Source organism: Perca flavescens, chromosome 1, assembly GCF_004354835.1.
Source record: "Perca flavescens isolate YP-PL-M2 chromosome 1, PFLA_1.0, whole genome shotgun sequence".
Lineage (NCBI taxonomy): Eukaryota > Metazoa > Chordata > Actinopteri > Perciformes > Percidae > Perca > Perca flavescens.
The window spans coordinates 15,386,897-15,675,254 of record NC_041331.1 but is presented as its reverse complement, the minus strand read 5'-3'; the positions used below and the strand labels follow the sequence as shown (position 1 = coordinate 15,675,254).

At 40.2% G+C, this 288,358-nt stretch overlaps 5 protein-coding genes and 1 pseudogene across 9 annotated transcripts; all 6 read left to right on the top strand.

Annotated features, from left to right (window-relative positions):
* The first annotated feature begins 15,904 nt into the window (after window positions 1-15,904).
* Window positions 15,905-81,797, top strand: map2k5 (mitogen-activated protein kinase kinase 5). Of its 2 annotated transcripts, none has more exons than XM_028583387.1 (22): window positions 15,905-16,359; window positions 16,559-16,607; window positions 19,683-19,750; window positions 24,850-24,919; window positions 25,683-25,723; window positions 27,329-27,396; window positions 27,530-27,578; window positions 28,889-28,953; window positions 37,251-37,290; window positions 37,409-37,477; window positions 38,214-38,295; window positions 42,189-42,250; window positions 46,556-46,604; window positions 46,713-46,786; window positions 47,982-48,032; window positions 48,155-48,226; window positions 49,651-49,680; window positions 54,614-54,640; window positions 54,985-55,017; window positions 62,612-62,673; window positions 64,394-64,439; window positions 81,088-81,797. In XM_028583387.1, the coding sequence occupies exons 1-22, from the start codon at window positions 16,261-16,263 to the stop codon at window positions 81,196-81,198; spliced, it is 1,317 nt and encodes a 438-aa protein (XP_028439188.1). In that variant the 5' UTR covers window positions 15,905-16,260; the 3' UTR covers window positions 81,199-81,797. The 2 variants fall into 2 exon arrangements, with proteins under 2 accessions (XP_028439188.1, XP_028439196.1); XM_028583395.1 differs by lacking the exon at window positions 81,088-81,797 and adding an exon at window positions 64,692-64,793.
* Window positions 81,798-94,255: 12,458 nt separating this feature from the next.
* On the top strand, window positions 94,256-101,745 carry skor1a (SKI family transcriptional corepressor 1a). The gene is made up of 8 exons (XM_028601423.1): window positions 94,256-96,013; window positions 96,575-96,665; window positions 96,763-96,834; window positions 97,012-97,074; window positions 98,804-98,878; window positions 99,061-99,135; window positions 99,788-99,853; window positions 101,376-101,745. The coding sequence occupies exons 1-8, from the start codon at window positions 94,256-94,258 to the stop codon at window positions 101,471-101,473; spliced, it is 2,298 nt and encodes a 765-aa protein (XP_028457224.1). The 3' UTR covers window positions 101,474-101,745.
* Window positions 101,746-112,081: 10,336 nt separating this feature from the next.
* Window positions 112,082-175,921, top strand: LOC114563220 (E3 SUMO-protein ligase PIAS1-like; annotated as a pseudogene).
* A 5,714-nt stretch (window positions 175,922-181,635) lies between these two features.
* Window positions 181,636-183,159, top strand: rxfp3.3a1 (relaxin family peptide receptor 3.3a1). The gene has a single exon (XM_028590195.1). It carries the CDS (start codon window positions 181,648-181,650, stop codon window positions 182,626-182,628), a length of 981 nt encoding a protein of 326 aa, XP_028445996.1. The 5' UTR covers window positions 181,636-181,647; the 3' UTR covers window positions 182,629-183,159.
* A 6,122-nt stretch (window positions 183,160-189,281) lies between these two features.
* LOC114563406 (mortality factor 4-like protein 1) lies at window positions 189,282-200,092 on the top strand. Of its 2 annotated transcripts, XM_028590300.1 has the most exons (13): window positions 189,282-189,411; window positions 189,879-189,925; window positions 190,032-190,099; window positions 190,250-190,336; window positions 190,596-190,676; window positions 190,871-190,896; window positions 191,898-191,986; window positions 193,097-193,198; window positions 193,685-193,773; window positions 194,864-194,866; window positions 195,082-195,254; window positions 197,002-197,086; window positions 199,525-200,092. In XM_028590300.1, the coding sequence occupies exons 1-13, from the start codon at window positions 189,372-189,374 to the stop codon at window positions 199,607-199,609; spliced, it is 975 nt and encodes a 324-aa protein (XP_028446101.1). In that variant the 5' UTR covers window positions 189,282-189,371; the 3' UTR covers window positions 199,610-200,092. The 2 variants fall into 2 exon arrangements, with proteins under 2 accessions (XP_028446101.1, XP_028446118.1); XM_028590317.1 differs by lacking the exon at window positions 194,864-194,866.
* A 1,348-nt stretch (window positions 200,093-201,440) lies between these two features.
* Window positions 201,441-251,224, top strand: uacab (uveal autoantigen with coiled-coil domains and ankyrin repeats b). 3 transcript variants are annotated; one of them, XM_028576586.1, is made up of 19 exons: window positions 201,441-201,659; window positions 229,216-229,346; window positions 233,881-233,969; window positions 235,142-235,206; window positions 236,654-236,711; window positions 237,433-237,503; window positions 237,823-237,929; window positions 238,858-239,039; window positions 239,665-239,702; window positions 240,536-240,592; window positions 240,842-240,949; window positions 241,526-241,558; window positions 242,708-242,800; window positions 243,359-243,389; window positions 243,502-243,551; window positions 244,041-246,755; window positions 246,992-247,144; window positions 248,903-248,968; window positions 249,823-251,224. In XM_028576586.1, exons 1-19 carry the CDS (start codon window positions 201,612-201,614, stop codon window positions 249,892-249,894), a joined length of 4,167 nt encoding a protein of 1,388 aa, XP_028432387.1. In that variant the 5' UTR covers window positions 201,441-201,611; the 3' UTR covers window positions 249,895-251,224. The 3 variants fall into 3 exon arrangements, with proteins under 3 accessions (XP_028432387.1, XP_028432401.1, XP_028432392.1); XM_028576591.1 differs by lacking the exon at window positions 201,441-201,659 and adding an exon at window positions 227,713-228,436; XM_028576600.1 differs by lacking the exon at window positions 240,536-240,592.
* Window positions 251,225-288,358: the final 37,134 nt, after the last annotated feature.

The window sequence follows — 288,358 nt, the reverse complement described above, 5'->3', positions numbered from 1 at the left end:
TGCACTGATCAACTATACTGAGGCCGTTGGGTGTTACAGTAGGTGACTTTCCCCACCTGGATATATCCTGCCAGTCCAAGGAACAAACCTTTATTGCCAAACTCCTACTACGTCTTTCAAATGTATTCTATATAGCCTAAAAATCTAGATGCACCCTAGAGGCAGCAAATTTGCAGCCAGGGTCAACATCTTGATGTGGGTCTGGCTTGCAGGCCATATTCTATATTCTTCTGTGCAGATTACTATGAAGTTTACTAGAAACATTTACTGTGTTTATTTTGCTGGTGAAATGACCTTTACTTTATTCAGCGGGCCTTCTACTTGCTCCAAGGTTCTAACAATAAATAATGAATCAGTATGTTTTTTTGTTCTGTCCACCTCTCTAATATAGTGTAATTAATATTTCAACCTCTAGGGGTCGCTAGTGGGCTTTAGACTTTAGTGTTTAACCTCTTAATGAGAACAATTATCAAACCGTTTTCATTCACTTAAAACAGGCTGCCAGGGTCATTGTTTTTACTTTAATTTGGATGACGTGTGTGTGTGTGTGTGTGTGTGTGTGTGTGTGTGTGTGTGTGTGTGTGTGTGTGTGTGTGTGTGTGTGTGAAGTAGTGATCAGCTGAGATGAATTGGGTTTTGTGTCTACTATATTTAATTTCTTGGTTATGCAGCTGTGCCTCCCAGTTCTTTAAACCAGCTGGTTCACTGCACAGGGCCACAACAAGGTGAGTTGTTTGCAGTTTACTCAGTGTACAACAGAGGTCACTAGAAACAGCTCTTGCATGAAGTTGGCACATCCTCTCCATCAGAGCTGGTGTTTCACACTGCTGTGGACTAAAGTTTCCCAAAAAAATGCTGTAGTTGTGAAAGTCTTTCTTTAAGCTACTATTAACAAACAGCTTGTATCTTATTTCCACCCCCATCTGATTCAGCAAACCTGCAAGCACAGGCGTGCTTTATTTATGCTGGTGGATTGTATGCATGACAGTTTTGCTGAGGGGAAAAAAAAAAGTTCCTCCTCCCCGTCTTCCCCATGTGTCCCCCATTGATTTTGGCGCTGCTTTGATGTGACTCTGCACCAGAAGTGTCACTTAGATGAATCACTGTTAGTCCAAGCTGGCATTGCTCGGTACTGACAGAAGGGAGAATTCCACACGGATCAAATAAATACAGATGTGAAGTAATTAGTTGTATTCCCAAGGAGCCTATTGTGGGCATGTTAAAGATGCCAGGGATCAGCTGGCTTTCCCACTAGCAGCTTTTATCAATTTAAACAGGAACGGAAACTAGGTGGGTCATAACCCATGTGGCTCTGCATGAGTCACATGTCCAACCTGGAAATTAGACAAGGTAAATTGTCTGCAATGCTTGAAAATTTAAATAGGAGCTGACTTTTGTGATTAAAAAAAAAACCTGGCCTCTTCTTTCACAGAAACTTACCAATTTGGGAAATTAAGCAAATACTTAATACTCAAATTCCAAGGTACTGTATATGTATCAATAAAGTTCACGCACCACTTCTATATTGCTATGCTGGCTTTATATTGTTTGTAGCCATGACCAGGAATTCTTCGATGACAGCTTTTTTTTTGCATTACTCGTTTTGTTTTTGTGCTATTTAATAATTAATTTCTTTTTTCATTAAACCTTGATTCAACCAACCTTAGAGCAAATTCTTATTTACAGTGTCATCCTGCGTGGCGAAACGAGTCGTGATTGGTGGAACTGACAGAAAGGAGAAACAGTAAAAAGCAGCACATCACACAAAAGGAAGGCACAGAAACACACGGACTGCACCTACTGCATTTTTCTTAAATTTCACATGAAACACACTCATCAATGTTTTTTTCAAACAGACAGCCCCCCCCCTTAAAAGAATTAAGCAAAGTACAGTATGCTGATGGTCATGTTTAAAAAGAGTTTACAACAAATGCTGTTGCTTTGGTGCATTGAAACATTCAGAGATGTACATCAGGTTAGAGGCCTCCAACAAGTTATGTAAAACACGCTTTGATCTTCACTCTGACCCAAAAACACATTAGAAAAATAACGCTGCTTTTAGTGCATCATCTTATGACAAAAGGAGTGTACGTTTGCCAAATAATACTGCCATTACGATTAATGCCACTTCCTTGTGAAATTGAAGCCCCACTTTTTTCTCTCTCGCAATTATAGGCCCCTTCAGGAGGGGACGTATTTATGCCCAGCAGTTAGCAATGCATTGATTTAATACGTTTCTAATCAGGACATACAGCTTCAGGGCCTAAAATGTTAATTTTTCCTGCTGCTTACAAAGTAGCCTTTGATTTTCTGTCACGGCAGTAATTACAGTGTTTTGCCACAAGATAGGGAGAGAGCTTTGTCTCCTCTAATTATGAGGTAATCATTGCTGTAGTGCCAGCATGTTGTTTTCACCTTTTTGTTAATACTATTTTAATTTTATTTTTGCAGCTTCCGGCTGTTACCTTCCCTTTTCATTCACACTGTGACACTGTTAACGCTGTGTGTGTGTGTGTGTCTGTGTGTATATTTGGAGTGTAGTAGCCTAGTGACTGTAATTGTTGTGGTATGGGTGCTGTTAATTACTGGAGTAAACGGTTGAATCACGGCCAGGGCCCTTTGTGGTTGCAGAGTGGCGGGCAGCAGCAGAGAGAGACAGAGGGCTGGAAAATTGTTTTTACCATCTGGGGACCGAGGGAGAGAGAAGGGGAAGCAGAAAGGAGAAAAGGGGGAACAGTGGCAGACAGAAAGGCCCAATTGGTGGTCAGAGCCTAAGGGTCCGGTGGTCCATATGGAAGGAAACACTTTGCCTTGCGCTTTATTGCACACCTTGCTGTTTTAATCAATGGCAAGCCTGTTCACAGAGCCTAGAGCAGCAGTAGTTGTTTCTCATTGTCTCACTGCTACATCCACTTTTCCTGCTCCACTACACCCCAACACTTCTTACCACATCTCTGAAGAGCTGTGCAGCACTTTCCGGCCTCTCTCGAAACAGGAGAAAGTGGATGTGCTGCGGTGAAAACGTTTGCACTGTGTGCAAGGTAAAAAGCTTCTATTTTGTAATGATGATTTGATACGCTTTTGGTTCCTGCCCGCGCTGTTCTAATATCCCAGCAAAGCAGGGATGAGAATGTAGATGCCTGCTGTGTTAGGAGTCGATTCTTAAAATGGAGGGCACCATTCCATCTGAATTCCATTTGAGTGTTGAAAGTAATGGGATTATGCTACAAAAGGCGTGTTAACATTGAGACGCTGGGACGTGTGCTAATAGCACCATAAAAGTGCCAGCCAGCAGTCGTCTGACTCCCTCGTAACCCCAGCCTGGTTGGAGGCAGTTCTGGTAATCAACCCCCCCCAGACCTAGCGCCATGTTAAGGAGTGGGGATTTAGGCCTCAGTTATGTGGGAGGTTTGATTTCATCACAGAACCTTTGCATTAATATTCCATTAAATTAGACACATTTTGTAAAGAACAAACAAAACAGGTTGAGCTACCTGTTTGAAATGGAAGACCCACAGTTTTAATTTCATTTCATTGGCAACATCTTAGATAAGTAGTAACAGAGCAGCAATCAGACAGTGGAGCGCTACACCGTATGTCTTGCATCTGATGGTACATAATGACTATAAAGGACAAAACTATTCAAATTTCAATTCATGTTGTTTGCAATGATCCACGGCAACTCACATATGTGAGCATACATTCGGTCACACAACATTTGAATGCAGAAAGGCCATGACTGAATGACTTATTTAGTGACATGTCCTTAAATCTGATTTCTCCAACTCTACCTCTTTTCTCCAGATGGGGCGTTGACTGTACTTCACCTGACGCTGTCTTGGGCTGACTTTATGGACTCATGAGAGACCTCATCATGTAAGTAACTCTGAAAACAACAGATGACCGAAATAACACACGATTTCTGTTTAATAAAAACAGAAATCGTACACATTTCCACTGTAGCCACAAAGTCAAAGTAAGCAAGGCAAAGTCATTTTTTGAAATGTGGATTATTGAGGCAATGCGTGGAAGAGGATATGCAAAAAAATAAAATAAACTAATTTCATCACAAAATAACTATTGTAAAACTATGGACTGGAGATTAATTAATACATATTTGATGCTGGTACTATTGTAAGTATCTTTCAGAAGCAAGTAGACGTAAAAGTGATTACCCAGTGATTAAACCATTGGCTAATCTGCTTTTAGTTAAATAATGACTGATTTTAACTGTGGGATCCATGTCCAAGTTTTAATCCGGCACCAGTGCTGGTAGTAAACTTTCGTCCCAGCTCACTGCTGATGTTTTGAAGCTTAATAAAGTTCACAGTTGAGTTTTATCAGCAGTAACGTAGAAGGACATTTTTTGAATTGAAATATGTTGCCCAAAACAAACCTTATCATCCCTAAAAAAAACATGTACTGCACTGTGATTGGTTGGCACGGTGCACTAAACAGGGTGCTCAACAGAAACAGAATTCAGCTTAATGTCTACATAATGTCTACTTTCCAGAAGTCAGACTGCAACAGTCTGGACTGTCTCTCCTCCATGTAAACTGACACTGTTACTGCTGTTTGGCTCGTTGTATTACAGCCTTTGCCCTCACTTGGATTTGTGATTAAATTTAGCAAAGTGCTGCCGATAGCCGAATTGTCCAGCCACTCTCAATTACCGTCTAGGGAGGGTACCTGAGAAAGCTTAACGCAGCAATTAACAACTTAATTAAGTGCCACAGCCATTGTGGCACTTCTGGAGCCATGCAACAAGGGGAGTATTGATTGCAGGGGATTGCCAGTTGGTCCCCAATTGATCGCCCAATTGATTGGCTTGGATAGGCATTCCTCAATGACTCAGGAGTTGGGATGTGCGTGCGTGCGTGTGTGTGTGTGTGTGTGTGTGTGTGTGTGTGTGTGTGTGTGTGTGTGTGTGTGTGTGATTTGTCTCAGAGGAAGTAGCCGTCACGTCGCTGTGTGACACACTGATAATGACCTGCCTGGCTGGCTGCATAGCCCTCTCCCAATCCCCCTGGGTGTGACACACATGTCTGGTGTCAATCATTCGCTCTCTCTCTCTCTCTCTCTCTCTCTCTCTCTCTCTTTCTCTTGCTCTCTCTCTCTGTCTTTCACATACACACACACGCAGATACACACACATACACACACACACAAACATGCAACACACACACACACACACACACACACACACACACACAGGCCCCAGGACTGCGCTTGAATCCTAATTAACATCTGCAGTCAATCCATTCTAAATACACCTGACAGGGATGCAGTAAAAACACGCACGCACACAATATATTGTAAGTACTGACAATGTATTAAACTGACACTTCAACACTAGAAACACAAATACACTTCCATTAAATTTTAATGTTTTTACATTACATCTTCAGTTATTTCTTATGGGATGTCTTGACTTACATTGGTCAGATCTTATGTTTATTATTTTTTTTGTATATGATTACAAGTAGGTCACAATTTCCTCAGGCACAGAAGCTCTTTTAGAAAAACATTGGACATAAATGGGGACATGAGGACAGATACAATGACAACACACACACACACACACACACACACACACACACACACACACACACACACATACACACACACAAACACACAAACACTGGTCCAGTGCTCCCTGGGTCCCTGGGGAGCAGTTAGGATGCAGGGCAGGGCTGGATGTAGGAGGAGAGTAAAGTGGTGGTAAGACGTCAAATAAACTGTCATCTCTTATTGTGTCAATGAAGTAATTCCCTTTTAAAGGCTTGACCTTTCACCCTGGAGGAGTTCGGCCAATTGCACAGGGTGCTGGAGGAGTCATGAGGTGATAACAAATGACTCAACTGAGGGGGGAGGGTGCTACGACGGACTCACCCTGGAGTCCCACAACAACACCAGGTAAAGGATGTGGCCAAATCAATTACAAACAGCCCCACACTCTCAGACTCAATTGTTTATCTCCGTACCGGTATTTCTTTTTTCTTTTCTTTAATTTGCGATAAACTACAGATTATTAAATTAAAATCTGAATATTTTATATAAATGCTATTTTTAATTCTATGGTCTTAATGAACAACAGCTGCCTTTCAATTTAACTGCATTTCCCCACGTTAGTAGTTCCTTATTTCACCACTAGGGGGTCATGTTACAGTAAATGGACAGGCTTGCACAGGACTATTGAGCTATGATCAAATATTTTTTTGGCAAATACATTTTCAAATTCCTGGATGGTCATACAGTGCTACATTTTCAAGTCATGTAATGACACTTGATTGTCAGGAAAAATGATGGCTCTTTGTGTGTGTGTGTGTGTGTGTGTGTGTGTGTGTGTGTGTGTGTGTGTCAGAGTGCTTGACAGGCTGAGCTCTCCCTGCGCCTGCTGTGGTTCTGAGGTGGTCAACTTATGACCTGTAATTACATTGCTACTTTGCTCACACATCTCACCGGAGCAGGTTGGTCTCAGACACTTCAATTACTTCACTTCAATACCTCTTTGCTCTCAAATGCCCAGCAAAATCATAAAGATAGTCCAGGGAATGGACTGATTCAAATTTGACTGCATGTGCCATGGCCCATTTAGCAAATAGAAAGCCAAAACAGAATAGATCAAATTAGATTAAACCAATTTTTTTCTCCTTCTTGACCCAATTTGAATATTTAAAAACAGCCATTAATTCAGGGGGAAAAAATAAAACCTGAACCCTTGTGTATCCATAGACAGGCTTATAAACTCTTGTACCCATTTCAGTATGCAGACATTAAAAAACGTAAACAACGGAAGTTTAAGAAAACAGCATAGCAAGGCCAACAACAATGCCCAGCACTTATTCTTTGAAAATGGTCTGCATTAATATGCAATATTCTTTGAAAATGGTCTGCATTAATTTGCATTCAAACTTGTAAAATAGAGAGGAGCAAAAGATCTATTTATTGGGGCATATTTGAAGGTTGGGTCCAGGTCGAATATGTTTGCCCTTGTAAACGGAGCCTCAGCTGCAGGATTGCAGTTTTTAATGAAAAAGTGGGGGCCGCCACATCCAGGTAAGACCCCTGGAGGTTGTATTTCCAGGGCTTTGTTATATCCCACAATGAAGCCGTATGGACACACACTCAGACACACAAAAACACACACGCGCATACAGATTTAAGCAGACGATCATAGCTAGGGTAGTGGCTGATAATGCACACATGTCCTTGTAAAAAGCAAATGTTGGACGTATCTTTAATAATCTGAAAGAATCTCAAACAGGCATTAGATATTATAATGTCTCAAAACTTCCATCAAGTATATGAGAAAACATCTGAGGTTATTACTGTAAATGTCCGCAACATGCAACTTTGGAAATGGAAGAATATCTTTATTTTGGTAATAATGTAAAACAAGCAGCCTGACATTTTCACAGAGTTCTTTGAGGGCATATTGTGGGGTTCAAGGCCAGACTTGTTTCAAAATGTGATAATTTCCTCCCCCGAATAACGCTTTTTGTCTTTTTTTCTCATTTGTACCTGGTTTTGTATCAGTCAGCCTTTGATAAAGCAAAGTGATCACACTAGAATTTATAACTATTGTCTAGAACAATAAACGGTTTTGTTAAAGAGCATGACCCAAAATAAACACTTTTTAGTTGGACTTGTGTTTAGGCAGAGACGTATGCTAGAATATACCTTTAAATGGCATTTAAAACAGTCCAGTCTTTTTTCTTTCTTGTTACCTTTATATTGATATCTGAGTTAGTTTGTATTTAAAGTGACACGTTGATCCCGATACTTGACAACAATTTAATCATTAATGGGATGACGGATCTGATTATGTTGGAGATGGTTGACATAGCAACAGGATAGCTAAAGGCTTATACTTAATGTATATCATCAGCAGTATCCAATGGGCATCTTTCAAGAGGGCTCATAAGTCAGCTGTGGTGTCCCAGAAACATTCACCAACATTGCACTACGCACTTCATTCTTCACAGACACCATGGCTTAATGTTAGCCAACAACATGTCACCCAATCATTTTCAATCACAACGTCAATCTCAAAATAGGAAAGCTGACCATCCCGGGTTGAAATAGTTTTCTCAGCAGTTCACAAAACACTGAATTTAGACACTGAGAGGACAACTGACCCGATCAGAAATTCCAAAACTGCAAATTATTGACAAGTTTAATAGTTGTGTGCTCTCTCTTGTGTTTTTATAATGAATGCAAATTTGCACCCTTGTGTCCAACCAGCTATTTATTATGTACCTTGCTGGACACACAAATGTGGATCTCATCACAACAGAAAGATTGTATACGTTATATACGGGATGAGTATTTTTACATTGTTATATTGATACTTTTACTTACTAAACAAAAACAATGTATAGACTCATACAAAAAGAATCCCTCTAAATCATCACTTATGACTCACTAGTGTGTGTGGCAGTGTCTGTATCTGCAGAGACCCTGCCCTCTGCCTGTATCTTCTCTTTTTTATTTTCATTTTGCTGTGTTTGGGACGTTTCTGGGCGTTTCTCTGTACCTCACCCACCTCCAGCTGTCACTCCTTGACCTCTTCTCCCCCGGGGCTCTGTTCTGCCCTGGCTCACCCTGTAATGGGTGTTGTCTGAGTCGGAAGCTCGGGAATTAATTAATTCTCCTATCTGAATACAAATACAATAGTTGTAGTATATAGTTAGTTGTGTTTACAAACCCCAAAAGGACAAATCCTACTCATTCTGTCTTTATATGTTAGTAAATGATGTAAAACATTTTTCACAGCTGCACAAGAATGATCATCTAAAGGGACAGCTGACACATGCAGCTTCAAAGAGTCCACTCAGCAGTTGAGAACCCACCATATGTCAGATTTTTTTACATTATGTGCAAAGCCTGATGAATAGACAAATTGTTGTGGGCTTTTCCCATTTACGATTAAAAACTAAAAAATGTGGCATTTTACAGTATTTATTGTTTTACAGTATTTTTATTTTCTTTTGATGTAGGCCACATGTCATTAGTGAGATTTAACGAATCAGCAGGTCTTGTTAGTGTACAGGGTATACAGTAGTTAGTGCTGAGCAGACCCTTTTTAACAGTTTAATGCTTCTCGCTTATAATGCAGAGGTGTAATTTACTGTTTACTCATGTCAGAGCTTTTGATAACTCGCAAATATTACAATCTGTGTTTTGAAGTCTGCCGAGACAAGTGCATCACTTCATGCCGACAGTATTGCTTAAATACTCTGTTCTGCAGATGCTACAGAGGGAATTGGAACCATAAAAACGCTGTGCAGCCACTATTGGTTATTGTGAGCAGAAGGTCAGACAACAGGCAGAAGGATAACGATTTTAGTGTGTTGGCAGCATAGACTTTATAAAATAGGTTGGCAGGCAGGAGAATCTCCTCTGACAGGAAGGACCAACACACACCAAGCCCACTACAACTTTCCACTGACTCACCGCTGTATCAGCTATGTTGTCTGCCATAAATTAGACCAAAGGTAGGTATAGGTGCTAATTGCCTACTTGATTAACCACAACCTGTAAATAATGTGCTATCCATGCCACATACTGATCACAATAACATAATGCTGTGAAATTGTATTGATTCTAGGAAGAAACCTTTTTCTCTCCAGGGAGGTCAGAGGTCAGGTTAGTGACAGCACAGTTTTCTCGCAGCTGCTAGGAAGTGCTTTGATGGACACTGAATGACGGATGCTTTTTTGGTAACTGGAAATTAAGCAAATAAAGAGGATGTACAGTTTATATGAGGTTAGTGAATGAAATCAATTAAGATAGATTACTTTGAATACCCTAAGCCTTAAAGAAATATTGCCAGGTTTTAAGGAATATGCCAATATCAACATTTTGTGTCATGTATTACACTTCAATAATATACAAATTATTTGATATTGAAACTCAAAAATAATTAAATAAATCCACTGTGCTTTTGTGGGTGCAATGTCTAATGTCTCCACACAATATCCAAACATTAAGTAATTCAGCATCAGCGGGAACACTTTTTTCACATTGTAATTCCCAACTGCAGCGTAAAAATGCAACATTTAAAAACAAGTATTAATAGAAAATAAAGGCACAAAAGAAATAAAGTACGAAACAATTAAGTTATTTCTTTCATTATATTATTTATTTTCATTATTACTTTCACTATTCAGATCATTGTGTTGGGCTTTATATGACATGTGAGCACTGACCATGATGAGTTCTTTCACACACCAAAGGTCAGAGGCATCACTTACAGAAAGAGAAGGACCCCCCCCCAAACACTCACTAAGTCATTTACCTCATTCCCTATCAATTATTGACATGCAGTTGTCAGTTGAAAAGCCAGCCAGACTTTCCGTTGATCTGTTTGATGAATATTTCAGCTGACAAACAGGCTACCTGACACTCTGCACCAAATCAATGTGTGGTTAGCGAGAGGTCGCTTATCTTGGCCACAGTCATGCACACGTGCATGCATATGTATATACAGTTACGGTGTTGTTGTTGTTGTAGTTGTTGTTGTTGATACTATTCTGTTCTTAATGTTTTACTTAATTTTTATTTGCATTGATTTCCCACTGGGCTGTGTGCTTGTCATTTCAGATGGAAATATTGTACTTTTTACTCCACCACATGTATCTAAGATTATACAAACAAAACCATCAAGATCATTTAAAATACAATTAAGTGTTATATAGATACATCTACCCAACAGTTGTAGTTACCTCCACCAGCTATCACATTAAAATCAGTAATCTGATGTAATAAAGGCAGGTGGAGTCTGTCTGTGTGTCTCGCAAATGTGGTGACCCGCGTGTGCGTACGATATCATACATCAGCACGCTGATGTACGGAAGTAAACATGGAGGCGATCCTGTAGCATCGTTCAAGATACTTTTATGTGAATAAACTAGGGCTGCCCCCCTATGTTCAATAGTAATAAACTGTTGGAGACCACTGAATGAATAAAAATGCATCATCAATTAATTGTTGTATTTTGTTAGTAAAATCAGAATCTACAACGTAACAAGTAACATCTCTCAGGTAAATGTAGTAGTACAATGTTTTCCTCTGAAGTAAAAGTACAAAGTAAGTCAGTAGTATAGAGTTGGGTTGCTTATTACTGTAAGTGCTCTGGGGGCCTTCTGTAAGTTATTTCAGGGTATAATGGTTCTCGAGAATACAGGACGCCAAGCATTCAGCCCGTTCCTAACAGGCACGTTTCCTAACGGGCACTACACTAGTTATAATTTAATACCATATATAACACTCTACTTTTACTTAAGTAAGTTTTTGAATGCAGGACTTTTACATGGTAAGGTAGCTGTGGGCTGGCGTGCCTTGTTTTCGCATTTGTTTGTTTTAACAAAGGCCTTTAAGTGTCCTGAATAATGTGCCAAAATCTATTTAGGCATTTATTTATGTACATTAGAATACAAAACAGGAGAAACAAGAAGGTCTCAACCAGCCCCATTTGTGAGCTCTAGGCTCCACATGTCCCTCTATGATTCGATCACAGAGTTCCCTACATAAGGGGAAAATTCAAAATGTTTCAGAAATGCTGGAATTTGAGATTACATCATCCAGCAATTGGTCTGTCTGCCCAGAAAGATACAATGCACAAGGCAAAACCAAATTTTAAATCCAATATTTCCACAGACTTCACCAGCCACTGCCGCAGCCTGCACAGCGGCCTTAACATACGTTTCTTCACTGTGGGCAAAAATGTTATCATCCAATGCAGAAAGCAGACATCTGTGAGATCGAGAAAATACCTTTGACGATGCAACGAGCTGCTGGAAGAAGTAAATAAAATAGCATTTAGACTTTCCACCAATAGGTGGGGGAGATGCATCATGGGAATCATCAGTACAGTTGGAATCTAAAATTGGCAAAGCAAAGTGAAATATTTTATGGCTTTAAGCATATTTGTTTTCACTGTATCATGTGAAAAACAACACCATGTAGTCACATCTTGCATTCAATAAAGTCACTTGACCACAGCATGAAAGAGGAGCCAATAGAGCTCTGGTGAACTGGTGATGTGTTATTTATGTCAGGCTCAGTTCAAAAGCAGCCTCTATGGAGAAGACACACCCCATAAATTCTTCTATGGCCCCTATGAGCAGGTCAGGAAGGCACCAATATTTCCTCTTTATTAGAAACAACAGAAACAACATGCAGCCATAAAAGGGACCTCAGAGATGAATCTGAAACACGAGGAATGGCAGTGAAAGCATGCTGCTCCGAGAGCTGAGAGGTAGTCACACAATCCATTTCTTCCAGTCTGCCTTGTCCATATATTGGTGCGTTTCCTCATAACTCTCACACCAGTGACTCACAGACTCGCCATGCTTCATCACAGGTCAACTTGGAGATGAACTTTAAAAGAAGGTGTAACAAATGACCGCAGCCTCTCAGGCAATTCATATCTGCTGAAGTGCCATAACCCTCTACATATCCTGACCTCAATTTGGAGTCTGCGTGTTGAAGGCCCATCTGAGGGAGATGGTATCGATCTGAGCCGGGACTCTGGCAGCATCAATAAACAACAGGCTTCAGGCTTCAAGGCTGAGGAGACACATCTCTATTTTAGCTGGAGGGTTCGCATCTGGATACCTGAGTTGGGACGTGGCCCTGGACAGATGGTGGGACAGGTTTTTTTTTCTCGCTGAACTTACAGCTGGTCCTGCTCCTTTACGAGACCAAAGCCAGCCATATTTTCACTTCTTGGTTATATCAAAGTAAATAAGGCCTTAAACCACCACAAGCTCACATATATATTTTATTTTGAATAATTGCTGTTAACGTTAGGGACATAGTAAATAGAAAGCTACCAATTAACAGTCGATATTTGCGAGAATGATCGATGCTTAACCAGCAGACAAATTGTATTTCAAGATCTTCAATATAAGCATTACAGTGAAGGAGGACAATGCTGACTTTGGCTCATTAATCAATAAACACAACAAGGCAACCAATACATTTGACATAGACTAATGAAATAATAATCATCATTAGATGAGGAAGAAGAAGAAGCAAATGCATGCTACATTTGTACACTGAGTTGCACACAAAAAACAGCCATGAATGAAAAAAATATGTACAAAAATATAGTAAGTAATTCACAATCTTGCTAGACAAAAACTTGCTTTTCCATGAGAAAGTTAAATAAGTGTGCCTCATACATTCAGAGTCAAACTGAGATCACTTTGCACTAAGCAGCTTGTCAGTAGCAAGAAAAGAGGTACGGGGCAAGAGAGGAGGTCTGATAAAATGCCTTTTAATTACCAGACAGTGAATGCTTTTCCATCCTCCCAGCTAAGAAAGTTTGAAATAATGTGGATTGCTGACTGGGCTTCATCCTAGTTGCCCCTAAAGCAGAAGGACCTAACGTCAAGTCCTGGGAGTGTATGTTTGACAAAGTGCCATATAGATCCTCTGCTTTTCATCAGAGGTCAATGCAGGTGAAGGCATTAATTGGACCGCTTAATAGCCCGGCTTTGTTTTCCCTTTTACTCTCCTGTAACAATTAGGCACAGTAATAATTTCAGCCATTACATGGAAATCAATGGGTCTTTGACCCATCTGTTGGTACAGGTGTAAGAGATTACAATAGATAAGTGGAGAGCAGGTTGATACAATGAACTTCTAACCTTTGTGTGTGTTAGCGTGTGTGTTTGTGTTTGACAATTGACAATAGACAGAAAAGCAGATTGATAGATAAATAGATAGATAGATATATAGATAGATAGATATATATTTAGATAGATTAGATAGATAGATAGATAGATAGATAGATAGATAGATAGATAGATAGATAGATAGATAGATAGATAGATAGATATGGAAAGTGCATTTCTCAAGTACTATGCTTAAAAACAGTTTTGTACTTGTACTTCACTTGAGTATTACCATTTAATGCTACTTTATAGTTATAGAGGGAAATATTGTATTTTTTTACTCCACTACATTTATCTGACAACTTTAGTAACTAGTTACTTTTCAGGTTAGGATTAATATTGCATTTTATAAATTAAACTACCCAACAGCACAATAAGTAATTAAGATTAGGCTACACCTTGAAAAATGGCTTACATGTTAATGCTTCACTACAAATAATCCAATTATATAATACATATAATAAATATAACATCTGAAAGGGATGATTCTGCATTTCCTTATTTTGATGCTTTAATTCTTATGATACTTTTAATATTACTGTACTGTACTTTTACTTAAGTAACATTTTGAATGTAGCACTTTTAATTTTAGCCTAGATAGATGGTTGATTCTGTATTTTCCCTTTCCCTTTTGAATGCTGCCCTTACCTTTTAAATGAGATGGTAACAACTGATAAATAAGTTCATCCTTAGGACAACCTGAGGTGGAGACTTTTGTTTTAGCAGCCAGTGAAACCCAACCTACTGCGATGGCTGGCACAGCGCACGTCTCATTGATATTATTTTCAAGTGCCACATGTCCAGCCAGACCTAAGCCATGGGGACACAGAACAAGCTTTAACAAATTCTTATTATTACACAGAACCCCAGTTAACAAAGTTAGGTTAATTTACAGCAGAACGCTGTAAATTAACCTAACTTTATTTTGCATAGGGATCAATCTCTTGTACTTGGAACTGCAATCACAGTTCTTTGGTGAGCGGGCAGGGAGACTGATGCAGCTCCTTAATCATAAGGCCGTAATCAAGAACGGTTTTAAATGCCCCTTTGCTTTTACATTCCTATTGGAATGCCTATTGGAAACTGTTAAATACTAATGCTGTGTTGATGTAAAGTGAAAGACGTAAAAACCTCTTTAAACCCCATGGTCATGAGGTCATATACTCCTCTGTACACCTTCTACTTTTTTAAATTAGTTTATCTCAGGTGTATTGTTAATATAATTCAGGAGCCTTGTCAGTTTTTCATCTTTACAGCTGTGGAAGTGAGGACCATTAATTCAATATTCAAATATACACTGAAGATTTGCAACACTGATCTAAGGTCAATTACAAAATAATATTTACCTATTAGATACCCATTCATCTATCGTATGCTGAAAACTGTACTCTCAAACTTGATCTCCCATCAAAGTAGTCCAAGGTAACAATAACCTCTTTTGATGAAGCTTTCAGTGATTTCAATTCAGTGTAAAAGGCTGAGCTGTACACACACATAGTGTGTCACCCAGTGTTGACATACTACTTTCTTTGCTTTTCAGTCAAAGTCGTTTCAGTCCAAATCACAGTTATAACAAGGATACCATCTTGGTTTTGACACAAAAACTACGACACACAAATGTATTTCAAATCACATTATTCACAAACCAATACTCACAATATATTCACATTTCAATTGGTAAACATTAGAACATTTTTGAAATAAAGTTGTATTATGTTATGTTATTTTTATTTATTTTTTAGGCATATTGGCTGTTGGTGAAACTTATTCATGCATGATTGGAAACCTAGACCATTTTTCATTTTGTAGGAGAAGCAGGAGCACAGACTGTCAGGAAGATAGGCCTAATGATTTTTTTATGTGTGCTTACATATTATGCAAATATGTGACAGTGAAATTTCTTAAGCTTTTTTTTACCATCGAGTGGGCAACAACCTACATTGGTTGCATAAGTAATACAATATTTGTAGTAGGCCTACTACTGGACCTCTTACTTGAGTAAAAGTAGCAATAACACAGTATAAAAGTACTCCGTTACAAGTAGCCACCGGATTTTAATGAATGATGTAGTAATGTGTAGGCATCACTAATGTTCAAGCTGGTAAAGGTCGAGCTCATTTTACTACTGTATATCAGGGCTCTTACTTGACAGTAAAAATAGCAATATTTTTGAGTGGATACAGGGACGGAGGTCTTTTATTTTGAAACTCCCTGAGCGGATGTTGATTCGGAAATGCTGTTGTGTTTTCCTTGAAACTAGCTTCATGGCTTTAAATCTCAGATAACAGTGTAAAACTTTGCCTCAGAGAGGAGACGAATACACATTTACAGCTAAAGCTAAACCTTTCATGCGGTTATGACGTGACCAGTTACTGAGCTCCACGGGTAACGTTTTTAAATACCCGTATCACTTGAGAAAAGTGTCTGGACTGAGCAGAATGCTAGCATGTGTCGTTAGCAAACCACTGCAGGAAATTAGCTCGTTAGCATAGACATACAGCCAGCCCAAATGTTATCATGAGACTTAAGTGTTCCTCTTTATGCTCGTACTCGATTTAAATAACACTGCGCAATGGACACCGAGGCAATAGTGATCCGTATAAAAACGCCATTAGGGGACATGGACTCGGCCGTTGACTGTCCATCTCTTCTGAACTTCAATGACTTACTGGTGAGTCTTCACAATGCTAGAGAGCTAGCTAACTGTCATTTAAAACTGATCTTACGTTACAGTGAGACGACATGCACACTGTTTGAATTTGACACGTTCGGTTTCTGTAAACGTGTGCGTGTCATTGATACACTAAACATTTACAACATGTTACAACATTATTGTCCCTGTTATTATTCACTCTGACAAACATTTTCAGGTTGCAATCAGAGATGTCATGCCTGAAGCCACTGTCACGGCCTTTGAATGTGAGTGTCTGTTTCATACTTGTATTACTTTGTTTCTGAAACAGGGACTCTACAACCGCAGCAAGGTCTATAATGCATCACAGCACTTTTTCAACTCCTGATAAAAGTAAACAGTAGGCCTACTGTGAACCCTCTAAGTGACCTAAAGTATACTTTGTTTCTCATTGGTAACAATATGTTGTACAACAAAACCGTATACCTATAATATACTAGCTGACATGCTGTTACTGACAACTAGGGCTGCAACTAACAATTATTTTCTTTATTGATTATTCTGCCGATTATTTTGATTATTTTGATTAATCGTTTGGTCTATAAAATGTCAGAAAAAGTGAAAAATCCCAGTTACTTAAATTCAAAGGAGATGTCTTTTACATGTCTTATAAAGGCATATTTAAAAGGCTGAACACAGCATTTTCTTCCCGTTTATTGCATAAAAAATTACTAATGACTAATCGATTATCAAAATACTTGCCTATTATTTTGCTGTCGCTCAACTATTGCAGCTCTACTGACAATCTCCCCCAACTGCTGTATGGGAGCCCTTTATTTGTACAGCACCTTTCATACAAGAAATGCAGCACAAAACGAAATGCTTAAAGTGGCTATATGTAACTTTCAGTTTTTGTTGATTCTAGCTGCCACTTCTGACAAAAGCGGTAGTGTTTTTACCACACCTTCTGTCGTAAAGGTATTTTCTTTAAGATTTTAAGGTTCTGCTCTGACAGAAAAGCAGACATATACAATAAAGAATACGTTACAGATGCATTGTTGCATTTCAAGTGTTGCATACGGTAACTTAGCTGACTTTGGATGTTTCGTGAGCTAAACTTGATATTACTTTCACTGTCTCACGAGCCAAAGCAACTAACAACATAATAATAATAATAATAATAATAACTTAGATTTATACAGCACGTTTCATGAAACCATAGAAAGCTTTACACAAGTACAGGGGGAGAAAGGAAAAGCAAATATTAGACCAACAAAAATTCAAAAAAACGGGCGCTTAATGGAAGGGGGATGTAATTTAATTCAGGCTACTGATGTACAACCACATTGCGCATTGTAAAGTTATTTTATGAATGAAATACACATATATCATACCTCAGGGCCAACTCGGGTCGGTTTTGAATATTTACAATCCTGTAATTGTCTCCATCTGTTGAAAGCCCAACCGTCGTCTGTCACTTTGCCTTTTAGCTTTTAGTTGCTCTTTGTTTAATTTCCTTCTTTTCTGTGATGGCCCTGCCCCAGTATTAGCCATAACTACAACAGATAACTTCTAAAATAAAAGTAAAATACAATTAGGCCTATATAAAACATCTCCTGCTACTCTTTACCTAGCTGGATACACTAACACATGCTTTTCTATAGGGTTGGGCATCATTTCGATTTTAATAATTCTGATTCCAATTACTATTCTTCCATTCGATTCTGGTTCTTATCGATTCTCAATTTCAAATCTTTGAGGAGTGGAGTTGAAACAGGTCACATGCTTATATCACAAATAAGAGGATTTATTTTATATGTTTTATTTTTATCCGATGGTGATTTACAGTTTTACTGGATTTTTTTCAACGTAAAATATGGCCACACTAGCGTGCCACTTACTGTGCTCCATGGCTGCAACACAATGAGCCCCTGGCCGCTACGAACACCAAAACTGTTGCATGTTCAATTTGGAACCGATGATCAGATTTAAAACCAAATCTTTCAAACGATTCCAATAAAGAACCGATTCAACTGGAATTGTAATCTCGATGCCCAATCTTACTTTTCTGGTGTTACGCCAAAATCTGTGACCCGTCAGAGTGTGTGCTCTGTAGCGCCATCTTTGTGACTTTGCCGGAAAAATCAGACCCAGGCAAAGGCATTAATGAAAACTCGTTTGCTGTTACAGGTCATTTATGATCATCAGATGGAAAAATTCAGACTTTGACTTCAACTTTAACAATGAAGAAAATTACATGTCATAAAATGAGCATAAAAACATGGAATTAATGTAAAATATAAACAGGGATAGATACCATAATTATTCTAAAATAAGTTATTATAAAATAATATAATTATAATGTCCTTCATTTTGCACTTAATTAAGGTATTATTTGTTTAGATGTACTGTATATGACTACTGTATGTGGAGAGGGCAGGAAAAAGCATGAATCAGTTAAGTGCATCCTGCTTATTGATGTGTATCAAAATATTAGGAATGCTGCTATTTTATAGATTAATTTATAGCCTAATAAACAAGATGAAACTATTTATTTTATTTTCTTGCTCTTTATTCTTCTGAAAATATACAACAACATTTTTCTATATAATTGTGATCCATGAAATACTTTTTTAGCAGCATTAATGCTAAATAGCTTGTAGTGATGCTTATGTAAACATGTGGTGGATAAAACAGGTGATTATAATAGTAGTTTGTGCTTGGCTTTTGGGTTATTCTAATATGAGTTTCTGACAAAAGTAACAACTCATTTTGTATTTTTTTGTAATTTCAGGCCAAAAAATAGAAATTGTAAAGCTCTGCTTATTAATGGCAAAAATATTATTGCTTTTCTTTGTAAATTACCTTATATATTGCATGCAGTGGTAATTGTGTTTCTTATGAAACTATGTAAAATACAAATTGCACGTCATCACAGTTATTGGCAAGTTTTGAAAGTACATCAATTATTGTATCCCTTTGCATTTATGACACCCAAAATGTTGCAACAGCATTGTTGTTTTTCTTATTTCTTTTGTTTCTCAAAGTGATATGTATAGTTTAAAAATGAGTGACGTAAGATGACTTGGTTTTACGGTTTTCATAATATTATTAAAGTTACAGATTGCTGTGTATTTGCTACAGCACACATACAGTAGGCTAATCTTATCTCTTACCTCTAAATTAATCCAGTTTTATAAAGAAAATTGATTTTTATTAATCTTTCTAATTTAAATTGTATTAATTGCGTATATAAAATATTTGATTTAGTGTTGCCTATTATATTGAAAGCTGTGTATATATTATTATTTTGTTTAAAAAGTTTTACAGTGCAAATTATAAGATGCTTCTGTGTTTTTTAGATGAAGACGAGGTGGGTGACAGAATCACTGTAAGAAGTGATGAAGAACTCAAAGCCATGTTGTCATATGTGAGTATATAAATTAATTTGTAATTTTTCCATCATGTCACACATCCATCCCACAAATTGCATAACAGAATTGTGTTTTTGGTTGTAGTTATGTTGTAGCAGTTTTCGCAGGGGCTATTTCTTCATTAGAAAGCAGTTCTAATGAAAACTGTACGCTTAAGGTCAGACCACACTGTTTCTGTCCTGACCATTTCTGAGGTAGGAGGAACAAATTATTGTAGCGGTGTGTGGGCACCTAGTGCTCTATAGTACCTCATTTGTACAGAGATTGGCCCAAAAAAACCAACTTAATATTAAATACAGTGGCTTCGGAAAGTATTTAGACCTCTTCGCTTTTGCACACTTTAGTGTTGTAGATGCAATTTTATATGGATAAAATTGCCATTTGTGCCCGTTAATTTATACTCAATAACCCATAATGACGAAGTAAATATATTTTTAGTAGGGCTGTCAATCGATTAAAATATTTAATTGCGATTAATCACATGATTTTCCATAGTTAACTCGCAGTTATTCACAAATTAGTCGCACCTTTTTTTATCTGTTCTAAATGTACTTTAAAAAGGGATATATTTTTTTAACGTTTTTAATGCTCTTATCAACATGGGAGCGGACAAATATGCTTGCTTTATGCAAATGTTATATATCATTGCAGCAATCTAAGACAATGATAAATACTCTAGAATATTCTCCAGAATAACTTTAAGGTACAGTATGCTAAAAAAATATGCTGAGAGAGAGACTTGTCCCAAAGCCACTGCTGCGTTGTCTAGGCGGTATGCTTCAGGTTATTGTTCTGCTGAAAGGTGAACCGTTGCACCAGTCTGAGCTCGTGTGCACTCTGGAGCTGGTTTTCTTCAACAAGCTTTTTGTATTTGGCTGCATTCATCCTTAATTCTGAGCAGTCTCCCTGTCCCTGGCGCTGAGAATCACTCCTATACCATGCATCACCGTATGAATGGTATTGGCCAGGTGATGAGCATCGCTTGGTGTTCGCCGGACATAGTGCTTGGAGAGTCCTTTAAATGCCTTTTTGGGAAACTCCAAGCGGGCTGCCATATTATGCCTTTTACTCAAGAGTGGCTTCCGTCTTGCCGCTCTAACATCACAGGCCTGATTGATGGAATGCTGCTGTGATGGTCATTCTTCCGGTTTGGTTTTCCCATCTATGCAGAGGACTTCCAAAGCTCTCTTACAGTGACCGTTGGGTTCTTGGTCACCTACTTGCCCGGCTGCTCAGTTTGGCCGGAGGGCCAACTCTAGGAAGAGTCCTGGTGGTTCCAAATTTCTTCCATTTTACGACTATTGAGGCCACTGTGCTCCTGTTAACACTCAGGGCTTTAGAAATGGTTTAATGCCATTGCCCTGAACAATGCCTTGCCACGTTTCTATTGTGATGGTCTATAGAGAGTTCCTTGGACTTCATGGCCTGGTTTTTGTCCTGACATGCAGTGAATCGTGGGACCTTATACAGGTGTGTGCCTTTCTAAACCATGTCTAATCATTTCAATTTGCCAATCAAGTTCTAGACACATCTTAGAGTTGGTACTCGCTCCAAAGCTAATCGCCGTCACTCTTTCACTCGCTCTACCACACACTCCCCACGCACGCACGCACACGCACATGCCAGCCCTGCTCTTCCCCTACTGGCAATTTCCAACGCTCAAGTCTTCACTTCTTGTTTCCACTGCAACGCGGTGACCTTGTTTCCACTGCAACGCGGTGACCTATAAAGACTCATATAGCCTCATCCAGTTGTATTTAGCCCCAGGTGAAAAAACAGCTTATTGGTAGTTCTTAGCAACGCACGCACGCACGCACGCACGCACGCACGCACGCACGCACACACACAGCTCCCCCACCTAGTGCTGTACATTTTCATATTCCACCATACTTACTGTTCATGCCACGGACAGTAAGAGTAATGGCGTGTAATGGGTTTCTCTACGAGGTACACTGAAAGCTAAATGAACTGTCAATTTTTATTATTTATTATTCAGTACTTAAAGTTTTGCCTCATTAAAGAGCGAGGCCCCCTGGGCTGCAGAATTGTTCAAAATCTACTTTCATCTGTGGATGTCTTTTACCCCCCATCAGCTCACAATGATGCTGCTGGAGCCAAAGGCACAATTTACACTCCTTGTTTTTTGCCCATTTTTATCATGCATTCACTTGTGGTTGCTTTTTAATCATTAAGTAGCAAAGGGTAGCAGGGTGATTAGACAAAAAGAGACAGCTGTTGTTCCGATGAGCGTTGTGAAACAGGGATGGAACAAGTATTGACCTCAGCCAGCTTTATTATTCACAAATCCGGCTGACATGTTTTTAAGTTCTTTCACGATTTTGCCTTGCTGTGCTATGTGTCCTGTTGGATGGGAGTGGCTCTCGAGAAAATCACAGTATTTGAGGATTTATGTACCAATTAGGTTTCAGGGATTTCCTGTCATGGGTGTTTTGGGATTACCATTTACCACCATTGTTATGTGTATTGTATGCTAAAAGTGCATCTTAATATTCATTTAACAACCTTATTTGGAAGTAAAATGACGCTGCTACAGTAGATTGTGATGGTGAAGTTCTGTTGTTTTGCTCTTTCAGAAAATTTATAAATGCATAATTTAAGCCTAATAGTTTTTAAAGAAAAGACAATTGGACTTTTATACTAATTTGATACACGATCAGACAAATATCAGTTATAATCGCTGATATAACTAAATAGCAGAGAAGCAATTTCAAAACACAACAAGCTACAATTGGAGCCATCAGTGTCCCTGGTAGTACATTTTTGTATGTGATATCAGTTATTTTTATCAAATATTTTCTATCAATGTATTTGATATTTATCATGTTCATCTGTATCTGTACATGTGCATTTATTTAGCAAAACAGGCTACAATAAACATTGTATTATATCATTTTGTAATGCATAATGGCAGCTTATTGTCCCAACACTACTGTGTTCTTTATTCGAATGATGTGACATGTCGTTACTGCGTATTAAATTACGACCCTGACATGCATCACAAAATGTAGTATCTACAACACGGCACTGCTTCGTCCACAGATTTCAAAAGCCACAATTTTTTGGCAAACAAATCCAGGAGCCCCTGATGGCTTTCTACTCCTCGTGGGACAGGCAGGTGCACAAAAAACCTGCTGATCACCTGGAAAATACTGGGCTCACTAAAATATAATTTACACTAGCCGAGTACTTTAAATGTCTTATACAAGGGTTATGCATTTCAGCAGACATTTATGCAAAGGATTTTTTTTATTTTTTATGGTTGTTTGCTGTGGTTTTCATTTGGCCTCCGTAGAGACCAGAGTGAAATTTTGCCTCAGTGTTGTTAATTCCAGGTGAGCAGACAGCCATTATGTGAAATTAATAGGAATTACGCATGTTAGGTGAAAGGTGGGATAATTCATTAGAGTCTCTCATGGTTGCCTCGTGTGTGCAAGTGTTTCTTTGTGTGTGGATGTTTGTGATAATTAATTGATACATTTACAGCTGGACTTTTAAATATATTGTCACTACATACTGTTTTTTTCTTATTCAATATCTCTGCTTTAACATTGCCTTGAGAAAAATTCATACTCCTCGTTGCTGAGCAAAATTAATGCTCAAATTCAGCACTTAATTAACATCTGTCTGCAGAGGGCATTTATTGTGAAAAGTATCCCCCATCACTGAGAACATTGATTGCTACATGCTCCTGTGAGACCCACTAGTCTTTCAGGCATCTCTAATCATTGTTCGACACCTTGAAAGACAGGCGCCCCTGTTCAAAGTTAAAGACTGGCCTGTGTCAGGTGCTAAAAAAAACATGTGACCTCATCCGTTCCTCGCTCAGCTCCCCCTGGAGGTAGTGGCTCTAATTCCACCATTCTTACTCCCATTTCCCCTTAGTCTGCTAATGATGATGAGGCCCGCTCTCGCTCTCCCACTTGTCCCTTAAGGCTGAGCGATAGTATTTGGGATCGGACACTGTTTAGTTATTGGCCAACAATGGAGAATGTCTTTTAATAACAAACCTACTACAGATTAGGTGGTAATTGCAGCCTTAATCAATAAGCTAGCTGAGCGGAAAATTAAAGGTGCGTGAAGTCCAACCCCCCCCACACACACACACACACACACCCTCAACACACACAACATGTTTTTTGGTATTAGGCCCCAATGTTCAGATGTGGCCTAGTGAAAACGCTGGAGGGCGAAAGCAGAGGGCTAGGAGTGAGAGGGATCTGACAGTGATAAATAGTCCTTTTAATAACAGCTGTGCCACTTGGGTAGCCATTCTGATCCATTCCCATCCAAGCTGGTCCCATCGTCCTCCCTCCCTCCCTCTCTCCCTCACAATGAGAGAGCAAATTTAAATATCGCAGTGATGACTTAGTAGTTCATACTGGATTGTAAATAAAACACAATGAACACATGTACATGTGGACTACATTAAGGCATCTTCTAAAGTGTCTTACTGTGTCTTTGGTAGGTTCTTGCTGTTCATTGTTGTTGGTTTAAAGGCTCAAAAAGGAGGGCATATTAACATGAAACACACACACACACACGCACACACGCACACACACTTTAGTTTAACAGATGGTTTGGTAAACTAAAACATCAATTATTGCATTGCCTTGGCAAGCATCTGAGAGGCTCCAGAGAGAGGGAGAGAGAGAGAGAGAGTGTGTGTGTGTGTGTGTCTGTGTCTGTCTGTGTGTCTGTCTGTGTTAGTCCTATAGGATATGAGTGTTTGGTGAGCTGTTGACCTGGAGGAGAAAAGGGTTAATGCTACACTCCTTCAGAACAAGCCCACAGGGCATTGGTCCTCATCAGCAACAGATTTCAGCACAGCATGCTCACATTTTTGGGAACACTGGATTATTTCTGATGCAATTTACATAAACATTTGTGTGTGTGTAAACATGTAATATTCCAAAAATTGTCAGTGCAGTGCATAGTAAAAATGCATATTTACCAAGGCTTTTCTTAATCAGATTTTTTAAATAATCCTTTATTAACGAACAAGTTCCTGTACGTGTAATAATCACTTTAAATCACTATTGTTCTCAACTATTTGTGACCATCTTTTTCCCTTTAGTACTTCAACACAATGAATGAACAACGCATGAATGGACTTCTGCCTGACCCTCTACAGATTTTTCCACGAGGTACGAGTGACATGTTATAGCTTATCATGGATTGGCAATGCTGAAAGGCTCAATAAAACTTTTGTAATTAATGTGTTGACAATGAATTAACGAGCCATATTTAAATATATAAAAATATTCACACTTTCCTAGTTGTAAACTATTAAACTGAAAAATCTTTGTGTTAGTAAATCCCTTGTGCTGTGTTCAAACATAAGAAAAAGGGAGCATTTGGTGGCTTGAAGTAACAATGCAGCCTCTGGAAAACTGAGCTACAAATTCAGTAGCTCAGTTTGTTATTGTGTTGACCGTAATTTATACATCTACATTTCTTTTGCTCTAAGGACATTGAAACTGCAAGCTTGTATTCAGGCTAAGCCTTGCCCATAGCTTAGGCGTTGTGTAGTTTCTTCCTAAACTGTTTTTTAATATGAGTGCTTTTTTTAATATCTTCATATAGTTTGCTCACCACTCAAAGTCATACACAATCGCTAACAGGCCCCAAGGGCAAAGTTTATTGTGTCTCCCTCTTTTTACTCTGTATCTGGCAATCTTTCTTTCCCTGTCTTTTATCTTGCTGTGTGATTCTGTTTTTACTTCCTACCTACCACCAGCTGTCTCAAGAGCCCAACATCTAAATCACTCTCTTGTCTACAACTAATTTCAGAGTAACCCTCATTTCATTTCATCTTTTTTTCTTTACAAAGAACTGATTTTTTTTTTTTCAGCACATTTGTAAATGGCCCAGTGATGTGTTCTACAATATAGTCAATTACTGTTTCAGCCGGCAAGACTCCAGGGATCCGGAACATACATGGCCTGAAGGTACCTATCTCAATAATTGTTTCAGCTGCCTTACACCGAGAACAAGGGGAGAGGAGGGAGGGAATGAAGTTGAGGCAAATGGATTGGTAACGCTGTGTTCCACTTATTGAAATGTCAATTGAAGTCAAGGCTCTCCTTTTCTTTCACTCATTCTCTTGCTACTCTCGTCTATGTTTATGTATGGGGATGGCTGTCTGTGGCTTCGGCGGGGCTTGTCTCTCTCTCTCTTCTCCTATCTACTTGTATTCTCGGTTCTAATGCCGTGATTCCACTCCAGAGTCTTATGATCCACTCATTCCATATGATAAGGATATTAGCATTGGTTAGAGCAAAAAACCAAGTCAATAAAAATATGTTATTGTTCAACCCCCCCCCCCTCCCCCCGCCATTTACAAATGGCCTTCCACAGACCTTCCCATTTTATGTTTAGGCATATGTTGCTATTGAAACTCATTGCTAATTACCTTGGGTTAAATGATTTGACACCTCCTCCATCTCTCCAGATGATCCATATTATATTCATCTCCATTTCAATAAGAAAATCGACCCCCCCCTCTCCAAATACTGAAAGTGCTTTATTTAATGTATCCTCTAAGGAGTTTTGGTAACAACTACTGAACTATGTCAGTTATATTTAAGGTCAAGGGTCTGTTTTGATAAGATGATGTTTTCCAAAAACCTTAAGTCCTTTGGTAATCTTTCCCCCTCTTTTCTCCTGTTTTAATATCAAAGTAATTGGCAGAGGGAAGTCTTGTGCGCTTTTTAAATTAGGTCTTTCTGGGCACTAATTAAAGAGAGAATCCCTGTGCTTTAGTGGACCCAACACACCGGCCTTTTGACCTCAATTAAATGAGTTATTTTTAGTATACCCTTTACAGGGTCATGTCTCTTCTTTTGTGTACAATATCTGGGTTGAGTACAGAGGTCAGTGGAGGAAACATAGATGCAGCTGAATACAGGTAAAGAAACAATGTCCCTAGTGAGGCATGACATTTTATAATGTCTTAACTTTATTTTCAGAGCACCCTGGTAGAAGAATGGTTACAACACATGGTACATATAATAACGTCCCCGGTTCGATTCCACCTTTGCTGACTGTCGTACCCCTCTCTCTCTTTCTCTCTCTCACTCTACCCCTGTTTCCAGTCTGCCTCTACACACTGTTATCTGTCCAGTGAAAGCTTAAATGCCAAAAGATACAACTTATTTTCCTGAAGCCTCTGTCCAAATCTGTTTTATCGCTCTCATTCTCTTCAGTTTTAAGCCATATTACTGTACTTTCATGCAAATATATTTCTCTTCTCTCCTCCATGTTCCCTTGTGCTGTCTGTCATCCTCTCCCCTCCTCTATGTGGACATCTCTTTCTTTCTCCTTTGCCTGCCTCCCTTCTCTCCTATGAAAGCCAATTAACCTCTAGGCTGAACGGAGAGCGTGTGTTGTGTTCTTGTTCATTAGGGTGTCTGGCCATATGTCTGTCTGTCTGCCTGTCTTTTGGTGTGTGTGTGTGTGTGTGGGTGGGGGTGGTGTTTGGATGGATGTGGGGGGGTGAGGGGGTATGTGGTGTGTCCTTTCACATTTTTGTGAATGTGTTTCCACACCTTCAGGTTAATACAAGACCTAACCCAGCCAATGACTGCACACATGGTGTCCCAGACTCTATGGCCAACAACAGGTGAGCTTGCTGGGGCATGAGGAGCATGTTGCACGGTCTGGAATGAACGATATTGGAACCATCGGTTGGTTGATAAATGAGTAGCAAGATGTCTGTGATACATGTGTCAACTGTGCTGTGTTCCTTCCTCCAGCTTAAAAAAATCATCTGCTGAGCTGAAGAGGATCCTGACAAATGGGCAGGTGAGCCTGTGTACCACAGTTACCTCACTGCTCCTGCTCTCACACCTAGTTTCCACTCACTAGAAACACATTGTCTGGTTGGCTCCTCTATTGTTTTTCTGTGATGCCAACTATGGTGTTGTTATACGGAGTGTGCATTTGGTTATTGTCTCTTCACTGTACCGCACTGGGAGCAGTGGGTCTAAGATCAAACACACGCACACACAGGCATTTCATGGAGAAAATTAAGCCAGTGCCCCCTCAATGCAGCATGGACTGGGAAAATAATTGATTACAGATCACTGGGCATTGTAAATTCTGGCCATTTTGGATGCAAAGATAAAGAATGATTTTCCCTCCTAGAATATCTTTTTATATATTTTGTGTAGGGTATTTTCAGGTCGCTAGCATTTAGCAATTTCCTTTTATATCGATAGGACATATAACATGAAATAATTTTTTAGTTTTAGAAATGCTTTAAATGTATTTAGTCAAAAGTTGGAACTAATCTATTTATGTAGATATACTTGTGTGACTCAGCTTGTTTTTTTTCTCCAATTAGGGTAATAACAGAAGGAATTCAAACTGTTCAAATACATTATTTCTTGCTCTAAAACTCAAGACCAGGACCTGCACTACATAATAATTTATGAAAATGTAATCATGAATGTATAAAGACTGACCACTTAAGTTATAAAATATTCCACACTTAAGGAAGTTGTTTAGTCTTTACATTCTGTAACACTTAATTTAAAGTGTGTCATTTTAATTTATAACTGCTGAACTGGAGGAGATGTTTTTCTCTGTCTTCATTTTTATAATTTCCCACACAATATCATCAGACAGGCTGTGCATTACTATACCCCACCTTTCAGGAATTGAACAGATATAATTTTATCTTCTTCAATGCTGAGTAGTTGGTGTTCTATAACTAAATCAAAACTACACAATAATTTGAGTGCTCTGAATTTCATTGACCTACAGGAACATTTTGACTGGAAATTTTAAAATGGGCGAGAGGAGGAATCATTAAACTCTCCATCAGTTACTCCCCCACTCACCCAAGCACAATGTATTTTTATAAATTGGACAGCAAATGTTGTATTGATCTCCTCTTCTCCTTCTGTCCCTCTGTTTTCTCTCCCTATGTTGCTGAACTTGGAGTGACCTGAATGCTTGTCTTGTTTATAGCCTCCAGTGACAATGTCATCCCCTGTTCCTCTCTTTCACTCTCTCTCCCTCACCTGTGTAGTTACACTTATCATCCACTGGTTGCATGTCTTCTCATGTTATAACATCTAAGTACCATTATTGTACACTTGTGTCTTCAGATAAATGCCCAAGATATCCACTATCAAGAGCAACTTGGCCATGGAAACGGAGGCACAGTTTACAAGTAAGTGTTCTCACATCGAGGCACCTCCATTACAAGGCCACAGCACAATAACGTAGAGTTACACTGAAGAGATTCCTGGCGCAGCAAGTGAGATGGTCTGAATGATTTATACAGGGATGTTGATGCCTCTATACAGTGCATATATTTAGGAAAAATGTCTCCAATTAGTTGCCAGTTTTAGACTGATGAGTGTGATACAATTCTTGCCTTTTTGTATTTTTTCTGCTCAGTTTTTATGAGAAACTCTTAACTCTGCAATAGGGTTCTGTGAAGGGTTCTCCATTCTTCACCACCTTTCCTCCATTCCTTCATCCGTCCATTTATCTCTGAGCGTTTGTTGTGACATCTATCAGGCTGGTTTCTGTCTTTACCTTCATTTATTTATTCTGGTTTGAAGGTTGCAAACATATATGATATTGATTTGGGGCTGTAAGGTATGACAGCAATTGACTTAATCTGTCTATAGTTCCACACGTTACCTGCCACAATAGGAGAGCTCCATCTCCTTTGACTAGACAAATGTATTACAGCCCTGCTAATGTTATGACAAGGTTGGCATTTGTGTTGCTCCCTCTATCTTTCTTTTCCCCACCTTGTGTTTCCTCCTTCCCATCAATGTTTAGCTATTGAGCTGTTTTATTGAGATTGAAGTATTGATCACTGCTCAGACTAACCTTGACTTGACAGAGTGGTCTGCTTCACACAGTCCCCAGCAAACCCAGTAAATGTCCCATTGAGCAATTGTAACTTTCACCCCTTTTCTTTCCAGCCACCCTTTACTGTTTTATGACTACAAAATAGTTTAATTAAGAGCCAATCTTTCAAAGTTGTAGGAGAATAAGATTGCTGAACAGTTTGGCACCAAAATGGTTACACTGCAGTGGGGAAGGCCAATATTGCAAGCCCAACAACTTCTCAGTCAATTTAGTCCTGCAAAAAATCCATATGCTTTGGTGCTGAAATTTTCATGGTTGGAAGGAGAAAAAAAAAAAAACATACAGATAAAAAAGAAAAAAAAACAGCCTGGCTGTTAGTGCTAGTTTGGTGTTGTAGATTGTTTTATTTCATGACCATTTTAGATAAGATATACCTCACTTAGTTAGTTAGCTTTTTTATTCATACTACTCATTCTCAGTAGGTTCTAAGTATGTGGTGTGTTCACACTGAAATATACTGTGTTCACACAATATACTCAAAATAGTCAGTATGTACTAAAACACTGATTTTGAGTGTGCTAATGATGGACACTATAGACCTTTTTAACCGCAGACACTTTTACTTGTCATAGCTGGAAAAGCACAGGTGAATTTTCTTAAGGTTGACTAGTTCTGTTCTGTTGATCTTGGTATTACACATAAATAAATAAATAAATAAGAACGCTGATATTGTTATTTAGCTACTACCCATCTCTCATAAGCTCATGCACTTAAATGTATTTACATATTGAAAATAATAAAACTATCAAATCTGAGATTAATCATCATTAATCTCAGTCATATCATTAACGACCATGCTTGGATCATTACAACATTATCAATTATGTATGTATTACATCTCTGACCGCTCCCCTACCAACAGTGGCCCCTGCTCATAAAGCACAGTCTGTCCAATTTAGGAGGTACTTTATTTGCTCCTTCATTGTTCCAGAAATGTCATAATTAAAGGGGCGCTATGCAGATTTGGCCATTTCTTCACTGTTTCCCTATAGAGCTCCCCCTATGACTCCTCACTCGGTCAGTCTGCCGTTTCCTCTTTCTCTGTTCCTCCGACAATGCATTCCTAGCTTTCTGCTTCTTTTTTGCCGGCTCAGCCATAACGATAGTGTGAAAAACTCCATTGCTACCTTGTTCTTGCTAGCCGGTTCCTGAATGGGCGTATGTGTGCAGTGCCGTGAAGCAATTTGTTACATTGCAAGACCTGATATCACGCGATACTTCCTGACGCTGAGACGACAACCATTCAACTCGAAAAAAGTCATATAACCATTCCATTGACGCCGAAGCTGTTCAGTTAACGTAAATTAAGTTTAAAAAAAAAAACAACTGCATAGTTCCCCTTTAAGGTCAACATTTCCCCAAACTGATGAGGACATTTAGGGTGCTGGCCTTTCCTTGTATGCATCAACAAATGCTTTTTCAGGAACTCCAAGGCTGCCTGTAAGTCATTGTCCAAGCTTCTCATGAGTCCACACCCTACAACTGGACTTTTTCTTCCCAAACTACCCCAGCTGCATCCTTCCTGTCCTGCCCACCCCCCCTCTGCTGAGTCAGCCGTAGCTTAGTAAGCACCAACTGGGTTCTGGGCAGCATCTTCCTTTGCAAAAGTTTTGAAGAAGATGCACTCTCACTCCATGTACCCAATCTCCAACATGACACTGGAGAGGCTGGCTCAACGATAAAAGCTAAAACCCTTCTGAAGAGAGTCCTCACTCGGGCATTGCCAGATAACCAGTATTACTCAACCCTGTCCAGCAGCATCACCTGCTATTAGTTCCAGTTCAAGAACAGAACAGTTGTCAGCTCCGCTACACCATCAACCCAAGTGTCTCATGCATTTAATTGCTAATACAGCAATATAGTTACTGTAATTGTAGACCACAGCTTAGATCTGCCCCACGGTCACCCTGGACTTTGCAGGCCTGACTAATGTTGATAAGGTACTTCAACTTCAATCACATTTTGCTGTGAAAAAATGAATGTAACATTAAAGGCATCAGACATCAGCTCCTATAAATGTTCGTTAGATACAATGTTAATTGCATAGTTAAAGAATGGCGACGTGATGACCTCTATGTAGTGTTGTACTCAGTTTGGCTGGATTTTTCACTTCCTTCAGTAAATTAACTCATTTTAAGACAGTAAGTCTGGGTAATACAGTAAGTTTATTAAAATAAGTTCATAAAAATAATCATCCAGTCTGTCTTCACAAAAGCTTTTTCATTGGGATTTTCTTAAGGTTCTAGACAGGGTACTGAGATTATCCAATCAGTTGCAAAAAGAGAAGACAACATGAATAGTTTAGGTTGAAAAGAGTCCCTATAATCCACTGTGAATTCTGTAAAGAGACAAAAGAATAAGGGTAAACAACGAGTGCATTTAATCATGTGGATACAACCCTAAAGATTCCTCAAATATGCTGATCTGCTTTAAATGCTACGTTTAGAGGTAGACAAAGTTTTACATTTTGCTTATCTAATGGGTCAGGCTGTTCCATTATTGTTTTTCTTTCCTTTTTTGTAAAACACTTTGAGAATTAATGTTTTACCACATTTTGCTGTGTTAAGCAGGAAATTAGCCATTATTTAAAATGCATACTCACCAAGGGCCAACACAGGTTTCCTGCGGAAACCAATTCTCTGTCCTCTTTAGCCTCTACCCTTTGGTCCAGATTGTATTAGGCTTATCACGTGTGAAAGCACTACCAAAGGCCTACCTTTTAACCTCTTAGCCCATTTATGACCCAGAGCCATTTAGACTCAATTGGATGTTACCAACACCTCAGGTCTCCATAGCCACACGCTGACCTAGCCATCCATCAACGTCTGCCTTTGTATTTTAGTACACACTCTCTCAGAGGTCCATCTTGTCCAGCAATCTAACTGACTCTACGGCTTATAAATACAATAACAAGGACACACAGGCTATTTTTGTGACTCATTTGATTCTATAGTGCAATTAAAACAGGCCCATTTGCCTGACTGTGACTGTGGTGGCATCTACTTAGACACCCACAGCTGTCACTTTACTCTTCCAGCCCATTTTCTCCATTGATTTAGTTTTTCGCCTCATTGATTAGACTTTATATTGAAGGAACAAACCTCTTTGGTTAATTGGTGGTAACCTAGTATCTTGTATTCAGATAGATTCCAGATTGTGTCTAGAACCAGTTGAGTGGGATTACAGTTTAAACAGGGCATCAGTGCAGCCTAGGTTTTGTCTTTGGTGCAAATATACAAAGAACAAACTTCTGCTGTAACATTTATTGCCTATAGGGGCTGCACTGCATACAGTTTAAGCAGCTCTTACTGTCCTATCTGGAGTGCCTATCAACCCACAAACCGTGAAATAAGACAACGCAGTCAGTTTTTCTTTTTGCTGCCGAGATCAGAAAACATGGGATTCAACAAGCCATTCAGATTTTGCTCCCCTTCCTATGTCCTATGCAGGCTCATTAGAAAATAATGCCCCCCATCGGAGTATCTCTACCCACGGCTTAAGAACTAACTTTGCTAAGGTGCACCACATTTTTTAAGCACACCAATCAGAGCAGACTTGGCATTTCGGGAACGAGGCTTAAAGAGTCAGGCGCTAAAACAGAGCGTTGAACACAGAAGGTGAGTACATGTAGGGCTGTGCAATTAATCAAATTTTGTCCCAATTTCGAATTTTGGCTCCTAACTATCACAAAAACAATGTAATTGATAAAACGATTATTTTGCACATTACGTTTTGCAAGTAAACTCTTAATTTGTCTTGTTTTCTTAATGCATGTCTGACTTTGAACGTCTGTGTTTAGGCTTCTTGTAGTTTGGCTTATTTGAAGCTAATGTACTTGCACTTACTTCTTGCTGTCCGGAGTTTGTACCTTCAAGGTTGAAAGCACTTAATTGGAAGTAGCTTTGGATAAAAGCGTCAGCTAAATGATATGAAATGTAATGTAGTGTAATGACATGTACACCTCCCGAAGGCTAAACTCACTCAGCCAATAGTCAGCCAGGTCCTGTTTGGGGTATCTGGTGGCATTTAAAAATCAGCACAATTGAAGATGGCGGCTGGTGAGAAGCAGTGTTTGATGAGCAAGCAGGGGAGAGCTAATTCTGTTGTCACTGTTTTTTAAGTTCAATAAATGCAACATCTTTCCTAAAGTCAGTGAGTAATCATGTTAAAGGAACACGCCGACTTATTTGGAATTTAGCTTATTCACCGTAACCCCCAGAGTAAGACAAGTTGATACATACCCTTCTCATCTCCGTGTGTGCTGTAACGCTGTCTGACGGTTCCAGCATTAGCTTAGCCCAGCACAGATCCTGCAGGTAACTGGTTCCAACTAGCCTACTGCTCCAAATTGTGACAAAAGTGACAAAATAACACCAACATGTTCCTATTTACATGTTGTGATTTGTATAGTCACAGTGTGTACAAAAACAACGTAACATGAGACACAGCCGTCTTCTAACAGTAAACAAACCGGGAACTATATTTTCAGACAGGCTTGCTGTGAGTATATCACTCCGCCCAAGTACTATATTCTTCCGCCTGAGAATATAGTTCCCGGTTTGTTTACAGTTAGAAGACGGCTGTGTCTCATGTTACGTTGTTTTTTGTACACGCTGTGACTCTATAAATCACAACATGTAAATAGGAACATGTTGGCGTTATTTTGTCACTTATTCGGAGGAGTAGGCTAGTTGGAACCAGTTACCTGCAGGATCTGTGCTGGGCTAAGCTAATGCTGGAGCCGTCAGACAGCGTTACAGCACGCACGGAGATGAGAAGGGTATGTATCGACTTGTCTAACTCTAGGGGTTACGGTGAATAAGCTAAATTCCCAATAAGTCTGCGTGTTCCTTTAAATAATCCTTATTTTAGTATTGACCAAAAATAATTGTGATTATGATTTTTTTCAATAATGAAGCAGCCCTAAATACAGGTATTTTTAGACAAACAGTAGGAGAAATATAATGTGTTCTTTGAACATTAAAGCATGTAAACATGTTCTAGTAGAAACCCAAAATACAAGTACGAACCTGAAAAATAGCAGGAAATGTCTCCTTTCAAGGAATATTTTCTTTCACTTTTTTTGCATGGTAGGAGAGAAAACAAACCTTTCAACTTTATTTGAGCTTCTCAGCCTTGCAGCTTCTAATGTGCTGGCTATTTAGCAACCCTTTTTAGTGTATATTTTGTGTGTATGTGCACGTCTGTCTGTGAATGTCTGTGTTTAAGCTTCTGTCTTCTCTGTGTCAGTTAGGACGCCCGTTATAGCCGTATCAGGTGAGAGAGTCAGGGAGAGAGAAAGGCGGCCCGTCCTCCATGTGGCAGTGTAAAAGTACCACGTTAGCCCTGATCCAGGAGGCCAGTCTCTCTAACCCACAGCCCCAACTAGACTAGAGAGGCCCTATGAATACTGCATGATGGAGCTTTTATTACAGAGTGAGCTGGAGTGTAAATAAGATCCAGGCGATGAGGCACGTTTACTGGGGTCAGATCAGGGGAAGTGGCGGGGGTAGCTATGTAACCTTGTCCCCCATGTCTCCCGCTGTCACAAGCCTGTCACTGTAACTCATATAGGGATGTTTGGCCCTGAAGTGGTCAAGGACAGTCTGAGAATAAAGCTTTAACCAAGCAGTAGTCACACCATATCTCCAGCCGTTAAAACTTTCTTTACCCTTGTATATCTTAGTTAGACATATATTTAATTATAACAGTATGAAAATGAAATGCTGCTTCGTGAGCATGCAGTAATATTATTGGGATATTTCCCTTCAATCCTATGTAAAGCATATTTAAGACACCACCCTGTGAAAAAGTACTGTATATGGATGGCTTTAATGTCTGCTTACCTTGATCTAAGTCTGGCCAAAATGAATCGCAGACATCAGAAAAACAGAAAAGTAAAACAGCATTAGCTTTAATAAACCGATGTGATACTTTGCATGAAGCTACATACATACAAAAATTGTATGCACATAAACACTCAGATGACACTTGTGCACATGGTGTCCCACGTACACATTCTCGTTTGTTTAAGTAGTGGGTGCATTCAGCCAAGGGCTGGCTATGTCTTTCAGCATGTCTAGACTTCTCATTGAGAACTACAAGTTGTTTAGCATGACGACGACTTGGTTAAATCTCTTTTCAAGCTGCCTTACACACACACACACACACACACACACACACACAACCTGCCCAGCCAGTCTTTAACATGTCTACCCCTGCGATCTTGTCTCAATTAACATCTTCATCTTAATTAAGAGGCAGCACTCATGCTTAACTGATATTGATTGTAGCTTAAAGGAAGACCACCACAATGGAAATAAGGCCATCAGCCTTGTGTGCAAAGAGCTCTTTTCCAAGAAAGATTAAACTTAAGATCAAAACCACTCACTAACACATATCAAAAGGAAATAATGTCTTCTTAAGTCAGAAGGTGGTTTGTTCTAATAACTAAAAACTAAGTTTGTATCTTTTGTTATTCCATATTTTTATCTTTAATGCATAAATGTGTAAGAGCTACCTTATTCTTTTCATAATCTCTGAAAAGTCTATAGTTTGTTTTTGACTTCAGTAGAGATGAGACTGTTAATCGGCAATGTGTAAACTACAGCTCACATACAGCATGGCATAGCTACAGCCAAAGACCAGTGTTTGTTCTAACTGTGGGTAAATACCTGACATGGCACTAATAGGTGGCGTTAATTAAAGGCCTGGGCCAGTTTTGAGTTGTCTAGCCGAAAGAGCAATATGATACTCCAATCCAAGACGCATTAATCACACCTTGCGCCATACACATTCTCTCTGGAAGACCCACTAATAGATGAGAAACCAGGTATCACATTTACTAAGCCTACTTGCAAGCTAACTGTGACGTACACGGCTCCACATTCCCATTACCTAACAGCTGTTGGACAGTATTTGTCCTTGAGGATTGTATGTTGAGAGGGACTGAGGTGTTGTCACTGGTGCCGTAAACTAATCTTCAAGGGCTGTAACTAAAGCCGATGTTTGGCATTAAGGAGTTTGATAATTAAATCATTACGGGGCTAGTTTGTGGCTGCTGCTTTACTTGCAACTCAAAACTCTGTCTGGAACAATGAACGATAAGGCTGACTGGATCTGGTTTTGGGTGGTGTCCTCTAACTTTTGAGAGAAATGACAGAGACATATTGCCATGCTAATTTAGACTATACTTTTACTCAGAAACTACAAGACCTGTGGAGTTTGTATTGCAATGTAATTGATGTCCTTTCATTAACCATCATTAGAACTTGATTACCAAGTTTAGTACATTATCAGTCCATTACATTAACAATTTGTGATCGCTCTGATACAATAATAATTAATTAACCATATCAGAACATTACATCTTTTTTCGGGGCAGAGTGAAAGGGATTTTCGTTGAAGGGAATTTTAATGGGACCCTAGCTTAATGGAGAAAATATACATTATGATCAGTGCTCCTCACTTGGAAGAAAGCTTAAAAAAAAGCACCACCCTGGAAATGTTACCATTTAAATGAACTCAAGCAACTGCTTTCTACAGTTTTGTTTTACATTATCTTCTGTTTTGTCCCTCTAGAGCGTACCATCTTCTGGGCAATCGGGTTTTAGCTGTCAAGGTGAGAACTCTTTCCATGTTAATGAGAGCTGCTCTTTAATAAGTGATCCCCAATCTAGTCTACCACATCAGGACATCAACAGATCTTGTGTTTATTTTTTGCACATGTTTGATTACAGGTCATTCCCCTGGATATCACAGTGGAATTACAGAAGCAAATCATGTCAGAATTAGAAATTCTATACAAGGTTAGTTTTGACTCAACGATTTCTCTTTTCTCCACTGAATGTGGCTGTCCTATCAAATCTACATTGTTAATAAACCACGAGTCTAACTAATGAAGCGCCATTTATTGCCTTTGGTCTTACAATGTAAGCCAGGGATCAGTGATACATGGAAACACACGCAACATACACGTGGACTAGGCATGTGAGTTTACTGATCACCATCTGTGAATTTCTTTCCATGCATAAGAGGAGTTTTTTTCTATTGCCCCTAAAATGCGTAAATCCACACACTGAGCATAGAAACTCACTTAAAATGATATGCATTGTGTGTGTTCTTAACATTGAACATGAAGAAAGAAGTTGGGGTTACCCTAAAACAGAGGAAAGATCAATTAATCTGTGTTTAGTATATTGATGCGTTTCTTCCTGGCCTTATTAAGCTTACCTAGCCCTCTTCCCATGCTATGTGTGAAATTAAATCATAAATGAAATTATTTATTTCAACCAAAACTGTTGATGGACTTCAAATTGATGCTGTTGAGTACCGGCTACAATCATTTAAGCATAAATGATCATGAGAAACTTTACATTTGTACAATGTAGTGCCGCTGTTGCACTTTTACACTCATTCCTAATCACATAATCAATGTTTTGCTAAAATTCATAATGAGGATAATGTATAAACATACTTTTGTATCACAGATCAGTATTTTTGCATGCTCTTTTATGATCACATTCTCTCTTCTCTTGATTGCAGTGTGATTCACCCTACATCATCACCTTCTTCAGTGCCTTTTTTGTAGAGAACAGGATATCCATATGCACAGAATTTATGGACGGTGAGTGAGTGTCTTGGTGGCCCAAGCCAGTAGATCACATGTTTTTCTTTGCTAGCCACAGCTGTGTAGAAGAGACGTTGGGGATCTGTACTCTGTCTCTCTCTACTGTGTATCCATTTACACTTCTGCAGATCAAAAGAACATCTCGCTGTGATCTGCTTAGCATGCCTGTGTGCTAAAAGCTACAAGGGTGTGATCAGTCTTGACTTAAGTGCATTTGTAAGTGCGTTTGTACTTACGTGTCTAGATTGGTGTGAGATAGGGGACCGTCTATTTTTTTTAGGTGTGTGTTTGTCCAAATGTGTGTTAATGCAGCGATTCCCCTGTTTCGCACATTTACCGGCTTGTCAGCAAAGTCTGTCTAACCTCTCAGGACTCTTTACTTCATGAAACTTTTCTTTGATCAGTCATTTCTACTTGTACTTGATTATTGCAAACAGGAAATTATGGTGTGAAAATTTGACAGCAGAAGCAAACATCAATAAAAAGAATTTGTTGTCTTGTTTCTTGTTTAAATTATAACAAAGACTGAATTTTATTTAATATAACTGTGTAGATATGTTCACCGTTTCTATGTTTGTCATAGAGACGGTGAACATATCTACACAGTTAGTAACTGAGTTTAACAATATGGTAAAGGAGGCGAGGGCTTCTTACTTTGCTAACCTAATTTTGTCCATTAAACGCAACCCTAAATTCCTGTTTGACACCATCAACAGCATTGTCACTCATGCACCGCCTGTCTTTTCAAAAAAGGATTGCAGTGACTTTCTCTCTTTCTTTGTGGATACGATAAAGGATGTCAGGGCTAGGATCATCCCCTCTGTAACTCCCTATTCTGCTTATCCAACTCCGCCATTGATTTAGAACTGCTTGTCTCCTATTTCCCTGCAAGACCTCACTGATCTGATGGGCAGATGAAACCTTCTCCAAGCCATGTAGATATTTTACTTTTGCTTAAACATGTACTGGGGCCTATTGGTCCATGCCTGGTCTCTATTATAGCTCTCTGAAATCTGGTTGTGTCCCAGCTTTGTTTAAACATGCAGTTGTTCAGCCACTTCTGAAAAAAACCTAACCTGGATCTATTCACTTCAAAAAAGTATATCTAAGAATGCCTCCCATTTAAAAGAAAAAAGAAAAATTGCAGCCCAAAAGATCACTGCTAAATTGACTGCACATAACATTTTAGATAAATTCCAATCTGGTTTCCGTCAGAAGCATTCTATTAAAACATCTTTTCTCAGAGTGTCTACTGATAAAATGCTGTCTTCTGATGTAGGTCAATGCTCTGTTTTGGTGCTGTTGGACCTTTGCGCAGCTTTTGATACGGTGGATCACAGCATCCTGATTGAAAGGCTTAAGCAGTGGGTGGGTGTGTCTGGCAGCGCCCTGGACTGGTTCGCCATCTCTCAGATAGGAGTTTTTCTGTCTCACATGACCCCTACATGTCTGAAACTGCTGTCCTTTCCTGTGGTGTGCCTTAGGGTTCTGTGTTGGGTCCTATATTGTTTGCATTGCATATGCTAAAGGTATCTCATATCACTGTTATGCTGATGATAGCCAGTTGTACATCTCTTTTAAGCTTGAGGAAACTGACAAACTGACCTATTCACACCATCGTCTGACTGCCAGTAAGGACTGGATGGTAAACAACTTTCCACAGCTCAATACAAATTAGACTGAGGTCCTGATTCTTGCTTTAGATGACACATCTTCCAAAGTTGCTCAGTGTTTGGCCATCCTTTCTTCAGCTGTACAGTCTAATCTCAGAAATTTCAGTGTCAAATAATTGACCCGTAGGTCTGTCAACAAATATTCCAAATTTTAATATATATTCAAATAATAAAAAGAAACAGATATTCGAATATGAAAATGTATATTCAAATAATATAAGAGAGTTTGTGGACCTGGGCCGCCGCTGCTGCCTAAACGTTCAGCAGCCGGTCGGGAATAGGGAAGAGAATTCACATTGAGCGAGTGGGCATGTTAACGATGATCTATCGTGCGGCTGCCGGTACCGGAAGTAAACAAACAACAAAGTAAAAGAAGAAGATGGCACAAAGACGCAAACGTAAATCTTTAAATGCAGAGACAACGAGAACATATTGTCAGACAAATTCATGGAACAGCAGGAGACTTGGTTGTTTATGAACAGTTCCGTGACAGCGGTGTAATCAGCGGCCTGTCCTGTCTTCTGTATGCTTCAGAGAGGGAGGGAGAGAGGACTAACGTTACACAAGTAGTTATGTCTCCCATTGTATTGATTTGCCCTCTTATGGACATAATGCGCAAAAATAGATATTCAAATATATTCGAACCTCTGTTTTTTTTTTGTTTCTTTTTTAGAACAAATATTCAAATGTAATTTTTGGCCAATTTTGACAGCCCTATTGACCCGTACATTGCCGTACAAGGCTGTTGACCAGGTCCAGTAGGACCACTCCCATATTATTCTCTTTACACTGGCTTCCTATTAATTTCAAGATGTATTTAAAGGCAACTGTGTACATCTCTGACTAGGGTTGGTTACCGAAACCAGTCCTAAATGACCACTTTCTACCAGACCGAATAGCAAAGTGGATTTCGGTGCCTCATTTTGGTGTCACTTAAATGCCTGCGCTGCTCTCTGTTGCTCCGAAATGGACGTTAGAGGCAACAGAACCATCGCTGTATGTAACGCTAGTTAACACTACACTTGGCAGCAGGTAACATTAGCCTACCATTAGCTAATAGCTCTTTAACACAGTTAAAATGCTGACCACTCAACGGTCTAAGATGTGGCTGTATTTCCCTTGCAAGGTGATTCCAACACAACCGGTGTTGGAATTAGAGATGGCCCGATAACATTTTTTGCTTACCGATTCCGATACCTGAACTTGCGTATCGGCCGATACCGAGTACCGATCCGATACCAGTGTGTCATATATTTTATTATGTTTTAACAATTGTATACTACCATCCCTGTATGGATGTGATGAAAATCATGAAAATTTGACTGCGTTCCCCCAGCCTGCCTATGGTCCCCCAGTGGCTAGAAATGGCAATAGGTGTAAACCGAGCCCTGGGTATCCTGCTCTGCCTTTGAGAAAATTAAAACTCAGATGGACCGATCTGGAATCTTGCTCCTTATGAGGTTACCTCCCCCTTTCTCTGCTTTGCCCCCCCAGAGAATTTGGCCCACCCATGAGAGAGAGACATCATGGCAGCCAAACGAGCGAAGTGGCTGTTGGTCAAGGCCACACCCCCACCCTCCACCTTGCCCCCTCCCTCTCCTCCTCAATAGCTACAGACACAAAAATGGCACATACTAAGGAAAGCTCATTGTGGGACTGGCTCTAGTGGCTGTGATTCTGCACCAAGGCGGAATTTCGGGAAAGAGACTTCAGATACAGTATTAGGGGACCACTAATTTCTATATAAAAGCATCCAAAGAGCACCATCTCATGGGACTTTTAACTGCAATTGATTGGTGAAATAAGTTATTGTTATAAGTTATTGTTATTATATTTTAAATACATTATTTAAATTTGACCATATGGCCTTAGCAGTAAAGTTCTTTAATGTCAGTGCTGTTTATTTTTCTAACTGTAAAATATATTTAAATATTTATTTTGTGTAAATATCCAGTGTAAGAGGAACAACAGTTTTTTCTTGGCAAGGGTGCCAGTTTTGGCTGCAAAGCACTGCAGTCCTGTTTGACCCAATGTCCAGATAAAATTGCAAGCAGCAATTTTGTTGCCAGCTGTTTGGATAGGTGTTGCAATCTGCATTGCCAACATGAGTTTGGCTTTGAAATGTGCCAAAAAAGGCCATTAGGATAAAAGTTAAGAAATTGCATAAAATGTGTTAATACTAAATCACCCCCTGAATGAACAATTTGTCTTTTGCAGGTGGTTCTCTGGATGTGTTCAAAAGAATCCCAGAGCACGTGCTGGGGAGGATAGCAGTGGCAGTAAGTTTTCATGAAATACTCAAAATCTCCCTATTAGCAGTTTGAGTATTGTACTGAGTGAAATGCATTTGAATCAAGAGGTGTGTTCTGGAGTTTTTAGAAACTTTTATTTAAGTGTATCAGGTTACTTTATTTATACCCCTAGGTAAATTTGTTGTGGTAGTTAAAAAGTGCAGGGCATCCATGACACACCACAGACAACCTACAATGGGATAATAAATAAAACAGTTGAAATGCTCCAGTGCTAATCAAGATGCTAAAATATCTAACAAATACCAATTTAGAGTTTGACTATCCCATGTGTGCCTGGCAGTCACAGTTTTAAATGTGACCTGTTATTTGTTTGTCTGATACAGAACTGGTCTGAGGGAAAAATTCAATCATTTTATTAATGAAATAAAACAAAAGAGAACCACAGGTGTGATTTTTTCAATTAGCTTCTATTTGGTGAAAGGATGGACAAAGTCAGTGTTGCTTTCCCCTTATACTCCCCTCTCTGCCTTTTCTCTCCCCATTTCTACTCTCGGTTAAAACTAGCATTTTTATAGAAATGGCCTTGATGCAGATAAATGCATCTTTTTTCCAAACTCATTACCCTTCTCCTGTCTCCACCTCCTCTTTTCTGTCTTACCCCCGCCCCCTTTAACTTTGTCCGTAATCAAACAATGCTATTTAGTCAGTGTTAATTCTAATTCACAGCTTTCACTCCTTTCCACTGTCACACTTGTTAATTATCACAGAAGGAAAAGCACCCAAGAGGGTGTGAGTGAAGCAGCACACTACAGTTGTTGCACTCACAGCACCACCTTTTAAAGCAGCATGACTTCAGAGAGCTTTTGTGCTTTATTTATTTCAGAGGTTTTTGTATATCAGAGATGAATGACAGGAGCCTATAGGCTAAAATCAGCTCTCACATCTCATAAATGAAATAAGCAGTAATATACTGATATGTGTACATTTAAAAGCATTATTGAATGTATAGCAAAACCTTTAACTCACATCTGTCATCAGTCCCTTCAAACCAGCGTTTTTTCAGATAAAATAAAAACGGCTAAATTCATACCAATACATGACACTGGAGAAAAATATGTCCTCTCTAACTACAGACCCATTTCACTGCTTCCACAGTTCTCCAAAATACTGGAAAAAATATATTACATAAGACTGGACAACTTAATCACCATACATGACATACTGTATGAACAACAATATGGTTTTAGAGCTAACGGAACAACTTAATTTGCAATGATAGAATTTATAGAAAAAGTTACTAAGGTTATAGAAAACAAAGAATATGCAGTAGGGATATTTCTGAACCTAAAAAAAACATTCAACACTGTAGATCACAAGTTATTAATAAAAAAAACTACAAAGATATGGTATTAGAGACATCGCACTGGCATACTTATCCAGCTACCTCAAAACAGGGACCAATATGTTGAAATACTAAACCATATATCAAAACTGCTTCAGGTTACATGTGGGGTGCCCCAGGGTTCAGTGTTGGGGCCATTATTATCTATTTTGTACATTATTATTATTTTGTACGGCTGTGGCTCAGTGGTAGAGCGTTCGCCTGCCAATCGGAAGGTTGGTGGTTCGATCCCTGCATGTCGAAGTGTCCTTGGGCTGCGAGTGTAAATTTGTGTGAATGTCTAGCTGATGAGCAGGTGGCACCTTGTACGGCAGCCTCGGCCACAGTGTATGAATGTGTGAGTGGTGAATGGTTCCTGTACTATGTAAAAGTGCTTTGAGTAGTCATTAAGACTAGAAAAGCTATATATTTACATTTACATTAACAACGTATGTGTCAAAAATAATTTAAATGATTCTCTTTGCTGTTGACACAAATTTACTCTGCTGTGGAGACAACTTGAAACAGCTTTTGGATACTATGGAAAAGGAATTGAGCAGGATGAAGATCTGGTTTGATGAAAATAAGCTAACATTGAATTTAAGGAAAATAATATTTTTGGGAATCGATCAACCAACACAGAGAAGAAACTGGCATGAATGGCATAGAACTAGAAATAGTTTCTGAAATGAAATGTCAGACAACAAATTAAGTTGAAAACCTCACATAAATTATATCAAAGCCAAAATATCCAAATCAATAGCAATCCTGAATAAAGCTAAAGACTTTCTGAATCAAGCTTCCATGTATACGCTGTACTGCTACTTCATACTCCCATATATGACCTACTGTGTGGAGGTATTGGGTAACAAAAACAAATACACTTCCAATCTTCATCCTCCAAAAAAGACCTATACAAATTATACATAAAACCAACAAATCCATTATTTATTAAACTAAAAACACTAAAATTTAAAGATTTGATTGACTACAAAATAATTAAAATTATGTTCAGAGCAAATACTCACCAATTGCCAAATAATATCCAGAGGCTGTTTCAACTGAGAGAAAACACACAAAAATTGAGAGGAATCTGTGTCAAAAAAACACCAATAAGAACAAATATGTAACATCACTGCATTACAACAAAGGGTGTTAGTCTGTGGAACAACTGTGAAAATGAGCTAAAAAAAAAGTAACAATTTATCCAAATTTCTTGTGTGATTATTTATTTTTTGTGGACTGCTTAATGGTTATATGTCTGTCCAGAATATTTTGTTCTATCTAAAAGAGTTGATTTGTTCAAGCCAACTGAGTTAAACATTGACACTGATGGATGTGAATTGAATTTCTAATATGAATAATGAAAATAAAGAGGGGGTAGGACTAGAAAAGTTGCTATATAGTATAGGTTGCCAATGATCTTGTTTGTTTTTTTCTTTTTTATTGCTTATAAGTTTTACTTTTGCGTTTGTTAAATTGCCTAAATAAAAAAATAAACATTGGAAAATAAGTAATACTTAAACAAAAATATGATGATTATATGGCTGTTGTATAAATCAAGCCAGGAGGGTAGAGTCAAACAACGACCAACAACACACTGCACAAAAAAAAAGAAAGTGCCTCTCCTCTCATACCCATATACAAAAAATCTTGCTCTTGCATCCCAGTCATTTGTACCCATTACCCCTTTTAAGGAGAGGCAGCAAGGGGGCCTCCTTTGTTTGTGCCCAAACAAACTCAATGAATTTCTTTCATTGTGAAGGAGCAACGTCTCATTACCAAGGTTCTGCTTAATTGCATAGCTCCTAAGAGATAAATCACCATGTGAAGAAACATTTTCTCGGTTGCTTGTATCTGCAGTCTTATTATTTCATTAAAGCTTGTGACCACACCTGAGGACTGGAACAAAGATTGACTGGCAAATTGAAAGCTGTGCAACACATCTCTCCCTTTGCCACCACAGTCTGATACAAAGTCTGCACTAAGTTAGCTGACATACCTAAACTGTAGTCTATTGTACGACCCTTTTCTGTTATTAAGACTGAAAGTTAGCTAAATTCCTCTACTTGGGGCAGATTCTCCCCCTCAACTGGGTTGAGTGAGTAGGAGTAGTAATAAGTAGAGGAATTTTGTGTCAAGAGAATTATTGTCTCAAAATCAGAGAGCATCACAATCAGGTAGCCCATGGTCACAGTAAAAGGAACCAAAAGGACAACGTCATGCAAAAATGGCAGTAATGCTACCCTGAGATATCAAAACAGACACTCACTAGACACTCTCTAGACCTTGGCTGCTCCTGGATATCATCTTCATGCAACAATGAATAAAAATACAGTTGCACAAATGTTGGAATCTAATGCCAACAGTGTATGTAATTGACCTTTATTGTCCAGAATGCCACCACAGCTCTCACTCCAGAGCCCATTATGTCTTAGCACCGTGGAACACAGTTAGCAGTAAGCCGAATTCCAGATCTAAACAGCATATCAGAGTAGCACATTTCTCTGACGCCTCAATTATCCACAAGTCAGTAAGTATATAGATATTGGACAAAATCCAAACTGTTACTCTTTCTAAAAATTGGCCAGGGTCTCCTTTCCAGCCTACAGGTTTTCACAAGAAAGCTAATCTAATTAAGATAACCACTGCTAAATACTAATCTAAGGGCAACATCAATACAACATTCTAGAGACGTGAACTATGACAACGCAGCAGTATCCAAACCTTTTAGCATTTCGGGGAGAATCTTGTCCCATCCCCTTGCCTCTTCAGTGACACATGCCCAAAAAGCCAGGTTGTGAGGTGTAAACCTATAAAATTCAGTTTGTATTCAACTGGAGGCAACCACCACACATTAACCAAGACAATTAATTATTTAGCTACATGTCGTGGTTAAACATTGAATGATGTCGAAGTGAATCTATTTTTTCTTTCGTCTGTGTCTCTAGGTAGTCAAAGGCCTGACATATCTGTGGAGTCTGAAGATACTTCACAGAGGTGAGTAAGGTAGTGTGTGGGCTCTGTTATTAAAAAAAGAACAGAGTTGATAAAGAAACGCAGTAGTGTGCTGATGTTGCAGTTCTATCAAGCGGTTTGTCTCCACAGATGTCAAGCCTTCCAATATGCTGGTGAACACCCGAGGACAAGTCAAGCTCTGTGACTTTGGTGTCAGCACACAGGTACACTGATTTGTGTGTGTGTGTGTGTGTGTGTGTGTGTGTGTGTGTGTGTGTGTGTGTTTGTGTGTGTGTGTGTGTGTGTGTGTGTGTGTGTGTGTGTGTGTGTGTGTGTGTGTGTGTGTGTGTGTGTGTGTGTGTGTGTGTGTGTGTGTGTGTGTGTGTGTGTGTGTGTGTGTGTGTGTGTGTGTGTGTGTGTGTGTGTGTGTGTGTGTGTGTGTGTGTGTGTCAAACAATTGTCTATAGCAGCATCACCCCAGTCCTGTGCAATCTGTGTGTTAATGCACAGATCTGTGTGCATATGGTCAACGTTTCAATCACTGCATTCATTTTCAACTCAAACATCAGTGCTATCCCAAGGGTTTTCCTCTCACATTAACTTTCCCCCCCACCTCCATTGTTCTGCAGCCTCCAAAAAAATCACTTGTTATAATTATGACCCGCATACACAAAGGCAAAGCCTCATTGATATGTATTCAGTAGAAATGGGGAAAGCGTGGGTGACAGACAATAGCCTAGTCATTGCGTGTGTGGGGCAGTGTGTGTGTGTTTGCAAAGTAATCATCAGGGACAGACCGTCAACGTTTCCCAAAACATCAACCCTGAGGACTTTGTCTCCCTTTCCAACACTTACACATGCACACACACCATCCCTTCTGTGGCAAATTGTTACCCCCACTTCCTTGCAAGCTCCAAGGTGAATTTTACCCTGCATGTATAACACTAGCAGCATTGACTTGTCCTCTGTCTTTTTAAACTATATTTTTCAGTTGATCTCTCTTTCAGACATACACACTATCCCTCCCCCTCTCACACTGTAGGGCATTGTCATAAAAAAAAAAAAAAAAAAAAAAAAACGGCCATGAGGGAACAGACACTCATTATCACAGTCCTGTCATTGATGACATGTGCCATTGTATCCACGCCCACAGACTCACTAATGTCTCCTTGTCTTACTCCTATTCCCTAGTGTGAGGGCAGTACAAATATCAACATGACATGTCAATAGACACTTAAATGGTGTAAGTTAGGTCCAGCTCCTGTCTTTTTTTTTTATTCCTTAATATAGGACAATGAAGTAATGACTTAAAAGTTATTTACAAGGGTTAAGGTAGCTTATTACAGTCAGTTGAATAACGTATATTAATATACAGCATCATTATTTTCTTATCCACTATTAATTCTTTTTTTTTTGCAGTTGGTGAATTCTATAGCCAAAACGTATGTGGGAACTAACGCATACATGGCGGTGAGTGACCCCTTAACTTTAGTCTCATGTCAAATAATTTCAAAGTTGTACTAGGGAAGATATGAGTTAGCCTCTAACTTTGTCCTCACAGTTTTTGATTGATGTTTGTTTTTGCTCCATAGCCGGAAAGGATATCAGGAGAACAGTATGGTATCCATGCAGATGTCTGGAGTGTGGGAATCTCTTTCATGGAGGTGCGACAGTGTATAAAAGGCTTTACACTATAGCTGGCATTTGTACCCAGAATTGTGGGAAATGTATGTAGGGGACACTAAATCCTCGCAAAAGTGGTCCATTCATTTTTTTGCAATTACACAGTTGGATAAATAACAGTACTTTTTGATTATATAATATGTATTTAGGTTGGCTGTTGCTCATTAAGTAGCACAAGATGCATATGCGTGCATCAGTATTTCTGTCACAATAGATCGACTGACATCCTGCATTTTAAAATAACATTTTAATTTCAGTATAACATTCCCTGGCCTTTTGTCCTCCCACTGACACTATTGATTCTCCATCTGTTTCTGTCCACAGCTCTCTCTCTGCAGTATAACAAATGATTTGGGCTTCTGCCTCTCCTTTGTTTGTCAGTAATGCTTAATATTATACAATTATAACAACAATAGATGAGTTCAGAGAAGGAGCCACGTCAAAATTATTGACATGATCTCTGTGTGATAAACCACCACCACCACCCTCGGCCCTGCTCTCTTTATTTCTTGCTGTGGATGTGTCCATTAAGTTAAATTAAATGGCTTGCAGTCCCACTCAATTTGGATTGATCTTTAGCCTACTAGTTGGTCTATTTATGTTGAAGGAAAGATCGTGAGCATTTTGAAGTTTTTAATAACGTAATGTTGCCAATAAGCTGCCCTAGACCAAGATGAAAAATGACCACCCCAAGTGATTTGCCAAATGTCAGAGAGAGCTGTCACCCAACCCCCCCTGCCAAAATAACACAAGTACACACATTATATACAACCGTCCCACAGTCCTGTCCTTCTTCTCTTTATCCCTCTATTTTGTTCTCTGCAGGTGGTAATGGTGGGGGGGTTATTAGCTGATGTTGTTTGATGAAGTGTGACCAGCAGGTGGGCACTAAGCTTACCTCAAAGACAGAAAGTCTGAAGTTCTGCACACTTCAGTGGCTTCAACAGCATTTTCCTTCTGTCTTGAATTTCATGTCATTAAGACACTGGCAATGGAAAGGCATGTATAGATTAATGCATTGGTATACAGTATATACTGTATATACATGGGGTGGATGCATTATCATTACAGCCTGTGTAGTCTAATGGAGTCCAATCTATCAGCCATGCAAGCAATTTTACTTTTGTGAAGCACACAGTATCTGTTAGGAGGGTGGGTAAAACATTAGGTTCAGTCTGAAATATAAGATAGAATATAGGGTTGCTAAAATTGGCCATTATAAGCTGCACAAATGTAAGCATTATGGAGGGGCTGTTTGATTGGAACGTTTGTACAGGTATTACAGATATTTCCACTGGCCCAGTACTGACTCAGCCTTTTCCAGTATGTTTTTATTATTTCTAAAATCTCAAGAAGAATCTATGAATATCCTGTAGCACTAATTATTTCTTTCATCTTTACACAGTTGGCGCTAGGCATGTTCCCCTATCCACAGGTGAGTTATTTTTTTAATTTGTATTTTAGGCTATTTGTTTTTATCGATCTCCACCTAAAAATATCCTAACACTATTAGTTTACACTTGTTACAATGTCCTCAGTGGTTAAACTACTGTTTGTGCTGCATATTGCGTTTTATTTTTCAAATCAGATTTTCTTATAGAAAATATAGTATTCATTTTGTTTGATTTTAAAATGTTTGCTGTAACTATTACATGAGACACAAATCCTGTTTAAATGCCCTGAATAAGACTTGCATGCCTGTTGACCTGGAAATATAATTTTCTATCATCTACATTACTTTCTAGATTAGTTGTATTAATGTTGATATTCAACTTTAAATGTATAAATCTACTGTTTAGGTTCATTTTTTGCCCCCTCATTACACTAAGTTAAAATTCTGCCCAAATGTAATTGCTGACCTCCAAAGTGACTTCCCAATCCCATCAAGTCTTAATTAGCCCTTTAAGATGGGTTTATCTCACTAATCCCTAGCAGAGCAATCTAAATCTGGTTACCTCAGGTTACCTCCTGGCCGCTTGCCTCCACAAAATGTTATCTACATGAAGAGTTTGTTCCTAGAACTACATTCTGGTTGTATGAAAATAAGTATGAAAGTGTTAATTATATTAATGTTGTGGGTTTTAATTAGTTTTTAACACATGGACACTAGCTATACATTCTCACTTTTTGTTTGATTAACAAGGAAAATGAATCTTAACAGTGTTCTATGACATTTGATTTCTGTGTAATTTTCCTGCGGCCTCAATGTCCGCAACAATTGGACTGCTCCGTCAGTTAAAGGCAACGTCATTGCGGTTGATTAAAGAAGCAGAGTGTGATGTAACTGCACTATCAGCCCAGGGAATGTCTAATTGACTGCCTCCTTTCCTTATGCCAAAAATCCTTCCTGGAAAAAGGCAAAACCAATTTACTAAACGTTAGAGTTGGAAGTCATATGAGACTTAACATCTCAGCATCTATGCATTAAAATTAACTGAAATTTCTTTAAGGCCATAAGTGTTTTGGATGTTAATGTCAGTTACCTCCGTTTGAAGATGTTATTCTGTCAATGTTATCTATTATGTGCTGAGAGAAACCCAAATGTTTTTTTTACAAGAATTAATTCAGCACCTAGTTGCGTACTTCCACAGTGAACAGCCGTCTGTGAGACAGATTACACTTGTGATGTAGCTATTCACTTGCTTTCTGTGTTGATCATTAATTCTAGAGCCATCATGAAAATGATATCCAAACTTTTGTGCAAGGGAGCAAAGGTGTGTTTATATAGCACTTAAATTGTGTTATGATGTAAATGTCACACAACGATCAGTCTAACTAATGCTTTCATTATCATGTTAATTGTTAAGTGTATTTTTGCAACTGAATGGTATTTTAATCTATGCTTCATTGATATAATTTGGGGTAGACAAAATATTAGAAACACCTCTCAGTTTATAGTTTAAGCTTTCCACTGTCACGCAGCTTTCCTCATCTCAGTGTTAATTTTCCCCTAACTCCATATGGTACTGCAGACACTTCACCTGCAGGCTGTAGCAGAGCGGTGTGGCGAGAGCGCTCAGATCCAGCTCGTCAGGCGCAGCCAGCCAAAGTCCTCGGGCCTAAGCTGTCATTTTTGCAGACACTGGCACAGCTGTCTGTGCAAAACCCCCTGCTACACTTCACAGAGAACATTTTAGTACATACTGAGGGAGAAGTTGGAGAAGATGTAAGGGAGAGAGAGTTTGGAAGAGTATCATCTGAGTTTCCACTGTAGACTAGTGGAAGATATAGGAGGAGTTGCTATAGTTGAATTTGGCTTTGAGGCGTTCATGATTTGCACTTTTGAAAAGCCAATTTTAGCATTGTTTGGGCTCCTTTGTTTCCCCTTTACATTCTGAAGAAGGGTGTGTGCTTACCAGTTGCTTTCCTCTTCTGGTTAGTTGACGCATAATCCTTCATTCATTCTTGTGTGCTTGCACGCACAGTGAAATCATCACCTCATGTTTGTCATGATTAGAGATGGTCTCTTTAATTCCACTTCACCACATGTCGGGATTCATTTGCGTCCTTTGTCAGGAGTTAATGGAGTTTTTGCACGGCGTGCTCTGAAAGTCTTTGAAGACACCAGACCTGATGTGATGTGTATACAGCCGCCAGCACTATTGCTTCTGATTGATTTGTTTGCTCTATGGTTGTTTTTGTTTCTCTTTATTTTGTCATATTTTCTCAAATTTGAATGAATCTTTGGATGAAATGCCATGTCAGTTATGTGTGTGTATGTTTCAGGAGCTTCCATTACACATCGCTGCATCCATCAAACAGCATTTCCCTTTGTTACTTTGTTTTTTCCTCTCAAATGAAATGGAAAGAAAATGGTACTGTAGTATTATTATGAGTGTAAACATTTTCAGCACCCTATGCCAGCAAACTATTTTATACTTTAAAGAAGTTAAAACATTCAGTGTATTAGGCTTCCCTTTTAGGCTTTAGATTACTTTATAAGTGATGTGAATAAATATTGGCCCTTCCTTCTCAATCTTAAGTATGTAAAGCTACATCGGTCACTATTTATTACCATGATGATTATCGTCACCCAAACATTTTTTTTAAATAACGCACAATATCTGCATAAACTTGTATTAGGTTTCTCTATGCAGCTGATTCATACGTTATTTTCAAGATGTAATATTTTGACTTCATAGAGCTTGTTGATGATGCTAATTAATTTACCACTTAGTGAATCTAAGTTGAGCTGTGCTGAAGCTTTTGGCTAGCACTGAGATGTAGCACATCTCGGAGTGACTTATGGCCCTTTTAAGACAACGGCAACACTGCGCTTTGAAACCCATATTTCCAATGACTTGGGCCGCGCCAAATGCCTGCGTGGCTAATAGAAACGAGTCAGCCAGCAAGGCACGGAAGGCAAAATAGAGAAAAAATATATATATATATTTTGTGTGTCCGAATTCCCCAAACTGCACCCACAGCTCGACCCTCTGTGACTTTCCAGCTAGTCAGATGTGCGCTGAATACAGCGCTGAGCGCAGCTCAAATCACGTTGTGTCTGAAAGGGACTTAAGTGGTTGGTGACCTAACAGTCAAGAAGAAAAAAAGAAAGAAGGGACCTCTCAACATTTTCCCTCTTTTTCTAGTGATATCTCCATGGTGCCAGAGTGGGACTGCCCTTGCCCAAAAACCAAAACATGCATGTCAACCTTTGTTGACAGTTTTGATCAAAAAGAGATCCTTTTGTAGGAGTTTTCTTAATTCCTTACCTTTTGAAGAAATATCTTTGAAATCTCTAAGCAGGGAAACAGCCGTCTGATCTTTTAGAAGTGTTTATTGAGTTGCTCTTGAAAGAAACCAAAATCATTTCACATCTAAAAATTGTGACTACTTATTTTCCCATCAAGCCCACTGTGATATTTTCAAACAAAACAAAAAAAGCTTGATGTGGCTCACAAATAGTCATAAAGTCACTTGTAACAGAGAAGCTCAGCGAAACAAGAAGCTGATGTTCTACACAACTTCTGTTGTTATTTAGAGATACACACACATACAGTCATATACGCTTTCTTACACAGTCCTGGAGGACGTGGATTCCTTACCCACCTTCCTCAGCAAACACAACCTCCTTGTTTGTCAAGTTTCAATTGTTTGTTCTTCTTAGATCAAGTATCAAAAGAAAATCTGAAGAAATCCTTTTCTTACAGGATGAACATGCAGATAATATGTCTACCAGATAATTAGCGCATGGTGATGAGAGACTGTTAGATAGGGAGGTATTTTTAAAGCTCTCTTTTTGATATGTGGTCAAGCTACCTAGTACAAGAAGAATAAGTGCTCAATTATGCTTGAATAAGTTAGTCTCCCACTATCCAATTTCAACCCCTGGAGCAGCATGCAATTTTGTCCTAGTAATTATTTCTGAACAAATTAGTTTTCCATAGTTGCCTTTAATGTGTCTGAATCAGGCAAAACTGGATATAGAGGCAGTTTAGGAGTCTCTTGGTATTTGCAGAGTGTGAAAACCTGTATTTAATCGAGTGAATCAATAAGTGCTCTAATGCACTGTCAAAAGCCTGGAGAAATGAGCAATTTATTTACCAAAAAATCTTAAACATTTAGCTGAGCCTAGGTTTCAGGCCTTTTATCATTTGGTCTATATGATGAAGTTATAAGTTTGTGTTTTTTAAAAAATAAAACTGATTGTCCTGATGAATTAAGCCCTGGGGTTTTAAATAGGGAAATTAAATGCTTTCTATATTTTCACAACAGTGTCACATTATCTGAGAGGCTGTCTAGATCTTCCATATTAAAATAAAATTTAAATATTCTCATATTTTTAAAGACTCCTTTTATATGTTTTGATTGTGACTATAGAAAGTACATTTAGTAGGTTAAATAAGTATTAGATATCAGATGTCTTTCTCTATTTTGTCTGCCCTAAACACTAGTAATTGTGGGTTGTATTTTCCTGCACATTCAAAGATCTACTCTCAAATAACCTTTTTTTCCTGTAACCCTATTGCCATCATGTTTGAAGGTAGCTTGCCGTGTCTTGGCCTGTTTATTGTCAGTGTTGCACCTGTGAAATTGACACATTGAGCATGCTTATTACAAAGCTTGCTCATACTGTTTGTAACAGTTATCCCAGCACATCTAGATAACCTGGAGGGTATGAATAAAGTACTACTCTGAAAATTAGCATTAGTGGATCTTTTACCCCCATTCTCCACAAATGAGAACAAGGCCATTAACATTTGTGTGTTTTCATTATGTAAATGGTGTTAACGCATACTCACAAATTGCCAACAGGAAAGCAATAATTTTCTCCTAGTGATCATAATGTGTCCAAGTGCATCGTCTTGATTATGACACGCTAATTACATATTGCCTCGTCCCCTCTTCTCTGTCTTGCCCTACAGATTCAGAAAAACCAAGGATCTTTAATGGTAAGTTTTATTGCATTAGAATAAGAAGAAAGAAAATAGAGGTCTCCCACACTATAGTCTGCTACTCTCGGTTGGCTCTCTCATTGGAAAAAAAACACTCAAATTGCATTTTTGCAATGAAATATTTGATCATGCTTAAACTGCTGGTATTACATTAGGTGCCATTATGGAACAATAAAAACATGCAGGAGCTGAAGGACTGCTTTGCCTAAGCTCGCTGAATTTGATTAATCTAAGTAGATACTTTCTTTTTATCACACTATTGATTTTCTCTATTGCCAAGAAATTCCATGTAGGCTGATGTGGTTTTTTTTTTTCATCTCCTTGTGTCTCTCCTCTTCCAGCCTCTCCAGTTACTGCAATGCATCGTTGATGAGGTGAGTCGTCGTCTTATGTGCTTTTGCATCTAAAGTCAGTCCTAATGGCCCGGAAAGCTTATATTTTGTTTCCTAATGAAGCAAACCACTCAGGCGGCTTTGCTCCCCGCTCACTCAACCCTTCACCCTATGCAACTGCCTCAGGCAATACACATATGCACACACACATTACTGTAGAGGTTGGACCTGTCATGAGTGTGACACACACACACACAGACAGCAGCACCGTTTTGAATTCTGTGTACTACAGAGCCAATACCAAAGCATTTGTTTTAACCAGGAGTATTCTTATGATTGCACTGGGTGTTTGTTTTGTATATAAAAAGGCATAACACAAACACAAAACTAAAGAGAATGATAATGACACAGGAGCACTGTAGACCACAGTGACTATTTAGCCATCCATTAAGTAAGATTCCCCCTGCCCCCCGCCAAATATACACACAACATATAAACATACATGTGTATAAAAACAGTCAGACCACCACCTTCCAACAGTTTCACAGTTCCACACTTGCAGTTGATTTGCACACTATAAATAACGCAAACGTAGACAAATCTCATTACAAAAAATTTGACCGCAGTTTGACATTACAGAAGTTTTTATGGAATTAGGTTTAAGTGATCCGTATTTATGACCCTCTTTATAATGAGTTTACTTAGGGTAACATCTGATGCTCAAGTGCTCCCTCTCTTGTTCTTAACACACACACAGTTTATGCTTTCTTGATGTATGGACACACTATTTGATTGTGCCTGTGTACATGAATGTGTAAGCTTACACTGCCCGCATTTTTATCAAAAGCAGCAATCGCAACCTTTCCCTCCTCTCTTTTTTCCTGACGTACACTAATAGCAGAAATGCTACATCTCTCTAGCCTAAACCAGCCCCCCATCACCAGCTTATATCACACATTAAACATACAATGTCACTTGTCCTTAACTGCCTATAGATTTGGCCGTAATTAATAATTAAATGCTTTTGGTTGTAATGGATTGACCCGGGCTGAACTGTTCATTAGTCAGCTAGACAGAGGCATCACTCAAAACTATTTTTTTCTGTGCCTTGTCCTGTTCCTCCCCTTGAGGCGAGAGAACATTTATCCCTAGCGATCCAGCACTGCCTTACTGTCCCAGCTAATGCTGTGCTTTGGAGGAAGGGACGAGGATAAGCACTCTTTAGAAAGATAAAGTTGCTCAGAGAGAACATAAAGGTTGAGGACTGCACTAGAATCAAGAAGTTTACAGTTCAATGTGCAGTAGAATACCCAGAGAAGTGCTCTATCTTATTGTTCTCCGTTTGTTGCCAGTTCTAGACCTCATTGATATAACACACAATCTTTTTTTGTACAGCTGATGCTGGAGATTGTTTGACTATAATTATTCTTGATCTCAGCTCAGCATTTGACACAGTTATTGGATCGCCTTGAAAAGTGGGTTGGCATCGTTGATACTGATCTTTATCTGACCTGTGGTGTTCCCCAAGTCTCCTTTCTTGGCCTCCTGTTGTTCTGTGTATTCATTGTGCCACTGGGACATATCATACATACAAACAAAAATCATTACCATTGTTATGTGGATGAAATTTATTTCCCATTTTTATCTGGGGGAGCATCTCATCTCATGTCAGGTATTTTCTCTATCGGCCTGACCTCGAGAAGGTGATTCATTCTTTTATTTCATCTCTGTTAGCTTATTGTAATTTGTTGTATTCAGGGTTAAGGTGAAACACTATCTAACAACGTCAGCTGGTAAAAAACGTTGCTTTTAGACAAAGTCATATCAGCCCTGTTTTAGCCTCTCTTCGCTGGTTACCAGTAAGTTTTAGAATTGGTTTAAAGATGTCACTGATTAACTTTAAAGCACTTTGTGGTTTAGCTTCCATTTATATTGCTGACTGTTCATAAGTCCTGGCTTAAGCCTAAAGGTTTTGAAAAGTGCTGTGTAAATAAGGTGTATTATTATTATAGCACAACTTGTAGAATTTAGAGTCACCATGGACTTGCACTGATCCAATGGAGTAGTTCATTTACTGCTAAGGTATTTTTAATAGAGCTAGGCACACCTGACTTCAACATCATAACAGGTGTGATAAATTATACCTGACTCATTGACATTCAGTGTTGCCATTTAGTACTGTACATACTGTAGATGTGATCCACATACTTTTTTTGCTTTAGTTGTGATGCTTTGATATTGTGTGTGACTTATCCACTGGGGATTTGAAAGTTGCTTTAATGGCTGAATGAGTAATAGGCTCCTATGAGTGGATCATTAATATTACTGTAGCTAGAGGTATGTGTGTGGTGGGGGTGGAGTGTAACAGTCTGCCTCTTTTTTTTTTTTTTTCTTCTAACACACACACACACACACACAGTGAGCCATGGCTGGGAAAGGCTCAAACAACGATTTCAGTCTCATGAGGGGGCCAATCTGGAATCTTCTCCTTATGAGGTCATAAGGAGCAAGGTTACCTCCCCTTTCTCTGCTTTGCCCGCTCAGAGAATTTGGCCCACCCATGAGAGAGAGAGAGACATCATGGCTTTCAAATGAGAAAAATTGCAGGCCAAAACAGTGTTCCCTCATTTCAATTAATTTAACTATTCTCCATTTAAGTGCACGCAAGTGCACTTACACCATTAGAAATTATCCAGTCTTATTATCCATCTTTTTATATCTTAGTTGGCATTTATGTATAGCAGAGAAACATGCTCACCTTATTCAGCTTAGGTCTTGAACGAGAAGTTCTCTGTAGTTGTTCCCACCATCTGTCCACTGTCCACCCTCATTAATGTGCCTCTCTGCTCTATTTGTTGAATAGCAAGTGGCTCCACTAATAAAGAACTCCCACTTTATTTTCAAGCCTGTAATTACTGATCTAATTTTGCCTAATAATTGCTTCATGGCAATGACATGTATATTTACTTGTACCCTTGTACCCTCGTAGGGTGTGTTCTGTCTCATAGTGGAGCACATTGACAACCAGAGGAATAATTCACTCCGACTAGTCACTTTCATCAGCCTGCTTGTCTTTTGTGCCATCGCCTGCTGCCACATCAAAGCTGCAGCAGTGTTCCTCTCAGCTGGAGACATGAATACATGCATAAATGTGTGTTTGTGCCTGCAAAAAGGTGCATGTGCATGCAAATATGTGGGGAAAATGCAGTGAGAGATTTTGTTTCAGATTTAGCCTACACAACACATAATTTAGTTGTATAGTCAACACTTTGCACAAACTGTCGGTCCAATTGATCCTGTTTTTCTGCATTCGTGCATGCGTTTGTGTGTGTGTATACACACAAACCAAATTATTTGGTACTCCCTCTAAACGGAGTGTACACTCAGGCTTGTGGTGTGCATTGCTCAAGGGCATTTATTTGTGCATGCCTGTGTGTGTGTGTGTGTGTGTGTGTGTGTGTGTGTGTGTGTGTGTGTGTGTGTGTGCGTGTGTGTTTGTCTGTGTGTGTGTATGTGCATGTACTATGATATATTGCTCATCCAAGCGGCGGCAGCACTGTGAAGTGCAGTGAGATTAGAAGGGAACCCATTCCTTTGTTAATTTAAATGGGTTCATACATCATGCTTTGCGGGAGCCTGCCGATCAGAGCATTAAGGAATAGCGAGCACTGCCCAGAGGTGTTTTTAATGGCACAGCAGGGCTACAGATGTAAAAAGGTTTAATTCCCCGCATTTGAATAAATGCCTGGTATAAATGCCTGGTTGTGGACCCAGGCTTTATGATTTTTGTGCATATCTGAGTAGTTTGTGTATTTTAGTTCATATTTTTGTCATTGGATGGTACTGCTGTGCATATTTTAAATATTTCAGGACTTACACCCACTATTTACCTACTGGTCAACTTAGTTTTGATATTGTCTGATTGTACCTCTTGTATGAGGAAACATCTGTATTGTTTACATGCAGTGTGCAGCAATCGGTGTCACATATAGGAAGATTTTAGTAATTCGTAAGGAATGAGCCTGTGTATTTTTCACATTTACATACATATTTGAATGCTACAGTGTTTGTATAATACCATATCATACCTTTTTATATACAGTAATGTGTAACTTAAACCCCCGTCTATCATTAAAACTGCTTATTTTGTTTTATTTCTATTTTTTTGCGGAGAGGAAAATGCTAATCATGCTACTTTTAAACACACACTTTTATACTTAGCTCTCTTTTGGAGTTTACTGGCAATGAGACAACAAAAGAAAATAGAGATTTTAATTTGATACTGCTATTGCTTTGTAGTGGTCCACCTTTTTTTTTTCTCCAAGTATACGGAGGGTAAATATAAGCATAAATATCAACGACAGCTAAAGGTAGGGTAAGAAGCAGAGTGAGAGTAGTAAAATGGATGGATTAATGAGTTGAGGGGCAGTAGTAGAGGGTCAGCCTGGCCCAGCTGTTCTACATGACACGGTTCATAGACGCTCCATTGACAACATGTCACAAGCCTGACACATACACCTTACGCTTGTTCATTTTTGCAACAAGATAAAGTCTTAGTCCTGAGATGGAACATCCATGTGACATTTGGATTTCTTTTTTTAAATGCTGAAGGGGTTTCTGATCTGCTGTTAAATGAAATGAAATCAATTACTAATAGTAAAGTAGCCAGTTCATCCGTGAAACATTAGCTGATGGTATGATTTTGAGATGAAAACAAAGAAGAAAATATTTCTTTCATCACATAAAATACTATTAATAAAATAACCCCATCCAATAAGCTCTTGCATCTTAAGATCATGTCTCCTTCCCAGCTTAATACAGCAAAATCCAAACTAAAAACATTGGAACATGTTTAAAACGGGCATCATTGGAGAAAAATACACTCTTTCCCTAAAATAAATTGTTGCTTCGACACAGTGGGGCAGACTGCCCAAAAGAGTAGGAGAGTGTAAAACCACGATGTCGAAGGTCGGATTATTATTCAAGAAAAGTCTCATACATGACTCACCACCATTTAAAAATGTAGCTGAATGGCTTAACAAAGTTTATAACATCTTTTAATAACCCCAGTTTCTGTGTCCTGGTGCACCTTCAGGTATCTCTTGAGATTGGTAGGATTTTAAAGCCTATGACACCATGGCACACTTCTTTCCACAGTATTATACTTTAAGTAAAGTAGATCCAAACAACTGCTTTTTTGCTACTAAAGCGTGATTTATGGTTCTGCGCAGGCTCCACGCAGAGCTTTCGCCATAGCCTACGTAAGTGGCCTGAAGTTTATACTTGTGTGTTGGTGTGTGCGTCGAGCCAGCATGTGTGTATGTGTGTCTGTGGAGTGTGTGGTAGAGCAAGGAAGAAAGTGAGAGAGTGACGGCGATTGACCTCGGAGCGAGTAGCGACTCTAGAGTCGTAGTGAGAGAAACAACGTGTCTCCCCTGTGCTTTCTGACCAAGGTGGGAAGTCTTTCTAGCAGGAAAACTTAACCCTCTCCTTGATTTCATGTTGTCTATTCAATTGATCCATCCGTTTCCTATAGAGCTTATACGGTTAAACGTTTAACCCCAAAAGATTAGAAAGAGGTTCATGTTGCATACAAATAAAGTAACATTTAAAGATTCTGAATATTGTATGTAGATGAATCAGCTTTAATTGGAAAATTGTAAAGTTGAAATCCTGATGCTTTTATGGTTCACGAGTGTTAGAATGAAGAATGAATTTAAAAAGGACTAAGTTAACATTACAGCATGATTTTTTTAAGAATCCCACCTATAGCACATCAAACTCACTGTACAAAAGGTCTATATAGCCTTTATGGTGATGCCTCAGCAAAACTGTGCGAAAATGTTGCGTTTGAATAACAGCCTGGCTCGATTGTTCTCAATATGATACACTCACCATCACTATATGGAGCACATTCGGTGACATTTCTTTCAGGTCTGAATTTTAAGATGTGAGAAGCTAAAGCCCTAATATAGTAGGTATCTTCAGGCACAGGAGTTTTCCTGAATAACATGTGTGAAAGATGCCATAGATATTTATTTATTAACAAAAGCAAAACATAGTCTAAAAACCATGGCTGTGTGTCTGTTGTACCATCTCTAACTGTCTCACTATAGTATAAACTATACATACATACCTTTTTTAAGTTGCTGTGAAAAGTTTATTAATGTAATTAATATTCAAATGCAAAAGCTATCGATTCTTTGCGCAGCAACTCTGGTCTGGATTTTTATAGATCAAATATAGGCAAATATCCTAAATAAGTTCCAGCTCTTCCTTTTAGTGTGTCTGAGTGATATACAAGCCAAACCACATGCCTCCCACCCAAAATGGACTTGATGATTTTTTTTCTGTTCTAGCATTAGCACACAAGGCCACAGCAGTTTGCACAAACTGCCTTTTAAGAGTTGCAACAAGCTCCGGTTTCTGTGTTAGGACCAAGGACAGCGACAGTTAGGTCCACAGAGACAGGGGGGGTTGGAGGTTTGTGTTGTGGGGAAGGAGGGCTCGGGGGTGTAAATGCAGAGCTGCTAACAGGTTGATTTGCTTGATGTGCTCTTCAATGAGAAGTGAATCCTGGCTTAGTCAAAGAACATGCCATTCAACATTGGCCATTTACAAGAGACTTGTTAGAATCAGTCTAAGAATTAGTGCTTGCATTATTAACAATAACATAAATATTTTCATGTATAGCTGTTACAAATGTTTTTATGTTCTTTTAACATTAGGCTCTGTACAATGATGGTGGTAGAAATCCAAACCATAACAGCTTTAATATACAGCAATTTCTCTTAAATTTGCACTTTCACCTTTTGAATCACCATATTTGTTGATTGGTTGACCCATCGAGACTAATGCTGTGTCACCAAGCGGCCGTGTAGCCCTGAGGTCAGTGTTTGAACAATAAAGGTACTTAATTCTGAACTAAATCCAGGCTCTTCAAGGTTATACACTCTTTGAACATATGTTGTATCAGTAATTGTACCATTAGGGTTGATCTTATTTAACCCATGAACTTTTGGCACCTTGTCTTTTTTGAATAAGCACTAAAGCTTGAAACATCTTGCTGTATGCAGAACCAGCTACTTCCCCCCCACCACTTTGCAACTCTAAATAGTGTTGCTCTGTTTGCTGAATAGCATTTGGTGGCTAACATGTTAGCCATAACAACTTGGTTGTTGCTGTGTATCTGTCAATTTAGAAATGTTTCTCTGTCTCTTGTGGACAAAAATCAATTAACCTGTAAACCTTGATTACATAACGTTTTATTTTATCCAACTAATCGGGTTTCATGTTTGGCCTTTCTTGACATGTTGGTTTAGGTGCTTCTTTGTTATACTGTATAATGACCAAAACTGAGAAATGACTGACATCTACAGTATGATCTGTCTTTGTTTTGTTTATGTCCTTCTGATTTATGTGTTGTATTTTTGTCTGCTTTGTTTCACTGCTATTTTTGGGATAGTTAGGCTAATGCCTTTTTAAGTATTAAGGGTAGGCACACAAAGCTTATTAATCTATTTCTTCATTTAAGTCGTGCTGTAAATGTCAGGATCCTTCAGTCAGTGCAGGGAGTTATCATCATCCCACAATACATTGTTACTTGTTGTCTAAATTGTTGTGTTCTTCTTCACAGGATCCTCCAGTTCTTCCTGTTGGCCAGTTCAGTGAGAAGTTTGTTCACTTTATAACTCAGTGGTGAGTCAGTTACTTTTTAATACTAGGGGTGGGAATAACTGGATACCTTACGATACAATAACGAATACATGGCTCACGATACTGATAATATCACAATACAGCAATTCTGTGATAATCAATATATTGCTAGGCTATCCTATAATGATACATCATGATATCGGTCTAACTATGAATGCTAAATGCCTGTGAAAAGGTTAAGGGCAAGTTTTTTCTCTTTATTTACTGCAAGTCCAAACTGTGAAAACAGCACATTTCTGCAGCACAGGTTTTTCAGGCTGTAAATTATAACTATAGAGCAATCAGACTTTTGACTTAAACGTGGTTGGAGCATCTGTTATTTTCCTCAAACTGCTGTCCGCCATCCCGCCTTATTTTATTAATTAAAATATCAATATATGGCGACAGCTTATCGATTATCATATCGCACAAAGGACAACGATATATTACTGTATCGATATTTTGTCACAGCCCTATTTAATATGCTTTGTTTCTTATAGGTCAAATACAGAATTCTTTTTTTATTTGACACCTTCAGATTTGAAATGGAATTGTGTCTGATTTCCAGGGCTGTTAAATGCATAGTGCATACGTTTGTGATTCTAGTTTGTAATAGCTTAATATGTGTGGCACAGTCAGCCATTTGAGCCCCGCATAGCCAGACTGAACAATTGCAGAGAACATAGGCTGCATTTGACATAGATTAACCAAATTATGGTAGATGAATCAAAGGTATAATGGTAAAACAAGGGGATTAAAGTGCATTTGTCTGTGTTATAATGCGTTGTGGTTGTGGTAATGGATTTAGCTATGATATTTAGTGCTGCTGAATAAAAAGCCAAGGAATGATTGATTTATCTAATGCAACAGGACAAAGACAATGTTTACCCTGCGTTTGCCTCCGATTCATTAGCCTCTTGTAACCTTTACAGTGGCACAAACATCTACATTCACACCCAAACCACATGCAAGCTGTGTGTGTGTGTGTGTGTGTGTGTGTGTGTGTGTGTGTGTGTGTGTGTGTGTGTGTGTGTGTGTGTGTGTGTGTGTGTGTGTGTGTGTGTGTGTGTGTGTGTGTGTGTGTGTGTGTGTGTGTGTGTGTGTGTGTGTGTGTGTGTGTCTAGCTGGCTATACCATCTGTTGTTTATCCCCCATGCCTGCTTTATTTACTCAAACAGGGCACCTCTCTCCAGAACAGACTGAGGTACCAGCCCTGGCATTATCTTCTCCCAGGCTATTCTTAGAGGGTCATGGTCCATTCATTGTGAAACATAAACTAGTAACATGACTAACTGCAAGCAGGTCCCTGCACTAATTCCTCATAGTCCCCAATATACAGTACATACTATAGAGGACACTCACAGAAACACACACACAAATCCATTGTACCAGTGTGGTAAATGCTTCAATTTAAGTGTTCTGAATAATACTTAATATTAATTGAAATTCAAAATATTAATTAAATTATTCTGTTGAAATAAATGTTCCGTGCTGGTAGTGTGTATTGTCCATCATGCCCTCTCTTTCCGTTTCTATGCCAGGAAAGGTTTTGTTTCAGGTGCTCTTAAATATCTGTTTATAAATTAAAATCATGCCAGTTGAAATGAAAGCTGCCGTTGAAATGAAAGTTAGAACAAAAACGGCTTTGGCACATATACAAACACAGTTTAAATGGTGGCTGAATATAGACTGCTTGTATCTCTTTTTTTTTTTTTCTTTTCAGTATGCGGCGGCAACCCAAAGAGAGGCCTGCCCCTAATAACCTCATGGTAAGTTAAACCAAGACTTCCATTACAGTCCCAAGGACGACAAAATATAAGTTTTGAATAACTGTGTACAGACGGTGATCATATTCATGCATTCCAATCAAAATTCAATTAATAATAATTAATCATTTTATTATCTCTGTAGCTTTTGGAATATACAAATGTATTTTTTCACAATGATTGAGGTGTTTTGGGTCAAGGACCCTTAAAGTTGGGATTACTGTGTGGAAATTACAGTAATGAACTTTTTCATAGAAGATGTTGGAGAGAGGTCAGCGAGAAACCTTGGGGTAGGATTGAGACCTACTTCAGCAATAATTCGTTCATTTCACTGCATTGGAGCCACCCTAAATGAATCAGGACTAGCTGTTATAAAAAAGTCAAATCATTTTAGTTTACAAAAATAAGGTTTCACACACTAATAAAAAATTGAGCAAGGGGCAAAAGGAATTTCAAGTGTGTCTGCCTGTCTTTGTCCATGTAACGGTAAGAAAGTGTGCCCATGTCGATCATTTTAACATCTTACTGCACAGAAAATAATTCTCAAAATCCTAAACCTTTGCTGTCCCCAAATGAACCTTGTCTCATCTGCAAATATGATGATAAATGTAAATAACTACGTCAGTTTTCCAATTTATTATATATCACCGTTGCCTTTCTGTTACTTACATGCCCATTGTCACTGAAATATTAAAATGTCTAACCAGATAGGACATGACACCCATAGTCTTGATTGATTTTGATTGATCCATCCGTTTCCTATAGAGCTTATACAGTAGCAGCACAATGATTTTTAAACGTTTAAACCCAAAAGATTACATAGAGGTTCATGTTGCATACAAATCAAGTAACATTTAAAGATTCTGAATATTGTATGTAGCTGAATCAGCTTTAATTGGAAAATTGTAAAGTTGAAATCCTGATGCTTTTTTGGTTCATGAGTGTTAGAATGAAGAATGCATTTAAAAGAGGACTAAGTTAACATTACAGCATGATTTTTTTTTCAATGGCAGAATCCCACCTATAGCACATCAAACTCACTGTACAAAAGGTCTATATAGCCTTTTATGGTGATGCCTCAGCAAAACATGTTGCGTTTGAATAACAGCCTGGCTCGATTGTTCTCAATATGATACACTCACCATCACTATATGGAGCACATTCGGTGACATTTCTTTCAGGTCTGAATTTTAAGATGTGAGAAGCTAAAGCCCTAATATAGTAGGTATCTTCAGGCACAGGAGTTTTCCTGAATAACATGTGTGAAAGATGCCATAGATATTTATTTATTAACAAAAGCAAAACATAGTCTAAAAGCCATGGCTGTGTGTCTGTTGTACCATCTCTAACTGGCTCACTATAGTATAAACTATACATGTGTGTGCCTTTTTAAGTTGCTGTGAAAAGTTTGTTAATGTTGATTTTAACTCTGCTGAGACATACTATTTGAGAATAATGCGGCTGTGATTTAGCAAGTTAATTAATATTCATAAGCAAAAGCTATCGATTCTTTGCCCATCGACTCTGGTCTGGATTTTTATATACAGTATAAGGCAAATATCCTAACTAAGTTCCAGCTCTTCCTTTTAGTGTGTCTGAGTGATATACAAGCCAAACCACATGCCTCCCACCCAAAATGGATTTTTTTCTGTTCTAGCATTAGCACACAAGGCCACAGCAGTTTGCACAAACTGCCTTTTAAGAGTTACAACAAGCTCCGGTTTCTGTGTTAGGACCAAGGACAGCGACAGTTAGGTCCACAGAGACAGGGGGGGTTGGAGGTTTGTGTTGTGGGGAAGGAGGGCTGGGGGGTGTAAATGCAGAGCTGCTAACAGGTTGTATGTTCTCAGTCTCACACCAGAAAGGAGGAGTAAAAGGAAATGTTGTCTAGACACTCAGTGGGCATTCCTGCCTCCACACAGAAGTGGTTCTCTTAAGGGAGAGACTATGCCCTACTACTTTTCAAGTTCCACTTGTTGTGTTTGCAGTGCTGCTCTTTTTTTGTATGACTCTCTATCTTTTTCTGAACACAAATGCCACTGTTTGTGTTGAGTTAACTCCAATTATTAAGGACACATCTTTTGTTATACATCACTGTTATGTGACCCAGATACGCAGGTTCACAGCCTACGAAGTAAACCACGCCTCTTTATTATTATAAAACATTGTATTTTTTTGCCTAAAGGTCCCATGACATGGTGCTCTTTGGATGCTTTTATATAGACCTTAGTGGTCCCCTAATACTGTATCTGAAGTCTCTTTCCCGAAATTCAGCCTTGGTGCAGAATTACAGCCACTAGAGCCAGTCCCACAATGAGCTTTCCTTAGGATATGCCATTTCTGTGTCTGCAGCTATTGAAGAGGAGAGAGGGGGGGGCAAGGTGGAGGGAGGGAGGGGGGGGCAAGGGGGAGGGTGGGGGTGTGGCCTTGACCAACTGCCACTTTGCTCGTTTGAAAGCCATGATGTCTCTCTCTCTCTCTCTCATGGGTGGGCCAAATTCTCTGGGCGGGCAAAGCAGAGAAAGGGGAGGTAACCTTGCTCCTTATGACCTCATAAGGAGCATCTAGCCACTGGAGGACCATAGGCAGGCTGAGGTAACTCATATTAATGTTTAAAAACATTTTCATGCCATGGGACCTTTACTACTTGGTTTTCTAATCCTGTATATAGTTGTTCGGTAACACTTTACTTGAAGGTATCCACATAAGAGGGACATGACACAGTCATGACACATGAACCCTAACTGAATGACACTTACTAAATGGTTTATGACTTGTTTATAATGTTTATGACACGTTCATGACGGTGTCATGTCACTCTTATGTAGATACCTTCAAGTAAAGTGTAACCAATTGTTCTAGTGAAGAGAATTATGAGCTCTTTTTCTCAGTGTCTTCTTGTGGTTTCTTGTGTCCTCCATTACCTAGTTGCACAACCAAAGCTTCTTTCCAACACACAATAATGCATGGACATGGTTAACACCAAATACCAGATACCAACATTTATCAGACAATATTAGATCTACACCGATAAATATTCAATTTATCCACAATTAATCCAGGACGCTGGATCAACTGCACACTGCTTCTCCTCCTTTCTATGCTTCGGGTCATCGTAGCTCACATGGTGGCATTGTCATCACTCATTTTTCTCACTCTCCTCCTACTCTGTCCCACTTTCTTCACATACATTGTGTTCCCTGTGCTCTTTTTTTTTTTTTTTTTTTTTAAGTTTGTACAGCTCTCTCTATCTCTCTCTCTCTCTCTCTCTCTCTCTCTCTCTCTCTCTCTCTCTCTCTCCTACTTCCACTCTCTCTCCATCCCCCTCGTCTTTCCTTTACCTATATTTTTGTCCTCCTGTAGGCCTTTCATTTCTTTCTCTACCCACAATGAACAGAGATATAAGGTCATGGATGCCTGCTCTTGTGGCACCAGCCTGCTGATTGTCTCTCTCTTCTTCTTTTCCTCCTCCTCATTCCCTCTTTCCTCCCCACCTCTCACTCTACCTCCCCATTCCCCCCAGCATCCTGAGTACATTAAAACTCTTTACCTATTCTATCTGTATGTTAATGCACCTAGCCACAGCTCCCCTTCTCTTCCTCTCCCTCTGCTTTACAGATAGTGCACCCATTTGCTCTCAGTTTCTCATTTCTCCTGGAAGGTAATGTGGGAAATCACACAACAGTGTAGACACTGAGCAAATAATGTTGTTTTATGACCATACAAACTCTCCTAGTAGCTCTAGTTTGCTCATCAGGTTTCAGCATGTGGTTTCTCTAATCACTGGTATAGCTTTTATTGACGTCATTATTTTCACTGGAATTTTATCCTATTAGACGTTCTTTAAAGGGCTGCTGTTTGATTGCATGCCTGCTCTTGATGGGTTCCCCGAAGCTTGACACAGTGTGCTACAACTGCTTGTACTGGATGCTTTGCCCATGCTATTAATATTTTATCCTGTTCAGTTCAACTTTTTCTTATCACTTTACCTGACTAAATGAAGGAAAAACCTTTTTCTCTGGTTAATGCTACAGTATGTTCCCAACATGAATAAAGGGAGCGAACCAAGCAATGCCAATACAAAAGGGTAGTGCTAACGAGAAGAGCAATGATAACGATAACAGAAGTAACTTTAGAAGAAAGGTGCTATTGATATTAGTTAAGCAGCTATTAATCTATTAATACAAGAAATGCAGCTCAAAGTGCTTTACAATAAGGAAATCACATGCAGAGTGCTTCATATGAAAATAGACATTGAACATAAAAACTAAGAAATAATGCAAAATAAAATAAAAACCACTTGAAAATAATAGTGAAAATAAGATCAAAATATAACAATAATAAAACACTTGTGAATTTCTGCTAATTAATAAAATCCAAAATCAGTTTTGTACTTACGAATTGTTGCTCTTAAACACCCCAAACTCAGGCATGTTAGTCCTCTAAAATCAAGCCAGTTTCCAACTTAGTTTTAGGTACAATATTAAAGTGGCCCTGTGGATTTTTCTTTTTAACACACAAAAGTTATGTTCAAGATGCAATACTTTATTGCCATTTCAACAAGGAATGTCAATAGGAATTTGGTTGGAAGAGCTCACTCAAAACATAAACAAGAACCCCACCTCACATACAGGGACCACCTTAGGACATAAAAGTAAATTCATAATAATAAAGAATTAAAACAAACCTTTCCATGGGGATGCTATCTGTACCACAACTGTTTACATTCAGTGTTCACTTACCAAAACATTTGTGTCCTTGAGGCCTGAAAAACGGGTATAAAGACTTTCCTTTCTTATATAACATTTGCTTGTTTTGTTTTTGAATCATTTATTTCATGCTTTGTTTACAGCCTTTGTTGTCACATTACTGCATTTCTTTGCATGTGAAGCAGCAGAGCAGCTGGAACCAGCTGCAGGAATGTGTACACACATAAAAACATTGCTCCATAGCCCCGCTAGTGATCAAAAACTGCACCGGTTAAGTGTTATAGCTGAAGCAAAACTAAATAAAGTAAACCTAAATCCACCCTTTCCTTTTGTCCTTTTAACCACCTTCTTTTACACAAACAGTATTGTCTAAAAACATCCCACAGTTGAATTATTTATGATTGATTGGCACATATATTTATCATTACTGCCTCATCAAAGTTTTTCTAACTAATTTGGGCCGATTGAATGGACTTCCTTTGTGATATGTAGTTTTTTTAAAGGTCCCATGACATGATGCTCTTTGGATGCTTTTATATAGACCTTAGTGGTGGGCCAAATTCTCTGGGCGGGCAAAGCAGAGAAAGGGGAGGTAACCTTGCTCCTTATGACCTCATAAGGAGCAAGATTCCAGATCGGCCCATCTGAGCTTTCATTTTCTCAAAGGCAGAGCAGGATACCCAGGGCTCGGTTTACACCTATCACCATTTCTAGCCACTGGAGGACCATAGGCAGGCTGGGGGAACGCATATTAATGTTAAAAAACCTTATAAAATAAAATATTCATGCCATGGGACCTTTAACTTTAGAAAATAACCCATTACTGTGCTCTCCCTGTGAGATTACAGCGATGGACAGCATGTAACAAGTAAATCGGTGGCTTGTATTGTGATACCTTAACACTGATGGAAACGTTGAGTTGATCTGAGCCCAGATGATTTACACCATGACTGATAACATGTTTGTCATTTTGTTGGACACTAATTAATCAGGAAGAAATATCTACCTGCGTTCTGTCTGGCTGTATCAAGCTCAATACTTGTCAGTAAGAGATCTTTCTTCTTTTTCTTCCATTTCTTCCCAAGTCCCTTTATTTGGAAAGACTTGTGTGATGAGCAATCATAGTAGAGGAAAGTGTCTTTTTCTCCCCTTATACTAATGCATCTTTCATTGTGGACACCCTATCCTGTCATCATAAGCTAATGACGTTGGTTAGTTGAGGAGACTTTCCATTGGCCCGCTCCCAGGACGTTAGCTGCAGGTATTTGGTGATGACCCATCCTGTCTGAGGTTTCTTGCTTTTGGTTCCAAACAGAGTGTCTTTCTCCTCCCCCTTCTCCTTCAACACCAGGCCTCGTCTGTGTGCAGCACCTATTGGCTTATTTATTAAGCTTAAGGGCAAGAACACAGAAAAATATTGTAATTTATGTAACATTAGTTTGTGTGCTTGGTTGAGTGATGATCCCACACCCTTATATTCTTTGATTGTGATTTGTTGGACATTTCATTTTTCCCTCCCCCCTTGTTCATTGTCCCTCATTCCCCAGCCAGCAGCCTTCACACAGCCTTTTAGCACCCTTGTCAATGCAGCCCTCCTATTTTGCTTTTCTATTCATAGGCACACATGCACACATTTCATAGCCCCTTTTCAACCCCGGAGACACCAGATGAGCCCCTCGTTTTTTCACAAAGGAAACCCCTCCTGTGTCTGACTGTCCCAAAATCTGGTTCAGACTTTCTCACACACACACACATACACACACACAGAGTATCAAAAATGTTTGTTATTAACAATAAAACCTTGACTAATTAATATAAATCCATACTATATCATTCATAAACCAAATTGACAGCTCCTTCATTGAAATATTCTTATTGTTTAATTCATCATCTCAGACAACATGGATGTGACAATTTACCACAGGGATTAAATTATCTCTTATAAAATATAGTTTTTATAAAAGCAGAGACATCCTGCTGTCCCTTACTGACTGATGTAGTGACACCACATCGTTGAGACAGACATGTATGAGATGAGTTAGGCAGTGGACTGAAGGCCACAAGACAACACACATTGTGCTTTATATTTATGGACATCCACATAATATGATGCTCAACTGTATGTACTTCATTTTGGATCAAGAAAGTAGCGGATCAAGCCACTCATTAAGCCTTCTTTCCATTTTACGAGCTGCCTGAATTCTACAGCAGTGATCCAGCTCGTCTTTGTCTTGTCTTGGTGTTCATTTCTGTACATAATGTGGTTCTGTTAAAGAAGAGGTGATGTGCACATTTTTTATTTTATTTTGTTGTTATTTTACTGCAAAATTTCTGAGCAGAAAAATGGAATGATGTGCTATGTGTAGTTTGTTTGTGGGTGATGTCTTGCATGAGTTCCAGTTATCTAGTGTCTCAAGCTTTGGAAGCAGCTTCAATGTAGGAATAGGTGTTTACATCGCTACAAGTGCAGAAAGGACATGCATGCAAAAAGGGGTTCCTCTTGTCTCTTTTCAGACTTGTTCCAAATCACTCGTGTCTTGTGCTCCTGCTAAACTTAACTTGTGTCAGCACCTTCGCTGCCAAATGTTTTCACATTTCACCCATGGGTCTTTATTGACATGAACCCCATTTACACATACTGGGACTGCAGTATGGTACTGCTGCGCAACAGTTCGGTCACGTCATTTTGAATGAGAGCTGGAGTCAAAATTACACTGTACAAAAAAAAACACTCTGGCGTTTGGAGGAAATATGCCTTTTTGTCGATCCAATATCCTTGATTTGACACAAAACAGTTTGTGACTTGTGATATTGGGCTATGTAAGATGTATAATATATAATATATATATATATATATATATATATATATATATATATATATATATATATATATATATATAATTGATTTTATTTTCTTTCAGGTGTAAAAAGTAATTGCACAATACTGTATAATGTAGCTGAAACAACCTTGTGTCATTTTCTGGAAAGGTTAACAATTCATTTAATCATTGAAATGATTATTAGACAGGAATGGGTTGGTTTCTTGTAATATTCATTGACACCAAGAATGTCAGTAAGTTTAAGACACTTTTTAATTTCTCACCACTTCTTCCAATTTTCTCCCAGTCTACAATAACCTTACTCCACATATGTTACATTCCTGGTCACTGCTAACTATCTCTGTTGGTCTGGACTACCACATGTCTCTTCTAAAACACATATTTCCTTGGTGTAACATCTTCACATATTCACCCTGTTCTGCCCATGATCCCACTTCTCTCCATGACCAGCCAGTAGGATTTGTTAGTTCAGCGACATATTGCTACTCTTTTGTACACTTGGTTGGGGACTAAACTAGGCCATGAGAATGATGGTGCTCTTACTACTCTTGGTTCTCTTGTTTTATTGTATGTTTTTTCTACTTCCTTCCATTTCGGTGGCTAACATTTAGCGTTGTGGCTCATTGATAGGTGGCTATCTGGAGAAAGTCCTGCCTCACTATGCAAACAGTTTTAAAAGCAGCAGATATATTTGAAAGTAGCATTAGATGCTTGGCTCATTAATTTTAGGGCATTGTAACCTCCTAAGAGACGTTTCCCTACATTTCCTCTGCACGAAGATTGACCAAAGTGTACACACACACACACACACACACACACACACACACTGTTCATTTATACACACACCAACCAATGACAGGCAGTTTCCAGAGGGAGCCAGTGATTAGCATGTAAAGACCTAGTTATTCTATCTACCTCTTCACCCTTCTCTCTGTCACACACACACACACACACACACACACACACACACACACACACTGACAAACACACCATGTTTCTTCCAACACTATTCTAATGAGGTGATGACCAGTCTCTTGTAATAATTGCCTCAAACTCCTTTTAATTTCTTCTGAGCGTATTAATCATACATAGTTATTTAAAATCACATAAATTAATCTTAGATTAAACAGACCCTTCAAAGGCTTCAAACAATTAAAGAGTTAGGTAGAATTTCCCCTGGGTTTAGGCCATTTCTATTTGAGCAGTTGCAGGTGATTATCCCATTTTGATGGGGCCAGACGGTGATTAATGTAACTTTAAAATGAGTCCTTCCACTATCTCACCTCTGTCCACAAACCGCTACAGCAGAAAGTCAAAACACATTCAATGACCTGACTAAGAAGTAGTTATTCACTCTGTATTTATAACTCTTTTTACAGGTGTCATACTTAATTTAAGTTGCATGTCATTTTATTATAAGTGATATGTGCATATTTGTGACAGACAGATGTGTTCTTAATGTACTCAATATCAGGGTGTGTGCACCTTTGTTTGTGTCTGCATCAAAGTAAGACTTTTGAGGCAGCTTATGTCTAATATAATTGGGAGTTTGCAGATAACCGTCTAAAAGCATTTTTACAATGTGTTGTATGTTGGGTGGAGGGGTCGTGAGATAAACCTGAGTGGTTACGAGAAGATAAACAAATTAAAGAAGAAAAAAAACATTTCTGCAACACAAAATTATGTTCTGGGTATATCACTCTTTGGTTAGACTGCTCACAGCTTATAGATTGACAATAAAAGACCAGAAAGCCGTAGAGGTACCATGGAACTTGCTCCCTTTTCGTTCCAGATGTGTATTCAGAACACACACGTTGGAAGCTCTCATTGACACCTGCTGTGTAAAGATCAGCGCTCTGCTGTTCCAGAGCATTAAGGGCCCTATTTTAACGATCTAAGCACACAGCATGGCGCAGGTGCGTTTAGGGCGTGTCCAAATCCATGCATTGCTATTATCATGGCGGATTTGCACTGTAATATTTTTGTTTGTGTGTGTGTGTGTGTGTGTGTGTGTGTGTGTGTGTAACAAGCATAGTGTGTGCGCTGTGCATAAGCCTAGGCGCATTTTACTAATTTGCTGTTAAAATAACAATGAAATGCTGCACTATTGACTTTAGACCAGGTTTTTGTTGGTCAATGGCAAATTCACCTGAACACACCTCCCTGTAAGACCAGCACGCCCATGGGCGCAAAGATGGGCGCAGGTGCATTTGCTATTTAAACGACGCGGGCGGGAAATTGACAACTGCGTCGTTCTTAAACTAGCAAAGACACTTGCGTCGGGCATTGCGCTGCGCCGGGTGCAAGATAGGGCCCTAAATGTATCTGGAGTGAGTAGTCCTCGAAAATGCTTGATATTTGCGATGTGTCACTGGACAGTTATGGTGCATGAAATCGGAGTGTTCCCTCTACCTCATTAATGCAAAGAGTTTTATCTGTTGCTATTTTTAATTTGGGTTGTGAAATAAGTACAAAGGACAATTACGTTTAACTCTGACAAAACACCTGTGTTCAAAACCGTTCCCTATCACGGAAATAGTGCACTATATAGTGTTTTCACCATTTTGCTGTGGTTTCATTCACTACATAGTCCATTATAAAATACCCACAATGCACTCGATGTACCCTACATTTTACTCCCGTATACCACAATGCAACGCGGGCGTGTTTTCCCGGAGGAGAAGAAAAAGCAGAAGTCACAAAAGTAAAAATGAGCGGACTTTCGTTCCTAAACAGTGTAAATGTAACTTGCAACATACGTATATACAACCTTTTACTCTTCTACTGAGTGCTGTGTTTGTTTCAGGGACGTATTCAAAGTATTTTAGTTTTGGTTTGTTTACATGATGCTGGGCACGCCTGCCTCCGTCACATAAACAACGGGCGCATCTCCTGGCGAAAGTCACGCAACGATGTGTTTTCAGTGAGTGTCCAAAATCTTGTTTGGTCGTTCCCTATATAGTTCACTATTTAATACACACTATATATGGACTAGTGAGTGAGGGAATGAGGGAGCGGTTTCAAACACAGCTAATGTCTTGACAAAGTCCATTTATTAGCTGTTATGGAGCTTTATATCGTATAACATGATTGAAAGCAAATGGAATCGTAGATGCTTACATTTCCATATTTCTGAACACTGTAAGGACTTGTTTCAACTTCTTGTCCATGTTGGCTTAAAAGTTTAGATTCTTGACCTTGGAAACGGTACATCTGCCCGTCTTAAAAAATTGTCTCTTAAAGAGGAATATGTGGACAAAGACATTTACTCAGCTTTTTAGGGTCTCAATGAGAGCCTAACCAATAAATCAGACAGCCCGATAAGATTATCAGAGATATTTTGGCCAATAACTGACAAAAGACTAGAGGAAAGGTTTATCAAATATATGTTTTAAACCATCAAATAACAGATTTTTCTTGGTCGCCAATTCCTGAGGAAAATATCTGGCTCTTTAGCTACTATATGCTTCCCTATGTTCACCAACTGGTCGTTAACTTTTTGTCTGACATTTGGTGTTGGGCAGGTTATTATGATAAAAATACTGATTATAACTGCTTTAAGTAATTTAGAAACAATGCCACTATAAGAAACCACTCAATACATATATATAGTAGTTTAGGGAACACTTATCAAACATGTATTTTTATGTTCTGTGAAAAAACGGAATATCGTCTGAAATATCATTTATTTTCGGATTTTTAAATTATAAATACACATACATTCTCAAATATCGGTCTCAGTATTGGCCTCAAAAATGTTGTATAGACACTTGGTTGGAATGTAGTCACAATATAACATTTAAAACTGGAAGAAAGGTTTACACAGAAGTTTAAGTAACCAGGTGTCTTATGCACTCATGGATAAGACACATTTTATAACAAATTCTCATAATGCAAACATATTTTTCTGTCAGCCTAAACATTCACAAACATCTTTTACAATTATTTATCTGTGCTTTGCAGGGCTTTAAGTCATTAGCAAAAAAAGCAGTGAGCGTGAGATTGTGGTATGACGAGCCACACACCTTCATCCACCTTAAAGCAGATGTCTTTGGCCTGTCAGGGTTAATTTCTGGAACAGAGGTGGAGTGCTAGATTTTAAAAACATCACTCAGGATTTCCTTCTTTATTTCTGTATCACTCCCTTTCTACTGAGGCAAGGAAGAATGATTGATGAAATGGGTATTCAGCACATAGGGGCACCCAGGAGCGTCCACTCCACCCGTCTCATACTGACACACACACACACACACACACACACACACACACTGATATGAGAGTAATTAACCTCAGACTGTTCTAACCCCAGCTGCCCATTAGAAGGACAACAGGATTGATGGGGCTCCCCCCAGTCCTTCACAATCTCTACAGTTTGTGCAGGATTAGAGTACGCTGGAATGTGTTTTATTATAATACAAAACAACACCAGACTAAATGTGGTGATTGAATGATCACAGTCAAAAGTAACAATTGTGAGAAAATAAAGAATATACAGTAAGATTATAAATAGATTTCAGTAGATTATGTACAGGAATTGCGATACTATAAAAACTTCACCTATATTTTTTTATGAAAAAAATAAAAAAGCACAGTATAATATTTGTAAAAGATGGTTGTGAATCTTTAGGCTGACAGAAAAATATGTTTGTATTATTATAAAATGTGTCTAATCCATGAGTGCATTAGACACCTGGTTACTTAAACTTCCGTGTAAACCTTTCTTCCAATTTAAAATTTTATATTGTGACTATATTCCAACCAATACACAATTGTGAGGCCAATACTGAGACCAATATTTGAGAATTTATTTAACCAAATGTCAAACCCAGAGAAATCTGTTATTTTATTTTCAGACACGGCACGTTTCCTTTCGTCACCCGTCAGTGGCGTCAAATAACCTTTCAAAGTTGATGCTAATGCTTTGTGGGTAACATTATGAGGTTACAACATCGTTCAACACGCTAATAAAGTTATTTTTAGTATGACTGTTTCGACCACAGCTAACAGGATTGAGCTAACCCACGAATAACTTCACTAGTAACGTTAGCTGTATAGATAGACAATTAATCTAATGCTAATTTAGCCAGCTAGAACACCCCGGTCTGTCTGCCTCACTCCCCCGGCGCAGAGAGACTCAGTCGGGATGACAGCTGACAAGAGCCCCGGGACATATAGCTAGCTAGTTACCATTAGCCCCCAGTCAGCTATCAGCCAGCTACTTTCATTACAGCAACCGCCCGGCCAGAACTTATCTCCGGTGCCTAAACGGCAGTTTAATTAAACGTCGGGAAACAGACTATATCAGACCCAGCTCCGAGTCACAACAGCGGCCATCCATAGCGGTAGCTACATCTCTGTAGCGCTACCGGTGTATGTGCCGAAAATCTCCTCCCTGCCGAATTTCTCCCCCCTTCGCGTTTAGCTGTCTTTACGGTTAGCTAAATTAACCCGACAAAAGGTGGGTTAAGCACCAAAACGAAAAGTTAAGATTACTGAAAAGTGAATGGGAGATAATTCCGGGCAGCTGGGAGATGTTCTGCTGCTGCACAACAGGCATTGAACGTCCTGACTCGCCGTCGCTGAGATTTCCCCGACAATCCCCACACACACCCGTCTCTCAGCCTCGTTTAGTAGCTAGCTAGCGTTACAACAAACCCCGTCCGCCCCGGTGTTGAAACCATCCAAAAGGTGACATTGATATGTGAAATATTTTGTGTTTTAGCTGCTGTCTACTGTTAGCTTGCTGGCTCACTAGCTAACTGGTCAGCTACAAATAAAAATCTAATCAAGAAAAACGTAATTATGTTGGGGAAACTGCAGCTATTTTATTACAATAACATGAATAAACGTTACTAAACGTAACTGAATAAACTTGAATGGGTAAACTCGTCCGTGAACTGATGCATTCTAACCGGCAGCGAAGGGGTTTAAAACTAAAAACTCCCATAATTCCACGCAACTTCCCAACGTCATCAAAAGTCCAGTTTTCCCGTCCATTGTTTTGGTTGAGAGACCCCTAGCGGCAGAAAGTTACATATTGTACGTTTTAAAGCAGTTAAAATAAGTATTTTTATTATAATAATCTGCCCAACACCAAATGTCAGACAGACTACGTTAATGACCAGTTGGTGAACGTAGTGAAGCATTTAGTATCTCTAGAGACAGATATTTTCCTTAGGAGTTGGTGGCCAAGAAAAATCTGTTATTTGCTGGTTTAAAGCATATTTGATGAATCTGTACTGCTATTTCTTGTCACTTACTTGCAAATATGTCTCTGTTAATCTTATACCGGGCTGTCTGATTTATTGGTTGGGCTCTCATTGAGACCCTAAATAGCTTAGCAAAAGTCTTTGTGTGAGACATTTACTACGTTTACATGCACATAATATTCCGGGTTTTGCCCTTATTCCGAAAAAGACGATATTCCAATCTAAGCTGTTTACATGGCTAATGAAAGTGAATATTCCACTAATATTCCCGTTTGCATGTAGGACCGTGCAAACACAGCGTCGTCTTTTCATTCCTTCAACCAGCTTCTTGAAAAAGTCGGCGTAGTGATGTGTGCACATATCCAAAAAGCAACAAACGTTTCTCATTCTTATCGGGTCTGCAGCCTTGCAAACTGTTGGTTGGTTGGTTGGTTTGTGTACAGCAACCATAGCAACGCACAGAGCTGACCAAGCTTGCAATAAAAACCCAGATTGGGACGAATATTCCGAATGCGCTGAATACACGTCCAAAGAATGCCTCTAAAACCCGAATTATACCGGAATATCCTTGTCTTAATGTCTTAATCAGAAAATGCTATATTCGGAAAAAGGCCTTATTTGGAATATATGCTGTTTACATGACCTGTATAAAATTCGGAATATTGTCATATTTGGAATAATAGTGGAATATTGTATATATATATGTAAATGTACTCAATGTTTTAAGCCTGATTTTATCCCCGAGTTGGTCACCCCCGACTAATTTTAGAATCGGGCCAAATTTCTGGCAGATTGGTGCTCATCTGACGTGCATTTTTTGGGTGGTCACATTGACTGATGAATTGCTCAATCAACAATTTAGCTCGCGGACGATCAGATGGATTTCTTGCATGTCAGAAATTTTGGACGGCTGTCTGCATTTTGAGCAGTTCCATGGCCGCTTTAAAATGATCCGTTATAAATTGTCATGAGCTTTTTTTTTTAAATAGTATTACTGCAGTTGTATTTTACATGTGGCTAAAACTGTAGTCTTGACTGAGTGTGCTGTGATGTAAAACTGAACTTTGCTGCAGAACAGAGTCAGACAGATCATATTGTCTGCATCTTCCAGCCATCTACATTGCCATATTTTTCTTCTTACCTTCTGTTCATTGTACGGTACACAATGCGTTTAAGTCTTCTTTCAACACTGTTGAGGTCGCGGCCTTCTCGTCGAATAATCTTTATTGGAGATGCCACTGGACAAAACCATTCAGGGGATCCTTGTTAGCGTTGAGTGTGAGCACCGCTGTCAATTGATCCGTACAGTGTGAGCATAAAAGCCATGCAGAAAGGCAGATTAAAATGTGCAGTGTGAGTTAACACAACATACAAGAGTCGGGCCAGCTTAAGTTAGAACTGAACTCATATTAACAGTGACAGTCTCTTGTTGTTAAGGACAGATATCGTTGAAATCATTGTTGACAAGTTCATTTAAACTGGCCGGCCACAGCGTTGTTTATCTAATTGGACATCTAGACACCACGAATAAAATTCATTGTCAGCCCGAGTTGAAGTGTCTCATTTACAACCTCCTCACCTCTGACCCCTGTGGGACCTCTGGCTCTGGTCCCCCAGATGAGGCCACTGATTGGGACTGTTGTCATTGAGATATTACATGTGACATCTCTGTTTCAGTCCTGCAGCAGTAACAAGTTAACACTGCCAATCAACAGACACTGCTTTTGTGTTTTTGGGGGTTTTCAAGAGCTCATTTCTTGGTACTATTGATGGAAATCAGTCAAGATCAAAACTGTATGAAAAAGAATTTATCATGTTCAATAGCGTTTCGTAATTTATTTTTAAATAGTCGACAAAGAAGGTTTGCGTTACTGCCTGTTTTATTAAAAAGCTCATTTTACCACCCGTTATGACTCATGCAGATGATTAAACCGCAACGATATTTCTTAAAAATGCCCTGACAAGCCATTACTTAAACGTTAAGCTTTAAAAACCAAATCTGTTGGACATGAATATTTAAGGGGGTTTAATGATGTACCTGTTTAGTTTATTTGTATTTTATCATTATTTCTTTATTTGTGATTTAGAATAATTATACAAGAAGAACTAAACCAAACACTTCACATGAAGGTGCAATGATGTTTGCGGCTCCAATCTGTTTGATAATAAAACATTATATTGCAGAATCGGTATAAACGGATTTTTTTAATAGCTTCTAGAATATTTTTATTTTTATGAGAAAACTCATCACTTGTGTTTTTAAAGCCACTTCAGTCCTTTTTTTTTGCCGTGTATTACAATTATCCTGAAGGTCAAATATATCGAGTAAGTGGCAGCAGATATTTTTTATGCAGAAATGTTTATTGAAATATGAACTGTAATTGCAAATGGGAACGGAAAATATCTTTTAAAAGATAAATTCAAATTTGTTACTTTTCCAGCACAATTTGTGACTGAATCCAAAGACTTTTGAGTGAAGTGATAATGGTCAAATTTTGTCTTTAATGTATAATTTCTAATTTGGTTTGTCAGTGCAGTAAAGGCTAAATAAAAAAAAAAACACAGGCCATTGTCTGAATATCTTTCAGGAAAATAAATCCTACCTTATTAGTAAAACCCCAACAGATGAACTTTAATAGTCGACCCCATTTCATGCCATTTAATTCCATTTAAAAATGTGTCATACAAGTCTGCCTATTGAATTAATTTATTCACTAAATCATTTTTTTAATTCAGCTCATTATTGTTAATATTGTAAATTCAAGTTTTTCATATAAAACCTTCTTAAATGCACTAATTTAACCCTAAAGATATGCATCAAAATAAACCCAAAGTACAGTTTTTTTTTCTAAATGAAAATGATTTAACACTTCTGTCCTCCTTTATTTTTCAGGATCATTCCTTCATCATACAGTTTAACGATGGTAATGCAGAGGTGGTGTCGATGTGGGTTTGTCGCTGTCTGGAGGAGAGACGCGCCCAGCACGCTCAGGGACACGTCTGACGTCCTTGTGCTGTCCGCCCCCGATGGACCAGGACGTTTGATCCCAAACCTTGAACACTTTTCAAAGGCCTCAGGGTCAAGTATGTCCGTATGCACTGAACAAGTGACTCAGTCTACATGGAGCCAAATCACTAGATGTTACAAACTTTATGCGAGTAATTCTTAAGCAGCACTGTGAGGAGCTCACATCCTTTGAACTTTGCATCTTAATCTGCATCCAAGAAGTGCACAGAGGTCTGCGCTTTCTTTCGAACATGGGTCTCCATCCGCAGTTTGGTCCCCACATTTTTCAAGAGTATACAGAAACGCAGTGAGCACGTCAGTCTGGTGAATAGAGATAAACAAACCAGATTTAAAAGACCAGTGACAAGAAACAACTTCAAAGCATAAGACAAATTAAATGCATGGCAAAAGAATGCTCTTTTTCTGGGACAGCATCTCAAATAACCGTCTTGTGCTTTACTGTAGACAGCCCTCTAGTGAATGTTAAGGTTTTTGACTGTAAGTAACTGCCCATGTGTGTGCCTGTTTTCCCAGTGCTGTAATGTATTACCTCGGCAAACTTATGTTGTCACTGTAATAGCAAAACTCCCCCCAACCCCCCACAAAAAAAATTACCTGTTTTTCATTCCTGGAATAGAACATTTGATTGCAGTTATTCCCTAATCACGTGTGGTCGGGGTGTTACAGGAAGTGGATACAAAGCTCTGTCTCGGTCTTCAAGGGGTGTTCAGGTGTACAACAAGCCTGCGGTATCAAGGAGTTTGAAGCAGCTCTGCAGTGTTACTCTTAATTTTCCACTGGATGCGGAACGTAGGGATGCATCGATCTGATACTGATATGGAGTATCGGGGCGATACGGACTAAGATATCTGGATCCGAAATCGGTGACAATCGGTCTGATCTATTTACTTCAATTCTGTGTTTAAATAATATACACATTATATACTGTTTACAAAATTAGGAAAGCAATATTCAAGTCAAGCCTGATGTTGCCTTACACAAAAAATGATCGTATTCAGTTCCACACAGTGAGGTATACACTATATATACTTATTAATAAACACAGGTATTGGATTTATGCACGGTATCGGCCGATACTCTAGCCTAGGTATCGGTATTTGGACTGAAATAGTCGGATCGGTGCATTCCTAGTTCATAAGGGGAGAAAGAGATATATGGTTTTTGTTTCTTTTCTCTTCTTGTCCATAGTTTATACTTTATTCTTAATGGATTCTAAGAAAAACTAAACAGCTGCTGAATGAAAGTGGAGAACTGCTTTAACACAATTTCCTCTCCAACAGTTCGTTTTATCCACTTCCTAAGTAGTAAATTGTTACTTTAGCAAGATATGTCATGTACTATACAGAAAGTATGTTATTTTATTAGATTGCCAAACAAGATCAGTTGATATCTATAGAGGGAAAACATTAATGCAGAGCATTTAACACCAAAGACCCCCGACGACCCGAATGGTGAATTTACCTCTCGTGACTGAGGCTAACATATTGGGTTGTCAGCTATTGAAATGTGTAGAGCTCAAGTGCAATTAAATGCCATTTCTTCCACAAGGGCACAGTAAACGCAGCCTACAGTGACTAGATGTGTACAGTGTGAACATCACTGGAAACGAATGTAACGGCAGGACATCAGCGAAACCCAAAAGGCCCCAGTTTATTATACATGTGATGAGTCATTTCCTCAGTACGCTGTTCAAAGTGCTTTGTCCTCTGTAACGATGAGGAGAAACATGGATGCTTAATTTTAATCACTGGCCTTTTGACAGTAAATCAGCCGAAACAGAGAAGACATTTTGTTGTTTGTAGATCAATCAAACGTGCTCCATCGTCTCATTAATTATTTGGGAACTAAAGATTTCCTGTATTTTTTTACATGGACAAGCCCACAGTTGGTCTGTTTTTTTTTATCCCTTTGATTGTCAAGCATCTTATTTCCAGGATGGGCTATTCATTTAGTATTTTTGCTACAAAATGCTACAAAAGAAAATCTTAATTCAAGGTCAACTAGGAAGACCACAAGATGGATTTGAGAGTTTGGGCAAAAGCTAGTAAGTGGAGTGTGTTTGTCAGGCTACTGTTTCCCAGGTCTGTAGGATGGAATTTGGACACAGCACCACAATCCAGCGTTATTTAACGGGTTACGATGTGCCAGGGAAACTTCTGGTAGCGCCCTCTACTGGTTGTGCTCAAAACCTATCGAGGCAAGATTTCTCAGTGAATTAAAAAAAACGCTGATTATAACAATGTCCTTAATTCTGTGTCACAGCAGTTCAGATACAGTTTGTGATCAATCATTCCGAGACGCATTATTTGTGAACTGCACAACCAGCAGCATTTGCATGATCCTTCCCATACGGACACATTTTATTAGTGCCATTATTCCTGCATCAGAAACCTGAAATTGAGCCACAGCCTTTTAACTTTGATGTACATAAATATACTTTTACCTTAACTTTGGGAAGAACTTGTCCTTATCCTAAAGAAATTAAAATAAATATAATAATTGCCGAACTCAAAAGTTCCAGTAACGAAAATACATCAACATGGATTTTCCAACAGTTTCCAACGGCGCATTGAATCGAATATGTACTTTACATTATAACACATATATTGTTAATTATATTCATCTATTAAATTCTACCGTACTGTTAACACATCTGTGAGACATCCACCTTACATAATGTTGGCCTTAAATGTAACTGAAGCTATAAATACTTAGCAGTCTGGCAAAACTAGTAAATAAGTGTAAAATAAGAAGAGTGTGTAGTGGCCACTGGCTACTGATGAACACACTGCAAATTTTAAATGTATTCTTGCAACTCAAATGAAACCTAAAAAGAAAAATGGTTTCTTATTTCTGAACAGATGTTCTGTAAGCGCAAAAAAAAAGCTCAGACACGTCTTTTATAGTTTGGCAATGTACTTATTGACTGTGATTTTTATTTATGAATCTGCAGTATCAGTGGAAATATTTTTTTATTTTATTTTTTATAATTTTTAGCTTGTGACTTTTCAGCCCTGTTATTTTTTCCAGTTTTTGCCTAAACCACAACGCTATAAGTCAGTGATGGGACTCAGCAGAAATATTTGTGCTCTGGTATTACTGGCTGATTATGGCCTTTTCTGTAATTATCTGTGTTGGTACATATTCCAACCATAATGCACAAATAAAATAAAAAGTATTTAAACAATCATTTGGGTAAGTTTGACATTTTGTTGTTCACTTAACATTACTAATTATATTCAAGTCTGTTTGTTAGTCGTTGGTCATTTTATTTTGAAGGGAAACTGCTTTCACACTGACACAGTAATACACTGGCAACATACAGCCAGCTTGATGGTGTTTTCATTCAAATTACAACAACAAGACTTGGGACACCGTTAGGACATGGCCCCAAATCTTCACAGGACTCAAAGTGTACAGACAAATGATGGTTGCTTCATTAATAGTTTGACATTTGCATGTCTTACCGTAGTATGACCCAAACCTGTGATCACCTTGCTGTCCTAAGTTTAATTACAATCTGCATTTCATAATTAATCTTAGTCAACCTTTAATTAACTTCAGCCTTATTATTAATGTGTGCAGCTGGATTTTTTTTTTTTACTTCATGGGTTCTTGAAAGAGCTGCTAAGTAACGTGTGTCAAACTTTGCAAGGTTTGGTAAACAGTTCATATATCCAGGTGCAGATCAGCAGTTAAATACATTCCCGGCTTCATGGTTTGGCATCTCCACTTTAAAGGAATACGCCACCGTTGAAATAGTGCTTATCATGGTCTACCCTGGCTGTAGATAGGTGGGCCAATGCATTTTTTGTCTCAGTGCAAGTAATTAGGTTGTTTTTTTTTCTTTTGTTGGCTCACTTTTACTCACACCATGCTAACCGGCAACATATGATTCCATTGACTACGCTAAGCTAACTAGCGGCGGCGCTGCTGGCGTTGCTACCGGACTAAAACGATGCATGCACAAAAAATGCGTTGTCCCACCTATCTACAGCTAGGGGAGACCGTGATAAGCCCTATTTCAACAAACGGTGGCGTATCCCTTTAACATCCCATCAGCTCATCTCTTAGTATGAAACAAGCAATGATTAATTCAGAGAGGTCTTTTTTTTTTTAATGACTGCATTTTCTCAAATAATCTCTTTTGTCTTGAGCATCAAATACTAGTTGTGATCTCAAGAAAACAAGCTAATGTCAAGATCACAATCATTTTGTTGCTTCAATAAACAAATCTCATATGTACGCATGTCCTCTCTGGGCTTCCATAAGCACCCGCGTCCTTCAATGCTTCATTGTGTTAGTTACTGTGAGGTTGTACGATTATTAAGTTTCTGTATGAATGCAGCAAGACGTGTATTGACAGGCAGCCTGATTTAATACTGATGCAGCTGGGTGTAACCCTCAGGACCCTGACACACACCTAAGAAGGATGTGGCCAGGTCAGTGCTGTGTTGTATGTGCTATTCACTTTTTAAAAGGGGCCTTAGAAAGCAGAAGGACACTGTGTGATTTCAAAGCGTGTCTATACTTCTACATACAGTATATCATTATGAAGAAATTAATTCCCTGCCTTATTTGATCTTTACATGAAAGCTGGTTAAGAAAAATACTTTTGTGATCAAGGTTACCTTCACTGATCCTCCTGTTGTGACAGATACTTAAACTGCCATTTGAGCTCTTTCACACTGCAATGTAAGCCCTTATCGTTCTTCTGAGGCACACCAAAGGCAGTAATACAACAAATACGCGCTATGAGCCAGAATGCTCATCCTTGTATTTCTGTGTTTCTCCCATGGGCAGAGAACTGCCTCTATACAGTGTGAACTAAGCGCCACCAACATCCAACAAAAGTGTTTTATGTTTGGGAAAGTTTGTTAGAGGTTAATGTGTGCAGGGTCGACTATAGTGCACAATGCAGCATTTCTCCAAACCCTTCACTGAGACTCCAGCCAGGCAGGAAATCATTTCGCTTCTTTGTCACATTTACTGTTGTATCCTTTAAAACAACAACCTTGGACACCTGCTGCCGGATCAACAGGAGAATTGTCCTGAAGCATCAACCTAAAGGCTGCTGCATGCCGCCAATGAGAGGCTCTTTAAAATTGTGATAGCATTGCAGAGCCCCTCATGATGATGATGATGATGATGATGTCTGTCGAAGAGGGAATATTTTTGGATCTTTTTTTAAAACCGACAAACCTAAAGTCTCACTTTCCACCGCTGGCCAGGTGTGCTTGTTTCTGTTCAACTGCTACCACTGTACCATGAATTACTACTAAAAACCTGAACGTTCTCTGCATTTTTTAGTGTCCCGTTCTGTAAAAGATTCTTTACTATCAACAAAAACCTTTTAGATTGCTTTGGTGGTTTCCCGACAACAGAATAATATTGAGCCAAATTGGACTAAAAACACTTCTGGGAAGCTAACAAAATGCTAATGTCGTCATGCTCTCAGTCACTGTGATAACATTAAGATATCTAGCAGATATAATGTTTACTGCGGCGTGTTAGCACGTACAGCTCAGGTTAATGTGTTTAGTTTTGCAGGTATTTGGTCATAAACCACAGTTTTGGACAAAAAGTCTGGGAATTACGATTCATCCTGAGCAGGACATGAACGTCCGAGCCAAATTTCATGGCAATCCATCCAATAGTTGTTGAGACATTTCACTCAAGGCCTGAAATGTGAACCTCATTGTGGTGCTAGAGGAAACGTCACAGGACAACCAAAGTATTTAGGATACGTACATCATCTGGGGACCATGAATTTCTACACAAAGATTTGTGCCAATCCATCCAATAGTTGAGATATTTCAGTCTGGACCAGACAGGCTGACATTGCCTTCACTAGATCTGCGCAGCTAGCTTGGCTGAAAACATACTTGTTGCAAAACAAGTGTTTTGATCTACATGTTGTGGCCCTTTTTTGTCAGCAGATCATTTTTCAACAGCGGACTTCATCACACACTTAAACCATGCCAACGGTTCTAGGGATGGCAATGTCCGTCTTTTAGTTGGTCCACCAGTTTGGTCCGAATTTAAACATTCATCTAAATTGAAATATCTAATAACTTTTTCTATTATTGCACTACATGTTTGTACCTCGTCTTGTATCTTCTCCTGTGCCTGTATTGGATCTTGTTGTTTGCACCGTATGTTCATTGGTTTATTCTTTAGTTTTGCACCGGGGACCAGGGAATCCTTAAATTCCTCCGTTTACTCTACTGCACTGTATAAATGGATGTCAATAACAACAAGTCTCTCTTATCTCTTATCTTAACTGTTGGATGGACGGCCATGACATATTATTCAGGCATTCATGCCCCCCAATCCCAAAGATTTTGGTGGTTCCCACACCTTTCCTCCAGCACCACCAGCAGGTTCCCATTTGTGGTTCAGTGTGAAATGTTGCCCTGAAATTTGATCCTTATATTCATAATCTGTTTAATCTCTGGTGATCCCCTGACTGCTATCCCTTCACTGCAGCTCAGCAAGGGACAAAGAGCTCCTAAAAAGCTCCTAACTTGGACTGAAGAAGCATCATACTATCTTCAGTTAAAATGTGGACACAGAACAAGGAATGTAGACGTTGAACCCCATCTCTTATCTCTTACCCTGTAGTAGCTGGAGGAAAAATCACACCTCGTCCAGGATAGCAGTGCCCTGTCTCCACCTACATATGGACAGGTTAGTATTGTTTTAAGATATACTTTAAAAAAAAATACAAATCTTGCCTTAAATAGAGGCCCACATCTCATGTCTGAGGTGCAGATTATGGTGGGGGTGATTTATTAACATTCAGCATCTTTTTAGGCCACAATAAAAGAAACACATTTGATTTGGGTTTGTTTTTTTTCTCTTTGTACTGTTTAAAAAAAGTCAAGTTGTGTGTCCCAACTAGATTTATATACTTTAAAGTGGGCAAAATGCTCAGTTAGACCACATAAGTGTATGTAGTTTTTGCGGGTGGAGTATGGGTGGGGCATGCGTTGCCTCAGTATTTGTAAAATCCTTCGCTGAGGCATTAACATGCAGCTCTTAAAGGCTCGTTGAGAAGCTGACATGATAACTTGGTTGTTAACCTGTCGATCAGATCGACCTGCAGCCTGCTGGGAGCGGTGATGATGATCAGTCCGTGTCGTGACAGCTCTGGCCGCCACAACTGATGTCTGTTCCATGTAAATTGTGGCATCGGATGATCTACGGCTGTGCTTCGTGTGACCTATAGCAATAATATGTCTGGAATGAAAATGTGGCTGCTCCATGATCTCATCTGGCGGGCCTCTCTCCGGGATATTGACCGCGCTTTGTTTGGAGATGCGTCTTCATTTCTGCCAGTCCGGGACGTTCATATTCCCAAATTCCCACCGAGCTGCGTCACTGCTTTGTATCGGCCGATGACCTTTTTTTTTTTTTTTTTTTTTTTTTTTTTATTTCCAGAGCAGTCCGACTTGATTAGCACATCAGGCGGGACAATGAGTGGCCGCCCTGTACACAGCCATTAGCCAGATCCCTTTATCAATGTCCTGTAATTAAAATGTCACCCTTTAATTTTCGAGCCCTCGCTTTCCTCTCGGCGGAATCTTTCCTCCAATAAAAAGTGTAATCGAAATGCTCTTTTCAGTGGAAACAAAACAAAAAAGGATACGGAGAAAGCGTTTAGCGGAGAGGGATCAATAGGCCCTTTAGTCCAAGAGGAGGATTGATTGGTCTCTAAAATGGGATTTATAGGGGTCATGGTTTTATAGGGTGCTGATACAACTGTTAATTATAAAACATTTGGCCTCAATTGCTGCTGTTATTAAACCTGTCCTGATTGAAGCGGACTTGATTTATCTTTACAACATGCATGCGTTTAGGAAATAAACCTTTTTAACGAGATAAAAAAAAGAAAAAAACCCTACCTGCAGAAAAATATGATCATGTTTCTTTTGCAATCCCCACGCAGGCTTTCCACTCAAATCAATGATCGGTGGCATTAAAACACCCAAACCTGTTTTAACTGGTACGGACACACTTTTTTTTTTTTGTGATCTGACAGTCGTTTAAAAAAAAAAAGAGGTTTGAACTCAATCTGCTGAGAAGGCAATCGATCAATACATGAAATAACATAGCAGTTAGGAAGCACTATATCCGCACATAACCTATATTACTGTCATGTTTGCTGACTTTAATAATTATGATACAGCAAATGATTTGTGGAATAATAGGTAAAGCAGGGCAGTTTGTATCAAACATGGAGGTAGCTCAAAGTGCGTTGCATAAGGCAAAGAGATGCACGGGCACAACACATAAAACACTATAAAGGGGAAAAAAAATGTACTCAAAATAACAGTGGAGCAAGAGTAGCTTATAGCCTAATATATCCTAACATTTAAAAAAATAAATAAATACCCAAAGTATTAAGGACAGTAGGAGAACTTCACTTGATAGAGTTTAAACTGTCTCTGGACATGTAGAAGTCAAAAATGAGTAAAGCTACAAACCAAACCAAAGGCTTATTAAACATTATTTCTAAGAAAGCCGTGGCATCCAGTGGCGTGTTAAATAATCCATCAGCTCTGGGTTCACCTGCTGAGTTGGGACTCCTAATGACTTCAACCTGAAGCCCATTTCTGTTTCAGGTGAAAGGTTTGTTTAAACAATTGAGCGCATATCAATGAGGCCCGGGTCGTTTGTATCCAACAGTAATAATAAAGGGCTCGCCTAAAATTACCGCTGAAATGTCTAATTAAAAACTCCTCGCTGCTGATCCAGCCACGTCAGCTCACGTTTCCCCCGGAATAGGCAGCGACAATGGCTGCATTCAAGTCGGCGGTCTAAATAATTAAAAAGAGAGGAATAATTACAGTATAAAATTGTAATTATTGGCGGCTACTGCAGGGGAAGCCTCTTGATGGTGAAAGAGGAGAGGATGCGCTTAGGATCAGGTTCAGCATCAATATTGCAAGGAGGTAAAACTGGCCAGCTCCGGCTGCACACAGGCTGATGATGTTTCATACAAACTTCATACACACTCAATACACACATGACGCGTTTATCCGTTGTCGTGTCACTTAATTCATGATAAACTGTCCAAAAATGTACTTGTTTGCCATTTCTTTGGTTTATCTTGGCTGCCTTCTCTGACGCTGGGGAAGCAGCATGACATTCTAGTTTTCTGCAGATGAAGTGAAACCTATGCATGGCAGCTCGGTAGCAGTTTGAAGACAGGGCCGCTCGGAGACTTTCTGGGGTCCGCGGTGACATTTTTGCTCACTGCCCCCCCCTAAACACCCCCGCTGCCCAACGTCAAATACACTTAATATGTACTTTCTTTATTTAAGGATTTCTGCTAGCATTACTCTATATTTTTGTTATTGTCAAGAAATCCCACAAAAAAACAAAAACTAACATTGCTTTAGTCCCGTTTCTTTTCAATTCAATTCAATTTTATTTATAGTATCAAATCATATCAAGAGTTATCTCGAGACACTTTACAGATAGAGTAGGTCTAGACCACACTCTATAATTTTTCTTTTGATTAACCTGTCTGCGGCACTTAGCCTCGAGCCCATTGTTTCCTATTTAACACAAAAATATAGTTTCCTGAAAACAGCTGGGCACTGTAGTTTTTTTAGCAAATGTTACTCAAACAGGAGGAAATAGGGCATTTATTGTGGACTATTTTCAGCAGTGGATTAATACACAAGTATTTCTGGCAGCAGGACAGTGTCTGTGGAATTGACTCAAAATAAACTCGGTGGAACATGTGACTCATTTTTAGACAATACTTGTTAATAGCTTATATGCAGTGTTGTTGACAAAGTATAGAATATTACAAGCCTTACCCTCTCTTTTTGAGATACATTTTGGTGTACCTCGGAGTGAATATTGCCCTGTTAGAGCACACCTTGGACACAGGCGTGTAAAAGAATGAAGTCATACAAAAAAAATTTTGTCAACTCCAGTGCACTTTCCACACTAGGTTGTATTGAAAAAGCAAAATTTCTGTCATAGACCTTCAGCAGGAGTTCGGACATTACTGCGTGTGACATTGTCTCCTCATCTATGAAGATGCTGTTATATGTTGTCATATTGCCTGACTGAAACATTATACTATCAGTCGATAATATGAAACATTGCTTTTAACTGAAACATTGCTTTAACTGCTGACAGTGTACCTTAATGACGAATAAAATGGACAGTGAATGTGAAAATGGACAACAGTATAATCCGACCAGTACTGGATGATACCAAGAGTTAATGGATAATTAACTGATATTATCAGAAAGTGATTGATGGGTCCATAGACCTTTTTTTGACATAACACCACCTTGAACACATAATATAAACAAACATTGTTGATAACGATCCCTTAAATATGTTTGGGTTTTTTATGATTGTGATCAATAGGCTGTATGTATAAGTGGCCCATTTAACAATTGAAAAATTAAACCTGTCAGCGCTCTCTTGTATCTTTTGCATTTTGGTAATGGAACTTCTTATCTGCACTGACACGACGTAGCTGCAATAAGCTAATATCGCCCCAGGTGATTCATCAGTCTAGTTCTGACACTCAGTCACACGATGGAGAAGATTATTGATAAAGAATTTAGCATTTACAGTTATTATTATTTTTCAACTATAATCCAACCTCTGAAATACAACCTAGTCATACTGTAGGGGGGAAGCTTCAGGTAGGACCAGCCAGGAAAAGGGTTCTGTTGAAGGCATGGCTCTTTTTCCATTTATGATTCAACATATCAATGTTTGACTGGTTGTGCCTTTTCCTCCTTCCACTCACAGATTCCCTTTGTCTGTCTGTCTGTCTGTCTGTCTGTCTGTCTGTCTGTCCACCTGCTGTAGGTTTCGACACTTCTCTATGTAAGGGGACAGACGGGCAGGGGCGTAGCACAAAATTCTGGGCCCTGTAGAAAGGCATTTTCTATGGGCCCCTCCCCGTAACCACATTCTAGCATCTTTTTGGGCCCTCCTCACATGAGGCCCCCCCAGTCCGACGCCCCTGTGCAGACGGGACTTTAGCTTGGAGTCGGGTCTCAGGCATCATCGTCACGATTCCATCCATAAAACATCTGAAAATGACGAACAACAGACGTTTTTTTTCTTCTGTCCTTCATTTCTTTCTTCCTTTCTTCCTTCTTCTGATCGCTCAGGCCTCAGATTGATTTCCGTGGCCGGTGTGGAAGCCAAACAGATGGTCATGTGTAACTTGATAAATGAGCCCGGGCCTTTTGTCATTCTTGTTCCTCTCCAAAGTGCCACTCGCGAGCCTATGTTCTGTTGCTCTTTTATAAATGTAGAAACAAATATATATTCATAAACAGGGGTCTTTTAGGGCCAACATTCGGACTCAGCAGGGTCAATGGGGCGCGTGTTTCTGATCATGTTTGCGCGTCAGAGCTGAACAATTGTGAATTATCAAAACTGGTGTATGGCAGCTCGGCAAGCCTTGGAGAGAGAGAGAGAGAGAGAGAGAGAGAGAGAGAGAGAGAGAAAAAAAAAAAACGTTGCTATTACACATCAACAGCATGAGAGAGAGAGAGTGTGTGTGTGTGTGTGTGTGTGTGTGTGTGTGTGTGTGTGTGTGTGTGTGTGTGTGTGTGTGTGTGTGAGAGAGAGAGAGAGAGAGAGAGAGAGAGAGAGAGAGAGAGAGAGAGGTGTCCATGTGCTTCCTGTCTACACGCCATTCACCTCCCCGGGATCCAGCGGGATGGAGGTCCTGTCTGCTGCACTGAAATAAACTGAAAGAAAGAGTCCAGCTCAGAGTTTCTGCTGTCAGACCGCCTTGTCTGTAACATCGTCCCTCTCTGGACTCACCGGGCTTGCATTTTCATCAGTTTATTTATATTAATTATCTTCTTTCTTCTTCTTTTTTCATCCCTAACCCTGTTGGAGTGTGTTGTTTATTTAGGAGAGAAAGGTATGTATTTTTAATTACTAACAATTAAGATGGAAATCGTGATAATTTTGCAGTTTCTCTTTAAATTTCTTTGCAAAATGAGATTATAATTAAATGTCTAATGTCGGTTGACCAGTCCCTGTGTAACAGTTGTATTCATGTCGGTTGTTTAAAAGCCACTAAAGCCGCGGCGGGCTGTTTGCGTGTACTGTATGTTGGCGGCCTCCGCGGTGACGAGATGCAAAAAGTAAGTATGCGCAGGTGAACGTGAGATGGGCCTGCTTCAGCCTAATTCCGAGCAACTGTCTGAGGCTAATCTGCGCAGAAGCCTTTAATTATATATAGGGCTAGTCTTTCATTAACAATGCGAAAGACGCGCTTGTGGATCTGCATGCGCAATTGCCAGAAAAGCAGCTTATAGTTGTTCTTTTCCTCTCTGCTAAGCGCATTGGCGCAGCTCAGGCTGCATTTTCCTTCTGTCCTTATCCACGTATAAGGATCTTATGTTACTCTTAAGTAGTTGCCCAGTAAGTGACTGAGCCGATTTGGAGATAAGAGGAGCAGCAGATCCACCTCCGCGCAGGATCCACGATAACCTAAGAGAGGAGGCCAAATACACTGAGGAATCAACCGATACGAGAAATGATTAACAACACGTCTGATTGATTTCACTTTTCAATATAAACTCCTGCAAAAGCCGGACGTTAGTTATATGTGGTATTCTTTTAATATTAATATTGTCTATGATCTTTTATTATGATGATTATTATTATGCCCCATGAATGTCAACATTAAGAGGCCTACTACTGGTACAGCTAGCCTACTTAATAATAATAATAATAATTATAATTATAATTATAATAATAATTATTATTATTATTATTATTATTATGTCATATTTACCAGATTTTTTTGGGATAAAAACATGACACGTATCATTTCTATTTGACTCACATTTTGGACACTATTTTTCTGTCTTTAACATATTTAGTACCATTTTTTGACGAGTTAAATAATTTGAAGATGATGCACTTAAAGTATTGTGCTTCTGAATCGTGTCAAACAGCCCCATCCCTCCCCGCCCCCAGGCTCACTCCAGTGTTCTCTTTGATTGACAGGCTTCCAGGGATGGAGTCGATGCCCGGACAGCTTCGAGACGCGGGACGAGACGCCAGCTCCTCCCCGAGTTCAAAGCAGGACGCACCGAGCTTCTCCGGCCCCAGCTCCCTCAAACCAAACCAAGTGAGTGAGACTGCCCTGTACGGGGTGCCCATCGTATGTCTGGTCATAGACGGTAAGGAGAGACTCTGCCTGGCGCAGATTTCCAACACCCTGCTGAAAAACTACAGCTACAACGAGATACACAACCGCCGGGTCGCTTTGGGCATCACCTGTGTGCAGTGCACCCCCGTCCAGCTGGAGCTCCTGCGGCGCGCCGGGGCCATGCCCATCTCCTCGAGGCGCTGCGGCATGATCACCAAACGGGAGGCCGAGAGGCTCTGCAAGTCCTTCCTGGGAGCGCACAGCCCCCCAAAGCTACCAGAAAATTTCGCGTTTGATGTGACTCACGATTGCGCCTGGGGCTCCAGGGGCAGCTTCATACCCGCCAGATACAACAGCTCCAGAGCAAAGTGCATCAAGTGCAGCTTTTGCAACATGTATTTCTCCCCAAATAAATTCATTTTCCACTCTCATCGCACCACAGAGTCCAAGTATCTGCAGCCGGACGCGGCCAACTTCAATTCGTGGAGACGCCACCTGAAACTGACGGACAAAAAACAATCCGATGACATTCACCACGCGTGGGAGGATGTTAAGGCCATGTTCAACGGGGGGAGTAGAAAGAGGACTCTGCCCATGAGCGGCTCGGGAATGTCCTCGTCGATGAAATCACAGGCCTCGTCCAGCCTGGCCCAAACCAGTTCCCCTGAGATCCCTCACAAAACTTTACGGTGCGACGACAATCAGGGAAATAATAACCTGAGTTTGTCGAGCGGCGCACGGACCTACCCAGTCATCCCAGTGCCCAGCAAGAGCTTTGGCATGCTTCAGAAAATCCCCCCACCCCTGTTCTCCCACCACCCCTATGGCTTCCCCAGCTATGGACTGTGTCAGAAAAAGAGCGACGGTTTGCCTGATGCGAACAAAACCAATATCTCTGGTGTGTTTTGGCCTGGCGCGAAGGACGCCCTCTATCCTGCTTTCCCTATGTTTTGGCCTACAGCCGGCGGCCTACCCATGCCGCCCTATCCGGGGTCTCCACCCAAACCTCTCCCAGAGCTGCCGGGCGTCCGGCAGGGAGAGCTCGACCTATCGGACCAAAGCGACCGGGGCGCAAACACACCCAAAGACACCAACCACCACCCTCCCCATCAGCAGGACGGCGGAGAGCGCTGTTCCAGCTCCCAGTCCTCATCCACCAGGAACGACGAGGACAAGTCCGGGGACGAGACCCCCCAGAGGAAAATCAATTACATTTCGGCCTTCAGACCCGTAGTCAAAGACGCGGAGACCATCGCCAAACTCTACGGCAACCGAGACAGCTACGGCGCGCGCCCTGGCTACCTGTCCCCGGATTTTATCAGCGAGAGCTCCAGTTATAGATCGATATCACCGGACAGGGACAGCGCGGTGGACGAGGACGACGACCCGGACGTGGATGTGGAGTCCAACCGAGGACAAGACGAGGAGGAAGCGATCCAGATCTCTCCGGGAGGGGAGCACCATGACTCCCCCGGGCCGGACCGGGTCTCCTCGGGTGCTGAGGAGAGCCAAGAGCAGCCTGCCGCCTCCAGCCCCGCAGCATCAGCATCACCGGAGCACTCCGTGCACACTGGCTCATCAGATGAGGACAGACGGATGCGTAATGGCTCTCCTCTTCGTGAAGTAAGATTAGATTAAATGAAACTTTAATGGTCCCCGTGGGGGGAAGTCGAATTGTCGCAGTTGTGGAGAATATGAAAATAGTTTATAGAAGAGAGGAGGCCGATCAAAATATAATCACGTTCAATTGGCCTGGAATTTAAAACATCCCGATGTAGATATTTGCATATTTTCAACATTAATAAGAATACATTCTGGGGAAATTGTCATGTAACTGCCCTTCTTGAAGTGCCTTTGAGCAAGGCAGCAAGGCCAATGTTTACACATAGAGAAATATCATTTGTGATGTCATTTGTACTAATGTATCGCCCTTTTCAATAAGGATAATCAAAGTATAAAACCCTTAATGCATCGTCGTTCATTTCCATTGTCTGTTCCGTTCTAAAGCGTTCTTTTACCACCGCATTAGTGTTTTTAATGCAAAACCTTCAGCATCTTCACAACAAATTGCAGGGCTGTCGTTTTTTTTGAAGAAACAAAAAGGCCTCAATTATGTAAAGAACTGCAGTAAATGACATCCAATTGTTCTGCGTTATTGACCATGATTGTCTGCTCATTTTACAGGTGTACGCTCATGAAAAGGACGGCCACGTGCTCCTGAACGAGCCTTCGTCGTTTGTGTCGAAACACTCGAGCAGCCCCCGCAGATCCAACGGTAATTATTTAGCCAATTTATGGTTCGGTTATTAATGCAAATTGGGTCGTTTTTTGTCTCTTTTAATTTGAAATGTTTGCGCCTTGTTTATGTTTAGGTGTTCACCACGTTACTGAAATTCCGAACCAACGCAACGCAACATCCTATCAGGAGCACAAGGACAGACAAGGTTTCTAATTATTCTGTTTTTTTATATTTTAAAAAATAAATTAAAAATCCACCCATACAAATCTATTTTATCTGCTTTTACTGTATTTGTTTTTTCAGAAGCCTTTTCCGAAATCTTTGTTATATAGATGACTTATTTGTAGGTTAAATCAAGTTCTTTGTTGTTGCTGTTGTGCAGCAGATGGAGCTTTACGCATCGATATCAGCGTGCATGAAAGAGATTTGGAGAACATGGCTAAAGGTAAGAGGCTTTTTTTTAGGGTCAAGAGAGGAAAATCTGTAGCAGGTGATTCATTGTCATCAGTAATTATTCCTGTTTTGATTTGTAATTTGCCAGCCAGCAAATATATATTTACACAGCAGCCGAACGACTGACACTGCCTGATCAGCACGTTTGATTAAGACAGCTTTTGTTATTTTTTAAATGTAAGAAATAAAATGCAATACAATATAGCCAATTAAATGGTGTTTAGGTTGAATTTCTGAAATCTATAAACCCAAAATTAAACTAGAGTTGAATTAGAGTTGTTTAATTAAAAAAAAAGGAAAATTAAAAATAAACGTGGGTATTATATTAATATTAAACATTGCCTTCCACCTCGTTTTTTAAATGCAGCTAAAGGCCCACTGCCTGCTAAAGATGACGTGCCAAAATCTAAATGTCAATTTACATTTTGTTAGGCCTAAAGTGTTTCCATAGTTGTTAACCACTTAATCACGAGATGTGGGAGTTTTGACTTATTATTGTAAGAGGAAATCGTTTAGAGGCTATTAATATTTTAACGAACAGAGCTATAACCCCGAGGCACGGCAGCTAATTATTTTACAACGCTTGGAAAAACCCTGGGACTCCATTATTATGGTCTCAACCTCCGGGCAATGCATGGCAATTATTGTGGCAGCGAGCGGGAGGGAAGCGGTGGAATGGTTGTTACCAGGGATGTAAACGCACCTGAAGTCGGTTTACTGGCCTGACATAAATCTTAGTGTGCAGAAACTCAAAATATATCATAGTAAGTGGAATTAAATTGGTGTGAGGTAGATTGGGATAGAGAAGAAACCGTTTTTTTAACGATTTTTGCAGGTAGCCCATTTGTGTTGTTATTGGGGGTTATTTGCATTATGGTGCATGGTTTCTTTTTCTTTTCTTTTTTAAGTATTTTTATTGTTTTAGAGAAGATGCAATATACAGTGCAACATTACAATGTCAATTATAACAAGACATCTTTCTATTAACCCCATCCCACCCACAACAAACCCTTGTGCCGAGGAAAGGAGGACAGATAAAGAAACAAAAAAAAAAAAAAAACACCTTTCTTCTATTACTCATGATAGCAAAATAGTGGAATCAGTGGCTTTAAAATTCAGTTAAAGCAGTAAGTCTTTTAAAGTAAGCCAGTAAAGGGTCCCAATTTTTTTAAAATTTTCTGCTTGATCCTTTAAGAAAGTATTGGATTTTTTTTCTATTTTTAGAAACATCATAATATTAGAAAGTCACGTGGAGGCTTTAGGGGGTGTAGATGATTTCCATTCCATAAGTATTCTCCGTCGTTGCTATTAAGGTTACAAAAGCAACAACACTTTCCTTACTATTGGGCATTATAAAATCCACACCCCCCCACCTCCCCCCAGGTCCTATAGATCCAAATCAAAGGCTTCATTTAAGACCTTAAATATTGATGCCCAGAACTCTCTCAACCTGGAGCATGACCAAAACATGGCAAGTAAATCTGCTCCGTCCATTCTACATCTGTCACAGATGTCATCCATGTCAGAGTATATTTTGGCCAGCTTAACGTTACTATAGTGCGGTGCCTGCTTTCTTATTGCATCACTTCCTCCTGTAGGTGTCAGATGGGGTATGTGCCAGGGTTCTAGGGTGAATAATTAATGACATTTCCTTGCAACAGATGAAAAAATAAGTTGGTGTTGAAATTGACAAATTTTTTTTGGGGCTTTTGGCGTTGCAGAGGAATTGCAGAAGCAGCTTGTGGAACAAGTGGAGTTGAGGAAAAAGTTGGAGAGAGAATTTCAGCATTTAAAAGGTAGGACAAAAGTGAGTTCAAGTCCCAGAGAGCTGTGTTTTGCATCTTAAACCCTGTGCTTGCGGCCCGTGTTAGGAGAAGAGCCAGTTGTATTTTATTCTTTGAATCCAGGAATGTGTCTTTAAATGTATCCCCACAATGTCAGAGAGTTTCCATCTGATGTGGCCTTCGGTACTGTTCAGATAATTTTCAGGATCAAATGAAGCGTGAGCTGTCCTACAGAGAGGAAATGGTCCAGCAGCTGCAGATTGTTCGAGGTTGGTCTCTCTCTCTCTCTCTCTCTCTCTCTCTCTCTCTCTCTCTCTCTCTCTACTTTGTTCCTCCATAGATTATGACTGTAAAGCGGATGTAGATCAATGCTCTTTAAGCTTATGGGAAAAACAAATTTGAGCCACAAAAACAACATTTAAGTAACATACTGTATGCCATATCAACCAATCTGAACCAATTAGCCCCGAACTAAAAAAAGAAAGGAAAAGTGACACTTGCATATTGAAATATTAGCGATTTGTGTCCAGCCTTTTTCCTGTAAACTCCATATTTCTTCTCCTGCAGTCGAGTAAATTATTATGTAGATATCAGAAGGTGAAACTGAAACCACATTGTTTTGTTTGCAAAGGTTATTTTCTCCTAAATCATGCTCTGGAAAATTGAATGGACAGACCATTATGTAGTGCTGTATCAGTTACATGCAGAAGACAGCAACTAATGCCACCCGTTAAAGGATTGGTTTAATGTTACAGATGTTTAAATACAGGGTTCAAGTACACAGAGAGGGTCACTCTAAATACCATAGGGGCAAGCGGCATGCATTACACTCCTCTACTTCAGATGCAACGCAGCAGCTCACTTCAATCTTCTTTATTTTTAAATTCCTTTTTTGACCATTTATGTTTTATTTTTGGATAGACACTTTGTGCAGCGAGTTGGACCAAGAGAGAAAGGCTCGTTATGCAATACAGCAGAAGCTAAAAGGTAAATTTATCTGGACCAAAAGAGGAACATGAATACATGTCATTTTCTGCTTACAAACATAAATATGCAAGTGCTACTTTTTTTTTTTTCTTTAATATAAAACACCTCCTGTGATCAGTGTAAATTATATTTGTAGTAAGACACCATTAAAGGAAAGGTTCACTTTTTTTTCACGGCTATCTTTAAACAACAAACATATGCCCATATGTGCATGGAAAGTACTCACTTTAATTGTTCTTCCTGTCCATTATGGCTGTAAAGAGAGCCCTTCTTCAAGCAATTTCTAATTTGAGGTTTCAGCACTCTGAATTAGTCATATATTTAAGTGTCTTTCTTCCAACAGTCTTTTACATTTTTAATTTAGTCACTAACCCACCACCAGCACTCAGCACTGAAACATTGTCTATAAATGTGTTTGTGTGCACATAAAAAAGCCTGAGTGGAAACACTGAAAATTTAATTATTTAACACTCGGCTGAGGTGGAAAAGTTGATGTATCGATAAAAGCAAGATGCGACAAAGTGCAACAAAACAGACTTAGTGAATACATTGTCATCTACTGTATATGAAGCATGTAAGTTAAAAATGTCCACTGAAGAGACTTAAAATAGCGGCCGATGAAAACATCAGGTGTGTGTGGAGCCATGAGGCAACTGTAACCTTCATCTTTAATTCAACATGAAACAAACTTAAATGCCGCATTTCCATCATGTTTTCCACAGTTTGAGTTTGACTGGCACTCTTTTAGTTACGTCATCTTGTTGCGCCGATGGTTGAATGGCATTTGCCTGGAGAATTTAGCATCTCTCATCTCTGTTTGTCTCGATGAACAAACTGGATGGGAAAGTGCGTTGATTCTCATTTTCTTTTGCCAATCTGAAAATTCGGTTAAAATTGACACTACATTTGGATGAAAACCTGTCTCTGTGTCATGAAATCACACTTAAAAATATCAAGTGGAAGATGCCTATGTGTGACTCAGACTGCTGAAGCCTTCAATAAGCTTCAACTAAACTTTAGAAGTGTTTTTTATTTTTTTTTACATTTACAAGGACTGTGGATTTTGTCCCACATCACTTACAACGTGATTTCATGGGAAGGCCCTTTAAAAGAAAATTTTGTGTGTTACACTTTTTAAAGCTTTTTAATGTGTCATTTAACGCCCTGTTTGTCGTTCCCGTTTTAAACACAGGGTTAACGTTGTGAATTCAAACGTTTGTATGACAGTTTTGTTCTCATTACTGCACTATAGCTTTGAAAAAAAAAGTTTGTTGTTATGTAAATTAAGTTACATATGTTAAATACTGACAGGAGGATCAATTACAATGGCCAAGAAACAGTTTCAATGTAGATATGAGCATGGTTGTGTTGTTTTAAGAGAGACTTGGAAACCTATCATTTAACATTAGGTGCCAAAGACAAAAAAAAAAAAATTCACGTACACCTGTAATCTGAGCAATTATTTGTGAGTGTTGTCTGTGTTTGTCTGCATGTTCTCACTGATGGACTCGTTCCTCCCCAGAAGCTCATGACGCCCTTCACCATTTCTCCTGCAAGATGCTCACCCCTCGTCAGTGTACCGGAGCCTGCACCTTCAAACCTCCGCTGCTGCCTCCCTAGTGCCCGGCCCCACCCTGCACCACCCTGCATCTGACCCCAGCTCAGCCAAAAAAGACACACACATGCACGCACACACACACACACACTCGAAACTCACACTCGTCTGCCTCGAGAGCTCTCATGTGTTAAGCTCCCACCTGCAACCCAAGGGTTACCAACCTGCTGTATAGATACACCACTGATTTTACTGAAGATTGAGTGAAGTGAAGACTCGGAGAAGGTTTTGGCAGCAACACTCCCCCTCCCACCCCACCCCCCCAAAAAGAACTGAACTCTTGACTAAAACAGATCTTAAACATGAAGTTCATTCAAAGGATTTTTGATCTGAAGCTCAAAACCAAGGAGTCTACTCTGAAAAGAAAAAACAGCACTATATACATATATATATATATATCACGTGACGATGTGCAATGGCTCGTATAATTGTGATATTAAGTTCAAAATGTATCTCATTTATTATAGCTTTTGTTGCTTGTTTGAATGTCTTGGGTTTTTACATTATATTTGTTATTTATCTCGTCTTTGGTTTAATTTATCGTTTAGATTCTTTGTAACACTGTGTATGTCGTTAAGCACTTTAAATGGGCAACATTTTGGAATTTGACCATGCCGTCCTATACCAAATTCCTTAATCAAAAATCTTTGTTTAAAATAGAGTACATTATTATGAGCACTTACTTCAACGGCCGTTCAGGATTGACATTAAATAATAATAATAATAATATTTTCTGTCACACAAACTTTGAAGTGATAATTTAAAAAAAGACAACAACAGTTGAGCCATTTATAGATATCATGTACAGTTTAGACTGAGTATTTTAACACCAATTTGATCCCATCATTTTCTCTGTTTCAGGGTTTTTTCTATCATTACGTGCATCTGTAAGTCACAACAGACTAAACCAAAACCTTTCCTATCATCTGGTGGTGTTTTTTATAAGAAGACACTGTAAAAAAAAAAAAAAAAAAAAAAAAAAGTGTGTGTAATCTGCCATTCACACAGCTCCATTTCATTTTCTCTCATTTGTTGTTTCTGGCACAATCTACCTTCCCCATTTATGTATGTACCCATGTCAATATTAATAAAATGTGAAAGCCACTTTCTGCTTTCTATCCTTCCCTTTTCTGTTTCTTCCACTGGTGTAAGCACCTACTGACACCTACTGGCCTCCACACAGAAGAACTCTTCATCAAATGGATCATATTTCCTAATATTGTATTTGAGCTCAACATGATCTCTTTCATTAGGCGGCTACATCAGTGCATGACATGTCCAGTCAACTTATAATGTTTGACGTCTAGTCAGGGGAGCAGGCTGATCTAATAGTGAAATCTAATTCTTCTGATGGGAGGACTAATAGATATTGATTACACGGCTCTCGGCCCCTGGACGCTTCGTACTGAGACAGATACTCACATAATGTCACTGACACACAATGAATGTTAATTTTCTGTGAACGTAATTGCCCTCCATGGCTAAGCCGGTTCCCTGTGAATACTAACAAGGCCCGCGAAGATGAACTGAACTACTGTGGGAATGATTGGCTGCTTTAATGTCTTTTTATTTAGCTGTTTATCATTAAGAAAACTCAGATTAAGGTTGATATGCGGTGACAAGCATGGATGGATTATGTGACAATGGGACTCTGGCCACAGACATGTAAAAGACCCCCCACACACACACACACACACACACACTCCTCATACATGAGAGATGCAAAACGACTACAAGTGACATAGCCGTGTGTGTCGTTTAAAGTCTTTTTGTGTCTCTTTTGTCGTTTTGTGTCTCTTTGTGGTCATGTTACAGTTTTTTTCGATTGCTAAACGACAGTGGGCACAACTGGAGTCACATGTGCAAAACTCTAACTACAGTCTCCACAGCAGCAGTTCATGTGGACCAAACTCTAGTTCGTTTTTCATTGCTTGAACACAGTTTTCAGAACTCTACACACTTATCCCATGACTTTAACCACAATGTGCACAACACTGTAGATTTACAGCACTTTGTTCAAATGCTAACACCCTGCTGTCAAAACTGTAAACCACACATTCAAAACAGAATAGATTTCAGTCTGGTGCCTATCAAACACTGCTGATTGCAATTTTAGCTGAAAGCCTAAGCAAGTGTCTTATTTTAGACTAGTTAGTGAACATATATGGTATTTATACAGAGAAAGCTCAGAAAGTGTTTTTTGTATACAAACACCAAATAAGAATGAAACAATTCTACACTGTACCGTTTGAGAGAAACAGGTAAAAGAGCAAAGATACCAACATGTCCAGGTAAGATGTCTGAGGTTATGTACACAGCTATAAAAAAGTGAAAAACACTATATCTTTACAATAGTAAAACTGCTTTCTTACTGTTTTTCAGAAAGTAATGGAGGTGAAAGCAATAGAAACACCACATTCATTAGTATTTAGAGATGATGCAGACATCTAATGTGATGAAGAAAACCTGCCACATGATGCTGGAGAGAGGCAGGATTAGTCACACTATTCATTGGTTCTGTTATGTACCTTTTGGTTTTTTTTTCCCAGTAATTCCATAAATTACTAGACACAAAATACTTTATTGAAGAAAACTGCTGATTTTCATTTCTCTTGTTTACCTTATGTAAAAATTGGTATGGTATACAATCTAGATTTTTTTCCTTAAATAAACTATTGAGTAGTGTCAAGTCACTCAAATTGTTCAAACTGTAAAGATGAAAAACTTTGTAATTTGTGTATTGGTGTTTGATGCTAGTGTTTTTACCCTCAGTGTGTTCTGAGTGACGGTGTGTGTTATCTCAGTGAGGCCTGTGCATACTGTTTGAGACGTGTGTTAAGAGTTGTGTTGCTTTGAATGAGTTTTGCAGGTGATGTGAACTGTTTAGCTCAGGTGACTGTTGGTAGTGCAGACTGTAGTTTGAGTTTTGCACATGTGACTCCAGTTGTGCCCAATGTTGTTTAGCAATCGGAAAAAACTGTAAGTCCCTGTGGACGTTTGGCTCTCTTTGTAGTTGTTTAGTTTTTTTCTTTGTGGTTCCTTTTGCCTCTTTTTGCGGTCTTCATGTGTCTCTCTGTTGTCATTTTTAATTTCTTTGTTGTTGTTTTGTATCTCTTTGTAGTCATTTTGGGTGTCTTTGTGGTCATTTTGACTCTGTGGTCGTTTTGCTTGTCTTTCTTGTTTTGTTTCTCTGTGTTGTCGTTTTGCTTATTTTTGTGGTTTTTTTCTTCTCTATGTGGCCATTTTGTGTCTCTTTGTGGTAAAATTGGGTCTTTTTGTTGTAGTTTTGCATTTCTTTGTGGTCATTTAACGTTTACTTTGTAGTGGTTTTGTGCCTCTTTTTAGCCCTGGAGCCTCCTGACCTCGGGGTCCCTGGGCCTGGGCCCAGTAGGCCCGATCAGTAATCCATTCATAGTGACAAGTGGGGGAAAAAGTCTCCTTAACAAGGTGATTTCAGGCTTTTCTGAAAACCCTCCAAGTTGAACTGTAAACTGAGGACCAAAGAACTGAAAGCTGCATGACTACTGGCATGATAAATTATTTCATGATAATTTCTTAATTATGCAACTTTAAAAATTAAACTAGGACTTAAGGCACTCATTCAAAATGTGCCCTGTGTTCCCACATTGCTATGTGGTGCATGTACTGCCTTTGGTAATAAACTACATACTAGATGAGACCAAGTAAAGCACCCCGTTTACATATTACCACAACTTAATGATATATTGATGTTGTATTGCTTGGTGAAGATGAGGGTTTATTTCATACATATAAGAAAAACCAAAATAACTGACAAAATAAGTAATTGAAAATTTAAAAAAAATATGTGAATTAAAGAAAAGCTGCTGAAGAAAATAATGTTTCAAACAAACAAAACAATGAACCAAATATATTGGCTCGCCCAACAGGATTTTATATCTAGTATTGTTTAAGGTTGGGCAATATGATCATAAATACTGTGGGAAAATATGAATTTGTTTACTATCAGAGAGTTTTTCATAGTTCTTTCTTTCTCACCACGGTTTGCATTGTGAAAAATGTCAATTGGCAGGACTGCTTTGTGGCAATATTGGATCTTTATATGACTTTTGCATTAATTTGATTGAATACATTTGCTGAAGAAGTACTTGTAAGTACAAGTAAAAATCAAGCATTCCACATTGTTAATTAAATTCTAGTAGACAAGTATTGAATTGAAAAAGTAACTTTAGCTGTAAAATGAATTTAGTAAGAAGTGCAATAATTAAATTAAATGTAATTGTGTTGACATACAAAGTAGAAGAAAATGGAAATATGCAAGTAAAGTACAAGTACCTCAAATGTATACTTAAGCAAAAATACTCTCTTTCTACCACTGGGATTAGTCAGCTTTTCATCCATATATTATATCCATAAACTTTTTTTCAGTTCATTTTCTATATCATGACATATGTAAATTGATATATATTAATATCAAAACATAGAATTGTACAAACAGTGCGGTAATCGAGGATCTTATCCATATTACTCCTAGTGTTGTTTACATGTGCTTAAGGTAAACAGCTGTTTGTTTTCCTGCTGCTCCACAGTGAGTGCATTTACACAAGCTCAGATAATAAATCCATACACAGTAATATCAAACATTTTAAAAGAAGAATGATGTTTTATCATATTGGCTCACAGTATTTGCAGTGTGTACTACTGATCAATCATTTGCTTGTATAAACATGTGTGGTCAGCGGACACCTGTCCCATCACTGGCCATCAACAATACAGCAGATGGCAGCGCTACATAATGACATAATAAAACGTCTGGGATTCGCTCTCATATGAAACAAGCAGCAGAACTAGTTTGTCAATAGATTCTTTGTATGGACCTGGAGGGAAGGACCATTTTCTGAAAATGGATTTGGGCATAAAGCCTAATGTGTTTGGTGTGATAGTGAATTTTTGTTCAGTGTGGAACTATAAAACCATTGTACCAAGCAAATATGTCATTGCTTCGGAACAAATAGGCTATACAGGCAGTAATTCAGCACAAAACACTGAAGAGGATCTGGACCTGAGAGTTCACTTCATGGGATTTTGGATTCAGCTACATTTGAAATGATATGGCGCCACCTACTGGCTTTACAGGCACTAAACCCTTTGCTGTGCTTTGAGTTTCTCCTGTCACCGTCTGGTCCTTTAGACGGCATCCTGGTGTCTGATTTAGACATTTTTTCTGACTGTACTTCAGGCTGATTGTATAGAGAAGGCACTAGCATCAAACTAAACCCCCAAGTGACAAATGTCTTCCTTTTTCTCTTTCTTGTTTTTTATTGGTATTTTAGGAATACAAATCCAAGTTCACCACTACGAGTGCCTGAAATTGTCCAGGGCTTACCAGTACTGAGCACCGGGCCGGCAGTTCTTTTTATTTTTTAAGATAATTTTTTGGGGGGCTCTTCCCTTTAATATATAGAGACAGTGGATTGACTGGAAAGGGGGGAGAGAGATGGGGGACAACACACAGCAAAGGGCAACAGGCTGCACTCGAACCCACGCCACCGCAGGACCCAGCCAACATGGAGCGAACACTCTTACTGGGTGAGCTAGAGGATGCCCACCAGGCTGGCACTTCTGATTTTTGTCCACATGAGTAGCCTTACTTCTAATTGTTATCAACGGTATTATTAGGCTAATATCATAGACTCTGTAATACAGTCTGATATGTATACTAAAATAGGCTATGTATCATGATTTATTAGGAAAAACCAAGCACCTTTATGTAAAATCAGACATTCAGCACCCCCATATAGATCGAATGGAATGACTCTTTGACTTATAACCACATTTTATTTTTTATTTTTTTCACATTTTGTACCAATTTACTGTGTCAAAGTTGTTTTGTGCTCAACATGTTGAAAATGTCACAATCACAACGGAAGTGGAAACAGGAATGTTCAAGCATGTACAAAACCTTCAATCTCTTGGCATGTAATTTTCTTTATTAAGTGTAAGCAACAGCCTTGCAACAGTCTTGGAATTTATATTCAATCTCAGTCAACACTGAAACTTTTTGACGTCTCTCAGCGAAGTTAAATTGTTTAGAGTTGTGCGTTACCATAACCACATTTTCAGACACTGCGATGAGTTGAGTGTGAGATTAGTAGTTGAATCAGGCTCCTTAGATTGAGTCGTTAGATAGTCGACTATTCTGGGTTACCCCTACCAGATATACATATGAATATATCCAAGACACTTGTGATGATCATGTCATGCAACTTCTGAATTAGGGTACTGCCACCTTTTTTGGACCAATTCAGGCACTGACCACTACTCTACCCAAGCCTTCATATTATATTAACACTTTGGAGTTTCCAGATTTTATGTATTCAGTTAAAGGTTCGATTATATTGTTTATTTCACTTTCCAACATCAATGCCCAAATGCTGTGTCAAAGTATTCTCCATTATTCTGGTGAAAAAACATTCTAATTGTAAAATGTAATACTCAAATCTCCAGGCACAATCCAGGAAGGACACAACGTTTTGTTCTCTATTCTGCACTTTTGCAGGGTCTCATAATTAAAAAAATTAAAAGTATGAATGTTCAAATTTTGACAAAAGGGCACATAACCAAAGAAAGTGATTACTACTTAATTTTACTGTATTACGTCCAGCTCTTTTTATTTCAGACTTTGTCAATCTCCCTCCAAAGCCACAGATGGCATTATACAAGGGTTGAGTAGTACTCCCCATTATAAGTTAACTAACCTTGTTGTGTAAAATAGAACTTTCCGTGGAAAAGTAATTTTAAAAAAACCTCTGTGGAGCCGAGCAAAATGTCCTCAGTACCCCTCAGTACAGAACCAGCTGATGCTTGCTCTCCAAACTTTTATAAGAAGCACACATTTTCAAGTTTCAGATTCAATCATTTATTTCCATTTAAATGACAACTTGATTGTAATTTGTCTTGGTGTGTGCTTGTATGGACAAAAACAATACAATACCAATACACGTCTGCCTCAACATATCGAAATACTCTAACAGAGTAAATGAAACACAAGTGTCTGGTGCTGTTACGGAATCAAGTAGTTTAATTACGCATCATTTTTCCTGAAGGAAGGGGGACAAAAAGCATATTGGCTGGATGAGAGGGGTCTGTGGTCATTTTCAGACCCATCTTAAGCATGCAGGTGTTATAAATATCACAGATGCTTGGCCAATCTTGCAGTTTCCATAGCACACTGTGATATAGAATGTGAGAACACACTCTATCACAGCTCTGTAAAAATCACACATCCCTCTGCCTTTAACACATACCTTAAACTTCAATGTCACAGAAGGAACCAGCGATGGTGGGCTTCTTGGGTCATAAACTCAGGTTTGAAACTCAGGTTTTATTAGGACCACAGCAGACAGTTCAGCTCACCACAAACATTTAGTAAATCATTCCTTTTGATATATGATCATCTTGGTGATACCAGAACTTTCACGTACAACTATCTCTGCTTTTCTGCCAGCTTATTTACGGACAATATGTAAAAAGATAAATAAGAGGGAGGTTGTATTTGTCATCGTTAATAAGTATGATACGCTGATCTACGTACTCCCCCAGTTCGAACAGTTTTTGTAAGATTTGAAAGATTACACTAATATGAACAATTCAAGTTAAGAGTACAGTGGAGTCTGCTGGGATTAAATTACATGAAAATATGATCCACTCAAGAAAAGAAAACATGCTTGAATGTGTAATACTCTGGTTGCTGTTTCTTGAAAATTCTTCTTTGACTTTCAGGGTCACTTGAACAGATCTAATAACACCTGACTTCATTATTCTGCATGCCATTCTTCTGCTCTAGTCATATTATATATATTTTTAGAAAAAAACTTTTTTGTTAGCTTTGATGCCAGGCACAGTATTAATTATACCCTGCACACCCCTGACAAGACCAAATGAACATTATGTATGATTATGCATTGTAGATATTCACTTGGATCTAACAGCTTTGCTATGACAGAACAATACATTTCAGTTTGTCAAAGAAATTAGCTCAAAATACATTGCAATTTGTCAGATTTATCTTATCTATCTAATCTTCCACACAGTAATGCTTTTAGATTACCAGTAGTTGGGTTACAGGCTGGATGGAAGAATAGACTCAGATAGCTGAAGAATGATTTGACTGATCTGGGCCAGATGTGTCTTCAACTTGGCACTGCTGGTCTTAAGTCAGCGCTGGCATAGAGAATATGAGCCGAGCATGTTGAGGTGTGGCACTAATGGCACAGTTTTATAAAGATGATTCCAGAGATGACCTGCATATTTGACTAATAATGTTTGTTTGTTTGTTTGCTTTGACATAAAAACCAAACCCAGTGGAATATCATTTCAGCTGTTAATGTTAAAAAAAAATCCAGGCATATTACATAGCTGCTTTTTTAATGGGTGCAAAAAGAGAAACAGGTCAATGAATGAATTGTCAGCAATGTCTAGGTCATTCAACAAGTTAAGACTCAAGAATCCAAATGTGAGTACATTTTTTGTTTGTTTATTGTCCCTGTGGGGAAATTAGGTTGCAGCAGAAATCACGAGGCATTTTTGACAAGACAAGAAAAACAAGACCACAACCATCATTTTTGACATATAAACATCACTACGCATAACATAGACACAACATAACATAGATTGCTTGTCGGCTGTTCATATGTCAATTTTATTACGTTCTAGTTAAGACGACACAAGATAAGATGAGATTTATTGATCTCCAGAAGGCAAATTTGGTTGCACAAGGACAGAAACAAGTGCAGAGAAATGGAGAAAGTAAAAAATATGCTTTCCTTGCAGGTACTGCAGGTGGGCGTGGCAGAGGGTGTTGTTAGTAGAGTCAGAGCCTGTCTATGGAGAGCCTGTTCACTCCCTATCTCACTCCCTATTAGCCCCATTGTACCAACCCGGAATTTTCCCGAGAGTGGAAGTTCTCCCCTTATTAGACATTCTCTGGTAGAGTGGAGGATCCTGGGCTCTGTGAGCTAGTGAACTTTTAAAAAGGCCTTTTGAATTCAATTGTGCTCCCCTCCTCGCTGACACACAGTCATCCTGGCCTTGGTTGCTTTTTGGTTACAAACACTACACATACATTCTTTCACTCATGCACTGAACTCATTGATTACACATCCCACTGTTAGTTTAAGTTTATTTTTGCTTTATGATTTAAACTAACACATTATTTGTTAATTGGCTTGGTTGAGTGCATCTCCTTATTTTTTTTGTCATGGCCATGCGGCCTGGTTTGTGACAGCATTAATATAGAATATAATAGAAGTTCTAATATTCTTCTATAATGTTATTAACTCAAGGCCAATTTACTTTCTGGAGCTTTCAATTGCATCCCACGGTCTTCATCAGTGGATGGAGTTTGCTCAGTATTACGACCAAAATCCATCCATCTTGAAGAACGTGAGATCTGATTAAAAGGTCTGTAGAAAAACTAAAAGCGAGTGAGAGTTTGCTGTGGGTAGAAATAAAAGAAACGCCAGGACTTGAAGTAGAGTGAGACCTGTTCCTGCAGCTCTCCCTCTCCGTCTCTGTCACATGGGCAATGCATGTGTAGAACAGCCAATAGGAATGCTCTTTCTCTCCTTTGAAATGACCTGCAATTTGTCAAAAAAAAGAGCCAAGAGGTGTAGAAGTCTAGTTTTCTCCCAGACCACTTGAATCACAATATGCTAAAAATATTATTATTATATTACAAATATTGCCCAATGATGGGAAAAAAAACTACCTGCTGCAGTTTTAAGATTAAGTTGAGATTGAAGCTAGGTTTTTTTCTTTAGGAACAAATCTTGTTTTACTTTTTCTGCCAGAAAAAGGCTAGTTGATGCCACATTTCTCTCTATTATTGATTATGGTGATCTGTTGTACATGAATGCCACATAAAAGTGTCTTCAGATGTTGGATGCTGTGTATCATGGAGCTTTAAGGTTCATTTCAAATTGCAGACCCCTCACTCATCACTGTACTTTACTCCACAGTAAATTTCCCCTCTCTGTCAAATCGCCGGCTTACTCACCTTTATATGTTCATATACAAAGGCATTTTAGGCAGGCTCCCATGTTATATATCTGAATTTCTTTCTTTTACACAAGAGTACTTATGGTTTACGGTCCCGGAACACTATTTCATTGAATGTATACCTCAAGCCAGGACAGAGTTGTTTAAAAGGGCTTTCATGTTTGCTGCACCTTCTACTTGGAATGACCTACAGAAAACACTCAAACTACAGTGTCTAATTTCCTTAAATGATTTTAAAGGTTATGTTAAAACCATAGAACATGAGTCCATCCACACGTTTTAACTAATGGTACTTTTATTTAATTGAAATGCACTTGAGATGTCTTTGCCTCTTTTGTGATTGTTTTGTGATTGTAAATTGTTTTTATATGTAACAAACTTGTGCTGCTATCTTGGCCAGCTCTCTCTTGAAAAAGAGATTTTCTATCTCACTGAGACTAACCTGGGTGAATAAAGGTTAAATAAAAAATAAAAAAAATGTTTTTTCCTTCTATCATTTCTGTTCTTGAACGCACCCCTGTCGCTGTGTGCGCGTTCACGCAGCAGCTCTGCGCGTCCCAGTCATGTGACAGCACCTCACCACGCCTGCGCAAAGAAATACAAGATGGCGGAGAGTGCGGAACTGAAGGTAAGGCGCAGCCTAAAATCATTACAATTTTACTCGTTTAGCAAGCGTTTAATTGTCAAGTCACACAGCGCGGCAGTGATGTTAAGCCCCGGGGACCTGAGATGATGTCACATTTGAATGTTTATGGATCAAACACAGTGGAAACTTTATTGAATCCGCGAGCGCCAAAGCTTGCGCGAGCATGTTTATGTTGATATTGAGACGCGCTGGTTTTCTTGAGTACAACAGCTGCTCGCACTTTTTAACCCATCCGCTGTGTGTTGTTTTAACACGAATAGGCAGCGGTTCGCTTCAGGCTACCAGAGCTGTCTCTGTCCCGTGTGTTTGATTTAGAATTTAGGGAGAAAACAGCCCGAGCTCGAGAGCATTTTGTCGCGCCGATAGCCTCCAGAATGTCTTTGAATGTGACAGCGGCTTCATGTTTGAAAGCATGCACACACATGGACGGTATGCGTGATTATAAAGTTGGTACCTGACAGACGCTGAGTCTGCCTGCAGCTGAAGTAGGCTAACGTCACCTGGCCTCTTTATTAATACCTGTGTGACTCACTTCACCTGTTGATACAGGCATAATAAACGTGTAACGGTGCACTGGCTGCAGATCAGCCGTTATATCAGTGTCCAGGTCGTCTACTCTCAGAGATCCAGTACTCCGAGCCTACTAATACCAGACTGTGAAAATACTTCTCTTCAAGTAACAACCTTAACTTAAGTATATAGGTGTTATCAGCGGATTTTGTCAAAAGTAAACATACTCATTATTAGGGTTGGGTATCGTTTGGTTTTTTTTCGATTCCGGTGCTAAATCGATACTTTTAAAACGGTGCCGGTGCCTAAACGGTGCCTGAACCGGTACTTTTCAATAAAGTTAAAAAAAAAAAAAAATAAGGGTAGTAAACAACAGTCAGTGACTTGTTTATTGCTAAGGACAGATTTAATAATAAAGATTTATTATTAAAGGCTAAAGATTTAATAATAACGTAATAACTATAACAATAACTTATTTCACCAGTAAATTGCTGTTGAACCCCAGATGGGAAAAGGGTATTTTACAATTACTGTCATTGCACCACGAGGCTACCAGTTTTAATTGAATCTGTGTTGTTTAATTCCGACAATGGCAGCTGCAAGTGAACGCACCGTCTGTGTTGTTTAATTCCGACCATATAAACATACTGTATATCTATGAATTGCGACAACGGCAGCTGCTGCGCTGCAGAGCAGACTGTTACATCCCGCTGTTGAAGTCCTCCACAGTGAAATACAGTCACACTTTACACTGTTTAACGTTAGCTGTCAGCATTTTAACCGTGATTAATCCAGCTGCTAGCTAAAGGTAGGCTAACGTTACATGCTGTCAGGTGTAGTGTAAAGTCAGGCACCGAAATGAGGCACCGAAACTTTCGTTCTTATTCGGTCTCGTTACTACCGTTTACGTCGGCACCGGTTCCCTATTGGCACCGAGTTTCGGTACCCAACCCTACTCATTATGCAGAAAATTGGTCCCTGTTAGGAGGTGTTTTATATCATGTTTCTGGATGACTATTACTGCTGCATCACTGTGTGTTGCATTTTACTGCTGTAGCCTAGATGTTTATGGTTGTTCTAATTATAACTCCTTTATATACCCTTAGGTAATTTAATCTACAGCACTGCATCGTATTCTATAATTGTGTTTGTAGCTTCGCTGTGTGGCTGTCTTCATGGTGTCGAATCAGTCCCTAGTTTCAGCTTTGTGACTATGAGTTTGCCAGCTAATTCAAGACAAGTTAACAGTGTATTTATTTTAGAAGGTTAGAGATGTTTCTCAACACATAAACACTTCAGCCTTCAGTTTATCACAAACATTTAAAATCAACACCTATGCAGACGCGTGGTTTTCACTGAATAGAAAGGGTATGAAAACTTGTAATCTGAGAAGTAACTAAAGCTGTCAGACAAATGTCTTGAAGTTAGAAGTACAATATTTCCTCTGAGATGGAGTGGAGTAGAGCATAATGAAGCATAAAATGGAAAATGCTCAAGTAAAGCACAAGTACCTCAAATTTGTACTGTAAGTAGAGTACTTGATTAAATGTGCTTAGTTCCACCACTGGATTTTCATCGCTGGTGCACCTTGCCTTTTACACGAATCGGTTTGCTCGGTAAACCGATTCGTGAAAAAAACACTTTTTTAATTTGACTTTTATAAAGCAGAGTTGGAACATATCTAGCAGTTATTGATCAGAGTCTTGGGCTATTTTTAGACTTTCCCTGCTGGGTTTCCACTGCCTGTGGATCTATACATGCTCCTTTGTGCCAGCTGTTCAGCTACACAGACAGTAATGAAGCTGAACACTATGCCATTGCCTCCTTTGAAAAGCCAGATGTGGTCTTGCAGTATACACTGCCTATAGTTTTATATATGCTGTCCCTGATTAATGAGTTAAAGGTGCTCTAAGCGATGTTGGGTGATGTCACTTCTTGTTGACGTTCAAAGTATTTTCAAACAAAACACACACACAGAGCCCCTCCCCGGGCACACAGCGTCTGTCTCCATCAAAACAAGAGATCGGCTGGCGAAATTCACAAGTTCACGAAAGGTTGGTATCTCTTAAACACTAGGGCTGTGCTCGATTGAAGAAATTCTTAGTTGACTAACACTCATTCAATTGTATCGACTAATCGATGAGTTTATTTAATCAACAGAACTGTAAATCTGAGTTTCTCCGCAAAGAGTCATGCAAAAGCACCACTTTAATTATTGTTTTTACCAGAGATGTGCTCGTGCGTTTCTTGGAAATAAGTCATTCAGCATGAAAAAAGCATAAAACATGACTAATTGACTAAAGAAATCTAAGTTGACTAAGACCACATCGACCAATTAGTCGACTAATCGACTAAGAGGGAGCAGCCCTATTGAACATCTTTACACAATCACACATTAAAAAGTGCTATAAAAATATTTTATATTCTGAATACAATGTTGTCAGTGTGTTAATGTTGGAGCCCGACCTGACTCTTAGCAAACAAGTAATTGCGGCTGCTTTAGAAAGTTAACTAGTCGCAAGTTTGCGGTAAAATGCAGTTGGGTTGTCGAGGTCACTATATGTAGCAGCTGTGAATCAAATAAACTTATTATAAATAATGTTATGTCTTTTTTTTTTTTTACTCTTACACTGAAAAAGGCACGTGTTGAGGATGAGGACCAGCCTGAACCGCACAAACCGCAAAAACGCACCACAAACGCCAACAAAAACAAACTGGCCAACCTGCACCACGAAACATAACAGTGTTCCAGCGTTCCAGCCAATAATCGACAAGAAGGATTTGGGGTTGGGGGGGTTAGTGCGCGGAAGCACGGAAGGGAGGGAGAGGGGACGGCTTGAGGAGGAGGGAGGGTCGAGCTAGCCTCCGTTTTGTTTGACAATACTTTGAACGTCAACAAGAAGTGACATCACCCAACATCGCTTACAGCACCTTTAATTAGCAGTTAAGAAAAAGATTGTATAGCATATTTACATTTTTATCACACAAAAGACATTTAAAAAATAATTTTAATAAGTGAATGTATCTCCTCGGTCCATATGCACCGTGTGGTGTAGAGAGCAGTTATGTTGTGTGTGATGTTTTGCACTGGGCCAGCCTGACTCTTGGTTCTAAGGCTGCAAACACACAGCAGTGGCAGGACTCATCAGACCACCAGAAAGAGAGAGTTCAGAAGCTGTGGATGCAGAGAATATTAATTAAAAGGGGTGTTTGTATATAAACATAGCCCCTATTTGCTCTGCATGTAGGGCTGCAACAAATTATTTGCAGTCTGTTTACTTTATTTTACATTTTTCATTTCATTTTTTCTAACTGTCCAAAAATTGTGAAACAAACATCACATTTTCAGAACTTGAAGGGATGCCTTTAAATCGCTTGAATTGTCCAACCAACATGGGAAGCTGAAACTTTATTTAGTATTTTTGTGTGGGAAAATAACTAAAATGATTAATTTAGAATAGTTGCTGATTAATATTTGACATAGTTTGGCCCTACCTGCTTTGTTTTGATTTCAGTCAAAATAACCTAATTTAGCACATCTTCCAAAAACATCTGTAACTTTGCAGTAGGGCTTCAGCTTTGCAGTACTAATGCTTATTTTCATTATTAAAATGATTAATGTGAATCAGTTGGTCTATAAAATGGCAGAAAATAGTGAAACATACCAATTACAGTTTCTTATAGCCCAAGGTAACGTCTTTAAAATGTCTTGTTTTATGCGACGGTGAAAAACCCAAAAATATTGAGTTAACTAAAGAAAAGCAGCTGCAGATGTTCCCAACTGAGAGCATACAACAAGGAAATGATTGGGATTTTTGCTTAAAAAAAACTGATTGCTTTACTTTTGTCTACTCTTATATACAGTATATTGGTTTATACTGCTGCACTTTTTGTTCATGGTTGCCTTAGGCTGTATATTATTAGAGCTTATACGCTGAATTGGTGCATGCATCTGCGATGCAGTCATCTTAGGCAAAACCTGTGCCTGTGAAAGCCTCTGATGTTGCCGGGCCCCCTGAATGTGTTCTGTTGCATCGCATTTTGTTTCACAGGAGCCCCGATCCGCCTCAGCTCCTTTGAACTGTCTTCTCTCTTCTCTGGCAGCAGCAGTAGCAACCTGGCAATACATATAACTGTCTGTGCTCTGGTGGCTTATAGGTGGAGACAGTCTATTTGTAGAGCCTGTGGCTAGGTTAATCCCTAATGATACAGGCCCTCTTCTCTGCTCCTCTACATCCTTTCAACACCTGCCTATTGCGCTAGTTGTCATTACTATTATCGCTGCAGTTAATTTTCAGTTTAACGAGAATTAGACGTTGGAAGTCACCAGTCACCAGAGTGAATGATAACTGTTCTCAGCTGTTGGTGTATTTAAAGCTTATATGCATGCGCAGATGTTGGCGCGTGTTTTCAAGCTCAGACAGACACACAAGTACTGGAAATGTAAAAATCTGATAGGTGTAGGCCTGTAACAATTATTAGCTATATAATTGTCTAACCGCAATTTTTTGACATAATCGCGGTTATTTTGTATAACCATAATTAAAGCATTAGAGCATTTTTTAAATGAGATTGGTCACACTATTGTTTGGATCCATCAAATGCTTTTGCAATGCCGGCGTAGCATCACCTAACAGTAACGTTAGCTAGCCTATGATGTGCTTTTATTTTTCTAATCTGTAAAGAACAATTTGTTTGCTCACTTTTGCTAAGGTATGGGTAGGGGTATGACTGTTGATGGTAATTGTTGATTTTGTTTAGATGTGCCAAATTGTAACTATATTAGTGATTATTGGTGTAACTGTTTAGTAGGGTTGTGCAAAAAAATCGATTCATATTCGAAATACGATTCAAGCTCTACCAATTCAAAATCGATTCATAGTATGTAAATGTAGTTACGTTTCCCATGTGATTTCCAGAAATCGATTCTTATTTACAAAAAAAAATTGAATGTTTACTGCAGTCACATGGGAAAAGTAACTACATTTACATACAGTGAATCGTTTTTGAATCGAGAATAGTTTTTGAATCAAATCTTGTACCATAAAAATCGATATCGAATCATGACATTTTCTGAATCGTGCACCCATACTGTTTAGCTAAAGTTATGCTAGCGGCATTTAGCAACTCCAAACGTCTTGGGCTGTAGCCGTCTAAAGCCAGAGAAATTAAACACGTTCTGTTTTTTGTCTATGATTAATGCTTTGTTTTTATTGACGGGAATTATCGCTGGGCGATTTTTTCCCCTAAAAAAATCTGCGATTTATTTTATAAAAAACTCGATTTGATTTTTACCCCCTTCCATTTAAAACAAAATAACTGCAAACTGTAAATATATTTTAAAAATATATATTTATTGTATTTAATTAAAGTGCATCAACATAAACAAAATTGCAAAGGCAAACCCTTTCTCAAACTGAAAAGTCACTGTGCAGTGTGCAACAAAGATTGTTAAACATCCAAATTATTTATACTGTATTTGGACTGAAAAAAAATCTAAAAAAATCGATTTTTTGAAAATATGAATCGATTTGACCTACCAACTCGATTTTTAAATCAAATCGATTTTTTTCCCAGCCCTAACGGGAATACATTTTCTATTTTAAATTTTTTGTTCATTTAAAGGTCCCATGGCATGAATATTTCACTTTATAAGGTTTTTTAACATTAATGTGCGTTCCCCCAGCCTGCCTACGATCCCCCAGTGGCTAGAAATGGTGATAGGTGTAAACCGAGCCCTGGGTATCCTGCTCTGCCTTTGAGAAAATGAAAGCTCAGATGGGCCGATCTGGAATCTTCTCCTTATGAGGTCATAAGGAGCAAGGTTACCTCCCCTTTCTCTGCTTTGCCCGCCCAGAGAATTTGGCCCACCCATGAGAGAGAGAGAGAAATCATGGCTTTCAAACGAGCAAAGTGGCAGTTGGTCAAGGCCACACCCCCACTCTCCATCTTGCCCCCCCTCTCTCCTCCTCAATAGCTACAGACACAGAAATGGCACATCCTAAGGAAAGCTCATTGTGGGACTATCTCTAGTGGCTGTAATTCTGCACCAAGGCTGAATTTTGGGAAAGAGACTTCAGATACAGTATTAGGGGACCACTAAGGTCTATATAAAAGCATCCAAAGAGCACCATTTCGTGGGACCTTTAGGCAAAAAAATACAATGTTTTATAATAATAAAGAGGCGTGGTTTACTTCGTCGGCTGAGAACCTGCGTATCTGGGTCACATAACAGTGATGTATAACAAAAGATGTGTCCTGGGATTCGTTTCAACTTTATGCTTGAAAAAGTAATAAATAAATAAAAAAATGTAATATGTCACTAAAAGTGACAATTACATTGTTAATCGCAATTGTTTCTGAGACAATTAATTGTCAAGCAAAATGTTGAATTGTTGGAGGCCTAGATAGGTGAGGATGGATTTAAGATGTATGGCAGTGAATAGCAGAATGTAGAAAAGCTCCCAATGTGAAACATGACGCAGACGTTGTATGCATCTGCTGCAGAGATATCGGAGGTGTTTAGCGCTGAACCATTTGTTGGAGAGAGTTTATTGCCTTTTTCCTCGTTCTCAGCATTTAGTGACGTTTATCAGACAGGATGCCAGATAAAGATACCAAACATGTATTGACAGTTCAGGCCGCATAACATATAGCCAGCCTATTCATGTAAGCTCTTAATATTGTCGGGGGGGGGGGTTTTGCCCCGTGAGAGCACATCTTGTCTGCAGCCATCGACTTAGGCTTCGGCAAGATGGAGCTTTTTCTTAACTCCTGTGGTGATTTTGTTACACAGTCCTGTTGCCGTGGAAACATGTCACATTTGAGACAGACATGGGTAGGTAGCAGTTTGGAGCACAATTGTGTTTCCAACTGGAGGAAGAAAGACAGGCATGTTACTGGCCGCCCTCCTGGCAGATTTGTTTTTCTTTTTTTCAGGTTTTTAAATGTTGGAATATCAGAGAAATTTTGCTTTCAATCAAGAGGGAAAAAATGAATAATTCCTTGTGAAAAGTCTGTGGTCATAGAGTATTTCTTTATCCTGCTGCAGGCTTTTGGTGTGTTTCTGAGACCATCACCTTGAAGTTCATACATATCAGAGTCACTTTGGTCATTCTTGACTCATAATTCACTTATGATTAGCAGCAATGTGGCATACGCTTTTGTGTGTGTCATGCATCAAGATTAGATGCAGCTAAGTTCAATGTGCAGTACCTTGGTGCTGTATGTTAAACATTCTGTTGCCTAATAGCACCTACTCCACGGGTTACCCACAGAGAAACAATAATTTGAAATGGAAGTTGGGATGCCTTTATACATTTGCAAGTTTTTCTTGATAATGGCTTTCACGTACAGATTGAGCCTGTCTTATGTCAAGAAACCCCAAAAGAAAATCATGTACCACCTTTAGATGTTTTTTTTCTTACGTTCGAAGATGAATGAAAACTATATTTTTCCTGCTATGTCATCAAAGGAAAAGAAAGACATGTGTACTCTCCATAAGGTGTTTGTCTTTCTTTGTAAACCATTTCTCTATTATGCAGCCCCACGGCTTTTTGTCTCCGGTGATGAAGTGATGGTGAAGTCTTTCTGCGGAGTCCTGAACAGTCAGCTTCAGAAGAAGTGAGCCCATGCCGTGGCCTCACAGTGACCTGTAACCCGAGGGACCGCAGCTTAGGGCACTGATTCACCAAACACTCTTTGTTCTTTAGGAAGTAATCGGCTATGAGCGGAAATCCCTCTCCATTTTTAAGAAAACAGCTTTGTTTAAACAGTTTTGCCTGAAGGTTGAAATGAAATTAAAATGTTGTGGTGATCCAGTGGGTCACCTCTTGCCTGTGGAATAATAGTGGTTGATTCGTCATGGTGTTTTTATGCAGTAAACACATTTCTGGGAAGTTATCAGCTCGGTGTGGTACCAGCAGATGAATGTAGGGAACCAAATTAAACATGCCCAATAGTGCCTGTAATACTAATGAATTGATTTTCCTAAGATAATGGTTTTATTTTCTTATTTCTGACTAATCGATTAGTTCAGCGCGTGCTGTGAAAGTCGACTGAAGGAGGGCCGCGCAGTTAACAAGATGGTTGCAGGAGTAATATTAGTGACATTTAGGTCAAGATGATATTTTAACACTGATGAAAGGTAAAAAGTACCTGTAAAAAAAATATGCTTCTACTCAGCACTGGTGTGCAATACAATGCCCAGCTTATCTGATGGTGTTACTAGCACTGTGTACTTGTCATGCGATCATACCTGATACCATCAGTAAAATTCCACAATGCTCACATTCAATAAAATGCTGCATCACCGATCTAGGCCGCCTGCTTTGAATGAATCCCAGGACTAGACCACAATAACACAATCACAGTTCCCAGGCATTCCTGAGATGTAGCCCAACATAAGAGAGGACACTCTAATGGTATAAAATAGAGCTGGGCAATATGGAGAAAATCAAATAGCCCGATATTTTTGACCAAATACCTCAATATCAATATTGTTGCGATTTTGTAGGGTTGACAATTGGTGCCATCACAAAATATGCACACAATGAGATTTTTGATAAATAATCATCAGTTATGTTGATATAATAAATATGTGGGTAAAGGCCAATAACAGAACAGCTAGAACAGTATGGTGTGTTCAGAAAATGACATTACTCTACTGTAATGCAGCCTTTAAAACCAGGAAAAGACACCACTTGTGTCATATCAGGAAATTACGGAATCCAAAATTTAAGACGATATCTAGCCTCATATATCGATATAATATCGCTATATTGCCCAGCCCTAGTATAAAGGCATCTGTGCTCTTTACCCGAAACATGTTTGCTGCTCAGCCTGCATTCTCGGGCTACTGTCTCTACAATTCCCCTTCATATCGGCGTCTGCTGACCTCCCCCCAACTCCGCAGGATTAAAAGGGCGCAGAGGGCGAGTGCAACTCAATGAGTGTCTTCCTATTTGTCTTCATTTCGTTTTCATTTTCATTTTGGTGTCTAATGTCTTTGTTCTCAGCTTTTTAGCATTTGATCCTTCCTTCTTTCTTCAGCAGGTCTGTGATAATCTAACAGGTGTTTTGCCCATGCTCAATTGTTTGTACCACTTTGCCGTCACACTTCTTAGTCAGTTAGAGTTTTTCCTGCCAACTCTTTGTCCACATACATGGCACCAGATCTGTGTTGTTTGGTTGCCACCAGCAGCATGTTCCTGCACTTTTTTGGCACCAGATTAAAAACCTCCCTTGTCATCAAATCTGTGTGATGTTCAGCATCGAATGGGGCATGTTTCAGGTTCACCATCTGCCTGTGGCAAGCTGGGACTAGACCTCTGTAGGCTCAGGTGTGATGGCACAGCATTTAACGTGCAAATGACTACAAAAGAAATCATTCTGAAGTCAGTCCAGCCTGGTTGCATGAACGGATCCTGCTTGGGGAAGGAATGGCCCAATCCATGTTAGAGTCCCAAACCCCGTCTTTTGTTTGATCCACTATGCGCACCGTGATTGTGATGCCACAGAGGCAGGAGGGAGAGAAAACAACAGGCTGAGGTATTTCAGAGTTAAGCCTGAGTCAGAGTAGCTGGAAGGCTCAGAGGTGGGGGGATGGGAGGACAGAGGGGAGGAGGATGGGGAGGGAGTTGGCACTCAGTATAGAGCCCTCTAGCTGAGAGTAGGAGCTTATATAATGGCCAGGTAGTGTGCAAGCTCCCCCCCATCCGCCTACACAACCTCCGCACACCCACACACAAACGCACACATCCTGAAGAACCTTTGCAGAAACTGCATGGCCCAACATTATTAGCCTCACCATCTCCCAGTCTCCTGGGACTCAAAAATAACTGCATCACTGTTCACCTCCTTAAAACCAAGTAAAGTGCAGCAGATTTTTTTTAGCCATGCTAGCAAACGTGGAGCTCAAAGGAAAAGGATTTCAGTTGGTAGAGACCCCTTTGGTCTGGTTAGGTTACTGACCAGCACTGCCTCTAGGGGATACTAGCGGAAGTTTTAGACTTTTATTATACCCCATTCAGTCTGAAACTGGGTTAAACCCACATTGGCAGTTGATGTTAGTAGATCATGGCTTTTGAGCTGATCTTTGTTTGTCAGTCTCCATCATGCGTTGAACCAGCAGCCTTAGGTAAACAGTGTCTCTGTTGGGGATGGAAATTATTTTTATATATATATATATATATATATATACAGTACAGGCCAAACGTTTGGACACACCTTCTCATTCAATGAGTTTCCTTTTTATTTTCACGACTATTTACATTGTAGATTCTCACTGAAGGCATCAAAACTATGAATGAACACATATGGAATTATGTACTTAACAAAAAAGTGTGAAATAACTGAAAACATGTCTTATATTTTAGATTCCTCAAAGTAGCCACCCTTTGCTTTTTTATTAATAAGGGAATAACTTCCACTAATTAACCCTGACAAGGCACACCTGTGAAGTGAAAACCATTTCAGGTGACTACCTCATGAAGCTCATTGAGAGAACACCAAGGGTTTGCAGAGTTATCAAAAAAAGCAAAGGGTGGCTACTTTGAAGAATCTTAAATATAACACATGTTTTCAGTTATTTCACATTTTTTTGTTAAGTACATAATTCCATATGTGTTCATTCATAGTTTTGATGCCTTCAGTGAGAATCTACAATGTAAATAGTCATGGAAATAAAGAAACACATTGAATGAGAAGGTGTGTCCAAACTTTTGGCCTGTACTGTATATATATATATATTTTTTTGGGGGGGGACATTTCTGCCTTTATTGGATAGGAAAGCTGAGAGAGTGGGGAAGACATGCAGAAAACCTTCACAGGTCGTATTCGAACCCTGGACCTTCTGCATCGAGGAATAAACCTCTGCATATCTGTACCCACTCTACCAACTGAGCTAACCGGCCACGGATGGAAATTATATTTAATCGTTTTGATGTTTAAGCATCATTTAACCAATTGCATACTGAGGAGAGAGCAAGAGAAACAAAGTGCACACATGTGACTTAGCGCTTCTGTTTACACTTCATTGTTCACTGATTTTCCCATATGCATCCGTGGCCAGGTTACCTGTTTCTATTAGGGTTTTTCCATGAGCCCGGGTCGGTCAACTTTAGCAAGCGCCGGGGCCAAACCAATAGCCGGGCCGCTCTGCTGTGGTCCAGTTAGGTAGCAGGGCCGACCACGGCCCAACACGCCACAGTCTCTTTCCTGTCTGTACACATATGGGGCTATGTCAGAGACTAGAGAGAGAGAGTTTTATTTTAAGTCTCTCTCTGTGTTCAGCTCTCAGTACTTTGGTAGCTTCTACCTGAATCTCTGTGGTTTGCAGTCCTACGTTCCTGTCTGTACTATCTCATATCAGCCTATTTGACTGTTTACTGATCGCTTTTAGCCGTATCGTCGGTTATGTTAATGCTTATGCAAACCAAACATTTCCTGCTCTTGCCGCTTCACATTAAAAGCTTTCCACTGGCAAACCGGTGGGATGCTTTTATTGTGAATTATTGTGCAGAATGTATAGGAAATGCAATGTATTTGTCACCAAGTTATCAGAGCTTAATTAGTGGGGCTATTCTTCAATAGAAACAGGTCTAATCAACCAGATATTTGCATATTCTGCACGTTTTAAATATAGCAGATAGGAATTATAGTACAAACAGAAACAGCCACAGTGAGCTAAAAATGACTCTTACTGTGGTCATTGTTTTGGTATTGGTTCATGAAAGGAGAATTCTGTGGTATTAATGCATATTATATGGGTAGGAACCTTTAAGGGTATTGGTGTAGTAGGGGGGACATGTTTTAGGGACGGAAGGGCACTTCAATGTGGTTACTCAATAAAGCGGTTATGGCCAGATAACAGTGAACAGCGAATGACGCTCGTTATTTATCAATAACACGACAAATTCCGGTCGATTTCAATACGTAGCTATGTTGTTTGTTGTCACGTAGTGCTGTCAGTAGCAAGAAAAACAAAAATAATCTGTGTTGCCTACACACATGTTATGCCTCCGTAGCAGGCGTTTTTGTAAAAATAGGCTAACCATTGTGTCATAACCACGCGACTTACTGTCGCATAGTAGAGAAATTACCGTACAGTACGGGAGAAGCTCGCAGGCAGTTTCGACTTACAGAGGTATTAGCACAACTTTTATGCATTTCTTTCACATCTACTGCAGCCATAGTCACTGTGTTCACTCGAAAGGAATCACTTCACATGGCTAGGCACTTGTAATCTCAAACATGTTAAGAGGCAAAAGCACGTTTAAAACCTGCCCCGTTTCTGCCGCCTGGGTGCGAAAGCTAGCAGTAGCATAACTCGGTGTAGGCACTTTTCTCGCTACAGACAGCGCTACGTGACAACCAACAACATAGCTATGTGTTGAAATCGACCGGAATTCTCCTTTAACACAGGCATCGTATATCTGTACTAGTATCAGAACGTTTCAATCTATACCTATCCCTACCTGTGAATCTGCAGCATATACGTAGAATCAGGGCATGAAGTTAACTTTTTTGACCACCTGCCAAAGTGACTTTTTACCAGCCACTTTTTTTTTGCCTCCTAAAAGGTGAAAAACATTCGCTGTGTCTCTATGATCCTCTCCTGTCCTATTCATGGTAGCCTACTCATGGACATTGCGCCGTCATCACGTGCTGTAGTAGGGGGGCCAGCCTTGATAATACTGCATAGGGGTCCGATGTTATGCCACTGCATTAAGGGTGGGAGATATTGACAAAAATGAATATCTCAATATTTTTTTTCGATATCGATATTCAGACGATATTTTTGAAATCCTTCTAGAAGTTAAAAGAAGCCCTGTTCGGAGGCTATTTCGGTGGTTCTCTTGGGAAAATGTACAAGCAAGATGAAATCATAACAATAAACAAAGGGCTCTGTTCTGTAACATATTGCACACAACCATGTCCTTATTGGAAGCAGTCCTGGAGCTGGGACAGGGCCGGGTCGGACTAGGTTCTGATAGTCCTTCTACTTGGCTGTATAGTCCTTCTGACCGGGATTTAAGCTGGGGATCAGGAGTTGGATGTAATCTGACTGGCCCAGGTGAGGGAGAGGTGCAGTTCTGTGTGCTTTTTTGATGTTAGAGTAAACATGGTCTAGTGTGTTCTTCCCTCTAGTAGCACAATCTACATGCTGGGAGAAAGCTGGAGGGGAACAGACTTTAAGGACACCTTGTTAAAGTCCCCTGTATCCCGTATCCAGGTGATCGCGCTGCAGTTTGTTCACTATGGTTAGCAGTGAACCAAACTTGTGCTAACGTTAGCATCGGGGGCTATGTAGACGGCAGTGTGCTGTTTTCGTAGTAAATAAAATGGTCAGTATATTACCGACAGGGCTCCAGGTCAGGTGAGCTGTGCTGGGCAACGATCCTGCAGTTGGTACGCCATTCATTGTGCACAAAAATGCAGTCCTCCACCTCTGGTCGTGCCGGAGTTATTTTCTTATTCTGCCGGTAGATAGCTAGCTCGGCGTGCTAGCGCCAACAACAACCTGGAGGGCTCGGTCAGGCTATGTCCTCCGGGATGTTATGAGCCGCCTGGAAGGCTCTCGTAACGGCTGTGTTGTATCGTGGTCCTGTATTGATTAGTTCAGTGTGGCTGTACGTACTTGTATAAATATACACCGACAGGAGAGCCGCTGCACGATCGCGCGCCGCCATCTTTGTTGACATGAGTGAACGTCATAACACACAGGTAAGAACTAATAGCAGCTTAATCTCGTGCAGGACGATCGTGATTTTGTACAAAAAATACAGTCAAACAAACCCCTACTGTATTAAATATATATACATATAATTGTTTAGAAGGTTATAGTGTGCGTTATTTGTTTTCTCTTTAAATTCCTTCAGCTCTTTTCATGTTTGGGGGGTCGGATTGTACAAATTATGAAATATTCGATATCCCAATTTTGCATATCGTCCAGACAACAATTTGGATATTATCGTCTAAACGATATATCGCCCACCTCTACACTGCATATAAGAGATGAGAGGACTGACAAAATCAGGACTAGCCTACGCACACCACAACAACAACAAAACTCTGGTGAATGTGGACCATAACACATGAGTTGTTGCAAAAACTTTTTTTGCATAGTTCTTAAAAATAAAACAATTGTAAATTAAAAGGAAACTTGTTTTGGAGAGAATAATTATTATTACTATTAATTAATTACTCTGGGCTGAGATTTTCTAGGAGCTTTACCAAAAAGGCTCAGGATGATGATGTTGGTATAATATGAAAACGGCCGGTGGATTTAAGACACAAAATAATAATTTATTGAATGAATCAAATATGAACATATGTGTCAGTGGCTTGTTGATCTTTACATTGTTAGTTAATTTCCTAACCTGGGCTGGGACTCACATTCATACAGTTTAATAAAGTACTTATTGGACTTTAACTTATCATTGCACTTACAATAAAGTAGCTGTCCTCAATTTAGGTCATCCTGTAGGTCTCATCTGCGTTTTTTCCTGCATCCACCGTGTGTGGTTGTGTGTGTGTGTGTGTGTGTGTGTGTGCGCGCGTCAGTCGCGGGGTAAACGGAGCAACAGGCCCGCCCGCTGCAGACAGCCGACAAGATAAAACAGCAGCAACTTTTAGAGACTTAAGAGTGAAAAACCGTTAGAGCGTGCATTGATGTTATAATGTCTACATGTTGGCAGGACGGTCTGTACGTTTTCTTGGTAAATGTGAGATGTTCGAGTCACACACACGTCTCGTCTTCATAACAGAAACAAGGAAATGAATTTGACGCGTTCTCCCTCCTGCTTGGTCAGTGGCTGCGCGACAGGGAGCCCCGGCTGTCAATCAATGTCTTCCAGTGATGCGGGGCCCCTGATTGGACCAGGCCCGTAAGCAAACGCGTACCCTGCTAACCGATAGTTACGCATCTGAATCACTCAATTCTCATTGGCTACCCGCCAAAGTGGCAGGTAGGCAAATTTCATTCCCTGTGTAGAATCCTGTCATCCTGTGCATTCAAAAAATACTGTATCTTCCAGTCAAACAGCATCCTGATTTCTCTGATGATGTTGATTGTGCCTCCATTGAGTTTAATTTTCTTAAAATAGTAACCTCTGCCACCAGTTTCACCAGGAGTTGCTTGATTGCAATTCAAGCATCCTCAATCAGTCAAAACATGCAACACATGGAAACATGAGGTTGCAGGGCACCTTAAGATGACTGCCAATGTATTCAGACTAATTGGTGACGCTTTTTAAGTTTAAACTCATATTGCTGAAGGCTGCAAGTTTGAGTCTGAATCAAGGTGTGGACTCCTGTTTTACTGTATTACTTCTCAGTGTCGTCATGAGGAGAGAAAAATATTGATGGTGTACTGTGTCACCTCGGGCAATGGGGCAAAAGCTAGCCTAAATTTGTCTTCCTTTGCAGGCTAAATTTGTACCAGGCCTTTTCAATCGTTCATCCAAGGATTTTTTTTTTTTCTCAGCATAGATTAAAATAATCATTGTCAAACATATTTTTATCAATTCAGTACAACTCAAAGGGGCTTTATTAGCACGGCCAAAGCAAGCAAGTGTGAAATAAAAACTAAAATGTACATACAATAAGTAAAGATGTACTAGAATAATGATCTCTGTCAGCCCCGTGGAAAGGAAGGTTTTAAGCTAGTTGAGCAGATTTATTCACATACACATTTGTGTGCATGTCATATGATAATCATGTCGCTAAATGCGCGCATTTGAGGTTTTTGTACACACAACAGCCATTTGGCCAGCACAAGCGAGGTTAATGAGCTGTGCGTGGGACCCAAAGCTTTGTGTGTGTGTGAACATGTTCTCCCTCGCATGCTAACTCTCTGTGGCATGCATGCGCCGTCTTTGTGACTGTCCTCTTTGAACTGAAGCACCTCGCATGATAACCGTGAAATGGTCGGGGTGTGTGGATGCGTGTGAATTTCCAGGCTGCACTTGTTTGTAGTCATTTTCCCTTTTTAAAATGTATTTGTGTGTTTGCTGATTTTGTGTGATTAAATTGATTAAGATAAAGACCTTTTTAGAATCACAGATTTATTACCAAACAAGTTTACACTTGCAAGGAATTTGTCTGGGGTGTGTTGGGTGCATACAGTAAACAGTAAACATATTAAAAAGGGAATAAACAATAAAGCAAAGTACTGCTACAGTCAAGAACATAACAGCAGAGATATATTACAATAAAAGGAATGTATAAAGACACTATAACAAATGTGTGCAACATAACTGTTTTAGTAAGGTACAGTTGGTGCAGGGTGTGTAGAAATATTGATCATGGGATGTGCAAAAGTTCACAGTATAAATAATATTTGAAATGGTCAGGGATAATAGTCCAGGATGTGTGTACAGGCGCTGACACACCAACCTGATAATCAGTCGTCGGACAGTCTGGCGAGGTCGGTGACTCGAGTCTGTTCGGTGCGTTCCGTGCCGTCGTCAGTTGGAGGAGCCGTCGGCCTTCATTTGGGCCGATTTGACTTGTTGAATCGGAAGGCGGGAAGTTGGACTCAATGGCCAATCTGATTGGTGGAGCACTAACCCGGAAATGACGAGCGGGATGAGCCTGACTAACGCCTCTCAAAATCTGACGAAAGTCTTTTAAACTGACCTTTGTCGATCTGAAATGAAGACAGATTCAGCAACTGCATGGCCTATTTCTCGCTTAAAATGTTTTCAGAAACACGTTTCGGTGAACTCTCTTCGAAAAAAACATGAGATCGTATTCTGAACGAAGCCGCCATTATGCCCGGTTGTAAAATCCGGGAGCAGCCAGAACCACGTGACGCGTCCGTCCAATCAGCTGCCGTTTTTAATTTTTTGGGGCGACAATACAGATTAGCCCCGCCTGCTGTTATGGAGACGTATTACGTCTCGCGCAGAACGTACGCTCAAATTGGTGTCCCTTTCCGTGTGTTCAGAGGCACTTTTTTGACCAACTCAACTGACTGCCTTTTCTGCCCAAGGTCGGCCGTTGGGTTGGTGTGTCAGAGCCTTAAATGTAAGGTGTAGTGACTGTGGGTGGGGGGGTTAAGAGTCAGAGTCAATGGGGGCCCCGGGCCTTGTTGCCACTGCTGTCGGGGTGAAAGTAGCTGAAGTTCTTCCAGTTTGTTTCACAGTAAACGCACGTTGGAAAGTAATTTCCCAGGTAACGGTGAGCGCACAAGCGCACCTGCTCGTTTTCCTCGCCGCTGGCGTTTCGCTGCATGGGCAATGGTGAGCACACCTTTGACCAAAATGTCTAATAAATCCCCTGAAGATGCATGAAATATGGGAATTAAGGTGGCTGGTGTTGTTTCCCCGATGTTAATGAGATCATCTCTAGTAAAAGAGCTCCGGGTACTGCAGCAGAAAACCGAAATAACAATAACGACGACACAAAACCAATACGCACCAACACACTGAGGCGACCGTACACGTACATCATCGTGGATTACATTACAATAATAAACCTTTTTCACTGGAGACATTTTGAGATTTCACAGTAGGTGTAAATGCAGCGTATGCTGATTTCAGTTTTTCCAACAATTTACTTCCTTAATATCAGCAGGGAAAAAACATCAGCAATCGTCTCTTCAATCGTCAGTTGGCATTAAGATTGCCTTGAGTAAGCATGCAAGAGTTTGTTTTCATGTTGCAGTAAGCTGTGTGTGTGTGTGTGTGTGTGTGTGTGTGTGTGTGTGTGTGTGTGTGTGTGTGTGTACAGGTTTTAATGACATCTAAGCCTCTGACAGATGCAGTAGTGTCACTCTGAATCTTTCTCACACATTAGGCATGGAAACAAGCTATCTTTTAATTAAAAGAATATTTCTGCAATAGAGTTGAGAAGTTGGAGGCGCCATTTCAGGCGTCCTGGAAGTAAAAATTTCATTTCCTGCCATGTAAAATAACTTTTGGAGCACTTTCAGGACTTGGGGCGAGCACAGAACTCTCCCAGTTAAATCATCAGTACAAAGTATGAGCAAAAGGTACAAGTCTGTGTACAAAAGAAACTTGAGGAGAGAAAATTAAATTACCTGAAGCAACAGCAAGTGGAAGCTAAAGATTACGTTTTGTAGAAAGTAAAGCTGCAACAGTTAATCAATTTGCAGTGTTTTCCCTAGGTTTGTGGAAGACTTAGCTGCGCATATTTGGCGGGGGGATTTAGGGATCTTTCCCTCCCAAAATTGATGTTTTTCAGTAAAATAATTATACAATTTGAAATCATTTTGGATATTTACCATATCTGTGTCTAAAATGTTCGGAAAGGCTAGAACAGATAATGGATAACACTCAAAAAGCTTAAAGACAAAACTTGCTAAAGAATTCCACTTACAATCATTACATCTGAGAAAGTTTTTTTTGTTTTTCGCTGTTTTGGGTGCTTTTTTTGCCGCTTTATGCCGCGTTTTTGCTGATTTTCCCATTCATTCATGCTTAGGTGCTGCCTAAAACATCTCGGGTGCTGCACCTAAAGGCTGTTATATGCTTCTGCGTAAAATCTGCGACCTTGCTACATGCGTAGGTACGTGGAGACACAATCCTACGCCGGACCCTACGCCACAGCCTGACGTGCACCTCTCGAAAAATGTAACTACACGTCGTGAGCTGGCCTGGCCGCGGCTTAGTAGCGTTGTATTTCCCCCGACTCATTTCCTGGTTCTCCATAAACATGAAATCAAGGAGAGGGTTAACTTTTCCTGCTGAAGATTTCCCACCTTGGTCAGAAAACACAGGGGAGACCCGTTGTTTCTCTCACTATGGCCCTCATTTATCAACCTAACGTAGAAACCAGCACAGATATGAGCGCAGAAATCATCTTACGACAGGCTTCACGTGGGATTCATGAAACGTTCGTATCACACCAATCAGAGCGTAAGAATGGTCGAACATTGATAAACGCAGCGGCTGGAAACGATCGTAATTTAAATATCACACCCCAATATATTCTCGGTTTTGAGGCCTCGCCCCTGCAATTTACGACATGTAGACGCATTCCGGCTGAAAAGCATCACTTTTCAGAGGTGGGGATTGAAACCCTGAAATCTCTGGTTCATTTGCACTAACGTGTGTATTATTTGGCAGCCTGAAAACTGTTATTAAAGGCTGTAGAAAGAATGTGGAATGGAAAGAGATCACTAATGCAGTCAACAGTGTTGCCGTAGTAAATCGGAGTCCAGCTGAAGTTTATTTCATTTATACACCCTTGACATATGTATGCTATAGTGCTATGAGTAATATACAGGCTTATATTGCAATCTCTTAGGCCTACATGGTGTACCTATATTTAAATAAACACACAGTAGCGGAGTTTATGCAGTGTCTTTTATTTTACTCGTGTTTTTTTCATGAGCCACAACGAGGCAACAGCTGAGGGAGTGTCCTCCGCCCCCCCCCAGTGCTGGACCACCACCTCGACCGTGTCTCCTGACAGCAGAGGGGCTGGGAAAACAAGCCGAAATAACTCAGTCAATGGCAGAAATAAATCGTTCACTTGTGGCCATTAATGACACTTTAAAAGAGAAACGAAAACCTGAAGAATAAATCAAAATGTTGTGCATCGTCATGTTTCCTGTATTGAATATCATTGCCAAACAGAACACTGTACCTTTTAGAAGCGAGGTATAATATCCTGTCTCCTTGGTATAGCCCCTTGGTATAGTTGGGGCTGTGCTGGACACTGCTCTATGGGCATCGGGTCGTCTGGCTCCATCACTACATTTATGGCACCTGTTTTCCTGCGCGAGGCTAAAACAATGTTGCAGACTTTTTCTGGCATGTATAGTAGCCTACGCTCACGTTCAAATTGATAAATGCCGAGCTTTGCGTAGGAATTGGCATACACCTGTCCTACGCCTGTTTTCGTACGCACGTTTCATAAATGAGGGCCTATGGCTCTAGAGTCGGTACTCGCTCCGAAGCTAATCGCCGTCGGATTGGACGTGAGTGTACAGGCTTATCTGCTAATGTCAGCTGCAGACCGTTACCTTGAAACCATCCAGCAAATAGACGGTACCGTAGGGTGATTTAACGTCACCGCTCATTTTACACACAGTTTAACAACAAAACTAAACGCTGAGTGAACTTTACTAGCTAAGTTTTTCATGTTGGTTTTGAGCGGTATGCACCCCCACTAACCTGGAAAACTGTTTTAAAACGGTAACGTTAATACAGCGTGTCGTCCTGTCACTGTTCCAGTTGCTCTGCTCACCCTAGGGGGAGAGAGAGCGAATGACAGTTCGCTTGAGTTCAGTAGAGCAGACGGCTCTACGACTTTATTACTTTTCATAAACAGCCGAAGGAACGGTGGTGCGTGGTGTACATAGCGGAAACCCTGTTGTGTGTCGTCTGCCCTATTTCTGATACCGTGGCGCTGGAAATTTTACCGTGGCGCACCGCCACTATGCTATCAACGGAGAGGAAACACTATTGTTGGACAGACAAAACAAGACGTTTACTGGTCTCACCTTAGGCTCTGGGAAACTATTTTTTTCCCATTATTTTTATTTTTATTTTATAGGTCAAACAATGAATCAAGAAAATAATATAGGCAGTCCGATCAGTTTTGGATTCTGGCTACATTTGTGATGTTTTTGGCAACTACATGTTTTGGTCCCAATGCATCGACGAAGCCTTTTGAAATTGGTACAGCTGTGATTTGTGCCTCCAACTGGTTTCCTCTTCATAGGTGGATAAGGCTCATGGGTGTCTCATTTACACTATTGTTACCAGCCATACCAAACTGATGGCAAAAACTGGAGCTGTGGAGAATTTAATTTGGTTTAGAGGCTCAGCTGCTCTCTCTCTCTCTCCCCATCCCCCTTCTCTTTATCCCTCCATCAGTCATTCTCACCAGCTCTGGACTCAGCAAATGATCACCCTACACACCACCTCTTTCCAGTCTGACAAGAATCTACCATAGGCTACAGTACTGAGAGAGATGAGACTGTAGTTACCATCAGTTAAGTCAAGCTCAAAGTGAACAATAGGACAATGGGCCTCATTCACCAAACGTTCTTAAGAACAAATGTGTTCTTAAACCCCACTTACGCAGGAGCTGGAGAAAGTGGGATTGACTGGAAGAGGTATAAAAATTTACTTAAAACTGACATTTTAAGGATATTAATGCGACCGATTAAGGATATGGGTAATTTGGTCCATCTATCTATCAACTGTGTGAAATTCTCCACAAGGGGGTCATAATTAACTGAAATAATTTTGTCAATAGTAGGGGTAATTCTGACACCTAAATAAGTAAAACCTTGTTTTGACACAGTAAATGGTGAGAGATCGGGGGACTATTCCTCTCATTTTCTGTCAAAAACATTATCACTGATTTACTGTTGTTTATTTTATAGCTTGAGAAGGTACCAAATGTTTTCATCAACTTCAGCAGGCCAGGTAGAGTTTTTCCCAATCTGGAGCAAAATAAAATGACATCATCCGCGTACAGCAAGATACGATGTTCTATGTCTCCGACTTTAATTCCTGTAATGTCAGCATGCTTGCGGATTGCCATAGCAAGTGGCTCTATGGCCAGGACGAAGAGTAAAGGGAGAAAGGGGACAGCCCTGTCTCGTTCCCCGGTTAAGCCTAAATGGGGTTGACACAAGTCCATTAGTTAGTATTGTGGCGTGTGGGTTGGAATACAGAAGCCGGACCCATCTGAGAAAACCGACACCCAGACCAAATCTATGCAGGACATCAAATAAGTACCGCCACTCTATCCTGTCAAAGGCTTTCTCTGCGTCCAGTGACAGGACAGAGTGGTCGGGAAGGCCAGACTTATTAAATAGAATATTAAGCAGCCTCCTCGTATTATGGAAGCCCTGTCTGCCCTGTACAAATCCACTCTGGTCCAAGTGGACCATCCGAGGAAGGACTGGTTCCAACCTCCTCGCCAGCACTTTGCATAAAATCTTAAGGTCATTATTTAGAAGCGAGATCGGTCTATAAGAGCCACACTGAGTTGGCGTCTTTCCAGGCTTCAGTAATATTGAAATTATTGCTATGTTTATCAAATGATTCCCTGTACATATCGAGAAGGGGTGGTATTAATTTGGATTTAAATATTTTGTATATTCCAATTGGAATTGCATCTGGCCCTGGTGTTTTACCTCCCCCCAGGCCTGATATGGCCTCAGATATTTCCCCAGTCTCAAGGTTGCGGTCCAGTGAGTCTAACAATTGTTTATCTACTAGGTCAAAAAACAGTGTGTCCAAAAAGTCTTTTTGCATAATCGGGGCCGAACCTAAGTATTCAGAGGCACATAAGTTCTTATAGAAACATTGAAAGGTGTCGCTTATCTCTCCTGGGTCCGAAGTTGTCTCCTTTTTCTGTCACAATGGAATTTATTGCCCTCTCGGTTTCCATCTGTTTTACCCGCCCTCTCTCCCTGTTCATAATAAGATTGTTTTAATCTCATCAAGCTTTTTGTCGCCTTATTTATAGACAGAACATTATACTTTGCTTTGACTTTGTGAAGTTCCATAAAAAGTAGCTGGTTGGGATTTTCTAAAACTCTGTTTCTTTAATTGCTTTTTCAAGTTTCTCCATTTCTAGTCTATGAGATTTATAATTAAAGCTTCTAAAACTTATAATTTGGCCTCTCAGAAAGGCCTTAAATGCTTCCCACCTCACAGAAGCAGTTGTCTGATTAGTGTTGCTTTCAAAATATAAATCTATTTGTTTACCAATATACTCTACAAAGCTTGGGTCCCTAAGCCAGAATGATTGTAAGCGCCATCTGGGGGGTGGTACCACATTCGAAAATTTAATAAGAAGTGAGGTTGGAGCGTGATCTGAGAGTAGGATGCTATCATACCAGCATTTTGAAATTTTTGGAATCAACTCTGCTGAGACCAGATAATAATCGATTCTAGAAAAGTTTTGATGAGTGCCGGAGTAACATGAGAATGTTCTCTGGGTAGAATATTTACTTCTCCATACATCTACCAGATTAAAATCTTTTATGCACTGAAGCAATTCTTTTCTAGTCAAGGGATGAGAGGTGTCAACACCTGTGGATCTGTCTAATTCCAGCTGGAGTGTGCAATTAAAGTCTCCACCCATGATAATTTGGCCAGGTAAAGCAGCTAGCAGCAAGAAAAGCTGTCTAAAGAAGGTAGGGTTTTCTATATTCGTCCCATATACATTGACCAAATTTATTTTGACTGAAAAAAGTTCCCATTCAATAATAAGGTATCTGCCAAGCCGGTCTTCAGTGACACATATAAGCTTAAAGGGCACAGTTTTGTGTATAAGAGTTATTACCCCTCTTGAGTTGGAGCTAAAAGAGGCTAAAAACACCTGACCCGGCCATCTCCTCCTCACCCTCGTAGGAGTATAAAAACAGCAAAGTGGCGAGGTTAGATAGATTCAACTTTTGGAGAAAATTGACCTTATCCTGCGGTGGCCAATCATGTAGTCTCACATTGCCAGACCTTCCTTCACAGCACTGTGGAGGAGGGTCTGGGTAGTCCACACAGCACTCCGGGATAGGAGGACAACTTGCTGGTTTATTGGCATTTCTTTAAACCAATCAAAATCGTCATGGCCGGTGCTAAGTGCAGGACCGTACCTTTTTTTTCTCTGTACTTTCCCTCTGCAATAACAAAAATGTATTTCAGTTGTAAAAATAATTCTGAACCTATTCATCCTATTTACTTAAACCATCTTGTTATTTATGTCGAACACTAGTGCAGTGCCCGTTGAAAATGTGCCTGTTTGGAATGGGCCGATTTCTTGGCCTGTGGTATTGCTGCTTGTAGAATTCATCAAAACCAAATTGTACCCCAAAATGACTTACAGAAGGACCCCACACCACTTAATATGCAACTCCACTGTATATCCTCCTACTGACTTACAGTGTAGGCTACGTCTACATCAGAGGAAGACATTGTACTACTGTATTTACCTGACAGAGAACAGGCAGATTCAGAATAATATAATAAGTAATCACAAAATATCACAAAGAAAATGTGGAGTAATCAGACATTAGCCTCATGGACTCATGGCAGTGCGCTACCCACCAGGCCCGTTAGGAGAGCTAATCAGCACCTATCTGCGTTAATCAACCACCAGAACGTGTGTGTGTGTGTGTGTGTGTGTGTGCGTGCGTGCATGTGTGAAAACATTTTAGTGTTGTCTTTTTCGTCAACGATATTTCATGTTGATATCGCCACAGTCAGCGCTTAAAGACGGCGGCATTTTCTCGTCTTATCGTTAACGAATTGAACACTTCAGCAGAGGTGTTAATTTCCATGCAGGTTTAGTGGCTTGACAGTTAACGTTGAAGTAGCCTATGGATTTGATTTGCCGGGGTATTTTGCCGACGGTAATGCTATTAGTATTATAAGTTAGCAGTAGGCTACACTTAATTAACCGGACCCAGGGTGAGTGTGATGAAAACTGCGGTCTTTGGCCGGTCAGCTCCGAGATTGTCTCGCATGGCACAGCGCTGTGGAGGAAGCTCCGGGATTACGTTCTGTTTTGCCTGTGGTGAATGTACAGCTCACAGCAACTTAATACGATATAGTGTCTGGCTTTGGTTTGATATTTAGTGTTGGCTTTTTATTGAGTTTCCTCTTAGTGAAATAATTGACACGGAAAAGCCACGTTACGTTACGTAGCGCCTTTTTTTCCAACCTTATTCAACACAACAGTTGCGATGTTCCTGTCAGCTATCTGCTAGTGCTCCAGGAACGTGAAGAAAAGTGTTCTTGTTATATCCAGCAATCATGTTACGTTAGAAGCAGCAAAAAGTGAACCGCAGTCCAAGCCGGTAAACCTCCCCCACCCCCGCTGCTGTCCAGAGCGCGTCAACAGTCTGCTGCGTGCTGCACCAGCAGCTTACTGTTCGGCCGTTTTGTTTTATTTTTGATATCCAATATCCATTGCTGTCCAAATTGCTCCAAAATCCCAAACCCCAAGTTCACTGGGTACCCAGGAAACCTAGTGTGAAGTAGATTGGATTGGAACGGTTCATGAGATATTTCAAAGACAGACGCGCGCGCGTGCACACACACACACACACACACACACACACACACACACACACACACACACACACACACACACACACAGGCATCCCACTTTATTAGATAGATTTTACACACCACACAAAAAGACACCTCCTTCTCCCCTCCCAAACCCATCCCTACAACCTATCAAATCAAATAATTATTAATTTTTTACACTGCACTGAAACTTTAATTCTTGTATTTGTATCTTATTCTATTTTATCCTGTTTTTATTTTCTATCTGTTTTTAATTGCTCTTAAATGTTTTATGTAAAGTACTTTGAATTGCCTTGTTGCTTAAATGTGCTATAGAAATAAAGTTGCGTTGCCTTACAATTTCCAGCCTATCAGTCATCCAAAAGGTCATAGAGAACAATGCCTGTCTGTCAAGTGGAAGTGGAAGTGTAACCGCACCGCGACTGCTTTCGGCTCGCCATTATATTGCAGCAAACGCCGTCTGCGTGATGTTTTGAAAATTCCAAACACACTTGCATTTGCTTTACCGGCATTGCCGTGAGTCACTGTGACTTAACCTTAAACTGGCCATTCCGTCCACACCTCTGCGTGTGTGTGTATCAGAGCGGAGCCCCGCTCTCTGTCAGACAGGACAGATAAAGTCGCGCTAATAGGTACCGAAATTTGGCACCGTTTGATTTAATGTGAATCGGTCCTCGGTAGTACCGACGTTATTCGGTCGGTACCCAAAAACTTACCGGATTCGGTACCCATCCCTACAACAAACCCATTTTTTGTTTGTTCAATTACATTTCACTATTATCCCAAGCCCTAATAGTCATACTAGTGATGACATGACCATGACAAATTCCTTAAAAAAACGTACTTGTCAATAAAGCCCTTTCTGATTCTGATTCTGATTCTAACATGTGCTTGCTTGCAGTCTCAATGGAGGCTCGTATTACACCAGTCAGTAACTGGTCGCAAATTCCACCGGGCTGGTTCTGATCCGTCAGAAAGTACAGGGGAGGGACTTTTTGGGGGACAAGTAACACCGCCCAGAAACTAAAACTGAAACTTTGTGGGAAAATCAAATAAAATTCCTTTGAGTTCCTCAAAAGGTTACCGGAAAAGTAAACTTAAAAAAACCCTGAAAGTTAAAGAGGTGGCATGAGTTGGTGTTGCTGTTGTTTTCATGCTTTCATGATTCTTGCTCTGATATTATGGATTTTTTTTTTTTTCACCACAGCTAAATGACTGACAGTCTGGAACTCTGTAGTGAAATGGCCTGTCTTTCTAAATGAAATTTTGGTGCAGTGGTTTACTTGCCCGAGGAAATGTCGTCATTTTGGGTTTCGTGGGTTTCAGTTTTAGCATCATATGTTGGTCAAAATGTTGCCTTTCCCGTCTGACGAAAATATCATTGTGGTGGACAAAGTGAATCCTCATCTTTTCTTTGGAAACCAAAATTGTCTCATGTAGATATATTGTTTGTTGACGCTAAATGTCACAGGCGGGTAAATTTAAGGCCGGAACTTTCTCTTCAGCTTTAAAAACCCTCACAGGTCTGCATGCTGTGTGTGTGTGTGTGTGTGTGTGTGTGTGTGTGTGTGTGTGTGTGTGTGTGTGTGTGTGTGTGTGTGTGTGTGTGTGTGTGTGTGTGTGTGTGTGTGTGCGTGCGTGCGTGCGTGCGTGCGTGCGTGCGTGCGTGCGTGCGTGCGTGCGTGCGTGCGTGCGTGCGTGCGTGCGTGCGTGCGTGCGTGCGTGTAGAAACTCCCCTGTTGCCACCAGCTATTCTGTTTGGGTTGTATCCCCTCTCTCTCCCTCTTTCACCCTCCTTCCTTTGTTGCAGCTTCCCGTTGCACCTACATGTCAAGTTGTTTCAGTAAAACAACACAATAGAGCACATTCTCACACAAACCTGCTTTGTTCAAACCTGGCTTTTCAGTTAAATCGAATTGATGATGGTGGGATTTTTGTGTGAATTAGCAAACATTTCTAAGTAATTATAAGATCATTTTCACTTTTATGTCTTCAAGAGATCAGTCGGCAACATCTGCCACCTTGACTATTTGAATATCTCTTGGTTTTGGACTGTCAGGCTGCGAGTATCCTCTGTCAGAACTGCTTGTCGGATGGTTAAATAGATTCAGAAACCACCTCCTCCTCCCCTCCTGTTGACCGGGAAGATGGAAGTGTTTAGGGGCCACCTGTCCTGGTAAGAAGAAGGATTGGCTGATGGAGACGAGGGCAGAAAAGAAAAGAGGTGCTGTTCATTTCTTATCTCATCATCTCTCCCCCACCCGCTCCACTGTTTTCTCTCCTGTATTTGTTTTCCCTCTATTTTTTTTTTGTTTTTGTTTTTTAAGCCAGAGGAATGTTACACATCCGCAGTGTGGTGGAAGGGTGTGTGTTTTTAGTGTGCGTCACATTTGTTTGAGCCAATGTTTGCATGGATTTGTCTCTCTTTAGTGTGTCTTTGCTTTGTAGAGAGAGAGAGAGAGAGAGAGGTGTGTGTGTGTGTGTTTGAGAAAAATGGTGGGCAGCTAGTGTCATCATTTCTTCACCCCCCCCCTCATCTCTACAACATGCATATTTCATGGAACTGGTCATTTATGTTGCCAGCAGGAGTTTCTTGGCCAAAGCAATACACTGCATGTGTGCATGCATGGGTGTCTGCTGCCCAAGTCTAGGGATACTTACTGACTGATGTGTTTTTATAACTGCAGAGTGGTTCAGACCAAAGGCAGCAGAATTACATTCACAATTATGTTTTTTCCCTCCATGAATGTGCCTTTTAATGTATGTTTGTAGTGACAAAGAACAAGGACAGATCTATGTTCTCCTGACTGGTAAGTGTGTGTGTATTTAATGTCAATTTGTTTACATCGAACCACCGTTTTAATGTATACTTTTTCTGGTGTGATCACCTCCAAAAGCAGCTGTAAATTGTCCCCGGAACAGAAAATATTTGTGTCATCTGCAAACAAAGTAAACTTTAGTATGTTTGGTACTCTGCATATGTCGTTGATGTAGATTATGAAAAGCTTTGGACCTAAGGACCGACCCCTCTGGTACACAAATTGTTGCCCGTTTCTTAAGTAACTACTCATCCAGTCCAATCTCTCTGATAACCATATTTCTCTAGTTTATGTAATAAAATGTCATGATTTATGGAGTCAAATATTTTCTTTAGATCTATGAAATTTCCCATTACATGTTTCTTCTTGTCTATGCAATGCTACCTGCTCTTCCTCAATTAGGGCGTTTTCACACCTATAGTTTGTTTTCTTTGGTCCGAATCAGTTGATGAGATTGTAAACTTTGAGTGATTTACCCTTGGTTTAGTTTGGTTTCACATCTGGAAAAGTCCAAGCGTACTAAAATTGTTATTGGTCAGATGTGTCTGGAGCGGGAGCAAGAAACTAAATACAGGAAGATTTGGTCCTGTTTGGAGTAGTGCATATTTCCTGCATCTCCATGGTCAAACCAGCTTCATTTCATTTAAATAATCCGACATTACGTTACTACGTCTGCTCTGGTCACCGAGAATTCACTCTGCTCCGTCGGTGTCTGTCTCCAACTTTAGTGCCGGCTGGTTTGACCACGGATATGCAAGTGACGGAGGGCGAGCTCGACTGCTGTCTATTTCTGTGAGAGAAACATTGCAAGCTGCTTAAATTTGTATGTTCTGCTGCATAGCAGATTGCAAAGCACACCGGGCTACAGGAGCCATTAGCTCAGACTTGGGGAGTACAGTTGGTGCGGGACGAGGAGCACATTCTCACCACAAACGAACCGCACCAGAGTTTGATTGAAAGCGTACCAAGACCACCTTATTGAGCAGGTCAAGTTACCGATACAAGTTAATGGTACTGCAATTTCTTCAATAACTTTTTATTATAGTCCTATCAATGTTATTCCAATCCGTGGAGGATTTGCTTTTACACTTTCTTACCGTGTTTATTATCTCATGTCTTTCCACTGCTCTAAGGAAAATAGAGCTAGGATTACTATTCCAAAGATCAGCATCCACCCCTTCTGTTGTTTCTGGATTGTTTATTAGTTCTGCCAGATCTGGTCCCACATTTACATAGAATTTGTTGAAACCATTAACTACATCTTCCATGTTATTTATTTTCTTGTCATTTTCAATATCAAATTCTGGGTTCCATTTCTAATAATACTATTTAGAATATTCCATTAACCATATTATTTTTTCTATCATCTACTATTGATCATGAATTAATTGTTTAAGTCAAGCAGGTAGTTTTAGCATCTCAAATGGGAATATTTGGTGGCTGTCTTATTCTTCTATAAGTGAACTGAATATCTTTGTGTTTTGGACATATTTTTAAAAGGGAATGTTTATGTAAAAAGGGCTACAGCGAGGCCAACCTCATTTTAATGTATTGTTGGCAAGTGAAGTAATTGGTTCGAGAAAAGACCACAATGGAAGAAGTGGTGCTGATAGTTATTCACGTTGATGTGAAAATGAGATACAGCTTTATAAACTGCACTGCTGGGGACAACACGCAAGCTGGTCGGTCAGTCCTTTATTTTTCTGTAATCTGTCTGAAAGTATCTTGATCTTGCATAAACATGATACAAGCAGAATCTGTGACAATAGCTACATGATACACTATGTTTTTGTTATGTTCCTGTAGTGCAAAAGGTCTAAAAGTAGCTTTTTATCTTTGATCACCGCAGAACAGCATCCTCTGGCTGAAATCTGCTTTTGTAATTATCTGAAGCTTAGTACATTTGGCTCATTGTTTAAGTGACAAATGATGAGAGTTGCTGTACATTTTATTAGGGCATCCGGAAACGGTTAGGTTAATGGGTCTCTAATTTCACTATTTGATTAATGAAAAGGAATAAATATTGCATTTTACCAGAAAATGTTTTCACTGGCTTTGAGTGTTGATGTTACTTGGAGCACGTATTGGTCTGCTGCACCTGCAGACACTGAGAACTAGATGTGCAAAAGTGGAACAAGTTTACAGTAACCTCTAACACTTTTCGGGTTTCAGTTCCTTTCAAAAGTAACGTTCATCACGTCAGTTTAGTGAAACAGTGCAGTTCTGTGGTTGGACCAGAGGTTTTTATTCACGTCTGGGCCACTCATCCTGAAAATGAAAAGTAGTTTTGATATGATGTTTTGGTTAAATGTTTACATTTAGACGATACTCATAGCAAAGTAGAACAGCAGTAGAATAAGCTTAAGTTTTGTTCTCATCATTGTTGCAAATAACAAAGGGACTTATGACTAATGAGTGAGTTAAGGGGCCCTATCTTGCACCCAGCGCAATTGCCTTTGTACACCGACGCATGTATCGTTCCTATTTTGCACCCGACGCACAGCGGACTTTTCCCTCCACAGACGCACGTCGGTAAAATAGGGAATGTATTTGCGCTTCCGCGGGCGGTTCAGCGAAAAGAGGAGGCGTGTTCAGGCGCAAACGTTACTTGGTGCTATTTTACGGTTTCAGAAAACAATTCCCCCACAGACAAGGAAAAACCTGGTCTAAAGTCAGTAGCGCGTTATTCAGATGCTATTTTAGGGGCGCATGCTTGGCCATAATTTAGCGTGTGCACAACGCGCATACACTTCTCTCATCTACACGGACGCAGCAGTTCCCATTTTTGCAAACCATACATAATTACAAGGAAAAAATATTACTGAAAATGCGCTTCAGGTGTTTGGATAACATTTCCATGAATCATGATTGTGTTGATGACATAAATGAGGAAATATTAGAGGACTTAAGGAGACGTGATGTTGAACTATGGCGGGATCTGGTCCGGGAGTAATGCGCGATGTGCTCCTGATGGAGAGGGTGGACGGAGATGGAGTGGGGGGAGGAGGAAGGGGCACAACAGGAGCAGGTGGTGCTTTTGGAGGCCCACGCTCCATGGCTGCAGCAATCCTCTCCAGACTTGAGGAGATGCGCCCGAGAGGCCGCATCAACATCGCCACCCGGCCAAGACGGGCATTTATTACTTTGCCGCATCTCTGACAGCTCCCGCTGGCGTGCGCCAGGTAAATCCGCCGTCATAATAGCAATCCGCCATGGAACAAGCGTGCCTGCTCTTAAAGGGAATGTGAGATGACGCTCTGATTGGTTTATTGCACGTTACGCCCAAACCACACCGAGCTACTTCAGACCAACCCATTTTAGATTTGCGTCGGGCGCCAGACTCATTTATCCCGCCGGTATAATAGCAACAGCGCTCGAGATCCGCCCACAAAGCTACTTGCGTTTTGCGTTTCATACTTGCGTTTCAGATCGTTAAAATAGGGCCCAAGGTGTATTTCTTGTGAGATTTGATTATTATGAATTCATTTTATTGTTTAAATGTAATGCTACGGATGAACTATTATAAACAGTTGAGCCTAGAGACAGACAGATTAGACTGTTTGGGCCCAGGGTTAATTACATGAAATTTAAAAATGATTTTACATGAAATCTCTTTCAGCAATGAAAATAGCGTCTTAGTGGTTTTGTTTTTCAAGTCTAAAAAGTAGCTGCTATGTTTAGGTCACAAAAAAATAGACGCAGCCGTATATATGTCATTTTAAATGTCAGTTAAATGCAAGACTCCAGTGTAACACGTATGTGGACAACACAGCACACATATTCTGTACAAAACAATTATAACTGTGTATATATAATTGATTAGCCGCAAATTGACACACTAGCAACTAAGAGCCAAACAGTGTGCTTTGTCATTTAAAGGGCGTGTGTTTGTGTGTGTCTGTGCTTTTATATTCCTGCTCTCGTTAAAGGAGATAAAGGGAGGATGTTTGTCCAAGACATTCTTACAGGCTGCTCAGTGTGTGTGTGTGTGTGTGTGTGTGTGTGTGTGTGTGTGTGTGTGTGTGTGTGTGTGTGTGTGTGTGTGTGTGTGTGTGTGTTTGTGTGTGTTTGTGTTTGTGTGTTAGTCACAAGAAAGACAGCACTGAGTTCAATGTGAATACAGTACAGGCCAAAAGTTTGGACACACTTTCTCATTCAATGTGTTTCTTTATTTTCATGACTATTTACATTGTAGATTCTCATTGAATGCATCAAAACTATGAATGAACACATGTGGAATTATGTACTTAACAAAAAAGTGTGAAATAACTGAAAACATGTCTTGTATTTTAGATTCTTCAAAGTAGCCACCCTTTGCTTTTTTTGATAACTCTGCAAACCCTTGGTGTTCTCTCAATGAGCTTCATGAGGTAGTCACATGAAATGGTTTTCACTTCACAGGTGGGCCTTGTCAGGGTTAATTAGTGGAAGTTTTTCCCTTATTAATAAAAAAGCAAAGTGTGGCTACTTTGAAGAATCTAAAATACAAGACATGTTTTCAGTTTTCACACTTTTTTGTTAAGTAAATAATTCCATGTGTTCATTCATAGCTTTGATGCCTTCAGTGAGAATCTACAATGTAAATAGTCATGAAAATAAAAGGAAATGCATTTGAATGAGAAGGTGTGTCCAAACTTTTGGCCTGTACTGTACAATACGTGTCCTTGTTTTTAGCCTGTGTAATGCAGTTAAGATTGGTGATCTTTAGGTCTCACAGCTATAATTTGCCACATACTGTCCACATGGTTAATGTATGCTAGTAATGGCTGTTAGATAATGAGCTGAGCTTTCATTTAAACTCTTGTTTATCAACCACTTCCACCTTAAAATAAAGAGATGCGTTACTCTTTCTATAGTCTTGCACTGCCAGACCTAGCTCCACAGCTCTGTGTAGTAAGGTCTGGCTACACCACAGATCCATTCTGGGTTGTTTGCATTTCTTTAAACCAATCACAATCGTCTTGGGCGGCACTTGGCTCCGGACACAGTGACGGTGGCTCTGCAAAATGGTTTTGGGAAGGAACTTGTTTTGGTGGAACATTTGCACCCCCAAAATAAAACGCCACGTGACAATTTTAAATTAAGTTAAAAAGTGTTGGTTTATTTTTCTTATGTTGCTAAGTATCTTAAACACACTAAGACTCCAATGACTGTAGGTGGCTGATCATTTAATTCAAGGAAGTTTTGCTTCCTTTGGCTTCAACATGAATGATGACTCATTTCTGCAGCAGTCTGAGAATTTAGTTTCTTCTAAAAATACATTCTTCCTGATCAGGAAGGAAGGTTTTTCTCTTTCAGGTCAGTTTTAGTTTGGTTTCTTGAATCTGTGTTTTTAAGTTGCGGTTTGGTGTGCATTCAAACTTCAGCAGTGCTGCTTCTAATTTAGGCATTTAAATTCACACCTGGGATCTGCCCAGTCCTGTCTGTCCTCAGCCATCTCGAGAAACATTGAGAAGTTCCTTGTTTAAGGACACCCTTTAATAGTAATTACTGTACAAATAGTAACCGTAACTACAGTCATGTTTCTCTATCTTAATCTAAGCTAAGTGTTTTATTTGATCACCTGAGCTGAGAAATTGAATTTCAGCATTTGGTGCAGCAAGTCATATGATAATTGATCACGGCCTTTACATCTAAACAGCTGCAGGAAGTGATGAGTTACAGTCACTGAGGGTACAACTTTTTTTTTTTTCATTTGGACAGTTCGTTAGATGAAAAGCTGCTAATTCTTACTGTAGTTTGTGCCAGCCTGAAGCTAACCCTGAAGTCTGTACAGGCAACACTTTTTCACATACTCTTGCTGCGGCTACTCCATCCCATGATCCCCTGCGAGGTACCACCTCAGCCTCACGTTGGTGTCTGTAGTATTTGCGCAGTGCCGATCCAGCTGACAGGCTCTCATACACATATTAGGAAATTAAGCTGTTCTAATACTGACACTTATGGTATGGACTGTTGTGCAATGAAATGCTTTTCTGCCAGCTTCAACTTTTTTAAACAAAGTGGCAGCTGTGCCGAGCTAAGGTATGTCAATGTAGGAGGGAGAGACTCTTGCTTAGAGGCAACACGCCAGCATCATGCAGATAAAAACACAGAATATAGTATTTTTGCAAATCATTCAATAATACAGCTAAAATTCAACCCTCCATTTATTTCAGACAGACAGTGTCTTCTTCCACTGTAACTTCCTTAGCTTTTCCCTGGGGAATCACAAACCTTTCCAAGGTGAACTGAGAGCTAGGTTGCACTAACAAAAAGTAGAAGGCAATCTCTGGCCTGTCATAAATCTGCAGCTCTTTGGATGCGTTGCGCTGAGCACATCGTTTACATACTGTGCTCCGACTGGACAGTTGTTTTCTGACATAACTGCTGTACTACGCACAAGGACGTTGTTCATTTCCTGTCGTTTGTTTCCTGAGTGTAGAATAGCTTTGTTTTTGTTTTTTAGTCAATCAAAGTCCTCACATCAAAACGAGCGTGATTTGCTCTTGCCTGGTTCTTACTCAGAGGACATTTTCATAAAGTAGAGCCTTTAAAAGTGTAATGGGAATTTGTCCGAAATAAGACCCTAAGGCCTGTCAAATCTGACTCCAATTTATTAATTTCCGTGCCTTCTTTCATCGGACTTAAGTTTACCAGAACACAAGAATCAATCTGAGACGAAGAGTTCAGTTAAGAGTAGTTTACTGAGTCCAGCATAAGAGTTACAACACAGCAGTGGGTTCACAAACAGAGACTAAGTTTCCCTAGCGACAGACATAAAGTCAGAGCTCGGTCCACCAAGTTGTCCTGAAATGAGAGCTGATCTGTTCTCTCCCTCAAGCTTTTATCCTATCCTCACAGGGGGTGGTGGGGGGGGCTTCTTGTTTCTAGGCAGAAACTGTTATCTTACATACACACACGACCAAGGTCGAGGCCTCTGTGTGGTGCAAGCTTCTCTTCTGTTCTCGCAACCTTCAAACAATGCACCTCTATGCCATGAAAGCCTGAACTATTTTTGTGACTTAAGCTTAACTTTCTGTGAATCAGAGGTCACCCGGAGTACTTTCAACCACTTCCTCAATGACTAACGCAGCTCTTTTGAGCACATACACACATTTTGTTAATAAAATATTTCTACAAAAGTAAAAGGAACCCACCTTTGTGTCCTGGCTCTGCCCTTGGGGTGGCAACACATCAATGACTACTTCAATGACTGTTGAATTGGTACTTATATCAGTTTTTTTTATCCATTATGACTGGCATCTCAAAAGATGATTTCTCATCCTCTTTCTCATCACAGCAAATGGTGATGAGCCTGCGGGTGTCTGAGCTGCAGGTGCTGCTGGGCTACGCTGGACGCAACAAGCACGGACGCAAGCATGAGCTGCTGACCAAGGCGCTGCATCTGCTCAAGGCTGGCTGCAGCCCCGCCGTGCACATGAAGATCAAAGAGCTCTACCGACGACGCTTCCCCGCCAAAATGGTATCCCACTCAGAACTGGCCATGCCCGGGCCGCACCACCCGGCCACAGCTGGAGTGGTTGGAGGAGGGGGCGCCGCACTGCCTGCTGGCCTAACACAGCTGGCGTACGAGGGTCACGCCGGCCACGGTGGAGCCCCGTCGCCCGCTGCTTTACTGCCTCTCTCACTGCTTGGCCCTGGGAAGCACGAGATAACGGGCCTGACACACCACCTGTCCAGCTCAGCCACGCTGCACCCGGTCCACCCAGATGTCAAGCTCCAGAGGCTGCCCTTCTACGACATGCTGGACGAGCTCATCAAGCCAACCAGTCTAGGTGAGGGCACGTCTGAGTGGGATTTGTGTGAGAGGTGGATTTAAGGGGATCGATGGTAGATGGATACATTTAATCACTATGTATGCTTTATATCTGCACTATATATCATCACACTGCAGGGTATAATAAATGAGCGCAAGCCTTGAATGGAGTGTGTGTCAGTTTAGCTGGGAATATCCTTGAGTAATATTTCATTGACATTTCGACAGAATATTATCATCTTATATTTACTTTTCGGTGTATGTGTGTATGAGAGATGTGTTTTTTTTTTTTTTTTTTTTGTAGCTTCACAAAGCTAGAATTTACATGGATGCTTAATATGTCTGGCTGTGTAGCATCCCGTCGGCCTAGTGCTTAAAACACATAGAAATGCTGAAAAGAGCAGGGAACAAGTAATGCACGTCATCCCTCTCTCTCGGTTTCCTGTCCATATCTTCACTGTCAAACTATCCAATGAATGCGAAAATGCCAAAAGAATGATCTGCCATGTTGTGGATATTTATGTCAATATATCATTCCCATAATAATCATGGCAGCAGTCACAGAAAACATTGACATTTGTATTTCGCTGCGGTGGAGAGGCTCCCTGCTGGTGTTGTGCTGCCTGCTAATGCGTCGACAGGGCACAGAAATGTTACTGCAGAAATAGCATTTGCAGATTTCCCAAGAGAGTTTAGAGTAGAAAGAGGCTACAGTTGGTTCGTAAGAGGTGTAAGTGAAAATATTTATAAATAAAAGCCGAATAATTTGCCTTCTCAGTTTCTCTCGTACTTCTACTTATCTAATAATGGTTGTACTTGCTCAGGTGTTTATTTCCATTCATGTGCAAGAGAGCCTGCATTTAGTCATAAGCTTGAAACCAACATTTAACAAATAATCAAGGTTTTCTTTTTTGTAGATGTGAAGGTAATTTCGAGAGTGATATTCAGCCTCTGGATACATTTCAGTATGTATTATAGGTGAATACTTGCTCTTATTTGGATATTTATATTGTTACGGTCTGCAATGCTGAAATTTGTTTTGGGTGGGACAAGCAACGCAGCCACACGAAGATGAACTGTTATTCTACGGTCATCGTACGTATATATTTCTTCCTGTGAGACCAATTTTACATCAGTGTGGAGCCACAGAATAGAAACGATTCACTGCATGTACCATCAACAACATATGTTGAGATTACTGCATTCATCTACACAAAGTCACTCGTCTCCTAGGATACTACATTTATGACCGCCGAGACATTCATGATGAGGATGAGGAAAACTCTTTCCCGTCATTCTGTAGCAGAAAACAGTTCTGCACTGGCTCTGCACGACACCATCATGTCTTACCTTCCTGAACATAACTCACCTTTGTTCCCATGTGGCTACACACAGCTGTAGTAAGTCTAAAATAAGAAAAGGTCCTTGATCATTTTCAAATTGAATCTTTTAAATTGAATTGTATCTCTGGTTTCACTCAGCACTTGATTTTGTATACCAAAAAGCTTATAACATTTCTTATATACAGTCATTTTTATATATACAAAGTGTTTACCAGTTACTGGTAAACAGGTTAATAATATTGTCAGATAACAAACTTTTGTGACTAAGTATCCAACAATCAAAGTTGAAGTTTGGAAATCCCAACGTCTGCGGAGGGTATTATTTCTTAAGCCTTTAACAGTCAACAACTCAGCTAATCTGCTTCATGGGGACTGTTTGGGTGTGGTTCAATCAGATTTCGTTCACAGTGGCGCCATAAACGAACAACCCACCAACTGTCATCAGCGTTTGATTAAAATACTGCAAAATCCTGATTGGTGCAGGGATGTATATGACATCACCTATTTGTGTCCCGCCCATTTCAAACCAACTAGAGGAACACAGAGAAAAACACAAATATACAAATCTTTTATGTAGAATAACTAAAACGGTTCCAACTTTGGTAGAAAATAGTGTGTTCATGTGCTTTAATTTAGTAACTTTACAAATATCCCAAATCTTCTCTTAATTTCATTAAGGCCCAGAGTGTAAGTCCCATGGCGTACACCCAGTCTGCCCTTTAATTCACTACTTCAGAGACTTTTAATCTTTATCTTGGTCAGATTTGTCGTTATATTAGGTGTGCATCCAGCACCCATCCTGCATTTAGCATAATAACAGCAGTCTTTGGGCTCTGGGATATATTGCAAATATATGGAAATGTCTAGATTTTCCTACATTAGCATTTTAATGGAGTAAGAGACCATCTCATGATTAATTTGCCTGCAGATGCATGTACAAACACAGCGCCTGCAGCTCTGTCATCACACCATCGTTCTCCTCTTTCCCGCTCACTGTCTCCTTCTATCCATTTCCTGCACATGTTCCATCCCTCTCGGCCTCCTCTCTCGCTCCACTCCACCCCCCCACCTCGTCTTCCTTCCTCACTCTGTCTCTGCGGCCATCCTCGGTCAAAATTTGCATGCAAAGTGATCATACAGGCGTACACCTGTGCCCTCAGAACACACCCTTCCCTTATTTGAATGTGAATCGCACATTCACATCATTCTCTCACACACTGATATACACACACACGTCCGCGCATACAGTACTTTCAAAACACAAACGTACTTTCCAATAAATAATGCATGCTGATCGTATTGTTCTCAGAGAGGCAGAGAGAGCAAAAGGATGACTGAGGGGAGGAAAAAAACCAGAGAAAGATGGTGCACATCTTTCACAAAGCTGTAAATTAGAATTTGCTTATCCTTATATTAATGGAGGGCAGTAATGAAACCACTTGATTAATTGTAATCCCCCCCCACCATGGGCAAACTGGGAGATTGTCTTCTCTTGCTTTAAGACTGCTGTAGTCTCCTCACTCCCTGATCACACTTTCTCTGCTTGTTTACTTCGCTCTGATCTTCTGATTACTGATCAATCCCCGTTCTTTTTCTCTCTCTCTCTCTCCCCCATTTTCCCCTCCAGTTTCTCTCTCCCTCACTCTCTCATTTTTTCTGACTCCCTTCCCCCACTTGCCTGCTTGCTCTCTTTTTTTTTTTTTTTTTTTTTTGCTGGAGAAAGCTGATTTCTTGGCCATGTATGTGCTTAACCAGGATCCTGACAGGGTTTATATAACAGCACATGTGCATGAAAGACTTAAGTGCAGTGAAAGGAAAGATTATGACTTGTTTGGTGCGTCCTTGCATGTAGAATTGGAATAAATAAGTCTGAGAAAGTCTGTTTTCACAGCTGAACTGCAGGTTATTTGTAAAATTCTGAAAGTAGTTGTGTGTGAAAAAAAAGTTAAGACAAATAAAAACAGGAAATGAATGCCAAAAACAACAGTACAACATAGCACAAGGGTTGGTTTAGGCCAGTCCATAGAGATGGGCAAGATGCATGTTATCTCCATATTTAAATATGGGGATAATGGAGCACAGTTTCACCGTCTCTCCTGAAAGACAGACTCCCTTGTGATTTGGATATTGCGCTAGTCCATATTGCGATTTTGATAGAAATTGTGATTAATTGTGCAGCCCTAGTGTATAATGTAGTTTGATTTAAGAAAGCCTTGTACATATTTGCACAGTAAGACGAAACTGTGTGCTCTCTCACTACAGAGCCAGTCCTCTAACTGTCACACCACTCTTCAAGCTGCAGCAGCATATATCATTAATAAACTTCAAAACATGACAGCCTCTTTAGACCAGTTGGGGGGGAAAAAAAATTTACATTCAGGTTCACAGTAACCGAAGAATTGCAGTGCATGTAAACGTGTTTTCAGATTTCCTGCCTGATTAATCACAGTAAGCTGGTTTGCATGTAATCGTTGTTATTATCTCTCTCACACCATCTTCCTTCTCCTTTCCTGTCACTCCCCTACACCCCCCCGTGAAGTCTTGTGCTCTCTGCTGAGTCTTATCAGTTCATGGGATAAAGGTTAGTCAGCCCACAGTTTAGCCCTGCCAGTAAAAACTGGTCAACAGTCTGGGCTGCACCAGCTTGTCTTTTATCACCATGGCGACCTGACTGGTTGAACTCTCCATCATTATCCATCCTCCATAGAGAACTAGGCCTCTGTGCTCATTATGGATATCATTGTGGTGCACATGCATTATACATGATTTAATCACCATATCTTCAGGAAAAGGATGCAAGGCATGTGGCGTGTTACAGGGGAAGATTGCTGTGATATTCATACAATGGAGGAAAATCATGTGATGAAAAATGTTTAATCAGGTGTTTGGAACGCAGTCAGTGATTTTATTTTTTTATATTGAATCCTGAAAACCTCTTTGAGAAGCTAGACATCAGGGTTTCATTGTTGAAAATGTTTTTTTTTCTGCCCATTTAGGCCAGTAGGTCACAGTCATAGTTGCCTTCGGTACGTGTTTAAAGGCCCAGGGAAGAAAATCTATTTTGAGCTCTACATACACTTTTTTGTAACTTAAGTTCACAGTGTACTGTAAGTGGCAGGTAAAGGCAGATATACATAAACGTTAAGCAAACGCACAGTATTTTACATAAGACGTAGCTGGTCTTAAAGTAAACTTTATATCTAATAATTGTGGTCTTCCTGAAACTTTCACATATAATTTGCTGATGAATGAGAGACTCCAAAATAGAGCTGCAACAATTAGTCTACTAATCAATTAATTGACGGACAGAAGTTTTTCAATAACAAATGCAAAATATTCCCCCGAATCCTGCCTCACAAATTATGTGGATTTGACGCTTTTCAGTCTCATATGGTAGCAAATGCCAACGGTCTCCCCGAGATCTACAGCGTCGTGGCCACATATTCATGAACTACTGGCTTGTGTGAGTATGCTCAGCCCCACGGCACAACGGATTAACAAAGATTTGAACTTAATAAAAGCAGTGTCACACCCCAAGGGAAATATTTTAGGATTTTATTGCTTTTGTAATGGCTTTACATGTACATTTAATTTATGTTTAACAAAATGTTTTTGTTGGGCTATGTGGCTTAAGTACTGAAAGATTATTGTCATTGAGTAGGTAACGTTAGTTGTATAGCAGGCTAAAAGCGATTTTTGAATCTGTTATTTTTCATGTGAAAGAAGGATATTTTAAAGGTTGTTACATACATTTGTATGATTGAATTTGAGGTCATTCAAATATATTGTAATAAAATAGTTCAGCAGTTCACTTATTTTTTATAATGAAGATTTCTTTGTTTCCCTGTGACAAAAGGGGAAACGACAACAAAACATCAGTATCAGGCACATTGTTATTTTAAACATTGGTATCAGCCCAGAATTTCACAATCGATGCATCCCTAAAATGCTAGCAGGATGTCAGAAATTGCATATCAGGTTGTTGTTTTTCGTCTTCATGACTGCAGTTATCCTCCCTGCTGGAGTGTCCTTGAGCAAGCACAGCTAATCAAGTTGTCCTGTACATCTTGTTTTGCCCTTGGATTGACAGGCAAATACGTGTCTCTTCCGGGAAACAGTGAAGATTATTTCACATATATTATCAGCTGCATACAACAGGTTTTGGTGGTAATGTTCCCAAACAGCTACAGTACAGACACCAATTAAGCACCTCTTCACTCGACATCAAAACACCAGGCGAGACATAGCCAGCTCATACTCTGACCCGTGCATGATCCCGAGCAAAATCTTTATCTCCCTGTAAACAACTCGGCCTTCCCACAAGAAAATGAACATCAACAAAGGAGCCCTGGCTGCTCCGAACTATAAACGCGCTGCACAAAATGGCTTCCCTCTCTCAGAGCCTGCAAAACCTGCAGTATTTTCTTCGAGGTCGGTGCATCATCCTGCCCACGAGTTGCCTGATTAGACAGACCAGAACCCTGACTTTAACTCTAAACATTTCTCGTCTCTTTTAGCTGATCTCAAACATAAGCAACACGGGGGTGATATACTGACTTGGGCATGGAGTTTAATGCATGAAGCCAATCTCTAAAGACACTGTGAAAGGCCTGCTACAGTATATACATTGATAGGGAAGATGTAATGCCAGCCCTGAGCAGTCCTGTTAGCACACTGGAATGCTTTAATGAGCCCTGTCAGTATATAACTATACAACACACCTATGCCGATAATAAAGCATAATCACTGGGGAGAGCAAGTAACACTTCTGGAAAGTTTGGGTGTGGGTGTAACATCCAGATCGACCTTTTGTTGCCGATCCTTCTAGCATTGTAGTTTTGAATTTGAGTGACGCTGAAAGGATTTGTGTCTTTGTCCTGCCTCTGTGTCTTTGTCCTGCCTCTGTGTCTTTGTCCTGCCTCTGTGTCTGCGGTGTACTCCACAGAGAAAAAGTTGCGAAGCCACTAATCAGTTAATAAACTCCAGCTGGGCTTTGTTGTGCTGAAGACGGGCTACAGGGCCGAGCACATTCTCTGTAGCTTATATCACACATGCTCTCTTCTAAACAGAACTAAACCTAGCAAAGAGGGTTTTCTAGGTTTTTACTGACTGAAGGGTCACAATCAGCATTGTAAGAATAGTCCTACTTTCCTAGAAACCTGCACGTAAACGTGCAGGGTACAAAGTCTTGTTTTATCTCTCATGTTACTAACAGTGTTTTTTTTTGTTTTTTTTTGCCTTCATTCATGAGCATCACTATTTGTATTTGTCCCCACAGTTTCTCTTGTGCTTCAAATCAGTATGCCTGCAGGGATAACAACTTTTAACTTTCCTTAAGTTTGTAAAATGTTTAAACTTGTGCAAATGTATCTCAGTTTCACTTTGTCAAAGGCACCCTTAGTTGCCAGTTTAGCTCAAACTAAAGCAGACTGACGCAACAGTCCTGCAATTAATTCTACCTTCATGGAGGTTGTAATATTCAGTCTTTGTCCATTTATATCAACGAGGGTAGACTAAATATTTGAAACACTTAACCCAATACAGTTCACCAGCACTACAAACTAGTGCAGCAACTCGCAATTATTGCATTAGAAATTAACCTGACGATTATTTTCTCTAATTAGGGTGGCCACATTTTAGAAACCTGTCAGACTAGTGTCATACACCATACCTAGTAAATGGCAACTGACTGTATGTTTTGCGTCCCCACTGGAGGTTGTTTCCCATCTGTCACTCTTCTCACCACCATCTGTCTTTCCAACACATACATTTTACATTGTTAAACCATGTATAATGCAGCATAATGGTCGGTACAGCTGACAGCAGGGGTCTCAAACTGTGTACCATGAGGGACGGAGAGTCTGCACGTTTTCATGCCTTACAGTTTGCTCCTTAGTTCCATGATAACACAATTAGCATCATTCCTGACAGTTGTAGGATGATGTCAAAACAGTTGATTTTGATTTAGTCAAGCAGACAGACTCCATCTCCAGAGTCCATCTCAAACGTAGAAGTGTGTTCTTATTTTGTAGTCAAGTCTAGTCAAGAAGTTTTTCTAAAAGCTCTGTGATATCCACTTTCCACCCTTACAAACTTTAACCAGAGTGAGCTCTTATCAGCTGTGATGTACTCCATGACGCACAGTGTGAGATTTGCACTGATAGAAGCTCCTATTTGTTTATAGTAATTACACTCGTGTCTCAAAATTAAATCTCCCAATGATTTATTAATGTTCATATTCTAATAAGCACCACTAAGCAGAAATAAGATTACATGCAGTGGCAGAAATGTGCTTAATAACAGAAATTGAATTTGTCTCACAGCGTCATTCATTTTGTCTTGTCTTTTAGTGAAATGAAGACTTTGTTTATTGAAATTAAATGTTGTATGTGATGTAATTAACTTAATTTCTTATAATTGACTTTTCTGCCTCAACATAGAAGAATAGAATATAATAGTCTTTGTCATTTACAATTTACAACAGAATTGAATGCAGTCCTCTGCAAAACATCAGTAAAAGTGCAAAGTTGCAAAAGTGCAAAATTTTTTATATATATATATATATATACAGTACAGGCCAAAAGTTTGGACACACCTTCTCATTCAATGCGTTTCATTTTTATTTTCATGACTATTTACATTGTAGATTCTCACTGAAGGCATCAAAACTATGAATGAACACATATGGAATTATGTACTTAACAAAAAAGTGTGAAATAACTGAAAACATGTCTTATATTTTAGATTCTTCAAAGTAGCCACCCTTTGCTTTTTTATTAAGGGAAAAATTCCACTAATTAACCCTGACAAGGCACATGGTGAAGTGAAAACCATTTCAGGTGACTACCTCATGAAGCTCATTGAGAGAACACCAAGGGTTTGTATGGAATTAGTTTTGTGACTTTGATTCCAAGCAAAACTTCTCAAGTATCAAACAAAAAACACTAACTCAAGCAAGAAAATTGTCACCTCAAAGGTAAAACTTAAAACTTGCAAACAAAACATTTGTGTAGTTGTAAACTATTGGTCTTTTATTTGTTTAATATTATGTTCTTTTGTTTACAGTTCCCTCTGCTTCTTTCTCAATGATCAGTCTTTTGCTCTCTCCATCACGTTTGCAGTCATGCTCCCAGCTTTCTCCTTTGCGCTCCCTGAGTTTTTGCTCGCGATTCTGACACAAATATCTCGCGTGGGCGGGTCTTGCAGGGGTGCGTCCCGATTGGCTAATGAGTGTTAAGGGAAAGTTTGAGTAACAGCTCAGCCTCAATGCAGGTAAACTAACGTTAGAGACTCAGAGTCTGGTCTGGAGGACACACAAGCCACTGCACAGGGGATTCCTACAAGATTAATAAAGTGTAAGTATTATTAATATATATATTATCTGTATGTTAAGTTACTAGCTAGCTAGCTGGTAAAGCTTTTTTAAGTTAGCATTTAACGTTAGCTATACTGCTAACGTTATCTAAAACTTGTAGCCACCGGCTACCTTACTGAGCTAATAATTTACCATGGGAATCATGTATTCTTCGTGAGGCCTTATTCAATGGAGCTGTAGACACCTGCAGGACCCGAGCAGAGCTACGATGCTCTCCCAGGTTACCTTAGGTTAGTAACGTAGCTATATTATGGTCTATTAGGAAAAATTATTATCCAGCTAACTACGAATTTTTGTGGTTGCTATTGGCCTGATAATACACAATGCTAGGGTATTGGTTAAGTTGTACAATGTAGAAGCTGTGAATATAATGTATTATATCTAGAGGTCGACACATACTGTACAGTACAAATGCAGTGTTAGCACTGCTTAACTGGTTCATCTTTAGAGTTTTGTTCTCATCTGTACTTTCCTAGTTATGACAAAGACTGGCTATCCTGACTCTAATTACATGTCTTCTGTTGCATTTGCAAGCAGGTCAGCATAAGGAAAATGTTCATAATGTTTTTAAAGCCTACACATTTGCTAATGGCTACTTAAAAGCAAGTTATTTTAATTGTAAATCACATAACCTTGGAAGCCTCAGTTATCAGTAAGAACTTTGTTACCATTTGATTTCTGTAAGAAACTTTGTTATAATTTTCTATCACAGCTCACATCAGGCAGACCAACCAGGAGGATGTGGGAGTAGCAGAGGGAGAGGAGCCTTCGGTCTCTCTGTGCGAAGGCTTCAAACAGCCAGGGTGTAGACCAATAGCGTATGTATTGATCATATTTTGCTCATATACTCAATTAACACTTACAATAACCTTTTTCTTAAGTTTTCATTGGTGTACTTGTAGTTTCTTAGTCCATTGTATGTCAATATATCCTACTACAGTATACTGTCCTGTAATTTAATTTGTGTTTACATTGTCTTACTGTAATTATATTTTAAAATGCACATAATATATTAAAAACTTTTTTACATTCACCCTTGTCGGTTTGGTTCATTATATAAAACAGGAAATAAGGTTGAGACTATTATAATGCTTTATTTTTAATCCAATATAAAACTTCACATACATAATGGATATTTGAACATATTTTGCTGGGGCCCCGGTGGTAGAAGAAGCTGAAACTCAGTGTCAGTCATTATTTGCAGTACATCACAGGTCAGGGTCACTTTTTCATCACCAACAATACACAAACATACTGAGTAATTGGGTTATGTATATATTTCACATATTCAGTTTCACCTAAGGCAAGCTGTATTTCTCCACTGACTTGTGTCTGCAACAACACGTCTGAGGGTGGTGCAGGAATATCACACACAACTCCTGGACGCCTGGGATCATCTGGTCTCCTGGTCTCCACCGCTCCAGTCTGGACGACAGCCTTTTCTGCAGGACAGATCTCTGAAGGGCTGGGATGTGGCTGTAGTCCTTCACTTCCTTGACTTCTTATTGTAAAGCTTGAAGTACCTTATTGGATGATAAAAAGTGTTTGAAATTAGCTCAATAATAAATAATTGTAATAAAGCCTGCACTCTAGAAACATTTTTCTAGCTTTCCTGAACACTACTGGAACACTTATTTCTGGAATATTATACACTTTCTAGATTCCTACCTCCACGTTGACTACATGTGTAAAGTAAGATATATCCAACCACCAGGACACATGCACATCACATCAAACCATAAGGATCACTAAGCAAAGTATTTGTCAAGGGCCTGGTGTGTCAGTTAAAGTACATAGTTTGGACAGTAGTAACACTATGCATTAATTCTAAATATTGTTGACATTTACAGCGCTAAAAAATTAAAAAAATACGTCCGTTATCTGCCATCTTAAGGTAGTGCAAAGAAAGAAGAAACAGTGTGTACAGATGGAACATTATCTAATGTATGTGTCGACCTCTAGATATAATACATTATATTCACAGCTTCTACATTGTACAACTTAACCAATACCCTAGCATTGTGTATTATCAGGCCAATAGCAACCACAACAATTATTAGTTAGCTGGATAATAATTTTTCCTAATAGACCATAATATAGCTACGTTACTAACCTAAGGTAACCTGGGAGAGCATCGTAGCTCTGCTCGGGTCCTGCAGGTCTCTACAGAGAGAAGACGATAATTAATACAGCTCCATTGAGTAAGGCCTCACGAAGAATACATGATTCCCATGGTAAATTATTAGCTCAGTAAGGTAGCCGGTGGCTACAAGTTTTAGATAACGTTAGCAGTATAGCTAACGTTAAATGCTAACTTAAAAAAGCTTTACTAGCTAGCTAGCTAGTAACTTAACACAACGAAACAACAAATGTCTAGTAACCATGCTTGCAACGTAGATCACAGATAATATATATATGATCAATACTTACACTTTATTAATCTTGTAGGAATCCCCTGTGGAGTGGCTTGTGTGTCTTCCAGACTCTTGAGTCTCTAACGTTAGTTTACCTGCACTGAGGCTGAGCTGTCACTCAAACTTTCCCTTAACTTTCCCTTAACACTCATTAGCCAATGGGGACGCACCTCTGTAAGACCCGCCCACACGAGATATTTGTGTCAGAATCGCGAGCAAAAACTCAGGGAGCGCAAAGGAGAAAGCTGGGAGCATGACTGCAAACGTGATGGAGAGAGCAAAAGACTGATCATTGACAAAGAAGCACAGGGAACTGTAAACAAAAGGACATAATATCAAACAAATAAAAGACCAATAGTTTACAACTACACAAATGTTTTGTTTGCAAGTTTTAAGTTTTACCTTTGAGGAGACAATTTTTTTGCTTGAGTTAGTGTTTTTTGTTTGATACTTGAGAAGTTTTGCTTGGAATTAAAGTCACAAAACTAATCCCATAGGTTTGCAGAGTTATCCAAAAAAGCAAAGGGTGGCTACTTTGAAGAATCTAAAATATAAGACATGTTTTCAGTTATTTCACACTTTTTTGTTAAGTACATAATTCCATATGTGTTCATTCATAGTTTTGATGCCTTTAGTGAGAATCTACAATGTAAATAGTCACGAAAATAAAGAGAACACATTGAAAGAGAAGTTGTGTCCAAACTTTTGGCCTGTACTGTATGTATGTATGTATGTATATACATAAGAGTCTCTAAAGTCACTATAAAAATATATAAAGGTAGTCTATTTGTTTAAAAAGGAAAGTTAAAACACAAAAAAAGGTGAACAAATTTACAAAAATGTACCATCCTGCATGTCAGTCTTGTGTTTTATTGATCAAACTAAGTGCCCGTTCAAAATGTGCCTGTTTGGAACAGGCCAATTGCTCGGCCTGTGGCATTGCTGCTTGAAGCTTTATCCAGAACCACTGTACCCCAAAATTACTTACAGAAGGACCCCAAAGCACTTAGCAACCACACTGTATGCCCTGTAGCCTACTACTGACGTACTGTGTACTCCTTCTTCAGAGAAAAACATTGTACTACCACATTTACCTGACAGACGTAGCAGATTCAGACTTTACTCACAAAATATCACAATTAAAATGTTGAGTAATCAGCCATTAGCCTTATGGACTGATGGCGGTGCGCCAATGCGCCACCCAATCTGGCCCGTAATGAGGGCAATCAGCAAATATCTGCCTTAATCAGCTACCAGAACCGGGCCGAGTACAGAGACGGACTCACAGAGACTGATTTGACTCCGGACTGTGTGTGCGTGCGTGCGTGCGTGCGAGCAGAGAAATAGAGAGAGAGGGGGGGGCGGAGGAAAAGGTGGAAGGCAATGCAAATAAAGAGAGCTTTTCTTTAACTACATCTTAGTGTTGTCTTTTTCGTCAATGATATTGCGTGTTGATATCGCCACAGTCAGTGTTTAATGACGGCGGTGCTGTCTCGTCATATAGCCTACCGTTAACGAATTTAACACTTCAGCAGCGGCGTTAATTTCCATACTGGCTTAGTGGCTTGGCGGTTAACTTTGAAGTATGGATTTGATTTGCAGGGGTATTTTGCCAACGGTAATATTATTAGTGTTAGCAACCGGACCCACGGTGAGCATGGGTGAGGGTGAGTCTGAGTGAGAAGGAAGAAGTTCATTGGGTACCAAGGTAACCAAGTGTGAAGTAGATTGGATGAACGGTTCGTGAGATATTTCAAAGACAGACCACACACACACAAGCACACATATACAGACGCTTCCCAATTTATTAGATAAGTGATCCAAAATCATAAAGTATATGCAGTCCACACATATACCTGGTTTGTTTGTTCACCTACTGTATATAAGCATCATCTTTGAGTAGACCTCAGCTTTTATCATGTTTTAGAACATAACAAACCTGCATTAATATCATGATGACTAGCGTGTAACCCCTTTTTTTTTTTTTTTTTTTTTTTAAAGAGAGGAATCTGTATTTTACTTTGCTGTACTTGATCTCTCAACTCTGCAAATCTTATCACTCAGATTAGGCAGAAATATTTTTTGATCACAGTTTAAATAGAAATAACCTTTGGCTTGCACTACCAAATATTCATTAGATTAATTCAACAGACGATTTCTTAAACATTAAATTGTGATTGGTTGAACTATTCATGCCTATTCTGATCATTTGAATCATGCTGTGAAGTGTGCTCATGTGTCAGTGGAGTGATTTATTTATTTATTTAAGTGCTGTTAAACTTCGAAATTTACTCTATTGTACATAATTGATAAAATAGTATGACAGTATTGTTAGTTTTGACTTAGGCTGGGTATGATTTTAAACAACTATCATTATGGTAAACAATACCATAATGATAGTTTTTAAGATACCTTACATTGAGGAATGTAAGCAAAATTATATTATTTATTTATTTAACAGAAGCAGCCGAACTTCTCAAATGTCAAACTACTAGTTTGGACTCAACAAACAAGATCTGATGTGTTAATTAATGAGCTTCAGAGGAGCTGATAAGCAGATTTAGTTACCTTTCGACAGAGCCAGGCTAGCGGTTTTCCCCTGTTTTCAGTCTTTATGCAATGCTAAGCTAACCGGCTGCTAGCTGGAGCTTCATATTTAACTGTTATCAATCTTCTCATCTAACTCTTGGCAAGAAAGCAAAACAGCAAATTCCCAAATGTCAAACTATTCCTTTATATGTTGTGTAACATAAGCATCCATACAAGAATTTTGCTTGAGTAAAATACAGGCTAAATTTGGCAAAATTAGCATTTGATGCCAGGTTTCAGGATTACAGTCTGATATCTAGCCTTGGTTTTAATCTCACAATGTGTCAGATAAATAAAAACACTGCGTATACATCTTAAAGGTCCCATGACATGGTGCTCTTTAGATGCTTTTATATAGACCTTAGTGGTCCCCTAATACTGTATCTGAAATCTCTTTCCTGAAATTCAGCCTTGGTGCAGAATTACAGCCACTAGAGCCAGTCCCACAATGAGCTTTCCTTAGTATGTGCCATTTCTGTCTGTAGCTATTGAGGAGGAGAGGGGGGGGGGCAAGGTGGAGAGTGGGGGGGTGGCCTTGACCAACTGCCACTTGGCTTGTTTGAAAGCCATGATGTCTCTTGCTCATGGGTGGGCCAAATTCTCTGGGCGGGCAAAGCAGAGAAAGGGGAGGTAACCTTGCTCCTTATGACCTCATAAGGAGCAAGATTCCAGATCGGCCCATCTGAGCTTTCATTTTTCTCAAAGGCAGAGCAGGATACCCAGGGCTCGGTTTACACCTATCACCATTTCTAGCCACTGGGGGACCATAGGCAGGCTGGTTGAACGCATATTAATGTTAAAAAACCTCATAAAGTGAAATTTTTATGCCATGGGACCTTTAAATCACTGGAGTTAAGGAAGCCACTTTGGGAGTTTGTGTGTGCATTGGGGTAAAAGTAAGTTTGTGTGTGTGTGAGAGAGAGAGGAAGACATCAATCAAAGCTCATTTCAGTCCTTCTCATATCTGTCCTAACCACACAGATTGAAACACCAGAAACAAATCCGCCTGCCAGAGAGAGAGTGAGTTATAGAGCGATAGAGAGATGATGGGGAAGAGGGAGAGTGATAGCAAGGGAGGACAGAGTGAGAGAGAGTGAGAGAGCACTTTCTATTTATAGCCTGTGTGCCCGGAGAGGAGAAAGACTGTTGTTCGAAAGCACACTTGGTGCGTATGATTTTGTTCTGCAGTACACAGGCTGCTGCTCCAAAGATGGCGAAACAGAAACATGCCTTACAAATTATATACCATGTGGGTGGTAAGATGGGGTCATTACTTGGAAAATGGACGTCTGTTTGAAAGGCTGATGAAAGGAGGAACATGATTGGTCCAGCAATCATCCACTTTATCCCCCTCATTGCCCTACATGGAAAGAAATTATCTCTATGTGCTTTTTCCTGCTGGGTGTGTGTTGATAATGCAGGCACACCGATTCTCCGCATGTGTTCCAAGCTGTCACTCACTGACAGTTCACAACATTTATTTTAAGTAATTAAAGCAACGATCAAGATTCAAGATAGACAATTCTGGAAGTGTTCTTCCACCTCACTTATGCAGCTTTCAGCTCAAAAGGTTCCCACTGAGATTTGGCAATTATGTTTCACAAAATATAACATGCACACACAAAAGGAGTTCTATTTTAACAATGGTTACACTGGTCTGTAATGTTAACCTGCAGGTGTATGGAGCACTCTTGTGGTGAATGCTAAAAGCTTTTGCTCAGCAGAGAAGATTTTAGTTGGTTTCCCTTTTGCATACCACAAAGTTGTTTCCTACAGAGCCTGCGTTATCTGTCTCTCAGAGCTGGAATTAAAAAAATATCATTAGTGAAAGTCAATAGTTGCAAATTTGTCAGTAAAGTGATACGGCATGAAGTGTTTGCATTTTTAGTGCAACATGTTAATAAATGAGTTTTAGCAGTGCTCGTATGTTTTATTTTATTACCTTTGGACAGGAGCCAAGCTAGCTGGTTCCCCTTGAGTTCAGTCTTTATGCTAAGATAAGCTAATAGCCTCCCACCTCTAGCTTCATCCTGAGCACAGACATAAGTGTGGACAACATCTTTTCATCCAACTCTCAGAAAGAAAGTGAATAAGCATATTTTCCGAAAATGTTGAACTATTCCTTTAAGTACATATTTAAAACACACTTAGGTTTGAACCCTCATAACTCCTTGTTTCATGCTAACCTCCTTCTAACATGTACACACACACTTTTCTTGCCTTTGCAAACTTGATGTCTCTTTAATGGAGGCTGGGTTAGTACTATTTATTTCCAGCACTTCTCGATGGGCCTATAAATAGAGCAAACACACATTTTCCTCTTCTTCTTCTTCTTCTTCTTCTTCTTCTTCTTCTTCTTCTTCACCTCTGTGTGAGGTGGTCTGGTTTTGACATACAGGTGCTTTTGTTAATTCCATGCCTACAAGGTCTACCCAAGAATGCTGTTTATGCAGGAGCTACTCACATTGCAGGATATACATTGCTGTGCCCACACACTTTTTTCTTTGTTTCATGCTTATCTGTAGATTAAAACAGTGGTTTACTGCTTGGTCTTATTTGCACACACACTTGGGGTCACATTTAGTTGCTATTAAAAACTTGGTGCATGTATGTAATTTTCCAAGTTCTTAAAAGAGTCTCTCCTATAAAAACTTGGTGCATGTATGTCATTTTCCAAGTTATTAAAAGTCTTTCTTATTAAGAACTTGGTTTGTGTATGTCATTTTCCAAGTTATTAAAAAAGTCTCTCCTTCCTTTGTCTCCCTCTCTCTGCAGCATCAGACAACAGCCAGCGATTTCAGGAGACGTGTTTCGCCTTTGCGTTAACGCCACAACAAGTCCAGCAGATCAGCAGCTCAATGTAAGATGAACACCGCTCTGTCAGTGCAGGATGCTGTTTATGAATAATTCATAAATGTACATGGTTACACAGATTTGTGGTGATATATTTGTTTCTGTGCTCAAAGGGACATCTCGGGGACCAAATGTGATTTCTCAGTTCAAGTTCAGTTGCGGTTTTGCCTGTCGGAGACGAGCTGTCCTCAGGAAGACCATTTTCCGCCCAATCTGTGTGTGAAAGTCAACGGGAAGCCATGTAACCTGCCGGTGAGGAGCTCCGCATTAATCACATAAGCAACCAGCAAAACATGGCTTCTGTTGTTCTTCTTGTTCTGCCACTGTGTAACTGAATCTGAAGAGTGACAGGCTTTTCACTTCTCTTGTTCCACCTTTTGTGCCTTGCCCCTCATGTTAGTGTTCAACCCATTGTCATAAGGATTTAACTTTATAATATTCACAACAAAAAGGCTAATTTTCATAATGTTCCTTCTAATTTTCATGTCTGACATCTAGGGTTATCTTCCTCCAACCAAAAACGGCGTAGAGCCCAAGCGGCCCAGCCGGCCCATCAACATTACCTCACTGGTCAGATTGTCCACCACAGTTCCCAATACCATTGTGGTGTCGTGGACCGCTGAGATTGGAAGGGTAAGAATCAAAGTGTCACGGTTTCTAACAAGGGACTTTTGACCTTTTCATAATCAGTGATGGTTTTGACAAGTAATACATACATTTATCAAGTACAATTACTAAACATTTGCTGATGGAAAAAAAGTCTGAAGCTTTGCTTGTTTTTTTCTGTTTCTTTTCCTTCTAAACTGAATATGTTTGTGTTTTGGGATGGTTGTGGGGACAGAATAGATACATTCGAAGATACCACTTTGGGCTTCGATGGTTTATGATGGGCTTTTTTTTGTCATTTTAAAGACTTTGGGCTAGATTTACTAACACTAGCGCAGTTTGCGCTGCGTCTGTTTATGCGAGTTCGGTAATAGCGCACGCTATGCTTCCACATTTTGCGTAGTATTTATCAACCCTGACACCCATCAGGCAATCAGCGTCTTTCTCCGCCCACTATACCGTAAATTGCGCTGTAGCGAAGCGGTACTTGTGCTATGATATGGCTGAGTGCAGACTGCACTGATATTCCCACTGCTGATGCTATGACTGTTTGAAATGATCCTGCTGCCAATATTTGTAATGTAGCGAGGAGTTTAACAACTGCTGGAATGGAATGTGAACGCTGAGTGGGTGATTCAATGTCATCTTTGATTTCTTCCAGTAACTCTAATATTGCATGGCTGCTTGATCTGTAACGCTAAATGATGTTGTGTTCACTGACAAAGTGTGATTCTTGTGTTACAAATATTTTCAGCCTCGCCTATGTCTTCGTCTTGCTCAAATTACTGTTGCCATTTCACCAGCGGCATAAAGGTCTACGAGGAAACTCGATCGCGGCTGGTTTAGACCTGCTTTTAAGAGGCGGAGAATTTCCCCTGCAGAATAGAGACACGCTCTTACTGACTGTCTTTGTAAATACCACGGAATATATAATTAGGCGCACTTTGCGCTTATCCTCCCATCTTTTTGGGTGGAACTCCCACTTTCCCCATGACCCTCCCACGAACGCATATTGAAAGCGCAACTTGTCTCTTCTCGCTCATGTGGCAGACAATCTGCGATTTTACCCAAGTGCGCCCTGTCTGTAAATAGCCCGCATCGGTTACGTCCGTCTTTGCGACCAAATAGCGCCTGGAAACAGGCGCAAACGGCTTGATAAATCTAGCCCTTTATGTTTAAAGAATAATTTGCACCCCTGATAATCATCTTTAATCTAATTTATCTCCTAATTATGCTAATTAGACATTAATTTATATATATATTAATTTATCTGTATGCACATGTCTGTCTGCACATATGTCTCATTGTTACAGTATATAATGCAATACATTAATATGAATACTTAAAGAAGATTTTGAGGAAAATCAATATGCCAATTTATACAAGTTGCTGCAAAATCTGATTGGATCTGGTACTGTCTATTGAATATCATCATGTTGTGCTTGAGTTATTGTGTTCTCGTCGAGAAGACAGACACACCAACACCACCATGACAAAAAAAAGTTCTACAAACCTGTAAAGAGCTAGAAAACAGTCTAGTTTGAAAGGAATGTAGACTTACTGTAAATCAGCAGCGTGTGTGTGTGTGTGTGTGTGTGTGTGTGTGTGTGTGTGTGTGTGTGTGTGTGTGTGTGTGTGTGTGTGTGTGTGTGTGTGTGTGTGTGTGTGCGCGCGCATCACATGCTTGTGTGTGGGTAGCAGTTCGATTTCTGGCTACCACTGTGTTGAGTTCTTTGAGCCAAAACAGCATTAAATGGTGGCGCAGAGTAAAAGAGAACATTAAACCACAACTTCAGGGAAGATCCGTCAATATAACCCTGTATGGTCAAAATGCACACTGAGTGAAGACACTTATTGACAAAATCACCTTTTGATGAAACATTTTAGACCAAATCAATATGTTAATTTGTCTAAAAATAGTCTTTATTATTTAATAAGTCGACTTATATTGAGTTGGGTGGAGCTTGACGTTCTGCAGATGGACAGTAAAGGAACCATGGAAGTACATACTGGCCTCATATGTCATCCTTCCCTCTGTTCTTCCTTACAAATGGCTGAGCATACATTTGTCTCAGAGTGGTAGGATAGACTTTATATTACAAAGACATCTTGCCTGCTGAAGTTACCTTGAGTAACACCGTTCAAGGACATTTTCGTACCTGGCCCACAACTTATGACAAAAAGGCAAAGCAAAACATGTGGGATTTAAATGATCAGTTTGCACATTATTACATTATTTTATGCATTCATGTGTGTCCACAGAGTTACTCCATGGCAGTGTACTTGGTGAAGCAGCAGTCATCCACAGTGTTGTTACAGAGACTACGAGGAAAAGGCATCAGAAACCCGGACCACTCCAGAGCACTCAGTAAGGATGGTCAATCTTATTTTTTAGAGATTCTCTGACCCAATATGCCGGATCAATATTTACTTTATTAAGCTGATTGGGCATTGGCCAGACATGACTGACATTAAAAACAATTTCTTTACAAAATTCAGTGTATTAGTAGATGCCTTGAGTTGAGGAATTGGGGACAGAAAAAGCCATATTGTTGCATCCCAACTATTTTTGACTATGAAGATATCTTATCTGTGTGTGCAATATGCATGTAAGTTTCACAGTTTGACTTTGTTTTGTTTTAATTTAAGTGTATATTTAAAGTTATGTCTTGTCTGTTTGATGAGCAAAATTGAAGGAGCTGGTGGTGAAATGTTTTTTTTGCTCTATAACTTTTTATCTTAGGTAGAAATAGATTGTACTTTCTGCCTATTTTGTATGCAACAAGGTTTAAAACTCTGTTATAAGCTAAGGAGCCATACTTAAAGGACAATTCCAGCGCAAAATGAACCTAGGGGTTAATAACACGTGTCCAAGTCGACCGTTCTCTGGGATATGTTTTCATGCTAATCGAATGTGACCAGTTTTATTGCAAAGCGTTAATTAGCTTGTTTCGCTAGTTTGTAAAGATAGTTTATAAAGACAGTACCATTCGCGTATACAGGCAGGCGCCATCTTGGGAAAACAGTCATGACCAGTCGAACAACGAACGCTGTGTTTGAGCTATGTTACTGGTTACTGGTTACACGGTGTTCGTCGTTTGACTGGTCATGACTGTTTTCCCAAGATGGCGCCTGCCTGTATAAGCGAACGGTATTGTCTTCATAAACTATCTTTTTAATAAACTGTCTGTACACTTACAAAGTTCTCAGTGCTTCGGTTTACATGTAGGGACCCTCATTATGCTACCATGGAAGTGTGGTGCTAATTTGAGCCTTGTTAGTGGTATAGAAATAGCGATTTCTTTTTACTTTACCCGTGCCCTGACTACTAGTGTTAGAAGCTAATTAACACTTTGCGCTAAAACTGGTCACATTCGATTAGCATGAGCGAACTCATGCGAACGGTCGACTCGGTACACATGTGTTATTAACCCCTAGGTTCATTTTGCGCAGGAATTGTCCTTTAAGATGCTCGACACGCATCCATTGTCATGTGATTTATACTGTATGGGAAGGGATTAAAGAAGCTTCAGGTGCAGAGGGGTCAGCCCCACACACCATGAGGAGCTCTTGAATACATCATTATTCGTGACCGTGATATGAAACACCTAGTAAAGGAGTTGCAGTCTGAAATGAGAAACCGAGGATGTCTGCTGTTTGGTTCTCCCTCACTCATGTGTGTGTGTTTTGCTTCTTTTCTGCAGTCAAAGAGAAGCTAACAGCAGATCCAGACAGTGAAATAGCCACGACCAGCCTTCGAGTGTCGCTGCTCTGCCCGGTAAACACGCTCCCTGCTCCTCATGAATTTAAGTCAGTGTTTAGAGATTCAGGCATGCCGAGACGTGTCTGTCCATTCCTTTTCTTTCTATGCGTCTCAACATGCCCATGACTTCTGGTTTTTGTTCATGATCTACCTGTCAAATTGTCTTCTCAACCCCATGTCACGAGCCTTTTCCATGAGGGTTTGGCATGTTTGTGACAGTTACGCGTGCCGTGTACCCTCCATCCCTGCTGTGTGTGTCCTCCTCACGTTCTGACTAAATGTGTGTGCACACTGTGCAGCTGGGGAAGATGCGGCTGATGATCCCGTGCCGGGCGCTGACTTGCTCCCACCTGCAGTGCTTCGACGCCACGCTGTACATCCAGATGAACGAGAAGAAGCCCACCTGGGTGTGTCCTGTCTGTGACAAGAAGCCCCCTATGAACACCTCATCATCGACGGGTAAGTCCCCCAGCCCGGCATCTCCCCATCCTACAGATTACCCGTTTGGAAATAGTACATTTTTACACTTTGCTTTTTGTACGTAGAAAACACACACACACATACACATATATATGTATGTGTGTGTTTTTTATATATATATACATACATATATATATATATATATATATATATGTATGTATATATATATATATGTATGTATGTATGTATATATATATATATATATATATATATATATATATATATACATACATATATATATATATATATATATATATATATATATATACACACACACACACACAATGTGTTAATTGGTGGGCTTTAGAGGTGCTGGTATGTGGAGCCATGCTAGCTGCTAGTCCAGTCTTTATGCTAAGCTAAGCTAAGCAGCTGCATTCTGTAGCTTCATATTCGCAAACGTGAGTGGTTTCAATCTTCTCATTTACCTCTCAGCAAGAAAGCAATTAAGTTTATATCCCAAAATATAGATTTTTTTTTTTTCTCTCACTAAATTTGTTATGCGCCAAAATGCCAAGGCTAATACCTTGTATGTGAAAACCTGCTTGGCAATAAACATGATTCTGATTCTGAAATAAGCTGGTGAGCGTAAAAGTTCATTCTTGATTTTGGAAATTGTAGTTTGAAGAAGAAGAAAAATGATCACAAAAAAACCCTCAGTCAAGGTCCGATTAATCCCTTTTTTTTATCTGGAGCTTTCAGCTGCATCTTGTGGTCTTCCACAGCCTTTCTACTGTGCAGTCTGATGTTTTGTTTTTCAAATTCGGCTGTTAAACACCCTGACCTAAACTGACACCTTTCAGATTGTGTTTTATTTGAAGGGGAATTACTGCACTGATGCATCTCAAAATCTAGAGCTTCACAGAACAACTTACACAACTTGTTTAAATGTCTTTGTGTGTTTGTAGGATTGAAGATCTATCTCATGAACATCCTGTAGGCTTGAAGGTGGCTCTGAGAAGTCTGTAGCCTGCCCCTTTGGGGAGGACAGCAGCTATAGTCCTAGGCTTGGATTCACATTAAAAAAACGTACTTTTACGTCACTTAGTTTGTAAAAGCTTTTCAAACCACTCTCACGCCATAATCCACTTTCCGTCATTGATGTGTATGTTCAGTATCTTCCTTACCCTGTCTCACTCAGCCACCTTTAAGCCTGCAGGTAATGGGTATACTATATAATATAAAAAGTTAGAGGTTTATTGCTTTAACTCACTGAAGCACAGTGTTGATGTTAGCTTGCTTGGGGTAGATTTCTTGTCTTTAGAAGTGGAAGGTCTTTTCCACTACCCTCAGCCTTTGTTTAAAAAAATGCCAACGTCCGTGTGTGTACATTTTCTTGTTTATTCTCAGGCTTTTTGTGGAGATTCTCAACAGCTGCATGGACTGTGATGAGATCCAGTTCAAGGAGGATGGCAACTGGGCCCCCATGAGGTCTAAGAAGGAAGTGCAGGAGGTCTCCTCTGCTACCTATAACAACAGGCTGGATGGTGAGACATCAGGAGGGATGAATGGGGGGACGGGGTGGGACAAGGAACAGGAACGGGCTGCTCCTATATGACGGCAGTGGGAGAAGCCTGGAAGGGATCAAATTTGAATGACAGAGACGTGGTGAGAAGAGGGGGAACGTGCATTTACATCCCCTCTTTGCTTATGCATTGTCAGTTTTAATTTGGTGAGGCATCAATCACGATGCCACTGAGTACACTGCCTGTCTCCATAGTAACAAACACACTGTATCTCATGCGAGAGCAGGAAAAATGTGTATGTGTGCATTTTAGCACATTCAGCAGGGCTTTGTTTTTTTAGTTTTTTTTACTTTGCTCAGAAAATCATTATCGCGAGCACACAAAGACAAAGTAACGCGTCACCGCTGCTTTCCAGGTTCATGCCGGTCGTCCGCAGGCTCAGATCAGCGGAGCTCTTCGGCGTCCAGCCACGGTGGCAGCGACAGCAGCAATAGCAAGAAAGTGGAGGTGATCGACTTGACGCTGGACAGCTCCTCAGACGACGAAGGACCGGATTCACCACCTCCGCCGCCGCCGCCGCCGCTGCCTCCTCCACCCAAAAGAGCGTGCCCCTCTGTTTCCCCGACCTCGCCACCCATCATCAACAAAGGGTCAGACACACACCCTGCAGTTTTGTATTTCATTAAATGGAAATGAGGCTCAATTTAGCCGCTCACGTGGGTAGATATGTATAAACATGTTAAATGATGCACGAGTTCTGCACTCGAACACACGAGTTTCTTTAACTATTTCACATCAACCGCGGTAACAGTAGGAAGCCGAGAGTGCTGACTGAGAAAGCTTTTTAACTTAACTCCTTTTTGGAAAGTTCAGGGGTAAATGGATGATTTCAAAATGGGTGACTTTCCAAAAGAAAACCTCAACGCTGAGGATATAGTTGAAAAAGAAGAAAAAAAACCAGCAGCTGCCTTTTCTGACAAATTAAAATTCATTAAGTGCATCTGTGGAGAAACGTCTGCTGCTTCATTTGACTTTAATGACTCCTGTGTTTGGAGGTGAGAGGAGCAGACAGCCCGCCCCGCGACTTACCAAATGAATATGACATGAGATAAAAAGCCTGATTATAGATAAAGTTTTCTCTTCATCTCTAAACCTCGTGCTGTGTATCTGCCTTCAGAGTGTTGAACCTGCACCACCAGGCCTCTCCTTTGAGCCGCACTCCCAGCATGCCCGCCGTGGACACCAGCTACATCCCTCCTGTCCCCCCACTCATCCAGGACTATAGACCCTACTACCACACCCCCAACGACCTGTCAGGTAATGACAAGCACACAAAATCATATCAAGCTTTATTTGTCATTGCAAAAATACAGTGTATCAACACAACGAAATTCAAGGCCGCTCCAGATCAGTGCTTTTCTCTCTCCCACACACTCACCCACCCACATATACAGCACATGTATTATGGGATACAGACAATTGACACACACCCTCCCGCACACATACGTGTAAGATAGCAGCAGGTTTCAGCATAAGAAAGAATGTTCACAGATGATGTCCAACGTGACATTTAACACACATTTAAACCTAACTGTTAAAGGTTTTTTTTCTTTTCTTCAAAGAGGTCCATACTTACATCATTACACTCATGGCACATGACCAAGTGTTGTTCAGACTCTCCTAACTTTATTTCAATTTTTCTAAGATATGAAATGTATGTCCAGCCGAATTCTTGAGAAATAATTATTATTATTCAGTGTACTTATACATCCATAAAAGATCATTACAGTGACTTTATAAACCGTCAGAACAAGCAGATACACAAAATGTGATAAAGTCATACAGTCTAATTACTGTATTAATGAACGTTAACAGGAAAACAAAATGTTTAGAATAACAACTGACTTTTATTCTTATTTACTTTTTCTATATATATAAAAGTTCTAATGCTGTTTTTACCTCTGCCAAAGAGCTTATGTTTTCGGCTTAGTTTTCTTTTCTTTTTTTGTCAGCAGGATTACGGAAAACCTTCTGGCCCGATTTTCATGAAACAAGGGCAAAGGAAGAACCCATTAAATTAGGCTGCAGATCCAAAATCATGGGGCGTATACGCAAATGATTTTTACTTTTTGTTAATATTGTGAGATAGAGCATGCCTTGGCGGAGGTCTGCACTCTCCACGTGGCCTTCTAGTTTATATAATGCATCTGGTTGAAAATACCAATACACCCTCTAGCTGTGTAATAAGCCCATGGCTATGTATTTATTATGTATTTGCATCTGTGATATTGATTTATGTTGTTATTCACTATTGACTCTGCTTGTACTTGATTTCCAGAGTTGAACTTCTTCTCCTTTCTTCAAGGCGACAATCACCAGGTACGTACAGAACAGCGCATCGCTCAATTTACCAGCTGAAACACTTGTTTTTAGCGTCAAGTCCTGAAAGCATGTGACCATGGTTCATTTTAAAATAATAAAAGGGCTCTCTGACTTTACGTGGAACCAAATATTCTACCTATGTTCACCATTAAAAACAAAAGCTGCACTTAGTGTTCCTTGATGACAAACTTCCTCTCTGCGGTAAACAAAGATCACTCATGCAGAGTCAAACATAAAAAAAATAAAAGAAGTGATATTTGGTGGAATTGTACATTACATTTCACACAATCTGCTGGTACACAGTTTATCTGTGCCACTGTCTCTTTTCTGTCTCTGTGAAAAAGACATTTGACAAATGATGGTCGGCACCCGCTTACTGGTGGGTTGAATTCTCTGAGGCAGTCAGACATGAATATAGACATCTTCTGATTTCTGATACACCCGCATTTTTTGGGGGGGGGGGTTTCAGTAATTTAAAAATAACATTTTAAAGGGTCAGGTCTCCAAATTTAAAAAAAAAAAAAAAAAAAAAATACATTTTCTCACTTACCTTGAAGGGTGCAATATCTAGCTGTTCATGTAGTTTGGGTTTTGAGATACAGTCAGGGTGCGTGGGATTTTATATGCGCTTCACAAAGTTTTGAAAAAGGACATTTTAAAAAATTCAGCAGCAACCTTATTTCCAGAATCTTTACGCTATTGCTCTGGTGAGACCACAGACCTCACTGTGAACCGTTTTCATTTTCCTGAAGACTGCAGGCAGTATCTTCTGTGGATAAACAGATATATATATATATATATATATATATATATATATATATATATATATATATATATATATATTGCTGCTGTTGAATTTCACATGGAGGTGGATATCTCAAAACCCGGACAAATAACACCAAAACTACCTGCACAGCTGGACACCACTAGAGATTATTAAAGAGCTGATCTCAAGGTGACATGTTAACATTGACATCTTCGATGCTGACATTCATTGGGTACCATCAGGAATACTAAAGGATACTAAATTGCACAAAAAGATCCTCGCTAAGAGTTTCCTCTTAATACCTGTTCACAAATCTGCTGAGAGAACTCCTAAAAAATAAGAGACGGCACCCCCGTCGCTATGGATGACATCCATTTTCGTGAGTGAATTCCATTACTATGTCCACAGTGATTGGCTGACAGAAGTCTGTGTCGGTAAATGCGAAATGAAACATGAATCGATACATAGAAGCAAAAATAGATCAACGTTAACAAGTTGTGTAAAAAAACACTAACAAATGTATTCATGTAACAAAGTAAGATACCGACTTGTTAAACAGCGTTTATGTTGGCAGCGTAATATGTTTTTCCAGCAGATTGGACAAATCTTTGAGTCATTTTACATGTAGCATACATTTTTACCCAGCGGTTCAGTGATAGCCATGAGATTTATTTATTTAATTATAGCAGTTGGTGAGTATTTAATGTACACTTAATGAACTGTTAAACAAATTGATGTCTGAATAGACCCCATCATGTCTGGTTTTACTACATTGTTGGGTTTATTAGCGAGCCGAGGGAATTCTTATTACCTTGGACACCATCATAATATGCTTTTAAAAAGTTCATTAATGGTGTCTCTTTAACAAAGCTCTCAGACTTCGGGGCAACTTTTAGTGCCAAAATGCGTTGTGAACTGCTCGAAGACTAAAAACACACACTTTTCAGGAGTTGCTCTTCACTCCGCCAGTGAGGAACTACTTTTAGTGTAAGGATGTTTTGTGAATACGTCCCGCGGTAACTTCAGCAGCCGCCACGTGTGAACTCACACTTCCTCCTCTGTTGTTTTTCTCCCGCGGTTCAGCATTACAACATGGTGATGGCAGCAGCGGCCGCCGCTTCGGCGTCGGACGACCACGAGCTGCTTCTCAACCGCTTCCTGCCCTACAGCACCTCCTCCTCCTCGTCCCAGCTGTTCCTCGACCAATCCGGAGCCTCCTCGGCCCCTTCGCTGACCGCGCCGACCAACGGGGCGAGCAACTCGGGCAGCAGCAGCAACCTGGTGTCGTCCAGCAGCCTCCGCGACACTCACTCCGCACACTCGTCTTCGCACTCGGGCTCCCACTCCTCCCACTCCCACCCCGGGGTTTTGGCCAGCCGGAGCAGCGCTGAAGCAGCAGTGGCAGCCATTTACGGCGGGATCCCCGACGTTATATCGTTGGACTGACTTGAGAAGAGTCAAGGCTAAACTTTGGGTCCAGCTGCAATCCAGTAACAGGCTTTTTGACTGCAGGGTAAAGTTTTGATCCAGAAACTAGACTGGGCCCCAAGTCATAAAACTTCAAACGTTTGTGGAGTCGTAATGACAAGACTGCCTCACGAAGAGCATTAATATTATAAACAGGCCTGAGGGTTCCCTTCACCAGACTGACCTGAGAACAGTACTGAGACATCACTTAAACGGGTCAGCTGTGGACATTCTGTTTGTATACTGACTTCAGATCAGAAACCTGTCCAGCATGTGAACCCACGCAACTGCGACACTGATACCAACCCGGCACAAGCGGCAGAGACGCTACCTGAACAAAAACACAAAGGAGGACGGCTCTTTTTTTTTTTTTTTTAACGAAGACGAGGAGTGGCACCGTGTACAGAGAACAAAATATATTTTCCTCTTTTACTTTTGTATGTTAAATCGGGACATTTTCAGTCTAGTGAGCTGCTCCAATCGCTGTTTTTAAGTGGACGACTGAGGTTGTTTTGGTTTATTTTTTTTCTCTTATACATATGCCTGTTGGCATTAAGGTTGCAAAGGGGCAGAAATTTTCCGGTAAATTTCCAGAAACTTTCCATGGAAAGTTTAGGTGCGGCATTTTGGAAACATTCCAGTTTTGATTTACTATGGTTAGCGGGCTATACAAATAACACACAGGTTAATAATATAAATTATTTTTATTATTATTAACCCCCCATATCTTAAAAACTAAATGTTGGCAAGTATGTAGTAGCCTATGCTGATTACTGCGTGTGTGCATGTCATTGACGAATATAGGGAGGACATTCAACTGAAGTTGCATTAAATCAGGTTGTTTTAACCAAGATTATGCTGCAAGATGTTGTTTTTTTTCAGCTACATTTAAGTTCCCTGTTATAGACTAACTAAGTATTATAACAAGCAATATTAAAAATATCCAGTTTATTCCCGTTAATTCCCATGGAAAGTTTCCAACTTTGAAGATTCCCCTGAATTTTGCAACCCTAGTTGCCATGTGGTTATTCTTCTCTTTTATCCAGCTTTACATTTTGATTGCATTTCTTCAATAGAAACTTTAATTCTCTTTTTCGAGCTCATTTTTAAAATTCATATTGTATTATTTCTTTGTCCAATGACAAGAACACTGAATTTACAGTTTATTCATGTACTAATAATTTTATTAAGCTTTTAAGTTATGTATGATATTTAAACTGTTATAAATATATATATATATATATATATATATATATATATATATGCATTCCCTTTGACCTTTAGGTTAATGCTGTGGGGAGTGTGTAGGTGGAGATTAGCCATTTCTGTTTTTTCATTTTCACTCCATGATTTCCAACTCCTTACAAAGACTTTGCCGGCATTCAGCATTTAGAAATGGAGACTTTTAGACTATTTATACTCGCCAATTTACAGTTTTGAGTTGGAAGAGTTGCTTTTGTTTTCTTCTTTTTTTTTTTGCACAATGCCAAAAATAAGATACGGTACCTATGAACATTATCACAATAATCAAGAGTGCAGTTAAATCTGTGTGCCACATTGTTTTCAGTCCAAGTGTCCACATCCTCGGCTGGTGGATATTCAGACACTTAAACTGTGTGTCCTTTTGTCTCTGGTTTTCTCAGTTTTACTAGTTTTTTTTTTTTTTTGCTTGTCTGTTTAAAAAGGATTTACCGTGAAGGTCAAGCTGTCGTAGCATCGTCGGGCCTTTTACAGAGACGGCGTCCATGGCATGTGACCGAGTTTAAACTAGTGCCTGTTAGTGCGCATGCTTCACAGCGTGTTTTGGGATGTTTGGGTTTTCAGACTCAAAAAGAATGTCTTAAAGGGTCCCATCTCTGTCCAAGCTTGCTTTGAAGACTTGACTTGTGACTAGTGTCTTTGACGGTGTTGCTGTTATCTAGCGAGTTCTCTTTGGGAAACTGCTTGTGTAAAAGCAATAAAGAGTGCCACAGCGAAAGAGGGAGATCTCAACATGCCAAGTCCGACTGGGCTCAGAGCCAGCTGGTTTAAAAATACACGACCGACCTGTCTGTAGTTTGAGAACCCTACGAGCTCGTTGGTGGACGATGTGGAAGTGTCAAAGTGAGGCGGAGTACCTCGATTCAGCTGAGTTTGCTCATGAATGTATTGTACAATTTTAAGAGTGGACACACTTTGGGTTATTACGAGAGGTTGTCAGGGTCACGTTACCAGTGACGTAGAGTAGACCTGGTACCCTCCTCTGTCCAGTCAGCCCACCCCAGCCCCTCCTCCAGCCTGTGTGTGTGTGTGTTTGTGTGTGTGTGTGTGTGTGTGTGTGTGTCCTTGTCCTTGAAACCCCCCCTTCAGCCTCTGCTCGATGTTCCACTTCCAGACGTCCTAGACACGCAGCTCACTTAAAGCCTAATTATCCCCACCGTGAGATATTCGCTTCTGACAGCAACCCCTCTCGCCTCACATCCTGTCCCGTCCATCAGTGACTAACTGGGAGACAACCCAAAATGACCACCCCCACCCAACCCACCCCTCCTTTCCTCCCTTTCCTTTCTCTTGGCATCTTTAACTTTAGTCCCCCTGTTCTTCTCATGGGAACCAACCCCCAGCTCTCACACTGACCCGGGACAGGTCTTGTGTATTTTCTGTGTTGTGCAGTATTTTATTTATTTTTAATTGTTATTTCTTCTTATTTTTTAATTATTATATTTTTTACAAATTGTTTGGATTTCCATGAACGGGCGTGTGAGTCACTGTCACTTGGGAGATGTTGTCATATGATTTTAATTTAAGATGCATTTTTATTATTATTCTCGGCCAGCAGCGCGATTTCTCAAAAAAGGTACAGTTCAGTTGTTCGTCTAGAAACGCCTCTGTGTGTTTTCTCGGGAGCTGACAGGAAGAACACTTAATAATAAGGACAAAAAGCACACGGTTAATTAATATGGGCGTTACTCCTGATGATTTAATGTAGGAATGAATTCAGGGTGGATTGCATTCCTGTTCCTCACCACGTCACAGGCGTAAGTTCATGTGATTAGTTGACGCATTAATTATTGATTAGCTCACAGTTACTTTATACATGAATTTATATACCACTAAGTTAGTGGAATCCATGTTTTTTTTATCAAACTGTTAGTCAGATAACATTGACGTGTTGCTGCAGAAATCATCTCTTGTATTGTTGGCAGGTCACAGATGGATCAGGTCAGTCAGTCGGTCCACTTTGGTCCAAATGCAATATCTCTAAAACTATCAGATGGATTACCATGAAACCTTGCACCGGCATGCATGGTCCCCAGAGGATGAGTCCTACTGACTTTGGTGATCCTCAGACTTCCTCTAGTGCCACCATCAGGTCAAAATGTCGGTTTGTCCAATACTTTAAGGCAGCAGAACTCATCACATTCCCATCAGCCTTAGCTGTACTTCATGTTAAGCGATGATTAGCACTTAAGCTAGCTAACATGCTAGACTAAGATGGTGAACATTATACCTCATAAACATTAGCATGCTAGCGCTGCAAGCACGTTATTACCCTGACGTCAGCATCGAGCTGGTCGGTAGGGTAAAACAGCTTCCTATTTCTATTAGAACAGGTGCTGTTTTGCTTTCAGAGCGGCTGATCAAATGCATGGGTCTGAAATGTCCTTTGCTATTATCCCTGTCCAAAGAAAACAATGTATACAGATTTAAAATTACATTTTCCTGATACTTTTATGGGTTGAGAGAAATCTCCTATTTATTACGCTAAATAAACCACTTAAAAGCTCAATTGAATTGGTGAAAATGTGTGGTCACAGAGCAGAAAGCACGTTTTTCTTAGCTTGTGAAAAGTAGACATTTCAATGATGCGTGGTTTTCACAGAACAGCGATGCTACTACGTGTAACTGGATTCCAGCTAGCTCGGTGGCATCTGAATTAACGTATAACCAAACTTTGAGTTCATTAACCGACGATCCATCGAGTGTTCACTCACCTCGTGAACTCGCAGCGACTTGATCATATTGAGGAAGAGGAATTCATGGCCCATCCATTCATTCATGCATCAAATGACCATGACTCATGTTGTGTATTAGTTCTGCATTTACTTACTGCGTGTTTGTACCTTCATTATAAAGTGCCGCCCTGGCTTTCTACACCGATGATGAAACTGTTGATCTTTTAGTTAACCATCATGTGAGTTTGAATATCAATCACCAGTATTTGGGTGCTTGTTAAGGTGGTCACAGTTTTCTCAAACACAGTTTAATTTATTTAAGATTCTTTCCCCACGCTTGTCATGAGACGGTGCAGCAGATGAGGCACATGATGTGAGAGAGCGGACCGCGTTGAATGTGTTTCTGTTGAAGTGCTCTATACATACTGGGGTCTATATGGGATTGCCCGAAAGTCGAACCCTCCTCCAACTTCCAGGTTCATAATGTTAAGTGTCCACAGTTCCACCCTGTGGTTCACAGTTGTTAGTTTTCCGAGGGAGAAGCTGGGGGAGTTTTTTTTGTTAGAAAATATCAGATTGCATGCAAGGATGGATAAGCACAGGGCTGTTGCCATCTCAATCCCTCTCCAACTTGAGTCACACACAGATGTGAACATGTGCGGAGTATATGTAGAGCATTTTCGGCTGCAGCGTATGTGTTTGCAGGTGTGAGGGCACAGGGAATAAGGCCACTATTATTAGTAGTTACTCTTAAAGGTGTTTTCAAAAATCTCCACAGGCAACCGTGACGAGCAGTTACTTGGCAGCAACACTTGGTTGCCATGACCTAAAATAGATAAAAGGGAAAGTCAACAATGTGTATATTATGTCTGTATGGAAACCTGAAAGTTCAGATCCAATCGTGGGTGTTTGATGTCCGTTTGTATGCTTTTTGTGTGTCGATTCAGAGCGAGAGAATAAATTAATTTATATATTTTTTAGAAAATGAAAGCTGTACTATTATAAAAAAAATAAATAAAAAAGGACTGTGGCCAATAAAGAGTCTTACACGACAGAAATAATCTCAAAGTCAGACTCAAGTCGACATCTGCACTCACTGCCTTAACATATTCACAGGTTCTGTTTCACGGCTCCAATCCGAGAAAAATCATAATAAGGCTTTTTCGAGGAGGGCAAGGAGAAGACGGTGTACAGTAGACCCTTGTCAGTTTGTACAAATATACTAAGTGAGAAAAAAAAATATTTATTACCTGCATTGGAAGACATTGTTTACTTATTGAATGTTACCTGTTTATGTAGAAAAGTTTAGATGTAATAAAATGCATTGTGCTATTTCTTTGTGTGTTTTCCCTTATTTGAAACGATGGGCCCTGGAGGCAGTGTTGACATTTTTAACAGCCTGTTACACTTAGAAATGAACACTGGGTGGCAGTCGTTTTCATCCAACTTTTCCCCCCTGCTTTGATGATACAAATCCAATTATGCACGCTCTGTCAGCCCTAGGGGGGTGCCTTCCTGGTTGTGACACTTGCTTTATATAACATGAACATCTGCAATTATTGACTACACTTTTATTTTTGGATTTAAAGTGATGGGGAAGCCTTGCGCTCCGAGGAGCCTGCGTTACGCACAAGACTGATGGACGCATCTATCCTGATGTGCGCCAATAAACACCTCAACCCCGCCATCCCTGACATGCTGTCAGAGCAGAGAGCAGTGATGTTGGATGATGGTGCGTGTTGGAGAGGATAGGAGGGGAGAGGACAGCAGGGTGGGGTGGACACAGACGGAGTAGCCTAGATGGTATGGCATCATGTACTGAAGTGGCACTCCAAGATCCAGCTCTATTTGGACAGAAATGTTTGAATCCGTTTTAAGTATAGACTCCTCACTGACGAGATTATCTGTGTAAAGTGTAGCCAACGTGAGCTGCTGACATTATGAATGAAGAAAACGAGAGCGTTTGTTTGAACAGGTCACTGATGGAGCGGGAATGCTTCAGCAACCTGGAGGATATCGACGTGACAGCTGACGGGAGCCCGGTCCTGAGGTTCCTCATCTGCCTTGTTTATTCTGTTGTATGCGCTGCGGGTCTGATGGGCAACCTGCTGGTCATCTTCTTCATCAGGGTCAAACAGGAGAGGAAGAAGTCCACGGTGAACTTGTTCGTGCTCAACTTGGCAGTGACGGACCTGCAGTTCGTGCTCACTCTGCCCTTCTGGGCCGTGGACACCGCGCTGGACTTCAGCTGGCCGTTTGGAGACGCCATGTGCAAAATCATCCTCTCGGTCACCGTGATGAACATGTACGCCAGCGTGTTTTTTCTCACTGCCATGAGCGTGACCCGCTACTGCTCAGTCGCCTCGGCCCTGAAGAACAGAACCAAGTCCTGCCCCGCCAAATGGACCTGCGCAATCATTTGGACACTGGCGACTCTGGCGACTGCGCCCACGTCCATTTTCTCCACTGTCAGCAACGTAACTGGAGAAAAACTCTGTTTGCTGAGGTTTCCTGGTGGTCAGTACTGGTTGGCACTTTATCACATTCAGAAGCTACTTCTGGGCTTTGTGTTGCCGATGTCCATCGTGTCCATCAGCTACATAATGCTGCTGCGCTTCGTTCGCAATCGGACTATGAAAACAAGCAACCCCAAACGGAGATGCCAAGTCACAAAATCTATCACCATCGTCGTGTTGTCCTTCTTCCTGTGCTGGATGCCGAACCATGCCATCACCTTGTGGAGCGTGCTCGTCAAACTGAACGTTGCAAACTGGGACAAAGCCTATTACATAGTTCACACGTATGTGTTCCCTCTGACCGTCTGTTTGGCTCACACCAACAGCTGCCTGAACCCGATTATTTACTGCCTCATGAGGAAGGAGTTCAGGAACAAACTGAGAAGTCTGATACACAGGGGATAATGGTTTCGGGACTTTTGAGAATGAAGGCCCTGGAGTGAGAGAGCAGACCTGTCCCAAAGCGCAATGAGAACAAGCGCCATCGTTTCAAGACTATTTACTCCATTCTGCTCATTGAAAAGTGGGACTTGCATCAGCGCTTCTTGTCTTATTGGCTAATTTCAATAGAGAAACAGCTGTATCTGGTTTTGGGCTTCACGCGTAATTGCTAATTTTGTGTAAGAATATTACAATTATGCGCACCGTGGCATTGCGTGTTAAATAACCATTAGGTGTGGTGTGTCTCTAGGCTACAGTACGTGACTATGTGTGCGTAATTGCGCATTAGTGTGCTCGCGTTATAACCGAACCAGTGAAATGTCGCTGCGCGCTTTTTTTTTTTACACCCATCTGTGAATGTTTTTGTAACCAGTGCTTGTACATTAGGTGTGTTTACCAGACAATCCCGGATGCAAACACCACCTCCCTCCACCATCAAAGGTCATGCGTTAAAGTTATTGACGAGAGCGTGACAAAATCAATCGTTTGGGTACCGGAAACAACGAAATGTGTGAAATATGATTGTTGTAAAAAAAAAAAAAAAAAGAAAAGAAAAAAAACCTAATCCCCTAACCCTGGTAATAAAAATGTACTCAAGTTGTCACAACGGTTAGTTTTTTTTTTTTTACAAATAAATTGTTCACAAGTCAAAAATATAACAGGTGGAAACATTTGTTCAGCAGGTGATAAGAAGCCATGATGATCTGAGTAACAGTGGAGGTTATAATACAGAACAAAAGTGCACATTGAAACAATGGGCTCAACCATCACTGGCACAGAAAGCGCGCGAGTCGCAGCGCACTTTGCAGGGTTGCACGTGCACACAGCGGGGTGTCGTGTGTGAACACATTTATATCAGAAACCAGGCTTTTACCCCAGAGGTATACCATTTTGTCATATCTGACAGGTGCTTCATTCTATCATTCCATTTTTTCATGAATTGTCAACCAATTTCTTTCTGACGGTTTTTTTTTTCTCAAAATTTCTGTTTTAATTAGTGTTTTTTTTTGTTTATTTTTTTAAATACCAATGTATTGGGGTCCCAGAAGTTCCTGCTTTATGAAGAGTTGTTTGGTGAGTCCCCTGAACAGTTGTGACTTCTATGTATTTTCCCTCTCCTGATGTGTTAATGGACTTAGTACTTCTTCCTGGTAACAGCGCTGGACAAGGTATATCTTCAGTTTCAACACTTTGAGGTATAAAAAAAGGGATTAAAAGGCTGTTAAAGTCTGTCAGCAGGCTTTTTCAATCAAGCTTTGATTTTGGTAAATGTCACCTCGGTGCTTTTACTCTTTGCTGGTGCTTCAGTCAGGAGGAAACAAGGTGTTGTAAAGATGAGCTCCTGGAGAACACAATACATCAAATTGCTCACAGTGAGAAAAACAACTTTCCAAGGACTGAGACGGTGAAGGTAAAATCAGCTCTCCAACCAACCCCCACCTGTCCTCTTGCGTGGCACATTGCGAGTGTTTCTTGCCATTATGCCTTCCTTTTGAATAACTGCTTGTTATTGCTGCAACAAACCTGAATCGATGAACGCAACAGATGAACAAGGCAAGAAACCGACTACTAAAGTCATGCCAGCAGAGATAAAAATACTTTCTGTTTGTTCTTTTATTCAGTTATGATGGTAAATAACAGTACAATATTTCCCTTTTGAAATGTAGTGGCTTAGTATAAAGTAGCAGAAGATGGTAATACTTAAGTAAATTATGAGTACCTGCAAATTGTACTTAACCACACAGTACTTAAGATATATTTTGTTATTTCACAACCAGAGCATCTGCTGACTGCGTCCAAGCTCCCAAAACTGATTTACATTCTGTAAATGTCATACTCAAGATACATTATCAGAAATTGAAATAGTTGCACGCGGATTATAGAAATCATAACAATATAAAAGAAATATTTAAAATATTCAAAATATTTTAATATGCATTCATTATATTCATACATACTGTATTTAGGATATTAAAAAAGAGCAGTAGTAGCAGGGCACCGCCGCACAATCTCGACCTCTCTGATCAGCAAACTCTGACAGAAAGTTACTGACAACATTTAAGTTTTATTATGTATCTATATACAAACTCAAAGTGTTTGTACACTGAATGGACAGCATCAGAAGGAAAAGAGTGAACTATGGAAGTCAATTTATCTGCACTACAGCGGACTGTAGGTTACAAACACACAGATGTTTTCTCAGGCTTCTTCTTCAGTTCGTTCTTCACTTCATGGACCTTTTTCACAGCAGACATCTTGACTTGAGGACAGCTGAAATTGATAACCTTAACAATGGCTCAGTTCCATCAAGTGTCCCAGTAAGCTATTTCAGTGAGTCAGCATGCACTATACCTGGGCCTCTCCTAAGTGGAATGCAGCCATCATTCATGGTTTGGAATACACCTGTGCTTTTCCTACTATGACATGTCAACATGTCTGCCGTGAAAAAGGTCTATTGCAGGTGGCACTTTGTTTGTTTGTCTTTATCTCTGGGTTGTCGTCTGCTCCTAGAGACAAAACAGCTGCTTTCAACAACACCTCCATTATCCAGCAGAGACTCAGAAATGCCACCACTTTCAAAATGCACTCTGCAATAGCTTTCAATGGAAAGCTCTTTGCCTTAACATGCATCTGGCATCTTCTATACGCTTTGTTGTTTGCATTTGCTATTTGGTGCTCTTTGGCTGTAACTGCTGGCTTGTGTGTAGTCCTAATAGTTCAATCTGTTAGAAATTGTGTTTATTTTGAGGAGCTGTCTCATCACTGAATGAAAACCTTTCTGTCCCAGCGACTGAGTCAGTCGTTGTGTATCCTCACATGTGGCTCATCAAGCTTTTTTAAATGTACAAAGCTGGGACTTAGTGATGTTGACGCTAAAATAAAGTCTGTAACACTGAACCAGTGCGCTCCACTTGTTTTATGATTGTTCCTCATTATGTAAGTTTCGGACATATATGGAGGAAACTATTCTCAATAAAACTGAGAATTCTTAAGTTTAATTTGTGGAGAAAGGCATAACTACAATTTTAATTGAACTCCTTGTTTTTATTGCAAATCAGCAATGGGTACATTTTACAAACAGATGCCTTTTCCAAGTCTTCCCCAAATATATATGTATATCTCTTTTTGATCAAATTGAACTTATACTCCTTAATACTAACTACAAACAAACCTACTCTGGAAAATTCTAACCTTTATTTATTTTTCCATCTACTTATATTTTACTATGATCATTAAATATTAGCTACTTATTTGTTTCTTATTCTATTTTGGGGGGGGGTTTGTGTAGAAAGTGATAACAGTGAAGGGAAGACCAGTACAGAGACATAGAAACAGCCAAGACAGAGACTTGGATGAAAACACAGTGGATAAAAATAAACAAAAACAAAAAGGCAAACCATTTATTTCTATGTTTAAGCTTATTACTTGTATTAATACTTGTTTGTTTCCTTTATATAAACGTATATGTTTATTTGCACTATACGTCCCTGTGTGTCTGACTGTTAAAGAAAATGTCCATGTGTTTGTTGTTCTTGGGGAGGCACTAGTTCAGTCCGTGGGGACTTGGCTCGGGAAACAGTAGGTCAACGGTTCAGGTCCCCGAAGGGACCAAGCATGGAGTGTTACTGGTAGCTGGAGAGGTGCCAGTGCTTCCTAGGCACTGCCGAGATGCCCTTTGGCACCAAACTTAATATTTATTAATATTAATAAAGTATGTCTTCTTTCTTTTTCTTGGTATCATTCTCTGTTTTCCCCTTGGTGCAATGGAAAAGTGCACTGAATCTGGATGTTCATAAAACAGGATTGTCAAAGAGGCAGAAAAGGAGTCATTAATGGAGATGCAGTAAAACACTTTTTTTCGGAGTGAAATGTTAATTAAAGGGTCATAAGTCTGTGCTTTATTTGACAGTTGAAATGCCTTGGATATATTTGTTCTGCCTCTCTTGAGTCTTTTTGACATTGTATAATGATTATTTGCCTTTTCTCATGCAGTCCCTCGTCAGTAATCTCTACAGCAGGGATCTTCAACCCGGGGTCTGGGACCCCTAGGGGGTCCTCAGTGTCACTGCCAAAAATTTTAAAAAAAATCCTAAAATGAATCCAACATATTATTAGCAAATATAAATCTCCACTGGTGATAGGCTTACTGGCCTATGGGTAAGGTAGTACCTCAGGCCATCAACAGATAAAGTTAATCCTAAAGATTCACTGTGTACAGTATGTTTAACATTAAGATGATTTATAAAATCATGCCAACAATTATTAGGCTATTTTAATAGCTTAGTATACTAAGCAAAAAAGGTATGTATAAAGGCTTCAGGCTGCCCTACACGTTATTGTAGGCCCAGTTTAATATGCGACTTCATTTCATACATTATAAGGGGTCCCTGCTCCGTCTCTCTTTCAGTTAAGGGGTCCTTGGCTTAAAAAAGTTGAAGACCCCTGCTCTACAGGATAATTTCATGAAGTGAAATATGTAATATTTTCCATTTTAACTGGACTTTCCCTCCAGCCCCACTTCTAAAAAGATGTTTATTGGTCTTGGTAGGGGACTTCATTATGACACTGTAGTCTGTCTGTCTGCAGCTGGTAGGAACTCAGTAGGTTTTTTTTTTAGTATCTTGCAGAAAAACTGTACTCATCTACTTGCTGATGCAGTGATCTTCATTCTGACGTCATTCCTGTCTTTGCTTCATTTGTCATACAACGGCAACAATTAGTCAAAATGATATCAGTGCATGGATGTTAAATTTGATTTAATGGTGCAGAGACTCCCAAACACCAGTTTAAGACTATGGTGTCTACTCTACCACTCTAATAAATCATCATTTCGGCCAATTGGTGGTCTGTCATTGCTATTAAAAATACAACACAGAAGAGGGTCAAATATAAAATTCACATGACAATGAGACAGTTTACTGAGTTCAGAGTTCATGAGAAATATGTGACCTAAAAACAAGGTCAGAGGCCAGAAAAGGCTGAGAAACACTAGTGTAGTGACTCCACAAAAATGTCATCTTCATATCTGTCTGTTGCCCAACAACCTTAATTTACTAAGGCTAAAAGGCGTTTGTGAATTTTGTGATATTTTTTTTATATTGGCACCTTCAGACATAAAAAACAAATTAGGCCTACACAATGTGTGTCAGGTAATAGCAGATGGTGCACAGAACAGAGAAACATAAATTGAACAAGAACAAAAACCCTCTACCACGCCCCCACCTTCTGCGGTCTCGAGGAAAACAAAAACCACACCTTGCCTAATCCCTCTCCTCTAGTTCTTGTGTGGCTGAGGTCATTCAGTCTGATATTTGTACTGCTGCGCTCTCCCATAGGCTGATAGTTGATGATTTGGCTTTGTTAAGCGTTTGTGAATTTTGGAAACCTTTGGAAGTAGGATGATCTTACGCTCACACACAACTTCATATTGAAACCACTTTTTTCCTTGCAAGGACAGATCAAGGGTTCTGATTCATACCAGAGGGGTTGCTAAGTAGTGGCTGTTAGTAAGACCAGTAGAGTTATGACAGCACAGCTAGATACCCTCTGCAGGGCCTAATGATTTAACATGAATACTGGGGGAATGCTCACGCAGCCTGTTTTAATGGATATCACAATCAGTGAGTTGCTAGCTGAGGCAATAAGTCCAAGTGGAGCATGGTTTGCAATACATTTTAGCATGTTAACTATAACAAATTTAGAAGGTGATAATATGTATATGTAAGCTTGTTATGGAGTTATTCTGCCCCCCATTTACTTAAGTTCTGTACTTAAGTAGACATTTGAGGTACTTGTACTCAAGTATTTTCTTTTCATGGTAATTTCTAATTATGGGCCAGTACATTTCAGGGGTAGGCCTAAATATTGTACTTTTTATTCAACTACAATTGTTTTACAGCTGTAGTTTCTAGTAACTTTACATATTTTGCGTACAAAACTTACTAAAAGCTTATAAAATAGGATGTTGTATCATAAACTAAACTACTTACTACTAGTACTTTTAATTTTAATACTTTAATAAAATTTTCTTGATGATACTTACAGACAGTACTTTAACTTAATGCAATGTGTGTGTGTGTGTGTGTGTGTGTGTGTGTGTGTGTGTGTGTGTGTGTGTGTGTGTGTGTGTGTGTGTGTGTGTGTGTGTGTGGCCTTTACTGGTAACAGAGTATTTTTCTCCTAGCTTTTATTTGTTAGTGTTGTATTAGTAATTTTACTTCAGTAAAGGATCTGAATACGTCCTTTACCACATATATGTAAACCATGGGGTTCTCTCCACCACTTATAGCCTACCAGGTGATACCAGTGTGAGTACCAATAATATAAAATAAGCTACAGTTGAATAAATTGCAATAAAATAAAATAGCAATAAACTACAGTTGTATCTTACACATTTCATTGAGGCTTCTCCTTTTTTAAAGTCTGCGAGATATAAAAATGTATATCTAGCATAGACAGTATACAAGAGATATCTAGTCTGCCAGAAAGTCAGAAGAAGAAGAGAGCTTGTCTGATATTTGTTTTTCCGAGTTTCAGGAGGAGCACCCTGAACACACCACAATCTCAGCGGCAGCAGGCGGGCCATTCTTCAGCTTCTCCTTCGCTTTTGGCACCAATGTCGGAGGTGTTTGTTTGTGCCTGGAAGAAATGGACTCTGGCAATGCACGAATTTGATCATTCAGAGATCCGATCAGTTGAGTCTGTGAATGGCGCCAAAACAGGACCCTAAACCTAAATTTCAAGAAGGTCGGTACCGAGAAAAAACACGGATGTTACCGTCCGGAGGGGGCGGGTTTGTTGTTGTTGTTGGTGCTGTGGCTGCTCTAGCTCGACAATAGTATTCTCCAGAGAGGGAGAAAGAGCCACAGAGCCGTTATTATTGGCCAAATATGTGGGGAATTCATTTAAAGCATAACGTTACCCAAAACTGACACATATTAAAGTGTAGCACCTTAACATGAAGCTCAAGGTGTAAAACAAACGTTAACGCCAGGCTAACGGCTAGCTAGCTTGTAATTTTATGCTATGTACGAGCTAAACCTTAATTTACAGCCACTGACACACAAAAGAGTCGCTCAAACCATGTCACAACAAATTATATTAGTTCAAAATCGATCTGAGGAACTCCATGCTAGTCTGCAATTGGATATATTGTGGTTATTTTAATGTTTTGCCCCTCTTGGTCCTCTCATTTGTTTTTTCTGTTCTCGCAGGTGAAAGAGTCCTGTGCTTTCATGGGCCATTGCTCTATGAGGCAAAGGTTTGTTTCAGTACTACCGTTATTATGTGTTATTAGTTGATTATTAACTGCAAAACAAATGTGAGCCAACGCTTGACGCAGAACTCTGTGTGTTTTTGTTTTACAGTGCGTAAAGATCAACATAAAGGATAAACTGATTAAATACTTCATTCATTACAGCGGATGGAACAAAAAGTGAGCATCTTGGATTTGATACAGTTTTGATTTTGTCTGTATTCCTCTTTAAGTGCTTACCTTAGATGCCCTGCTGTAAATGAAGGCAGTGAGAACCTTCAGTTTGTACTGTGATGGAGTTTCAAGGTTTTAGGTCTTTTTCTCTTGCAGTTGGGATGAATGGGTTCCTGAAAGCAGAGTTCTCAAATATGTGGACAGCAACCTTGCGAAACAAAAAGAGCTTCAGAAGGCCAATCAGTGAGTTTCCCTTTTTGTGTAGCGATAATAAATAAGTATTTTTGTTAGACATCTGTTACTAGACATCTGTTACTGTGTATATTTATTTCCCTCAAATAGCTTCAACTTTAGCAGAAGACTAACATCATTTGCACTTTGTCACTTCAACTTTGAACATGAATTTACAAGTTGAAGCATAGTGTTCTTGACAGTACAGTATATGGACTAAACATTTTGAGTGAATCTATCTAATAATCCTCACTATTGTTTTCTTCCCCAGGGACCATTATGTTGAGGGAAAGATGAGGGGTTTAGCACCAAGCAAGAAGATTGCTGCTGTGCAGCAGAAAAATGTTGATCTGTAAGTGTCCACCTTGTTTTCCCACCTGTAATAATTCAACATATTGTTAACATATCATGTAAGTAGACATAATATTGGCCTGACAATGTATATTACTGAATGTAGTTACAGTGCAGCGGGACCACATAGGATACGTATGTAATATGTTTTCACTTATTTTTTTTTTTTTTTTTTTTTTTTTTTTTGCATCCTAGGAAAGTGAAAAAGGCAAAGCAGAAGAGTAAGTAAACATTTCAGCATCACATGTTAATGGGAGCTTTAACCCAAGTACATTTTCTTTTTATTATCTGAAATCAGAAATTGTGACTCAAAGAAAAGTTAGTTTATGGGTAAATCAAAAAGAAATCGCTATTTCTATTAGAGGTGTTGAAATTAATCAAATAATCGATGCATCGAATCGTGGACATGGGCGATGCTGCATCGATAATCGGCAGGCTCATAATCAATTATTTCTGTTTACAATTTAATGTAGGCCTAACAACATTTCTGTTTGCATATTCTGTTATGTTTTGCACATTCAGGAAGTGCCATGTGCTCAGTGCTGTAGTTTTATGTATACGATTTATTTAGTATTAGAGCACTGCAGAATGTTTTGTTTTTGAAGCTTGAAAAGCTATGAATTAAATATCCTACATGGCTTTAATAGAAAAATGTATTTGACGCATCAATGATTTGATGATGTATCGATATATTGAATCGCTGACATGATAATTGTAATCGAATCGGGAGATCAGTGAAGATTCACACCTCTAATTTCTATACCACTAATGAACGCTGTGTAACCAGTAACCAGTAACATAGCTCAAGCAGGGTGCTTGTTGTTCGACTGGTCGTGACTGTTTTCCCAAGTTGGCGCCTGCCTGTATACGTGAACTGTACTGTCTTTATAAACTATCTTTTTGATAAACTGTCTGTAAATGCTTCAGTTTACATATAGGGACCCTCATTATGCTACCGTGGAAGTGTGGTGCTATTTTGAGCCTTGTTAGTGGTATAGAAATAGCGATTTCTTTTTACTTTACCCGAGCCCCGCCGACTAGCATAATAAGCTAATTAGCTGTTTGCGCTAAAACTGGTCACATTCGATTAGCATGAAAACAAATCCCAGAGAACGGTTGACTCAATACATATGTGTTATTAACCCCTAGGTTCATTTTGCACCAGATTTGTCCTTTAAAACTTTCTACATAATTTATAAGTTGTAATGGGTGTCTTGTTTAGCCCCAGGGCCGGGTGAAGGCACCAGCAGTGGAGAAACGCCGCAGGGGCCGCGGAAGAAGAGGGCTCGGGTCGATCCCACTGTGGAGAGTGTATGTATCATCAGTAATTGGGAACCCTGTGGACACACATAAACATACCTACCTAATTATATAGCTTAAACGGTCCATAGGTGGACATTTTGTTTATGTACAAAGCTGGGGCAAAAAAAATGAACTACCTTTGTTTTAAGAAAGCCATTTTGACCATTAGGACACTGTACAGTCATAGATTCAAACTTCAACTGATTATATGACCCAAGATGCTTTTATAAAACTACAAGCTGAGCTTCTTTCCTAAAGGTGTGAATGTGACGGCTGTCCCCTGTGGGCCACACTAGGGGACCACAGAGTTCTTTGTAGTGTGCCCACAGGTGAGATCAATTAATTTGTGCCTCAGAAAGCAAGAAATGTCGGCAACCTGCAGCCAGCAGTAGAATTACTCATGAGCTGCCCTTATATGGATCCAGGGTCTCACTAAAACAGAATGAATGGTTATGGTAGGACAACAGTAAATGTACTGAATGTAAATTTAAATCTGAATGTAACATATTGTGAAAATATATTGCTTTATTAAAAATAAAGTCCCAAAAAAATAATTAAAGACCATTGAGGGTCGTGGCTGATTGCAGCCAAAAGAGCATTATTCTCTTCTAAAAGGCCTGCCGGCACTTTCCAGCAGCAAAAAAAGAGGTGTTGGCATACGTGCGTATTATTGTTGAAAATAAAACACCACTTATTTGGCATTCACTAATATGCATTACATCTGTTTTGGTTTTATAAATAAAGATCTTGATATAATTCCAGTATATTAAAAGAAATGCAAATATAATAGAGAAAATATCTTAAGGTGCCAAAATGATAACAAATCATACGTACACCTCCATTTAAAAAATATCAATAAGAACTACAACTGCAATTTTTAATATTATGAAGTGTTGGACCTATCTGTGCTATTACTAGCGCTTTCACCCCTTTTAATTTCACCCTTAGAAAACAAGTACAATAGTTGTGGGACTAAAGCTGTGCAGTGTTATCTGTTCTTGTGTGTGTCTTTGAGAGAGAAATCTGAAATGTTCTCTACTGAACGTTGGACACTGTAGAGGAGATGGAAAAATCATTGCTGCTCCCAGACACCCAGTGAAATAATCAATGTGTGCCCAGGAGGAGATGTTCACCAACCGGGTAGAGGTGAAGGTAAAGATCCCTGAAGAGCTGAAACCCTGGCTGGTGGACGACTGGGACCTCATCACCCGACAGAAACAGGTGGGGGAAACACACACACACACACACACACAACATGTGATTGTTGTAGATTTAACGTAAATGTCTATGTATTACAAATTAATATGGACATCTTGCTTTTAAAATCTACCTGTGATAAATTGAATTATGGAAATTACTAATTAAAAACCTTTAGTTTGTTTTTTTTAGATTATTTTTTAGTCATTTTCGGCCTTTATTTTTGACAGGACAGATGAAGACATGAAAGGGGAGAGAGAGGGGAACATGACATGCAGCAAAGTGCCCACACTATTTTAGTTTTAGTACTTTTAAGACATTACTGAGTAGAATTTGCCATAGAAACTATGGCACTGCAATAGGCGGTAGAGTTGCAAGCTGTACATTAAAGCTGCACATTGTTTTGAGAATATGTGGAGACAATTATGCTTTGCATTACCTTCAAAGTGAGGAACGCGGTGATGTTTTGTAAATGTTGCTGACTAAATAAAGGTTTTCTGTTGCTTACAGTTATTTCATCTGCCTGCTAAGAAGAATATAGAGACCGTCTTGGAGGACTATGCAAACTATAAGAAATCAAAAGCAAACTCGGACAATAAGTAAGAACAAGCACCCTAACTTTCTTCAAATGATGTAAAAGTAGAAAAACATCGGTATCCTGTGATAATCTGTCAAGCATCACTGCCTGTGTCTAACTCCTCATGCCACCTGTCTAGCAATGTCGACACAATCTTGTGCAGTGTACCCAGGATGGTGCCACTAATGCATATTACTTACTGTTGCCTCATTAGATATCCTACTGAAATTGGACATATTTAAATACTAAATACTATTTTCAACGTTTCAGCTCATTTACAGCAAATCATACTTGCTGCTGGCCATTTTCCTAAATATGCAGCATTCTGTAGATGTGTGGTTTCTGTCTTCCAGACTACCATTTGATTTTATTCATTACAGTAGGTTGTAAAAAAAATAACTTGCTAAGATTAGATACTTGCTTTAAAGGTCCTATGAAATGCTTTTTGGATGCTTTTATATAGGCCTTAGTGGTCCCCTAATACTGTATCTGAAGTCTCTTTCCCGAAATTCAGCCTTGGTGCAGAATTACAGCCACTAGAGCCAGTCCCACAATGAGCTTTCCTTAGTATGGGCCATTTCTGTGTCTGTAGCTATAGCTGTAGAGAGAGGGGGGCAAGGTGGAGGGTGGTGGTATGGCCTTGACCAACTGCCATGCTTTGCTTGTTTTCAAGCCATGATGTCTCTCTCTCATGTGTGGGCCAAATTCTCTGGGCGGGCAAAGCAGAGAAAGGGGAGGTAACCTTGCTCCTTATGACCTCATAAGGAGAAGATTCCAGATCGGCCCATCTGAGCTTTCATTTTCTCAAAGGCAGAGCAGGATACCCAGGGCTCGGTTTACGCCTATCACCATTTCTAGCCACTGGGGGACCATAGGCAGGCAGGGGGAACTCATATTAATGTTAAACCTCATAAAGTGATATTTTCATGCCATGGGACCTTTTTAAATTCAAGAGTATGCAATAAAAAGCATACCCAGTTTGATCTTGATCAGTGTTGATGTACGGTAAAGCAGTCGAAAAGACTACTGATTACTTATATTTTTCTTTTCTCTCATCCTAGTTTATGACAGTTATGAGTCTCAAGTTTCACATTTCCAAATTTCTTTCCTAGCAGGTGAACACACCAGGCTGGCTGACTTTCAACAGTTTAACCTGCAGCACAACGAAACCCAACGTTGACATAAACAAACCCAAACACGATGTTTGCTTTGATTGATTTCCTATCTCAGGAAAGTTTTTGAAATCCGTACCATTTGTGGCTCCTCAAAGCTGCGATCTCTGATGTCTCCATGGAAACTCTTTTTGACTTTTTCTCTCCCCTCTACTTAGGGAGTTTGCGGTAAACGAAGTGGTAGCAGGGATTCGGGAGTACTTCAACGTCATGCTAGGCACTCAGCTGCTTTACAAGTTTGAGAGGCCCCAGTATGCTGAGATCATGGCTGAACACCCAGACATGCCGATGTCTCAGGTGTACGGAGCTCCGCACTTGCTACGCCTTTTTGGTAGGGACCATAGACACACCGTGAAACGCACACACACATATACATTAGACATCGCCACAGGCCGTCAGCATGCATACAGCTCACACACACAGGCGCACACTGAGCCATCGCTTTGGACTGAGTGACTGTACTACTATTAGTTATTTGTGATTTAATTCTTTAAACATTCTTCTCATGCAGGTACAAGCTTGAACACTGTGAGGCTAACAACCACTCGTATAAATAATCACCTTGCCCCATGTGTTGCAAGTTATAAGGCTTGTGAAATTATGGGAGATTGTCTTCAGAGTTTCCACTATTATGTCTAATGCTACATTCATTTTCTGTCCAAGATAATTCCCACTGTGGAAGCAGCAAATCAACCCTGGACCAAGCTATCATACCAATATTGTCGTGGCATTAGAGATGACACACCAACGGTTTCAATTAATACACTACAACCATTTAGTTGTATGGCTGCTCTATACAGTAAGCAGCGTGAATAATGCATGTTACTTTCCTGTGTAGAAATAAGATACCCCACAATGTTAATCAGGTTAGGTAGTCAGTGCGACATTTTTGGGTGAAATAATCGATAATTGCAGTCTGGTTTTTACTGAGGTGAAATTGAACATTGCACACTAAGAAGACTCAGCTGTGCTCATAAGATGACTTAGCTCATTTGATTACTGATGTTAATGTATAGTCAATAGTCAAGCATAATATAACAGCCCGCTAAAGAATGAATAACTGTCATTTGTGCTGAAATGTGCTTTTTACCAATGATGTCCTAATCGTGGGACAGTTATGTGAGAATGAAGCTAATCTGGGTTTCTCACCTAACCCACCCCCCCCCCCATTTTCCACGCGCAGACGCACCCAGTGGAAAATCCGGGTGATACAGCATGAAGTATATAAAAAAACACATTTTCATTCTTTGTGTCATACAGTGAATTCTTCAGAGTTCACAAAACAAATTAAACAAATGAAACATTCTAACAATGCTTGTGTGTTGGTGAAGTGAGCTCATCACCACCTGCACTCTGGATTTAAACTCAATACTCTGTATTTCTCATATTGACATTTGACTCAAGTTGGGAAAGGAAAACGGTATCCTCCTCATGAAGTGTTAATTAATTTCCGTTGACACTTAATTCGATTTACTAGATTGTACTTACACTTACAAAATGTACAAATAGACTGGATTATAATGACTGCTCTTATGTCTTCTGCGTATGCAGTGACAAATGCAACTATAGTGGCTGACATCAAATTGCACTAACTAGAGCTGAGCATCTTTACAATATACTGTATTCTGTGAATTAGAGGTTTGCTGTCTGGTAGAGATGTTACTCTATGGTGTCTAATGAAGGAGCCAGCCCTTTGATATCTTGGGTTGTATTCGGCACATACAGCAATGTTGTAAATCAATTACAAGGATGGTTCTGTGGCGATACATACAAGATTTGTGCATCAGTGCCAGTGAAAACCTTGATTTGTCAGGTTATTCTATTTTCTATTATATAATAATACATATCGCTATTGCAAATAAAAACAGCCTATTTTATTCATATTGGCTACCTGGGCACTATTGCTTTGTTTAGGTCAAAAGCTGTGTTTAATGCAAAAAACACCTGTAGCCCTAAAACAGCTTTTACATTTACACAGTATTTGAAAATAAAAATGTGTCCTGAATCTCCTTCAGCCTGCAGTCTCCTTCTGCATTGTTCCTCATGTTCTGTATGCTGTCGTCGTCTCCCTCCCACAGTTCGTATTGGAGGCATGCTGGCCTACACTCCACTGGACGAGAAGAGTCTGGCTTTGCTGCTTAGTTACCTCCAAGATTTCCTCAAGTAAGGTTCAACTCCCAACACACCACCAGAGACATGTTTGGCTGATTCTCAAATGTAACGTTACATCCACACACACATCAGTGCAGTCAGGCTTGTTGCAAATCCTCACAACATGAAAATCGATTTAGTGCTCTGGAAAATGTTTTCGCTGCGACCGATGGACACTCGACAGCATTTAAAGACGGACGGATCCAACGTTTAGGTACTTTTTTATTTAGAATGGTTTCACAGATGATTTATTTGTGATTTTTTTATTTGATAAATTATGATTTCAAATCTAAATTCAAACAAAGCAGCACTACAGACATTAACAGACTGACGTAAATGAGATTCTCAAGTGGTTAATTGGTGACATAACACAACATTTAGGAATGGTTTCACATATGGAACAAGTTTTTAAATCAGTCAGGATATATGGCACAGTTTGTGCGATTTTGTAAATGCAATGAAAAATAAAATGTATTCATCACGAGCAAAGGTTCTCAGGGAGTGTCACGATTCTCAATGTTGTAAATGGAAATTAAGTCTTTTGGAGCACCAGAACAGAATTTGATATAATAGAGGCTTTCTTTTCTTCAATAATTACAATTGTATGTATGCGAGCATGACTTTGCCCTCTGATTAGTATCATTTATGCTGTTAATAAACCAAAGGCACCACATGCTGTAGTTGTAGAAAAGAAGGGATAACACACATTTGTAGTGATCAGTGTTAATGCAGTCTGCAGCTCTATGTTAGATTGGTAGATTTCTTTCCAAAATTAGGCCCTAGGTTCCCACATTTCTACAATTTATATCGGATTTTATCCCCCCTAACTCTAAAAAATGTTGTGGGAGGATAGGGCCTAAATTGAAGGGAAACGTAGGAACACAAGACCTAATTTTGAAAATGTCCTAGAAATGTGGGAACATAGGGCCTAATTTTAAGAAAAATGTGGGAACATAGGGCTGTGGGACCATTGGGCTGTGGGAACATAGGGCTGACCCCAGAAAACCAGTGGCTTATCATGTCACAGACATATTTACACAGATGTATTCATTGTCATCATACACAGGTAAAGGCTATTTGGTTAAAACGTCTATGGACACCCTGCTAACTAAATACATTGAAAGAAAGAAGTTTCTATAGATTGTTCTATCGAGCTGTCTGACGTTATGTCATTTCTAATAAAAACTTGTACATTTATTGAGGCAAACACTCAAAGTTTAGCTTTAAAATATAATAATGGGTTGTTTGTATTTCTGTAAACCAATCACAAACGTCTTTGGCGCCACTAAGTCCAGAATGCAGAACTTGTTTTGGTGGAACAGCCTTGGGATTAAAATGGCTAAATATCCGCAAAAGAAATTGCCCCATAAAACATTAAAAGACAAATATCAACTATGTGATACAACTTTTAATAATAAAACAACATAATTTGCTCATACTTAAGCTCTGGAGAAGCTAGCTGGACTCAGTTGCTAGCTTGAGGTAGCGACGGGGATTTGGAAAAGGGTAGATAGCAGAAGGTGAGGAGAATTCTGTCCGAAATAAGCGGCCTCTGGCAGGCTTATACATATAGGGCCCTATTTTAACGATCTGAAACGCAAGTAGCTTTATTATACAGGCGGGATAAATGAGTCTTGCGCCCGACGCAATTCTAAAATGGGTTGGTCTGAAGTAGCTAGGTGTGGTTTGGGCGTAACGTGCAATACACCGGATGGATGGATGGATGGATGGATGGATGGATGGATGGATGGATGGATGGATGGATGAGAGAAGCAAAGCGTATGCGCGTTGTGCACACGCTACATTATGGCCAAGCATGTGCCCCTAAAATAGCATCTGAATAACGCGCCACTGACTTTAGACCAGGTGTTTCCTGGTCTGTGGCGGAATTGTTTTCTGAAACTGCAAAATAGCACCAGGGAACGATCGCGCCAGAATGCGCCTCCTCTTTTCGCTGAAACGCCCCCGGGAGCGCAAATACATTCCCTAATTTACCGACGTGCGTCTGTGGAGGGAAAAGTCTGCTGTGCGTCGGGTGCAAAATAGGAACGATACATGCGTCGGTGTACAAAGGCAATTGCGCTGAGTGCAAGATAGGGCCCGTAGTCTACATCCAGCAGCAGTGGATTACTTTGTGCGAGTCCTGCACACTGATTCTGAATTTCCTCTGAAGAGCGTTCTCTTATCTTTTCACATCTTGGGTTTATCCCAAAAAAAATTTAATATTTAATATACAACAGGACGAGACTCCTTTTGGGACTCTAATTTGACAGGAAATAGAGCCTGTTGTGCAAATCCTATCTGGAGGCAAACAGCCTCACTATCTTAAAATAATGTTGTATATTTTTTAGACATTTGTTGGTAATTGGATAGCAAGCATGACGACTGTTGAGGGAGAAAAGTTTCAGCTTTCCACGCCAAGATGACAATCAGTTTGACATTTTCTTCAGGTACCTGGTGAAGAATTCCTCCACCCTCTTGAGTGCCACTGATTACGAGGTCGCACCCCCAGAGTACCACCGCAAGGCTGTCTGAGAGCTCTCTGACACCTCTTCCACACCACATGTACTGTAAAATAACCATTACTACCCGAGTGCAAACTCGGATGAGATTTTTCACTTCAACTGATAAACTTTCACAAAGGTCTCAGGAGCTTGTCACAGTTAAGAAGTTCAACAACAACAAAACATGTAGGAAACCTTTTTATGCTGACTCATCTTTTCTCTCCCTTTTTTTCTTTATTTCTCACTTCTTTGAAAAGACACAAAAAAAATGAATTCCCGTCGACAAGTTACTGTTTCCACAAGCAGCTGTTTGGTGTTTTTGTGCATTCCACCTGATAGATATTTGTTACTGTTGCATGTTTGTATTTATTAGTGTTTCTTCTGCCACATGAGGTGCAATTTATTGCTGGACCACAAGGTCAGCACTCAGCAGTTGATGTTTTTGTATCCGTATCGTTTTTGTATTTGTATCAATTTGTAAAAAAACAAACAAAACATGTTTCTACACAATCTCTTCATTGCTTACTGTGTTTTCTTCTTTGCAATCTTGTACATTATTTGTTGCATTTTGTAAAGTGCCATAAAATAATGAAGGAAAGTCTCACTGTGGCAACGATGTATATGGTTTAATATCTGCAAAAGCATCCATCTTCCATGCGTGTGTTTAGTTATATATATATATATATATATATATATATATATATATATATATATAACATTACAATTGTGAAATTGAGGTAAAAGTAGCAGTAACTCAGTGTAAAAAACACAATTAACTATTTTAACATGTTCAGTTGTAGTAAAAGTATAGAAATGTTGAAGTAATGGTCCCTAATCAAATTATTAAAATATTTGAAATACAATTTTAGTACATTTACTCAAGTACTGTACTTAAGTACAACTTTGAGGTAGTTTACTTGCACTTTATTTAAGTGTTTCCATTGTATGTTACTTTATACTTTTACTCCACAAAAATTCAGAGGCAAATATTGTTCTTTTTACTCAACAGCTTTATTAAAGCCTGCTAGTTATTTCAAAGATTCAGATTATGAATACAAATATATATAAATGAATAACTATATATATAACTATATATATATACATACACTTATAAATGATAACATATGATTAAAGGTTAAGCTACCAGCAGTATATAAGTTTATTAAAATGAGCTCTACTTTTACCAGCTGCAACATTAAAGTGATGTAGCCTACAGTCAATACATCAAAAAATATAATCCAGTAATAAATGATTCTGAAATGGAATGAGCACTTTTACATTTGTACTTTAAGTATATATTTTGTAATGCAAATAGATTTGCACTTTTTTGAATGCCAGACTTTTATTTGTACACTGATATTTCTATGTTTACATAGGTAAAAGATCTGAATTCAATAAACATATTTTCTTTTAAAATTTGGGTTAGACTAGTAAGTATTATTGAGTGTAAGGTCCATGACTACTAAGCAACCACAGTAGAGTAAGCTAGGTGATCCGTGGCACAACAGACAGGTAACTAGGTAACAGACAGTTTAGATATTAACATAATGTTCATTGCAGGTGTTATTTCCAGGTTGCGGACAGTTCGGTAAATAGTTTACATTTAGGTTTTTCCTGTAAACAATGATACCAGGTTGATTATATACTTATCGGTACTTTTTCCAGGTGATTCGGTCTTCAGGTACGCCTGACGTCACGCCAGGTTTTTCCTGCCCTGTCTTGTACTGTCTCATGAAGGATGGCTCCAACTTCTCCCAACGACACTTTACAAGGAAGTCCCGCCTTCCGACGTCGCCGATTGGATCAAAAGTACTAAAACCGCGCATACTTCGGTTTGATTGGCTTCACTGGTTGTCAATCAACGTGCGAGCAGAGTTTGTGGGTTAGGCGTCAGGTGAAACTCAACTCACTCTGGAAAAGAGGGGACAGATAAAACTTACTTCGTCTGAACTTTCTGGAAAGTTTTATACTATTTATGAATTTAATTACCAAAGGATACTTTTAATACTAAAAACCAACCAACACGTTACAAGATGAAGAGCCTCAAGTATCGATTGAAAAAGCACGAAGTTAACATCACAGTAAGTCGAGAACTATTGTTTTTGTATTGACTAAGTTTTGCTAACATCCCCGTATCTTATCATTTTATGTGTCTTGGTCAACGATGCTAATGCTAGGCGTTGTGTCCTGAACAACCACGCTAACCACGGCGGCTATGGTGTGGTCGGAAAATACATCGCCAGCAAGTTTAAGCACCTGCACCCCCGCGCGAGCGGTGGATGTGGCCTGACACTGTTTTTACTATACTGGATGCATTCAGGTTCTTTTTTTAATGTTTTGGCCTAAAAGTAGAGCAGCTGACTGTTGTTATTCACAAAGCGCGGCAGGAAAGAAAGCTCCTTAAATCAGTGCATCAAACTCCTGCAGTTATCACTGGAACACTAGCTAACTGTGGTGCTTTTTAACCCAGGTTTCTATTGTGTTTTGTAAAGACACTGGGAGTAACCTCACGACCCCTTGACGCTGGGGTTTTTCAAATTTGCACCTTTTCATGAACGAAGCGGATCACCTACGGTCGTGAGGATGTGAGTTCTCCTTTTGGATGAAGGCTGAGTCCAAAATACATTCGGTTACCAGTTTATTCAGTACACCCAGCTCAAACTGATGCAGTCTCTCTAATACAACAGTGGTGGAAGGAGTACTTAGCTCATTTAGCCTACCTACAGTGCCACAGTGTAGAAATAGGCAGGGCTTTCAAAAGTTTACTTAAATAAAAGTACTAAAGTGTTAGCATTATTAAAAATACCCTTAAAGTACCAAAAGTAATATACTCAATAGCCCATTCAATAGATTAACGTATGTATCACTTTCATGTTGCAGCTCGTAAAGGTGGGGCTGATTTGAGTTACTTATACAACTGTGTAGCTTAATCTATAATGATACATTATCATTTATTTGTTAATATTTTTTATTAATAATATGTATCTCGAAAGTAACTAGTAACTAAATGTATTAAATAAATTGGAACTTTAGTGTCTTTTCGGAGACTTTGCTCATTAATTCCAGAACGATTTACTCCACAACTGAACGGTTAATGCATATTTTTTTTATATGAAAAGCTATAGTTTTACTGTTAGCCCCAACCATCTTGACTCCCAGAATGCAGTGGGGTGAGTGTGTCACTAATCAGAGGCTGTCTTCCTGAATGTGTCAGAGATCAATCTACAAATGCACTGTGCAGTGATGTCTGTGTGGATGTGACCCAGTGTCATTGCTGATGTACATCCTCATATCCTGTCATATCTATAGCCCGCTATTATATTTGGTAGCACCCGGAATGTGTTAGTTTCGCTACTACATATACTAAACCTGGAACGAACGAGCCAAAATAATGATATAACGGCCTAAATGTAATCAATAATGAATAGATTCTCATTTGTGCGTTTTGGATAGTATTGTAAGGCATGCACCCATGGTCGCATTAAGCATTGATATATCATTTTTATTGTGTTTTTACATATCTTATTTGACATATTGACAGGGAGTGATGACAGGAGAAAGGCAGCTCGCTTAGCCAATAGATAACGCTAACCTGTGTGTGTGTGTGTGTGTGTGTGTGTGTGTGTGTGTGTGTGTGTGTGTGTGTGTGTGGGCACACAGTAAATGTGTGATTTGGCCGATAGATAGATAGATTGATTGATTGATTGATAGATAGATAGATAGATAGATAGATAGATAGATAGATAGATAGATAAAAACATTATTGTCCACTGAATTTACATACACTGGAAATTCAGTGTATGTATCTCATAGCAGACAAGAAATGTATTGGAGATGGCACAATTAACTTTTTGGATAAAAGTGTATTGATTTTTTTTATGGGGGAAAAAAACTAGATTTGTGATAGTTAGTCTTTGTTTTTGTTTCCCCTGATTGCCAAGACTTGGGAGAACAATATTCAAAAGCCAAACGTCTCGTTCATAATTGTTGTCTGTGTGATTTCAATACATTTCTGTGAGTTTCGATTTCCATTTAGTTGTTTCTTTTATCTTTTATAGTCATATAACAATTTACATTCGTTTGATATCTCGCAGCATACATACCCTGATTGCCAAGGTTGTCCAGAAAAAGAATATGTCTATAACTTGATTGTGCATTGTGCACACAGGGTTGAGGTTATACAAGCATTATTACACAAGGAAACCAGCTGACGCGAATATGCCATGAAACAAAACGGCTTGGGCCCCAGAGGGTTAATAGACAGCCATTGCAATTCTGCACAGTTCAACATGCAGTGGGTGTTTGCAACTGCACTCTGTTTTCAGCTCCCAGCAATTACCATGAGAAAGGCACAAAGCCAGAGGACCTGTGTGTGGTAAACTTCTCCCCAGGGAGAAAAAAAAGCCTTTCAGCAAAGAAATGGTATTGTGTTGTGTCAATCCTTAAGTCAGAGGCAGCCATTTAAAATTCATGCCCTAAAAAACCTGTTTTTGCCCTGCAGCATTTTCTGTACCATTTGTTTTCAAACTACCTCAAGGAAAGCTGGACGTAAGCTGTGTTGAAGAAACAGACACAAGTTACACAGGCCTAAGTGATGATTTGATAACCTTCCGATTGCATCCCTCTTTGCAGGCAGATACCAAAGGAGAAACTAACAGATGGCAGCACCCTCACAGACATCACTTGTATAGGTCTAATCTCGTTTTAAATGTATTGAAAGCTATCTTAGTTCTGATTTGTGTGCTGGTAAAGGCATAGTTAGTTATCAATTATCCTTACGTATCGGATCATCACCACCTGTTACAGCTCCAACCTGAAACCTTTTTAATGTTCATAAAATCAGATTAATCCTATCAGTCAACGAGGCATTAGATTGACAGCATCGCATCTTATTGTAAATGTTTTTAGGTGCATTCTTCCCTGATTGGTACACAATTCCTGGGAGGTGAACTCACTGAGACCTTCCTGGTGGGGTGACTAATCATTAAGAAAAATACATCTGTGTGGGAGAGAAAAGGGGAAATTCATAGGACATTTCCTCCATACCAGCCGTAGATTAAAGGCAGGGTGAGGTCTGTAGTTGTGGCTCAGGGTTTTCAGGCAGGGCTTAGGGGTGATTCTCTCGTGGAGAACACTTGTTTTTGTGTTATGGGTGAATAATTACAAGCATTGTCATGTAATTGCCATACGTTACCGATGGAAAGAAAACGTTTGTGATTCATGATGTTTTGACAGAGACAAACATTATTAGTTTTAGGATTTTTTTTTCATAGATTTTGGCAATACATTATATAATCAGAATATACATAGATATAGATAGGAAAATGATTCTACTGCCAAGCAGATCTTTCAACATAAAAACAAATAGAAAAAAGAAGGCAGGAGAAAATGTCTAGATAAGAATGTCCTCGGGAAGATTAAGATCAAATTAATCTTTATCTGGTTGGACAACGTTCTTCAAACCCCTTAGCTTGCCACAAACCCACATTTTCCAAAGCAAATATGTTGAAAATGTGTCAGCCTTAAGCAAAACTTGCCGGTTATTCAGAGTTGTATTTACAGAGACGGGAGCACACAGTAGAGCTTCTGGAGGAAAATAAGAGAAACTGGATTTCCTGGTTTGTTTTGAGATTAGTCTGAGCTGTTGCACACCAATCCAACTTGTTGTCACAGCAAACATCTGTTTTGTTAGTTGGGGAACTCTACTGTGTTTTGTGTGTATGCCCCATAAAAACACTAAAATAAGACAAATCAGCTGGTTCATGCAGTGAAGGAGTTACTGTACCGGTCAGTCATCTATTCAGCAACACATGAAATGATGAGGTCTTTCTAAAACGGATTCATCCATAGCCTTTTCAGAATACAATAAGAAGCAAAACTGTGGCCTGGCTTTGGAAAGGCATGTGTTATGTCATTTCAGAATATTTTTCTCGTTCCCAAGGTCCAACTCTCAAGAGCCTTAGTTACAGTCTGGAATATGAACAGGCAGTTCTGCCATGAAATGTTTAGCATCAATTCCCCCGTGCGGTATTGATTTGCCGAGTTTGTGTCCTACTTTTGATAAGAACGAGACAACAACAAAAAAAGAGTCTGGCTGAATGTCTATAAAGAGCTGCGGGTGAACGCAGTTATCATGAGTTAGTTTTGTTTTTGTATTTTGCACATCCACGTAATGCACTCAAGCACACAGACAATACACATTTTTCAGTGAGTTTGCGGCAGTAGTAGTGTGCAGAGAAGTGTAGTTATGCGCCTGAAAGGCAGTCAAGAAGTCTGCAGGCCAACAAACCTAAATGTATACAACATTTGAAATATTTTTTTAAATTGACTTTGCATATGTTTTTATTTGAATGGAAATGCAATCAACATGTGAGAGCTGGAGGCTGCACACAATCCATTTGGGTGCATAACACTGAATGTAAACATGACCTTGTTTACGAGAAAACTCCACAGGATACATTTGACTTTTGAGAGGGAAAAAGAAAAAAGTTGCGGGCTCATGTGGACGTGCAGCAGCCAGCAGGACGTTATCTTCAGTGAAGCAAACACACAGAAATCCAACTTAAAGTTAGCTGGTAGTCCAAGAAACCCAGCTCAAACACCAAAATGAAAACCAGTCACCAGCTACGGCAAAGTCCTCTTCAGCAGGGAAAGACGCTGTCGTCCTCTCCGGTCCAAAATCAGCATCATCTGAACCAGCAACTCTCCGCTGTTAGCTCCAACTTTAGCCAGGCACACTAGCACAACGTTTGTTCTAAACCACTGCTGTTCAGACAGGAAAAGGGCCGTAGTGTAGCTACACCTCTTCAGCTTTGTTATTCCACTTAGATTGTTTCCAAGCTAACTAGCGTCTCTCGATGTCTATGCCGCGGCCGGAAAATTAACGAGCGACATCATTGCGTTATAATCCATTATGGTTGGCCACTGCATCGATGCAGCATCGTCCATGTCCGCAATGCAGTGCATCGATTATTTAATTAATTTCAACACCTCTAACCACTCCCATTCAAATGGCCATTTGAACGAAAAACGAAAATACGGTAAATCTTAAAAGTGGGACTTCCGTCCTAAATATGCTTTTAAACAAAAGTTTGACTCGGGTACACTCACAAAAATACCCTAGGTTGCATTTTGGCGAGAGTTGCGCTTTAATACGCCAGAGCTAGCCAAACAAGCCTCGCTAGAGTGTGCTTTTGCTAGTGGCACAAAGTACATCAAGAACTCGAAGAGACATACCAAAATCACCAATCACGTATTATTTGGCCAAAGATATCCATCCCGCACTAGGGGTGGGAATCACCAGAGGTACCACGATACGATATTATCACGATACTTAGGTCACGATACGATATTATTGCGATTTTAAACATATTGCGATATTCTGCAATATATTGCAATTTATTACCTTTTTTCCAACTTCATTATTATGTCCCCAAAGGAAAACTTTGTCAACATCTGTTTGTTCATCTCACATGAATTTTATTGCTGTAAAATGTGACTGTCAAGCTGACTAACTAACCAGCACTTTAATGAATATGTTATAAATGTTGTATACACCTGGCAAACTGACCTGTTTGCATTTTTAATAAAGGTGGACTAGACTGTAATACCAACAGGTATGCACTGCTGTGCTACTACAGGTATTTTTTACAATTAAAATGAGTACAAAAAGGGCGCCGACGGAGTCACGTACCTTGGTTCCGTGTTTTTAGCAAGTGACAAAATCCTTCATTTTCCACAACGTTGTATGGACGCAGGTCTTTGCACATGAAGTAGGCGATGGCTTGAGTTATTTTCTTAGCTCGCTCTGAATTGGGAGGTAGCTTTGTCAAGCTAAGTGTGTCCAGTGTTGGTTGGTTTTTCGGGCGGAGCTGGTTTAGCATTAGCTTTACCGTCCTCGGCTAACGCTAACTCTGGATGGTGGCGTGTGAGATGAGCCCTCATGTTTGTGGTATTCCCTGAGTATTTTATTTGCATACGACACTCCTTGAAAATCCCATGTCTCATGTCCATCTCAGTTGTCCCCTCCTTGTTAAAAAATCCGAAAAAAGTCCAAACACTTGATTTAAACGCAGATGGTGCATTTCTGATTTCTTTCTCTGACGCTGCCATGTTTATTTTATCTACATCCTCCTGCACGCTGACAGTCACCCCGCTGACCTCACCAGAAAACAAACAGTGCCATCTGGTGGACTGAATAAGCAATTGATTTTATTATTATACTACCAAAAAGTTAAATTCTGATGTGCAATTTAAATAATAAAAGATCGATACTTGGCGCCTGTGTATCGATACAGTATTGCCACGAGAAATATCGCGATACTATGCTGTATCGATTTTTTTCCCCCACCCCTATCCCGCACCTAGGGCTGGGCGATAAAACAATAACGGTATGTCTCGCGATAGACACGTAATCAATATCAATAGAAAATGCGGTCGATAAAACGTTCGATAACTTGTTTTTCTACATCAGAAGAAACCAGAGGTTGTGAAGCAAGTTTGGTTGCATGAACAAAGGCACTCACTCTCTGGTAACCTAGCAACGTAGGGAGTGACACTCTTACAGCCAATCATGTAACAGTATCAAGTTTGGTTGCGCCACACCACTGTCTCGTGTTCTTCAATAACAGAACCGGCGTGGAGTGATAAGTGGAAAGTGAGTGTCGCAGCGAGGAAATTGTTAAATAAAACAAAGTCAGTACGGCAGTTTTGGGGGATTTTATAAGTCTGACCGTAGACAGACCAATGTCGTCAGACCGGCGTCCCCACCAACACTGGTAATGCCACAAACTTGTTTTACCACCTTAGCCGCGCTCACACAGCAAGCCGTATTCGCCATCAACGTCCAACAACATCTGCAACACGGCACAAGCAGCAGACCGCCATGGAGAGGTACTCTGCATCAGTGCCTTACTAAACACTACAAGCAGCAGACCACCATGGAGAGGTACTCTGCATCAGCGCCTTACTAAACACTACAAGCAGCAGACCACCATGGAGAGGTACTCTGCATCAGCGCCTTACTAAACACTACAAGCAGCAGACTGCCATGGAGAGGTACTCTGCATCAGCGCCTTACTAAACACTACAAGCAGCAGACCACCATGGAGAGGTACTCTGCATCAGCGCCTTACTAAACACTACAAGCAGCAGACCACCATGGAGAGGTACTCTGCATCAGCGCCTTACTAAACACTACAAGCAGCAGACTGCCATGGAGAGGTACTCTGCATCAGCGCTAGAGATGGTCCGATACCATTTTTTGCTTTCCGATACCTGAACTTGTGTATCGGCCGATACCGAGTACCAATCCGATACCAGTGGGTCATATATTTTATTATGTTTTAACAACTGTATACTACTATCCCTGTATGGATGTGATATTATTTCTATCTTTGTTGTCTGTCTGGGTCAGGTTAAACTCTTTGTAAAACATGAACAAACACAAACAATGAATGTTGTACAACTTTCTTTTATTCTCCAGTTTGACAGTCGGTTATAACGGAAAAAGAAAATAAACTACTTTAACGTAGATTTTCTTTAGGGCTTTATTACGTTTTATTGGATCGGTGCATAAACTCCAGTACTTACCGATACCAGCGTTTTAGGCAGTATCCGAACATCTCTAATCAGCGCCTTACTAAACACTACAAGCAGCAGACTGCCATGGAGAGGTACTCTGCATCAGCACCTTACTAAACACTACAAGCAGCAGACCACCATGGAGAGGTACTCTGCATCAGCACCTTACTAAACACTACAAGCAGCAGACCACCATGGAGAGGTACTCTGCATCAGCGCCTTACTAAACACTACAAGCAGCAGACCGCCATGGAGAGGTACTCTGCATCAGCGCCTTACTAAACACTACAAGCAGCAGACCACCATGGAGAGGTACTCTGCATCAGCGCCTTACTAAACGCTACAAGCAGCAGACCACCATGGAGAGGTACTCTGCATCAGCGCCTTACTAAACACTACAAGCAGCAGACCACCATGGAGAGGTACTCTGCATCAGCGCCTTACTAAACACTACAAGCAGCAGACCACCATGGAGAGGTACTCTGCATCAGCGCCTTACTAAACGCTACAAAGAAATAACGGAGGCAGACATGCTGAGCACTGTCCAGAAGCTAGGTTACCAACCTAGCACTAAACCTGCAGAAAATAGTTCTTCTCAGGTTTCTTATATTTAACATTTTGCACCATTTTATTACACTTCATTAAGCATTTCTTACTTATTCTGTAATTTTGCACCTTAATGTTAAGAGATAATTGTTAAGTGTTCATTGTGATTTTAGACCTATTTTTAAATTTGAATTATTTGAGTGTTTTCCATGGTTGTGTTGACATTTCTGCTTTTATAACTGAGGGGATTATAATCAGAGGAAGGTTAAGTTTAAAATAAAAATGTTTAAATTTAATATATTTTTCTCCTGGTCCTTATTTTAAATAGTTCATAGAAAATATCAATTATCGATATCGACCGATATGAAACCCTTATATCATGATACAGTTTTCAGCCATATTGCCCAGCCCTACCCGCACCTATTTTTCACAGGTAGCTATCCCGCAACTTCATAAACAGTGCAGAAAGGCGGTGTAGGCAGAGTTTGGAGTCGGAAAGATTAAATATTTTTCATCCACAACCGACCTGTGGTTCAGCCACACTACGGAGCCGTACGTCTCACTCTGCACTATATTGTTGTGAATCTATTTTGATGCATTTTCCCATAACTTTTGTAATTTTACATATGTTTAAAAATATCTCAATTCATTTTAATATCGCAATATTCATAATCGATATTGCAATATCACATTTTGTCAATATCATGCAACCCTAGTTGGCTGCTGCTCACACTAATATCAATCAATTTATGTCAGACTTGTCATTATTTCTGTCTGGAGGAGGTATATCATCGCCTCTCTTAAGGCTGTTTTATCTTTTCACTTGCATAGGATTTAGGATAAGATTAAGATAAGATTTTGGACTTTTATTTGTAAGAGTTTGCTGTATGCCTGCACTTTGTCCTTCTTCTTTGTGTACCTGATCACAACTTCTCCCCCAGCAGGCATTAGGCATGGGCCGCTTACTGGTTTTCAAGGTTTGAAAAAGTCACAGTTTCAAAACCACAAACATTTTCTGTCATACCGTTCCTAAATTATGAGCTGTTTTTTTTTGTGAGTCTTCAAGGACAGAAAGTGCAGTTTAGAAATCCCTCTCCCTGCCAGTGTGCAGTGTGTTTCAAAATAAAATATATTGTGTTCAATGGAACAAAAGGTGTTGTTTTTTTACCCAGACATTTAAAAAATAATACATTCATAGCTGTCGTTGTTATACCGTGAAACCGTGCTATATTTGCTGAAGGTTATCATACCATCAGAATCTCATAGCGGCCCATGCCTAACAGTCATCATCATCTGGATGAAATGTGAACGCCTCCCTTTCCCTTGATGTGGTGTTACAGTATGGGAGGTGTTTATGATGGGATCGATGAGTCCTATAGAGTTGGACTGTTTTGTTGGGAAGTCGTAACAAAAGAAGGGTGGGGATGGGGTTGGGCGAAGGGAGTATAATGGCTCCAAGCATTTGGCAGTGATCACTATCTGCTGTTTTTAGTTGTGTTTTAGTGATGAGCTCAACACAAATGCATTCTTACAAACTCTGTTGTTGAATGCTAAGTTAAAGTAGAATAATGACATTAATTTCGTGGTGGGAGTATGATTTTTAAAGTACTACCTATACTATAAGCATGGTGCGGTCATCTAATCAACCCTGACAGCCAAAGACCATCAATCAGACCCATCAAACAAGACAGCGAGTTGGAAAGTCTGTTCTAACGGTTCTTTTTAGCTACATTTGTGGCATCGTTAATACAATGCAGTGTTTCCTTTTTAGGATTTTTTTTTTTTAGCAGTGGGGGCAGGTCTGTCCGAACAACAACCCCCGCCAAATGTTTTAAGTATGAAACGGAACTGACCCTTCGCTGTAACACAAACAAATATATTTATTCACCTCTATTCACACACAATGAGGCATATTTTCAGTTGTGATTGAACTGTATTTTTTTGAGGAACTATAGGGCACTTAACATCTACAACAGGTCTACACTTAGAATGGACCCACCGCGGTGACGTTTTTGGTGGAGCTGTTCGTTTAATAGTCGACTCTGAAGAAAGCGAACGTTTTGACGTTAAACTACAACAGCATGTGGAGTTAATTTGGACGGGCCCAATAACCTCTGAATAGTTCTACTTGTTGTTAAATTGCAATGTGAGCATTATGTCGGCAGGATCATTTAAAAGGCAACCGCAACTACATTTTTTGTACAGCCCTATTTCTGATACCGTGGTGGCAGAAATTGTCACGGACATGTCTGTCTCTTAGCCAATGACGACTCTTAGCAGATAGTATTTTATGCTACTTATATTACCATTTTTGGATTATGCTGATGTTGTTAATCAAAATTCTTCTAAAACCAATGTTTCCCCTCTTAATGCAGAGTACAATAGCCTATGTAGAGTTGTCCTCGGATCTCCTTTACTTACATTCAATCTTTGACATAAGTTGGCATTTTTAACATTGCTTTAATCCCCTATTTTGAGACTAATTGTACATGTTTTAAATGAAATTAATGAACATCTGTCCTTGGCTACTTTGTGGACATTTAACGGTTGTATTTATTTACTATTTTTGTATCATCAGGGTCACTTTAATGTTGTTGCTTTGATTGTTTGTATTATGTGTAGGACCCCTCGAAAACGAGAGTGTGACCCATCTAAAGGGGTTATCCTAAATAATACATTTGCGTATACATTTAAGACTGCTTTCACATCATCAGAGAAACAGCCTCTGGACAAAATGTCTGCTGAAGCAGAAGCAGAATTTACAAATAAGCAAGGTTACAGAAAGATAAGAAGTTGGTTGATTTATAATAAACAGTACCCTGGTGTGGGAACTTGCAGCCTCCTGAGCCCCTGAGGAATCTTTCACAAGCCACTGAGCAGCGTTTAAAGCCCGGAGTACCTACTTAACGTTATCAAGTAGAAGCCTCCTTCAGTGAATTTAGGCTCCAACTTGGAGACACCCAGCAGGCGTTCTTACCCCTGTGCTGGTTGGGTTGAGAAGTTCTGGGATTTGAAAAATCCTCTTTTCCTCCCTTTTTTCTTCAGTATGTTTTTGCGGTTTGGGCTTGAGTTGGTATAGACTGAATGTTTCATTTGAGTTAATCCTTGGTCAGACTATACAAGGCCTTTCAAATCTCCTCTGACAAGCGCCTGTCAGACTAAATTATTGGTCTGCTTGCTGCCCTGTCAGAAAAATGTTCAAGCTATACAATGGAGCAAAGCACACATGAATACAAGGATCACACTGTACCCAATTTAGTCATTCAAACACATTTTTCTATTCACCAGTGAACCGTAGTTATAAAACTGCTCTATTGTCTTCATGGGAGCTAAAGATTTCATTTCTGAATTGGCATTACCCAGAGTCAGTTGATCCAGTCATGTTGACCTTTCATACCATTTTATGAGATGTGTACCAACTTATTTTAACCTAAATAAATATGTTTATCTGTGCTTTCATATGAGTTTATGAATTGCATTGACTGAAATGACAGTAGTCACTTCATCAAAACTAGTGAACCAAACGCTTGAAGTAAAGAGAAACTATTGGCAGGCAAATGGGCGGAGATGGTAAATGTTCTTGTCACTGTATGAATTAGACTAATAGTTTAAAGCTCTGCTGGTGGCCCATAGAGCTCGACAGTCCCACCCATAGCGGGTTCCGGAAGTATATTACAATGCAATTTCTCCATTGACAATTGGAGTATAAGCCATAAAATCATAACCGTTGATGGTAGACTTAAAACCAGCATGCCGACATGACTAAGCGATTTTATATGCTCATATAGACGCCAAAAGTTCATGGGGCACCAATCTTGTTTTGAGATAAATGTCTCTTATTTGCAATGTCTTGGATAAGAACTTCATTACCCACAATCCTGAACAATCCCATAATCCCACAGTGATGCCTCTGATTGGTGGAACTCATGCTCGTGAGGAGGGGGGAGCTGTCGGTACCCGATCTGTGCTGCCTGCACGATCCGTCATGTGCGTGCGCAAGATGATAATCGTGTTTTACGAGGATTTACGACACTGCGCGATCTGTTCCACCCTTCTGCCGTTAGCCTCCACTGGGAAGCTAACGTTAGTTTAGCTAACAGCTAATTTGGCTAACCGCTGGCTGACAGCTTGATTAAGTCTAAAATAGGGATGCACCGATCTGACTTTTTTTAGTCCCGATACCGATGCCAGAGCTTTGTGTGTCTGTCGATACCCAATACAGATCCAATACTGTTGTTGAATTAATAATAAACTGTATACCTTCCACCTTATACCTTCCTTCCACCATGTGGAAGAGAATAAAGGCACCAGGCCTTCCTAACTAAACATTACTTTCCTAACTAAGACAAAATAACATAGATGTAATGTATTGAATTCTTATTTGTTATTTAAAAAACAATTCAAAATCAAAAATATAATGTAATCAAACCTCTTAAAATAAATTTAAATATTTAACAATAATGGGCCATCTTTTATATAGGCTTATAATGGGTTATTCTACTGTCAGGAGTACGAATATCACAAAAACATGTTAATGTCATCATGTTTACTAAAAGCTTTGATTACTAAAGGGTTTGGCTCCACGGCATTATACAATAACTTTTTTATATGAAGGAGAATCCATGAAACAGTTACAGAAGTTAAACAATTTTTATTGTGCAAAGTAGTAAAATAAACTCAAATCGAATGAATAGCCTACACATACAAACAACTTTAACATTGTTTCCCTTTCAAAACAAAATAGTTGTAAGCTAGTTGTATAAAAACTACCTTGGCCACAGGTAAGTTAGGTTGTTGTAGTGGGCGAGTGAATGTAGCTCCGCTGTCAGCCTCCTTCGCTGTTTGAATAATGTTAGTCGGTTGGTGGACTTATTTCAGCGAGGCAAGACATCTTAAATCCAGTGTTTTAATCATTCAACCCGTCTTTCTCAACGGTCTGTAGCGGGACCGTAGGTGGATTGCGTTCATAATGTTGCTCCGCTGCTTTTTTTTTTAGAAACAAAAAACTTGGGAACAACAGACGGCTCCTTTCTTGAGCACACGTTGTTCTGGTGTATCTCTGGTCTTAATTTTCTAACTTTCTTCTCGTTTTTTGAATGTGCAGTAGCGACCGGAGCTTCTCCCAGCTTAACAGACTGTTAAGCTACCTGGCTAGCTAGGCTAGCAGCTATAATGTTACCCAGCATGCCGTTGGGCGGTGTACATTTGTAAATGTAAAATTATTAGGGTTAGAAACTGTTTAAGTCTGTTTTTAAGTATGATCAAAGGTGTTTTATCCTTTTTAAAGAGAGATAGTTGTGGGTTATTAATTGTTGTATTATAAAGTACCTTTTTGACTTTTTTGGGGGATTTTCTGTTTGTTTTTACCATGGGCTAAATGATTTTTGAAAATAATCTAATTGCGATTTTTTTTTTTTTTTTTTTAAATATTGCGATTCAATATGCGATTTTATATATATATATATTTTTTTTAAGCTCTTTGTCTTTTGTATTATTCAACAAAAATCAGCAATAAATCATTGTATAGTATGAACGACACAAGATTAGATAGATTAAACAAACTGTTCTTTCCTGGAGGCCAGGTCTGTATGTGATGATGAAATTAGGTGATGCATGAATTTATATGAATGACATCTTTTATTTAACTACTTCAATCACAGTAGTATATTGAGCGCTGACCAAGCCTGGTGTAAACATTCATATGAAAGTCAGAAACAAATCACACAAACCATAATGGCAGATTGCAGAAATATAAAAAACAAATATGTGGCTTCACCACACTTAGTAGTATTTGGATTATTTAATTATTTACATAAACATATGTAAACATGTGGATTGCACATTTTAAACACTGTCTTTGAACTTTACTAGACAGTTAAATAAGTAAAAATATATACATCGGTGTATTTTCTTTTACAGCGCACAGAGAGGAGCTGCTTCCAGCCCCTCCCTCCCCTCATGAAGTTGCGAGGCGTGTGCATGACAGCGTCAACAACGTTGCACTTGCTCAGAGAGGCTATCGTTACGTTAGTAGTAGCATGCAGGTGTTGCCGTGGGATTAACTGTACTAATAAAACCGTTGAAACAACGTGGCCACACTGCTGTGAAAGCTCCCCGAACATCATTTATCAGAGTCTGGTTGTTACCCCTCTCCGCGGCAGTCTCCTCCACTCCATATCTTTATAACGGAGCTAACCGGAGCTAATCGTTGCTATTGCTAACCGAGCCTTCAGTTCTGCGTGCCTGTATTCATTAACTGTATGTATGGACTGGAGCCCGAATAAAACCCTTACAAGTTTTAAACTACAACTCAGAGTTGTTTGAATGATATGTTGTATGCTTATGAGTCACGTCACGTCTGGTTAATCTAAAGGCAGCTACACACCGGGCCGATAATCGGCCGTTGGACAGTCTGGCGAGGTCGGTGACTCGAGTCTGTTCGATGTGTTCCGTGCCGTCGTCCGTCCGAGGGGCCGTCGTCCTTCATTTTGGCCGACCTGACATGTTCAGTCGGGGACAGGGCAGTCGGGACTCACCCGGAAATGGCGAGCTGAATGAGCGTGACTAGAGTCTCTCAAAATCTGACGAAAATCTTTTAACTGACCTTTGTTGATCTGAAATGAAGACAACATTCAGCAACTGCATGGCCATATTTCTCACTTAAAATGTTTTCAGAAACCTGTTTCAGTGAACTATTTTAGTACAATATGAGATCGGAGTTATGGAGACGTATTACGTCTCATCTCTTCAGTGTGTTCTGAGGCCCTTTTTGGACCAACTTGGGGAGACTGTTTGCCGTGTGGTTGGTGTGTAACTGCCTTAAGGCATGGTCTAAAACTCTTTTATATATGGATTTTTTCCAGATGTCAATGGGAGAAATAAATGGGAAATTTACTTCTGGAACCCAAGGTCTCCCGGAGGAGGGGCGGGACTGTTGAGCTCTGTAGAGGCTGCAATGTTAATCAAACCCCACAGTGATATAGAAAAGAAAAGAAAATAAAAAACATGTTGTTAGGGTTTGTATCTTAAACTGGTTTCTGTCTTGTGTGCAAAATTCCCATTTTGGCTAGACGGTAGTGCATCTGGAGAGTCTAAATGAAAATGGTCCATCTTCTGGGGAACATGAATGCGCTCAGTGAAGCTTGTTTTAATAGAGTCCAACTGATCGGGCCGTTAATTATTGTTCCACAATACCTATTAACATTCTTTTATTGACTTTGTGATTTCAGCGACGGCAGGAAGATTTACCTTTGTTTCCTCACTGATATGAGACCATTCCGTGCTGTCACTGTATTTACGATGTTCCATTCACTCTGATAAAGAACGGTGAGCAGAAGGTTTGTGGTGGAAATGGCTTTGCTAGATGTGAGTTACTGAAAGGGGAAGAAAATGCTTTTGTTGTATTTACTCTAAACAAATTTCTACTGCCGTCACAAACATGCTGACCGATGACAGGGAGCCTATGTCTGAGGTATGGCAAAACTCTAGGGGTCAGCAAAGCCATAAGGTGTCCAAGATATCAAATTATGTATGTATGTATGTATGTATGTATCTCTCTCTCTCTCTCTCTCTCTTTCTTTCTTACTTCTTCCTCTTTTTCCTGTAATCTCACTGTATTTGTTCACATAGCCGTTTTGACTTATATTCACTGTGGGAGGCAAACTCTCAGACAGGATCAGCAGAAGTATGTTTTAGGCTGGATGTGCTGTAGAGTAGCGTGACGGTCTGTGTTTTTAGGATTAATGTCTGGCTCCATGGGGGCAGCCATGAGGTCATCTCAGCTGTGTGTGTGTGTGTGTGTGTGTGTGTTTAAATTATAGGGGAGCTCTGCAGTTGGCTGACTATGTGTAATACTAACTGTGTTAGATTGGTGATGGAGGGATTACCAATGTTGGGGGAGGTTGTCATGTGAGAGTGGGCTGAGTTTATTGACTGACTTTGGGTGGGCTGCAGCTGATTTCAGCCATCTCTCTCTCTGTCACACACACACACACACACACACACACACCCACACACACACAAAATGTAGTCAGGCATGCTGAGCAACAGGAGCACAACAATTCTGCTGATAGGGGACAAACTGATGGGAAATGGCTCGCACTAAGCCTCATCAAGCTGTGTGTGTGTCTCAACTGTCTGATTTATCAGAAACTTGAGGTCAGTAAAACCTTGTGATGTCACAGTGTCCTCTGTAGATAGGACAGCATCAGCATGAGAAAGATACAATTCAGTACTCAACTCTAACTTTTTAAAGTGGTTGCCGGCTTGGCAACTAGGCATTAGCTTTTGGTTGCCATGTTTTAAACTGCCTATATTTGGAGCAATTAAGTTTTCATGTGACTATACCACACATTTTAATAATGTTGCAATATAATGTCTCATCTCTCTCAAATCGGGGTGAAACGGATCACAAAACTCACCGATCTGATCAGGGTTTTAAGTCACCGGTCGGTTAAATTTTTCGGATCGGCACAAAAAAGGGAGGAAATGTAAATGGACTGTTCTTATATAGCGCTTTTCTAGTCTTAACGACTACTCAAAGCGCTTTAACATAGTACAGGAACCATTCACCATTCACACACATTCATACACTGTGGCCGAGCCTGCCGTACAAGGTGCCACCTGCTCATCGGGTAAACATTCACACACATTTACACTCCGATGGCACAGCATCGGGGGCCACTCGGGGTTCAGTGTCTTGCCCAAAGACACTTTGGCATGTAACTGCAGGGCCAGTGATCGAACCACCAACCTTCCGATTGGCAGGCAACCTCTCTACCACTTAGCCACAGCCACCCCTCAGCACAAAAAAGAGAGAAATTGAAATGATTATTAAAAATGTAATAATGATAACTTTTAACAATAATGACTTCTTTCACCAGTAAATTGCTGTTAAAAGACAAAAACAGATGAGAAAGGGCTATTTTACAATAACTACGAATGCACCACGAGGTTTACCAGTGAATGCAACATTTTGTCATGTCTGTGTTTTTCAGACAACAGCAGTGACCGGTACTAGTTTGTGTCTTTTAGCTCATAGCTTTAGAGGCAGACGGTTGTATGTCCCGGTGTTGGAATCCTCTACAGTGAAATACAGTCACACACTACACCGTTTAGCTGTCAGCATTTTATTTTTATTTTGCTTCTGACCTGTAGGGGGACCGAAGCGGGAAAAGTTACCTACTGTTGCTTTAACTAACGTGACATGCAGCGATGTTCTGTTGCCTTTTAACATCTGTTTCGGAGCATCAGAAAGCAGCCCAGACATTTAGGTGGCACCGTAATGGGGCACCAAAATCCGTGGTGCTATTCCGTCCGGTAGATACCATACCATATTAGCACCGGATTTTAACATGCGCCGTTAACGTGAACAGAAAATTGCGTTGCCTGTATCTTTTCACGGGAAACGCGCATGTGTGGAAAGCGGTCGCACAACCGCTGAAATGTTGTGTTGCGCACGACCATAGTGTTTCAACTTTACGGAGACAACCAAATAAAATATTGACTTCTTTTGAAATAAGATTTTCCAGTTTTGTAAATTTTGATTTGTTTTTATATATTAAATACAACACAACTATTGAACAGGTGGTTTCCAAAGGGGGCAACCAGAGGCCACAAAACGGTTGCTTTGACCGTTACTGTCGAGCCTTGCAATTAGTGCCTCTGTTTTCTACACCAGCGCTGGCTTCTTCTGTTGAGTTATTTTTGATGAGAAACACAAAGTGCAGCAGAGTTGACCGTGTGACAGAGGGTGATGTGACTTCTAAAGATCCGCATATATTAAAGGCATTTTGAGATGTGGAAGGGGACTTCTCCAGGAAAACCTGCTTACTCAGAACTTGGTCATAGGAAAGAAAAGGTGGAGCACTGATTTGAGTTGTTGAAGGGGCAAGTCAATACCTGCTCTGTGTCTACCTGATAGTTATCCAACACAATGGGAGTTAAATGCGGTTTTTAAGAATTAAGTACAGCAGCTCAAATGTCATTTTCTAACCTTTTAAATGTTTGCCTTTTTCATTTGTCTCTTTACATATAAGATGTGGCAGTTGTGATTGTAGGGAATATGTTAACCACAGTGTGTTGCACAACTGAAGGCATTCTGTATAGTGGTTATGGAAATGTTGTAACCGCGGACTAAATTATAACAAATTTTAAGTTACATTATTGCATTGAGCAACTATTGTCTTAATACATTCCATAAGACTATTGTTTTCGTCGACTAATATTTCAGTATATGCATGTTTTTACACAGCCTAGTCCATTTGACCCACCCTCCAGTCACATTCGTGTGTGTGTGTGTGTGTGTGTGTGTGTGTGTGTGTGTGTGTGTGTGTGTGTGTGTGTGTGTGTGTGTGTGTGTGTGTGTGTGTGTGTGTGTGTGTGTGTGTGTGTGTGTGTGTGTGTGTGTGTGTGTGTGTGTGTGTGTGTGTGTGTGTGTGTGTGTGTGTGTGTGTGTGTGTCTGTGTCTGTGTGTGTGTGTGTGTGATGACTTGTACGTGCTGGCCAAACAAGCATCATCACTATTTGTGCCCGAGTACCAGCATGCCCAAAGAGCTCATCATTTAACCAAATATGACCATGAAAGACAAAAGACGCCCTAATGTTGCCTCATCATTTTCTTGAGGCGAAATAAAAACACTCTTCATTCTTCACAATTTTCCTTTCAGCCACACCAACATTGAAGTAACCCTGTCGCATATAAGCACAGGTGGTAGACACATTTCTGTCTGTGACTCTTTCTCATAAGTATTCCCTTATTGTCTCTCATGGCACTGAAAATGCAATTTTTTTTAAAAGGTCCTCACTAGCTGATTGGAAATCATTTCATAGCCCCACGGCTCTCTGTCTGCCCTGTTCTTTTCTTTTATCTCCACATCATCAGACCAGCTGCAATAATATCAGCCGAACCAGCAGCCGTCTGCAGCCAAAACCCACAAACCTGCTTGTTTTCAGTTCTCCCGCTTCAGGACATTGTTATTTCAGTGATAGCTATTAAAATGTGTCCGCTAAGCTGCTGACATTTTACAGGAAATTGGTATTTTAACCTCATAGAAAAGCTACAGAACTGTTTCATAGTGATGTTTGCTCTAAATTGCTTGGAAATTAGTTTTCTTTTTAAATGCTTCGAACTAAATATGAATGCCAGCATGCTAACGTGTTCACAGCGACAATGCTAACGTTTAAACTAAGATGGTGAACATGGTAGAGTGTAAACATCCTCCTTAACATTTTTTAGAGGAAATATCCGTGGATCACTGAACTATTCATCCTCTGGCATGGCTAAACATGTAAGGATGAAAATCCAGTTTAGGTGTACATTTTGGTTTCTTAATGTAGGTGACATCTTATTGGCTTTTTCTTTATATCAGTGTTGGCATGTAACTTACATTTCCACTACATAGTAGAGCAATAGATAACAGGTTTGCTTCATTCTGAAATTGGAATCAAACATCTTCCTGCCATGAAACACACACGTGTTTTCTGCCAATTCCGTGTCGTGAATATAATTTGTATCTGAATGATTCAGACTTCAATAACATGCAGTGCACTTTCTAACCATGTTTTTAGAATAATTGCATAGTGCTCCCCTAGTCCCCTTTTTAAGTTTTCTTTCTTCTGAGCTAAAACAATTAGTTTTAACTGGATTCTTCAATAGGCTTTACAGGACTGAAAAACTAAGTGGTTCAGTATAATCCTCCAAATCCATTTGGGATAAAGACCGTAGAGATAAAAAAGCATTACCTTAAGAGGTTTTTTTTTTTTCTTTTCAGATTCAATAATAGACTTTTCAGATATCAACAACCGACAATGGAGTAGTTTGACATATCTCTCATGAATGACACCATTGTCTTTCTAAAACAGTTTTTTTGGAAACTATGTTAGTTCCTTCCTGTTTTTCATTATCCTGTGGAGACTTTACTGGGGAGTTGGCAGGGGCCAAGGTTCACAGGGTTTGGGCAACTGGAAAGCTGATCTCCCTCTTAGGCAACGGGTGTCGGAAGTAGAAGTAAATAGTAAGGAAAGGCTTTGCCCTGTGGGTCATAAGTCATCTAAAATGGTGTGACCCAGCAGCTGGACTTGGAACTAGTCTCCATTTTGCATCTCTGGCCAACACAAATGAGGATATCTTAAAAAGGTCACCAGGAAACTATTTCTATTTTCTTATAATTGACCTTACTGTACTGCTGGGGATGTTTTAATCTTCTTGTATTCTTCTCTAATTGGTGCTTTTCTGCAAACTTGTATGACTGTTATTATGCGACTGCAAAAAAACAGTTGGCCACACTGGTAATGATTTAGATGGGTCATAGTACAGAGGGTTTGTAGAAATTTGTTTTTACTTTGGGATTTAGTTTTCTGTTAGCTGGTGTAATGGAAGCCCAATAAATTTACTGAGATTCAGATTGTAAAACAGTGAGACATGGAAAAAGTCCCAGGCTTTAATGCTATTTAATAGCCACTAACAATGTCATGATGGATGCTAGTTTGTGATTTTGGTTCTTGTAATTTTGTAATATAGGAAAAAACAATCTCACAAATAAAAAAAATTAACATATTTTTAAAGATAAATTTGCGTAAAATGCTCTTGACGACATAGGGGTTTGACTACTGAACAATTTACAATGCAAAGAGCCAAGGGATTATCTTGTATAGAAAAAAAAAAAATCAAAACGGTGAAGACGACCTGGTCACCCTGTCTGCGGTGTCCCAGGATACTGTAGACATTGGTGAATATTTCTGTTCGCCACCAGAGGGCGTGTCTGTCTGTTTGTCCTCCTGTATCCAGTTCACACTCTGCCCAGCAAGAGTGGTCCTGTGTTTAGCAGCTACCCAGATATGCAGCGAGTGCCTCGTGTACATACCAAAAACAGAGTGCCCCTTTCCTCTTGACACCTGGCCTGAACCATCAGTGGAGGGGGCTTTCATTCTGAAGCATCAATTTACCTGTCCCCATACTGACAGATTGACTGACTGCAAGCATGCTATAGCTTGTCACTTTCTCACCTCTCCACTTGTTATTTTACACATTTGTTTATCTCACATATTCTATCTCTTTCTCTCCTCCTCCACCCTTTCTGTCGCTGCCCCTGAGGGGTTTTACTTACACTCTAAATGCCCAGACAGTTGCACACTTTACCACTTCATGCACAGGACTATCGTCACAGATTAGAAGGTGGGTGGGGGGTGTAAAACTGCAACTAACAGCAGTCCCAGAAAAACCCTGTGGCTTGGGGTACCAATAGGACAGTAGAGAGAGGGGTGGGGGGGACATTGTCCTGAACAATCTTATGGTTCCCACTGAATTTATAGTATCTGCCGTCCACTACGTGGCAGTTATTTCAGGAAGGACTGACTCAGAATATGAAATGTTTTTTTTTTTTTTATAGGTAATCATTAACAGGATATACTCGTTTCTTAATGGATAACTGCTCTGACCAGCATTGTTTGTTCCTGCGTTGTTTGTTATTTTAATTCCCTTCTCGGGTGGCAGTTGTGACTCAGGTCATTTCTACAGAATTCTGTTGCACAGTTTCTGATATTTGAGCTCTCTTCTCATTAACACTAGTCATGTTTCCATCAACGTATTTTTAATGCGCAATTTGGAAGTATTGGGAAATGGAAATGTTGAGGAGTATTTCTTATTCGGCGCTTTGCCGAATAAGTTGTGACATAGCGAACGTGTAACTCGCATGACTATAGTCCCGGCAGCCATCAGATGGGGGAAGGATCGGGATATGGGTTCCCAGCCAGCGCGCCGTACACTTGTGGCACAAGCTGCGTAGTGGAGTTGCGGTGCGCTATAGCCTGTGCCTCAGCCACGTCAGGTAAATTGACGAATTGGTTCAACAGCTTGAATCGTATGGCCCTGCACACTGCGTCTACACAGCTGTGAACGGTTGTCTCGCTGACGCCAAATGGTTGTGCCACAACCCTGTATACTGCACAGGTGGCCAACTTGTACAATGCTACATCCCTCCATTTAGCCAAAGAACTTAGCTTCTAAACTCTTTTATTTAGCAAGCCGGTTTGCAATCTCCAACCATGCGTAACGTCAACTTGTGACGAAACTACGCTTTGCGTAGTCTAGTTTATTCACTCTAAACCAGTTGATGGAAACGCTTCTAATTCGCTTTTTCATTTTTGTTCCTTTATTTTAAATGTTCGTTTGACAGTAAGATGGAAACATGACGAAAGATGAAGCTAGGGTTTTTACTGCCAGGTAGTGATTTCTCTTTTTTTTTTTTCTGAGCCCACTAGGTGGGACTCTCTTCAACAAAGGGTTAAAAACGCACTGAATTGCAATTCCCTTTAACCTTTTTCTTTGAACAGAGAGCGCCATCTAGTGAGCTCAGAAAATAAAGAAAATGGTTCACAAAGCTTCATTTAACCATAACTACTGCCGGGGTATATTGCACCAATAAATCAGCATGCCACTGAGATATTCACACAGCATGCAGCTGTTTTAATGTCACAGACTGGTATCTCTGGGGATAAACGATAAAAATATATACAGACACCTGGTGTCATCTTTGGGCCTGTTCATCATTTAGGCCTAGTAAAATGTGGTGGGTCATCGGTACGTCTCATTTTCTCACCTGTAGTGTGAACTGGTTTCATTGGTTTTGTGGAGTATTGGTATGTTTTGTTAACCTCCTACAAATCATCAAATAAACCAGGCAGAACATCATAAGTAAATCTAGTTATTCAGATCAACTGTGTATTAGTGCATATCAGGATAATCTAGCACCACCATCAGGTTCAAATGTTTTATTTGGACAATGGTTTATGAGCAAATGCCTGCAAAACTAATGACATTTCCACCAGCCTCGGCCGTACGTTGTTTAGTGCTAATTGGCAAATGTTAGCATGCTCACACTGTAAACTAAGTTGGTGGACGTGGAAATATCAGCATATTAGCATGCTGAGGTCAGCATTTAGCTCAAAGCACCACTATACCTAAGTATGGCCTCACAGAGCATGGCTGTGTTAACTCTTAGTCATATCTTGTCAAACAGGTAATATTATTTGTATTGCGTCCTATTACGATCTCATATTGTGAACACAGAGATTTTTTTTTTTTTCTTTTCCCGCCCCCACTTTTTACTGTGGAATTCCATCTTTGCTTTTCCTCTGACAGTGTTTCCTTCATAGATACAAAACAATAATTGTGCTGCTGTGAAGGGAATTTTGTGCTAAAACGGTGAATTTTTAAAAATACCATCTGATTTGCTGAAACCTCATAACAGCTTCAGATGAATTTTTGATTGCATTTTTGCACCGATTCTTTTTTTTCCCCTCCTCTTTTACATTGCAACCATGCTAAGAAGGTTTCCCTTAATAGCCAGAATGAACAAAGTGAGTTCAGCAACCAATAACTGAACTTGTCCTTCAGGCATCTTGGGTTTCATCCCTGATTAAAAGTACTAACAGAAAAGGAAACCAAGTACTGTAAAAGGTCTGTACCTCCAATGTGTATCCACCTCGGCCTTCTAAAATTTCAAAGGTTTACATTTCATGACATAACGTCTCTTCACAGATGTCCCCTACGATCAAAACCAACCCCGTAATGATAATCTCCGTAACTGCAGTTTGACATTGGACACCACTATCACTTGACATATTGGCATACAGCTTTATCTGGCCAGGAGCTGAGAGAGGCAGGAAACGGAGGTGTTGGAAAGAGTTACAGTCTGTAGACAGTGATGGAAAACCTGCACTGAAGATGACAACAGTCTCTGACACCCAGAATAATCTGTGTGGACAGGTAGACGCCTAAACTGGCTCATCCAGTGTCAGGTGATGTTTTGTCCTCAAGGTCACTGCGTTAAAATAGAAACTCAATAATGTGTTTGTTTCACTTGCACACAGCTAGGGTTGAATATTGTTTTAGCTTCACAGCGTACCATGCCCTGTAATCAGGAGATAGCTGGATAACTGTTGGACGGATTACATTTGGTACACCCATTCAAGTCCTACTCAGGTTGAATTGTAAAAACTTGGTTCTCCCTTAACTCTTCACCTGTCAGTGCTTTGGTTTATGAACTTTTAGTTTGGTGCAAATTACACTAAACTACAATGTTGCTTATTGTAAACATTATACTGTTCCTCCTTAACATCTGCACGTATGCAATTTAATTGTGACTATGTTAGCATGCAGATAACATTAAGAGAAACCTTTTGCAGCGTGGTTTGTCTTTTGCACACTAAAATAGAGGGCTGGGCAATCTATCGATATTATATAGATATCGTGATATGAGACTAGATATCGTCTTAGATTTCGGATATCGTAATATCGTGATATGACATAAGGGTTGTCTTTTTCCTGGTTTTTTAAATTACAGTAAAGTGATGTACTTTTCTGAACTTACCAGACTATTCTAGCTGTTCCATTATTTGCCTTTTCCCCACTTAAACACTATGTCCAAATTACTGATGATTATTTATCTAAAATCTAAGTGTGAAGATATTTTGTTGAAGCAACCCTAGAATATCGCTGCAATATCAACATCGAGGTGGGGGGGGGGAGACATGCAGGAAAATAGTTGCAGGTTGAATTCGAACCCCGGACCTTCCTGCGTTGAGGAATAAACCTCTGCATATGTGCGCCCGCTCTACCAACTGAGCTAAGCAGCCACCCTGAGCTCATTCATTTAAAATAAATGTGACACATATCCATGTGTTTGAATTTGTTGTCATCATTCCAGCGAATGAAGGTAAAGCAGGGACATACATTGACATCATATTGACGTCATGATATGAAACTAGATCTCGTCATGTGTTCTCGTCATCATCTTACCGGGTCTTAAAGGGCTGCAGTTAACTGATTCAAGTTTAGATCATTCGACTGCTCTGATTAAAAAGAAAATAGACACCATATCCACAAAACTCACAAATAGTTTAGACCCCATATTTTATGAAGGCACCAATAATCAATATCCCTTCTAACATCAAGTTATACTTTCTATCGTATTTGATTGTGTCAGTAAGCGAGTGACTACTGCAAGGGACACTCTTGTTTGTCAACAGCCATGTTATTAACTAGAACATTAACATATTCCCAAATGAATGCATACACACACCAGCACACCCATGTGAGATATTTACGTCACCAATGTCCAGTATGCTGTGTGACTAGGTGCCATTTTGGCGCCTTTGTCTCCATGCTGGAGTGAGCAGCTTTCGTAAGTTGACACCTACTTCTTGATATACGACATGTCATGCGGAGAAGGTCTTTTTGCATGTTTGTGGATATCAGTGCCACTCTGTTAACGCCAGTCTGGCAGCGCATAGTAACACGAGGCCACAAGGAGCTGATGCAGTGTGTAAATTAAACGGGTCCTTGGGTTACTGTTTCTGTGCCTTTTTTTTTTTTTTTTTTTTTTCTGTAATGTTTTTCTTAATACAATTTTTAAAAAGTTGTGCTTTTGCAGTGTTTGTGGGTATTAGTGTAAGCGAGGAGGCAGTGTAGTTGTGTTTTTTTTTTTTTTGGTAGTGCTGCAGTCTCAGACAGCCGGTTGTAAAATGGGCTGACATCTAACCTTGCTACCGTGCAGCTAGGATCAGGGGGCTTTGGAGCCACACCACCCTCTTTAGATAGATGGGTTAACAGCAGCTCTTGGCCCAGTAGTGTCCTGTGAGGGTCAGTGCCAAGACCACTTCAAATGTGCAAACCATAATCCCCCCATCCCCCCCGACATTAATATTTTCAGATGGAGGCAAGCAGGGGGTGGCAAGGTCTTTTTGGCTGGCCTTGTTTCATGCTGGCAGTGGCGATAGACACTAAAGCCATTACTCATGGTGCAGGCATGTCCAGAATGTATTCTTAGCCCCTGTCTTCCTATCAGTCACTACAGAAAGGTTGGAGGGTCAAAAAATAAAGAGGTAACCAGTCTACAGGGCTGTCTGCACCACCGCTGTTTACCAGGGAGGGGGTGATATTTTAAACCTGGGAGAGCTCACATATTTACCCCACTGAGCCTGCCTGACTTGCCATTTGGTGGGGTGAAGACTCTGGAGACTGCTGCTCTGCTAGAGGAGAGGAGAGGAGAGCCAAAGAGAGAAGCTCTGTAGTTGCTGCTTGTTAAGCAAGTAGCTTGCAGATTTCACATATAGAAAACTGTCCAGGGAAGGAGGAGGAATCGGTATCAAAACAAAAGAAGACTGAGTTGAACAGAAGGTTTGAGGATAAAGGCGAGAATAGAGGGGGGAGTCACTTGGGGGAGGCGAGAGGTAGCCAGGCTGAGCTGACTTTTTCCCCCAGAGGAGGAGTTGCAGTTGCCGGCCAGGGCAGGTCCCAGGGCTGGAAGGGCTGGCCCTACTGCTTCTCCACCTCCATTCCTTCCTCCTTCTCCTCCCTTTTTAACTATCAACCAAACTGCTGTGCAGTGATGAACTTGCAGGCAGAGCCCGTGAGCAACACAGGAATGCTTAGAAAATCCTGTCTAATAAACTTTTCTGCCTCAAGTGAGGGGAACTCCAGAGGTTGAGCCTTTCATACGAGGACCTCCAGTGCAGTATAGACTGTGGTCTTCTCAGCCATTCTTTTGTTGCACTCACTGGTTGAGTGCACTGAGAAACTGAGAGGATTTTCTTTTTATACCCTTTTTTTTTCTCTCAATTTTTGTTTTTGTAAACCGGAACACTGGCAACCTTTTCAGTAGCACGTTGCAAGGACCAGCTGCACTCACCCAGGATGAGCCGCTGGCTGAAATGCACCTCTATGCACTTTGTAGGTATTTATTGGTAGTAAATTCAGTTTGTCACCATAATCTATTTTGATGGTTACCGTTGCTGTTGTTCTTATGCTTTTGTCTACGAACTGAATTACCTGAAGGTGTGCTTTGACAAAGTGGTAATGCAGTGAAGGAATTCTTCTTGAGGCAAATTTGGACAATTCTCATCGGTGGATCAGTTTGGTGACTCATTAATTGCTTCAAGTAGATGTTCTCAGAGTGATATATGTGTATGGATGAATTATTTTCTTATTGTTTAATGTCAGTGCATTGCTGACGTTTACACAATTGAGTGTGTTTGAATCTCAATTAAGCTTAACATTTTTTGCTTGTGTTCTATGTTCATTTTTGACCTCCAGTATAAAACACCCCACAGTGCTTCCCAGAAGCCTTAAATGTACTCTGTTCCCATGCTTTGTAGCCATCACTCGTGGTGGTGGTGGTGGTGGTGGTGGGGGGGTTAGTGAATCTGCAGCACAGCACATTCTTGGCACATTCTTCATTAACTTAAATCTATTAGTGTACGACAAAAGGAAAAATGAGATTGTCAGTATGTCTGTTGTTTTTGTGTCAGAAACGGACTTTGTGCTTCCCATGCACACGTGCCACTGTTGCATTTATTAGTCCACAAAAAGAACTGGAAACCCAATATATGGGTATTGTACTTTACCTTTAAACTAAGTAGGTATTTGGTAAAATATTTGTTTAACTATTTGGTTTGAGAAATACTGTCAAACGTGCTGCATGTCTGATAGTTGGCTGTCATCATTGTCAGAACACAGACTGGAACAAGTATGATGATCGGCTGATGAAGGCCGTGGAGCGGAGCGAGGTGGACAAGGTGGCTGCTGTTCTCAGCAAGAAGGGCATCATCCCCACCAAGCTCGACGTGGAAGGACGCTCGGCGTGAGTAAACACACACACACGTAAACACACACATACACACATCCACGTTCAGTATGTTGAGATATGTATAGTATAGGTATATAGCACCATTTTCTTGGTACTATATACCGTGCCTTTTTTTTATCTTTCCAAATCTAAAAATGCTGAGCATCACAAATTCCAAACATTGTTGTGGTCTCCCCACCACGCCTTCCCGACCCTGTTTCCCAGATAAAGCATCTACAGATGGGAATTTCTTTTCAGTTACAGTAGGTCACCCTTACTTAAAAATAGTTTTACCTCTTGCCTCCCAGGCTGCCTTCATGACCCCTCAAAAAAACAACACAACAGTCCTGCCCCCTCCCAAATTCCCCATGGCTATGGTGACCCTGTTGCACATTTCAACCTTAAACCTTCACCCAGCTGCCCTGCATCTGAAAGGCATTGCGGTTGCAAATGTGTCCATTTTTACATCTTAAAATGTCTCTTTCAGTGTCCATCTGACTGGAGGTCAGTGTGGGAGTTGGTATAAAGAATGTTTGTGGCCACTGATGGCTTGACCACATTGGCTAGAGGCTGTTTTTGTAGTCCCCACAGGAAATGACTCCCTGTAAATTCAGATCAGATCCACTGTGGTGCTCGCAGCACTAAGTAATACATTTTGGCCCAGCTGCAGGCTATTATCAGGATAAGTTGACATCTTGAAGGACCATGTTTTGTATGGTCCTTCAGTGGGAACCTCAGGGTTTGGGTTGTTTTTGGCTGGATTTACATCCTTCACAAGGTTTCATTAGAAGAACAGAAAGATAAGTATAAATAATAAATGTAAGGTGTAGGGAGAAAAGTAGGTCAACCCAGTTGAAACTGATGTTGCATATTGATCGTCCAACGCCACAGATATTTAAGGTATCTCATACGGAGCTTTGTTTTGGTCTTATTAAGGATTATAATAGCATAATGGAAAACAATGTTTAAAAAAGTTTTGTCTTATTGCTAAATGTAACCAGATTCCACCAGCATTTTGGGAGGCCTGGCGCCCTCCGTTTAATCCTTGATATATGAAGAACTCGCTGGTCTCTGGCCTGTGATTCAGGTTTATTTTGATAAAGGCTTTGTTAAAGCATAAAACTATGAAGCCAAAGATCCCAGAAGCAAAGGTGCCGAGTATTTTCAGCAGGGTGTAAAATTCTCTCGTGGCACCATTGCACAGACAAATGATTCTATACATGCATGCATGTGAATAATCTTTATTTATTTAATAATAATTAAATTATGCACACAACCTGATAAACGCCTGGTCTCATAATAAGGTGCGAGAAGTTTTCCGAATTGATTGACTGTAGAGATTGTTACACAGAAACGCAGGCACCCTCATCATTTATTTTCTGTCTGCAGGGTGGACAGACCACTACTAGTTAACTAGAACATCAGAACATTGAACATTTATGGAAAGAGGTCACACGTTTGCCAAGTCTACCGAAAACAAAAGTGAACCACAATTGCAACTCAGCAAGACTGCTTATAGTTCAGTGGGCCACACACAGACCAACACGTGTCTGTGGCTTTCTGGCCTCTGCAAAAGCCAACAAAGGAATGTTGAATGGCGATGCCTTCTAATCATAGACCTCTGTGGGGAAACTAATTACAAACTGTTACCCTCAATATATAATTTGGTGTGCCTTGGATTAGCCTTACTGTGTTCACCTAATTAATTTAGCTCTAACTGTTCTATCGCGGCTTCCAGCTGAGTAAACAGTTTACATCTCTGCCATGGCATTACGCTGGATCCCAGTGAGGTAAGCCCACCCACCACACCTGCTTGTTCTGTGCAGCGGTGATAGCTAGCTGCCGAGGGCTTAGCAGCAAAACAAGTCCACATGACAGCACATCACTCAAGACAGCCGCTCGCTTGGCCCTGCTGCATGCCCATTGTTTGTCAGGATTAGCGGTAACAAATTTTGTGTTCAAGTGTTTTTTTTTTTTTTTTTTTTTTTTTTTTTTTTTTAAATAATAATAGCAAGCTGTGAGTTTCAAAGTTGGATCTGCATGAGGCAGACCCTAATGTTATGAAGGATTGAGATCAGAATTTCAAGTCAACTACACCACTAAATGCCTTCACATGCTGTGTTGTTGAAAAACATCAAAAAAATTAAAGATCAGCAAACATGGACATCATTAAAAGGATTATGGGGATTACTATGTTTTTATTTAAAGCTGCATTGATAGGTTTATGGCCACTGGGAGGCAGAAGAGCTTCAAAACAAGATGACGGATACAATACTTCAATACTCAACAATCCTGTTTCTGTCAACCTGATGATTTTAAGTCTAATATTCACTCTCTCGTATTAGCTGTGGATTGTTTTCCACCAACTTATGAGAATCATGAGCGTCTTTGGCCCGTTAAATGTTTTGCTTTCTTCACCAACTAGTTGCTGACTTTTTTTTTCTGCTGTTTGGTCCTGACATAGCATAGAGTGGGTTAGTCAAATTCTTATTGCCTGAAAAAAGTACTGCAGAATTGGGTAATAAGTGGGTTCATCATGAGTGACCACTTCTATAATGCACATACATGCCCATGTGAATGTACCAGAGGACTTGCAGACTTCTCAAAACAATGTGCAGCGATGATTGGGCTGGTGTGACAGAAATAATTTAGTAGTATTTGAAGCTGCAGAGGCCACTGTTGTGCCTTTAGAGACACACATCATGCACTGTATATGGTTTAGCTACCAGCATATACTCTCTGGTTTACTCTTCCCTGTCCGCTCTCTAAAAATAGCAACCATAGACTGTAAACTGTCAACCTGAAAATCGCCCAAGGAGCAGGTGTGAAGATGAAATGACATGTGCTCTCTCAAAGCCAGACCCGTTAGTCTCTGTCCCAAAACTGATCTCTAACCATTTTACTGAGGTCTCCAGGCAGGTGAGCAGTATATATCCACAGAGTCCATGATTTGTGTTTGGTCTGTGTCAGACATTTAGCTGTTTTGTTGGTTTGGCAATTTATGTTAGCAGTCTAAGCTGTGCCGACCAAAGTTAACTTTTTATGCAGGACTATTTCAGTGGGTTTACATCCCCCTAAATCTTTAATTTCTTGCATATAGTCACAATGTCGTTGCAAATACATGATTTTTTTATGTAGAACATCTTGGTAGCTGTTTGCGCCACTCACTGTCACGCGACTCATTCTTTATTCTTCACGAAGTTGAGAAGTAATCCACTACCCCCAATTCAAGTTTGCAATTACCGATTTCTCTGTTCCGAGACATTCCTTCAGTTACCTTCTGGAAAATGCTTGGCAAATCACATCACTAATTTCCCCCTAACTTGGATAGCTCTGGTCTGCTTCCTGTCTGCTGTTTGCCCCGAGAGGTCAGGACCCTCCACTGCTCCCCAGAGAACCAGCATCTCCTGGCCATCAACACGGCTTTTAATACCCGCGGCAGTGTTGAGGTGACAGCCTAGCTGTCTCCTTGGCAGATACCTCGGGCTTAGTGTATAAACAGGTTCATGTGGCTTGATGGGTGACAGACTAAGATTGGTTTACACACAAGTGCTTTGGAGACCTTCGTGGCTGTTGGTGGCAGTGCTGCGGTGGGTTTAATCAGAGAACGGGAACAGGAATGTTTCCAGTCGAAATTGGTAAACACGTGCAGTGGGAAACTTAATTGAGTAGGTAATTAACTAGGGAATATGCAAACTTTGTGGCAATTAAACACACGTTGGTGTTGACATCACATTTCAAGGTTCATTTAGTAGCTGGTCTGGGGCTTTCAATTCAATTACATGACCCTCATTACGAGTTTGACAGTTGGCATGGAAATTGAATTTTCCTATTTTTCTGAACATTTTAGGGAGTTCTTGTCCATGTGGGCTTAAAAGTTGAGTTTCAAGGTCGCTCAACTGCTGTTTCCGAGTTCAAGAATGAACGTTAGAAACTCATGAATAAAAATATATTCAGGTCAGTGAAGTGGCTGATAACTCTTATCGTTTGTTAACATGCAGGCCTTTCAGTTTTATCACATTATGCAAACAAGACAGTGGACATATAGGCAAAACCTTCATAAATGTTGTCATTGTGTAACAGTAAGATTATTCTTAAACTTTACCTCTTATCAACATAATATTCCTTCAATTTTAAAGTGTTAAGGTTAGTGACTTCACAGCCAAAAAAAAGAGTAGGGGACACAGAAAGCAGATAATGACTTCCTTTTCTGGCAGGTTGCCTCTAATATTTTTAAATTATCATTTGATAGTGCTCACGTATACAACAGTGAAGCTGATACAGTACAAAAACTTCCCTTGGAGTCATTACAGACTCTGAGGTTTCTTGTTATTTGCTTCAAGAATGCTGATCTTGCTGATAGCATGGAGCCAGGTGTCCATTGGCAGTCCCTCTCTTGTCCTTAAGTTTCACCCTCACCCCCCCCTTCCCTTTACACCCTATCACTTTTTCACTGGCCCTTCTCTACACCATGGTGCCTACTCTTGGCATCTCCCTCCGACTGTTTTCCTCTTTTAATTTTTCCTCCATCTCTCTTCTTGTTTTCCAGGTTTCATTTGGCTGCAACGCGAGGACACCTCGACTGTCTCAATCTCATCCTGGGACACAGTGTTGATGTCACTGCGAGTGATGCCGGTGGTGAGTACAGGTTGGATGAAAGCAGTACCCTGGAGCTGCATTTATATACTTTTGATGTGTTTGAAAATCTTGTCCACCCCCATTATATCAATGAGGGTAGACAGGGTTGATAACGCCTCGCAGTATAACACAATACAGTTGAAAAACGCCAAGAACATTTGGTACACTTGGTAAACAAACCGAGAAGCATCATTTTTTTATTTAGATGTGGACCATCTACAAAGTCCTTGGCAAGAGTTTGTGTGTTGCTTTTGCTATCCACACCGCACCTTGCACTCGGTGGGATGCCATTTTCACATTATAAGGTACTCGTGCAAGAACACGTTTCCTACTTTGAGGAAGGAGATGGGGTAGGCAGAAATTGGTCCTATTAGTGGTCTGTGTAATCGATAAATAGAAGCAAAGCGCTGCTCAGCGTTGCCATCATAAATTGAGATGTGAAATTAGGCTCTATAATGAGCAAGAGACATACTTTCGGAAGCAATTTAGATAAAAGGTTCAGGCAGCGATGCAAAGTTGAAAGCAACATTTTACATTTACTCTTGTAACAATGATTAAGCAGCAGTTCCAATTTCACCTGAATATGTTTGAATCTCATCCATTTCAGGATGCAAATATTGTAGGTTTGCTTTAATAGTTTAATGACTGACCAATGATATATTGGTAAGAAATCTATCAATAAAAATGAAGCTATTCAACCTCAACAGTTAGTCACCAAAGAAAAGATTAAGAAGTAGCTTAAGAAGTCGATATTTACTATTTATAAACGCAAATTAAAAGAATCAATACCAAAGTAGAATTCTTACCATCAGATAAGATAATGGAAATGTATCGGCATGGAAGGGGAATCTTGTCGCTGTGACATAGACTGTGAAGGGAATTTGTCATTCAAAATTTGGAGAAAATTAGCATAACGATCAACGGAGTGATGTATTCTGGCTGCTTGACACAGAATAATATTTGAGTTTAATGGCATTGTCCTGATGAAGTGATACAAGTGGAGTCATATGTACAGTAGTTATTTTTGCTGGTCTGTTGACCTACAAGTAGCATCTTACAGGGACTCGTTGAGTGATATTTGCACATTGCATTTGGCTCTAAAAATGCATATAATGCAAAGCCTTGATTGAGAATGGACTTCATTTTCTGATTGCTGCATTTATCGCTTTCAGGTAAAAGTGCTCTTCACCTGGCTTCAAGAAATGGACATTCTCTGTGTGTGCAGAAACTCTTGCAGGTAAAGTGCAGTTGTCCTCCCTGTGATACTCAAACACGGTTTGTGCTGATGACTGATATTTACTCCTGTGAGAAAGCATGCCAAACTACAAGATTATATCTCATATTTTAGGGTTGTTTGAGGGTTTTTTTTTGTTCAGTGTTTTTGCCCTTCGTGTTGGTGTGTTGTGTATCTGCACACTTGTTGTATCTGTGTTCCACTGAGCAGCTTCCCAGTCACTGGCCAGTCAGAGCAGTTCCCCTTCTCAGCTCCTTTAAATAATTATTGCCAAACAGCTCTGGCAGCCGAGCCCACAGTAGGCCCTGTTGAGTCACCGTGCCCCACTGGGGGATTTATGTGTTTACAATCAGGGGGCTATCTCTGCAATATTGTGCGCGTTGTAGCTCTTCCCCCTGCCCCCACCTCTTTCATGGCAGTGATCTAACGGAGGGTGCGGCTGTTGGCAGGGGGGGTTGTCAGTGGTGTTGACAAGCATACCCTCCTGCAAACCTGCCGTCCGTTCTTGGTGCCGTCATCACACCAGACATAGCAGCTGGACACCAACACCCACCAACTCCACTATCTCCCTCCGTCAGCCCAAACCCTCAAGGTATAGGATACCCCCCCACCCCCCATGCTCTACAGTCAGCTCCCATTGCCGTTCTACTCACCCCCTCCCCCTCTTCGCTTTGTCATTTGAGCTTGCTGCTAATTTTTGGCCCTTGTTGCTGGAGAGAGTTGGGTTTTTATAGTGGGGGGGCCAGAGAGCTCGCTGGCAAGCTTACCCAGCAACATCAGGCCCCTGTTAGCATTGAGTCCTCAAGGCTTTCATAGCAGGCCCTCATCACCACAGTGGTACACTCCAACCAGCTGACTTACTGGTTAGAGATGTCACACGCATATCAGCACAGCGCCACTTGGCCTAATTTGACCCGCCTGCTGTTGCCCCTCAGGTTCCACTGCCAACCAGTGGACACAAATTATTTTCTACACACAACTACAATATTGTAACATAATCAAACCATTACTTAAAAGAATTACTTGCACTCAGGCGTAGATTTGAGATTTAAAAAAACAACAACCAGTGGTCTTTCCTCTGCCGGAGTAATTGACCAAATGTAGCATCTTTGTAAACTAACCCATCTGCTTCCCATCAACAACTTGATTGAGTTGTTTATTCAGATTCAGATTTCTATTTAGCTTTTGAAGCCACTTAGTGACATTATGCCATGATACTTATATAAGAAGCATTCCATGTTCCGTCCTTCCTTATAATTTCAACCATTGCTGCATATTTGTTTTTATAGGATTTTCTGAAGTGGGGCTCTTAGATGTGTATTCAATGTTGTACTTCATTATTTTACAGATATATTTTACTCTACAGGGATCCAGAAATATTTCAGCACTAGTGAGATCATTTGCTTAACTTGCTTCTGTTGTTCCAACTTGTGTTTGTGTTCATTTACAGCACAACAGTCCAGTTGGAAATGTGGACCTACAAGGACGAACAGCTCTACATGATGCTGGTAAGACTTCTCTTCTATACTATTCTATTATATAGAAGTACTGGCTGTACTGTAGTATAGTTAGGGCTTCTCGATTATGGAAAAAAAAATATCATGATTATTTAACACGATTACTCATTGACTTTTGGAAAGATGTTGAAATTATTGAATTAAAAAAAAAACAGTGAAACAAATCAACAGTAAAAACACCTTGAACTGTGAAATTTCACTTAATACTTTTCCCCTTTTTGAACTTTCTTTTCTCATTCAGAACACAAGACAAAATAGGAGTTTACTTGCAAAACGTAATGTGCAAAATAATCGTTTTCTCTCGATTACTCTGTTTTTGTGCTCAATAGGAGCCGAAATGTAATCACGATTAAAACAATTGATTAGTTGCACATCCCTAAGTATAGTGCTTAGTCTAAAGCTGACTCTATTCTACTCTAGTAACTGTACTCTACTCCATTACAGACTGTACTCTGCTCTAGTACTGTAGTATAGTGCTTTAACTATATTTTTAATTGCATCAACAGAGAGTCCACAATACACAAAATATTGCAGTGCAATAATGAAAACCTGGCATCTGTCTTGATTTTAAAGAGAATATTTCTTTAGCTTTTCACCCTTTCAGCGTTTAAACCAGGTCCGCGCTGATGCTTGAGCTGATTGACGCACCCGTGTATTTCAGTGATAAATGGGATGGAATGATTGCAGTTGTTTCTACTTTTTTACTTCCCAGTCATGGCTGGCTGCTCCTCCAGTGTGAAACTTCTCTGTGACAGCGGAGCGTCTGTGAATACCACTGATTTCGTGAGAATGACATTTTTTTTCACTTCATTTCACACAACGTGTTGTAATGGTCTTTTCATTTTCCATGTGTTCAGTTGTCATTGTAGAAAAGCATTTGAATCTGCTTGCTCCTTACCTTGTCAATAGCAGTCCTTCATGTCGTATAAGGTCAGTTAGAGCAGCACAAAAAGGTATTCACTAAATCAGTGGTTCCCAACCTTTTTTGCTTGGCGCCCACCCTACTTATGTTGAAGAAAAGCTTTGTTTGCTTTGAGGTGAGATACAAATAGATTTTTCCAATTTCGTGGATGGATGTACAATGTCTTTTGTTCGTCTCCAGGATGGCAAGACACCTCTGGTGCTGGCAACCCAGATGTGTCACCCACGTATCTGTGAGCTGCTGCTGGAGCGAGGGGCGGACATCACCATCCGGGACAAACAAAACAAGTAAGAGACATCTGGCCTCGTGGTGTTTACCTTTTTGGAAGGCTTGGCAAATCTCCATTTTAATAATTGGAAGTCTGTGTTGCTTACAAAAGGCAGCTTTTGGACAGATGGCAGAGGTTGATGACCTTAACAAGTCGTGCTATTTGTATTTCTGTAGATTTTAAGATTCCTTTATTTATCATTTTTATGCACCACATAAAAACAGAATTGTGTTTCACACATCCACAAGTCAATAAAGAAGTAAGTGCAGGACAGAAAACTTTCAAATTCTATCAGAAAACTTTTGAATTCTAATCCCTATCTTTCTTACATTAACATCAAGTCACAGAGAAAACAGTACGTTCTGTGCTAGCGTAGGACATTTATCAGAAAAGAAGTATTGAAGGGCATTGACCTTATGCACCTTGCAAAGAGGACTATAGAAACATTTTAACAAAGCTTAGCTGCACAAGCAGGTGATGAATATCAATAAAAGTAGAAACTGGGGGAAAAAAGGGTGACCTTGTGATCTTTAACAGTAATAAAATGCCACTGTATATTTTGCAGTACAGTTGCCTGACTTACATGGCATACTGGAGTCCTGGAAACTGTTAATATGACTTTAGAAATAAAATTATTGCCTGATTCATTTACTGTGGGTTTCTCAGCAGCATTTATAACACAAAGCAAAGACAGTCCTTATACATTTAATAAAAAAAGAATTAGATTTGACAAGAGGAAGAGTTCAAGGGTAAATGTGACAAGAACAAGACAACTCAGCTCAGCAACCACAGCCCTGAATTTTTCAGCAGCAGTTGAACACAATGCACAGTAAATTGTTTTTGCCACGATTTTTAATTTGACCGCCTCATTTTCAGTGACACAATTGTTTCATAGCTAGTCTGTGCGCGTTCTCACCCGTAATCTGTGCTTGTCGCCACCCCTTCAGGACGCCGCTGATTCTGGGCTGCGAGTACGGCTGTAAGGATGCAGTGGAGGTGTTGCTGAAGAGCGGCGCCGACATGAAGGCAGTTGACGGCTTGGGTCACGATGCATTTCACTACGCCCGCCTCAGCAAGAACCTGGAGCTTGCTACGTTGGTCAAAAGTTACCTCGACAGAGCCACCAGAGGTCAGAGGGCAAAAACGGACTGAAAATAAAAGAATCTTGTAGCAGCTTGTTTGAAATAAATACAAGAAGAGCATGATTAGCATGATCGTTGATAGCAACAATCGCCCATCAGACCATGAAGAAGGAGATTTTGATGAAGAGCAATAAGCTCGCTTTGTTTAAACTGCATGACAATATATTTTAAGTATTAATTATGTGACTGTCAAATGCAACAGCAAAGTGTGGCACATTTTGGCTACACTTTGAAAAATGTGTCAAAACCATAATACATGCAGGGCAAAAACAGCCGATAACCTGATGCTGTTTGTTAACATATATTTTTACACCGTTTTAGATCTGCTATAGGACCTCGAATTGTCATTGCAGAACGTAAATATTCTGTATGATTTTTATCTTTTAATCTTTATGCCAGTAAGTGTTTTTCAACACTTCTCACAATATCGTTAGCCATAGCATTGACTTTCACGGTTATTTCCTGAATCCATATTTCTCTGATCTATTTGTTTGTTGTTGTTTGTGGAACATGTTTTAAAGAAACCGTGTACTGCAAACATACCTGTTTTTGGCAAATCTTGATAACATATGGGAAGAAGTCTGAACTTGCTGTTTTCTCATTTGGTTCCAGATAAGGAGGCTGCAAAGATGGAACAGTGGAAGCGACAGGTAATCCTGCAGCATTTACTCTGCTGGCTCACATCGTCTATTAAACCCCACCTATCGCGAGGAGCAGCTGTTGTTCTCCAAACTGCTTTACATTTTTCAGAGGACATTCATGTGTTCATGTGGCATGATGGGAATAACGATGAACTGAAATTTGGCGGAGCTATTTTGTTTCCACAGTCCCTTTTTGTTAAAAGATGACAAAGGTCAAGGGTGCTTGCATCCCAAAGGCATTGTTGACATTAATAAGTCCGTACTGTATCCTTCCTGTCCAGCATGCAAATGCTAAGACACTTTGAAGCCTCCCAATTCTGCATTTTCTTCCAGTTGTTCCACATTTCAAATCATTTTCTTTGACTCGGGACAGCCTTTTCATATATCTGAACTAGAGCCCAGCCTGTGACCGACAGAGCAGTAACCGAGCCCGACAGGCATTAAGATATTTATGTCCGAGCCCGACACGTTAAAATCTAATTTTTTTTTTCTCATACTAATGACACATGTACGTTTTGTAGGAAGGCATTCGGAAATGTCAACAGATGAGCGCATCAGAGCACACGGGGCAACAAGTGCACGTTAACACAGGCGCGCACCTACATAATAAGCTTTTTTAAATTCAAAATGTTGAATGCCTTATCGCACTGATGTGACCGAGCCCGACCCGAACCCGAACATCATTTCTAAATATCTGTCTGAACCCGGCCCGGCTGTACATGTACATGACTGCCATCTAGTGACTATACTGTAAGTGAGAGTTGTTCCAAACGCTTTCATAGCCTACGGTAATGTTATATCTTCCAAACCTGGTTGTAAAAAAGATCCTGTCTCATTCTCAGCATTCAGTGGAGAGAGCGGAGGCAGCTGAGGTTAACAAAAGGGATCAGATCATACACGTAAGTGCTGTTTAACTTCAGCCTCCCTATTCCTCGCAAACACACGAGCCGTTTACGTGCGAGTGTTGCGAATGCTGGAATTCACTGCATCAAAAGTCAAAATCAGTGATCAAGGCATCCATAGCCCTAAAGTACTGCTTAATTATTACTTCTTCTTTTTTTTTTTTTTTTTTTTTTTAGCATTTAGTAATTGTAATTTTGTTGTAAGTTTGTAAGCTTCATGGTTTTATTTGTGGGTGTTTGTTTCAGGACTTGGAGAGGCAGAATGAGACCATGCAGGAAAATCTCAGGAAGTACCACCAGGATCAGAGAGCCCTGTTAGATCAGGTCAACATGCTACAGCAACAGCTCACACAGGTAAACCATCCGGCAACACAACAAGAGCCACTTAGCTCAAGAATACATTGCAGTAGAGTAAAACCCTCCAGGCACGCTTGTCCTTTACCACTGGCTTGTTTTTGGTTTTTTTCTGTGGGGAAGTAGATGTGAGGGTCCCAAACTAGAGGTCTGGGTGCCACATATAAGCAAACGTACATAATAAAAGCTGAGTTGAGTCGAGCTCTCTTTGCTTAATGTCATCCTCTTAATATCAGGGATTGTGTAAAGATGTTCTAATCACAGAGGAGGCTGAGCAGGCTTTTAATGATCAAAGGAATTTCAGTGGCATATTGTCAGTTGTTAATTACACAATTGACCGTATATACATACACTGTTCCTATCACATAGCCATATTTATTCTGCTCTTATAACACTGCAATATATTTCTGTTCCTGCCTATGCACCACCTGTCTATACTTGAATATCACATTGCACTTTTTTTGCACTTCTGGTTGGACGCAAACTGCATTTCGTTGTCTTTGTACTTGTACTCTGCACAATGACAATAAAGTTGAATCTAATCTTGTATATAAAATGTGTATTATTAATCTGCAGGAAAAGATCACTGTGGAAGACACTCAAAAAGAGGTATGAAACCACAATAATGTATACATTTAATATACAGTAGTAGCAGTCATGAGTGCAACGGGGAGACAGTGTCAAGTTACTGTATGACCTCTGAAACCTTAAAATAAGAGCAAATGGAAAAACTGGAGGATGTTGCCGGTGCTGTATCAACACAGAACTGTACATGTGGAAGTGAAGGGAAGGGACAAGGAAGGTAGCACAATCTGAAATGCCACTCGATTGTTACTTAATAGCACTAAATAACACCCTGGCCGGGCCACACATTCAGGATGTAAGGTCAAGTGATGTGGCAATTCACCATTTTGTAGTTTCCTTAAACAAGTCTAAAAAGAAATGTTGGTTCCATTGTTTTAGTCGGAAAGTAAGGAAAGAAAGACTAACAAAAAACGAACAAAAATCCATGAATCTCAAATGTCATTGTGCCTGTACACACGTTGAGATGTATGCTCTTGTATGTATCATGAATGAGGCCCGTTCTGTTGAAAGTTGCAAACTTGTTGAAGGATGATGTGTACAGAGAGATCTGGAAGTCAGATTTTACTACCAAGAACTCTCCTCTTCATAATTTATCAACAATGAAAACAAATTCACTTTTTGCTAAAACAGCACTAAATGAATGAAGTCCAAAAAGTAACAAGTAAAGTAAATTTTGCTCCAAACGCCTTCACTAAGCTACTTTGATACAGTTTTTTTCTTTTACTTGAAGTACCTGCAGAAGTGACAAAATCATAGCACAGGGTGTGGCCGGGTTGGAACAGTGGGTAGAGCAGGCGCACATGTACTGAGAGGCTGATGCCTCGACGCAGAGGTCCAGGGTTCGAGTCCGACCTGTGACGATTTCCTGCATGTCCCATTCTCTCTCTCTCCCCATTCTCACCTAGTTGTTCTATCAATTAAAGATGGAAAAGCCCAAAAAATAATCTTTACCAAACCATTTACACTGGTGTGTGGCAGGCATTATCTGCGTTTCTCAAAGATGTGAAAAAAACATCTCAATGTATTTTTGAATAGTCAGCATAATTGCAATTGAAGCGTTTGTATATCTTTTTTGTTAAGGGAGATAAACAATTGTATTTGCCATCACTTAATCATGAGTCATGTATTGATCTTGATCTGAAAGGGCCTTTGTTTTTCTCTCTATTGAATCAGAAGGAGCAGTTGAAGGTGTTACTCGGTGCCAAAGAAAGAGAAGAAGGAGCTCGAGGCCTGGAGACTGTCAAGGTCCAGCTCCGGAGTACATTGGTCAGTGACTTTATTCTTATCTGATTTCTACTTTGAGCCTTTAATCCTTAAGGAAATGAATGCAGTGAAGATTTTTTTATTATTATTATTATTTGTATACCTTTTGTATACCTATATTTATATAGAACTGTTTAGCATTATACAGACATGTTTTTTTTGTTTTTTTTTTCTTCTATTATTTTGTCCACCCCATTTATATCAAGAAAGGTAGGTTAAATAACAGAAGAACCTCTCCCCCAAAAATCACGCAAGTGAATCAAACGTCTCTAAAACAGTTGATTTGTTTTGTTTTAAACAAAAGAACATAGTAACCTTCATGGAGAGAGCATATGTTGCAGGACTGATGTATTATACTCCATTCGTTTGAGCCAAGTGTACCTAATAAACTGGCAACTGTGAGCCTGCTTTGAGAAAATGCTTGATAAACGTAGTGAACATTACGGCAAGTTTTTGAAATAAATCGGTGCTGCTAAAACATGCTACAATGTGTTGTAAATAAAATATATTTCAAATCTAAAAATGTTTGTAATGAGAATGTTTATCTGTCTGTATTCACAGGGGGACTACTCAGGGCAGTCTGTTATCAAAGGTAAGCTTCCTTCCATGTCTTGAATCCTAAAGAAACTTTTGATATCATTATTTCAACCGGCACCTGCAGAGTATGAGTTTGAACGGTACGTTTTTACGCTGTTGTCTTGCAGGTAAAGAAAACATTTTGGTCAAACAAGCTCACAGCCTGGATTCTGATCTGGTACGTTTTCACCTGTGGAACGGTTTCACATCACCTGCAAATGTTTAAAACGCAGCGTTTAGTAGTTTGGATCGAGGCAGTCCGTGTCAACAATGTAAATGGACTGCATTTATACAGCACTTTTCTAGTCTTAACTACTCAAAGCACTTTTACAAAGTACAGGAACCATTCACACACATTCATACACTGGTGGCTGTAAGCCCTGTAATAGTGGGCTTACAAGCAGGACATGCATACAAATTAAACTGCTTCTACATTATTCAGATGCTGATTTGCTTTTCTTTCTTTCTTCTTAAATTATAACCAAGAACTAGTCTGTTCGGAAGGATTACAAATCAAAGGAAAGAAAGCTAAGGAACCTTTTTGTGAATGTATCACAAAACAGTCAACACCGATTCTGGACTCGCAAATAAAGTAGCTGGCTTTCCATGAAAATGCCTAATGATTATTATTATTATAATTTAATACGTTTTTCCTCTTTCCCTGCAGCTGCTCCAGAAAGCTGTCGTATCACGTTCACTGTCCAGACCTCCAGAGAAAGGTCAGCCCACTGTAGGCTGGGACGTCTCTGCTGAACTGGACGCACTCCGGCGTGAACTTGAGGCAGTCAAGAGAAAACAGCAGGCAGCAGAGGACGAGACGGCACGCCTTCAATCTGCCCTAAACCGTAAAAACCGAGAATGCCAAGATCTGGCTCAGAGCCGAGACACCATCCAGAAACAGGCCGACCAGCAGGTTCAAGAACTGGAGGACGCCTTGGGGGACGTCCAGAAGAGGATGCTGGATTCTGAGGGTAAGGTCAAACAGCTGCAAGCCCACGTAGTCGCCGTTAAGGAACACTTAGGAGGCCAGGCGACGGAAGAACTGCGTGCCCAGCTCCAGGACATCAAGGCCAAGTACGAAGGTGCTTCGGCGGAAGTGTGTCGCGTTCGTAACCGCCTCAAACAGAGCGAGAAGGCCCTGGAGGAGTACAAGAGCAGCGAGAACCAGCTAGCAACAGAGGCCGAAAAGCTGAACCAAGAGCTGGACGCTCTGACCGCGGAAAGAGACGAACTAGCCGAAAGCCTTTTAGAAATGGAAACCCATTTGAAGGAGACCCAGACTAAACATGGCAACACGGTGCCAGCTGAGAAGTTTGACAACATGAAAAACCTGCTGACGAACGCGGTGGACGAGAAGGAACGGCAGATCGCCGAGCTGAGGGAAGACTACGATCGCGTGCTGGAGGAGGTGGCCGAGCTCCACCGAAAGCTGGACGCCCCGTCATCCCAGGGAGGCTCGCGGGCGATGTCTGCCGAGGAGCAGCAGAGGATACGGGCGGCCCTCGAGGAGCAGAATGAGTCGTTGAAAAGGAAGCTGGTCGACGTGACTAACAAAAGCCAGGCTCTAATTAAGGAGGTCGGCGAGAGCGAGGAGGAAAGGGACATGCTACGAGAGCAGCTGGATGAGATTAACAGCAGGATCGAGAGCGACTTCGTACCCGTGAAGGTGCACGAGGAAGCCCGGAAGAACATGGTGACGGCTTTGGAGGAGCTGGAGGACAAACTGGTGGAAGCGAGCGAACGTTACGGAAAAGCAGAGGCACAACTGCAGCAGCTTCTAACCGAGAGGCCCACGCTGCAGGAGAACATCCGCGGTCTCCAAAGCGCAAGTGAGAGACACCAGAGTGAAATGGACACTCTGAGATCTCAGAATGCCGACCTGGCGAAGAAACACGAACTTTTGCAGAGGAAATGCGAAGACAAAGATAAAGAGTGCGCACAGCTGACCACGCAGAGCCAGACTCTGAAACAAAGCTTGGAGGCAGAGTATGTTCCCAGACAGCAGCACGAGCAAGTGAAGATGGAGTTAAGTTCCACCTTAGAGAGTGTTAAAGCTGAGATGTTGAAGTTGGAGGCCAAGGGGAAAGAAAGTGCGGGAGAGTTGAAGAACGTGAAAGAAGCAAATGATACGTTGAAAGAAAAGTTGGATAAAGTCCTGTCGGAGATGAAAAGGGACTACATGAGCGTAAAAGACCACAAAGCTGTCGCAGACAAGTTGAATGCCGCCGTGGTCGAAGCAGAGAATAGAGCAAACGAGGCGTCTGGGAAGTATGCGTCGGCTCAGGAGGAATCGGTAAAGCTTACCCAAGAACTGGAGGCGCAGAAGAAAGAACTTGATACCATACAGGAAGCCATTCAGTCCAAGTTCATCCCGCTGACGGCGGCTGAGGAAAAAGAGCACTCTCACAGTGCCCAGGTGAAGGAGTTGACGGTCAAACTGCTGGAAATGGAAGAGAAGTATAACGCAGAAAGGTCCGCCGGAGAGAGCAACAGACAGGAGAAAGATCAACTAAAGGTCGAGATTGAATCGGTTCGACAGAGACTTGACTCTGCTGTGGTTACCGGTGAAAAGCACAAGAATGTGGCGCAAGAGCTCAAGGGTAAATTTGAGGAGTTAACTCAGAAGCTGGTCAGGGTAGAGCAGCAGCACAAGGAGGCAGCACTTGAGAATGCGGATCTTCAAAACCAGAACGCCCTCAGCGACGCTCAGATCCAGAATCTCCAGGAGCGTCTGAAATCGGAGTTGACTCGGATAGCAACGTACGACGCGGAGCTCAAAGCCCTCCACGACGCCATGCAGCAAGCCCAGGCCGACTGCAAGAAGGCGAGAGAGGCTCAGCAGGAGGAGGCCCAGAGGGTTTGTGCGTTACAGAAAGAAGTCCAGGAACGCTGCGAGGAAGAGGCACCTCTGCTGCAACAGCAGGCCAAGGCCAAGGGCGCCCTGGAGGCCGAGGTCGCCGAGCTTCGATTGGCTCTCCGCGAAGAGCAGGAGAACAACGCCCAGAGGGCCGAGGACGTATCGGCCCTGCAGTCTGAGCTCCTTCAGGCCACGCGGGCCCTGGAGGCAATCCGCTACAAGGAAGACCAAATGAACCAGCTGAAGAAGGAGAAGCAGCAGCTGGAGGAGGAGGCTGCCAACCTGAGCAACAAGCTGCGGAGCCTGGCTAAGGAGAGCGAGGAGGCCCGTCTGGAGGCATCGCAGGCGAGGGAGGGCGAGAGCCGGGCCCGGGCCGAGACGGAGGCCGTGCAGGAGAAGGGCCGCGCGATCGAGCGAGAAGTTAGGGAGCTGAAAGAGAGATACGACGAGTCGCTCGGCACCATCTGTGATCTTCAGAGGAGGATTCAGACATCAGCTCAGCAGACCGAAGCCAAAGACAAGAAGGTAGTAAAATCTCATGGGTTTAATATATAAACTAGAATGTCCACTATAGATGGAAGAAGGAAAAAAAAAGTGGTAATGTACTCCATTGAAAAGTATGTGTGTCTGTTTTGGCTTTGTGTACGTAGATTTTGAAAGAGTCCGATTTTTACATGGTTATTGTAATGAAAATATGTTAATGTATGAATATTATTATATGTGTGTGTGTGTGTGTGTGTGTGTGTGTGTGTGTGTGTTAGATCACAGAGTTGCTGACAGATGTTGAGCGATTGAAGCAGGCGCTGAACGGTCTGTCCCAGCTGGCATACACAAGCAACGCGCCCAACAAGAGACAGACGCAGCACATGGACACACTCCAGGGCCAGATCAAGAGCCTACAGCAACAGCTGGCTGTGAGTGGACATACACAATATCATGTAAACATGCGCATAATCTGCTTTATATTTCTACTTTTTTTTTTTTTTCTTTTCAATATTTACTGCACAGTAACTTGTCTTCTTGTCATTGACTGCCTGACTGACTTAAAAACACATTCATACATAATAATACATTTTACACTGTGATATTTACAAAGTTTTCTTGACAAAGAGGATGCAGCACCATCCTGGCCTCACAATTTTTTAATGGCATGTATACCTCCTTTATTTGGTAAATAGCGGTAGGGATGTAACGATTACCGGTGTAACGGTAAACCACGATAAAAATGTTGGTGATAACAATTACGATATGACGCATGCCTTTGGTGTGGTAGACCCGGGTTCGGTTCCCGCTGCGATACATCAACCAATGTGTCCCTGAGCAAGACACTTAACCCCTAGTTACTCCAGAGGCGTGCGACCTCTGACATATGTAGCAATTGTAAGTCACTTTGGATAAAAGCGTCCGCTAAATGACACGTAATGTAAAATATCTTTATTATCACGGTGGATTACCACGGTGTGGAAACCGTGCGTTTAATCCTTCCCAGCTTCATCTGAATCTCCTGACATTGCCGCGCGGGCGCACTGCGTAGCCTACAGCGAGCGTTTCTTGAATGGAATCATGGCTGATGACAGCGCTCAGGAATGTTCCGGACAAACAAGCTGAGCCCTTGTTCCTTTTGATGTTAAAAGTTGCACGGTTGCAAGGTTTTGCCTATATTTTTGTAATATTATAAACACTGTTACACTTTTTGACAACCATTTCAGCTTGTGTAGGCCTGTCGGTGCTTTTTGAACATATCAAACACACTTTTAAAAAAAATACCACTCTAATACCGAAAACCGTGACCATTTTGGTCACTATAACCATGAGGTTAAATTTTCATACCGTTATATCCCTCAATAGGGGAGAAAATTAACCTGGCTCCGCCCTCCTACGTACTTGCACTCAATTTTCAGTTCCCTTCAGTACTACGTCTGGGTTCGCAGTATAGTCTTGGGTTTTCTTCTTCAAAATGTTTGGCGGTCCAATCAGCGAACAGAGGGAGTGGCTGAGAATGATGACGTTGAGGCGGAGAAAGATGCGAGCGAAGCCATTCGGCCCCTTGTTGCAGCGCTGCCGAATATCCAGAAGTTAAAGCCCGAGCAAGAACAATCTTTGCTGAGTTTTGTTGGTGGCCATGATGTTGTGGCCCTCCTCCTCCACGTGGTTCGGGAAAAGTTTAGATTTTCCAGCTGGCTCCTTCAGTGGTGAAGGAGTTGGCTAAGGCTAACGCTAGCGATGCTAATGCTAAAAGCCTTGACGGTCTCCCCTCTTGTTGCACATGCGCATGACATACGTCCCGACCAAACGTTAGCGACTGGTTATGGCAGATCCAGAGTGGCTCTGGGCAGGTCCAATAGTTTTAAACTTCAACAGAGTACCCGCCTTCAAGGAAGTTAACACTTGTCAGACTCTCTGTACAAATGAAATGGACCAGAGTCTGGTAGGACCAGGCTAGGTGGAAATAAGCGCTGTAGTTGAATCTTGCCAGCAAACATGACTCAAAATTACAAAAAAAGAAACCGTAGAAAAACATTCTTATCCTAAGATTTTTGTGTAGCTGGAAGATTCATAATAATGTGGAATTAGAATTAAGTGACCGCACCACGACAGTATTTACCAGTTCCACTGGCCAGTTGGTCCGAAAACCGTAACCACTTACACGTCTTTCTCTTGTGCTCCCTAAGGATGCTGAGAGGCAACACAGGGAGGTGGTTTCAATTTATCGAACTCATCTTCTCAGCGCAGCACAGGTAAGTTTGTCTCATTCATCTCTATTGAACATAAGAGTTGTTGTTTTCATTCCCATGAATGGTCCTAATTAAAATAATTTAGGGTCCGTTGTTCAGACAGCTTCTGGATAACCTTTTATAGAACCCTGACAACAACTCTCGCTCCCAGAGATTCAGCTTTTCTGGCAATCTTTGGTCATCCCCGGCAAACACTTATCTGATTTTGATAACTAAACTTCTAAAAACCTCCCGTTACAAATGTTATTGGCTAGTCTTACATTTCTGCATATGGCAACAGAAAGTAATGAAGAAAAAAATGTGGGTGCCGTCACAACCGCTGCAGCACGACTCTAGTTAGTCAGAGAGAGAGCGAGAGAGAGGTTAAACAGATCGTGGAAGACTTGTATGACACACCGACAGTACAGATTAAAAGAATAAACGGTCCTACTTGAAAACATTGAATGAAAAAAAAAAAAAAAAAAAATGTAGCGCTTTGTCACCACCCAAAAGCAAGAGGTACTTCATATGTTGACACGGTGGTAAAATGTCATGTGAAAGCCTACGGATTATTGATATCTGATTATTTGAGGCAGCCATTGCAGATGGGTTGGGAGCATGTAATGGGAACTCCTATAGTTGGAAATCCTGTGGGAGCAGGCTGCAAATGAATTCATCAAAACAGGGGGAAAATGGTACAAACAGCTCAAATTTTATATATATATATATATATATATAATATGAAGGGTGTAAGTGCACCGTAGCTGTCAGGACTTAGAATAATCTGTTGTGTGAGGAGTTGACAACCGAGCCTTCGAGGGAGAAATGTGGTCCAGCTGGATTAACTGAAGCTCCTCCTGACTGTGTTTCTGTCGCAGGGCCACATGGATGAGGACGTCCAGGCCGCCTTACTACAGATCATCCGCATGAGACAGGAGTTTGTGTGTTAAAGCTTCCTCCAGCAAAACAAAATGCTACCTGCTGACTCAAATTCACCAATCTCACATTTCCCGCCGTAGATTTCCCCCGCCGTGGCCCCTGTGGGTGCCCGGTGTGCGGCAACATTTCTCCAAACAGGCTGCTCTGAAATCCTTTTTTATGTTTTTTTGTTGTACGGCTGGCTGCACTCGGTTCCCGGATATCTAATTCTCTGTGTTGTGGGTAAAAGTGAATAACCTGTAGATTTTTAGATACAAATACGTTATTTCAACTTAATTAGAAAGCTCATTGTGCCATTGTGTCAATTACTGTATCAAACTGACCTGTGAAATCATTTTTGACTTCATGATCTACATGTATGCAGGAACATTTTCACAAGCTCTTACAGTGCGTTATGTGAAAGTGCAACGCCATGCATTTCTGTCAAATCTATTTTGAATGGTGCAAATCTGCATTTTCACGCCGCTTTGACTCATTATATTCAGTGATATGGGGAGTTATTTGACATAGTAGGGCCCTTTTTAATAGATTACTCGCTCTTGAGATTCTCAGTTGAAATGTTAAATGGACATCGACACAAAGACCACTTTTCACATTCCCACCCGACAGCTCTCATACAGTGTATTTTCGTATTTAACAGCAATGTTTTTGCTCAAATTTGAGGGATGGGTTCAAATTTTCTCAAGTGGACAAAAGTCTGAACCTCTGAAATAGGTTTTGCTTGTTGTACTTATTCCTCTTGTTCATACTGGACACTAAAAGTCTAAAAATCCTTTTTTTTTTTTTTTTTTTTTTTTAGAGAAAAATTGAGTTACTGATCGCTGTGATTTAACTGGCAGTGAAGAGACATCGTCCTTACGTGATTATAATGTAAGATATGACTCCGTGCAAAAAAAAAGAAAAAGAGCAAGTTTTGCTCTAAAATGTCTTTTAATTTTGGAAGTTACCCACGGGATTTGTCTAACTCTGTCTCGCACAAAGAGGACTGTGGTTTTTGTCCCCCGTCTCTTCCATTGAAACAGCCTTATTAGGAAATCTCTTCACGTCTGGATTGGACAGAAGGAATGATTACACATGTGGACAGTATTTTAAGACAGACTTGGGGGAAGAAAAGAAAATGTGAACCTGTCCTTTTTAACCTTGTTGATGTCCGCTACTTTCTTGAGACGTTTTTGACATCTTGGGTCTCTTTACTCAATTTGTGGCGCAGTTATCATCTCCTGGAGGTCCAAACTAGCACATGTGGTTTCAGAATAATCCAAAGATTAAAGTGCTCATATTATGCTCATTTTCAGGTTCATAATTGTATTTAGAGGTTATGTCAGAATAGGTTTACATGGTTTAATTTTCCAAAAACACCATATTTTTGTTGTACTGCACATTGCTGCAGCTCCTCTTTTCACCCTGTGTGTTGAGTTCTCTGTTTTAGCTGCAGAGTGAGGCCTCACACTTCTGTACTATCTTTGTTGGGAGTTGCACATGCGCAGTAGCTAGGTAAGCACTGCTAGCCAATCAGAAGCAGAGTATGAGGGCGTGGCACGCTAGCAGCTAGGCGAGCATTATAACGTGTTACAAAGTGACGCACGTTGGTCACGGAAGTAAAGGCTGGACTACAACAGAGCTGTTTGGAGCAGTTTGTGAACAGTGTCTGCTGTTGGAGATGGTAAGGCCCTTTAGGGTGGACTTTGGGCTTTTTCACTTTGTAAACCTATAATGTGCTCAAAAAAGATATATAACACAATAAAGGAAAGGGAAAACGCCAAAAAGCATAATATGAGCACTTTAAAAAATATGTCCTCAAAAAAAAAAAAAACACTACTTACCATTTTGGTATATAGATAGTAAAGTGACAGATTTGGGAGTCATGTCACTCACACAGTCTGGTTCCATAAGTCTGGACATGCTGGCAGGATTTGAGTCATGGAGGGGGAGGGGGAAGTGGAGATCTCTTGCTGTGTCCTAGAGTTTGCAGTGGCACGTCGTCGTCCTTTTGTTGAAACCAGAGTGTCCTCTAGTGGAGAGACTTGGCAGGCCAAGTTGATAGAGATTGTAATAATCAGTGTGGCCCAGGGGTAGGCAGTTGTTGTTTTTTTTTGGAAGCTGTAATATCTGCAACACTTACATCTTACAGATAAGTGGGAAATGATCAAGCCGTCAAATCACTAAACGATAGAGCTTTATCTATTTATATCTGTTGCTCTGCATCACTACATTTAAACCAAACCTCTTTTTAAAAGACGGCAAATGTCCCAGCTGAAGCTTGACTTAATATAATAATTTTTTTTTTTTTTTTTTTTTCGGCAGCAGTGAACTCTCCCGAAGCGAGGGCTGCGTACCCCTGAGCCAGCTCTTTGTGACTCTTGATGGTGTCGTGTAGTGGTGTTGTGATTGTTGAGCGAGTCTCTCATGCCTTTACACTGATATATTTTTCATAGCTTTGTACTACTTTAATTACTGTACTACAGTGTGACAATTCTGTAATTCAGCAGGTCTGGAAGTGGAACGGCACAAAACGCGTTCAGGTGTAACCTTTACTGTAGGAGGCCGTGACGATAGATGATGAAGAAATAGAACAGATCCCTTTATTTATGTAGACAGACAAAGCCCTTATTGATTAGTCACCGAAGCACTCCCGTCTTTACCTTCCAGCTGACACACTTTACCAAGAAAAGTTCTCACGCTCTTTTTTTTTTTTTTTTTTTTTTTTTTTTTTTTTATATATATATATATATATATTTTGGCCAAAAACTCTCAGATAGTTTAGAAAATATCTCTTTCATTGTGTTATGCAGATGTTAGGAATTAACACTTAACTGTCTTCCTTCTACCATTAACATAGACTATCAATTGAATCCCATTAAATCTCTAAATAAATAGTATATTCTCTACCGATCCATTTAAATTGGTTGATGTCTTTTGACAATAACATTTGTGTTTTTGTGAATCAGTAATACAAAAAATCAATAAAAGTGCCTAACATAGAAAACGTTGTTTGTGTCCGTGTATTTTGTCATGACTTCTGCCATTTTTACTCCAGACTGAAATGCCTCAACAACTATGGGATGGGTTGCCGTGATATTTCGTAAAGACATTGGTGTTCAGACCCAGACATTGAATCCCGCTGCATTTGGTGACCTCCTGATTTTTCATCTAGCACCACCACCAGCAGCATGTCAACAGCTGTAGACCTTTTGGTCTTGTTACGTTAAAGGCCCTAAATGCCTCTTTTCTCAATCAGCTTCTTACTGTGAGGAATAAAGGCCTACATGAACACACAACTGTCTGCCAAAGTCGGAACAGATTTCTTTATTTTACATGAGAGATCTCTTATTTGTATTTTTGTCCCCAAGTGGTTGGGGGTGGGGGTGGGGGGGCTCTGCTGGAAAATAAACATGGTAACAAACTCCTGCTGTGCACCAATCAGGATCCAACACTATTTGAATCCAAAATGTTTGACAGTTGCGGGGGTTTGTTTCCTTGTGTTGGCCAGACGACGGTCGGTCAATCCAATCTGATCAATGAAGCCGATTAGCTGAGTTTGCTTGTTTTCATGTTGCACATTTAGTCATGAATATTTAACGTTGCAGAGAAACGCCAAGTGCTCCGGGGGCTTTAAGTTGCGCAGTAAACGTGTGCTCTTAGCACCGAGCGCTCTCGCTGGCTTGAGGAAACGGCTCAGTTCATGTGGTTTCACTTAAAGTACAATCAACCCAGGAATGAGAGCGAGTAGCTCTTTGGCACGCGGCGCTCACTTTTATCTTTGAGCCTGTGCCTCTATTGATTTGTCTGTTGGTCTTTTTTTTTTTTTTTTTCCTCTTCACAAGATTGATTTTTCATTAAAGGCCTTTTCAACGGGAGGCTGAGAACAGAGGTCAGGACTATTTCTGTTCTCTCATTTCAGATAAATTCATGGCATGCTGCACAGTTTTTTTTTTTTTTTTTTTTTTTTTTTTTAAGTACAGCAAGGTTGAATTTCCCCCCAAAAAAAAAAAAAAAAAAAAAGAATCATTAATACATGCTTCAAGCTGAACTTTATGAGTAAGAGCTAATCCATCCCTTATCCCATCCTCTGTTCACACAACACGCACATGTCCTGGGTTTGATTTCCTTGCGGGGGGAAAAAAAAAGAAAAGTTAGCTGGTTTCAAGTTAGCCCCCCTCCTCTCCTCTCCTCTCCTGCTCCTTCCTTGGTTTTATGATTCTCTTTTTTTTGCGGTCTGCACTGAATAAGCTGTTCTCAGCAATTATGGCAAATACAATTCAATCTGTTGGTAGATCTGTCTTTAATCTCATTTCCAGGGTCCTAACCAGTCCCATACATCCACTTGCGGCCATTTGGTTTACCATTGTAACCCCTTTCCCGGCCGCAAAGAATCCCATCTTTATAAGAAATTCGTCATCCCGAGAAGGATCAGAGACTTTTATTTATGTTGGAGTGAGCCTCGGCCGTCCACCGCATGCCTCGTGAGTGGTGAACTGGCTGAGGAAGCAGGCGGGTGGTTAAATACACATCAGATACACGCCCACATCTCTGCTTCCAGTCCTCTGAGCTGTCACGAACGTTTGTTATCCGACGCAGCAGTCTGCCGCGCTCGCTTCCTGGACGAGTTGTTTCGCATTGTTTTTCATACATAAACTGAGAGGCCTTCTTCTTGGGTTTTACAGGAATTGTTGATAACTTCTTGTTTTGACTACCTGTCACATGGAATAGCATTCTCACCTCCTTTTTCTCCTCTGCCCTCCCTTTTTATTTTCATCTCCTGTGCGGTTGTTTTCACTCTTCCTCTCCTACATGGCAGGATTGACCTGCTTGTCGGCCCCCCCAGGCTGAATAGTCACTGTCACCTGGAGCCTACATTGCCCACAATGCAACTCAATCGCCAACATTTCTCAGATTGTGGTGCGTTATGTTAGCAGCAGCTAATGTAACCTCAAGGTCTGCATGGTAAAGTTACTTCTTGCAACTCCACAGATATTTATTTGACTTTGCAGCTCCCTCTGGACCTATAAAGGGCTCATAAAACTTTATTCACATATGCAGTAGTACTCCGCAACAACAGTAAACACAATGATGTGTAAAATCAGCACAAGTTCACAGCACACTGTGGATGGTAGTGTCATTATGTTATACCGAATACTGCCTAACTCAAGAATTTACACAAATGTATTCAGGAAAATGCACCGTGTGAGCACAATATTAACTGAAAGTTGATGTATTTCAGTGGTGTTAAATTCACCCCAAAATGTGCAAGTAATGAAATTACCAAACGGGACACTGAGGCAGCTTTGCCCAGTTATCCAGCCTTGCGATCCCATCATCTTTTTTCTTTTCCTCCTCCTTCTCACTGCTTCCTCCCTTCCTGCTGTTTTACCTTTTTTGTCTGTCATCCTTCCTTCCTGGTTAATTCCACAGGTCAGGTCAGTCAAGAGGTCTGTGCCATATTTGTCTCCCTGGTGTAATTGCTAACTATTTCTCTGTCACTAATAGGCCATTACTCAGGCAGTGCCAGCCAGCCAGCTTGCGGGTCTACACTGGGGGCAGCGAACACGAGGCCAGGGGCCCCTCGTTTTTTTTTCATTAGTCCCCTGAGGAATTGAACTACTCTTGGCTCCAGGCCGAGACAGGCGAGGCCCCTTTAATGTTTTTGCAGAGGTCCAGAGCACTTTGTTGCCTCAATAAAGTTCATTTATGGGATAATAAGGCTCTGGAGGACACATGGTGCTGATTTGAGTTGAATGGTTTCAGCATGGCTCACATTCCCAAAAGCGAGCTCTGTCTCTTCCATCTCTTCCATCTCTTTCTTTTATTTCTTTTTCTTTCCCTACTTCTCACTTTTCGCTCGCTCCTCACCTCACATCCCCCCTGTACTCTTTATCCACCGTCATTTATTATTCCTCTTTCTAACGTTTTGGCAGTGTAACCCTCTGATCCTAGGTTGACCTGGGATTCGCACACCTGGGAATGAGTAGCAGCAAGGGGGCAGGAGGCCCTCTCTCATTTCCCAGGATTTATTCCAGAGCTTGGAGGGGAGAAGGTAGTGGGGGTAGATGAGGGAAGAGAGGCGATCAGAGGAATGAAAACCCTCAAGCCCTGGCAGGAGGATCAAGCTTTACATCCCAAGACTACACCAGAGCCGATTACACGCCAGGACTGTGCCAGAGCCGAGTGTCCCGGACATTTGTACCTCAACATCTGCATCAAAGGTGTGGAAGTACTTTGTACATGCATGGGATACATACGTTGAAACAGATTCCTATACTCTGAGGATGGTTCAACACACACACACACACACGCACAGATGGATTAGAAACAGGCCCGACATCCCCTTCCTTATATCCTTTTGGTTATTGCACATGAGGCTTACGTGAGTGTTGGCCATCTTTCCCTGAAACCCAGTAAGGACATTGTACACCACCGTATGCTAAATGGTTTCATCTGAGTTCAATGTTTTTCTTTTTCCCCTCATTAGTATTGGGTTAACCACTAATGCTTAGTGTATCTGCTCAGCTTTTCTTCCTCCCTTCATTGACTTAGCGAGAAACAGATGGGGCCCAAACCGCCACATCTCCCTCTCCCTTCTGACTGTCATCCTTCCCACCACTTCTTTTACAATAATCTCTCGCTTTCAAACGGAAAATCGTCCCGGTTTTGCCTGTCTGCTCGTGGTGCAACACACCAGACAGCGTATGTGGTTTAATAGGATAAGGCTTTTGAGGTTGCCTGGTGCTTGGAAACATGGCTGAGGCCACCTCTGGCTGCTTCAATCATCTTAAAGTCATCGGGTTAGGCCTGAGGGTGTTAGCTTGAGCTTGTTAGTGTGGTTGGAAAGGGCTGCGTTTGATTCCTTGATGAGGACTGGATGAAAAGCTGTGAGTCTGAAGGAGTGACGCTGATTTGATGTTGGCGTTTCGGGAGCCGCTCCATTTTCAGTTGTGGTATCATGGGATGGCATGCTGGCTGGGTAGCCAGTTCAGCCGAAACAGACCGCTGACACGAAGGGTGGCTCAGTGATACAGTGAAACTGTTACATATTACTCAGGCTTAACATAGTAATAGAGAAGTGAGTGGTGTGGCTCTTTGACTTTCCGCAACAGTACTCTATTTGGAAAAAAAGTTCTTGCACTATTTGAATGTGTCACTTCAGCAACCTTTGGGCATTTTAACCAGCAGAGACCCACCATTTGTGGCAATTGAATATTTGGAAATGTGTGGAAATGTAACTCACTGTAAAGCCATATTTCTGTTTGTGTATGAATTAAACAATATTTAGTGGTGCTAGTAAGCTAGCAGTTTCTCCCTGTTTCCGGTCTGTATGCTAAGCTAAGCTAATCACCTCCTGGCTCCTGCTCTTTACTAAACACACAAACATCCGTAGGATGAATATGAAGCTAATGCTAGCAGCCGGTTATCTTAGCTTACCATAAAGACAACATGGACACATGGAGAAACAGCTAGCCTGGCTCTGTCTAAAGGTAATATAAAATCCACCTACCACAATATCCGGTATATTGTTAGTTTAATCTGTAGACAAACCGAAGGGTAAAAAGGTCATGTTGTGGTGTTACTAGGGTTATTTGTGTTGCACTGTTTCTTGGCGAACAACAGCTGGGAGCGGCGGCTAATCTAGGCTGAGCTAGGCTAATCACTTCCTGGCTCCAGCTTTGTACTAAACCCCACAGACATTAAAAGTGGAATCAATTTTCTCACCTAACTCTCTGGAAGAAAACACATCAGTGTCAAACTATTACTTTATTATTAGCCAAAAGAGCACAGTGGGTGTAATGAGTAGGTGCTTAAGCTATACCATGATAAAAATATAGCCTATTTTTTGCCAAATGCTCAAAGCAAATGACAGTCATGTATCACTGGATAATTAGATTGATTTGTGTTTGAAGAATGCACAAACAATATAGAAGTTCAGTGTTCTCGAACAGAGCAGTCACGGAACGTTTTAGTAGAAAACCGACTGAGACTAATTTAGAGCGTTGACTAATTTGCAGCCTGTTGCCCAACATCATTTGGTTTGAGCTGTGCTTTGTAGTGGCCTGATGATGATCTAGTGGTTCAGGGGGTTCATTTCCTCGACAGAGCTGGGATTTCAGTAGCCAGCAGGTCAAAAGGTCAAGCGCTCAAAGCCTCTCTCTCTCGTCTCAGCCGCGAGTTCAGTTGCTGAGTTATCGTCACGTTGGATCGTAGATATTAACGCAGTCTGACTTCAAATCAACTTTATAGGGCGGAGCCGGTGGTTCAGAGCTGAACGAGTTATGCAAGGCTAAATTATCACACCATCTCATTAGACTTAAAAGGAAACTCTTTTCTTTGGGCAGGAGTTCACAAGATGTAAACAGGCTGTAAAAACGGGGACATCTGTATTCATTTTTTCCTTTCTTCCACATTTGGTAATATTTAGTCAAACATGGCTTAGAATGAAGAACTATTCAGGGTACATTTAGCCAAATACATTAAATACTTAAATCATCCGCTGTAAAGGTTCAAATGAAGCCATGTTTTGATTGGACTTGAGGAAGTTGGAGGCATGTGTGTTTAAAAAAAAAAAAAAACTAACTAACAACATTTACTTCAGGTACTTGTCCTTTACCTAAGTATTGCAATGATAGGTTACTTCATACTTGTATTCCACTACATTTTTACTTCACTCCATGTATTGGACATGTTGTAATTACTTTGCAGATTAAGATTGTATTTTCAAACCGTATCTTACAAAACATGATGCAATATTATAGAATCAGCTGTCAATCAGAACATTAAGTAGTTCAAATTCACTCCGTCTACAACATCAAAATGCCGGGTGCCACTTGCTAATTGCACTTACTACATGCTTCATGAGTTTAAAAGTTGTAACTGATGGCTTTATAAATATTTATTAAATTAAGTTGTTCATTCATGATTTATGCCATTATAAGTGACTCTATTAGGGTTGCCAGGTTGTAAAAATTTGTACTTTTGATACTTTAAGTACACGTACATACTGTTGCTTGAAAGTATTATTATATGGTATTGCTACTTTAGTGAAACATCTGTAACCCCCCCCACCCCCCAAATTACAAACAAATTATTAGTATATGTTATAAGAAATGTTATTTCATCATTAGTTTAGTGTAATAGGAAGTAACTAGTCCACACACAGTAAAAAATACTTAATATGATATACAAATGTTGTTTGTAACAATTAACTGTTAAAATGACATAAATAACAGCATTACTTATAATTTCTATGTTAATTATCATTTCATTGTTTGTTAACAGTAACATAACTTAACTAAGGTTAGACAACTGTCATTGTACCCTTTCTTAGTGATGGTTATTGTGTTTTTATAGTGCTTTTTGTTGCACCTAGTTGACCAAATATAATACATGAGCATCAGCTTTTCTACCTGGAAAAAAACTACATAAATAAATTAATAAATGATGAAATCCTAATTGACTGTTGTGATGTTCAGTGGATGGCATCCTCTTTTAATCCCTTACTCTAACCTTTTGATATTCAGGCAGAAAAAGACGAGCCTCGCCACTTCCCCCCCGTCATAACGTCCACCCCCGCTGTGCAGTAGCCTAATTTAATTGCTGCCCCTTTTTCTTCTCCTCATTACGGTAAAAACACGTAGAAATACAGTGTTGTCTTCAGACTGTGGGTGTGTCAAAGCGTTTGTCTTTCTGTGATCTCAGCTTTGTTGGGTGATGACTGCCTCTTTGTGTCTTTGATGCAAATTCACAATGATCTGAGGTTTCCGGCATTCCAGTATCTAATCTCATGGGAAATGCTCCTGTTCACCTGATCAGGGTTATTTGGCTTTGACAAGCTGCAGAGGTGTGTGTGTCTGTGTGTCTGTGTCTGTGTGTGTGTGTGTGTGTGTGTGTGTGTGTGTGTGTGTGTGTGTGTGTGTGTGTGTGTATGTGTGTCTCTGTGTCTGTGTGTGTGTGTGTGTGTCTGTGTGTGTGTGTGTGTGTGTGTGTGTGTGTGTGTGTCTGTGTGTGTGTGTGTGTACGCATCTCACAGACCTGACTTTCATGGCCTCACTTCAGAGAGAGCGTTCCCTTGGCAAGATATCTTGCCCTTGGTGAGACCAAAGGGAAATATTTATAAATCATCTGCACAACAAATATTGAATTCGACCTGGAAGGTCAGAGCCATTCACATGGACACCCTCGCCAGAAATGTGCAAACACACCTCTAAGTCCTCCTGCTGACCCACCAGAGCGTCCCCGGAACCACATCTCTGGCCCACTTCTATATCTCACACACCAGTCAGCCCTATTAATACCAACATGCTCCCTGTGGGATTGTAAACTGCTTCTTGCTGGAAGATCAAATGTAAACATCTGGTACTTCAGCAATAAAACTACTTCCAGCAGTCTTTCTTCACCATGCTGCATCTGCTTTTTGTTGTTGCTGTCTGACCCATTTGATTCGACTATCACTGTACTCATGTGAGTTCTAATGTGAGTTCTACTTGAGATGGGCATGAAATTGAACTTTAACATGCCAGGTGTTACTTAATATTCCCCTAAATCTGTTGTTTTTTTCCCCTAAATATACTGGAATTGAGAAGGGAGGTTGACAGAAGTTCTGGATTTCTTTAAGCTATCGGGCATTAAATCAAGCAAACTAGAAAGATAGTACAAAAGATATGTTTGTACTCAAAGAGCAGGGTTATTTTTTTATTATTTTTTTTAGAACAAGTGGACATTTAATTAACAGAAGGATGTTTTAAGGTCAACTGTAGATTGGTTTTGAAATGTGTTTGGGTTATCCATACAGTAAGAGATGGAAGAGATTTGAGTCTACTGTGTTTTGTCTCTACAGCAAGGATTAACAAAGCCAAATCATCAACTGTCAGCCTACGGGAAAGCAGAGCAGTACAAATGTCAGACTTATGGTGCTTTTCCATTACATGGTACCTACTCGCCTCGCCTAGACTCTACTCGCCTTTTTTGGGTTCCATTACGAAAAAAAGTACCTGGTACCTGCTAACAGGTACTTTTTTTAGTACCTGCTCAGTCGAGGTTCCAAGCGAGCTGAGGCGAGCCGAGAAGGTGACGTGAAACCCTGCAGGCTGCTGATTGGTCGGAAAGAAGCGTCACTGATCACTGCATTGCTAGCGAGAGACGGCATTTTTAAATAGGTTAGCCAGCGGTGTTTTTTTGCTGCCGGAGAGGGTCTTTGTTCTTGTTCAATTTGTGTTTCTCTGTTCTGTGCACCATCTGATATTACCTGGCACATATTGTGGAATTTGTTATCTGAATGATAAATGGTGCTAATAACAATAAAACATTGATCTAAAAAAAAATACAATGATAAGGTTTCAATTTATATAAATAAACTGGAAACAACTTCAGACACCAGCTGAAAACATTTTGGTTAGGGGAATAACGATGCACCAGCACACAGTCTTACTTCTTTCCCATATTGTTCCTCTTTGTGCAAGATAATAATAAGTACTGTATGCTAGTGATTTATAGAAACATGCACCCTAATGTGTTACAGACTGGTGTATTTTCCGCTTAACATGGCCGTGGACATGTGGAAGGAATTGGTATGCACTCGTGGGCGTATGTATGGCTGTCCGCGTGGACGTTTGAGATGTAATTTTGTGCTTTCAGTGCAACAATATCTAAAAAGTGAAGTAAATCTGTTTTGATTACACTCATAAATACAATATGTTTAATAAATTCTTTCAATATTGTCGCACTTAATGCACCCAATTAAAGAGAGAGACTAGTTTAATCCCAACGAGCACAAGTTCATAGAAAAGGACAATCAGCCCATGGTGTGAAATATGGCAAATTACAATGTCTGCAATGCGTGTTCTCAACACATTTGTCAGTTAAAACCAACAAAATTACATTAACTGCCAACATAATAGAACTCATAAATGTGTCATAGAGTCTTGTAAGATGTTTTTAAAAAAAACTATACCTTACAGTTTATTATGTAGTTTAAATTCTACAATTTATCACAAAGTTTTGAAAGATACTTAATACGTCAGGTTGAATTATGAACAAATGTGTAAAAATGCAACCAATTAATGTTATGTTGCAACCACAAAAAATAGTGTGTATATATATATATATATATATATATATATATATATATATATATATATATATATATATATATATATATACACACATATACACACATATACACCATATGAAGTATGAAGTTGGCAGATAGAAAAAAATAGCTACTCGTGACATATATAATACCTTCAGTGATGTTTTAAGGTTGAGTAAAGTTTCCATTTTGAAATGGTAGAAACTCTTCAACTGTGAATTACCAGAAATGTGATTGTAGCAACCTTAAATGCTAAAATTGCAACAACAAAAAAATTAGGTACAGTAAAATGCAGCCAGTATATGAAGACAGATTTGTTTTGTATCTGTACTCTTGGATTTGAACGATGAGGAGAAAGTTGCAACTTTCAGCTCCAATTAAAGGGCCTCCACATCCACATTAGATGAACCATGTAGAAGACTATTATTTGTAGATTTTATGCTCCCGTTGTAAAATGAGCTACAAATTCTACAACTAAAATAGATGAAGAAGCACCCCTGAACACAATTCATGCTAAAAGTTAGCACATTTAAGATAAGATAAACCTTCATTTATCCCCAAAGGGGGGAATTCAGTTGTTGCAGCACAGGGACAGCAATAGTTAAAATAAATGGAGAAAGTAAAATAAATAAGGTATGATGAAGGTAACAATGAGGTATATAAAAAAAACTAAAATAAGAATAGAATAAAAATAATAGAAAAAACAGAAAACGATACAAATAGTTTAACTCTACATAACATGTGGGTTTAGTGTTATGTTTAGGTGAGTTTATTATTGAAGTTTTCAGGAGCTATTGTATTCTAGGTGCAGCGTCAGTCTTAACCAGCAGATGACAGCGTATCCCCATCTGTTCAGTGCTTGATGGCGGTGAGATCCCTTCTAAAGCAACAGAATGAGTGGGCTGATTTCACTAAGCGCCACTCCCCTCAGAGAAGGTTGTGTTTTAATGTGAGCGAGTCAAGATCAGGGGAACCAGCATCCATCAGTGCCGCTGTAGGCGCTAAACCCTTTCATTTATTTATTACATTTTCATACATTTCATCATTTTTGTGCAACATATCCTGCTTCTTGCGTGACTGCTGTTTCAAAATCTGTGACTACTTGGTTTCATTTTTGAAAATCCTTTCGGATGACTGTTGTTTTTGACCTTTCACAGGCTTCAGACAAACATCAGACGGTGTCAGGATGAAAGTGACTTGCTTTGTGGGTGTACATAACAAGGCCACCTCTGTGACAAATTCACTGAAAAATATGATTTCTGGATGCAGGAAGGAAAGGAGAGGGGCTGTGGGGAATATTAAAAGAGGTACTAAAGAAAATGACAAGAGATTTCAAGAGTTCCTGTTTGCAGCTCTCGTGTAATTGCAGCCTGTCGGAGGACCTGACTGAACCCTGACCTCTCTGCCAGCATGAGGAAGTGGTTAGACAGACTCAAAACAAGACGTGGTGCAGCTGAGTACTGAGAAACCGAGGCTCAGGGGAGTGTATAAGGGGAGTGTAAGTGTAAGTGTATGTTCCCTTTGAGGTAGTCTTTGTTTTTTGGCACGGCACCTCCTGTCACCACCGTGGATTATCATATCGGCGATCAGGCAGCGTGTTTTTGTGTCAACCTAAACCGCATCTGCACTTTCTCAAAAAGCGAGTGGCCTTATTCTCTGCCTGAAAACTGTGCTCTCGTGAGACAAAAAAGGCCCTCAATCGCCCTCATCTCTTTCAGTCAACTGCTGTCCGCGAGTAGGTGAAGTGTGGATGGATGAACCAGGCTGCTGCTCCATTGCACTCGGGCAGTTTCACGCTCATAAACGCAGTCAGGTCTCAGTGAAAGCACGCTCATCGGTGAACTCCCGCCCTTCCAACCCCTTCGTGTTGTCGTACCAAAAATTCTCTCTTTTGCTCTGTGTGTGACACACACTCAGCAGTCTGGAGGGGGGGGCATGCCAGATGTCAGTGCTTCGTCTTGGAGCAATTAAACCGGTTGTTATGATGAAAGAATGTATTTGCCATTTGTTTCTCCTGCTCTAGTCTAATTGAGTGATTGAGATCTTAATTAGATTGGCTCTCTTTTTTTTTTTCACTTCCATTGTTTCGCAGCCTCTTTAATCCCCCATTTGTATTTTAACTTTTAACTGTTGAAGTTATACCTCTGTGTTTAAGGGCTTCTGTGCAGAGCTGGAAAGCAGCTAATTACTGACAAACCCACTGCAGTTCCAGGAGCAGGGGAATCCTTTTCTTTAATTTTTTAGTTACTCTGTACTTTTGTACCAATTAGAGTTAGACCGTCTGCACTTTGCACATTTTACTTTTGAAATTCTTATCAAAGCAGCAGCAATCCATTTTTAAATTAACAGTGGATCACATGAGTGTATGTCAAAGGGGTCACAGGTAGTGACAAACCCACAGAGAATTATAACCAGACTCTCAGTTCCTCTCAGCTCTATGGAGCATCTCGGCATCTTTCACCTCCCTGTTTTGGTTTTCCGGCTTGCGACTTTACTGTCTTGGATCAGTTTCACTGCTCTAAACCATTTCTCGACTGCTAATAAACCTACTTTATGCTACTAAAGTGGAGCATTTAGATGTTTGCTTCAGGAGTTGATGGAGACCAAAACAAAACTAAAAGGTGAGTAAATATTGGACTTATATTCATCAGGTGGACAGAAACATGACGTCAAATGTATGCTAAAGACGCTCCATATCGGATAGATGTGAAAACAGGCAACTGTTTGCTAAGAAGTTCACCATATCAACCTAAAGGACCTGTGTTTAGGATTTAGTGGCACGTAGCGGTGAGGCTGCAGATTGCAACCATCTGAATATCCCCCTCCCCTTGACCCTCCCTTTCCAAGCGTGTCGTAGAACGTAGGCCTCTAGGTAATGTAAAAACTGAAAAAGCCCTCTCTAGAGCCACTGTTTGGTTTGTCCGTTCTGGGCTACTGTAGAAACATGGCATAACCTGCTCCCTGTTGAGATGAAGGGCTCATTCGAAGCTAATCAAAACGCAGCAATTGTTAGTTTCAGTTGATTATGCACTAATGAAAACATAATCATTATAATTATATTTAATTTATGCCAATAGATCCCCTTAAATCCTACACACTGGCACTTCAAGTTTATATACAACATATCAGTGTTGTGTTTGCACTGCCCCCAAGTGGCAAAAAAAAGTTATTGCAGGTTTAAGCAAGTAAGAACTTACTAAGTTTTTTATATAGTTTGTTTAGTTTGTGAGTAAATACATTATACTTAATTCATTGAGACACTTGCAGTGATTAAATGTTATGTGCAGTAGAACACAATGATTTTTAATTAGAAAGTGATATCACCATCTGTGACAATGATATTGTTAGATCATGCGTAAAATCCTGATGAATTTGCTCTTTAGAAATTGATGTCAGCTACATAACCCTAAATTGATTATTGTTAAAAGTTAACTCATGGAAGAGTTGAATATGAAAGTTTATGCTAGACCTCAGAAACAGTAGTTTGACCATCTGTGAAAAGGCAGGGACCCTGGTCAAGAGACTGAATCCACACTGGAAACATCAGTCCAAAACAAGACAGGGAAGGGGTCAGAGGGCACCAAACAGGAGTCATTGAAAGACCAGATACACCAGTATTTTTTATTTAGTCTACATCTACATATCATTTCTAGAAAAACTAATCAGCTCTGTTTCTACAACTGCGTACACCTTATCTCCATGCAAATATTTGTAGAATTTAGTGCCACGTACTAATCATTGTTTTGGATTGGAGGTGACTGATGATTCAGTGTTGCATCGGTCTTGGCAAAGGAGAGGGAATCATATCAACAAAATGCGTCCACGATGCCTCAGTTTCCTGTCCCATAACATCTGCTCAATTGATTGTGAAAAATACTCAGCATGGTGCCTTGTGGTTAGAGCATCCATATGTGGAAGTAAACACTGTTTGTGAGATGATGTTGCCCTTCTTGAAATGGCCATCAGGAAGTCTTTCCAGTTCAAGATTTAAAAAAAATAAATTTGATAATGATGCAGTCTTTCCCTCGCCATGGCAGAAGATTAGATTTCTCGCTCTTGTAGCCCGTAAACAGCTCTCTGTTCCAGAGCCTTGCAGAGACTAGCCAAGTTGTTTTGCATTCTTGTTCTTGGCAGCACTTGGGTGAAAGCTATACATTATTTATCCATTGGTTGTTAGCAGAGATACTCTGGATGCTAATAAAATCCTGCGATGTTTGATCTCCTTGGTACCTTCGTGCTGAAAATAGTTGACTGTGACTGTACTGTGCTGTAGCTGCATTTCAAAGGAGCTCCTTCGTTTTCTGCCTATTTGTTGATGTGTATAGGCAACTGGTGTATGTTTGCTTTGTTGGGAAGTTAATAAAGCCTTCAGATACAAGCGATGAATGAGTAAAGCTTTGGGATATATATGGGTCTGACAACATGTGCTTGTTCATGAATACTGATTTCTAGTAGTTACCAGGTTTTTGCAAAAGACTACTTATTATCAAACCAATCATAGATACAATAAGACAAAGGCAGAGAGGCAATGTTATTAAAATCTGTTCTGAACTGCATGTTGTTTGCTCCTGCTTAGCTTAGTCTCACATAATGTTGCATGCATAATGTTTTTAAAGTGGAGAAAAAGGTTTAAAACTATTGACTTTAGTATTGTCAAGTAAGTATTATCGAAATGCTGCCAAAATATTTGGTGTGTATTACATTATTGACAATGCCAATCAGTTCTATCAGGATGGGAGCAGAGGAACCAGAATAAAAAATAACTAATGCATTACTAGAAAGTAAGACCAATACAAATACTACATCTACTTATAGCTACAGTAGTTAGGCTACTTTTACATAGAAAAAAAAATTGTTATGCTTTTATGATATGATGCAGTACTATACTACTAATTTGCCCAATACAAAACATCTAAAATTGGCTCCACATTGACTAACATTAAAATGCTCTTAATGTATTTGTTGGTGATTAAAACAGAATAATATATTCTATAATGACACACTTTGAAAGGAGCTATTCTGCATACTGTTGATACTTTTTTTTGCGGATAGTACTGTACTGTACTTAAGTCATATTTTGAATAAGAAACGTTTACTTGTAGTGGAGTTGTAAAAACCTGAGGAGATAGGGGCAATGCAAGACATTATGGCCATCTCTTTTCCATTGAGTTACTTTTAAATAGCCAAAACAGCGCACCGCAGGAATGTAACGGTCGCTCCATGTCAGTATGTATGGTAAAAGGGAGTTTTGCACTACTAGCTAACAGTAGAGGATTCATAATTATTTTGCTGCTTTTTCGTCTGCTGAATGTAAGACAAGTACATGTGCATCCTTGTATTTAAAAAAAAAAAACAGCAATTACCATCCAGTCAAATGTGCCCACTTACTGTCGAAGTGAAACAGATAATGTTTATGACCATGTGAAAAGAAGACAGCCGCACTAAACCGCACAGAAACTACGCCATTTAAATGAAGCAGCGAGCCGCGTAACGTTAACGGGAGCTAGCTGCGTTAGCTTTCTCAGTGCTAGCAGTGATACAAGGTGGAGCCGTGGAGGAGATTGAGTTTTGATGAACATACAACTTCACAAAATGACAGTAAACTGTTGATATGATCTGACGCGACGTAACTACTCCGAAACCGGACCTTTGACAGCTCAGAAGAAGATGAGGGAGCACAGGTGAACAGAAGTGATTTAGCTAGTTAGCCACCTAGCCAATATATCGAGCTAATCTTAACATGTGAATGACAAGAAGTCCAGCGGGAAATTAGCTAACGTTACAGGACAATGGTTACCGCGTTTTCTACCATGAGGGAGGACCGTCTTCACCTTCAAAATGGGTAAAGTTAGGTGGTGTCAAGAATACACCTTTATTCTTTCTCTTTGCTTGCTCTGTGGTAACGTTACTTGTTGGATTTCTTCCACCCCTGTCTTGCTTTTAAGATTGCTCTGTATAACGAATTAGCTTTGTAAGGTGATGTTGTAGTGATGCAACGTTAAATTACACATGACTGCATCAATAATTAGAATCCAATAACATACATTATTCAGCCGAAATTGGCAATTCTACATAATGAGTACTTTTATTTTTGGTACTGGTATACTTTTGTACTTTTACAATTTGAATGCCTGACTTGTAGCTAATCCATATGCAATGGTATTGATATGAACAGGTGGATTGTGCTGGCTTGGTTGGTGATGGTTTGTTTTAGGCTTACTTAGCTAGTAGGCCTATCATAAAATGTCCAGTACTGTGGTACACCCAGCTTAAACTAGTGCTTTCTAATATACCAACCCTACAATAAAATGTTTTTTGTGGAAACTGTTTTGATTAAAGGCTGCAGTTGCTGTTGAAATGTGTTACAGTAAGAGGTTGTGGTTGATATTCGTTGTGCATTATGATGCTGTCATGCTGTTGTTTTATATGTTGGTGGAATTTGAATACTCTTGTTTGAGGATTCACGCTGTCGATAGCTATGTTAACATTACTGTTACCTTGCACATAGCCCATCAGATAGGTAGTCAAATTCATATTTAAATAAGCTGTACTGGGTTTGTGCGGCTTGCGGTTACCTTTTTCACAATATCTACTTAACTAATGAGCTCTTGTTCCATGCTTTATGTGGCGGTACACTCAATCTAAACCTATATATGTACTGATGATTATCTGATAAGCGTGCACCATAACATTTCATGAGTTTGAGATTTTCACTGTGTAAGTGATTAATTAATAGAGCTTCAGCGAATAGTCCACAGACTGAAAGATAATTGGCTACTATTTTAATCTATTAGTTAGTTAAGTTATTTTTCAAGCAAAAATTTTTCTTAAGTTTTCTCAAAAGTGAGAATTTGCATCTTTTCCTTGTCTTCTCGCATTGTAGTTAATGTATCTAATATGTTTTTTTTGTGGGAAAGTTTTGCAGTAATTATCACTCCCCAATGCTGTGCTCAGTGTTAGGTTGCAGTGAGTGCTGAGTGTTAGCAAAAACAGCTGAAGCAGAAGTAACCTCAGGTTAATGGATGGGAGGGTGCACCTCTCACACCCATCTCCCTATCTGAGCATGACGTCAGGAGGGCTTTTTAAGCATGTGAACACCAACGCTGCATCTCATGGCCCTTATTTGATAGCTCCCCCTGACTCCTCGGTCCTCGGCTGAACAAAGGCCGTCTCAAAGCTCTTATTTCTGCCCCGAGGAGCAAGCAATGAAGAGGGATCATCGATGAGCTATAGGCAATGATACACGGGAGCTGCCCTTCCTTTTAAGCTCTTTGAGCTTACCCCAAGATTTTAAAATGGAAAATAGAAATAAAATAGAAATGAACAGAGTTTAGCAAAGTCACTCAATACTTCCTCAAAAAAAACAGCATTATATTGGGAAGGAATGCTAAGTATTGTCAGCATCTAGTGGATTGTTATTGTATTCACGTCAACACATTAATACCGGCCTACACACAAACATGCACTCCAAACACTTGCATCCTCCACCCTCCTCTCAAAATCTAACAAACATTCCCTTCCAGTCCAGTCAGATTGACTTAATACGTCAAACAACTCCAGGGGGAAATTACTTGCAAGTTATTTTTTTTCAGCTGGGTATTGGTAGACCTCCATGAATAGTGTTTTCCCTTTAAAGACGTATTACTTATGGATCAAAAGGGAAAAAAGGGGGGGACCACTGTTATTCGAAAGACTGAAAGTTATTTGAAAAAGTAGAGGTGAAACATTACCGCTGTGAAGGGGTGCTAAGAGACTTATAAAAACTATTGAGCTTTCTCACCAAAGTCAAAGGTTTTTAACAGCAGAACTTGGACAGTAGCACAGGCTGTGCCCCCTCCACTACACTACATCACTTTCCTTCATGTTAACACCTCTGCAAACACATGACGGAACACAATATCATTTCTGTGTAGGTTCTGTGTTGTGTCAGAGTTTCATGAGGTGTGGCAAGGTTTCTGCTTCCTGTGCTGAAAATGATCCAAAAGCACTAAAGGCCTCTGAGGCCCCCAAGAACATTATTACAAGTAGTGGGTATAGTGGTTGGTAAGGCTGTTGGAAAAAATTCTGAAAGGTGAATATAATTTGAATAGTGTTTAAAAAAATAAAATAAAAAAAATAATCAGTACTAAACGAATGCTGACATTTCTATTCAAATGTTTATATATTTTTTTGAATATGAAAATGAAATGCTTTTGTCAGGTCACATCTGATGAACAATAAAGTTAGCGGGAGTGAGCAGATCTTGGGGCAAGGCGCCACGGTAGAGTGACATTAGACAGCTAATGTTAATGTTAGCTGCCCTTCAGCTGTCAGAGTCCGCTTCCATGTCCACGTCATATATTAAACCTACAATATGTAATTTTCTGCCACTAGCAGGCCTCTCTATTGAAACAGTGGATGTAAACATGGACTTTTGATGACTGCAGGAGGTTGCGTGGGATCATGGGAGTTGTTGTCTTCATTGTTCTGCTGAACATAAAATAGGCGGTACCCTACCTTGACTGTTGAGGTCTGGAAGAAGGTACCGAATACGCCAAAGTATTTGCCTACTTTCAGAGATTTCGGCAGACTGTTTATACTGCGGTAGCTATCACTTGAGTGGACAAGACAATTGTGGAAAAATGTTGGAAATCAATTAACAAGGCTGTTTTATGCACATATTAGCCTTACGTCGTCATACTCAGATTCTATGATGCTGCTCCATTGGGCTGTGATTATGGCGCGTGTTTCAACCGAACCAGGAAAGGAAATGCCACTGCACTCAATTGGACAGACCTACAACCACTCAGAGCAACGGAGTATGTGACGTATGTCGGCAAAAACATCTTTCCGATCGACAAATGCCGTGATCATGGTTCCCTGTTCCTCTTTAAAAATCAATACGCTGTCGATATCTTCCATAACAGACGCGATGGGGGAATCTACACATCTAAATTCTCCAGCGGCAGCCATCTTTGTTGTAAACAAATTCAACCCAAGCGCTCTTTGGTGATGCGTTTGATTATGTTACTTTTGATCATCTGTGCATCATCGTATAAAGCCCGCCCTAACAATTTAATTGGTCCAAACAGCTCTGGTTCGAGCATAGTTGCGCCAAGTCCAGACTGAACTTCCTGACCTCAAATGTTGTGGGCGGGGCTAAGTTTGGCTGGCATCCAGGCAATGGAAATATTGGATTTTTATATGATATTGGCATCATGTGATAAAGTGCTTTGATTTGTTAGGTATTTAATTTACTGGGTTAGCCAAAAACATTCATGTGGGCTATTTTATCCTTTAGCAGTTTCTCAAATGATTTCTAAAACAATTAGAGATGTTCCGATGCCGATACCAGTATCGGTATCGGCTCCGATACTGCCTAAAACGCTGCTATCGGGAAGTACTGGAGTTTATGCACCGATCCGATACCACGTAATAAAGCCCTGAAGAAAATCTAGGTTAAATTAGTTTTTTTATGTTCTTTTTCTGTTATAACTGACTGTCAAACTGGAGAATAAAAGAAAGTTCTACGGCGTTCATTGTTTGTGTTTGTTCATGTTTTACAAAGAGTTTAACCTGAGCCAGACCGACAACAAAGATAGAAATCCTATCCTATCCATACTGGGATAGTAGTATACAGCTGTTAAAACATAATGAAATATATGACACTCTGGTATCGGATCGGTACTCGGTATCGGCCGATACACAAGTTCAGGTATCGGAATCGGTATCGGGAATCAAAAAAGTGGTATCGGGCCATCTCTAAAAACAATCTCAACACTAACACCAACTTGTTACTAAAAAACAGCATGCTAAAACATCTTCACTTGCTTGTCTGCAACTGTCGACAGTATATGACATATGTTTTGTAAGACTTAATCTTGCTCTCTGTTTGTGTCTGTAGTGAAGTTGCATGCCAAGTATAGCCTGGGGAAGCCCCTGTCTAAACTTGACCTGACCCCTGTTGTAACCCACAAGTAAATTACAGATGCAAAACTATTTCTGGCAAAAAAAACTGGAAAAAAACAGTACAATTAACCACGCAACAACTCCTTGGCATTTTGACTTACGCTATGCCGCTACTACTAGCTAACTACACAACACAATACTTAGCATTCCATCTTTCTGCCCCCTGGTTCCGTGCGCAAGCCATGATGACTATGCCGAGAAACCCATGTATAGAAGTGATTTATTGCCTTTGAATCATGCAAGGTGCAACAATGCTCAATAACCACGCATTTTCTAATCTCCTCAATGCAAACTTGTATATTTGCATTAGGGATGTAAGCATGACTATGTACCTGTAATTTTGGCAATCTTTGTGTTAAGCATTTTCTCTAATAAATCAAAAATCTAGCCAAATGTGACCAAAAAAGATTTTTAGGCATACTCCTTGCATGGCATTTTAACTCCGAAGTCACAAATTCCCAGTGTGCAAAATGTTAAGTTTCTCATGAAAAAACATCAACAAAATAAGGCGGATGTTTGCAAGGTTTCTTCTTTCATCATGGCTAATGTTGCAGCAATAATTACAAAGTATTACGTTTTGGCAACAGTATGTGCAGCTTTCACCATTCAACCCTTTTTCATGTGGGTTCAACTTTAAGGTAGTGAAGTGCTGAGAGGCTCAAACAGAACACTACTTAAAAGATTAGAAGCATGTTGAAGGCAACGCTTAGCCGCGTCTACGTTTTAATCGTGGCGACGTAGGCCAATACTGGCTTCATCTTAGTAATTTGACTTAAATGGCTGTTTTGGCTCTGGCCCACGTAGGAAGTTGGACATCTGAATAAGATCTGATGATGAGTTGATACAGCCTGAAGTGATTTTTTTTTTTTTTTTACTACCTGCCAACTCTTTGTTTGATTAAAAGACTTGAGCTTGATTAAAGTCAGGAAGCCTGAGCAGCATGAGCCATGGGAGTCTGAGCCGCAGGCAGCTGGAGAGGTTGGTTTATGCTCGTGTTATGGATTTGTATAAACTCTGATATGTTACTCCTCTTTTACCTCGGGGGTGTATTTTGTTTATGACCCAAGCTGAACAGACCACCATGTCTGCATTCGTAAGCTCTTTTCACTATTAGAGCCGTAGCAGGCCAGAGAGGTTTCTGTCGTGTGTTGAGCCCCAGACAGCCAACGGCACTCTGGGGAACCACAGGCATCCATAAATATTCAAGCCCAGAGAAGTTTATAGAGTTTGTCGTTAAGGATTTATGGTGGGCTGCAGAAGTGGTCACGGGAGGGGGGTGGAGGGGGGGGGAGCATTATGAACCGTGTCAGACCCTACTTGAGGGGGGGGGGCGTGCTCTAGACTCCTCAAAGGGGCCAGTGCTGGTGTTGAGAAATGGAAATAAGTGTTAAGATGTAAACATAACACCCCCTCCCCTACCCCCCACCAGTGTGAAAGTAATTAAGTTTAGTGTTTGGAAGGCTTCATATTTGTGTCGAGTTGTTGCGTCATGTTGTTGGCCAATTTCACTGTGCTGCATCGGTTTCTCTCTTTTTGAGCAAAACAATTTAGTGGATTGCCATCTGTTAGTGGTTTAAGGGGTTTTGGAGGAAAACCCCGGGACAATGGGTTGTCATGTCTGTCCAGTCAACTTTATATTGATGCATTTGGGCTTCATGGTTTAACATCTGCTCACTTTAAATTATGCAACACCAAACACATTATATTAACTCCAAAATATAAGAAGTAATGCTTTTTAGCGGAGTTAACTGTAAAGGGAATACACATGCGTTGAGAGAAGAGCACAAGAGCACATACACAATTTTGGTATGAGGTTAAAAAAGGAACATGAGTTAGTCAACTTGAATTTTCAGCTCTTGCTTCTGTATGTATTTTTTTTTTTTTTTGTGTGAACATGAAACCGCTCTTAACTTTTGCGGAACATCGTGGGTTTAGGTCAGCATATTTGTCTTTCATAACCTGCTTTCCATAGGGCTGGACGGATGCCTGTCTGTACTCACCACAACCACATGATGTTTTAACCAATACCCAACATAATGACTACTTCATGTTGCATTTCACACCTTTTTTTTTTTCTTTCATTTTTCTACTTCCCCTTTCTCATTTCTCTTTTTGTCCCCTTCAACTTTTTCCTCTAATCGGCCTCATTTAGTTAATCTCTCTCTCCCCCACTCTCTCTTTCCGTACTCCTCCGCACTCCATCATTTCTCTTTCATTCACGCTGACCTTTCAGTTTTTTTCCAGAGGTCTCTCTGCAACCTCAGCTTTCCTCATTTTCTTTTTCTCTCCACTTGCCTGCTGCTGTATACTTTTAGTACAACTCCGAGCCACCTAACCAACCTTTTGTTGCGACAGCACCATTTCCCTTGAAAACCCATGTGTCATTGGTGTCTCCGCACCACACCAAGATAACAGCAATTTCAAAATAAAGGTCACCAAGACGGCGTACTCTCCAAAAACATTTTCTCTATTCTCATAGTTCTGATGGCTTTCAGGAAACCCTTTTGCAGCAGCTGAATGCTGAGTGCTGCCTGGCAATTCTGGTGTCACAGTGTGCAATATGAGCGCTGTTACCATCTCGGTGAATGGCAGGCACTTTAGAAAATTAACTCTTAAGACCCTGAAGCTAGCTTTTAATGACCTGGCTTGTCAGCCTGCCTCTAGGCAGTCAAGTTCAGTCTGATCTGAGCCACTTCCCTGAGGCTGTATTGACTGCAGGTGTGTACCATATTCCGTTTGTGTGTGTGTGTATTAATGTTCGCTAATTATATGTATACATGCGTACAATCTATGGCTGCTGCTATCGATTATTTGAGTCGTTGAGTATTCTACCGAGTATTCCATCGATTAAAGAGTAATAGTAAATAGCGGTTTGTCCGGCTGAACGTACAATAGGCTGTGCCCTGCCCTGCCTAAAGGACATTTACACCAGGCGCTGCAAGAAAGAGGCTAGTAGAATCACTACCCCCCGTTGACGTCGGGAAGAATATATATATATATATATATGACGCGGGAATATATATATATATATATATATATATATATATATATATATATATATACAGGGCTCGACATTAAGGCTTGTCCGCTTGTCCGGGACAAGTGTATTTTTGGTAGGGCAAGCGGAAGAGAAATTTACTTAAAACAAAATAAAATGCCATGTTACTTCACGTTATGTGCCGCTCATTACTTCAATGTACCGATTTGAAACAAATAAAAAATGTTTCCCCACAATCCGGTGCAGCGGACCTCTAACGTTAGACCCAGCGGCAGTGGGTCAGCGGACCGCTAACGCCGGACGGACTGCTAGCTAGCTGGTCAGCTCATTCTCTGTAAGCGATGCAGCATAAAAGCATGGCGGAACCAGCAGGTGTTAGTTAGCAAACATTAGCTGGCTAACTTTGTATAATGAGCTTGGAGATCCTTTTTTCTTGTTGAAGGGGAAATCTATTGTTGGGACACGTTTGTTTTGAATTTTGAATTTTATTTTATTAATGTTGATAGTGTTTGGATGCTTTCAACGGTTCGTTCGAATTCTGCATTAGCAAAACACACAACAAAATTATAAACTGATAAATCTTTACCCGGTTACCCTAACCCTAACCCTTGTCCAAAAGACAAATGCCTCAAAAAGTTAATGTCGAGCCCTGATATAGTTATTATTATCACACTGTTTTAAATGCATAAATTCAAGGAACGGACAGGATTAGATTTCGCTGGAATTGTATTTGTGACCTCCCTCGTCCGCAAAGTCCGCCCGGGTGACGAGAAACCCGGGACCCCCGCCAGACTTTGCGGCGTTTGAGCTCTCATCTCAACTAGCAGTCGTATCGATTTTTATGTTAATCGCTAACGTCGCCTTGTGTCGGCACCGCTCCGTGGACTAGGTGGTGAGGTAGACAGGAAGCGTTCCGCCGAGACGCTGAAGCGTTGACGCGAGTTTTTGTTTTTTTTCAGCTTGCAATGATCCCAAACTTTGGACACTTCGTCTTCTCTGGCCTGTCTCTTCCTCGCCCCTCGCTATTTTCTCTCTTTTCTTCCATTTTGCAATCCCCGCCGTCTTCGTCACGTGACCTGCACACACAACACTGTAAGCACGCTGTGTGACCGTAATAATCATCCGTGCGGGAACACAGTGGACTAGTTAAATGGATTATATGAAGCTCCCATACAAAGAAATTTTGCATCGCTGATTTTTATCAATTGAATTAGTCGAGTTACTTGGGGAACCGTTTCCGATTAACCCTTCATGGCTGTGTAAAAAAAAAAAAAATGTTTTAACCAATAATCCAAAAAAGCTGCTGGTTACTGCCAATGAGTAATCCGTTAAGTAAACTGATCATGTCAGCTATACACATGTTTATAAATACTCAAAAATACACAAAAGCTATAGGCTGTGTGTGTCTTTGTCTCTGTGCACCAGGTCTTTTACTTTTACATTTTACTACTGCTACTGTAGCGTTCTGCGTTTAAAAACAAAGTAGTATTTAATCTATAATGATTTGTTCAAGTTGAACATTTACAGTGTAGAAGTGCATCAGGCGGTGCTTTATTCTCCATCAGGGGGCGTTATAAAAACGCACACGTACCCTGTGGCCCTAATATACGTCAACTAGGGTATTAAAGTTTTCCTCACTAATGCTCGGTCACGTAACGTGATGGCATTGTGTGTAAGCATTTTGGATTTGACATCACAGGTGGAAAAATTGTGAATGAAGGCGAGCCTGTTTGCGGCCTTTGTGAAATGCAACTGGCTTTTGGAGAGGCTACACAGGTTGCATTCCAGTTAATTTCAACGAATTACATGTTTGTTCTTTTTTTTTCGTTCAGGCTCAAGGTAAAGTGACAGCGTTGGTGTGCATGTACGGTTAACATGCGTGTCTAAGCGAGTGCAGTCTGAAGAAACCACCAGGGTTTACTTCTTCTTCCCGCAAGCCACACGTCCCTGTCAGTGTCATGTGATCCCACCAGCATCCCAATAAAAAGCAGGAAGCTTCATTTCCTCTACTGCCAACAAATTGCTCAGCCGTCCCCCCCCATCTACACAAGCACTCAGATTTAGATAAAAGAAGACGCTGAAACAAGGCAGGGAGTGTTACAAGAGAGTAAACAAGGCTGCCATGTGAAGAATCCAGCTGCAGTTTTGCAATATAAAAAAGGGGAATTGTTGATGTCTATCTCTCTGTGACAGATGGGGTTACAATAAAAGCAGGGCCAAAGTAGATGGGGTGGTTTGATATCGGCAAAGATATAAGTAAACTATTTGAGAATGCGACAGGTATGAGGTGCTCATACATAAATACACTATATTTTGGGAGATGGACATGATGCCTTGTTAAACCATTTTAACATAATATCCTCCACCAATTGTCAATACATCATTTCCTGCTGGAGCTATTAAGAGGAGTCATGTTTATGCAGGCACGTGTGCACATGTGGGAGCATGTTTGTTAGTTTTTGTGCCTGTGCTAGCGTTCATTCTTGCGTTAAATCAATTAATCCGCTTGAGTGTGTGTGTGTTTTGATTGGTTAAAGGGAGCGTCGGTTTTAGATAATCCAGTATTTATTACACAAGACAGGGAACCAGGACTGATTAAGGGTAACTGTAGACTTGTAATGGTTTAGCTTTATGCATACAGCAAAATGGCCCTTAGCACCCTGAGCTAAAGAGATTTTCGACTACTGTGTGAAAGGTCTCAACGTTTGTTATTAGCAATGCTAATAGGACTAACTAGAGGGCTGTTTTCTCGTCTGTGTCGTTAGCTCCTCTTACGCCAGCCCTCGGTGTCTACATGCAGAAATACTGAAAGTAGGCCTTTTCTGCTTTCCCTTTTTTATTATTTAGTTTTTCTCATCTGGCAGCCCACCAGTGAAAATAACATATTTGATGTTGTTTTGCTGGCTGTCTTTTTCCTGCACCCACTCCGCCGTCACTTTTTTTCACACTCTGCGGTATCTCAATCATGCATGTATACAAATGTGCACCCACACACTTTTTCAAACACACGCACACGCATGCGCGCACACACACACACACACAGAGAGAGGGGAAAATCAGGCAAACCGCCCTTGTGAATTCTTATTAAAGTGAGATTATTGAAATGGCAGTCCTTGCTTTTCGATGTCAATCAGTGCACATTATGCAAGTTAAAGCATTTATTTTCCCTCTGGCTCAAGGTAATATTACTCACACAGCGGTGAAATTCAGGTTCTCTGACCAATCTGGTCAACAACATGTTAACAACATCCTGTCTATCAGGATTAATATGAAGTGTAAATTAGGACTTGCTGGTGTTTGACAGGTATCTCAGACTGATAAGGCTGCTACTTTCGGAAACCCTGTGCTACTGAAAGGGTATGCATTTCTCCAAAGACGCACTCACGTTTTCCTGTGTGTATCTGTACACCACAAACCCCCTAATTAATGCTTAGGACCCAAACATATTCAAAACATATTTTTGGGGTCTCTAAAAAAATAATAAGGAGGATAAGGAGTTTATTTGCAGGTGGACATGTTAAAAAGTAAAAACAGCACTGAAAATGTGGCTGATGGTGAACAGGCTGCTAATATAGGCCTATATTGATGCCGCAGCTCCTGGCATGCATACTGACGTTGGTTTTAGTTTTGCAAACTACATAGTAAATAGGCTAAAAGTTCTACGATTCAATTATAGACCCTTCTCCATATTTGAAAATCCTTATATGTCTTTAAAGTTGAGTACACATCCATGAGTCTAAAGTAAAATATCACTCCTTATTTATCAATGAAACATAACTGCATTTAAGATAGGTTGATCTCATGTATACCTAAGAATCTTTTAAATTTGGAAAAGCAGAAAAAGACAGGGTCTGTGTGCACCTTCTGTCTGTCTAAAGGCCCTGACACACCAACCCGATTATCAGCCGTCGGACAGTCTGGCGAGGTCGGTGACTCGAGTTTGTTCGGTGTGTTCCGTGCCTTTTTGAAAGTGACCTTTTGTAATCTGAAATGAAGACCGATTCAGCAACTGCGTGGCCTATTTCTTGCTTAAAATGTTTTCAGAAACACGTTTCAGTGAACTATCTTCGTAAAATACGAGATCGTATTTCGAGCAAGCCGCCATTACTATGGGCTGGAGAAGCCAGACCTACGTGACGCGTTGTCATTTGCGGTTTTCTTTTTTTTGGTACTACGCACACACAGAACGTACGCTCAAGACAGCGTCGCTTCGGTGTGTTCCAAGGAACTTTTTGGGCCTCGGGGAGCCGACTGATCAGTCCGACTGGTGTGTCAGGGTCACAAAACTTGAGTCTGGCATCCTCTATCTCTCCGCGTGTCCATCAATAAGTCAACATTACATCTGTTAGTCGGTCTCTCTGCTGATATATTTATAGGGCTTTCTCTTTCTACATGTAGATGTTTCCTTACTGTCAGGTGCTGCCTTTAGTATTACTGGGTGACATCTGGCTGAGCATAATGTAACAGCTGAGTTATCTGTTGTGACTGTGGACTGTCTGATGACATTTGTCAGTATTTACTCTTGTAGGTGAACAAAGACTTCTCTTCCCGACCGTGACTCAGTGTTGACAAGGTTGCAGAAAGTTCACCTTGTGTTTGTTGGGAGCATGGCCAGGGCCCAGTCAGACATATATAGACTGTGGCAGGTTGTCTTTGTTTAGGCTTGGCTGATAACGGGTCATTTCCCTGTGGATGTCAAAGGACAACTTCCCAGACGTGTTCAGGTGAAGTTGAATTCTTTATGTTCTTCCTCTGTCCTTCTCATTTCCTCTCTTTTATCCCTGCTTTTTTTTTTCTGCGTTTGTACATTATCTAATATTTATTACAGCTTAGTGGTTTTGACTTGAGGAAATTCCTTACAGAGATAAGAATCAGGGAACCAATACCCATAACTCTGAAATGCGATCTTATTGGTTTAGTAATCAAGTTCTGGCCTTATTTAGCAAGTTATAAAATATGAAAGTAGGAAGAATTTAGAAAGTTTCTGTTGGCTCAGGAGATCTTAAGTTAAACGTAAGATATGAAATTTCTGTTATAAGGCTCAGATGCGTGTCGTGTTTGTTCAATATATTTAGTCTCCTTTTAGCTCGGTTTTGCTCTTTAGGGAAATATCTGTCTCTTTAGCTGCTCTGTGCTCCACTCTGTTCACCAACTAGTTGCTAACTTTGTCTGTCTGCTGTTTGGAACTGGGCAGGTAGCATGAAGTGGGTTTATCAGAGAATTTCTGAAAACGGCTGAGAGGCTGCTAAGAGAGCGGTGTGGTTGAACCAGGTGCGGGCCGAAGAATTGAACCAATGAGCTGAAAGATGTTAAAATGCTCTGTAGAGCTGCAGAGTAGAGCATGATAGTTCTCTGTGGGTTTGTCCTTTTATGAGCAACACCTTTCACTCTACACATGGTCGTTGAATCCATTTTTAAAGCGCCCGTATTATGCTCATTTTCAGGTTCATAACTGTATTTTAAGGTTGTACCAGAATAGGTTTACATTGTTTAATTTTCAAAAAACACCATATTTTTGTTGTACTGCACAGCTCTCTCTCACTGCTGCAGATCCTCTTTTCACCTGGTCTCTGTTTTAGCTACAGAGTGAGACCTCTTTTCTTCTTCTTCTTCTGTACTATCTTTGATTGCACTCGCACATGCGCAGTAACTCAGATGTAGAGCATGTCAGCTAGCTGGCTCCATAGACAGTAAAAGAAAGGCTGTTTCTCCAACTTCGGTCAGTTACAAGGCAGGATTAGCTGGGAGACTTCTAAATGAGGGCGCACATGTAAGTAGTTCTTTTGTAGATTATGGTGAACTTGTGTGTGTTGTAGCAGTGCTTTGCTATTGAGAACGAGGTAGTATGCTAGCTTTACCGTGCCGATTTTGACCAGCTCACACGGAGACTGAAGGCAAGACACATTTAGAAACCGTATCTCACTCAAAACAGCATGAAATGGATTTTTTTCCAAGTTTGTATGCGTGTGGAAGCACCAGAGACACAAAAGAACACCCCAAATCCCAGAAAAAGTGTTTTTTTCATAATATGGGCACTTTAAGTTAACAACATTGATTACAGCCCAAACCTGAAGTGTATCCACCTTTTTATTTTGTACTTTATTACACATCGGTCCACATGTACCAGCCAAATCTGGACAAGTAGCGCCAGCACAGAACATCAGGTGAATGGTTCCAGTAATTCTACTGCTCCGAATAAGTGACAAAATAACGCCAACATGTTCCTATTTACATGTTGTGATTTATAGAGTCACAGCGTGTACAAAAAACAACGTAACATGAGACACAGCCGTCTTCTAACTGTAAACAAACCGGGAACTATATTCTCAGGCGGAAGAATATAGTACTTGGGTGGAGTGATATGCTCGCAGCAAGCCTGTCTGAAAATATAGTTCCCGGTTTGTTTACTGTTAGAAGACGGCTGTGTCTCATGTTACGTTGTTTTTTGTACACGCTGTGACTCTACAAATCACAACATGTAAATAGGAACATGTTGGTGTTATTTTGTCACTTTTGTCACAATTTGGAGCAGTAGGCTAGTTGGAACCAGTTACCTGCAGGATCTGTGCTGGGCTAAGCTAATGCTGGAGCCGTCAGACAGCGTTACAGCACGCACGGAGATGAGAAGGGTATGTATCAACTTGTCTTACTCTGGGGGTTACGGTGAATAAGCTAAATTCCCAATAAGTCGGCGTGTTCCTTTTAATGAACGGAGTAATTTGATAGCACCTTGACACTAAAACCTCACATACCTGCTAGCCGTCACTAACTCTCTGACCTAACTAGCCAGACTAACCAGCCATAACTACCTACGTCAGTTCAGTTCCTATAACTTGTATCATTTATAAAAAAAGAAGACATGTTAAGGTACAAATGACTAATTTGCGCACAGAAAATTTTTCACTTGATCCCTGAAGGTCTCCGTAGTACACAGCAATTGGCTTTTTTTAATTTATTTTTTTATATGTTATAATAACACAAAATCTCCCAGCTTCAGATAACCCTTTTGTCACAACATTTAATCATAATGCCTGGTCTGTCAGCAACCTGTGACCCTGAATCCGGTCACATTTTCATGGTTATGCAGCTGTCTGACAGCCGACAAGCACTGATCTGTCACTGCCAATAGTTGTGTGTTATAGGTTTTAATAAAATTCAATATCAGTGATAAAAGACTAAGATGTGGTGAAAAGTGCAGGCTTCCTAACCGTACCAGCAATGATCATTTCTCAGTTTCAGACAGTCCACTTGTTGGCTGAGGTCACTTGGCAACCCCTCCATGCTTGCGCCAGGTTCCCTGCAAAGTCTCTTTTTTTACCTCAACATTTATCTGACAAGAGAGCAGGGAGGGAGCATCCAGGGCAACTTTAAAGATTAATAAAAGGCAGTAAAAAAGAGAAAAGAAATCTGTGGAAAAAAAAAAGAAGCGGGCCTAAAAGTAGCAATTCTGTTTAATGTCTGCATGTGATAGGGTTGACAGAATTATTAATCAGGAACTAAAGAAAATTCAGACCTTTGCTCTCCGCTGCCTCACTTAGAGTCTTTAGTTACCACCATTACATAGCAACTGCAGGTCGGGAGGTCTGCCACTAATTGGTTCTACAGGGTTTTGAATAACAATGAGCAGAGCCCAATTATAAAATCACTATGAGACACCACAGAGGAGTACAGTGAGAGAGAGAGAGAGAAACAGAGGGAGCATAAAAGAGTGCGAGAGTAACGAGGGACCCGCTGGACCAGCGATGGGAAAGCGGGACCGCGTAGAAGAAAGACAGGAGTGAAGCCGTTTCATCACTTTTGCTGCTCTTTCCTCAGCAGCGAGCTATTAATAAAATTTATAAATCAGCGGTGGCATAAATTTTAATACAGGGCCGTGGAAAAACAACCAAGGTCTCTGAAGATAGCTCCTCCTCATTTGAAATGCCATTTGCATAAAAGATTCACGTTACACAGGCAGATTTGAAGGGAATCTTTTCTTTTTTATCCCATGTTCATTTATTAGTAATAGAACCCTTTTTACATGGCAGGATTTGACACGAAGCACTTTGGAATATAAATCAGTGTCGATTTAGAACAAGTCTGTCTTTTTTTTTGTGTGGCTTTTTTTCGCTGTGTGTGTGTGTGTGTGTGTGTGTGTGTGTGTGTGTGTCTGTCTATGTGTGTGTGTTTGTCTGCGCGTGCAAATACAAGAATGTATCTGTGATGGCAAAAGCGTTGCTTTGGTAGGGGTGTGTGTTAGTGCAGATGCTCTAGTGCGCCCGTGTTGTGTTATGTGTGACAAGACGTGAGCAGAAAGGTTCAGCGGCCACCTGGTGGCTCTGTTCCTCCGAGAAACAAAAGGAACAACTTTAGCGTTTTGTCAGGGGGGCGGAGGAGCCGTGTCAGGTGGAACAACATCCCCTCCCTTCTACTGGCTTCCACACACACACACACACACACACACACACACACACACACACCTCACTGGGTATGAACTGACATGTTTACCAGTTTATCAGGCACGAAGCTCCCGCTCAACTGCTTTGGGTTATGCAGTGTGGAAAAAATGAAATAAAACGCCTTGTCATGTCAGTGGCTGCTTTGAATAGAAGGAGACTACCAGGTTGTGGCTGATCAACAGTTTAGGAAAACACAATGAAAAACAGAATAATATCCCCCGCCACCGTCTTTGATCGTTAGTTGATGGATTACTGTGGAGGAAATCGGTGACTCTCTTGTGTTTGTCCACTGAGACTTTTAGGGGACACCCACACGGAGACGCTTTTTGGTGCAAACGCGCATGTTTTGCATGGTGTTGGCCGATCGTCCAAACGAATCCTGTAAACGCGCTGCCTGAAGACACACTTTTTTTGAAACCTGGTCCCAGGGTGGAAAAATTTGAAAACGCCACCCTCGCGGGTTGGTTGATGTCATCGCCACACCCCTCGACTTTGACCTCTTACCCCGCGACGACGTCTCATAACTACAACACCACCTACATCAAGATGCATCCGTCCTAATCATGGATGTATTGAGAGAACGGGTGCTAATGCCCACAACCACACGGCACTGTACCATCGAAGGTAGCATATAGCTAGCTAGCTCGTGTTTGGTTTCTTCTTCTACTGTCTGTTTGAATACAGCGCGCAAGCATGCTCCGCCTCTTTTTCTCAGTTTTTGGTGAATTTCTCTAGCAGAAACAGCGGCACCTATAGGCCTGGCATATGAAGTAGCGTGTTGAGTCATTTACAAATGGATCCGTTTGGATGCTAATTTTCTTGGAACGATGCCAGGGAAGATGGGGAGGAAAAAAAAAAGGTCGTTCTGGTACGTGTGGACGTGGCCTTAGAGTCTGTCTTGGATTTTAGTCTGCCTTTAATCGACCTGGAGCGGAGGCCACGTCCTGTTGCCTCACCTCATACCTTTAGCCATGACTGTATCGGCAGTATTGACCCAGGTTATCAAACAAAAGGTCCATGCACACACCCAGGCCATTACATTATTTGATCTTTGCTGACCTCTAAGCGGTAAATCAGATTGAATCAATAGATTGAGTTTACACTAAAGAAAAAAATAAATGTATTCATGGCCTGAGTCTTTGAGATTCTCAATAACCGTGTTCACAGGTTAAGCAGGAAGTCCTTCGAACCCTACGCTGATATCGGTCGTTTATTCCTATTCTGAAATACGACCCACAGGATATGGGTGGGAGATATTGACAAAAATGAATATCTCGATATTTTTTTTCGATCTCGATATTCAGACGATATTTTTGAAATCCTTCTAGAAGTTAAAAGAAGCCCTGTTCAGAGGCTATTTTGGTGGTTCTCTTGGGAAAATATACAAGCAAGATGAAATCATAACAATAAACAAAGGGCTCTGTTCTGTAACATATTGCACACAACCATGTCCTTATTGGAAGCAGTCCTGGAGCTGGGACAGGGCCGGGTCGGACTAGGTTCTGATAGTCCTTCTACTTGGCTGTATAGTCCTTCTGACCGGGATTTATGCTGGGATCAGGAGTTGGATGTGATCTGACTGGCCCAGGTGAGGGAGAGGTGCAGTTCTGTGTGCTTTTTTGATGTTAGAGTAAACATGGTCTAGTGTGTTCTTCCCTCTAGTAGCACAATCTACATGCTGGGAGAAAGCTGGAGGGGAACAGACTTTAAGGACACCTTGTTAAAGTCCCCTGTATCCCGTATCCAGGTGATCGTGCTGCAGTTTGTTCACTATGGTTAGCAGTGAACCAAACTTGTGCTAACGTTAGCATCGGGGGCTATGTAGACGGCAGTGTGCGGTTTTCGTAGTAAATAAAATGGTCAGTATATTACCGACAGGGCTCCAGGTCAGGTGAGCTGTGCTGGGCAACGATCCTGCAGTTGGTACGCCATTCATTGTGCACAAAAATGCAGTCCTCCGCCTCTGGTCGTGCCGGAGTTATTTTCTTATTCTGCCGGTAGATAGCTAGCTCGGCGTGCTAGCGCCAACAACAACCTGGAGGGCTCGGTCAGGCTATGTCCTCCGGGATGTTATGAGCCGCCTGGAAGGCTCTCGTAACGGCTGTGTTGTATCGTGGTCCTGTATTGATTAGTTCAGTGTGGCTGTACGTACTTGTATAAATATACACCGACAGGAGAGCCGCTGCACGATCGCGCACCGCCATCTTTGTTGACATGAGTGAACGTCATAACACACAGGTAAGAACTAATAGCAGCTTAATCTCGTGCAGGACGATCGTGATTTTGTACAAAAAATACAGTCAAACAAACCCCTACTGTATTAAAATTGCTACATATAATTGTTTAGAAGGTTATAGTGTGTGTTATTTGTTTTCTCTTTAACTTCCTTCAGCTCTTTTCATGTTTGGGGTGTCGGATTGTACAAATTATGAAATATTCGATATCCCAATTTTGCATATCGTCCAGACAACAATTTGGATATTATCGTCTAAACGATATATCGCCCACCTCTACCACAGGAGCGTTTTCTAACACGTTGCAGTCGTCGCAGTTTGGGTTATGTTTAGCCCCCAAAATTACTTAGTTAAGTTTAGAGAAAAAAGTTCATGGTTTGGGTTAAAGGGGCGCTATGCAGTTTTGGCCATTTCTTCGCTGTTTGCTGGCAGGTTTCTCTATAGAGCTCCCCCTACAGCTTCAGAATAGATATTTGGCAGCTCCAATGTTTACTCATGTCTGACTCCTCGCTCGGTCAGTCTGCCGTTTCCTCTTTCTCTGTTCCTCCGACAATGCATTCCTAGTTTTCTGCTTCTTTTTTCCCCGGCTCAGCCATGACGATAGTGTGAAAAACTCCATTGCTACCTTGTTCTTGCTAGCCGGTTCCTGAATGGGCGTATGTGTGCAGTGCCGTGAAGCAAGTTACATCATGAGACCTGATATCACACAATACTTCCTGACGCTGAGGCTGGCTGCTCAAGGGTGGTTTTTCCACTCACAGGTGCTAGGGGGAAACGAGACGACCACCATTCAACTCAAAAAAAGTCATAACCATTCCAATGACTCCGAAGATGTTCAGTTAAGGTAAATTAAGCCACAGAAACTGCATAGTTCCCCTTTTAAAATCAGAAGTTACTTCTTCCGGTTACCCATGTGACGCTGAACTTTGTTTGTTCTGTAACGTCTGAACGAATGACCTGTGTTTGAACCACCCCCTCAAACCCTGGCTGTCTGTTGGGGATAACTAAAACAAGTGGTTCTAGCTTCTCAAATATGAGGATAAGCTGCTTTTCTGTTTGTTGATTTTTTTTTTTTATTGTAAATTGAATATGTTTATGTTTTTAAATGTTGGTGTGACCATAAAAGTAATTTGAGGACATGAACTGGAGCTCTGAGAAATTGAGATGTGTATTTTATCCCTCTATAATTTAACATTTCTTAGACCACATGATTATTCAGTATATTGAGGAACTAGTCTCAGAATAATTGATGATGAAAAGAATCAGTAGTGGCTGACCTGTGTCAGATTATCATAACTCTTCTGCACCTTTTTGTTGCTGTTTTAGAGTCAGAAATAGATATAGTCATACACATCCACATACAGTACATCAGAAACATATCAGTATTTGTTTAACCATGACATGCACTTGTTGTTCACGTACCTGTAAGCTAACCAGAGCCAGTTTCAAATTATGCACAGCTGCCAGTATGAAGTGACTGCTTCCTCTTTGTCAACATGAATTTGTTTTGTCTCCTAATTAAGCAATTAAGGTCTGCCATTTTGATTGTTTGCTTTTTGCCTTAGTGTCGCCATAATAGTGCTCTATTTGTCTGTTTGCGGGAGGAAAGCATTGTGCTGAATAATGCATGGCTCGTCACTGCGGCAAACAGCATTGCCATTTCAATTATGATCACATCGGGTGAGACGCTAACTCGCTCCGACTAGCTTGAGGTGAAAAAGGCAGAAAATAAGTCTCATCCTGAGCTTTTGCTGCTTAACCTTTTATTGAATGCGATGGATGAGAGGAAGAGTGGACATCTTGGCTACTTTCATGTGTCTTGTTAAAACCCTCTGAAACCTAAAGCGCAGCCTGAGGATCGTGCTGCTTTCAGAGCGCCTCATTTAGCACATACATATGTCTAATTTGCAGATGAATTGGACTTTTTCTCTTCTAAAATTCTGCTGGATTTATTTGGGCTTTTTTGGCCTTTTAATTGATAGGATAGCTAAAAGACAGGAAAGGGGGGCTGACATGCAGCAAAGGGCCACGGGTCAAACTCATATACTAAGGACTGAGCCTTAGTATATGGGGCGCACTCTTGACCAGCTGAACTACCAGGGCGCCCCACAAAACACAATATTTAATCTTAACCTGTCAATGGACAAAAATAGAAAATTAGCAATAGCAACTTTTAGCCATGCTAGCGGCATGGCTCCAAGCATGGCATGGGATGTTGATTGGTCAATCAGTCCACCAATTTGGCTTTTCATCCGGCGCGATCATCAGATCTTGTTTTAATTAGGGGTGGGAAAAATAATCGATTCTTAGATGCATTGCGATTCGATTCTCGATTCAGATAAGTTAATAATTGATTTTTTTTATTAAAAAGTTACTGTCTCCAGACAAGTACAAATCAGAAAACAGAGTGACTGAAAGAGGATGGGATAAAAACAAAACAACTTAGAGTTTAGGCAAGAGTGCAGAAAAAAACAAACAAAATGGCCAAAAGGAAAAGAAAATGTTGTATATATACACATTATCTAATAAGACATACATAAAATAATTAGGCAAAACACATATAGGCTGTTCATCTACTTTGTCACATTACATCTGACCACCTTCATGTTCTGAGAAGCCAATTCTCCACCTTTGAACATGACTGAGCCTCTGACAGAAGGTTACTGGGAGAGAAGGTGACTTTCACAAGCATGTTTAAGGCTTAAGCATGGAATGACTACAAAACAAAAACCTCAGTACAGACAAAACATTTCATTAAAACTTGTGTGTGACAAATATATG

What these genes read in the sequence shown, in the direction of transcription:
- skor1a (XM_028601423.1), top strand. Translation starts at nt 94,256, where the DNA reads ATGGAGTCGATGCCCGGACAGCTTCGAGACGCGGGACGAGACGCCAGC. An exon ending in ATGGCTCTCCTCTTCGTGAA is followed by an intron (nt 96,014 to 96,574) that starts GTAAGATTAGAT and finishes CTCATTTTACAG; the next exon opens with GTGTACGCTCATGAAAAGGA. An exon ending in TTTGGAGAACATGGCTAAAG is followed by an intron (nt 97,075 to 98,803) that starts GTAAGAGGCTTT and finishes TTGGCGTTGCAG; the next exon opens with AGGAATTGCAGAAGCAGCTT.
- LOC114563406 (XM_028590300.1), top strand. Translation starts at nt 189,372, where the DNA reads ATGGCGCCAAAACAGGACCCTAAACCTAAATTTCAAGAAG. An exon ending in TAAACCTAAATTTCAAGAAG is followed by an intron (nt 189,412 to 189,878) that starts GTCGGTACCGAG and finishes CTGTTCTCGCAG; the next exon opens with GTGAAAGAGTCCTGTGCTTT. An exon ending in GAGCTTCAGAAGGCCAATCA is followed by an intron (nt 190,337 to 190,595) that starts GTGAGTTTCCCT and finishes TTTCTTCCCCAG; the next exon opens with GGACCATTATGTTGAGGGAA.
- uacab (XM_028576586.1), top strand. Translation starts at nt 201,612, where the DNA reads ATGAAGAGCCTCAAGTATCGATTGAAAAAGCACGAAGTTAACATCACA. An exon ending in GTGTGCAGAAACTCTTGCAG is followed by an intron (nt 235,207 to 236,653) that starts GTAAAGTGCAGT and finishes GTTCATTTACAG; the next exon opens with CACAACAGTCCAGTTGGAAA. An exon ending in TCCAGCTCCGGAGTACATTG is followed by an intron (nt 242,801 to 243,358) that starts GTCAGTGACTTT and finishes CTGTATTCACAG; the next exon opens with GGGGACTACTCAGGGCAGTC.
- map2k5 (XM_028583387.1), top strand. Translation starts at nt 16,261, where the DNA reads ATGGACACCGAGGCAATAGTGATCCGTATAAAAACGCCATTAGGGGAC. An exon ending in ATCGGGTTTTAGCTGTCAAG is followed by an intron (nt 37,291 to 37,408) that starts GTGAGAACTCTT and finishes GTTTGATTACAG; the next exon opens with GTCATTCCCCTGGATATCAC. An exon ending in GCATGTTCCCCTATCCACAG is followed by an intron (nt 49,681 to 54,613) that starts GTGAGTTATTTT and finishes CTTGCCCTACAG; the next exon opens with ATTCAGAAAAACCAAGGATC.
- rxfp3.3a1 (XM_028590195.1), top strand. Translation starts at nt 181,648, where the DNA reads ATGAATGAAGAAAACGAGAGCGTTTGTTTGAACAGGTCACTGATGGAG.